Here is a 277,216-nt window from a genome sequence, read left to right on the forward strand (position 1 = left end):
TTTTTGCGCAAAGAAAACAAAAATAACAACTTTATTCAACAATATCAGAATGCCGGTTCCTATGTCAGCAGCACCACATGCATGCGTTGTGATACGCTCATGAATGTGCGGAAGTCAAAATGTGTTGAATGAAGTCATTATTTTTGTTTTCTTCGTGTACAAAAAGTAATCTCGTAGCGTCATAACATTAAGGTTGAACCACTGATGTCACATGGACAATTTTAACGATATCTTTACTACCTTTCTGGGCCTTGAACATGTCAGTTGCGCTGCTGTCTATGTAGCGTCAGAAAGCTCTCGGATTTCATCAAAAATATCTTACATTTGCGTTTAGAAGAAAACCGAAGGATTTACAGTTTTGGAACAACATGAGAGTGAGTAATAATGACATTTTTTTGTGTGAAATACCCCTTTAAATTTCTGGCTATTTTTCAGTTTTGTATATCTTCAGAAGACTTGGAATACATGTGTATGATGCTTTTGATTATTGTCTCTTTAGTTATTTTCTGATCCTTTAAAAACCCATTAATTGTAATTTTTTGTATTTTTGTCATTGAGTTTAAGAAAATAGAGTCAGAAAATGATCTTTTCATCTTTCAGTGAACTTCTTTAAACTCTGCATGAAATGAAATTCACTCTATTTTCTGAATGCATGTTTTTGATCTTATTGTAAACAATCCATATTACATGTGTATAATTTTTATTTTTTTTAACCTTGTCATTTTTTATTTAAATATCAACTGTCTTCCAGTGAAATCGACTTCTCTTTGGAGATGTGTGCCAGTATTTCTTAATCATTTAGGCCCCTTAAACCCCATACATCCCCAATCAAGAACCAATGGATAAGTCCTGCTCTACTTTTTTTTTTTTTCTCCTTTAAGAATTTGTTTCACTTGGTTGTATGTTACACAGTGCAAGAAAATGTCTAAATATCTAAATCTATAAATTCCATTGAATTTATGAGTTAAAAGTATCCAGTGTCAGGTAGGTCAACCTCAGCCTGCCAATATTCTAAAAAAAAAAAAAAAAAAAAAAAAAAAAAAAAAGAAAAACTCTAATTCAAAAGAAGGCTGATTTGTTTACGGAGATCGCGACACGTCCAGCACATCACAAGGCGTGGGCTGAAAATGTGAAGAGAGACCCTCATAACCTTCTCAGTGCCCCAACAGGAAGTAGACTTGTTTTTATTGCGCCCCCGTGTCCTTTAATGTGTAAGATGAAAGCGTGTGTATCAGTTGTGTTTTTCTTTGCTTTTTATGGCTTGCTAATTCATATTTATGGAACAAGGAAAACATAAACGCATTGTTTTAAGAGTGCTTTGGATTTGATTCATTTATAGCCCCCTTATTTATGCACTTCCTGTATTCTGAAAAAAGACAGTCGCCAACTGTGCCTTTGTATGGTGTTTTTCATTATCAATGATGAGCGTGGTTTTACTCTACTATGCACATTATTATTTTTACAGCGTTTCTGCATGATCACAAAATGCTGCACAAGGATTTTTATTCTACAGTAACTGTGAGCTTCCTCTTTGGTAACAGCTTCTAACAAAGGCCATATGTAGAGCTGCCTTTTACATTTTCAGCCTGTCATCTATATCTCACAGACACGTCTTTAGCATTTGGATTGCTGGTGCTGCTGTGTGACTGTTTATCTTGACTCCTTTGCCTCTGTCTTCCTCTTTGTTGCAGCATACAGGAGGCAGCAAGTCTGAGGTGCAAGTCCATGGACTGCTAATGAGACTAGATCTACGGTTTGTGGTGTGCCAAGCCTGGCTTCTTTAATACTGTATCAAAGGCCCAATCAAAGGGATAATTTCCTCCAGCAGCCTGCCTCTGAGCATCACTGTGAGCCATTCTGCTTTCTACAGTCTTTTTCTGCCCTTGTGAAAAATACAAGAAATTATGTGCTTTTTTATATGTTGTTAAAAGTAATGTGGAGCCCAGTTCTATTGTTCTCGTCGGCATTTTCTTTGGGTGGATGTATACACCAACTAATGACTGTAATATCAAGCGATATGGATTAGCGCTGTATGTAGTTTTTGCAGTATGCCCTGATTACAGTCTTGCCTTTACACTTGGGTTAGTCTCAAAGGGATGTATATTTGATGGACAGCTGAGAGACAACAATTCTTCCTTGGGGGTGAGGCCAGTCTTTGCAGATCAAAAGTGAATCCTTTACTTTTTTGCCGTTTAATCTGACCCTTGCTGCCAGAAGCACAGTTCTGACTATAATGGTTGTGCTCATACCCATTTTCTTAGAAGAGACACAAACATTCCCTCCATGTCTTCATGGAGAACATGGCAGACATTTAGTAGGACAAGAGGGGTTTGGTTTTGTCTTGCAGTCAGAGAGAAGCAGTGGGTTCTGTATTAGACAGTAGAGAAAAACTTTAAAGGAGAAGTCCACTTCCAAAACAACAATTTACAAATAATTTACTCACCCCCTTGTCATCCAAGATGTTCATGTCTTTCTGTCTTCAGTCATAAGGAAATTATGGTTTTTGAGAAAAGCATTTCAGGATTTTTCTTCATATAATAGACTTTAATTGTGCCCCCCGATTTTGAACTTCCAAAATGTAGTTTAAATGCAGCTTCAAAGGGCTCTAAATGATCCCAGCCAAGGAAGAAGGGTTTTATCTAGCGAAACGATTGGTCATTTTTTTTTCAAAAAATAAAAATTTGTAAACTTTTTAAGCACAAAAGCTTGCGTAGCACAGGCTCTCGGATGCGCGTCCACGGGTCGTTCTTGAACGATTTGTTCATTTTGAATGAATCTTTAATGTGACTCGTGAAGAACGACTCGTCTCGGGGGAGTGATTCGTTGAGTCACGCATGCACAACATCCTATTAGATTCTGTGAATCTAAATTAATGAAATGATTCGAAAAAAGATTTGTTCATTTTGCTGAACGAGACTCAAAGGTCCGAGTCGGTAAAATGATCTGAACATCCCATCACTACTACAAATCACGTCTAAGTTCATCGTCTGTGTACTTCGGCTAAAAAAGGTAGAGTATGGCGAAAAACTCCATCTTATTTTCTCCTACAACTTCAGAATCGTCTGACACATTGTACCTTTTTGTTTGTAAACAGCGTTTGACTTACTTGCACTTTCTTAGTCTTTGCACATTTGCTTTGTAAACACGGGGTCTGTAGTTCTACTTACATTCCGTGTGACCTTTCAACATGATTCAGTAGTACGTCATGAACGTGCATGCCAGAACCTGTGCTACACAAGCTTTTGTGCTTAAAAAGTATACAAATTTTTATTTTTCAGAAAAAATGACAGATCGTTTCGCTTGATAAGACCCTTCTTCCTCGGCTGGGATCGTTTAGAGCCCTTTGAAGTTGCATTTAAACTACATTTCAGAAGTTCAAAATTGAAGTCCATTATATGAGGAAAAATCCTGCAATGCTTTCCTCAAAAACCATCATTTCTTTGCGACTGAAGACAGAAAGACATGAACATTTTGGATGACAAGGGGGTGAGTAAATTATTTGTAAATTGGTGTTTTGGAAGTGGACTTCTCCTTTAATGCTTCTGTGTTTAGGTTGAAGGGATGAATCACCCAAAAATGCTGTCGTCATTTAATCACCGCCACCCTGGTATGATATTTTGAGAAGTTCCTCTAAAGTACTACACTCTTAAAAATAAAGGTGTTTCATGATGCCATAGAAGAACCTTTTTTGTTTAAATGGTTCTATAAAGAACCCTTAACATCTAAAGAACCTTTCTGTTTCACAAAAGGTTCTTTGTGGCGAAAGAAGGTTCTTCAGATTATAAAAAGGTAAGAGATACTTCTTTGAAGAACCTTTTACTTGAATGGTTCTTTGTGAAACTAAAAATGGTTCTTCTATGGTATTGCTGTGAAGAACCTTTTAAAGCACCTTTATTTTTAAGAGTGTGTGTATTCTAAAGTTTAAATTCAGCAAATTTATCCCAGAAAAGTCCAGCAACATGTTCTGTCCCAGTTTCCTGTTTCAATAGGAAATTTATTTGTTTATTTTTTTGGAAATATAATTTTGCAAAGGTAGCTAACTGTTATGTTTTGGAACAACTGTAGTGTGTATCTATAGCTTTACAGCCAAGAAACGGCTAAGCAATGACATTTTGAGCTTATATGTTTTTCACTTTCCTTTTTTTAAGTGAGCTGTAATTTCATGTGAATTTTCTTAGTAATTATGGTTTCATCATTTTCTTTTTCCTGCCTTAATCATATGATGAAGCTGTAGAGACTGTTTGTTATACTAACTACTTCTTACTAAAAAGAGGTAGAATCCTAGAGATAATGTGGCTGAGCTGTTCATTTTAAATTCACGGAGACCTTGTAGTATTTGAGCATATAACGTTCATAATTTTGAGCACAAACTTGAGTGAGATGTGTAAAAAGACCCACAAGGGATTTTCTAAAAAAAGGTAAGCCTGAGATTTGACTGCTGAAGTAACATAGTTCTGTTGTAAACAAGGCATGCAATGACATTCAGACATGGTGAGGCCTCGAAACATATGGTGTTTGATTGAAATCAGCTCTAATCAAATTATATTTTGTCACGTTGAAATAAAACTGAAGCATAACTGAAAGAAAATGAGCTGCGGAAAAAAATTCTTAGTGATAGATTCAAGTCAAAGATGAGATACCTGGCACCATATACGGAGTCTTGGATGCTCAGTGTCTTTGGCACAAAACAATTATATCACTGTCGGTTAGTGGTCCAAATTCCTGGTGTGAAGGGCTGGTGGAAATTAGGACGAAATGGCTGGAACAGGTTCTTACCAACAAATTGAATATGATTTAGCCGATTAACAACAAATTGAAATGACTTGCATTCATTAGCCTGAATGAAAATGATCTCTCTTACGGTTGGGTTTTGAAAAGGAAGAAAACAGGAGAGTTTAGCACCACTTAGCTGGATATGAAAGTTCATAGAGTAAAAAGCTTCAGAGAAAAGAATCCACGTCTTGGCCAAATTATAGGGTTTTCACAAGCGCTTTTATCATTCTTGTCAATTGCTATCAGTTGCCCTCACAGCTATGTGATAATGGTGACATTTTCCTTATCCGTTCATTTGAAGTATTATTATTATTATGTTGTGTCACATTTCTCTCGCATGCTTTTAAATAATTTACTGGTTGCGTTCAGCGTTCAGCCTTAATCATTGAGATCCATTTCAGGTCATCTGGAATGGCTCATTTCTCTCTAACGGCATTCAGTAAACAGCAGATGAGCGGAGACGTTGTCCTTTCACTGCTAAGATAATGAAGTACTGTGGGATCTGACTTCCGGGCCGGCCAGGGCAGGTTGGAGTAAGTTCGGCCCAGCGCAGGGAACTGCAGTGTGGGGCAGGGCGCTATGGCAGGTGCCTGTGTCAGCAGTACTGCCGGCCAAGGGGAGAGGTCAATCTCACACCTCCAGCAGGTGGGACACAGGCTTGCATTAATGATGCTTACAGTGAGATAGCTGCAGTGTCAGGGGGGAGAGGAAAGCATCGAGCCAGGTGTCTCCTCCAGCTCGGAGATTTACACAGGAACACAACACTGCCAACAGGCTTCTAAATTAGGAATTCATGCTTGATGAAGTTGTTGGGTCAGTGAAGAACTGCGTTTGTGGTCATAGCTTTTTTTGGAAAAATATTTGGTTAATTTCTCACAGTATTGCTTTATATAAAGTGCAAAGACTTGCATTTATACAGTAGGTTTTTTTTTTTCATTTTAAATTTGAGTGAGGCATGTGTGTTTGTGTCTACTGATGTTTGTTATGTAGGGCCCTTTGATTTCCGCGATGTGGAAAACGCAAACGGAATCACAGAGTCATAAAAATGGAATTTACTGTATAACGTGGAGTGTCATGGAATATGCTAAATTTTGGATGAATCAATCATAGGTAAGTACACTAAATGTGTCTGTGAATGATAATGTGCAAAAAGACTATTTAAATATGGATCCTGCATGCTCTGTGTGTCTCTGTGTGAATGAATGGCGCAGACATGCGGTTTCCTTTACTGCGCATATACTGAAGCGTGTGTGTCGCTTCTGTTGCCTTAATATATGAGAACATAAATACATTGGCATAATCTCTTCATAAACATTTTGCAGTTTCTTGTGAGAAAAACTATTGTCAGATCATGTACAAACACAAGCTTAAAGGTCTTCTCAACAACCCATCAAAATAAAAGTTTGGTTTAACTTGAAAAAACTGTGACAAAAATATTGTACTTAATGTAATGATATAGTATTACTACTGATAATACAGTTATTAAAACATTTATTTTTTAAGGAGTATTTACCAGAAAAATTATTTATCAGAATTTATTTACCAGAGAAATATAAATACACTATTTCTGTATTTCTGAAAATAATAACACCAATAATATAAAATAATAGATTTTAGATTTTTTTTAAATAAAATCAATTAATTAGAGATCCTTTTGATTTTTAAAATGTGATGGGACCATTAAAATCACCCAAAAATGCTGTCGTCATTTAATCACCCTCACCCTGGGATATTTTGAGAAATTCCTCTGAAGTACTACACTCTTAAAAATAAAGGTGTTTCATGGTGCCATAGAATAACTTTTTTTGTTTAAATGGTTCTACAAAGAACCTTTAACATGTAAAGAACCTTTCTGTTTCACTAAAGGTTCCTTGTGGCAAAAGAGGGTTGTTCAGATTAAAAAAAGGTAAGAACCTTTGACTGAATAGTTTTTTGTGGAACCAGAAATGGTTCTTCTGTGGCATCATTGTGAAGAACCTTTTAAAGCACCTTTATTTTTAAGAGTGTATGTATTCTAAACTTGTCCTAGAAAAATTAAAACCGAAAAAGCAGAATTTGAAAGAAAAAAAACAGACTTTGGGAAAATAAATAAAACTGATTCCATAAGGCCCTAGTTATGACTTTCTGCTTTGAACACTGCAAAGATGGCTTATTTTTCAGGTTCTTTGGTGCATAAGGTATATAAAATCTGCAGTTTATGTTTCTGGTCAAAAATTTAAAGTTGGCTTGAAATGAAAATTCTAAATGAAATTTCAGTGGAAATTCTAAATCCATCTTGTGATGAACAGTTAATCTATGCATATGTTAAATCTTCATAATTTTTGTAACTCGTCATAAATTGACCTTCCAGTGAAATGACAAGGACTCCTCTCTGCAGTTCTCCAGTCCCAGTTAATCACAGTTACAATCTCCAGACAGTTAATCACTGTCCCTACAATTTATCACAAACTCTCATTCAGATCTGCCTCCTAATCAACAACCAATGGATAGAATCAAGTCCCTAGCTATATATATATATATATATATATATATATATAACCTTTTTTTTTTTTCCCAATAGTCCATTTCATTTACTTTAATGTTTCTTTAATGTCCATGCATCTTGCTGTAAGGATTTGTAGTGTTTAAATGTAAATGTGGCCAATGCAGGAAAGCTTCTTAATGACACTGAGCTATCTTGATATCAAGAGACTTAACTGGACGTAAAACTCTCCTTTCTGTTTGAGTGTTTCCTCCACGATTTGCGATTTGTTAAAAATAGTCGTAATGCGTAGTCCTTTTATTTATTTTTTGTAAGCTTCTGAGTTTAAAAGCTCACTGTCTCACTATGTAATACTGTATATTTTTAATCTAGAGTTAAGATTATCTCTACGGTTAAGATCATTTTGTGTTCCAACAGCAGCCCCTCTGGCCGTTCTGCCTCATTCTGTGCTCTTATGTCATACATCTGAATCATGAGCTCCTCATCTTCCTCCATACCTCTTTGTCCTTCTGCTCTCGTCCGTGTGGTAATGGATGAATGAAAGGAGGAAGGATCTATTCTGGACATTTCACGCCCCCGTCAGCTCTTTACCACAGATGATCAGCTGCTGTGTGTGTATGTTTGTGTGTGTGCTACAGCAGAGTGCAACATAAACAGAGATAATGTGAGCATGTCCTGATGCCACAGTGAGCGTGCATTTGTATCAGTAATGTATAATGAGTGGATATAGGAGTGTAGCTTAAAGGGATAGTTCACTCAAAAATGGAAATTCTGTTATTTACTCACCGTTATGTTGTTCAGACCTGTATGATTTTTTTTTTTTTTTTTTTTTTTTTTTTTGTGATGGAACTGAACATAAAAGAAGATATTTGAAAGAACATTGGTAGTCAAACAGTTTTGACAGTTTTTTTTTTTTTTAATATCTTTGTTCAGAAGCAAGTAAGTCATAGGTTTGGAACAACATAAGTAAATGATGATGGAAGTTTTATATTTTTGCTGAATTGTTTTTTTACGGAGTGAAAGTCGAGATGTTACTTCAACAAATCCATAATAGTCAGCAAATGGGGCTGGTTTTCTCATGTTTAAATTTTAAATATGAAATATTTTCATCAGCCACCAGAATAACAGAGTAATGCACTTCACTATATGTTGTCGAAATCAACATTTTTGCCCTTTCTCTCCTCTCAGTGGCCTGACTCATATTTCTCTTCTTCAATGCCTCCGATGGCGACATCTGGTCTGAAATGTCCTGAAGGAAGAACTCCTCCTCCCGGCCTTCCATTTTATCTGAGATCAGGAGTATTTGCTGGCCCCATTTGATCTTTTCAGTACGCCCAGGTTTAATGTCTGGCCAGTGTTTTTGGAGCAGCAGGTAGTCACAGGGAAGCCGTTCTAGGGTCATCACTCTTTTGTGTCACTGTAATTCACACACAGATGGAGACCTTTGAACTTTGACAGAGGTCATTTTGAAATTATTACTTTATAAATTTCTGTTTTGCTTGGGTGTTTTGAAGAAAGGAATGATCATTGGACAGATTTTAGAGAAAAATACAACCCTGTAAGGGTTTTCTCTGTGGAGTTTTTTTTTTCCCTATGTGAGACCAGTTTTTATTAATTTTAAATAGTGCTTTTACATATTAAAAAGCGTTTGGATACTGGACATTTTGAAGTTCAGAGGGGGTTTCGTATATGTGGTTTTTAAACAAAATGTCTTTTTTTTTTTGGGCGGGTAGACATTTTGGCAAGAGTCCAGCTAGTTCTAGACAGGTTTGATCTGCCTTTTATGGATTTTTTACATGCTATATTAGTGTATTGGCAGGGTGCCTCTGACAATCTGTGGAAAGGCTACACTAACAAAAGCATCTTAACATATGAGAGATGGGATGAACAAGCAAGTCATAATCTTGCAGCACAACAAAGAACTGTCTATGCATATACTTGATTCCACTTTTCTAATAGATATAGTAAAATGGTTTAATGATTTCAGTTGTCTTTGTTTTAAACACAAAGGGATGCAATGTAAACAGGGATGCACACAAGTTTTTCAGTCTGGTTCTCATGAGAGCACCTGGAGATTTAGTTTGGTGCTCACACTGCACATAGTGTGATTCGTTAAATATATAAACTAAAATACATTAAAAATTACAATAAAAAACAGTCTACTCTGTTTGGTCAGCTGGCCAAGTCTGTTGTGATTGGTACAGAGAGGAGTACTTGAGCAAGTTAGCAAGCACTACCATCAACGTTGTCAAGTCTGTGCTTTTCCCACAAAATTGGGCTACTTTAACACTGTGTTGTGGGTTGTTTTTCATGTGCGCAGGTATAAAAGAGAAGATCACTTCCAGAACAAAAATTTACTCACCCCTTTGAGTAAATGAGTAGAACATCCAAGATGTTCAGGTCCACTATATGGAGAAAATTCCTGAAATGTTTTCCTCAAGAAATATTATTATTATTATTATTATTTACGACTGAAGAAAGTAAGACACATCTTTGATGATAATGGGGGTAGTGTTGTCACGATACCAAAATTTTGACTTCGATACGATACCTGACTAAAATATCATGATACTACTACTGAACCAATACTACGAAAAAAAAACATAGAACAACAGGAAAAGTCATTTAATAATAGATGATCCAAATGGAGATCATAGTTATTTTATTTATTAAAACAAAGCATTTCACCCCCCCCTTAAAAAAAAAATAAAATAAAATAATAATAATCACATGCCAGTGCCACTACACAGGATTACGGTAAACAACTACCGAGCTTACAGGAGCCTTTGTTATTAATAATAATTAATAAAGAACCTAGATGCAAGTAACAAACTGCAAAAAAACAAAGACATAAATGAAATAAAGAGGGCCCTACGAAATCTTTTATTTTTTCCTAAATTCCATTTTCATTTTTCGAGACTCTATTTTATCAAAAAGCATGTCTAATTAATTGAAATCATAAAACTTGCTGAATTTAACAGCAATTTATTAAAAGTTTAACAATTTTTAAGGCCCTGTGAAATACGTTTTATTATTTTTCTCAAATTCAGTTTTGTTTGTGAATCTCTGTTTCCCATTAATTTTCTGGATTCTCTTTTAATTGTTTCATTACATTTTAATAATCAAAGGCATGTCTAATGAATTTATAAAGGATAATTAGATTTGATAAAGCATTCATTTATTATAGGCTATTTATTTATTTATTTATTTCAGAAATACCGTGTAGTGTATTTATAGTTTTCTGGAAAATAAATTCTGGTAAATATTTTTTTCTTGTAAAAATCCTTTAAACATTGTTTTAATTACATTTTCATTAGTAGTAGTAGTAGTACTGTCTTTACATTAAGTAATGTATTAATATATTTCTGACTGTCAAGTTAAACCAAACTTTTATTTTGATGGGCTGCTGTGAAGGAATCGTACCGTTTTTAGAAGCAGGGTATCACGATACTTTTTAAATACCGGTACAACACTATAAGGGGGTGAGCAAATTATCTGTACATTTTTGTTTTGGAAGTGAACTCCTATAAGTGACTACAATAAAGTGATATTTAGCCCCTAAAATGCGAATTTTACTAGGGGGCCCTGACACCCAACATGTTTGGGCTAGTTTTGAGTAGCAATTGGGTGGGCTTTGCTATGAAAACCTGTCAATCCTGGTTTGGTATTTCATTCTGAAACCAGAGCGCATAGCATAGTTCTATGCATTCAGTTTAAATGGAAATCTTATACAGTATTACAGGTAGTCAATCTGAAACTGTAATTGTGCATTAACAGCTGTCAAACATGTCAGTACGCAAATGAGATTTACACAGCGCATTTTTTATTTTGGTTGTGCATGCGCACTTGCACACCACTTATGTGCACCACTGAATATAAAATAATTAAAAATAAATACAATTATGTTTATTGATTTAGTGACTGCAGTTTGATTTTAGTCTCTGAGAAAGTACCTCTGTTTTGGACAATCCGTTGGCTCGTTAGTGTTCTTTCACATCAAAGACGAGCTAAAAGTTTAACCTTGCTGTGCTGATTGCATCATGTGACGGATGGAATACCTTGTAATTGGCCGGTGGAAGGTTAAAAAGGTTTTTTTGTCAATAGTAAATCAGTTTGAGCAGTAGGCACAAAGCAGACTTCATAGCATTCTTTTGAACTGAATTGCATTAATGACACACATTCATTCGAATTGCCATCATCATTGTACTATTTAAAGCAGTGAAGCTCAATTTGTGATTCAAAAATGATTCGTGACACATTCTATGCTAGCAGTTTGTATAGGTTGTACACACGGTGTACCTGACCTCTTTTCGTATTTCTTTTTTTCTACAGGGTGGTCCGTACTTTGCTTTGTAATGACCGAGTATCTAGTTCAGGGTGGGCATTAGGCTAACTTCATACCTCATTTGATGTAAGGTCTGTTGATGTGATCAATTGCTTGAGTGAAGTCGCCAGAGTCTTTCATCAGGCGTCTGCTCACAGAAGGAGGTAAGGACAGAGCTGGAGGCTCAAACCTATCTGCTTTCATGATGTTTGTCTCTCAACTGACTTCAGAACAGTGTTTAGCTTCACACACAGTAGATGGAAGGCTCTCTAGATCATTTACAGCACGGCAGTATCTCCAAAAACTGTTCATGCGTGTCAACCGTAACTCGCTGTGTTACCTTTTGGCTTGTGGCTGCAGGTATCATGGACTTTGTGTGGTTTTGTTAACTCGATGTGGTGAAGTTGGCTGTAGTAAACATAATTTAGCAGACGCCATGGCTGTCACCAGCACCACAGAGTTGTGAAAGCATTGGCAGTAGTTAGAACTGATGTAAGTGTAATACTTGTAGCATGTGTTATCCAATTAGATATCTGACATAAGCCTGTATTTCCGATCCAGAATCTATTTCTTTCTGTTGGTGGGTTGCTCCACCTAGTCATAAATGAGATTGTAGTAAGGTTTGACCACTTGGGGGACATTTTAAGTTGTCTGCTGTTATTTTGTCATGTTGCCCCAATGCTCAGCTGCAATTCTTTTGCACTTAAGCTTGGCTTTGCATTTAAATATTTATTCTAAGTGGATGGCAACACCCCATTCCCAGTAGAACCCATGACGTGCATCACTTGGCCACATTTTATCGTACCTGCAGGTGTTGTGCACATACTTAATCAGCTAGTGTACTTTTCAATTGCATGTGCAATTGAAAAGTACTGTCTGGCTGTGTGTCATCTTATCTTTCTGTCTGGCTGTGTGTCATCTTATCTTTCCTTTATGTTTCTTTAGACACATTTATAAAACACATAACATTCTGATTTAATGAGAAATGTTCAGTGCCATTTGTCCATGGGAATATTATTATATTTTATATAAAATTATATTATATTATATTATATTATATGTTATGTTATGTTGTTACAATTTTGCTTCTGATTAGATGAGGCATGTTCAAAGCCATTTTTTGGGTTATTTATAACAATAATAATATTTATATTATATTATATTATATTATATTATATTATATTATATTATATTATATTATATTATATTATATTATATTATATTTCTGATTGGATGAGCTGTGTTCAGAGTCATTTTTGGGGTAATTTATAACAATGTTAATAATAATATTTATAATATAACATGATTATTATATTATATTATATTATATGATTAATATTATTAATTAATATTTAATTATTTAATTAATAATTAATATTATTATTAATAGTTATTTAGAGACTTTTATAAAACAGTGATTCTATCGTCTGATTGAATGAGCTATGTCTTTTTTTTTTTTTTTTTTAAGGGACAAAATGTGATTATTATATTAAATTGTATTGTATTGTATTGTATTGTATTATATTTCTGATTGGATGAGCCATGTTCAAAGTATTTTTTTTTTGGTCATTTATAACAATAATAACAATATTTAGAATATATTATAACATGATTATTATATTGTATTGTATTATATCATATCATATCATATCATATATTTCTGATTGGATGAGCCATGTTCAGAGTCATTTTTGGGGTAATTTCTAACAATAATAGTAATAATAATAATATTTATAATATAACATGATTATTATATTATATTGTATTATATTATATTATATTATAAATCTGATTGGATGAGACATTTTCAGAGCCATTTTTAGGGTTATTTTTCAACAATAATACTAGTTACAGTGTAATACAATAATATAGTCATGGTTGTTTAGACATTTATATATAAAGAAAACAGTTCAAAAACGTTTTTATGTGGTCTATATTATGCTTTGCTATACTATACTCTGTTATTTAAAAGCAAAATTATATCGGCTTATAACTTTCTCAACCATAAATTGACAAATAGCATTTTAAGTCAAAGTTGGGATAAATTGTGTTAGTTTTTCCTTAAAAATCTACAATTTATTCCATGTCTGTGTCTTTTATTTTGTTGTTTGTTTGTTTGCCATTTTAAATATGTAATAACCACTTGTGTGTACATGAGGTTGTGCGTGCATGGCTATTGCTGGGTCTCTTTTACCTCTTCCAGAGTGCTGCTTTCCTTTGTGTCTCCTTCAGTGCATAATGATCGAGACTGAGGCCTGTACAGATTGAATGTGGATTGAGTTGTACACCTCCACGCATTCATATCGACTGCTACATTTACATGGGAAGCGCTCAGCGTGTTTGTGCAAACAGGGCAGGAAGTGTTTGTTATAGTGGACGCGTGGGGTAACTATAAGTGTCCCTTTGATTCCTGTGGTTTCAGTGACACACTCCCTCTCTGCGCTGGGCATTGTTCACCCACACTTCTCTCCAGGAGTCAGCAGTGCTTCCTGCTGAGGGTCTATACACCAGCATCTGAAGGGGTGTGTTTCAGCACAGCAAGGCTTTCTTCTCTCTTTTCTCCTCCAATCTCGTCTCTTCATCGTCACATCAGATTGTTTGTCTAATTGTGTGATTGTTCGTCAGGGCTTGTGGGGGCCAGCTTTGCATTTGTAGGTAAAAATAGTAAGAATTTAGCTAAAATTAGTTGCGTTTTGGTACTTGTTCCTTTATATTATAATATATTAACTGCCCAAAAGATCAGCTGATCGGTGCTCATTAGTTACTAATTTTATGCATGTATTATAATAAGCAACAATGACCTCATTTTGAGGTTCCACATCCAGATGTAAATGAGTTGGCGGTAACCAACTTATTGCGTTCCAGCGATCGGCCACACTTAGACCTGTGGAATGACATGTCTTATCAGTGGCCCTCCAGGAACCGAAATGCATTTTAGAAAGTGTGATTTCTTTCCTTTTCTTCTCCGTCTGACTTTAATTTTCTCTTCTTCCTCTGCTCCTCTGGGTCAGCAGCTGTCAGGTATTGAGAGGAGAAGAGGGGGGCTGCCCGCTGCTGCGCCGCCGTTCGCCACGACACACGCCCACCTCCGAGTCACATCTGGTGCGGGGAGCGAGCGCTCCGATAAGTGAACCGAAGCCGATGGTGCGCCACACAGATGTTGCCCCCGCTACTTTCCCCTCTAAGTCTTCCAAATCTCCTTGAGAGAGTCGCACACACTTCGGCCTCCTCCTGATAAAAGTTTGCCGAGCGAGAGTCTTCGTTCTCCACGTGGGTGGTCTAGCCCGTACATTCACCACACCGGTGGGCAGGAAGCCCATGGCATGCTGTACCTGCGCCTCATCCTCCTCTGCCCCCTCTCCAATCTCGTTAACTGTGTCTATTACATTCGAGGCCGCCCGAGGGCTTCCAAAATCCTCCCGAATCTCCAGCGGTGGCTGCAAGGCCGTATCTTGTAGATGCACGTCTCTGCAGCCTGGCGGCCGGGGCAGCAGGATGAAATTGAATTAGCCGTTGTGAACCTGTGGTCTTGAGAAGATAGATGTGTCAGAATCGAAAAGAGAGGGCTGAATCGGAAAGTTCTGAAGTCTTTTTTTTTTTTTTTGGGCACTGAGGGCTGTCTTTAACTAAGCAACTAATGATGACCAGCCCTGAAAGCTGCAGACAGGGGATCTTCTCTCTGTCCAAAGCAGGGGTGAGCTCGGGTCATGCTGCGTTCCTCCGAAGAGGAAGAACAGGTCAGGAGATCAAAGAGGCTTTTTTTCTGATCTTCTCCAGTGGTGTCAACTTCAGTGACGAAGCCACGTGTGTTTGATTGACTAAGGATGGATTTGTTAAAGTATGTGCCTTTTTGTATTTTTCGGTCAGTTACTAAGTAGACATTTTGTAGCCTATTTCTTTCAGAAGCAGCTTATTGCAGGTGCTTTGCTCATGGCTCACGTGTGGGGAAGGAAGCAGCGACCTTCTGTCTTTCCTGCAGCATCTTTTCTATAAGTGTTCCCATCCTCTTTCTATAACTCTGATGTAATTGCGCTATTGTCTAAAAGTGACAGCTCTTCAAGTTGTTTTAACAAGTTCAATTAATTGGAGGCCACAAGGGGTGTAACCTTCAATAAATCTTTTGAAATACCTCTACTTGGGAATAAAAATACTGAGTGCAAGGTTTTCAAACTGGGATTCTGAAACACCCAGGTGCTGCAAAGGAGTATGTGGGAAAATTATAATAAAACAGGTTAATTTATCAAATTTGACACATTTTTTCACTCTGCTTTTTAAAGATTCCTTTGAAAACTGTTAATAATTATTTTATTCCGTTTATAGCTAGTATTTTATCTTTATTTTCAAGTGGCCTTATGCTTAAAAAATATTTTCATATAGTATTTTACACACATTTGTATTTGAGAAGCTAATAACTAAGCACTGAATCAGTCTAATAAAATGATATCTGAAGGATCATGTGGCACTGAAGACCAGAGTAATGGTTGCTGATAATTCAGCTTTGCCATCACAGGGATAAATTACATTTTAAAGTATAATGTAAAATAAAGACGTGTTTTAAATTGTAATATGTCATAGTATAATAATAATCAAATAAATGCAGCCTTGGTAAAAATAAGTGACACCAAATGGTAGTATACAAAAAAAATGTATAGCTGCCTGTAAATTTTAGTAAAGGGGATCATGATATTTGTGGGTTAATGGCATCTAAAACCTCAGATCCACGAATTTCATTAATTCATTGCTCATAGTCAAAGCTGGAGACTTTTTAAATCAATGGCTGGACCCTTATGAAATGGAAATATTCCCAGCATCATTGTATCTAAACATTCAAGTTTTAAAGGGATAGTTCACCTACAAATGAAAATTCTGTCATTAATTTCTCACCCTCATGTCGATCCAAATCCGTAAGAGTTTCGCTCAACTTTGAAATGCAAATTAAGGTATTTTTGATTAAATCTGAGAGCTTTCTGATCGTGGATAGACAGCAACACAACTACATGTTCAAGGTCCAGAAAGGTAGTAAGGACATCGTTAAAATAGTCCATGTGACATAGTCCAAGTACCACTGACACGTTCAAGGCCCAGAAAGGTTAAAATAATCCATGTGACGTCTGTGGTTCAATCTGAATTTAGAAAAAAAAAAATATATATATATATTTTTTTATATATATATATATATGAAGCTATGATATGAAGCTACAATATTTCTTGTGCATTTAAAAAAAAAAGAAGAAAAAAAAAAAAAAAAAACATATATATATATTTATAAAAATTTATAATTTTTTTTTTTTTTGTTGTTGTTGTTTTTGCGCACAACAAATATTCTCATAGCTTCATAAAATTAAGGTTGAACCACTGATGTCACATGGACTATTTTAACGATGTCCTTACTAACTTTCTGGGCCTTGAACGTGTCAGTTGCATTGCTGTCTATGGAGAGTCAGAAAGCTCTCAGATTTGATCAAAAACGTCTTAATTTGTGTTCCGAAGATAATCAAAGGTGAGTTTGGAATAGCATAAGGGTGAGCAATAAATGACAGAATTTTCATTTTTGGATGAACTATTGCTTTAAGGTACCAGAGGTACCTCAGCATTGGGTGTGTTACAATTTTATGAGCTTGTTTTTTTTTGTGCAGTTAAGTGTGTTAAGCTCTCTGTTACTATTTGATATGCCTCTGCTTCCTGTTGAGTAGGGTGGGCTGCACTCCAGGGCCCTGTGGCAAATGCCACCTCCAGTGGCTTCCTCTCAGTGCCTGCCAGCGCAGCATCAGGGGCCTCTGATGTCATAGCAAAGGACCGCTGGGGGTCACCTGGGTGACCAGGTCCTTCTGCCGCTACAGCGTGTAGGGAAGCAGAGTGAGTGTGCTTCCTGCAGGAAACGGCCCTGAGTGATTGATGATGACTGCATTGTTCAACCTGTGCCACCATTTTGTTGAACTTTTCCTTATTTATGCTTGAATCCATCGGATCTGACCTTATTCTACCCCACTACCCCAGACACAGCGCAATAAAGCTTTGGATCTTTTGTAGGGTCAGCTGAGACATGCAGCCTGGCACAAGCGTTATTTCCCTTTGGCTGTGGTATAGGTGTTTCAGAGCGTGTACCTCAGGTGTGGCAGTGGCAGGGTTTCTCTCGCGAGGGCACTAACACAGTGTTGATTCAGTGCCGAGCGATTGCCTCCAGCTCTTCCTGTGTGGTGTTTGTCTTTGCGGGCTGGCTGATTTTCCACTCTTTCACTTATGTTGATCTCTAGCTTTCATCCTCTTTGGTGGGGTCAGAGGTCGTCAGTCTTTTTAGGGGAATGATCTACATTTGATAGAGAACTGTCTCTCCACTCTCTGCCTTTTACTTTGCATGTGTGGGTTTCTCACTTAAATGACTTTAGATAACGTTTGTTTGTTTGCTTACAGAGAAAAATATCATTCATTCTTTATCAAGAGAGGACATATATGCACTGGAGAATAATAATTTTTTCCCCCAATAGAGGGAATTTTCACCACATTTCATTATGTGGCAATGACGTTGGTGGAAAAGACATTTTAAATACTTTTGGAATGGCTGATAGCATTTTATATATATATATATATATATATATATATATATATCTCCCTATTCCTTGATATTTCATATACAGCATAAAAGGGCTAGGTGGAAAAGTTGGAACCTGACTCCTGGATGAGTGTTCATGATTTGATAAGTGTTAATGATATTTTCCAATATCCAGATAACTCTATCATCTTTTTTTATCAACATTTTTATAGGGATTGGACAAATTTGTTTTTCTCTGACGTACTTCCCTGACTGAAAATGGTGTCCTGACCTCAATGGCTCAATGTCAATTTTATCTTGTCTCACACATTTTAAAACATGGTTTTTATATTTTTGTATTAATAAAGTATTATTTTTTATTTAAATGTGTTTTTTTTTTGTATTAATTAATTTTAATTTTAATTTTGAATTTTATTTTATAATTTATTTTTCCTGAGCCGTCATATTTCTTTGAGGGTATGTTTTTAAGTTTTAGATACTAAAAATAAAACAGTTAAAACACACACACACACAGAAATGGTTGTCCAAGACAGGTGATGATCGCTATTACCTTGGCTTAAAGGGATAGTTGACCCATAAATGAAAATTCTGTCATTAATTACTGGTCATTGGTTACTGGTCATTGGCTCACTGGTCGTTCCAAACCCACAAGGCCTTCGTTCATCTTTGGAACGCAAATTAAGATATTTTTGATCTGAAATCTGACAGAAAGGTTAAAATAGTTACTGTGACATCTGTGGTTCAATCTGCATTTAGAAATTAAAAATAACAACTTTATTCAAAAATTTATTCTCCTCTGTTCATGAGAGTACCAAGACGCATGTGTGTGGTGCTGCTGATGCAGGAGTTGGCGTTCTGCGTTGTGTTCTCTCGTGAACATGCATCAAAGTCTGATACAGTAGAGAAGAAATTGTTAAAGTCATTATTTTTGTTGTCTTTGCACACAAAAAGTGTTCTCGTAGCTTTATAAAATTAAGGTTGAACCACTGATGTCACACGGACTATTTTAATGATCTCTGTACTACCTTTCTGGGCCTTGAATGTGTCAGTTGCATTGCTGTCTATGCAGCGTATGAAAGCCTTTGGATCAGTAATATCTTAATTTGTGTTCCGAAGATGAACAAAGGTCTTACGGGTTTAGAAGAATTTTCATTTTTGGGTAAACTAGCCGTTTAATGTTTGTGCTGTCTTTCAACCCTTACACCTTTTCAGCTCCCTCCCTTCTGTCCCCCCCCCTCATCTCATTGAACAGGCTTTTCATTATGGACACTCCGTTCATGCCTGCACATCAGAGCACAGGCCCTCTGCCCCTCTCCAACCCACCTTGGGTCAACCAGAACCAGGGGCCAGCGCTGCCCTTTGGTGAGTCTGGAGATTTATTCTAATAAGTACTGCGCTTTTGACAGGTTAAAAGCTGACCTCTGCCGCCCGCCAGATATCCCAGTGTCAGCGTCCTTGTGTTCCCTGTCCGGTTTTATCAGCTAGGCAGGGAAATGTAAATTAAAAGAAGCATAAAAATAGATGATGGGACATGTACCTTCTCTCCTTTTTTTTCCCTCACTTCTTTTTTTTTTTTAATATCCAGTCACCCTCTGTGCTTGTGTTTGAAGAGGCAGCTTGTAATGTTACGTTTAGGGAAGTGGTAGCTGTCATTTGGCCCGTCAAGTAGAGCATGGTACTGATGCTAGGACAGACATTATGCATGAAGGATTGAACTTTGCATGTTTTCCTCACTGGAAACAAATTATAGATTCCTCTCTGTTGCTGATAAAGATGACTGTTCGGCATTGTCGATCCAGCCGCTGACGTTTTAATTATTGGATAAGCCTGTGAATTAGTGTGCATTGTTAAACCTGTGTTCATGGGTTTTCCCAGCAATGCCTCTGAACCCTCATGTGCACTTCATCTGTATTATTCTCATCTGTGTTTTCTATAGTTGCAGGTTATTCGGCAGCTGCTTCAACCCACTGACAATATTTATTCCACACCTTCTCTCGTTGTCTGATGCCCCCGTTCTCTGCCCCTGTTGCTTCTATTCTCTACTACCTGATGAAGCCTGACATGATCGAAACATTGTTTGTCTATCATTACGTATAGTTTGAGAGCAATGAAGCAGTGTGATGTCCTTTTTTTGTTTTGTTTTGTTTTTAATGCCTGTCATTTGCCCTGGCAAATCTATTTGTTTACTTGACTTCAGTTCCACTTCTTTATCAGAAAACACCTTGATAGGTTTTGGAACCAGGAAAAATATCGGAATCAAATGACGTTCAGTTCATTTAAAGGTTCTTGCATATGCATTCTCCCACAACCGATGCAGTCCAAGTCCTGGACAAATTACACTTACAGTACATCAGTGCAATTTGACACAAAACTGATTTGTAACAACTTCTCTGGAACACTTGAAATTTAGCTCAGGAGCACTCATATCACTTGTAGATGTTACTACACATCGAGTGGAGTTAAATTGTGGTAAATTCCTTTGAATGAGTATGATTTGGAAAGGCACACACCTCTCAATAAAAGGTCTAACAACTGAAAATGCATAGAGCACAAACCAAACCCTGAGGTCAAAATAACTGCCTGTAGAGCTCAGAAACAGGCTTGCATCAAGGCACAAATCTGAGAAAGAGTTCAGACAACATTCTGCTGCATTGAAGCTACACAGAAGCATGTGGTCTCGTTAATGGAAAAAGTTTGGAGCAACTAGGACTCTTCCTAGAGCTGGCCTCCTGGCCAAACTGAGCAGTTGATGGAGAAGAGGCTTGGTTATACTGGTGACCAAGAAGCTGATGGTCACTCTAGTTGTGCTCCGTGATCATATATGCAGATGGATGAAGCTTACAGAAGGACAGACATCACCGCAACCATCCACCAATCAGATCTTTATGGTGTTGTGGCCAAACTCAATCCTCTCCTTAGTTAAGACACAAGAAAAGCCACTTGGAGTTTGCAAAAAAAGCACCTAAAGAACCATCAGACTGCGAAAAACAAGATTCTCTGGTCTGATGAACCTCAATTCCAGGCATCATGTTTGAAGGAAACCAAGCACTGCTCATTACCTGCAGAGGTAATGAGTAAGGTAAGTAAGGTGTGGTGGTAGCAGCCTCATGCCATGGGGCTGTTTTCCAGCGGAAGAGACTGAGGGACTCGTCAAAGTAGAAGGGAAGCTTAATGCACCGAAATATTGAAATAGCCTTAATGAAAACCCAGTCCAGAGCATTCAGAACCTTAGACTGGGCAGAAGGTTCACCTTCCAACAGGACAATGACCCTAAGCAATAGTGGCTTATAGACAACTCTGTGAATGTTCTTGCCAAATGCAGATGTGCAAGCCATGTCGCATCGTACCCAAAGAGACTTAAGGCTGTAAAGGTGCTTCAACTAAGTACTGAGTTAAGGGTATGAATACTTATGCAATGTACTTATTTCAGTGTTTTATTTTTATTTTTAATTTTCAAAGTTGCCATAAAAAAGGTTTTTACTTTGTTATTATTATGTATGGAGTGTAAATTGGTGTGGGAAAAGAAGTAATTTACAGCAGTTTAACATAAGGCTGCAACATAACAAAATGTAGGCAAAAATGGAGTATGGATACTTTCGCAAAGACACTGTATAATTCCCATACCTTTATAACAGTAAAATGTTCTATTCTCTGATCTCTATCCCTCTTTATCTTCCTCTGATTGTGTCTCTTTCACCAAGCAGATCAGGCATAGCATCGACTAAACGGTTTGCTGCCTTAATCATGATGAAATTTAACATGTAATTGTGACATTAATCTATCGAGTGTTTTTCCTCTTTCTGACGTCTGACATTTGTAATGATGTTCAGGGGGGCTGAGGGACAGAAGATGATTTAAAACTGGTATTATGTCCATGACAAAGGCTAACACGCTCACTATGAGTGGTGCTATTTAATTTAGTGTCTGTTCTTGTAGGTTTTCAGAATGCATCGGATGTTTTCTTTGATGTGCGGTTTAGATGTGGTAGTGCGGGGGGTGGTATGGATCATACCGCATGTTTGGGCGTATGTTTGTTAGGGTGGGTGGTGGGGTGTGTTGTGTTGATTTTGTTTCTGTATGTTAATAGATTTAAGTGGCACATCTTTGAAGTGCCTACCAGGAGGTCTGTGAGTGGCTATATCATAACAGCTCACAGATGCCACTGTATACTTGACTGTTATTGGTTTAGCAGAGCAATCAGCCACATCCTTGCAGCATGAAAGAAAAGAGCCACTATAAGAAAATTTGGACATCAATATAGAACATCTCCTTAATAGATCAGACATCCTTACAAATATGCCAAAAGCTGTTTTTGCTTGTAAGCAGAGGCTCTGTTCTTTCCTTTGACATATTCCATGTTCAGATATTTCTACAACAAAATATTTAGAGGCTTATTAATCTTTTGAGAAAATCATGAAAAATGCTGGTGATGGCTGGCAAGTTTTTTGAAAAATGCTGGTGGGGAAAGAGTTAACTTTAACCCTCTGGCTTTGTCTGAATGAATTGATCAGCACTGCATGGCGATTTGAGATTTTAGGCCGTTAGTTTGTTTCTCCATTGTGGTGCCCTTTTTTATTGGGTGGGGTTGTGACCGAGATGGGTTTCTATTGGCTGGACTCAGATCCCACCCCTACTGTCTCAGCAGTCGTCATGGCTGTGAATCTACTTATTTAGGATTCAGGATGAGCGGAAAAATAGAGAGAACTCTTGCTGCAAATATCTACAATCCTGGCATCTTTGTTTTGCTATTGATTAGATTTCAGAGTGCCCTCCTGTGGTATGTTGTTCCCCGTGGTGTCTGGGCTGGTAAATTCATTTTGGGACAGAGGAGGCATGCATTAATCTGTAGTGTGAAGCCCAGACACGTCATGCTACCTCGCTCCTGCCGCTTGACCTTTGCTCGAGAAATTCCTCTACAAAGGTCACCAGGTTACCACTGCCCACCTGGAGAGATTCTGGTCTCAACTAGGTCCTGGATCCATCCATCACCATGCAGAAAGTGCTGCTGGTCAAAGATATTTGGCTAGGTACTTGTTCTAACACAATGGAATTCATAATGTCTTAAATTTGAGTTGTTCAACTTTCAGCTTTTGAAGTTGAAGAATATTGTTTAAAATCTCTGGGTCAGTGTGTTTTAAAATGTAATTAATTGTTGTGATGATAAACCTGAATTTTTAACCTGAACAGTTACTTCAGTCTGTAGTGGCTCATGATCCTTCAGAAATCATTCTAATATATTGATTTTAGGGCTGGGTAAAAAATATCGATCTCTCGATTTGAATCAATTCTCATTTTTACGAAACAATTAATTCTTAAATCCTAAGAATCTATTAGTCTAGCCTGTTTTCAAAAAGCAAATGAAACATATGGATGAAACAAAGTCTCAGATTTCAGTTGTCTCCTCCACTTTATTACCAGTTACAGCACAAAATAAACAAATAAACATCTGTAGGTATGTTAAACGAAAGAGTGCAACTTACTGAAATTTGTATCATGTATCATGTAATCGCTCAATGAATGTTTCAATCGCGGAAAGACGTCAATGTGACAGATTGTAAACAATGTCACGTAACCATTTACCTCAGAAAAAAACATTCAGTGAGCATAAACTCGTTAGTTAGCTAGAAAAATTAACTCTAGAGAGGAGCATTTTCCTAAATATATGTGCTATATGACATTAGAATTTTTACCATTCTTCAATATTTAATGAATGTTTGAATAAAACGGTACGGTTTTTATGACATCCACATTTAAATGTTTATATTTCAAAAAACAAACTAGAAATATAGTAGAAATATAATTACGTAATTGTATAGTCAGTATTACTTTTATACAAATCAGTTCATTTTAACATTGAGTATCAGTATTCAGTATTTTTTTTCCAGAATCAAATCGAAGTGCAAGCTTGTAAATAGAAATTGAATTGTGAAAACTGTCAAAACCCAGCCCTAATTGATTTAGTGCTCAAAAAATATTCATCAGTGTTGAAAACTCATCTTTGTGGAAACGTACATTTTTAACAACAATAAACAATAATAAATGTCTTTACTTTTAACTTTTGAGTGATATTATAAAAGCAATTCTAACCCATGATTATAAAATTATACATTTATTTAAAAAAAATAATTTTACGTCAAATATTTTTATATAACGACAATTCTTAAGCAGTTTTAATTCAGCTTTGTCATGCCTACTAGGTAAATTTGTCTAAGTAATCATCTTATATTGAGTATTTAGTTCTAGTTCGAATCCAACCATTGAAGTCTGGTCATATACGTTCATCCTAGTTGTTTGTCCATTCTGAAACCACTATAATGAATATGACATGACAATTGAGAGTATTTCTCTGTCTGTAGAAGTGCTTGAAAAGTCAGATCAAGAAAAAAGATGGGTAGACCGAGGATGGACAAAAAGGATCCAGACAGAGCTCCCCTGAGGAGCCTGGAAGAATAAGCTGGGGAGGAAGCTTGGTGTCAACAGGTGGGATGATTCTTAGCCATTGTGGCTGCCTTTGTCCTTCTGCCTGCACCACAATGGGATGTCCCCTATTGGCCCCTGGATAAATATTGCCAGTACTGAGGCAGAGGTGCACAGTAGCTGTATTGAGCTTAAGTGGAAATCAATGTTGGTCCATAGAGCCAGTGCTGCCAACCCCTGCCTGTAACACAGGTGTTTACGTTAATGGCGAGGCTGGCACAATCACACACCCCCCTAAAGGTCAGACGGGGGCATGTTTACCTTGCAGTGCACTTCTTTGTGTGGTGCTGTGATTTCAAGCTGCACCTCACAGCTACAGATAATTCTATAAATGAGAAATGGCATTTGGGGGTCACATGAACACAACAGTTTCGAGAAAATTATTGCTTTACGTAATCTCTCTACTGCTCGCACTGCAACTTTTCATGCAGAGATTCTTTTGTATTTCTCTCATTTTAATTAAGCAAATACACAGCTGATTATTATAGATGTACTGGAGAATAAGCATTGAAGGCGCTGAACATGACTAGCGCTCTAAATACGACGTGACCACATTCATAATCGTCATCAGCTTAAAATCAATCACGGTGAAATTACACCCACTCTGTACAACAATAGAGGTATGTTATTATTGTAATAAAGAATAACAATGACTGCTGGTTTAGTACCAAGAATTTCAGTCATCTTTATTCAGGTTATTTTAGGTGATGCTTCCTTTGGAAGCGTAGTGTGGTGGGCTGCTGATCTGCTGACGAATTTGATTAGAAGTCGAGGTCCGTCAACCAAATTTTGTTTTCATTTCTCTGCGGTGAGGAACACAAGATCTTGCTAATTTGATTCACAACTAACTTGTTTTCTCAGGAGGCGTGGTTCTTCGCCCTCGACATGCCAAGCAGAACAACTGGGGGTTACGACGGACTCCGAAGGGGCCCAAAGAGGTTAATGCCGCAAAACTGGTAAATTCTCCACCTAAATCCAATTCATTCTATGGATATTGGGTGGATTTTTATTCTATCAGTGCTTTTTCTATTGCTCATGACTGGCACGGGGGCGAGGGCGTGAACCAAAGCATTGGTTTATAGTGTGAAAAACAGTTAAGCAGAAGGTTGGCTTCCCCTAACCTCTGTTTGTTGGTCCTGTGGAGAGAAGCCTGGCCGTAGGGGACGCTAGCTGTGGAAATGGATTATGATCACTACAGAGAGACCGTGATACGGTGAATGTGATGAATGAGGTTTGGTAGAGCAGCCAGTGTCATACTCCTCAGTCTAAAGACAGTAGCGACTTCTCAGCTTTGATCTGGATTTTTTTTTTTTTTTTTACCACAACGTTTAAAAATAGGTCGCTGTATGAGATGCTTAGTAAAGGCAAGTGAAATCACTTATTGGATTTAATCTTACTATTTAATATCCTGTTTTTTGCAAATAATTACTCATGCGCTTCAGACATTTGATACAGAGCTTGGCATTAATAAATCATGTTCTCTAAATTCATAATATCATCTTGTCCCCAGCAAGGCAACATTTGATATTACATTAAAGGCCTAGAGGAAAAAATGTTTGCCAGAATCTCATCAAATCATATTTCTAAAAATATTGCGAAGGAACATGTTTCACTCAAACATCTACTGCACGTTTTTTTTATGGTCGGTCCAAAAGAGACAAAAATTCCCCCTGCTATTTATTTTCTTTTTGTGCCCCAGTCTTTTTTGAAAGTCCTTTATTTGATTCCATGACTCCCTCTCTTTCTCTCTTTAACCGATTCTCTTGATAGCAATTTAATTTAATCTGGGGGGCTCCAAGCAGCTACGTCCTTTGATGTTTCTTTGACAGGCTCTCATAACACATCAGATTTGATCTAACCTTTCTTGGTGGATAGAAAGAGAGAATAAAGATCAATTATTAGGTGAATTTGAAGTTGCATTAGAGGTTTTTTTGCCGCTTCCTAGTTGCTTTAAGTGCCCATCTGTCTAAACATCTCTCAATTTTTTCCTCCTTTTTTCTGATCATTTCCTCGACTTATTCATGAGCCATGGGAGCCACGCTTTGTAGTCTCCATGTAGCCGTTTCGGCCTACCCCCACTGAATACAGCTATGTGCCTGCATAAAATATCTTTTTCACTCTGCCTGCAAATTCTCTGAACTCTGTTCACATGAATGGCCCAACTTTCTGAAGGTTTTTTTTTTCCCCCTCTTTACACCCTCTCACACCCTCCCTCGCTCTCTTATCCTTTGCGTCGTGTCCTTCGTTGTGGATTTGTATGCAGAAAATCACTGCTGTGGCCACAAAGCACAGTGCATCACTCCAGATCATTTTTGGACGCCCTGCTGTGTGAGTTATAAAGAAGGATCCCTTAATGACACTTTGACTATTAACAATGTTTTAAGTCAATATGTCTCTTTTAGTTTACCCTCTATAGGCCAATAAATGTAAAAAATGGTGTGTTTAATGTGACTGGGTCAGACTTATAACTGAGTAGAGGTTCTCATGGCTTATGTCTGTCCTGCCTGTCTCATAATGGTTTTACACAGGATCATTTATTTCCTGCTACAGCCCATTTGTGTGTGTGTGTGTGTGTGTATATATATGTATGTATGTATATAAATAATTATAGAATAATAATGTAAATGATCTATCTATCTATCTATCTGCATATATTTGAAAATCTGAGGGTGAAAATCCTTTAAAGTTGTCCAAATGAAGTTCCTAGCAATGCATATTACTAATCAGAAATTATGTTGTGATATATTTATGGTAGGGAATATAATTATGGTACAAAATATCTTCATGGAACATGGTGTTTAATTAATATCCTAATAATTTTTGGCATAAAAGAAAAATCGATAATTTTGACTCATACAGTATAGAGTAGTCAACATTTGAAGTGGATCAAAAAAGTTCATCAAAGTTGTCCTAAAACAAAAATGGTTATTGTTTTGGTTTTAGGACAACTTGGATGAAAGGTTTTGATCCACTTCAGATGTTGACTATTGTATATGTATATAAACACACACACACTACCAGTCAAAAGTTTTTGAACAGTAAGATTTTTAATGTTTTTTTAAAGAAGTCTCTTCTGCTCACCAAAGTACAGCAAAAACAGTAAAATTGTGAAATATTTTTACTATTTAAAATAACTGTTTTCTATTTGAGTATATTTTAAAATGTAATTTATTCCTGTGATTTCACAGCTCAATTTTCAGCATCATTACTCCAGTCTTTAGTGTCACATGATCCTTCAAAAATAATTCTAATATGCTGATTTGCTGTTCAAGAAACATTTTTATTATTATTATTAGCATTATTTAAAACAGTTGAGTACATTTTTTGTGATGAATAGAAAGATCCAAAGATCAACATTTATCTGAAATAAAAAGCATATGTAACATTATACCATAATGTAATGATAAAGACATTTATAATGTTACAAAAGTTTACTTTACTGTTTGTTTGAATTTTCTAGTCATTAAAGAAACTAGTCATTATATTTGGCTGTTTTCAACTTAATAATAATAAATGTTTTTTGAGCAGCAAATAAGAATATTAGAATGATTTCTGAAGGATCATGAGACTGGAGTAATGATGCTAAAAATTCAGCTTTGAAATCACAGGAATAAATTACATTTTAAAGTATATTCAAATAGAAAACAGTTATTTTAAATTGTAAAAATATTTCTAAATTGTATTCTTTTTGCTATACTTTGGATCAAATAAATGCAGGCTTGGTGAGCAGAAGATACTTCTTTTAAAAAACATTAAAAATCTCACTGTTCAAAAACTTTTGACTGGTAGAGTATGACTGATGGGAGGAGATTGTTGATTTGTACTGTAAGGTTATGGAATCAGGATGCCATATACGTCAGTTTTGTTCCAGTCAAATCACAGCAAAATAGGCTGCCTGTGCCACGCTCTGAATTCCCATCATCCCATACGGGCGTTAGCTGCATCACCTCGACCCGTGGCATGTTTGCGCTTTTTAAGCGGCACACCTCAAATGAGAATGACCTGTGCTTTTGCCTGAATCCTATGGCGGACTGCCAAAGACAGTATTTTTACAGAGGCACCGCACGGACCATCTCGGGAAGATGGAGTTGCGGTGTGTTTCATTGGCTGCCCTTATGGCTGCTCGTCTAGCTGACTGCACAGTAAGCAGACTGGGAATGCGGCGCTTAGCGGCTGGTGTCACAATCTGCCCTTCACAATAGCCTGGGCTAGTGCCAACAAAGCCAATCTGGAAAGGGTTTTAGTCTATTTTCAGTAAGCAAATGGTTTAAAAATAACATATAGAGCTTTTTATTAACTAAACACTGAAGAGAAACGGATGATAAGTGAGAGTGATGCCAAGGTATTGTATTCTGAACAGAGTTTCTGTGTCTGGGTATGCAGTTGTGGAAATTCTTGGAATGTTTTGTTCCTGTTTTTCAGATTTTAAGTCAGGTGTTCCTGTTTGCTAACAAACCGAACAACAGATCTACTGCCACGAATGTATAAAATATTAAAACATGTTTTCATTCATTTTCTAGTGCGGTAGCTGCTGAGTGACAGAGTTGTCTTGATCAAATGGGTCTTGTCAGGGTGCCAGCATTGTGTCTGGGAGAAGCCGGGCAGAGGAAGAGGAGGATGCTGTGGTGTGTCTCTTTCTCATAGACAGGGTACAGGAACTGGAATCAGGCCAGCCTGCAATCACCGTGGTAGGCCAGTAGCCAGCTAAGCATTAGAGAAAACCCACATGGTGGACAAGGCGCTCACTTACTAGTCAATGTTTGTGGAACGTTGATGGAACATTAGATACAAATAGTAGGAATCTGGATAAAATTAATTCCTTTTAACTGACTTCATAAATACATGTTCTATCAAATTTGGTCAGGAACAACCTTTTTAGAGTGCATAACTTGTAGTCATTGTCATCAAAGATGCACCATATGCTAGATGAGCCAGTATTTGTGTTGTTTTGACTGATGAGACATGACGTTCTCATGGCAGACATTCTGTTGTGGTTGTTTGAGGAATTTTTCCAGTTTATCATGTCATTCGTAATTCCAGTAGACTTTAAGATGCTCCAATATGAATGAAAATAGTTTTCATTTCTTGTTGTTTTCATGTTTCTCTCTAGTTTGCTTTGCATCTTTGTGTTAACTCCAAATTTGCCCGTGACCTAGTTTAGGTCACATTAAGTTATTACAAATTTTGACGAACCTGATACCAAGTGGAACCTCCCAGAAGCTTGTAAAGTGGATGCAAACAAATGGCTGTCGGTTCCTAATGCGTTTGCTTCACGTATGTGGGTGCGCGAAGGTAGCAAAGGGAGCTGTAATGGATCATGTTTGTGTTTTTTAATAAACCCAAGCAATATTTCAGAATTAAGGACAAGCGAAGTGTACATCTGCATCGGAAGATAAGCAAATTTCGAGGATATTTAAGGCAAACGGAAGTCCGATGTGACTACACCGCGGATGTACCCATGTCCTACTCAGCACCTCTTGTGTTGTGTGTGCTCCACGCTCCAGCCTACATGTATAGGTGAGTGATAAATGAGAGAGTGTTGGGTTTAATCGACTGAGGCTCCCTAGACGTTGCTCTTTGGATGCTGGGGAGGGACGGCGGATAATGGAAGCATTGTTTCACCCAGTCGCCGTGTCTCAGCAGGAGGACAGGGGGAGGTGGTGGGAATAGCAAGCCGGCCTGAAGAACAGGGGTCTGACTGCACTTCACGTCAACTTTCAGATCCGATATAGACAACCCCCCGCCACCCTCTTGCCTCCAGTGCACCCTGGGATCTATTCTGGATCATCCTATATATCAGACACATTCATTGTTGTTTATTCCCTTATTCCCAGATTCAACAGCCATACATTTGAGTGATGTATCGGTTATTCCCAGATTCCCAGATTCAACAACTATACCTTTGAGTGATGCACTGAAATGAAAATTTGGGCCTACTGGTTTGAAAACTTAAACTATTTGTTATGAGTATCTGTTGAGTCCACTGATGTTATAAAATTAAACAATTAAGTGATTGACACTAACTGGCTTCTGTTTATGTAATTTGTAAAAGTGGGATTAAATCTGCTTTTGGATTTTATATGCATCCTGCTTTTTCTGCATGTCAAAGTCAAAGTGATATTTGATCTATTTAAGATGTTAATTATGTTTGGACTTTTTTGTCTTTTTTCTGTTTAAGACCTGTTTATTATTAGTAATAATTGTGCATGCTCATTTCCTCTTTTGACTTTTATAATACTTTTACAGAAAGTAATCCTTACATAATGTTAATTTTTAATGGGGTCATTAATTAAGAAAGCTATCAAGATTTTTACATCAAAAGCATCATAATTTAGAAGTAATAGGCTATTTTCTGTCCTGTTTTTAACTCCTCTCATCAGAACGCTCTGTTTGAGTAGGCATTGCAGATTGTAGGTGTGGCAGATTGCAGACGCCCACTGCTGTGATTGGCTAACAGTTGTGTATGTTTGACAGCCTACATCCTTCATAGATGGATGCTGCTGTGATTTAGGTTAAAAATGCATAAATACTCAGTACGTATCAATCAATCTGTAATAACCGTGTAATAAAAACAGTTACTCACACTTGTTTGGTGCAACGTTACTGTAAAGTCTATCCAATATAGTCACACAGCATTGTCTTTTAGCTTCAGTCCTTCTGAAAATCCTGCATCAAATTGTGCCTTGTTTGTAAATGAAATAAATAAAGATAAAGTGAACAAAGGACCAAGTTCTTTCCGACGCAATTTGGAACTTCATTAAAAATAAAGTTCGTCCAATCGTTTCTAATGTTGGGATCAGAAGTAAGGCAATGCAAATACTGTTGTTTCACAGCTTGACACTTGTTGTCTTGAGAGCCATCTTTATCATTTGATTTCTGTGTAGAACTGCCTTTGCCACTCTCATTATTTATGCTACATGTGTGAATCGGTGGGCGGGGCTAAACAAGCAGTGATATAGAAGCAGGCGTTGATCATCTTTTGCAGAGGCGGTGTGTAGCTCCACTATTACGTAATAAAATGACACATTCCACAACCTGCCATTTTAGCAGATTTTAGGCTTTAAAGGGGTCTTCTTATGCTGTTTTACTAAGTCTTGATTTTGTTTTGGGGCTGTACTAAAACATGCTCTCATGCTTGGTGGTTTGAAAAATGCATTATTTTTCACATAATTTACATTATTACAATACCTTTCCTCCCAGCCTAGTACAAATGGCTCGATTAGTTCCAGGTTTAATGAAGGCCCGCCTTCTGAAAAACAAAATGTGTTGTGATTGGTTAGCTGTCCCATTGTGTTGCGATTGGCAAACAACAAAAGTGTTTCAGTACTGCATACCCCTTGCCAAAGCAGCAAGTTCATGTACCAAACCGGAGACTTTTGAAAATGATGGCATGGCTGCCGACATTTGCTCTGCATATCTTGGATGACCGTGTAAACAATAATATCATACTCATTGTTATACCCATAGATATGTATAGGTAGATGCCCCTTTTGACCGCTCCAAGCATGTAGATGCGTCCGCCATCTAAATAATAGGGCATCTACCTACTGTATATATATCTGTGGTTGTACCTGCATGATTGGTCATGTGACATGCGTTTTTTGATTGTGCAGTGTGGATGGAGATCATTTTATATACAGTTATATAATATTAATGCTGTTAATTGCATCTTGGTAGGAGTTTAGCAGCTGTGACGCTGGTCTAACTGGCAGATGCACAAAGATATGTGGTTACTTCATACTGGCTGGTTCTGTCATGAAATTTTAAGACCTTAGAATTTAGTCTAAACAACTTGTAAAGATGCATTTCACACTGGTGGTGTTTTCACCAATTTATAGGCATAAAATTAGAATTAACATGGAAGCCGTGTCCAAGAGATGCCTATTCACCTCTGTGCTGGCACAGATGCCCATGTTTCTCTGCTTTGACACTAACATCAGTGTGGGGGTGGGATACACAAGGTTTTATGCCTCACCCCACAGAGCAGTAAAATCTTTCTGGACCCACATCACACAGTCACTGGTTTTATGGTGTTTGGTGTTGAAACATTTCATTCTGAGCGAGTGTTTCATCCCCTTGTCTTGTGTTTTTATACAACTGTGCACCAGCGATCCCAGCATGCACTTTCTTGGCTAAATTGTGTAGTGGTGTAAAAGCGCCACGTTGTGAGAAATTATCGGAATTTGGCCGGGGGACATAGGAGTTTTGACATTATGTCCTTAACGTTATATTGCTCTTGGTGCATTCGTTGTTGTACTAGGCAGCGCAGTGATAAACCTACGACTTAATATCAGCGAATGCAGCCTTGTGAATTAAATCCTTGAGGGAAATCTTATGGCTTCTAATTAAGTGGATTAGAATTAATCAAACAAGAGCGCCGTGTTGGATACACGTTGGAGGAAATACAGAACATGTACACAAAGAGTATTACATGTCTTACATCTCATTACAAAACTCATTAAAACTTGCTTAATTAATTACAAGCGCTCTTGACCAAATGCGCTTTGTGTGAGCCTTATGAAGTCATTTAGCTCAATTAAAAGTCACTTTTCCTGATAAAAGTTAAAGATCTGCATGCTTTTACTCAGTGGAGATGCATTACAAGGAGGAGGGGAGCTCTAGGCAGTGAGAATTTGAAGAGATTTTAACGTTTCTCATTGTCAGTGTCTCTCCAAATGTGATTTACAAATAGCCTTTGGTGTTTTGGTTTTCAAATATTTTTCAGTAGGCAAAAAGCTGCATGTGCTCATCATCAGAGTGTGTTTTTACAATGGCGGCAGTTTGTGATTCAAGGTATGGATGCTGTAGGCTCTTCTCTTTGATTTCTGTTTGATGGAGAATGAATGTCTGTGATTTCCCGAAGGTTTCAGCTGTCAAACGTCCAGTTTGAATTTGCAAAGCGAAGAGAAAGGAACCAGAAAGGCTGCCACATCCTGTGCTGCTCGTGTTTTATTGGCTCGTCAATATTCTGAGCTGCACCTGTCTGGGGTGCAGCGAGGCTCGGGGTACCTGGCCAATAGGACATCCATCACCTGCCATCTGAACAAAAGTTCATTACAAAGTCACGGTGGACTGGTATCTGGTGGATTTAGCTGTATTCTGCTATTCTGTTTGTTGTTCCTGTTGTCATAACAAGCCAAGGTTGATCTCGGCAAGGCGGCGTGTGCAGGGTTGCTAGCAAAACAGCGGGAAAATGCAAACGGGGAGGGGGTCTAATCCCCCCCGAGAAGCCCCCGCACCAAGCCCTTTGATCTACCTCATCCTACCTCATCCAATCACTTCAGCTCCGTGACCCCTCTCTCCCTGAAATCGCCTTGATTACTGCCAATGCTATTTTAAACATGGTAAAAGAAAATCGCGTATATGTATTCGTGGAATTCTCTGCCCCTTTGCCGCCCACCAGGCCTGGCCTCCTCTCCTCTCAAAGGTGCTGACATAACCCACCTTTCCATTTCTAGTCCTGTACATATTTTTCATTGTATAGCAAAGAATTTTTTTAATTCATTCAATGAAAGTCTTTTGTTGTTTTGGACACCATTAACTTTCATTATATAGACAAAAACACTTCCAGTTTTCAGTTTTGGGTGAACTCTGCCTTGAATAACTTATCTAAATAACACACTGATTTGCTCGGACTATAATTAAATGCTAAATGTCTCTTTCAGCCAATTAATGCTGAAGGCAAATACAGAGTTAAAACTTGGATGAGTTGTCAGTTGATTAGCATTCTTTTATGTGTTTGGATCTCGTAGCAGTGGACACCCGATGCTTCCTTTAAGATCTTTGTACATACTGGACAAAAGAGTCCGATCTCCTTCTTGTTTTGACACGTGTGCCCCTAGCTTTGGACCAATCGCTGTTCCACTAGCCACTCAGCAGGAACAATAATCCACCGGCCGTTTGACACATGGTCTTAATCAGGGAATCATATGGGCCTGATGATGGTTTGTAGCAATAGAATTCATTCTCCACTCACCCGTACCCAGAGTTGCCAAGACTTCAAACGGTCCAGTCCCCAAAGGTTTTGTAAGGTTCACAGTTTTACTGTTGTTTTGAAGTCAGAGTTCCTCTTTGTCCAAGCGGGAGCTTGTGTTTACACAACTGGCTTGGCATGGAACTCGTCTCCCCCTGGTTCTCCAGACCTCATCTGTAAATAATGCTGCTGTCAGACTGAGGTCTCTTTAGCTGAAAGCTCAGATATTGTGACTTGAAAGTTTGATTTTAAGACATTTATCCCCTCTGTTAGCTTCTGCGTTAGATCTGGACAAGTTCTGGGTAAGTTCAGTTTCACTGGCCAGTTTGCCAATAATTGTTTAGAACTTTCTAGCTCATGTTGGACTAAAGTAACAAGTGTGACACAGAGCTTGTTTCCATAGGGCATGTACTGAGATTTTCTAAAGGGATAGTTTACCCAAAAATTAAAATTCTGTCAATTACTCACCCTCATGTCATTCCAAACCCGTAAGACCTTCGAACATCCTCAAAACAAAAATTAAGGTAGTTTGGATGAAATCCGATAGCTTTCTGATCCTGCGTAGACAGCAACGCAACTGACATGTTAAAGGTCCAGAAGGGTAACAGTGTTAAATATTATTAGAATTTTATTTTTCAGTTCATCTGAATTTATGCGCAGCGCATCTGTATTTGACGAACCGTAAACTCTAGCGTGAAGGCACATGACTAGCCATTGCTTTGTCTCACACACAAGCAAAGATAGATACAGAACAAGTCATATATACCATGAAGCGCTACATGTAAACAACATTCTTTGCTGTAATTTCCTGACGCTCACCTATTATCGTCCCTGTTTTTATTTCAGCAAATCAGTTCGATCAGTTCGGGGGGTTTTTACCTTTTTTACATAAATGACAAACATACATGGTTATTCTAATTACTAAAGTTATAATAACTAAAGTTTAATGTTAAATTTATATATATGATCAGATATTTAATATTAGTCTGGTGAGTAAACTAAAAATTGCATTCATTTCATTTAAATTTTATTCGACATTTAATATTGGGGGCATCCAAGTTATTTGACATATTTGAATTTAATTGGTTACTTTTATAATGATGTAACTCAGTTACTAACTCAGTTACTATTTGTGAGAAGTAACTATGACTAATTATTTTTTTAAAGTAACATGTCCAACACTGGTAAGGGCATTTTTAAAATTGTATATATGACACCAGTAATTCAACCTTAATTTTATGAATTTACGAGAATACTTTTTGTTTTAATGTGACCTTCGTGTACAGGTATGTAGCTGTTCCTCTTGACTTTATAAATTCAACACAAAGCCTTGAATCAACACAACCCTAAGGCAAGGAGATTAGCTGCTGACAAATGTGCAAGAGAAATCTGAATCTCATGTAAGCAACCTTAATTAGCCTGATTTGTTGTTACAGTGAGTGGGAATTCAGTTCAAATCTAATTATGCTGTCTCGTAGGTAGCCACAACTACTGACACATTTAAAAATGTTCCGTCTTCAGCCATTTTTTTTGCAACACCTACCCAAAAGCCTCCGACAAATTAAAAACACACTCTCAATCCACCAAGAAGAAACCGAGATGCCAAAAAGCATGTTTTATTTGCCTGCCACTCTGTCTGTCAATTGCTCAAGATGTTTCTAGGAATCCCAAGGGTGCCTCCTCAAACTTGTTCATTCTGTTTTTCCTCCACCTCCTCCTCCTAGTGCCTCTTTCTTCTCCTTAAGTGTAAAGTCTTTAAGACTCTCAAGCTCATTTGGACGTGTGTTGATCTCCTTTGCAATCCATTGTGTAATAATTCTCTCTTAGGGCCTATAAATAATTCATTGGGCACTTGAGACCCTTGAGCACTCTGGCCTTTCAGGGTTGCTTGCGGTGTGAAAACACGCTGGTGCTCACTGTAAGAAGCTGATCAAGACTCCTCCTGTACAGGCTACAGAGTTTGAATTGAATGAACCTGTGCTTGGAGAAAGTAGTGAAGTGGAACACCTGGACTACTGTGCCCGAGAACTTATTTGATGTGCTGGGGAAAGACAGTCGGCGAGTGCCAGGAGGCTGCGCGGGGGTCAGGCCACCATCTTGCCTACCCGATGAAGAGGAGAGAAGCCCAGCGGCACCTGCCTTATTAGCACCGTGCCACCTTCAGTTGACGTAACCTCCGCCAACCTCTGGCAGAATATATACATCATCGGAGGAGCTGCGCCTATACTATAGGCCACGCGAACGTATTAGTACAAGTTTTTGCCGATTAACTAATTCAGAAGTGCGCTTCATTATTCCGCCCTTAATTAAGATCACAATGCAAATTCCTTCATTAATAGTGACACGGACAATTTCTTCTTGGCTCCACGGGGACACGATTATATGCAGGCCCCGTTGAGCAGGTTGCGAGGTGTCACCGCGTATTCAAATGGCGTGCTTGTTTAATTGTAGTAAATGTAGCATGTCCGCATAGGTAAAAGAGTTTTGAGGGCCGGTGAGGGAGGGGGTACAGCCCGGGCTGAGGCCCCTCCGCTCCCCCAGGCAGCTGTTTGCGGGGCCCTGGCTGCTCCCTCGGGGCCTCTGCAGGACCGTGTTGTTGGACTCTTGTCTTTTATGGCGGCAGCAGTAAACATGACAGGCTGTTTGGGTACCATCTGTTTAAAATGGCTGCCGCATGGTAACAGGGAGATGAACTTGAGAGCTGGTTTGTGTCTGTCTTCGTGCTAACAGTCTTGTCTCCGCGTCTCCGCAGGTGGACGTTTGACGGGAGAGGCGTGGATGTGTCCAGCCAGTGGAACCTGGCGTCTGCTTGAATGCCCGTCAACACTGTACGCACCCACAAATTCACACAAATGCGCACGCATGTAAAGGGGGGAAAAAAGCTCTTCACAGCTCTTCGGTTTCTGACAGATTGATCGGAGTTGCCAGAACATTCTGTGGCTGTCAGGTTTGTAGCAACTAAATCATTCTCCCCAATGATTTAAGCATTTGAAATTAAGATTTTACCAAGTGAATCATATGCCAAAAAGCACCTATTGCAAGTCACATGCATTAAACATTCAGAGGACAGTTTTTTGAAGAATTGCTGACCATCCCGTTGACCCCCTGATGTTTTCGCTTCTCTTCTGACCAGGAACACAATGCATATTTGACATCTTTTCTAATAAGATCGGTCTCCTTTGGCTGCAGAGCACTTTAATAACATTTCCACAGACCCCTGGATTGAAAACCCTGGCTACATGCTGACATTTTTCTACCAGAATATTAAGAATGTCCAGTTTTTCTACTCTTTGTTGTATTTGTGTCCCTAAGCATACGGATTTGAACCTGTATCACGGTCTGTTTTCTCCACCCATTCCATTTACATTGAATAGGTCATTGGTAGCCAACTAGGTGGAACTAATTTGGCACAGAAGTGTGGAGTGACTGGGCATAGTGTCACATGAAGCCACTGGGATGTAATGAGGAATACTTGATTAGTGTTAAGCAGGAGAACACGGCTGTCTAAGCCAAGCGTGGAACAGGAACGTGCTCAGTGGTGTGTAGTTAAAGGCGATATTCAAGATATATGATCTTTGTAATACTTTTATTTTTACTTGAGTATTTAATTATTTAATTAGATGAGAATGAATTTAGGTTATTAGAGAATAAACGTGAAATTCTCATATAGATTAACGCATCGTATGAGGCAACATTGAAGCTGTTTGTTGTAGGCATTTTAAACATTTTAATATTTTCCAGAATCATTATAAACGTTATGCGCAACGCTTAGCATAATATAGACTGAATATTCATGCACTGACCCTGTTCAAAGTTGAGGGTGTTTATTCATGGGTCATGAATACTTAAGCTATTTTCCTTCAGATTAATTTCCGCCTCTGTCTGTTTTGAATGGGACCATTACAGTTGTGAAGCTCTAATTAAGCACTACCTTTCAATACAGAAGGCTCTACCATCTGGTTGTTGTCGTATGCACCACAAACATAAGGGCACTGACAAAAACTGAGATGAGAATTACAACACAAAGCCGAAAAAAAACCCTCAACTTTTCAAATTAGAAATGCCAGCACAAATGTTCCTTGCACAATAGCATATAAGGAATATCTTCAAATGTGCAGTGACGTGTCCTGTCAGGAGACATCAAGTGAATGTAAGCATAAGGTTGTCAGTCATTTTAGCAAATTTACTTACATGATATGCTGATTAACCTACTTTAATTAGATGCATACAATCTCTGTGTATTTATAATGACAGGAACATTATATATTACATTTATTACATACAGTTGAAGCCAAATGTTTACATACACTTTGCAGAATCTGCAAAATGTTAATTATTTTACCAAAATAAGAGGCATCATACAAAATGCATGTTATATTTTTTTTAGTACTGACCTGAATAAGATATTTCACATAAGCATATAGTCCACAAGAGAAAATAATAGATGAATTTATAAAAATGACCCTGTTCATAAGTTTTTCAATACTGTGTTGTTACCTGAATGATTTTTTAGTAGTTGTTGTTCATGAGTTTCTTGTTTGTCCTCAACAATTAAACTGCCTGCTGTCCTTCAGAAAAATCCTTCAGGTCCCACAAATTCTTTGTTTTTTGTTTTTTTTTAGCATTTTTGTGTATTTAAACACTTTCCAGCAATGACTATATGATTTTGAGATCCATGTTTTCACACTGAGGACAACTGAGGGACTCATATGCAACTATTACAGAAGGTTCAAATGCTCACTGATGCTTCACAAGGAAAAATTATGCATTAAGAGCTGGGGGGTGAAAACTTTTTGAATTTGAAGATCAGAGTAAATTTAACTCATTTTGTCTTCTGGGGAACATCATGTAAGTATCTTCTGTAGCTTCTGAAGGGCAGTACTAAATGGAAAAAAATATGATATTTAGGCAAAATAAGAAAAATGTACACATTCTCATTCCATTCAAAAGTTTGCTCTTAATGCATTGTGTTTCCTTCTTGAAGCATCAGTGAGCGTTTGAACCTTTTGTAATAGTTGGTTATGAATCCCCTCAGTTGTCCTCAGTGTGAAAAGATGGATCCCAAAATCAAACAGTCATTGTTGGAAAGGGTTCAAATACACAAAAATGCTGAAAAACCACAGATTCTGTGGGAACTGAACAACTTTTCTGAAGAACAGCAGGCAGTTTAACTGTTCAGGACAAGCAATGGACTCATGAACAACTATCACCAAACAGCTATCACCTGAATGAGCTGTAGATCATTCAGGTAACAACACAGCATTAAGAACTGAGTGTATTAACACGGTATTTTTTTTTATAAATTCAACTATTATTTTCACTTGTGGTCTATATGTAAATGTTGTTTATTTGAAATACCTTATTTAGGTCAGTACTAAAAAAAAAATAGCATGCGTTTTATATGATCCCTCTTATTTTGGTAAAATAATTAACATTTTGCAGATTATGCACGGTATATGTAAACTTTTGACTTCAACTGTATGTAACAGTCTACACTGATATATTGCATAAATCAACATAATCTCACATTATTTTGGTAAATCTTTGTGGTTGCAAAAAGATATTGTAAATTATTAAATTGAAGTCAATATTTATTTCCATAGAGTGTGTATTTAGTTTTATTTTCACATCATTGATCAGAAGTCTGTCACTGACCTACAGTTCATAGTAATGACTGTCCAAGGAGTGTAGATTCTTCTATTCACATCTGCACTGTTTTTAATTATTGGTATTCGTATACACACTGAGGGACATTTTTTTTGGCTGTTCTGTCACATTTTGTGTTATGCGACCTGCGTTTAAACAGTTTTGATTTAAGGTGTTAAATTGACAGCCCTGGTGTTAAGAATCAGTCGCTAGATAGCTTAGCATGGATGTTCTTGATTGACGTTCAAAATGTGTATTATTAATGTGAAAATATTAATATTACATTTGTGTCTGAAGTCATGGTGGATATCTTAAAAGTGCCAGAAGTCTAGCATGTTCTGTTGCAATGGTTGGTTAATATTTCACCTCTGTTATTTAGTCAAGAGGCATGAAAACACAGCAGATGCTCCCTTAGACCTTTGGATTTATCTGGTTGTGTTACACCTTAGCTGTGAAATTTCAGCTATGTCTGTGACTGAAATCTTGGTTGCCCTTGAGCGTTCAAGGACACCAGCCACCAGGAAATATTACATAACTGTGTATCTAATGACTGTTAAAATTACATCCACTGTGGCCACGTGATGTCATGTAGTATGCAAAACTGCATCTCTTGGCTGTTGACTCCTTTAAATCAATATAGATGTGATGACGTTTGTAAAGCAGTGGACATTTGAAAGCACTTCAGCTAGATTTAGCTGCGTGAGGTCTGGATCAAATATTGAGTGAATTAAGGAGGGGCGTTGACACATCAAAGACCTGCCTTCCGTCAGAGAGAGATTAAAGAAATCCTTGAAGAACTGGGTGAAGGAGACAAAATAGTCGTCCTGTAACCACACTGCTTCGGCCAGTCAATACCTGACCAACTGTACACCAAGAATATCCTTGAACAAAGAGAAAAAATCAGTCGCAACTGCCTCAGATTAGCCTCAGCATCTTCTCAAGGATATAGTATGACTTTAAATAGAATTGGCCACGTCCTATGGGAAGTTGAAGAAGATGAGAGGCTGAGATGACAGGAAGGTGAATGTACTGAATTGGAATTCAAAAATTTCAGCATTCTGGGAAATGTAGTGTCTTCCCCAACCAATTAATTGTTAATTAAATGAATTCTTTCTATCTATCTATCTATCTATCTATCTATCTATCTGTCTGTCTGTCTGTCTGTCTGTTGTTCTATCATCTATTTTTCTATGTATCTATCTATCTTTCTGTCTGTCTGTCTGTCGTTCTATCTATCGTTCTATCATCTATCTACTTTTTTCTATCTATCTATCTATCTGTCTGTCTGTCTGTCTATCGTTCTATCATCTGTCTACTTTTCTATCTATCTATCTATCTATCTGTCTATCTATCTATCGTTGTATCATTCTATCTTTCATTCTGTCTATCTTTCATTCTATCTTTCATTCTGTCTATCTTTCATTCTATCTTTCATTCTATCTATCGTTTTATCTATCGTTCTATCGTTCTGCGCTCTGTCTTTCTATTATTCTACCTATCTGTCATGCTATTGTTCTGTCTGTTGTTATATCTATCATTCTGTTTATATCTATCTATCTATCTACTTTTCTATCTATATCTATCTATATCTATCATATATCCATCTATCTATCTATCTATCTATCTGTCTGTCTGTCTGTCATTCTATCTATCATTCTATCATCTATCTACTTTTCTATCTATCTGTCTATCTATCGTTCTATCTTCTGTCTACTTTTCTATCTATCTACTTTTCTATCTATCGTTCAGTGTATCGTTCTATCTGTCGTTCTATCTATCTATCTATCTGTCTATCTGTCTGTTGTTCTCTTCTGTCTATCTATCATTCTGTCGCTCTATAAGTTGTATCATCTGTCTGTCATGCTATCATTCTGTCAGTCGTTCTTTCTATCGACCTATTTATTGTTACATCTGTCTACTACTTATCTTCTAGTTAAAATTACAGTATTATGAATATCTTTACATTTTAATATGTATATATATATATATATATATATATATATATATATATATCAACTCAAATATATACTCAAATTCGTATTAGAATTCTGCATTCTGTTTGCTGCAAGTTGTGTAAATTCAATTCAAATTCAGCAATTGAATTGGAATTTATTTTTGGTGTTTTTGCCTTCATTATGATATGAAAGTATGTAGACAGGAATCAAAGTGGGAGAGAGAGAAGGGTATGAGATTGGGAAAGGTCCACGAGTGGAACTCGAACTCGGGACGCCTCAATGCTTTTGACGCCGACATTGAATTGGAATTTAAAAGATGTTGTAAATTCATTTTTGATTGCCAGTTGCCGCACACCTGTAATATGAGAACATGCATCACTATCTATCTATCAGTTTCGTTGCAGGGTGAGATGAATTCTTATGGACTGCTCTCTGTTAAATTATCCTGATAAATTCCTGGAGGTCAAAGGGAAGATATGTCCTAAGCAAGTCCAGAAGGATTAGGCTGATGAACTCTTTAGTCCTTCCTTTAAAGAAAACCACAAGGACTTCACAGTCCAGAAAAAGAGGAAGAACTGGGCAGATTAAAACCATTCCAGCCTCTTTTCTCTCTGCCTGCCTGCTCTTCAAAGACCTGACTCCCAGATAGCGTCTTAGATAACACAGCGCTCGGACATGAGGAGATTTATTTTGGAGAGAGAATAGATAACATGCCATGACCAGAACGGTCACTTGAGTGCACAATTATAAATAAACATTATGTATTCCTTTTCAGTTTTTGGATGCGGTCATGTCTCTCGGCTGCTTTGGGCCGCATCTGATTCATGGCTCGCTGAGACACGGAAAACACAGATGAGTTAAAAAGGTGTGGTAATGTGCGTGTGATCTGTGCACGGTAGTGAGACGGTGCTGTGGCAACAGAGGGAAGGGTGATTGAACAAGCGCAAACCTCATCCCTGTCGGTTCTCTTTTCCCCGCCGTGACTGGCTCATAAATATGCATTCAGGTAAGCCGCCACATCCCCTTGCTGGCCGAACCCTTTGCTCTTTTCACTTCAGAGTCCTTCAGAAGTGGCAGCGGCAGCGGCAGTAGTTACCTGATGCACGACTGGTGCTCTGTGGTGAGGCCTCGTCCCGGGGCCTGCCCCATCCCCTCCTCGGCAAAAACGCGGCACTCTGAAGGGATTAAAAGATTTATGTCACAGCAATAAAATCTTGAGAGAGTCTGTGCTTGACTTACTGGGCTCTGGCCCAGAGGCATTGTTTTGAAAAGAATTAACCTATAATACATCTCAAAGCTTTTGAGGCTTCTCTTGAGAGTGGCTGTCTCCCTTTGGCTTAGAAAGACAAACCTGCGACAGCTTTATTTTCCAATGGCGTAAATAGAAATGCTGTGTATATGTGGCACTGTAGCAAGGACTGGATTTTTTTATTTTTTTATTTTTTGGCCCACACTGAGTTCCTCTTTTCTATTCCAATGACAGGCTCCTGGATACTGAAGTGATGTCCTATTCCATTTATCATCCCTCTATCCATATTCTACTTTTTGTACATTCAGATTTGAATTGGCACCCTGTTTGCTACCTCCGGGTATTTATGAATGGCACACTTTACAACACTGTGGGCCAGATTTACTAACATCTTGCAAAAGCAAGTCTTTTGGTGTGAAAATAGTACTGTCAGGATTTACTAGAGACACACAGAAGAATTAGCGACTGAAAAGGCGTGGACACAGTTATTTTTGCACCTGACCTTACTGAATATGCATTTGTACTTGTTTCCCTTTCAGGTGCAAAATTTATGGGAGGAGAGTATTAAAATGAATTGCGCAGCACAATTTACTAACATTTGCACTCGTCAAATTACTGGTATTTGCGCCATTATTTAACGCCCAAAAAAGCATGTTTTAAAGCAGGCTGTAATTTGCACTGCTCTCTGTAGATTGCACTGGTCATAATGGAAATGATCTGGCTGCATCTGTGTTCTTAAATGTTCGCATTATTAGTAAACACGCAAAAACACACTAAATCTCCATCACACTCCATCAGCGCTTTTATGGAATTTGTCCTGTTTAATAAATCTGGCCCTGTAAGTGGGCTTAATTCATTTTCCTCCACAATCATTTCTATGCTCCAATAGACCATCACAAACATAGGAAAATGGTACCAAAATAAACAAAAATGCACCATACTGTAAATTCAATGCACAATTAAAAAATGTATTACAGCTGTTGCAATTAAAATTAAATTAATAAAAAGTGTCAATTCATGGAGTTACATTTGGATTATCCTTCACTGCATCAGATCACTTTTGTGCGCTGTTTTGTACAGCGTTGAGCCTTATAACCAATCAGATGCTTTTCTGTTGAATTTAGGAATGCATTGGCCAATCAGAGGCACTTAGATTAGTCAGCGCAGAAATACCTCACAGATTCCCTCATCATAAACAACATAGCGCAGATATGATGTCAGTAAAATATTCATTTCGTAGCTTCATTGGTTATAACGATAGTTTTTGCATAACTTGCACTAGACGAGACTATTGTCATGGCCCGACATGTTTGGGCATGCCCAAAACGCAGATCATGAAATTGATATTGTTTTTTATATCGCTATGAATAATTATTAATTTTTGCAGACCTATGAGCTTCTGTTTTTGTTTAAGCTGGATTTAGCTGGTCTGGCAGCCTGCCTAGGCTGGTCAAGCTGGTTTTATCTGGTAGTTCCAGCTGGTCTCCCAGCCTGACCAGCTAAGGAAGTGGCCAAAACACCTTTAAGACCAGGCTGGATGACCAGCTAAAACCAGCCAACCAGCTTAGGCTGGCTTTAGCTGTTTTTTTTGTTTGTTTTTTTTTTCAGCAGGGCACTACTGTATGGACAACAGTTTCAAATATTGATAATTGGGTAAATTTAAGTATTTGACATTAAAGACAACATAGTATGGCAAATGTAATAACAGGGTCATTATAAAAATTGCCTTTACGAACATAAAAAAGGCCCTGTAAAAATCAGTTCTAGGGGACAAATCTTGCCCCTTAATGGAAAAGTTTATTACTAACCCTGGGAATGGACACAACAGAATTTACTGCATAATACTGGGGTTACAAATAAAATTTCTTTGAAGTTTCTTATATTTGGGAGGAAAAAAAAGTAAAGTCCTACAGTATTTAAAAGTATTAAGTATTTAAATCTCACATTATAAATTATATAGTTTCCAAAAGAGAAAAGCAGTTTTATTTGAAATTCCAAGTGTTTTCACTCAAAATTTTAACACTTCTAAATCCTGCAGGGTTTTTTTTTTCTCCCCATACCCTGAAGTTGGGGTATTCCTTTCCGCTTTATTCTTATGTACGTAATAACGGTAGAGATGGTAATTGATCCATCAACACTGAAGCATCACATTTTATTTTTCTTCGCCACATCATGCCTTCCAGATTGCAGCCCAATCACAAACAGCTTGTTGAGAAAGTCACACAGCCGAGCAGATGATGGGGTGGTGTCAGATACACATGTCTGTAGCAGGGGCTGATGGGAATCTCACTGTGTTTGGGGAAGAAGGGGTCAGCGGGAAGACGTTGATTGGGCAGTGAGCCAAAGCTCTCCTGCACAAGCCGTTGCATTGATCCACACCCATGCAGCTTTGGAGCGCTTTGTGCAACCTTCACGAGAACTGCAGGAATAAGCAACTGTGCACTCAGAAACCGTCTCTCTTTCAGCTCGCATGCCTCTCAGTCTCCAGCTTGAAAATTTAAGTTATGGCAAGGAGAGGAAGAGAGAATTTAGAGGTCGAATCCGTGGATAAGTGCATGTTTTTTTCCTTCTTTTTCATTGCTGTATATTTAAGAATTACCCCCAAAAATAGTTCACTCAAAAATGAAAATTCGGCCTTACAAGGATAGTCACTGCATGTCTGTTTAAATATATATCAAGTTTCACTGTAACACAGTTAGCTATGCAGGTCTTTGTGCAGGTAAATCATAGACATCTCTGAGGCTGCTAGCTCGGCCAAATGCTGCCCATCCCGGACTGAGCCGTGCCGCAACTCTCCTGACCTTGCTGTCAGCCGTTGAGCCATCTGAGATGATGCGCCTAGCCTCCTCGGCCTGTCTGTCATGGGGGCATCAGTGCTGTGGAAATGGTTCATTTGATTCTCTGACACTGGATGGCGTGAGTTGGCGGGTGCAGAAACAGAGGTTAGCCTCGCCATCTGACAAGTGGGCACAAGAATGCACAGGAAGCACTGATAAAGAGAGGTAGAGAGGCACAGAGAGAGAGAGAGCTTCTACTGAGAGCTTTGGTGAAGGACGTCGGGTAATATCCAAAGCCAAGCTACACAGCTGGGGATCAAATCCCATAGATGCAGCAGAGCAACTTAATTAGAATTCATAAGGTGCAAAGAGCAAGTGATTTGTGTTTGTGTGGGCACAGTATGAAAAAGATGAACAATAGAACATTATGTGCAGAAGAAACCATTAAAACAACCTTAGATTATTACTAAATCTTCTCATCAGTGCCCTGACATTAAAAATTGTAAAGCTCCTCTGTATAGTGTATTTGGTATGTGTAGATGAATGTTCAGATTTCAAGAATATACTCTAGGATGTAACTATATACAGGTATTTTACCTATATTCAGCTTTTCTGCAAATTTACTTTATATTTGTACTTTATATTTTATATACAGTTTTATATACAGTTTTATATTCACATTGTTGTGAGGCGATGGGAATATATGTATATATGGGTTAGTTGCATATCCATATACATATATGTATGTTAGCGGTGTGTGGTGGTGTTCTGAAATTGGGAGGCAAAGTCCTCAGTGATTATTTTTTTATTTTTTTCTTCTTCTTTTTCAAACATAAATTCATGTCCCAGTCACATTTTCTTGGTTAAATGAACACTTGAAAAAATGAAAAAACAAAAAACATAATTCAAGCATCTTACATTTATTCCAGAACAATAGCTCAAGATAGTAACAATTTAAACAGTTTATTTTATTTGTGAATTTATGTTCAGTCGTAAAGAAATTGTTTTTTGAGGAAAACATTTCTGCATTTTTCTTCATATAATGGACTGATATGGTGCCCCGATTTTGAACTTCCAAAAAGCAGTTTGAATGTGGTTTCAAACGATCCCAAATGTGGTTGTAAACGATCCCAGCAGAGCAAAAAGGGTCTTTTCTAGCGAAACGATTGGTTATTTTCATTAATAAAATACAATTTAAATACTTTTTAATCTCCAAATGCTCATCTTGCCTTTCTCTCCCTGAACTCCTTTATTCTGACTCAAGACAGTTAGGGTATGCTGAAAAACTCCAATCCAGTTTTCTCCCTCAACTTCAAAAATCATTTCAGAATCATCCTACATCGCTGCAGAAGTTCTGTCTCAGTCTTTGCAACGTGAACATGCAAAGATCAAACACCCTTAACAAAAAAGATAAAACAGCGATATAGGGCGATTTCGAAGTTGAAGGAGAACATGAGATGGGAGTTTTTCGACATACCCTAACTGTCACGACTGGAACAAAAACAGTCCAAGCAGAGTAAGACAAGATGAGCATTTGGCATTAAAAAGTATATGAATTGTATTTTTTAAAATGAAAATTATCCCAAATATCGTTTCGCTAGATAAGACCCTTCTTCCTCAGCTGGGATCATTTCCAACCGCATTTGGGATCGTTTGAAGCCACATTTAAACTGCATTTTGGAAGTTCAAAATCGGGACACCATAGCAGTCCATTAGATGAAGAAAAATGCTAAAATGTTTTCCTCAAAAAACAGTTTCTTAACGACTGAAGAAAGAAAGACTGAAGACAGAAAGCTGATTACTCACTAAAAACTCACACAGATCATGATTTTTATGCCATTTTAAGACTTATTTTGATGTAACAAAGTGTTTTTATGTGAGTTGTTTGCTTACTTTTTAAAATTAGTCTTCCCTTTAACACCACTATATGGTTTATTCAGACTAATTCGCGAAAACAGAATGCGCAACACAAGAGGTAGAATTTATAACATGAACCAGTCAGAGCCGAACATAACCAGTCATATCCAATCATATCGCAATAGAGGCATTGGCTCCTCTCACATGACTTCCCCCCCATTCATTCTCAATTACCTCCCACGTAACTCATGGAACGCGTTAGGGGGTCTGTCTGTTAAAACTCAGTGGGCTCAAGGAAGGGGAGAGAGAAACTGACTCTCGCTGTGACTTTACCTGCTGGTGTCAGTGTTGGATAATGTTTCTTATTTTTGTAGTGATAAAATAAAAATGTAAAAAAATGTATATATTTTTTGTACAATGATTTTTTTTTTCATCCAGTATTTTGAGAAGACACTGCCTCCCTTGCCTTCTCTGAGGAAACGCCCCTGATACAACCCCAATTCTAGAAAAGTTGGGGCGTTTCATGAAATGCCATATAATCATGAATATGTTATTTCTTCATTCTCTTTAACCTTTATTTAATTGACTAAAGTACAAAGAGGAAATTTCCAGTGTTTACAGTGGCCAACTTTTAATTTTATTTTGTAAATATAACCAAGTTTTGATTTTTATGGCTGCAACACACTCCAAAAAAGTTGAGATAGAGGCATATTTAACACTGTGCCACATCAACGTTCCTTTTAATTACAATGTTTAATTGTTTGGGAATTGAGAATTCTAATACTTCAAGTTTTGCAAGCACAACTGTTGTCCAATCTGGCTTGATAATTAACTTCAGATGCACAGCAGTCTGTGATTGTCGTGGTGTGATTCTCCTTTTCATAACTGTTCATACATTTTCAATGTAGGCAGGTCAGTCTAGCACATTCAGTCTGTGTCTATAAAACCACGCTGTTGTAGGACATGCAGAATGAGACCTGGCATTGTCTTGATCTACTAACCATGGACTTCCCATGAAAGATGTCATCTTGATGGCAGAATATGTGACTGTACAATCCCAGTACATGCCTCCTATTCAATGGTACCTTCGCACATATTCCAGTCACCAATGCCATTTGCTCTGCTGCACCCCCACACCATGACAGTTATTTGCATTTGCATCTGTCGCTGATGAAAGTCTGGATGGTCCCTTTAATCTTTGGTACTGAGAACTCAACGTCCGTTTTTCCCAGAAGCAAGCTGAAACGTAGACTCATCTGACCACAGCATGCATTTCCATCATCTTTTTGACTATCTGAGATGAGCTCTGGCCCAGAGAACCCCATGGCATCACTGCATAGAACTGATATATTGCTTTCTAGTAGAGTAACAGAAATTCAAATTGCATTTATTGATGCAGCTGCATAATGTGTTACATTACATTAATGTTGACAGCAGTTTTCCCATGTACTCTTGAACCCATGTGGCTATATTTAACACTGCACCATGATGGTATATATGCAATGCCATCTAAGGGCTCGAAGGTCATGCACATTCAGGTGACTTGCCTTGCCCTACACAGACTGACATTTCTCTGGATTCCCTAAATCTTTTCACAATATTATGTGTGGTATTTGGTGAAAGACCTAAATTCTTTTGTCATGAAATTTGGTACCTATTTCCATTTCACCTGCTTACTGTGAACTGTTTCACAACAGTATAAGATTTTCACTTTTATTTTGCCTCTGTCCCGACTTTTTTGGAGTGTGTTACAGCCATGAAAATCTAAATTTGGTTATATTTACAAAATAAAATTTAAAGTTGGCCACAATTTTTTTTCTTTGTACTTGTAAATGTTGAAGAGAATGAACACATAACATATTCTTGATTTTATGGCATTTCACGAAACGTCCCAGCTTTTATGTATATATATTTTACAGTATGAAAAACTGACATTCATTTTGGGACATATAGAGAGAGATTGACAATCAGTTAGGTCAAATAGTCATGTAAAAATATTTCTTAAAATATTAAGTGCAAAGTACAAAATTACTAAAAATTGATCTCATAAAAATTCTCTATATTAAAATATTTACGTATCTGTATGTATATATATATATATATATATATATATCAGATATTTACATCCACACAATCTTCAGTTATTCACTGAGCTGAGCGAGGTTGCCACTGGGGTTTATTTCTTATGATACATGTACTGTAAATCTCTTTGAGTATAAGTGTGTGCTAAATGGCTACTTATTATTTTCGGGCCAGTTGCTGTGGTCAGCAGCCCCGCGGTGTTTGTGTAGCGATCTGACTCCCGTGGTCAGGTTTCACTCCTCAAGACTGTGACAACAGTCTCCAGTCATCCCCTGATCTTAGACAGTGTTACAATGTTGCCGTTGGCTACCTGAGTTCAGCCAGGCCAGACGCCATGACAGAGCGGCCCACTCATGTCCTGCCAGGCTTCAACCGTTTAGATAAACAGTTTAGGCTTTCAAAGGCTTTCGCCAGACACCAATCCCTACGTTTTCCCGTGCTCGGTATGGGTCTGCGTGCTAATGTCAGCCGAGTAATGTCCTTGACCCCCTTCGCTGAAATGATGTTTGTGGATTGTGGGTATGAAGTGATAAAATTTTACTTCCAACCTGTATGGTGGTAGAACGTAATAATTGCAAGAATATACCTTTGTTAGGAACTGACATTCATAAAGGATTTCGTTTTGCAGTGAATTACTGTAAAATGCCATCTAGGTTAAATTATTTTGCTGCTCTCTCTCTTTTTTGCAGCTTTCCAAGCTATTCTGAAGAAAATTGGCCCTCGTTTTGTGCAAACGAATGTCACCTCACGCATCTGCCATTGCTTCAGACCCCAATTATCATCCTGAGAATTTGAAATCGTACATTAACTAAATGGCAATTGGATTGTGTATGTTCATACTGCATCCCGACACTGGAAATTAAACAGGGTTCAGAATGATTATGCCATTAATTGGCCCTTGATACACAAGCCCAATCAAATTTGTGGCAAAACCACTTAGCCTGTGTTAAGGATTAATGACGGCCATCGGAAACAATTTGGAACTTAATCAGTTTAACTGAGGAGGGTAAATTTAATATGATAATTGATCCGCATAAAGCGGAGTCGCATAGCAGGAAGGGTATGCAAATGAGTGACCCTTACCTAGTGACTAATCGGCAGATGCGCTGATGGCGGGATCTGTTTTCATCAGGGAACTTTGAGGAACTTCTGAGTTGAGGAGTGCAAGTCCTCCTCGGAGTCCAGGAAGCGAACCTATCCCATCTCACACTGGGCCCTGTCGCGGTCAAGCCACATTTCCATAATTCGCAGCTTCCCCTGCCATGACAGCGAGACGCAAATAAGTGTTTCTAATGATATCAAATGGAGTTGTAGAGGACAGTGTTTTAATGCAGTGAAGGGGCTCCCAGTGGGACTGTTATTGCCACTATAGAACATCAGTTACACAGTTGCAACAATAGTCTCTTAATTGATTCATTTAATTAGCAGGAGATGGAGCCAGTGCTGCGTCTTGTCATCTTGTATCTTAGGGGGTCCCGTACAGCCTGTGTGCTGTCTGCCACTTAACAGTCCCTGCACTTGTCACTCTCCTATTAAAGTGTAATTATATGTAAATGAAAAGCCCCAAAACCTGTCAGAAGTTGCCCAATGAATCGTTGTAGATTTTACCATGCTTCTGGAACAATGATAAGAGGAGTAGAAAGCACACATGGAACTTTTCCTCTTTTTTTTTTTTTTTTTTTTTTTTTTGAAGCGCATATATTAATCCCCCTGTAAACATCTCAACAATGTTCCTGACATGAGCCTGTGGAGGACTTCAGCTTCTCGAGCGTTGCAGATGTCTCTGCAGTCTTTCTCAAGCATAACAATGCCATGAAAGGCTACACACAATAGGCTTAGTCTTTAGACCTGTGATGTTTCACTAATGCTTTTGACTCGGCCATGGCAAAGCAGGTGGCTCACAGATTTTTGAGTTCTTTTAAGTCTGTCTGGGTGAAGACAGTGCCTGCTCGTTTCACAAATGCTCAGTGGCCATTAACCCTTTTTTTAAGATCTTTGTATCATTGTGGACTGAGGAGAATTTTAACATTTGTGATACTTTCTCAAGGGAGCAAGTCAGATATATATAGAAAATGTAATATGGTAAATACTGAGTAAATATAAAATTATATGTTTAAATGATAATTGGCCCTGCGTGGAATAAGTAATTGCCCCCCGAATTTTGTTTGTCGTATAGTAGCAATAATAGCAATTGAGCACTTCCTATAATTGGAGGTAAGGTCTGTCATGTCGCTGTGGAGGAATTTTGGTCCGCTCATCTTTGCAGAATTGCTGTAATTCAGCACCATTGGAAAGTTTTCAGGCTGCCAAAATTCCTTCACAGGGATGTGGAAAATAATAAAAAAAAAAATGTATGTATATAATATATTTTGCTTATACTCTGGTTCTCCATGTCTCAAAATTTTGTATGAAAGTCTGAAACTCTTTGATAAATACTCAAAAATATATTTAGGCACTAGTGCTGGGCGGTTTGACCAAAAATCTATATTGTGTTTTTAGGATTCTGAAGGTTTCACTTTTTTTTCCTCCCTGACTGTGCCTTTATATGAATCAGAATGTAAATTAGATTGTGTCATTTTAAAATCTGAAGGTAAAATACAATGGTCTGATCTAAGCTTTGTGAAATTACAGTAGATTAGCTGAATGAGAATGCAGATTCACTCTCTGACAGCAGGTGGCGCTTATGGAACAGCAGCGATATAGCGTTTAGCGTTGGTTACTGCTGTAAATGAAGCAGCCCTGTGCTTTTAAATACTACACTGATATGCATTATGGAGGTAAGATGAAAAGAAAATACCATTTAAAATTCAGTTCCTCTCAGAGGTACATTCATATAAACCTCTCACTCCCAATTCAGTATTTAAGATTTTCTTCCAATATTTGGTACATGGTGAAGTGAGTTTGCTCTGCCTGTGATACTATTTTCTCCTCTTTCCTTTCGTCTTCAGTGTCACTTCTGCCAAGTTAAAGAATTAGAAACGTGTTATTAATAGTTCTAAAAGTTCTCCAAACGTAAGTCACAAGTTTGTTATGCAGTTAATAGGGATTCCCTCTCAATTCACGAAGCATGTGTAATTCAAACTGGCTTGAATTGGTATACCGCCCTGCACTGAGGCATCTTTTTGATGATCTTGAACATTTGGTATTAAAGTGTGTGCACTTGCGTCTGTTTTCACTGTTTTCTGGCTTTGCAGAGCTCATTTGATTATCCAGGCCATAATATTGTGGAAATAAGGGCGTTTCTTCCTCATTCTCTGGATGCGACCACACTGATATTGGCACCTGTAGAGTAAGAAGTTAACATTAGATGAATAATTTTGTATCTAATGAAGGAGACCCTCTCCACACAAGGTTCATCATTCAGGCAAGCAGCACTTTTTTTTTTTTTTTTTACCTAGACCTTTTTTGCGAGTTGTCACCAGATTTATACTTCTTTCTGACATTGTGAATGACAAGTATTGATTGACCGCTCGCAGCCTATGGACGTGTTATCAGTTAATTCCAGGAAAAATGGAGGATGTGCTAAAATTGAGGAAGATCAAAAAGGGGGTGGAGGGGAATTCTGGCCTGCTGAAATGCTCCATTCAGAAGACACAAGTAATTGTACGTATTACATTCGATCGCTCCCTAAAAGTGCGGTAGACCCCGTGCAAAAAGTCTTGGGGCTTTTTCTATTGACTTGAGCACAGCAGTAACTCTTTGATAAAAGTGCAGAATACGGAGGCTTCTCTGTTCATTTGGCTTGGCCGCCCATTCTCCTTTCACAGTACCGTAACACGCTGTGCGTTTAGGTCAATACGTGGAAAGCGGGTTCGCGAGCGTCATGAGGCTGGTTAATGGACACCCAAATTCATATTAATTTGACTGGATGCATACGAGTTGAACCGAAAGATGAGGAACAGCGACCCATTAATCCTATTCAGCCATGTACCCTGTTGCGAGACTACTGTCGTCCCCTGCGCAGGGTTCTCAGATTAATTAATTGATTGAACTGATTTGCCGGCACTTACAGCAGGAAATGTACTGTATTTGTAAATGTTAACTTTTGAAGGTGAGCCCATCCCCTCTCAAGAGCGCATTGAATGAGAAAGGTTATAGTCACGGACGGGGATTATCATTTTCTCAAATCCCATCAAATGCTCTTATCGACGGTCAACCCAGAGGCGAAACGCTTTCCGCGGCACTTTCATGCTGACTCAGCCCGCCAAACGAATCTCTGCGACCTGTATCAAAGCTCGATTGTTCTTTACACTTTGTTTCTGTGTGTTTTGGCTTTCCTTTCCTGTCTCAGTTACATAATGCATATTCGTCCCCTATTTGAGAAGGATGATTAGAGGTTGAAAGAGGGATATCTACAGAGACAGAACAACTTTCTGGCCTGCTCCCGCTCTCTGCCTTCATCTTGTGTGTTTTGAGTAGTATTGTGTTCAGAGGCTAGGGAGAGCGCTGGAATTTCCTGTTCGGGGTAGGCCAACGTGCAGCTCCGCACTCGTCCCCCGCCATGGCGAAAGAGCGTTTTCAATGACCGCTTGGAGCGTGATCAGTGAGCTAAGAATATCTCGCGGCCCTAGGGTCAAAACTAAATGTGCTTCGACGGTTGACATTGCTGTGTTTATTTGGAAAAGGAAAGTAAGGATGGGCCAGTTGGATGAGGATGCCCTCTCTTCACCCACAGGAAAAGGGCGTCGCTTTCATTAATCACAATCATGGTTTGAGCCTTGATTTCATTGGCTGTGGTAATAAAACAAATATGATTTATATCAGAATTCAAGTGGGTAATAGGATACACAGGAGAGAAGCTGCATGAATCCTACCTGGGCAAATCCAGAGACCGAAAAGGGCCAATCCTGATCATATGTCAAATTGAGGGAGCATTTTGTATTGATAATCAGACAACCTGCTAGTTTTGTCAGTGACAACCCTAGTAAAACAGTAATAGATTTAAAATGAGTATATTTTATACTAAGTATAGTTCAAGTCTATTAACATAATTAGTTACTGATATAAAAACTGTAATTAAACTTTATTTGGAGCACTACTTGTGCACAATGCACTTTTTTAATATTAAGCCTAAAACATGTTTTAATGTCACTAATGTCACATTGTATGACCTTTGAATAATATCGGTCTTTAAATTGCAAAATATTTAAAGTGTACCTACAGTGTACTTGCAATAGTTTCACTTTAGCACAATCAGATATACTTAAGTATATCTTTAGTTGGACTTCAGCACTACTTCAGCACAATTAAAGTGCATTACATACAAAATTAGTTGTTCCGATTTAGCTTTAAATATAGCAGTCTAGTATACTAAAAGTACAATTGCATGGTATTTTGGCAAAGTACATAATATGTAAATGTATTTGTAGTATACTTAGCATGAAATAGATGTATTTTAAATACATTTTAGTGTATTTATTTTTCACTAGGGAAAACATTCATTATTGCCACGGCTAATTCAGCATGCTTTCTAAACGTATTTTAGTACTGAGTTTCAGTTAAGTCAGAGTTAGCAGTAGGCATACTGTATCAAAAGAGTTTTTAAGATCAATGCATGTTCTGATTTGAGGATTATCTGTGAACTTCCTGTTCCTTGCTCTCGGATTACACAGGTGATGCTTTGCAAATCTTATCAGCGTCAGAGGACAGACTTGTTTGTCTGTGTTATTATGTGCCGCTTCTACTAAGTGTACACTGTAAATGTGAATTATAAAAAAAAATCATGCTTCTGATTGTGCACACAAGGAGTCACGTTGCGCTCTCAACAACCAGAGCATGTCTTCCTTTGCCACTTTATACACTTGCGTTTTTGCATTTGCTGGAAAACCGCTTTAGCCCCATCACACGTTTCCAGAGCTCTCAAAGTTTGTAATCGCATTTGATGCGCAAAACTCTGAAACTCTTTCACATCATATCCTACAGAGAAAGTTCCTGTATGCCTTTATGAACTGTGAGTTTGTCAGAGTCAAAGGCCATCATTAAAACCACAGAGATTAGAAAGATTAATGCTGACATCTCATAGCCTCTCTAATATACAGCATGATGTATGGTGTTCCTGTAGAATGACCTCACTCCCATGACTAATGGCTTCACTTGGCCGATGCAGAAAAGGTCATGACCCAGTGGATAGAGGAAATGGCCAGTTAGCGGGAGGTCACCCCACAGGAGATTCCTTTGGAGTGTCACAGCAGTGTCACCTGCACTGATTCGCTACTTCGGCCCCAGCACCTGACTCGCTACTAGAAAACACTGCGCAGTCACCGGTAGAGGCTCACATTTAGCAGAACCCGGCCTCACCCAGTAGAACAATTGCCAAGTGTCAATTTCAACCAAAAAATCAAGACAAATTGAAAGAGGAAACAATTCGTTCACAACAGGACACGCGGCTGTTGAGGATAACCTGCCTTCAAAGATGCTGGCCTGTCCGATCAGACTAGTTTAGCGGTAGGGCACTTCAAAGCGTCTGGGCCTGAGCAGCTTTCCTGCCATTCTTGTTTGCGGCTCTCAGGTTGCTATAAGTAGCCCAGCATCCTGTCCCCTGCCGTCTCAGGTGGATTGACTTTGTTTGTGTAGCTGAGACGCAGGGATTTAGTGGTCCTTGGAGCCTCCAGACAACTGTTAATGGGGCTGGCCGGTTTGTTAGCACTGTGTCATATATCACTCTGGAACTGGACAAATGTAGGTCTAGATATACTCACGACAAACTTCTTTATCGTCCTTCGCTTAGGGGGAAAAACATGTTTGAAATACCTGAACAGTGGTATACTGTTAGCAAACATCCTGACGCCACCCATACTGCTGGGAGTGGCATTTAGATGAATATGTTAATATGTGCCACATGCATTCCTCTCAGTTTTCTTCACAGTGATGTCATAAAAGTACATTCTTTGATTTTGTTTTTGTTTTTTTGTTCGTCCATCTAATGAAAGTTAAAGGTATAGTTCACCCAAAAATTTAAATTCTGTGATCAATTACTCACCCTTATGTCGTTCCAAACCTATAAGACCTGGGCCTTGAACGTGTCAGTTGCGTTGCTGTCTATGCAGGGTCATAAAGCTCTTGGATTTCATCAAAAATATCTTAATTTGTGTTCCGAAGATGAACAAAGGTTTTACTGGTTTGGAACAAAATGAGCGTGAGCAGTTAATGACAGAATTTTCATTTTTGGATGAACTATTCCTTAAATGGGGTTTCAGTGTTGGTTAAACTAAAGCTTTCTTAAAAATATCTTATTTTATGTTCCTACAGAACAAAAAGAAGAAAGAAACAAATACGAGTTTGGAGCAACATGTAAATTAAAAAGGGTAAGTAAATTATAATCAAATTTACATATTTGTATGAACTATCATTTTAAGGGTACATTTAAGTTGTACATCTTAAAAGAGAAATCCACTTTCAGAACAAAAAATTACAGATAATGTACTCACGCCCTCATCATCCAAGATGTTCATGTCTTTCTTTCTTCAGTTGAAAAGAAATTATGTTTTTTGAGGAAAGCATTTCAGGGATTTTTCTCCATATAATGGACTAATATGGTGCCCCGAGTTTGAACTTCCAAAATGCAGTTTAAATGTGGCTTCAAACGATCCCAAATGTGGTTGTAAACGATCCCAGCCGAGGAAGAAGGGTCTTATCTAGCGAAATGATCGGTTATTTTCATTAAAAAAATACAATTTAAATACTTTTTAATCTCAAATGCTGGTCTTGTCTTGCTCTGCGTGAACTCTGTGTATTCTGGCTCAAGACAGTTAGGGTATGTCGAAAAACTCTAATCGTATTTTCTCCCTCAACTTGCAAAGTAAACATGCAAAGATCAAACACCCTTAACAAAAATGATAAAACAGCAATATAGGACAGTTTTGAAGTTGAGGAAGAACATGAGTTTTTCGACATACCCTAACTGTCATGAACCGGAAAAAACAGTTCAGGCAGAGTGAGACAAGACGAGCGTTTAACATTAAAAAGTATATAAATTGTAATATTTTTATGAAAATAACCAACCGTTTTGCTAGATAAGACCCTTCTTCCTTGGCTGAGATAGTTTACAACCGCATTTGGGTTTGTTTGAAGCTGCATTTAAACTGCATTTTGGAAGTTCAAACTTGGGGCACCATAGAAGTCCACTATATGGAGAAAAATGCTGAAATGTTTTCCCCAAATAACATAATTTCTTAACGACTGAAGAAAGAAAGACATGAACATCTTGGATGAGAAGAAGGTGAGTACATTATCTGTAAATTTTTGTTCTGGAAGTGGACTTTTCCTTGAAGGTAATCTTTTTTCGTGGCAGTGCACATGAAATTACGACAATGTAGTTTAAAATGTGAACATGGAAATAAAACCATGTTTCCTTATCAAGAGCAGCTGTTTTAGAGACTTTTGTCTCTGGCACAACGCATAGTTTTCCATGTTAATTACGCAGGCTGAAGAGGAGGAGGGGGTGGAGAAAGAGAAAGCGAAAAATGAAACCGTATAGTCAACTTCATTTAGTGGTTTCTAATTGCACCCTACAGGCCCCTGGCAGACGGCAGGGGTCTCTCTACGAGTGGGACGCAGCAGTGTCTTTTACACGCGCGCACACACTCCCGGAGAAAGAGAGTGGCGAGAACATGAAACGGGTCAGAGATTAAACACTTTCTTTACACTGGTAATTAAGCCATCATCAGGCTGAGGGGCGTTTATTATCAGCCCGCCGCTTGTCTAGATGGATGTGAATTCTGAGTGAGCTCTTAAGACTCCCATCCACACAAACACGCTGGTGCGCACACATCCGCACGCACCCGCGTACACATCCGCGCTCTCATTTGTCTCAGCATAATGATGTCTTTGCGCACAGGGTAGAGACTGCGTCAGGAAGCGGACAACTCCAACTCATTTATTAGGGCCTTTTATTCCTCAATATTGCATTATTGCTGAAATGATTGTACGGGCAGGGAGGTGCGTTATTTCACACAAGCTTCTATCATTTGCGCTCGCTGTGCTGTTGGATATGATTTTAAATGTATTATTTGAATCATTGACATCAAACAGAAATTAATGTGGGTTTTAAAGAAAAGATCTTGATTGGATCCTGATTGCTATTACAAAATGGACCGGGAGAAAAGTAGTATTTGAAGAGCACATGCACATGCAGCAACAGACGCAGCTTTACATGTATGTGTTTGTTTGCTTATATATATACATGTATAGTTTTCAGTAAACATTTTACAATCTTTAAAGTTTCTTTGAGGAGTGCTGACATCTGTTAATCCTAGATCAAATAAGATCTAGAATTGCTCTATTTTCAATCAGTCGTTGGTCTGAAACTTATAAAGAGGAAATATGTAAGATCATTCAAGTTTGTCTACTTGTCATACAGGAGGCCTATAAATGTGTCTTATAAATGATCTGTACATGAAACAAAACAACGCAGACAGCTATGAAAGCTCACTATGTCTGGTTAAAATAAAAATAGACTGCATTTACGTCAGCTATCTTAGCTGATGGAGCTGTCAGTCATCTTGAGCAAATTAAAGATGCAGCTTTCCCATAAGATGTTCTTATTTTGAAATTGGCGTCATTATAGGCATCAAAATAACACACTTCTGCTTGCTTATGCCAGCATAAAGTAATGTTTGAAGTAACAGTCGACACTTACCTTTCATTTAGAGCATTCATTTGTCTCTGTCATTCTTTGTGTCCACAGTTGACGTAGCGCATGTGTGTCTTTGGTGGTCTCGGGCAGGTCGACTCAGCCCACCTTGTGAATGGCACACATGTTCCATTGTTAGACCTCTGTGCATAATTGCACACAGTCACACCAACAGGGCGGCAAAAGTGGCACTTAGTCCAGTAAATTACCTTGGCCGGGTAATTACCTGCTTGTTCTGTAGTTTTGTGGTCACCTGTCAGTGCAGCTCCTGTCCAGAATGTACTGCTACACCTGCACCTTTTGTCAGGACCCCATAGCAGCGTCTCCAACCACCTCCTCTTCACCTCCCGCCTCTTCCTAATCACTTTCGACTTTATCTCCCCTTCCGCCCAGCGGAGGGGTTATCTTCCACATTCATTACCTCACTGCTCTGATTACAGGGGAACAGGAGAGTGGTGGAGGTGTGTGTGTGGCGCGCAGCGCCCGCCATTCACTAAGTGTTTATGTAGTAACGCTTTGTGTCATTGTTATTAATGACTCGTGTTTCCGATATACCCGTCTGGAACGGGTGAGGTGGGGCGCAGAAGCAGCCAGAGCAATTATTTGCGCCTGCCCGTCGGCAGCCGACTGGGACAATGAGGGCAGATAGAGGAGGAAAGCTGGGAGACTGCATTGCATTATGAAATATGCTTCATGAGTATAATCCACCAGGGTTTTTGCGTGCACCATGGTGTGTGCCAGGCTCCTAGGTGGGCAATCTCAGAGACGGTAGGGAGGCCCGGTGTTATTTCTAGGCACATTTGGCATGGCCTCCATGGGTGTTAGCCTGTCAAACTGGAACAGAAGTCATAAAAAAGCAACTTTTGATACCATGCCTTTGGATACATGTATTGAAAGAGGAACGGAAACATTAAAAAAGAAAGACAAAGGGTGAAAGTATTTTGTGGATGTTGACTATATTATTCTATGTTTGAGTCATGCTATAGCAACCATTGGTCGACTGACATAAAACCATTTATTCTTACAAGAAACACAAAAATATGTGTGTATATAAATGATTGGTTATCTGTACAATATATGTGACCCTGGACCACAAAACCAGTCATAAGTAGCACAAGTTATTTGTAGCAATAGCCAACAATACATTGTATGGGTCAGAATTATCGATTTTTCTTTTATGCCAAAATTCATTAGGATTTTAAGTAAAGATTATGTTCCTCGAAGATATTTAGTAAATTTCTTACCGTAAATATATCAAAACTTAATTTTTGATTAGTAATATGCATTGCTAAGAATTTCATTTGGACAACTTTAAAGGCGATTTTCTAAATACTTAACCTCAGATTCCAGATTTTCAATAGTTGTATCTCAGCCAAATATTGCTCTATCCTAACAAACCATACATCGATGGAAGTTTTATTTATTGAGCTTTTATTAATTCAGATGATGTATAAATGTCATTTGCCAAAAATTAACCCTTATGGCTGGTTTTGTGGTCCAGGGTCACATATATGTATATACACAACTGTTCAAAAGTTTAAAATCAGTAAGATTTTTTTGAAAAGAAATTGATGCTTTTATTTAGCAATGAGGCATTAAGTTGATCAAAGTTAAATGCATCTACTGATCATCATCAAAAAAAAAAAAAGAAAAAAGAAACAATTCTTTAAAAAAAGATGTGTTTTGGTTTTGACAGAAATATTAAGGGGCATAACTGTTTTCAGCATTGATAATTAAAAATAAAAAAAAATATTGAACACCAAATCAGCATATTACAATAATTTCTAATTAGGCCTGGCCAATTATCAGCACCAGTATTAAGCATTTTTATGCTTATAAAGCTCAATTGCCAATAAAATAATTGAAGAGCCCTTGTTATTCTTAATTTTCACATTAATTTTCATTTTTACACCAGACGTATTGGCTCAAAATATCAGTTATCGGTCTACTTGATCGGCCCTGAAAAACACATACGGTTGACCCCTATTTCTAATCTGAATGATCATGTGACACTGAAGATTGGAGTAATGGCTGCTGAAAAATCAACTTTGTCATCACAGGAATAAATAACATTTGTTAATATATTTTAAAAACAGGTATTTTAAAATAATATTTCGCATTATTCTTTTTTTGTGTGTGTTAAGGTTTGACCACACACAGTGCCTGAGCCTCTGTGCTTCTAAATCAAAGATTGTAGGTTCAGTCCAGGGTGTGGGTGACCTATGAACTGAGAGGTACCTTGTGAGCCATATCATCATTGCGCCCTCAAGCAAGCCACACAACACTAGGTTGTTCTATAGAGACACTGTCCCAGCCATTAGTGCACTGTGTGGCACTTTGGTTAAAAACATCTACTAAATAGCAGGCCATAAAATTACAGTACTACCAGTCTGACCTGCACTCTCGTTTTTCAGCACTCTCATTCTAATCAGCCTGCTGTGACCATGTTCACGAATCTCAAATAGAAAAGCCAAAAAGCCTCGTTTTTTTGAGGCCAGTGTTGTGACATGTTTACCTGGTATAACAGTGGCAGCATGCCCAGCTGCCATATAGTAGGAATACAAGAGCTGGCCAGAATCAGTTTTGTGAGAAGTCTCAGGTTGGATATCGAATGAGACGGTGAGTCCTGTCAACCCTACTGTTGTTTTTGTTGTCACTTGTACAGCCTTACAGCTGCTTACCTGTCAGTCTGGGCCTTTCATAGTTTTGGGATCCTTGCTGCCCTCCTGAACATTGGAGACTAGTTCAAGCTGAACACTTACAGTCAAGTTACATTTATTTGAAGGGATAGTTCACCCCAAAATGAAAATTCTGTCAGTAATTACTCACCCTCACGTTGTTCCAAAACCATAAGACCTTCATTCATTTTTGGAACATCCGAGAACTTTCTGATCCTGCGTAGACAACAACCCAACTGACATGATGAAAACCTAGAAAGGTAGTAAAGACATCATTCAAATAGTCCATGTGACATCAGTGGTTCAACCTTAATCTTATGAAGCTATACAAGAATACTTTTTGTGCACAAAGAAAACAAAGAAAGGTAGCACTTTAATCTGTACTTTAAGTTGGACAGTTTTATGATTCTAGGTAAAGCCTATAAAATCAGATATGAGAGGATGTTATCTTATCATTTTCTATTTTTACAGCTGACTTTGTCCACATTGCGCATCTAAAGAGTCCTTTTGATTTAACCTGTGTTGGAGGGTGTGGATGGGGTATGCTGTTGTGTTTCTTATGCCGTGGTTGCCATGGTATGTACAATAGCCTTCCCAAGGTTGTGACCCCATGTGACCTGGGTTCAGGAGGAGAATGTGGGGCTTCCTGTGAAGCATAATGGGGAAATGTGCACTTCCCAGACCTTCAAGTGCTCCTCAAAAATCTGTGATTTACGGTCCCCAGTGTGGTTTCCCTGATTGGTTTTATGATGGAACTTCCTAGTCCTCTCCTGAATTGTGTGAAGGGTGTTCGCACCAGCTATATATACAGCAGCCGGACAGCTGGGGAGGATGATGCAATGTCCAAGAGTGATGGGCAACATGCTAAAGGTCACGAGGGCCATGTAATGAGGACAAGGTCTGAACTCTCACCCTTCCTTGCATTAAATATGAGTTATGATAAGACCATGACTTTCACCCAGTCATGCAGACACAAACAGAGCCATCTATGATTCACATGTATCAGGCTGCTACTCCCTGGTAGGCTTTCCATTCAATCTATTGATTGTACAGTCTGTGTATTGTGTGAGTGAATAATGCTAACTAATTTTGAGGTTTTTGATTGTTGTAGTTTTATGGTTTACTTTGTTTTGCAGCTTAACTTTTAGGAACACAAGTAATGCAACTTGATGCAGCCCTTTTCTTATGCAATACTCCAATATTCTTACCAAATACATTTTTGGGGGGCATTTTTCATGTATTTTTTTCGATAGTTTGAGATGAAGTCAAGACAAATTGGCATTTTAGGTTTAGGTCAAAAATAATTAAAGGATTAGTTCATTAATTAAAATTTCCTGATAATTTACTCAGCCCCATGTTATCCAAAATGTTAATGTCTTTTTTTCTTCATTCGAAAAGAAATTAAGGTTTTTGAGGAAAACTTTCCAGGATTTTTCAAAGGTCCAAATTGCAGTTTCAATGCAATGAGCTCTGCATGATCCTAGCCGAGGAATAAGGGCCTAATCTAGTGAAACGATTGGTCATTTTCTTAAGAAAAAATGAAAATTGGTATACTTTTTAACCACAAATGCTTGTCTTGCAGTAGTTCGACTTCAAGCATTACATAATCACATTGAAAAGGTCACGTGTGACGTAGCCAGAAGTACTGATCCAGTGTTTACAAAGCAAAAGTGCAAAGATAATCAAACGCCTTTAACAAAAAACAGGTAAAACAACAATGTCGGATGATTTTGAAGTTGGAGGAGAAAATGCCCTACCCTACACCACACTTGGGCTTATTTGGCAACCCAGCGCTGGGTAAATATTGGACAGAACACATGCTGGGTTAAATGTTTTTACCAAACATACTGGGTTATTTTAAGTCAACTATTGTTTAGCAATTATTATATTGCTGGCTTAAAATAGATTGGAACTTATGAAAAACACAGAATTACTAGAGACAACAGCAATAGTCAAAAGATGAACATTTATTATGAAGCCAGAATACATGGACAAAATACAAGAGAAATTGAATTTATTTGGGTGAACAAGCATAGTTTACAATATTACATACATTTAAACTCATTCAACAAGTATTTTAGACATAAAAAATGTAACATTTAAAAGTAGCAATTTAATTTTAGTGTATTCAACCATTCTTTGTAATCGCTTTTTACCTAAATAGCGCTAATTCTCGTGCTGGTGTGTCATTGAAATCTGAGCCTATGATAGGCTGCTATTCGCCGGGTTAACTGCGAACTTCAGACAGTGGCCTCGCATTTCACTCATAGCTGACAGATGCCGTGACTGACTCCAAAACCTGCTCATAAACAAACAGTACTGACATTAGAGAACATATTTTAACATCAAATTGAATTCAACTCAGTACTATAAACAATAAAATCCATTTGTTTTATGCAAGGCAAAAGGCGTTTCCATCATGCAAAGTGACCGCTGCTGACTGACATCTCGTCCTTATATAATAATACAATTTACAGCACAGTAAAGACTTTATAAATACAATAAAATGTATACAAACCTTTGCTGAAGGTTTTCTGAAGAAGTGCACCAAATTGGCGGCACTGAGAACCGCTCTCTCCTGTAGAGGATTCAAAAAGCCCACACTCTGACTGTAACTCAGCAGCTGAGTTGTTTTGTCAGAGACAGGCTTAACCCAAGGCTTAACCCAGCGTTAAAAATGACCCAGCAACTTAGTTACAAAAAAACCCCAGCACCTGGGTAAAAAATATTAAAAACAACCCAATAAAATGACCCAGCTGGCTGAACCCAGCATTTGGGTTAAAAAAAAAAAAAAATAACCCAGCATTTTTTAGAGTGTGCCTTTTTGAACCGACATGTACAGACGAAAAACCAATTGTGTAATGCGTGAAGTCATAGACACGCATCGCAGATGCAGTGCAAGACAAGCATTTGTGGTTAACAAGTAAATTTTTTTTTTTTTTTTTTTAAGAAAATGACCAATTGTTTTACTAAACAAGACCCTTATTCCTTGTCTGGGATTGTGTAGAGCCCTTTGAAACTGTACTGAATCTGCAATTTGGATCTTCAACCCGATGATCCCCATTGAAGTCCACTATATGGAGAAAATCCTGGAATGTTTTCCTCAAAAACCTTAATTTCTTTTCGACTGAAGAGAGAAAGACATGGACGTCTTGGACGACATTGGGGTGAGTTAATTATTGGGCAATTTTAATTTAGGCGTGAACTAATCCTTTAGGTACAAAAATAAGTTTAAAAAAGAAACATATTTTTTAACACCTATTTCTATATATATATATATTTTTTTTATGTTTCTGACAAACACTAATGACTGTCACTGATACATAGAGACTAGTTGTTTTTACAAGGCATAATTCTAGTTCAAAAGAATTTGAATTAGTGACTATTATGCCCAAATTAAATATAATAATGCAATTATAGCTCGATCCCTTCTTAACATGCTAAGATTTATTTTGCGCGTCCCAAATCTGATAGCATCTTAAAAAAAATAAATAAATAAAAAACCAAGCATCCCTAATGAAAAGTTCTATTTTGAGAACAAAAGCGCTGTGAAGATACACTGGATGAAGGACATGGTGAATAACTTTTCAATTTGGGGGGCCATTTTGCAGGGTCAGTGCCTAACAAACCTTTAAATGATTATTAAGCTGACCCAAAGTCCTCAAAGCTGCTAATAGTTGGCATAAAGAAAGCCAGGAGCAAGCATGAAATATGTGCAGCCACCATGACGGGGGAGAATTATGGTCTCCCACATAAGTGGGCCACGCCAGGGACAGATGGCAGCCTGGGAAAGATACTACTCTAGGCTCAGTGGCGAGAAGAATGACAGTGCATCATGTGTGATATGAGAAAGGAACAAAGGAGTATGTCATTTTCGCTAACTCTGATTGAAAGCGGGCAGCAGTGCTTAGGTAATTAGACTCCCGTGGATAGGAAAAAAAATGACTGGGAACTCACGAAGACACCGTGCGCTGGCCACACGCTTTTTTCTTTATTTTCTGGATGGCTTTGCCTTCCTTTTTGTGTGTGTTTGCTTTTTTAGTTTTGTCATTTGTGTATAATTTCTTTTTTGCCTTATTCTTTTGCAATCACTGCGCCTGTTTTGCTACAGTTTCCAGTATCAGTGTTAAGTAGTATCTTCACATGTCCTCACCTGGAGATTAACCAAAGAGAGAAGTTGTTTTACGTGACTTTACAAAGTGGATAATGAGCAAAAAGCGCTGTAAAATGCCTTTCAGATCCTTTTTGTAAGACATTTCATTTCCTTTAGTCTCCTTTGCAAATAAGTTGTCAGAACCTGTCTTTTCAAAGGCCAAAGCCAAGGGCGCTAACAAAGGCATTGGCTGTCTGTATCCACAGAGTAACTACATCAAAAAAGAAACTGGTCCAGGGCCTAATTAAAGGGAGAGATGAGTGTCTTCTGGCGTTAGCTCACAATAAGGGGCCGCGGCAAATCAATGGACACCCAACACTATTATTATCATCAACAGCAGTGAATTCAGGGTGATTTGACAGGGACAAAAAGACATATTAAAGACAAGTCCAGGAAACTCCAGACACCTGCGTAGTTGAACAGCGACACTGTGGACAAACTCTTTGAGAAACAATGTGTCCTGGGTGCTGGAGGGATTTTAAATACACTCATTTGGTTGTAGGAACACCGCTTCGGTGTATATTTTTTAATAATAATTTTAAGACAAGTTGTTTTTACAAGTTGACTGGATCTGGCTGTTAAATATGCTGTGTGTAAAGACATAAGTGAGGCTTTGTGTGTGTTTGAGGTAGTTAGTCTCAGCTTAGCTGGGTCGGGTTGCTTTAAAAACATGACCTCGTGAACACACTCTAGTTCTTGTGTTTAGGATTAGGTGTGACTCTTTTAGGTGGTTTAAAATTGATTTTGACATGCCAATGTGCATTTAAAATTGGTTTCTTTCATGCAAGTATGAGGCAGCAATGTATTTGGGTGGCCTGTTTGAGACTATTTAGAGACACAGAAAGAAATTTAAGAGCGTTGACCAAGTCAACCATGCTGTTTTTTTTCTAGGTCTTTTGAAATCCAAAATATTAATAGGCATATATAAAGTTCAGTTTTTTTTTTTTTACCAGAATAAAAATGTAGCTTAATGTTAGCTCTTTTTGTTGAATATGCCTTCATCCAAGCATAAATTTAAAGCAGTGAATCATACTTTCAGCCAGGTGTTGGTGACTGCAGGGAGGGAGTCGTGAGGTGTTGGACCCCACGTCCCCCATGCAGGTGGCCACTGGTGCCCCCTGAGGTGTGCACAGCCTTGTTTTAAACACTTCCTTCACTTCAGGCCCTTTCATCTGTTTTCACTGTTCCTCCCTTCCATATGACAAAGCCATCTTCTCCCTTTGTTTTTCTTTGCTACTTCTGTTCTCTCTATGCCTCCTCTCTTCTGTTCCATGTGTTTAGTCTGTGAAGTGCTACATGACTTACACTGATTGCTACAGGAATGGGGTTGTAAGTGTTGTGTGCGGTGAACTTACTTTTGTTTAACTTTGACCACTGCACACAGGTGCATAATGCACCTTATAAAAATGCATAAGCTTATGTGTGTATGTGTGTGTGTGTGTGTGTGTGTGTGTATATATATATCTATATAGAGAGAGAGAGAGAGAGAGAGAGAGAGAGAGATTAGTTGCAAAAACAGATAACTAAGATTTTAACAATTATTAAAAATCATGTTTTTTTCATTGTGCGTTCCAATTGATCTCAGTCAAACTGCAGTTGGGTTATTTTGATTAAAGAAGAAGTCCACTTCCAGAACAAAAATTTACAGATAATGTACTCACCCCCTTGTCATCCAAGATGTTCATGTCTGTCTTTCTTCAGCATAAAGAAATAGTTTTTTTTGAGGGAAACATTTCGGGATTTTCCAAAATGCAGTGTAAATGCGGTTTCAAACAATCCCAGCCGAGGAAGAAGGGTCTTATCTAGTGAAACGATCGGTTATTTTTATTAAAAAAATACAATTTAAATACTTTTTAATCTCATTTTTTGTTCTGGAAGTGGACTTTAAGTAAAATAACTAAAAAAATAAATAAATACAGCTAAGTAACACAACAAAAAGATGATAACATAATAAAAAAAATATATATGATTTTTGAAAATTTTAAAAAACAGAGTTAAACTTATATATACACAAACACACAAAATTGGTGTGTGAGATTTCTTTTAAAGATATTAATACTTTTATTCAGAAAGGATTAATTAAATTGATCAAAAGTGACAGTAAATACATTTCTATTTGTTCTCTTAAAAATTCTATTAATCAAACAATCTTGAAAATAATGTATTACAGTTTCTGTACACCTTATCAACATTAATAATTATAAGGAGTGTGTCATGAGCACCAAATCAGCAGATTACAATGATTCCTGAAGTTTCATGCAACAGTAAAGACTAAAATAATGGATGCCATCACAGAAATAAATTTAATTTTTAAATATATTAAAATAGAAATATAACTTAACCATATAACTATACAATATTAGTGAGCCTAAGAAAAGTGAAAAGAATGATAACTGTTTCTACAAGTCATCAAAGTTTTGAGCGTCATGATGGTGATAACCAGTTTTCAGTCTTTTTTTTATGTAAATAATCATGACATAAATAGTCCTGCGTCTTTGTTCACAGTTGGCATAATTTACAGATGACATGAATCTAATATGTTTTACAAATCTGTCTTTCTTTTATGTTGTTCACGGTTTAAATTACTTATATATGACCCTGGACCACAAAACCAGTTAGAAGGGTCAATTTTTTTCTAAATTGAGATTTATAAATCATATGAAAGCTAAATAAATACGGTTTTCATTGTTGTATGATTTGTTAGAATATAACAATATTTGGCTGAGATGCAACTATTTGAAAATCTGGAATCTGAGGGTGCAAAAAAATCAAAATATTGAGAAAATCGCGTTTTAAAATTGTCCAAATGAAATTCTTAGCAATGCATATTACTAAACAGAATCTAAGTAGGAAATTTACAAAATATCTTAGAATATGATCTTTACTTAATATCCTAATGATTTTTGGCATTAAAGAAAAAAGATTATTTTGACCCATACAATGTTTTTTGGGATATTGCTACAAATACACCCATGTTACTTAAGACTGGTTTTGTGTTCCGGGGTCACATATTAGCTTTTTGCAGTTGACATAAATTTCCATGTGGTAAAACAAATATTAGGTGTAGTCATAAAAATCAAATACATATTATTGTAAGAAACAGAAACGAGAGTTTTACTCACTGTGTAACATTTAATAGCTATTTGTGTGCATTTTCTTCATAAAAAAAAGGTTATTCTGCTTTATAAAAAAAAAAAGGAGGTTATTTCTAATAACCGAAGACCCTTTGTTTCTTTCGTGTCTGTGTTGTTCATCACTGTGTTGACTACATATGGACACACACACACATTACATCTGGTATTCATGCTTCAGCACCCTTTTGAAGTGTCTCTCTTAAATGAAAAAGTGTTAGTAAAAAATTAATAAAAATCTCTCACCACAGAACTTATCAAGGAAAGTAGCGCTACTAGGCATGTTTAGGAGTATTGAAAGCCATGCCATCTCCATATGGTTCACACGATAAATCCTTTATCTAGCATCTACAACTCTCTCTCCTCCACGTTCTGGCCCGTGGCTACGTTTCTATCTCTGCATCAATTAGCGCTGTGATTAATACAACAAGCAAGCAGTTTAGAGGTAATGGCAGACAATTAACATCTCATTGCACCATAAAGGGCTATGCTAACTACCCTGGCCACTGCTTTTCTCTGCCTGGAATTGAAATAAGTGTTTGTCTTCATTCGTACGCTATCTAATGTGAAGTGGGCCCACTTTGTATGCCACAACACCATTAATCTAATTAGAGCGAGCTGAGAATGAATTCACATCTCTCCAAAGAGCATGAATGCAGCGTTGTCACTGTTATTTAGCGCCATGCCACAGAAGCCCGGCGCTTCCAGTGCCGCTCTCGAAAATGAACCGTCTTCGGTGTGCGTACTGAGACTTGTTGCTGTTTTTTTTTCCCTTCACCTCTCCACATCCTCTCTCTCGCTCGCTCTAATTATTAGAACATTGCAAATACAACTGTGCACATCAGTGAATAGAGCCGTAGCCGTGCTGTCATGGGCATTGCAGGAGGAAAAGTCCTTGGAGTGCTGTTGAATTAAATGATGCATTCTGATTGACAGCTACCTTGAGACTGGGCTGATGGAGTCGTCAAGGCAGAATGCTAACAGGCTGCCACCACTCCGGCTGCTAGCGCACACACACGCACAGCGCTTTGAACAAAAACACTCGTGGGCATGTATAATCAGACGATATATATTTGAAGGTTATTAGGGTGTATGTGCCAAAGTTAACAAATGAATCCGGCTCCACCAAAGAGAAGCCAATTAAAAATACCATGGTGTTCGTTCAGTACCAAGCTAAATTTCACTGTACCATTTTGTAAGGGCTTGAACAGAGATCTTTCTCACCCACATGTTGTTCCAAACCCGTATGACTTTGTTTGTTCTGCAGGACACAAAAGCGAATATTTTGAAGAACTGTGCATGCAACCTTTCAAAATATCTTAATTTGTGTTTTACAAATAACAAATTATAAGTCCTAAAAGTATACAAACAACATGAAGATGAGTTAATGAGTAGTTCATCCAAATGCTGAAAATTTACTCACCCTCACACCATCCAAGACGTAGATGAGTTGATGTAGATGTTTTTGTCATCAGATCAGATATCAAGAAATTTAGCATTGCATCTCTTACTCACCAGTGAATCCTCTGCAGTGAATGGGTGCCGTCAGAAATGTGTGTGCGAACAAAAAGTGTCTTTTCTTCTCTTCTCTTCTCTTCTCTTCTCTTCTCTTCTCTTTATTAACTGTTGTTTTTGCTTGTAAATAGTGATTGATATGTGCAAATTTCTCTTCCAATTCAGACAAGACAACCTTTTCTCTGGTGAGATATGGATAGAAGAATTGTATTTTAATGTTTTAGAATGTTTTATAATTGAATTATAGATTATTTTATCTTCACAAAACAGTAATTTAACAACTGGAGTGGTGTGGGCTACAGCTGTTTGAACTTTTAGCTGGATTCTTGGGAGAATTTATTGTTTTTCCAATGTGGTGTTGGTGTGAGCAGCACAAGTAAATATTCTTGTAAATCTGACATGTAATGAATGGAGTAAAAGGGATTTATTAAAAGGATAGTTCATGCAAAAAATTTATTCCAAACCTGTAAGACCTTCGTTCATCTTCAGAACACAAATTAACAGGGCTCTATGCTAGCACAGTCAAAATTTTCACCTTCCAATCAATAATCAACAAAATCTAATCCAAAATTAGCCTTCCCATTACAAGATAATATTTGACTTCTTAAAGTGATTTACAGGAGAATTTTGTTTTTACCTTTGTAATGGCATTTTTCTAACTTTATTAAAAAAATATGTCTTCTTTTGATGTCGATAAAAAAAAATGCTTTTTAAGATTTCAAATTAAAACAACAGAGTAAGAACAAGTACAATAAGAAGTAGTTACCAATCGAATGAATTCAGTATTAACAAAATTAATTTGTACTACAGAGGTGGCATAGAAGAACACAAACGTGGCTTGTAGGTGTATTTTCATGTTTAATGAGGCTCTGGGGTGGCATGAGTGCATTCAAATTCATAAATTCATGTTGAGATTAATGTTTTAAACATAAAAATTTGAATACAGAAATGTTAAACGATTTAAATAACTTGAAATTTAAATAACAGGAAAATGAAACTAAAACTGCCAATAGGTGGCAGCAAGTCACTGATTTATTTATTGAATCATTCATTCATTTGATTCATTCGAACAGCTGATTCATTCAGGAATAAAGCAAGTGACTGTCTTTATGAATGGGAAATTGAATCATTGACTTACTAGATTCATTTAAACTTGTTTGTGCTTTGTTTCAAACTATTTTTGACTACGAAATATTTTTTCATAGTCGCACGCAGTAGTTTTCAGTCACACTGTATAGCGCTGACTGCACATGCAGTAGTATGTTTTCAATGGAAAAGTATTAACAGGATTTAAAAAAAAAAAAAAAAAACGACATGGGAGTCATCCAGCCCTGTTCACAAGAGTACCTTGACACATGCATGTGCATTCCTCTTCTTGTAAACAAGGCTCAGCAGGTCTAGTCTTCTCTGGTCACATAACCTTCAAGAATAATTTTGAAACCGCATCAGTATGGTTATTTCACAGCACTGCACAAAGCAGATTAAACAGCAAAGTTTGGGACAAGTGATATTCCACAATTCTCGGGGCCACCACAAATAGTAAAAATAATATTATAATTGGCTCATAACGCTGTTAGCAGGCCACCTGTACAGCATGGACTGCGGGGTCTCCTGTACACCCTGGAAGACTTATCTATCAGTACTTGCTTAGAAGTCACCCAATCCAGTGGTCACAGACAGATAAAGGTAGAGGAACTAGGGATAAAGACAGAAATCAATAGACAAGGTGAGAGACCCTTTTGGTACATGTGATCCGGTGTCTTTCATGGTAACTGTTGGTTGTGCAACAGTGTTTTAGAAGGAGTCTCTTGATCATGTGTACACCAGGTCAAGGGTCACAACAGCCTGCGAGTGACCACCCAGTCTCCTCGTTCAGTTTCCGGACTTCAAGCAACCCAACCCAACCCCCCTCACTCCCCCTTTCTCTGCTTTCTTTCATTTTTTGGCCCCTCCTCACAGCGACACTGGTTTTCATCTCTTGAAACAAAAGCTAACTGTTTTGCTCAACACTAGATCAAGGGCCTCCTTTTTCCTCCAGGAGAGGTGGAAAAACAAACATGTGTACGCCGATACCTTCTGTCGCTTCCAGATTCACATCTGCAAGCTCCACCACTCTTCAGCTCCTCCACCCAGCTGTTGGAGAGCCTACACACACATACACACACGCTCCCGTGGGACCGGCCTGTTTATCAGCCAGCCTGCCAACCACATGATGGATCCTACCACGAGCATCAAAAGTGACACTTGGGAGGGTGGTAACACGGGTCAAAGCCCCACACGAACCTAGGGATCGGGCCGGGATGCTCGCTCTCATCTGCGGACACGAATGCGTACGGATGCCCCGGAGATATCGGTACTGTTTGTACCAAGACTGTGATTCCCCCCTTAGGTGTTCCAGCTTTGATGAGAACATTTCATCTCATCAGAATGGCTGATCAATTGGAAGTTACGTACATTTTTCTAAACACACATTATCGGCTCTGTTGGATCTGACGTACAATGTAATGTTTTGATCAGGCCTTTGATCCCAGACACTATTAGTTGTCATCCCTTGTCTCTAAACAGTGGTCTGCCACTCTTGATTTAAAGTCATGCTCTGCCAAAGTATTTGATGAGGTTTTACATGATAAACTAGTATCATCAGAAAAATAAATGAATAAAATGAAGTTAATATATACTTAAAATATACTACTTTATATTAGGGCTGTCAGTTTAATGCGTTAATTAATTAGTTATGAAAAAATAATGCGCTTAAAATATTTTAACACAGTTAAAATGTACATTAGATGTTATCTTATATTTCATATAGTTGACTGTTGACAAAGATGATGTAGGGCAACAACTCCACAAATGTAGTTATGTCCTAAAATTCAAGATATTGGTGCAAAAATGCCCCTTGTGTTTTGTCATATTTATATATAACACATATATCACGATATTACACAGCAGCAAGAGCAGTATGACAGGAGTAATGATTTTTTCCCAGATCTATCGCAAGCTTAAATGTGATTTTATACAACAGTTCAGTAAAAAAAGAAGTTGATATTGTGTTAAACACAATATTATGTTTTTTTGCTCAGTTTTGCAGAGAACATATTACCTTTCAAGCCATAGCAAAATTGTTGCGTGTCTCTGAGCAACACAGCGTTGTTTAGTTTCTGAATGAATCAGCGTTTTGAACAAATCGTGTGAACCAATGATTCAAAAGCCCATTCATAAAGAGAGCCATTTACTTCATTCCTGAATGAATCAGCCGTTTGAATGAATCGAATGAATAAATGAATGACTCAGAATAAAGACATTTACTGCCACCTGCTGGTAATTTTAGTTTCTTATTGAGTTTCATTTCATAAAAAATAAGAATAAAAATAAAAACATAAAAAGAATAGTTCACCAAAAAAAAAAAAAACGTGAATTCTGTCATACTTTACTCATGTCATTTCAAACCTTTCTTTTGTGGAAACATAAGACTGTTGGTAACAAAGCTGTTTTGGTTGCCAATGAATTTCATTGTATGAACATAAAATATGTTGAGATGTTTCTGAGATGTTTCTCAAATTATCTTCTTTTATGTCCCAAAGTTTGCGTTAGGCCGTTGCAGCGTAAATGTTTATGTCTAATAAATTCTATGTTGAATCAAATAAAATATTTCTTTCCAAAGCTACAATTTGTAATGTCTATTTGATGCTTTTTCATTTGACACAAAAATAGCTTTAAATAGTATTTTCAGTCAAATTTATTTTGCGATTAATTAATCGAAACATCATGTAATTAATTAGATTAAAAATTTAATCAACTGACAGTGCTACTTTATATACTATACAGTATATACTTAGCTATCTAGTGTAAGCATTTTCAAAGGATGTGAATTTTTAGCCCTTTTGCCAATGTTTAGTCAAATGCATTCCCAAAAAAAAAAAGACTACTTGACTACTGACTACTATTTTTTACTGTTGTAAGTATACACTTACTACTTTTTATATTCTGTATTATAGGATACATTCTATATTATATATCTTCATATACGTGTTGCTTTTCAAGTAAAACCAGGCTGGAAAAAAGTGCACTTTCATAATTTACTTAAAGTGCTCTATTTTCACGCACTAGTTTTGTACTTGATATACTAAAAATTATTCTTTAGTACTTCTTAAGATAGTCTTAAGAACATCTAAGTGTACTCAAATGTGCTATTTTGGAACACAATGAATATAAACTAAAATGTGCTTTTAACATACTATCTTTGTATTGAAAAATGTATTTATTTACCACTTGTAGTAAACTGGAACACACTAGTGTATGAAAGATGGGTTCAAGTGTTCAAGAAAGATTTATTTATTTATTTTTGCAATGGCTTTCTCCCCAAAGAACTTTTTTTTTTTTGTCAAACCACAATCATGGGCCTCCTCTTCCACAATATAGAGAAGTATTGTGAGTGTCCACAACATTTTTCTTCACAGCAAAAGACGTGTGAAGATAATGCTTATACTGCTTTGTGCAATTATATTAGTGAGTAGTGCGAAATCTAAGTATGAATTCTGGGACAGATTGTATATTTTTCAGTTTAACAGTATGGCTATTCTAGTTCACCAGCTGAAACAGGCCTGGAATTTGTAGTGATCTGAGCTAGTCTGAGGACTTTTTTTAAAAAAAAACAGGACCATCTATTCCTCATTCCTTCGTTTTCCACTCAATCTCGTCCTCCTTGAGTGTATTTTAATGAGCGCTGCTTTCCCGCTAGCACACCGTCCCTGGCGGGCTGCGTCTCCAGCGTGCTTTTAATCCAGAGTGTCTTGATGCAGAGAGAGTCCAGCAGAGGAAAGCTTCATTCTAATTTGGTCAAGTCTCATGGTGTCGCGTTTCACTCGGCCTGCGATCACAAGTGGCTATTCAACAGCGTGGAGCAAAACCACTGTCCTTCTCTTGCCTCAATCCTCTTTTCCTCTGAGGGCCGCATTCCTTTTGTCAAACGGTATAGTAAATACATCATTATGCCTTTTTTGAAAGCGAATGTTAGTTATATGTGAACCCAGATACCACAAATGCTCCAATCTAGCATAATTATGCACACTTGCAATCTCTTTGTACAATTACAACAGTAGAGTTTGACTTGGAAATGGCTTATTGTAACCGATGAAGGTCTCCCATTCGGTTCCTTCAGTCTGGTTCAACTTCATGTCAGCAAGCGGCTTTATTATCTCTCAATTTAATGGACAGCCAAGGTGTTATGATTGCACGTTCACGCCGCTCATGGAATAAGCTAAACACATGAGCAGGCAGATCTCTGTTGATGTCAAATATTACGTTGTTTACCATGATAAATCTGAAAGGTTTTATAGGGAGAGAGCAATCTTTATTATGAGTACACCACTTTAGTATTCACTTTGTATTCATTTCTTAATAATACTAGCGTTGGGAAGTCTTTTTTATGTTATGGAGGCTGTTTTAACATTTGAACATCTATGAAGAAAGATTTCAGTGCACTGTACCTGGGCCTTCTGGAAAAAAAATCAATCAAATAAATAATTTCACAAGGTTTTAGCTTGCATTATTAGCAATGTTTACCTGAGCATCACCCTCCAGTATCGCCATAAAACATAGAAAACAATGACTGATGCTTTGATAAATACCTAAACAAGTGATCAGACGTGTGCATCAGAGATAGGTTGCCATCTTCTGGATTCTCTGCAAAACTTCACCAGCCCTGCACATGATGTTTCTGTCATTTCCTCACCTGACCTGTGCTGTAATTAATGTTTTGACAAGCGAGGTGAGTATTTGTCTTGAAATAATGATATTAAGAGAGCCAAACAGAGGAAGGAGATACAGAGGCAGTAATATTTCGCCGTGTAGCTCCATTCGCTCGGTGAATCATGCTGTGGGTGGACTTTAATTAGCATCGAGTGCAGCCGTCAGCCGGTGACGAGAGGAGCAGGCCAGGATCTTGGAGTGTGTGCTGCTGTGGATGCGTGTGTGAGTGTTTTCTGTGTGAGTGAGTCTGCTGTAAAGGTGTGGCTGCTGAGTAAGTCTGTGACCACGCTGAGTCGGCACAGGCCCCGGGAAGTGCCAGAAGACAGCGCTGGCGTCCTGCGCTCGGCGCTGCGGTGGTGGTGTCCGTCAGGCTGGGAGACGCAGGGAGAACACAACCCCTCTGGCCCTGCTCGCTAGTGTCTGACTGGGCTGCCAGGCGAGCAGAGCACCTTCGAGCCTCGAAAATATGTTATCCACCCATCCTAACTGGATGGCCTCCTTTTTCTTCTTTTCACATTTTAAAATCTGAACATTGTCATTGTTTTTGTCATTTTTACCCATTAGTAGATTACACAGTTGCACAAAACTGACGTTACAATTTTTTTTCTCCCCTTACTTTTTTGCTTTTCTCTAGTTGTAGATATTGCGCAGTGTACTAAAAATAGTTCAAATATACAGAAAGATTCTGAAAAGCTTAACTTTTTCTTTGAAGTCTTCAGCGAGTCCATAAATTATAAATAAAAGCAGTCTGTCATTCAAGATTACAATGAAGTTCCTGAGATAATACTGTAATTTTCAAGAAATCAATTTTAATTAAAAAAACAATACAAATAAAATAATTTAAAATTTGATGAAATCCTAATAAAAAAAATAATTTACATAATCTAATTTTAAATGATAAAACAATGAATGCCAATTATTATTTTTGTTACTTGTTCAGTCTGTTTTCATGTAAATTTTAGGTAACACTTTACAATAAAGTGTCCTTTGTTAACTTTAATGTATTAACTAACATGAACAATTATTACACTATTTATTCAACTTTGTTAATGTTAGTGAATAAAAATACTGTACATTGTTCATGTTCATGCATTAACTAATGTCAACAAAAGCTTGTGATTTTAATAATGCATTAGTAAATGCTGAAATTAGCATTGAGCTTAAAGTATTGTTCATTCTTAGTTCAAGTTAACTAATGTTAACTAATAAACCTTATTGTAAAATGTTACCAAATTTTCGGTGATATAAGACTGTTTGATTAAAATTTAAAAAGACATTTGAAATAAGCATGGCCAATGAAATGACAAATAAAGAGGAAAAAAAAAACTTTTTATTATTAAATTGTTTATATTTAGCAATTGATATAGATCAAATCTGTGTAATTCAATACTCTAAGCTATTTCAAGACCCTAAAGGCACATGGTAAATTATACATGAATAATGAATATTATGTACATAGGTTCAGAAAATCAAAACATCTTCCTGTCATTTCTCCAGGCTCTTAATTTTAGCTAAATTGCAGACTGTGAGATTTTTAGGGAAGAAAAACACCCTTTTATGTTACATTACAGTACATGAAGAAGCTTTAGATCTGAATCCATATTGTCTGTTAAAATCCCTTGTATTTAGTTGGTAACAGAAGCATGTGCATGTGGGCTGAATTATTGTTCCATGAATGCTGCATCTCATCAGATCTGCTTTTTAAGCAGAAAATTCAGCTGTCGCACAAGTATCTCGGGCCCCTCGAAGTCTTTCACGAAGCCTTGATTTGATTGCTGTGTTTATTCCTTCCTTTTCTGAAGACCTTTGTGTTTGCTCTCTGTTGTTAATAATTTAATGGAGTGTGAAACCAAGACAAGTGAGGAGGAGTGACACTGATCCGTTCTCGTATTGTAAAACAGACGTTAATTCTGGTTACTTCTTTTTCTTTTCTTTTGGGAGAAATTGAGTAATTTATTTGGTCTTTGAGGTCACCTATTATTAACTCTTTTATATCTAAAGTAACATGACAGTTAAACATTATAATAAACATTATATTATATTTAGACTTTTTATGCACACTCTAACTTAGTTTGGTTCTAATCATTGTTATTAAAATGCCTTTAGGTTTCTATACGACTGCAGCCCGTATCAGCCTCATTTGCCCTCTGATGATTGACAGGCTGTTGACAGGAGTATTGCCGTAGTATTTAGCGAGGTCCGGGAACCCCCGCTGCTAAAGTGAATTTTATGGAGTCGTCGGTCAGTCACACACATAAAGCAAAGTCAAAGCAGTCTCTAAATTCATGCAAATGAATGTATTTTACATCCTGTCATGTGCGATATGCCACTTGATCGCTTTGTTGAGAGAAAAGAAAAAAACAAAGGCTGCACGGAAAGTCAAGAGGACAATGTGCCCCGTGGCCTCTCCCTGCCCTGACGCAGGGGCCCGGGCGGGTTCGAGTATATCATCAGACCTAATTTACAATCTATGGATTCCGCCGGGTGGAACAAGGGCAGATATGAAACAGTTAAGCGCTTGGCTAACAATGCTTAGCATTCAGTCAGAGGGGAATCTGTTGTGGTTATCTAATGTCTGCAATTATGACTTATTAATGAAGAGATTAGCCAGTGAAGTGAACAGAGAAATAAACATGTAACTCTTTCACAGGGTTATGAGGAACAAATGACTGAGCACATTTAAGCAAAGCAATTAAAACTGGATTGGTAGGCTTTTCATTTAGCGTATGCTTGAAATGAAATACTTTTGTTTTTGCTAACATTTAATATTTCACGTTTTTTCAAATTCAGTATGTAGTGTATTATATCGTCTAACATTATGAAGTCAAATTGGAATGCTTAGCTCATTTGAGAAACATCATTTCATGTTATATCTTCAAACATGCAGAGGCACAGAATTATAATATTCTACCAACAGATGGAAAGAATGCTCATTTAGTAAATGGCTTTCTGATTTTACATGTAAATGCTCCTGCTCTGATGTTATCCATCTGCATAATTAGCCTTTTTAGTAATAAGAACACAGTGAGTGAGACATTAATTAGACCCATTTAAATGTTTGGAAATCCAATAGTGCATTAACACAGAAAACAGGGCCTCCTTGGCTCCGGTTTGACTGTTTATTTATTTAGATAGTGTTAATTATATAACACTTCCTCCCCTTGTACCCTTCCTTTTCAATATGCACATGAACATTATCAGTCGGTGTAGTTCGTTCAGAATTTTGTACAGAATACAACATTTGGATTTTCTTCTTCTTATTATTATTATTAATTCACATTACATACACATAGTTAAACATTATTGTCTAATTATTTTTTTTTTAATTCATTCATGTGTTTTTGCTGGAGTTTGGGTGATCAACCTCTGACTTTCTTTTAGACGGTGAAAAATATTGTAAATAATACTTGTCCTTGCCTAATCAGTTTTTTTTTAATTTATACACATTCTGATATTTTTTGTTGTTGTTGTTTTAGAAATGTCATAAAGCATTACAGAAATTTGTCTCTTTTTTATATTTTTGTAGATATTTGTTTGTTTGCGTGTTTCAGTAAGTAACAAGCCATCTTATTTCACAGAAGAGATTTTCTGAGAAAAAGGTTTTGCATTTTTTTACCTCACAGAGATTTTGTAAGTGGTTTCTTGGACAGCACTGCCCCCAGTGGTCAGTTCTGGAGCTGCAGATTTGTTTAGTAGAGATTCTGGAGCTGCAGACTAGTTTAGTAGCAAGTATTACATATTTTGCTGACCTTTATTAAGTATCTTTATTAAGTTTTATTTGCATAGATCTAGCATTTCATTGATTAAAATGTGTCATGATGAATAAATTCCTAAAAATGAAAGAAATTAAGTGAAAGAGTTTGGATATATAAATAACATTTGCACTAGCTGAACATTTGTACACAATGCCGTGTTGTGCAGAAAATGAATTCTGCTTGAAGCTTGAAAGTCTAATTATTTTTTTATAATTCAGCAACTCTGACAAAGAATGTTAGATGGAAAAAAAATATATAAAGGTCTAATTAAAGGATTTTCACTTTGTGGTGCAGGCAGCAGGGTTCTGAGCGATTGTCTTTGCTGGGTAGTTGCTCAGCAGCAGAAGGTAATGGTGGGGTGGACCCCCTTTACCCTCAGAGCCTTCTGTTAAATTTGGCAGAAAAACACCGGGCCCAAGTAGGAACAAAGACAAACCTTTCGTCATAGAAAGAGGAAAAGGCTCAGAGAAGAATGGTCCAATTTGACCCAATCTTCTAAGCAATTTGGTGCCCACTCTCGCAACGGAAACATTTGGGCTTAAATGACCAGAATCGCGGCGAGGCTCCTCATATACATTGGCTGTATGGCAGATGTTGCGCATTAATTGGCATGTGCGCGGCTTTGACCCGGGGTCCCTAACTGAGGGTTTAAATAGCTTATCTATTATTTGTTGTAACTCGGCCGACTCGGTAGGCACTTCCAGACGTGGTATTTCACGCTTTGCGGTTTCCAGTGTCGGCGTGGGCTTTTGGGGGGAGCCCAGTGTTTCAGTGGTGATGTCGTAACAGCAGGTAAGCTCTAAACACCATCTATCAGGCACCCATACTCGCCTCTCACACGGCCAGAGCTGTGACTGATGGACCTGTCTGTAGTATGGATGTTTAGCGCAGTGGCAAGCCATATGCCACTGGCACCGTTTCCTCCTCGCTGCCCTCGCTGAGCTAAAGAGGGGTGGTGCTGAGAGAGAGACCAAGAAAAACACACAGACACAAAGAACGCAAGAAGCCCCTCGCGATTGACGCGAGACGAATACAGAGTCTCCGTTTCTTTCTTTTTTCCCTTCTTCTCTGATTTCTGGAAAACCAGATGATAAGAAATTACCCAACAGCCATTCCATTCGATCCCGTCCCGCCCTTTTCACCCCCACCCGCCTTAAACCCTAAAAAGCAGAGGATATTGTGTTTTTAATAACAGTGAGAGAGCTCTGATGTATTTTTCCATCTGTTCGGAGCGGCCCACCGCCCGGCCGAGTGGCCGCCCCCTTGTGAGAGGAGCACAGCTGTTACTGTAAACCCTGTCCAGAGAGCAGCTCACACCCCTCTGCACCTCTAAAGGATCAAATGAACAAGTTTGGCTCGGTGCAGTCAGCCTTTGCAGCTGCAATTTCAAACCTCTTTAAATCATTTTTCATGCTTACCAGAAATGAATAATGCACACATTAACTGGTGCCAGTTAATAAATTTCCATCTCACTGCACCTTTTTTTTTTTTTTTTTTTCAATAAGATCCAGAGCATCTCATTTTGTTGTGCAAAACAGCTAAGAGGGCTCCCTTGAAAAAAAAAAAAATCTTGATTTTAAACAACTAGGCTACAGGAAGCCTAGGTCTCATCTATTAATTTATTCAGAAATACACAAAAATGCAATTCATTAATAGTGACCTGAGTATAACTTGTCCATAATGAGAATGTTTTTTCATTTCTATATTATAATTCATTGTAATATGTAATAAAAGAGTGATATCATAATGAAAAGGCCATATTAAAATTTAGCAGTTTGGCATGTGAGCCATAAATATGCAACAAAAAATGTCGAGGTCAATAATTTCTTAAAATATCAGTCAAGAAAAGTCGAGGCTAGTTGAGGTTGTCATTTGTAAATCATCATGGTACTTGTATATATTCAAGGTGTAAGAAAAATATTGTATCATATATTCTAAAATAAAAGATTTTTTACTTTTAATGGATGGTTACACATTATCACTTTTAAATTAATTTTTTTCTTTCAAAAGAATATGAAAAAGAAGAGTACATTTCTAAACATCTGTGACCCTGGACTACAACACCAGTTATAAGGTTCAATTTTTCCACATCATCTGAGTAAATAAGCTATTTGTTGATGTATAGTTTGTTATGACAGGAAAATATTTGGCTGAGATACAACTATTTGAAAATCTGAAATCAGAGGGTTCGAAAAATCTAAATATTGAGAAAATTGGCTTTAAATGTGTCCAAATGAAGTTGTTAGCAATGCACATTACTAATCAAAAATAAAGTTTTGATATATTTATGGCAGGAAATTTACCAAATATCTCCATGGAACATGATCTTTACTTAATATCCTGATGATTTTTGGCATAAAAGAAAAAATGATAATTTTGACCCATACGATGTATTGTTGGCTATTGCTACAAATATACCCGTGCTACTTTCAACTGGTTTTGTGGTCTAGGGTCACATTTGTGTTTTAAAAAAAGATTAAATTAGGGCTGTCAAACGATTAATCGCGATTAATCGCATACAAAATAAAAGTTTGAGTTTGCCTAATATATGTATGTGTGTGTACTGTGTGTAATAATGTATATATTAATACACACAAATTAATGTACATATTTAAGAGAAATATGTACAAAATATAAATTATATACATATACTTGTAAATATTTCTTAAATATATACATAATAAATACACACAGTACACACAGATATATTAGGCAAACTCAAACTTTTATTTTGTATGCGATTAATCGTGATTAATCGTTTGAAAGCCCTAGATGAAATATAAAAATAGACCCATATGTCTAAACTTTTTCATGTCTCAAGGACTTGTGAATGACAGGGCAGGGTTGGCAGAAAATGTCCATGATATTAATTCAGCAAACCCAGACCAGCAGCTGGCATCAATGGCCTTTACTTGCCCATCGCGAACAATTAATCACAGTAGGGCAGAGGTGGACGCGGGGACTGGTGGTGGCGGTATCGCGTGTGACAATCAGTCCTTTTTAAAATGCCGGGGAGTGTATGGCAGTAATTCGCGAAGCGCTCCTCAGAGCGGGGCGACGCCAGTGTCAGGCAAGATGCTCCCTAATGAGTGCCATCCTAATAATCACACGTGTGCGTGAATCCTGACCCGGTGTCAGAGGAGCGGATGTACCGTGCCGGATGGCGGCTACCGTTCTGGGAAGATCTGCAAAATGTACATCAATTAGACTGGAAGTCGGAGAGCCGACATCACAACCCATTAGTTTTGTTTAAAGGACTGCAGGGTGGGCCAGGGAGCATTTTAGAAGAGCAACATTGACAACATCCTGTCAGATTGATTAGCAGTCTGTAGAGGAGCTCTGAGCTGTAAAATGTGATTCAGGGCTTGTTCATCTAAACATACTGTGGGGCCAAGCGGCTAATAACGTTCACAAAGCGGCACGTGTCAAGTGCTGCGCTACGATCTTGCCAAAGTGCTGAAGCTTAAATAAACCTCAGGTCACTGACTGTAAAAAAAAAAAAAGATTTCCCTTGTTTTCACTCAAGATAAATTCCACCGGCTCTTGGATTCAAAGAATCGCAGACAATTCCTAGAACTGCTGGTGTGGAAACAGCGAAGCTTAATTGTTAGTGGTCTGACCTAGAGAGAGAGGGGGGGGTTGCAACAGAAATTGGTTCATAATGGTTAGATAACAAAAAGTGGAAAATATTTTATTTTTTACATATTTATCTATATTTTCTTCCTCATTTAGTCCTCTCACCTTGATACTAGTACCAGCTCAATCAACAATTAATTAATAAATTAATTGCCATGCTGTGATATTCCTATAGCAACATACTCACATGCTTGTGAATTGAGGTTAAAATTAGCATGCTTTGTAAGTTCATTGCTAGATAAAATTGAATCCACATGTTCTGCTCTAGATCTTTTATATGAAACTTACATTCATCTGATAAACCAAAACAAAGACTACTTACAAATTTAAAGGCTGGGTTAATTGTGCTTTTGTGATGGACTATTAATTAGAACATAAATAAAAACTGCCTGTAGTATTGCTGGTAACGCTTTATTTTAAGGACCAATTGCTATTAACCAGTTGCTAACTAGCATGCATATTACTAGAATATTAGCCGTTTATTAGTACTTATAATACTCATATTAATGCCTTATTCTGCATGACCATATTTTAGATCCCTAAACCCTACCCCACACCTAAACTTAATAACTACCTTACTAACTATTAATAAGCAGCATGTTAGTCAGTTCAGTGAAAACTGAATAGTTAATAGTTAATATCTGTTCCCTATTCTGAAGTGTTATCATATTGCTTAATACATTGCAACTTACCAAATACAGGAGTGTTTAAAAATGTAGCGTCAGTATGATGTTTTAAAAGAAATGCATAGTTTTTATATCATTATTATATCAAGAACACATTTGTTTGATCAAAAGGGACAGTAAAGAAATTTTAATGGCTAGAAAATAAATTCTCATAAAATTGTTGGTAACACTTTACAAAAAGGTACATTAGTTAACAACTTTAGTTAACATGAACTAAGAATGAACAATACTTAAATCTTAATCTTAAACTAATGTATTATTCATGACCTAACAATGAACAACTGTATTTTTAATGTTAATAAAGATTAATATTGTAATAAATGTATTATTCATTGTTTGTTGATGTTGGTTAATACATTAACTAATGTTAACAAATGACACCTTATAGTAAGGAGTTCCGAGATAAAAACTCACAATTCTGACTTTTATATCTCGCAATTCTGACTTAATAACTTGCAATTGCCAGTTTATATCTCGCAATTTTGAAAAAAAAAAAATCAGAATTGTGAGTTTGTATCACGCAAATCTGAGAAAAAAAATCTTGCAATTGTGAGAAAAAAAAGTTGAAATTACAAAAAAAAAAAAAAAATGTATTCAGTGACGGAAACAGGCCTTCATATATAACACTAAATAAAGGATGGCTACGAAAAAAATAATCTTTGCCATTACAGAAATTGCAGTATTTTTGATCAAAAAAATGCAGACTTGGTGAGCATGAGACTTTGTTGACCTCAAGCCAAAAAAAAAAAAAAAAAGTGTGCAGTGTTATAAGAAACATGAACCTACTGCAATGTAAGAAACTAGTGCGTGGGTACTGTACAAGAATATTTAACCATGTTGTGACTGACCAAAAAGAATGAAGTATTTCAAGTTCTAATCAAGACTAACAAATTTAGCCAATTAAAATTTACGTTTTAATAAAAATGCCATTAGTGCTGTCTTAATTATATTAAAGTGCCCCTCTTTTTTTAAGAAAACTTAACAGGTAGATGTTCCCAGACACTGTTTATCAACTGGCTCTTCAGCATGCTAGCTATATAATTACATTTGACATAATGCCATATATGGAATCTAATCAGTACTATACAGCTTCCCTTATCCCAGGAAAACCTGCTCTTTGATCATCCTTTATCTAACTTCCATGCTTCAACAATGTTGAAACAAATGCATTCTCCATACTGGTTTCACATATAGTTTAGTGTTTCTGTTGTTGTTGTTTTTAACTTGCTGTATTGTGAGGTATTGAGGCTATGCGGCGGTCCAATGGATTCCACACACTTTTAAACTCAATAATGTGCAAAAACAAAAGTGGACACAGTAATCCTTCTATGCAACACTATGAAAATATTGCTGGTACATCAAGTGTGAAATTCAAGCAAAGATGGAAAGACACCAGTCCACCCATGTTGGTTCAATTTCAGCAGTGTGAAGGGAAGTAGAAGTAGGAATACCATGAAAATACAGCAGACAGTGGTTACACAATAATTCAAAGGTTTTTGTTGTTCTAGTAATACCTTTATCTATCTATTACAACTGCAGGTTGATATTTCAGATCTGAGGATGGTATCGTTAGAACCAGCAACCCTGTCATCTTAGCACCGTCTTTGCGATCCTGGTTCTTCAAAAGTGTCCCGTTGGCTAGAGGAAGCAGGTGAAAAAATAGAAGCACGGTGCACTTTAAACTTAGAAGGAGACTTGTTGACTGAAGTTGTGTCTCGAGGTCAGCCCTCGCTCAGCCCACTAACTTTCAAGAGCAGCCAGCATGTGTGAGATGCCCCTAGGGACTGCGTTCCACGTTCTTTGAATCCCCCATTCTGAGCTTCACTGTTTTCTTTGCTGTCATGACTGCCGGCTTCCTACTTGGGGTGACCCTATGGCCCCGGCCTCAGCACATCAGAACACAGACTCGCAAAACACCTTTCCGACATTAACTACAGAGGACTCGGAAGAAAGAAAGGCCACGGTCTGGTCCTTGAGACACGTATGTTAGATATAGGCATGTAAACAAACACGCTAACAAAAACCATTGGCCTACGGTGCATGTGACTCGAGATAACTCGACATTTTAAAGTGCAATTTGTTGCGATGTCCACAGTGGGGTACGTACTTGGTGCATAGCCAAGAGTAACATACTTTGCAATTACAAAGTGTAACAGACTAATAAATAGAGGCCCAGCTGACATAACATGAGGTCAAAGATGAAAGTCAAGATAGTGGATATGTTCCATATGTCTTGAGACTACAGTTACACGTGACAAACTCATTTGAGCCGGTTAAGAAACCACAATCTTGACCTTAAAAGACTATTACGTGGCCAGAATCGAAGCTCTGTGTACATCTACAGCATCTGTACGTATTCATAGAAGACAAAAGTGGAAAATAATAAGATGAATTAATTTATTTACTTATGTAGAGACCGTACAAAGACTTGTGTGGCATGCAGTTATCAAAAACGATGTTATCCAACAGTCCTTTGCCGCTGTTCGAGTTTGCGTTTTAGCATGTTGTAGTTTTCCTTGGTCCCCGGAGCGCTTGGATCCAGTCGAAGAGACAGTTCATAGTGGCGCTTTGCTAAGTCTAGTTTTCCCCAACGGTGATAAAGAACAGCTGCAAGAGCAGAGAAAAAAGACCTGTCACTTAAATCAAGCGACTGTACCGTAACTCGCCATTGGTCCCCAGTGAATGGGAGAAGAATCACAGCCACTTCGCTTTGTTTATAGATTCAGTCGCACCGATTTATGCCTGTATCGTGTAACATCGCAGGAGTCAAAACTTGCACAACTGTTTTGTGTGACAATACTGAAGTGCCAGCGGGATTCTGGGAGACTTACCAAGATTACCATGGCAACTGGCAATGTTTGGGTTGATCTTCAGAGCGTTAAGAAAGAATCCTTCCGACTCCTGAGAGAAAAAGGAACATTGGTTATTATAAAGTTCCTTCTGTATCAAAGAAATAGTTTGAGTAACATTTTCACAGACAAAACAGCACTACATGGAAAAAAGTTTGTGTTAACCTTGTACTTTTCCTGTTTTCCAAGGACATTGGCGAGGGAGAACATGATGGTGTGATCTTTTGGCAATATCTTTAATGCTTCCTTTCCAATCAGCTCGGCTTGAGCCAGATTGCCTGTAATGAAAAGACAAAATATTTAATTCAACATGAACTGTTTCCTTGCTAAGACACAAAGTATTACTGTTGCTCATTAAGTTATAAATGATAACTCAAACTCTTAGGCTTTAACTTTTAAACATTTTTTAGCTTTTAAAAAAAAAAAAAAAAAATGGGCTCAATGCATGTTTACTGCCTATATTTTTCTATTGAAATCTTAGTATATTAGTAGTGCAAGCTTCCAAGCTTCCCATGGCAAACTCTTTATTGTCAAATTTATAGTAACTGTCGAACACAGTCAGTTAGACCATATTATATTATATTTTTACCATTAAAGATATAGTTCACCCAAAAATTAAAATTACCCCATGATTTACTCAACATCAAGCTATCCTAGATGTATATGACTTTCTTCTTTTAGACAAATACAATCAACATTTTATTGAAAAATGTCCTGGCTCTTATAATGGCTGTTGAGATTTTTTATAGTCCAATAAAGTGCATCCATCAATAATAAAAAGTACTAATAAAGGCCTTCTGAAGTGAACTGATGAATTTGTGTAAGATAGTTTTAAATTCATTGACGGGTAATTTTCATCAGAATTTGTCAACAACATTTTTCAACAGACAAAAACAGAAACGCACACAAAATTATGCCGAATTCTCCATTTTGACAAGTATTCACGTAAACGACTTCATCGGTTACGACTTATGTGAACGTAAACAGTTGGGAGAACATCGGACGTGTACATTGCATGCACTGGTCTATAGTTCTCTATTATAAATCAGTGATTGCATCTGTGTATCCGGTTTTAAAGGGACAGAAGCCTAATTTAGTTGCTATTGACTGTGGCATTGATGTTAATCCAGCAACAAAAGACTTTAGTACTTTAGTAGCCTAAGTTGTCACCTACTAAGTAGCCTTAGTAGACTAAAACAAACAATTCATATGACTAAAATATGACTACAACTAAATAGTCAAAAGACTAAGACTAAATCAAAATCTGCTGTCAAAAATAACACTGGTGTAAGAAGAACATCCACATTTAAAACTTTATAAACCATAATCTCAAGCTTCCGCTAACTTTCGTGACAATATGCTTTTTCCTATCCACCTGTGCGAGGCTTCCTGTGTCATTTGCTTCCAGCTATTTGTAGCTGTACAAAACAGCTAGTTTTTGCTGCTTGATATTGCGAACTGGTGTCTCTTACCATATTATTTAATATATAATCTTACATTTAAACAGTGGTTTGTAGCACAAACAGATTTATCGTTTACTGCATTATTATTCTTCTCGCTATTTCCCTACAGCGGCTAATGAATCAGAAAGTCTTGCACATTCACAGAAAACAGCTTACTTTTGCGTTGAAAAATAAGGTGGGTAGTGGGGAACTTTCTCAAGCTTCATTTTTTTGTGTTTCCATACACTGCACTGCACCAGAAATTGTAGTGACCAATAAGTAAGCGTTCATGCATAGTCTATTACACTGAAGGAGGAACCCAATAATATCTAGGGACAAGAATATCATAGTGGCTTGGGGGTGGACTCTTTTGACTTGAGCCTGCAAGAAGTAACCACCTAGCAATCACACCAAGCAACCAATGAGAACACCAGCAATGTGCTAAAATCACACAGAACACTTTATTAGCTGCATAGAGCAACTGTAAAAAGAACTTTTAACTAGTATTCAGTGGCAGACTCCTACAGCTATGTCTCTTTCACAGAAGCGTGTTTGTTTTGTGCCAAACCATAACCATCATTAAAACTGGCCAGCTAAAAACCAAAAACAATCTACAAAGAATTGTGAAGGAGCAAATTGTTTACATTTTTATAAATAGCTCTAAATGTCCCAAAATAACAACCGTATAGTTGTCATTCCATAATTTCTGTTGACTGTGCAGAGCGGATTGCTCTGGTGTGTCAGCAGCCTCCAGAAGAGAGTTTTTCAACTCCACACATGGCTGATTCTTTTAGTTTCCTAATTAGAGGGCAACACAAGGGCTACTGACTTATTGATCTGGATGTCAAAACTCCCTCTGACCACAGACTCAGATAGATCTTCTCTCACCGGCTGACCCTTAACAAATTCATGAGCTGCTGAGGATTCTTCCTCACCGTTGAAACCTAAACATGACTCATGTTTTATGTTTGCACACCTTCTTGATGCGTTTTCAGTTTAATATAGGGAAACAATAGCAGTAGTGCATCTCCAATTTCCTGTTTGCAATCATTTACTTATTTTTGGGAGGGGTTTTGGGATCAAGGGAGGCTGGAAAATGCAGTGGGAGAAGATACTCATGCCAGGGATTTTTTTTTTTGGCAAAGAAAATGGACCGTGCCAAGACTCTCCAGGGAGGGCCAACCTGCCTGGGAGACGCGTTTGAATAAACGGCTTCTGTCAGGGAATCGCGCCATTCTCCACACGGCAGGGAAGAGTGGCTTTAAAACAACACACAAGGCTTTTAATACATAAATTTCAAGCATTGCTGATTCTTGCTCTTCCGGTCTAATCATGTTGGGTTCTTATGCCGGCATTCCTTGGAAAGGACATCCTCTATTAATCCTGTAACATCTCGTCAGAATGGAAACTTTTGAGAAAATGGTTTTCTCATAATAATAATAAAAAACAAGCTACAAACAGATGTGTAAAAATATGGTTTACTGACCTAAATATATGTTAAAAAGTTTTTAAAAAATAATCTTTTTTTTTTTTTTTTTTTTTTTGTAGGGCTGGGTGAGAATAAAAATTGTGAAGTGCAATTAGTTTGCCAGTGATTTGAAAAGAAAGATGATTTTAATTCTTCTTTCTTAATTGGCCATTAATTTTTCTGATTCATTTAAATCGCTCAAAAGTATTCACAAAAGTCTAACATTTTTTTATATATTAAAATGGTTTTGTAAAATATATGTAGGTTGCTGATGTTTATTACTATTAAAATGACTTGATTTTTTTAAAACTAGATTTTTACAGTTTTAGTTAAACATTTAATGTTCTGAATTCCACTTTTGATTAAAATTATTGTAAATCTGTTACACTTTCCCAACTCTATTGAAAATAAAAACATAAAAAGGTTATTTGATAATTCTAACAAAAAGATAAGTTATCTGCCCCTGTAGGGTCTGTGATGAGATAAGGGGGTGAAGATGGGGTGCAGGAGTTAATTGTTGTAAAGGGTGAACTAATTATGCAGCATGGCCCCATGTGGCAGCGTGCACCTGACGCTCAGCATCTGCAGAATGGAAGTTCACACCTCTCTCTCTCCCTCTATCTCACACACAGCTATGAGCCGCGGCTATACTTGGGACACCAGATGAAAACGACAAGGCGGGAGGATTTGGGAGGAGGCCAAGATCATCTGTTTACCCCCAAGGGCAGGGTCAAGGTCACGTTTAATGAGAACACTCACTCAGTTTAAACATACATGACTGCCCCTGTCTGAACATTAACAATACAGATCTATACTGCATTGCTAAACTATGATACATGCAAAAGATAACGTACAGTCAGCAAACGAAACCCCGACAGGGTGATGTAAAGCTAACTGTACATTATTGTGCTTATTATGCATTGTCCTAGGGTGCCTAAGACAATGGCTAATTATATAGTTTAAATAACTGACTATGGTATGCAGCAGCTAGCCAATCAGAATCAAGTATTTCAGGTGTCATCTAATAAGAGAAGCATATCAGCCACAGGGCTGCCCCATTAATAGTCGTAACCATTAGTCGACGAGAAGAGGCTTGGTTGACCAAAATTAGTCACTTAGTTGCAGAAAAACAAAACAAAAAAGAAAAACTCTTAAAATACTCTGTCATTTTTGGTCATACAGATAAAAGTAATACTTCTTTCGAATCTGTAAAAACACAATGTTTTTTGTGTGCACTGAGAATAACAACGAAACATTGCATTTTGGTAAAATAATTAAAGCAAACAGGATGCGCTTTCTGCTGTCTCTGTGAACTTGAGCGCATAACTTCGAAACTCCATGTATACTTGCCTTACAGACATGAAAAACATATCTATAGAGAGTGAAATGTCTACTTTTAAATGAACCAATTCAAATAGCAAAGAAATATTATCAGATTATGTAATCGGTATGAAACATGCATACAGCCGCATCACTACCGCGGAGATGACGAGTCGGTGCCAGCAACTTAATCTATTGAGGCAAAAACGAAGAAAGCACTAGTTTATCAATAAATTATTAAAATGTGAATGCAGTCTACTTGCTGTTTTTCTCTGACACTTTCATAATTATTATATCTGCCGGTGCACTGTGGCAAGCTTTTTTTGCTTGTGCTTAAGCGCTTATTAAGCTATATAGCCAATTAAAGGCTCATTATTATGATTTATATGGTTAATTAATAAACATGCGGCTAATAGTCGACTAATGCTTAAAATGAGTCATGTAATTGCACCTCGGCTCAGAATGCTTTTATGACGCAAGATTAATGTAAACACAGCACACTTTGAACACCCTTGTAATTCGCTTCAACCTTTTTGAAGTTTATGACATTATTTTAGGTTCAAGTGTGTGTGAGGAATTGAAAGCAAGCAGAGTATGGCTGTTTCTAAAGCACGCAGTGTCATCTGTTAAAACTAAGTTCAGAATTGATTCGGGATGTATGCGGAAAACTTCAGAACTGATGTAGAATCATTTCTCGATTTATTTTCCCAGTCCTACTTAATAAATCACTTTCCATCTACACCTTACCAGTGTTGTCCAACAATATCACCATGTTGTTCCACGCCAGGCTATGGTCAGGCTTCAGCATGGTGGCATTCCTCCAGGCGTTCAGCGCGTCAATGCTGCGGTTCAGGTCTGCATACTGGAGATAAAACAAACAAGTACAAATAATAAGCAATGGGCCAATGTGGGTCAGGGATAAAAATACTTAAAACAACCAAAAAAGGCGCTTGCCTTTACATTTTTTTCATTATTTTATTATTTTTGTGCAGATTTAAACTTGCATTGCATTTTCTTGCATTAATAACGAGGCTAAACACGTCAGAAGAATGTGCATTAATCACTATGGCACATCCTTGGTAAAAATGCTTTGAAGTAGATGAGTAAAGAAATCAAACATTCATTAACACAAAAATAGCATGTCATTACACATCATAATGGGCAATATTTTGAACGGAATAGCCAATTTCTTGCCATAATTAATAATAAATTGCACCATATTGGTTTGTACTCACACAGGAAGGGTGAACATAATTGCCCAACATCAAAACCACCCTAGACATATTAAAAATCCATGCTGTAATATTACTGAAATTGATGTTTAGAATATGGGGAAATGTTATAAAGTAGGAAAACACACTTTATAAAAATGTACTGAATGCTTTATGCAAAACACGTCGCTTACCAGACGTCCCAAGTTGTAATAACAGTCTGGGTATTTTTTCCTGAATCGAATTGCATTCCAATAGCTCTGTTCAGCCTCGTCAAACTTTTTCAGACTGTTCTGCACAATACCCAAATTCATCCAAGCTGCAGCAAAATCAGGCCTGAACCAATCGAAGAAACAGCAGAGTGACTTACAAGAGGTTACACAACTACACACAATATTTTTGAACTAAAAATCTTTCACTTACTGGATATGAACCGCAGCTGACAGGAGCTCTTCGGCTTCCTTTAACTCATTTCTTTCCTTTAATATATTGCCAAGATTGTTCATGGCATGAACATACTTGGGGTGTAATCTGTAACAACAAACATACGAAAAAAAGTCTAAAAGTGGACAAAAAAAAGTGAACAATACCTTATAGTTTACATAATCACACTGTTTAAAATGCTGTGGGTTTTGCCAAATGAAATATGACAGAATCATGATTTTTTTTTATATATATTTTTTTTTTCACCTCACTGCCTCCCTGTAGTACTTGACGGCAGCACTCTGGTTGCCTTTGTCAGCAAGGTTTTTGCCAACGTTATAATGCACCTGTGCAAGGAAGGAGATAGTTAGAGAACTCATCAAGCTAATGAAGTCACTGGTGTGCAAAACTGGACTGAGTACAATTGAGAACAAATATTTTATTTGCTTTTCTGTTATTTTTTGTTATTGAGTGATTTAGCTGATGCTTCAAATCCAAACCGGCTCACAGTACACTTATTAAAGGTTCAGTTCCTCTGGAGAAACCTGATGTTAAGAGCGTGCTCAAGGCATTTTGTGTTGATGGGTGAGCTGAAGTTACGAAAATGGATTTCACCAATGGAGTGGAGTTAAATTGCAGCACGAGGTGGTTGGAAGGTGTGCGGTCTCACCTTGGCGTTGAGCGGGCAGACAGACAGGGCGCTGGTGAAGAGACTCTGTTCAGACCTCCACTGTTGACTGCGCTGTGCAGAGCGAGCCACGTTCACACACAGCAGCGTCAACGTGGCCGCTCTCAGCAGCCTCTGCGGTCATCCCACAGACACGAAACGTGAACACAAACTCAACGGAACATTAGTTACAGTGAATTATGGTCTGATGGTGAATATTAGGAGGTGATAAGTGGGAAATTGGTGTAGAACAGGCCACATACCTTGTGTTTCTTCCAGTGGCAGCTACAGTAGCCTACAGCGTAGGCCAGAATGAGGCAGTAGCCCGCTGAGGAGAGGTACAGCACCCGCTCGGCTATCACAAACCCCACCCTGAAGAACAGATTACTGGCTGGCAGGAATGGAATCACTAGCAGAACCAGGCCAAACGTCAGAGTCCTAAAAACACAGAGAGCATTATATACACTACCATACACATTTCATAAGAAATGCATACTTTAATTTAGAAAGGACACATTAAATTGATCAAAAGTGACAGTAAAGTCTTCAACACTGTGAATGTTTAGATTTCTAGGTCTTTTGATGTTTCTATTTACAAATGACTAACCAAAAGCTGTATCATTTTTTTTTTTTTTTTTACAAAACATGCATAGTGGTAAAAGGGTTTCTTGAGCACCAATTTAGCATATTAGAATGATTTCTGAAGGAAGATATTAGTAGTTGTAATAAAATGGAAAACAGTTTCCATATGTCTGGACAAAGCATGTTTTGTTTTGCTGATCTTACCTTCTTTTATTGCTGTCCTGTGAGCACAGAGCTTGGTATACCAAGCCCATCAGACAGCACCACAGCAAAAGAGGCCAGACAATCCTCCAGTCAGTGGCTGATTTAATCAGAGGCACACAGCCCATTGACCAATCAAAACACAGCCACCAGGGACATAGCAGCAACCAGGCATTCAAGGAGTAGTAGTAATTATAGTTCACAATCTGAGAAGAGAGAAAGCAAGCAAAGAAAAACATGATTCGGATGATGATGTGAAAAATATGGCACAGTCTGTCTAGGGTAAAAATGACTACTACAATTATATGAAAGTATACAGTTTATTTCGGTTTTGACTAGGGTCAACAGAACACCATATTTTTAGTTATCACCACCATTGAAATTGCAGTTTTAGATACGAATTTTGATACCAAAACAAATATTATTATTATTTACATTTTGATTCTAAATACAATTGATACACAAGTACATTTTAAGTAGAGGTATTTTAGCAGTATTTTTTGCTTCTAAATAAATACTAACTACAAAATCATTCATTAAAAAAAAGGACTGCTTACCCTCAAGATGACGTTTTCAGCAAAGGATGCTGGGTTATCCACCTCAGTGAAAGATGGAGGCCCGGTTCCCATGATTCTCCATCTCGCGTACAAAAGAAAGGAACCACCAAGAAAGAGAAGCGCCAACCTCATAAGCAAACCGCTCCTCACCGACCCACCAATCTGGGTGGAAAAAAGAAAATACAAATCAGTTAGGGCTGCACAATTAATCAAATTTCTATGTGTGTATGAGAATGTGTGTTTTTCCTACAGGTTATCTTAAGGTTGTTTTAATTTTTATTTTAAATTTTATTTTTTATATTGAAAGAAGAAACTATATATAAAAATGTAATAAAAACAATGAAAAAACTAGCTTTGCTTCAAAGCTATTCAAAACATCATTCAATGTAAACTGTGATAATCGTAAATAATCGCAATTACAATAATCGACAATTATGATTTTTGTCATAATCGTGCAGCCCTAAAATCAGTCCAAAGATTGTTTGGGTCTAAAGAATGCCACCCCGTGAATAAGTCACTTACATCAGCTGATTTTCTCCTGGACAGCAGCCGGTGAGCGAGCTCATAGATATTCAGATTACAGACCATGAGAATATCATAAGCAGCATTCACTCCCTTAAGACAAAGAAGAAAAGAACAAGATATTTTATGGATGACCAAAGCTCTGTATTGTAAAAGTAGATGAGAGATTATGAGAGATAGGACAATATTTGGTCGAGATACAACTATTTGAAAATCTAGAATCTGAGGGTGGAAAAAAAAAAAATAAATAAAAAAAAAATCGAAATATTGAGAAAATCAGCTTTACATTTGTCCAAATGTAGTTCTTAGCAATGCATATTACTAATCAAAAGTTAAGTTTTGATATATTCACGATAGGAAATTTACAAAATATCTTCATGGAACATGATATTTACTTAATATCCTAATGATTTTTGGCATAAAAGAAAATAATAATAATTTTGACCCATACAATGTATTGTTGGCTACTGCTACAAATATACCCGTGCTACTTATGACTGGTTTTGTGGTCCAGGATCACATATATGCTTATAGCATATTACTTTATTTGACCTGCAACTCAAATGTTCACATCTTTTCACTCACCAAAACCGTAATGCCTTGCTCCTTGCAGAGCATGGCTACAGCACAAAGAAGAATGCTGCCAAATATCCACAACACAGAGAACTTTTTATCACCACCTACAGAGAGAAATTCAAAAAGTCTCTAGATTAAACCGTACACTTGATACAAAGTAAGACATTCAACAACAAGATTCTAACATGCAGTGTCTGTAAAGGATTAATTTACCCTAGAATAACATTGTCATTATTTATTTTGTGTTCCAACTCATTACAAACTTGCAAACTTCTATGACATGCTTTCTTATCTATGCAATTATAAAATAATGAAGCTTCATTTATCTCAAGTGAGATAAGATTTGATGTCTTCAAACAAGATAAATGAAGCTTCAGCAAACAAAGCGACCATAAAAGTATTAACAGAAGTCCATATAATTCATAAACTAATCAGTGTGATCTTCTCAATGAATTGGTGGATCCATTCACAAAAATGTGTTTGTTCACAAACTCCGTTAATAGTCCACTGGACGGAAAATTATCATTAAATAATGGCTTAAATTAGTCCGTTTCACACACAAAGCTTTTGTAAGACTTAAGATTTGTAATACAGTGGACAAGTTTAATGGACCGCAGTTTTTGTTTCCTTTAAATTGTTTAAATTTCTCCTTATATGTTCCAAAGAAGAAGCAAATCATATGGATTTATAAAGGTAGTAACTGATGACCAAGTTAAAGTTAAGACAAATTATGTTGTAATTTTATGCCACTAAATTTCACATAGTGCCGTAATAACTATTGCTTTAGTTTATCAACTGACCTTGAAACGCTTTGCAGTAAACCAGAAAAGAGAGCTGAAAAAAGAGGGCACACAACAAATCTGCTCTGCCAACAATGCCAGCCACCTACAAGACAGACAGCCAACAGAGAAGATTATTAAGATCGACTCCAGCTAAATACTTTTGAAGAGCTAAAGGACACTGTCTCGTCAAGCATCATTCATCATCAAGCAGGTCACGACCGTGAAATCCACCCCAAGGGCATTCGTTTTTAACAGCAGCTACACATTTTACACCCAAACAAATTAAATCCTGCTTGTACATTAAAGGCAAAAAAATGGGCAGCATAAAAACATCCTTCGCCGCCCTTTCGTCTGTGAAATTGCCTGTATTTCTGGCAGTGCCAAATTAACGGTGAAGGCAGGAGGCTGCACTCATTACAGAACTGCAGTCGGCCCTGGCTGGAGTCCTGGGGCCACCTTCTTTGATTCATCCCGTAGGCCCAAGTCAGTGGTCTCTCTGAACCTCACCCCCTCCAGGTCCAGGGCCGGTCTTTCTGAACCTGATTAAAGAGCAGATACCGGAGCATCGGCAGACTCTTCCCTGCTCGGACGCATCCGTGGCAGGCCAGAGCGAGCGTTCGGTAGCTGTTAATAGCCACGGCTGACTGTAGAGCCCACCTATGTGATGCACACCAGCTGCGTGAAGCTTTCTTCTCCACGGGCCTTGTAATGTATATTTCATGCAACATCAATGAACATTGTGATATGGAGCATTGTAGTCGGAGATTGTTTACCAGGCAGAGACGGCCTGCTGAATCACGTCTTCCCACTCTACTTACGCTTTCCGTGTGAACTGGATGTGCGGCAAAGAAGAGCGCAGCCAGGAAGGAAGCTTTCGGAGAAAGATTGAGTTTCGCCCCTCTTCCATCGTGAACCAGGCCGCCAATTAATATTGCAAACACATCGATCATTAACACAGAAATAACACAGTGGAGGGCAACGTTGAGCGCGTGAAAGCCGATCGGATGCAGTCCACCGGCCAAGAGGTAGTTGATCCTGAAAAAATAAGTAAAAGTCATAAATCGCAATGATTACAACTTCTGACTTTTGGAAAGTTTCGTACATTTCCGAGACATAAAACAGCAGAGATACGACAGCATACAGACGTCGCAGGATCATAAAGTAACTTTTATGGTTGAATTGAGATAACGGGCCATTACTGATGCAAAACGATGTCATTCTCATTAGCAGCATGCAGGACATGAATTATGCCCCCTATATAGATTCCTCACAGTTGCAGTCAAATGCCAAAGACAATTCTAAAACGAGTATGAAAAAAGGCAATATATGCATCCAATTTTAATGTCAATTATTGTGGCATTCGTTGAGGAAGCACTCGGGGGACCTCTTTTGATTTCCCACTGAGAATAAAATTACAAGTCCACACATCTAATACATGCAAAGAGGTTTGACAATATTCACTATAAGCATGTTGGACTATTACCTTGTGTTAATCATCAGCCACACAGCAGTAATTGAAAAACCCTTTTGTCTTTGTGGTGAACGTACCTGAAGGTCAGGACGGTCAGCGGCCGGTAGGATTTGTGACTGGAGTTGCTACTTAAGTTACTGCCCCAAAAGTCATTTTTCCAGATGTTACTCAGTGGAGTGTCAGGACTCAAATCCTACGAAATGCAGAAATCACATGGGTTTGCCACTGAAAAAGTCTGTCCCCTGTTGTCCACCAACAAATGTGACTCTGGACCACAAAACCAGTCATAAGGGTCAATTGTTTGAAATTGAGATCTATGCATCATCTGAAAGCTGAATAAATAAGTTTTCCTTTACTGTATGGTTTGTTATGATAGTACAAAAAAAAATAAAAATACTGAGAAAATCACCTTTAAAGCTGTCCAAATGAAGTTCTTAGCAATGCATATTACTAATCAAAAAATATTTTTTGATATATTTATGGTTGGGAATTTACAAAATATCTTCATGGACCATGATCTTTACTTAACATCCTAATGATTTTTGCCATAAAAGAAAAAATGACCCATACAGTGTATTTTTGGTTATTGCTACAAATATACCCGTGTTACTTAAGGCTGGTTTTGTGGTCCAGGGTCACACATCTGTTTAGAACTTTGAAAAAAAAATGAATCTTGTAATCACAACTGACCATTTTACTGTTAAAAAGACATTTTACCTTATCTTCATCATTTACTCAAACAGAATGTCAAAGCTGCTTTTTTCATACAATGAATCTGAATGGTGACCTAGGCACTCCTTGGTCTCTATCCATTGTCGTTGTATGGAAAGCTACATGTACTGTATGTATGAATCATGTGTTTGAAATCACATGAGGACAAGTAAATGATGTCAGAATTTAGGTTTTTAGAAAAACGATTCCTTTCAAAATAAAAATCTGAACAAATAAATAAATAACCAGGATTAAGGGCGATACCTTATTATTGATGATGGCTTCTGAATCATCAAAGACAAAGTCCCCATCATAGCTGTTTATGAAACAGATCAGGGCAACAAAGGCAGTGACCAGCCGGGAGTGCAAGAGTCCCAGTTTTGGCAGCGGGATGTGATGATCCCAGTAAGGCTCAGAAAGCACCATCTTTCATGTGGTTTCTGTTCATTCTGACCCACCACTGTGTTGCAGAACAAAGAAAGCAGGTGGAAGGTTAAAATAACAAAGTAACACTACAAAAAGACTTGAAAATAAAAAGCAAACATTATGCCAGAAGGGTGCATGGACTGCAACCTACCTACTGTATGCACTACAGAGATTTGTTAGAAAAGGCGGTGTGACATCTCAGCACAGTTACATGCTATGCTGCATGGCTGTACACACAGATGCAGGCAATGCATAGCAACCGGCTGTCAAAGCGAGCAAAGGATACGAAACCATTCACACTTTCTACGTTGTCTACTCATATATTCTGCTCGCGCGAGAATGACGACAGTCAAAACATGATTCACAAATAATAATAGTATAAACGTGCACTGACGTCAATAACTGTCTGGCCGCCGACGAGGACGATTTACAATCTGGTGGAGACGAGCAATACAGGCTTTAAATCACCGGTGTCACATAAATACGATGCCGATATCGGTAAACCATACGAATGTGAAAATAAAAGCTTAATACGTGGCTAAACGATGGCTGATCCCTGTATGAGCCTCTCGCTTGTACTTCCTGCTACCGCGCGGAGAAGAATAGACCGTGTTACGTCACGTGACCTGAGTCAGCCGAGTGGATATAATGTGGACTCGCACAAATGGAAAATGCTGCACAGTAGATGGCTACATGACATGAAATGTCAAGCAGTGAAACAGAGGGATATTGTACACTTCATCTAAAACGGTTTCTTTAACATTTTCACAGGATTTTTGAGAAATAGCATTAAAACTAGACCAAATGTCTACATATGTCATATTAAACTGATATCAGTCGCAATGTGCATAATTTAAATGCTAATTTTATATAAATATGAGCCCACGTCCAACATCATAGTTAGTAAAATAGTGGATCAGCATGTATGTGATTCGACAATCCAAACTGAAGAAGTGGATCAATTAAATTTCACAGTGCACCCTAAAATTTCTCTGTCCAGCAAATAGCCATGAAAAGCATTAAAAGGTAAACAAAAGCGGGAGCTGTAAGTAAACAAACTACATGCATCCACACTAAGAGGTGTCACTAAGTATACTAATGGGACTATTAAAGGCATAGGTCACCCAAAAATGAAAAATTGACGAAAATGTACTTACCCTTGATGTACACCTGGTTTTACAGACAGGTCTTAGGTTAAGATAGGATTCGGCAGTAGTGAGATTAGAAAAAAACATTACTGGTGTGCATCTGCACGTCCTGATTTTGCTGAGTTAGATGTGTTCCTGGGTAAGCATATTTTGTTGACCCTGGAACAACATTTTAATCCAAAAAAATCTTGACCACATCCCTACACCTAAACCTAAACTTACCCATGAGTAATCCCTAAAATCAGAGGAAATAATAGATGAATGACACTAATGTACAAGCACCAAACACTGTAAGACTAAAGTTCACAAAAACTATAAACTGATTTTTCAAATCTGATTGGTTAATCACAATGTTGTTCCAGGTACAACAAAGATGTTGATCCAGGAACATGTCGTACTTGGTAAAATCAGGTTCTGCGTGTGCATCTTGAGTCAAAACAAAGGCACTGACATATTTTAAGATCAGTTAGTTCAAGTTTCTTTCAGTTGAAACAGCTCAGACTTACATTTTAGTCTGGGATTAGGCTTAAGCCTTGTTTGTGAAACCGGGAGGTTTCAGAGTCTAAACTGATGTGACTCCAGTCAATCATTTAATGTCTTAAGTGAAGTTAAAAGCCATCAACTAGGCACTACTTTAAACCATCACTTCTGGCCAAAATCGAGTCCATAATCAATGGACCTTTTTCACATTTCCAGGTTTCTCATAGCAGAAGGCGTCATAGTTGGGTAAAATCCGAGAGCAGTGAATGGGAGAGTACAAATACATTTTTTGCATTCCCATTTGCTCAAATAGCAAAAGAAAAACTACACTATAGTGTTTTCATGACTTTCAATCAAAGGAAAAAAATTGAGCTACACTGATATTCAGCAGTCAAAAGAGAGAACAATGTCAAATTTACTGTCCCTCCCATAGATGCCACATTAGAAACACCCTCGCATAGCATTAACTAGGTTTTTTGTAACTTGATGAAAAGGTGATATAATACAAAGTATAGTGTTATAAATATACATACATATTTTAAAAAATCAAAATATAAAAAACTTTAGAGGATTTATGATGATGATGATGATGATGACCATTGAAACGCATCATCACAGGCTTGTGAAAAGAGTCCATAATATGTTTCCTCCAACATATTTGTTTAGAGCTCTGTTTATATCTTGTTTAGATTTAATTAGTGCACATTTCTCGCCTGATTAAGATGAGACAGATTTTTCATTAGAGAAAGCAATATTTTGGACAAAAGAGTCATATTTTAGCCAGTAGCAATGGTTTAAGTTAAAAGCCTTTTAATTATGGAGTTGCTTATTATATTCACACACAGCTTTTTGCTTGTAGATTACTTGTAGATTACTGTTATGTTTTTTTAGCCATTAGGACTTGAATACTGACAGAACCCATTCACTCCCAAATCTGATGAAAAACCAATTCTTCTACATCTTGCATGGCCTGAGGGTGAAAACCACATTTTCAGCAAATTGTCATTTTGGGGTGAGCTATTCCTTTAAGAAGGACACACAATATATTAGAGTGTAGGTATGCATCTTTACAACCTATTAACTTTAGTTTGTCAAAATATTGTGCCCTTTCCTGCTCACTAAGCCCTTCTCTACATGATTTAGCAGCTTGCACACATTTTTTTCTATGGTTTAGATGCCATAAATTAGTAGAAAAACATATTCAGTAGTACATTAACTGTGCAATCCATGCTGATGTTTACATCCAAGTATTGCCAATATGGATGTTTTTTATTTTTATTTTTTTTGCATATTTGGCTTTAGAATTGGATAAAGGCCACAAAATGTAGGCTTAATCTTGAGTCACGTGCAGTTTTAAATTGATCGTACTGTTGTGTTTACCTCTAAAATGCACCCTGAATACACAAGCTCTGAGATCTCAGTCACAATCATGTTTCATAATGATTGTCCAACTTCTCTCCTTTTGAACCGCTGACACATCACTACTCGCTCAGCAACACAAATACCACTACGGCCAGTCCTCCACCAGTCCCCATCTCATGAGGGATGACATCACAGAGATTAGCTGTAGCTGTCTGATTCCTGGTACAAACATTTCAAACACAAACACTCACACCAGTGGCAGAGCTTTGCACTATCAATAGAGGCTTTCAGCATGCTGTGAAACCGTTCCCTTGTTCCCCTATGGTGTGATGATACATTGTAAGAGCCGTGAATGGAACTGTCCAGTCATATTGCTGACATAATTCAGAAAGGGTAACAGCTCTGAAACTCCTCAAGTTAACAGAAATCAGTTATCTGTTAAGAGTTTTAGAGGCAGAGTAGTGACAACCTGTTGCAATCTCCTGTCTCGTAGGAGAGTCAGGAGAAGCGTTCTTCCTCCACAGGCTTCAAAATGAGGTAAGAACTCTATATTTTCTTAGTTTGCCTTCCTGCTGTTCCACGCTCCGATCTTTTCCCCTCTTCCAGCTTTGTAATTCACTTTAATGAAAGAATGTGCCGTTATAGTGGTGATTGATTTAGTCGGATGCAGAACATTTGCACAATAATGTGCTCTATTACTTGCTTAATGAATTGCCTCTGTCCCGTTTGTGCTGTCATAGAAGGGAGACTCACATCCTGTCTAATTACACCACAAATTAACCTTATTTACATTGCAGTTGTCACACACATATGATTATCATGAACAATTTGCGGCCTAAATAAATGTATGAATTTGGATCCCCCACAGATCCAATCTAATCCAGTAAACTCGTTGTCCTGTGTGTTTCTCATATCATGAGTTCAGGTAATATTCATTCAGGTAATATAACAAAGCTACTGTAAAGCACTTTACAGTAACTTCATATTACCTAATAACCACTATGATTGGGTGCAAAGCTCATGTAATGAAAATGCTGTCTTTTAATTTTTAACATTTTGAGCAGACTATAAAAAATCTTTGTCTGTTGATTTCAGACTGAACAAACACATTGTTGATTAAAGTTCATTTCAGCTGTTGTTACTGAGGAGTTCATCAAGTCAGACTAAAGATTATTTTTTAAACAGTTCCATGTCAGTATTAAATTGACTTAAAACAATTAACAAATATAGCTAAAGGTCAACTATCTTTGTGGAGCATTTAAAAAATATGCATTCATATTCATATAACATTTATATGAATATACAAAATATATTATAAAGACATTATTAAAACAGCATAATTTAAAAAGTTACATTAATATATATATATATATATATATATATATATATATATGAATAATAATAATAATAATAATATTTTAGCATATTGAAATAGTTGACCCTTAAGACTCATGTCAAGATAAATTTAGTGATTTGTCTGTACTACCTGTTCCAGGTAAAAAAGTTACACCTTTGCCTGCTGCCCATGTTTATCTTTCCAATGTTAAGGTCCTTCTGGGAGAGGAAATCACAAGTGTGTTTGGCTCCGCCCCCTCTTTGCAGCCGTTGACCCCTTGCCGTGTCCATTAGGAAGATTCTCAGTCTTACTGGAGCAATGACAGGTGAAATGAAGCACAAAATAATCTGTTTCTTTTTTTGCTTTCTCTCTCACTTTGACACAAATTGGAATGAAAAAAGTGTAAATATTCATAAGTAAAATTGTGGAGCAGGCATAAAATAAGTACAGTGAAATGTAAATAAATTATATATATGCGCACGTATACAAAATATATTTACATTTAATTTATTCATTACATTTTAATGCAAGTAACAGATTTGTTGCAAAATAATGCATATTACATACTATTATTCAGATTATTTTAGACAATATTAATTATTAACTATCATATGTTATATAAATGAACAAATTCTCACATAACACGGCTGTTTTCACTAACAGTTTTAAAGTTAATAAACTGCATTTCTTGTATTGTTTAGTAGCAGAAAAGGTTTGTGGCCCGTGACATTGCGTGATATCCAGCCATTTCCTCACTTTCATGCCATTTGACCCTGACCTTTCCTTTCTTTTATCATTACATGTACCGTCAGATTGCAAAAAAAATCAATGTCTGTCACCCTTTCTGGGATCACAAGACATTACATCCCCATGTTCTTTGATGACTTGTCTGTCACTTTGCATTTGGGCCACTGGCTCTAGAGCCAGTCAGGAGAGAAGGGAGGAGCCCCTCATTAACAGATTTCCCCCTCATATAAATACCAAAGTGCTGCAACCAGCCAAGTAATATTAAATCCATATTTCATGCATTTCGCATATGGGGGCAATTATCAGTGACCGGAAAAAATCAGAACGTGAGGTATTCATGCATATTTAGCAGACAAAACACTGAAATGCAGCTAAATGATTTGAAGGGGTGTGTGCATTGAGTAGATGGTAATGGGTCAAATATTCATTGTGTTCAAATTTTCTTACAGACATCAAAAATATTTAAATAACAATAAAACATTTCTTCTTCGAATAAATAGATAGTGTTGCATTATTATGACAAAAGCACTATATACCTCATACATTATTCCTGTATTTGTATCCTGTGGTGAAATAATTTTATTGTCTTTGTAGATAAAAGCCGTTAAGTGAAAATGTCTCTGAGTGGCCGTCAGGGGCCTCCTAAATTGGAGCGACTGGAGTCAGTAATGAGCCAGTTCTCTGGCAGCTTGGAACAAGACGATCTACAAGACGACCCAGAGGACCTGGACTTAAGCGGCCATACTGACCTCTGTGGAGGTAAACTGCACAGTACTGTGTCTTCGCTTTCATTAGTGACCTTATAGGACAGCTGACCTCTCAGCATACTGCTGTAGTTACTTGTATGTCAGACGGAGAGTGAGACAGCTTTATGTTGGACTTTGAGGTGCTGGAGCAGTGTAGTGCAATAGAAGCACAGTCCTTGCACAGCTCATACTGAATACTGACTGCATCTATTTTATACAAGTTACAAATGATGAAACTATTTTTTGTTTAATTTACGGTAAATATAAGTTGATCTAGTAACTGTAAATTAAAAACTGACCCCCAAAACAGCTGTCCCTTAATGGGTGAATTTAGACTGAATATGCAATCCTATTGTTTGTGTCTTTTTTTTTTACCCATTCTGGCCTAATTTAATTTTTTGATAAATGCTGTTTATTGAATTTCAGTATTTATTTAATGTTTATTGCTAGACAAGTCCGAGTTTTGTATATACTGTATTTAAACGTCACAGATTTTGGTAACAGTGTTGCAAAAATTGCAAACCTCATATAAAATAAATAGAAAATGCAGCTCATATAATATTTATTTTGACCTCCTGAGGTTGACGATCAATTTTTTGTCCTGAATGTTAAGCACCTCACTGACTGTATGAAAGGATTCCAGCCACTATTTTGTATCTTGTTCACAGAAAGTGCAACTTACGCTCACTGCTAAAGCAGTGAATGTTCATTAATATTTCCAGGAACAAATATGTTAATTTTAGCAGGTAAAAGCACATACTTACTAAAATCATTATCTGATGCAGAGCAGATTTAGCCTTGAGAAACTCCAGAGCACACAGCATACTATACACCTCCAGCTGGAGTCTTCAATCGCTATCCTGCTGACAATCAAATGGAGCCTCTCCATGCCATTACTGCACAACTTCAAAAGATGAAAAGCCAAACAAACTATATCTAAAGTAGCTGTACTTTAGATTGCTATGATGTTATCATCCATTTTAAAATACAAGGCCAACATGAGTCTGAATGATTACCGCACCATCAAAGTGTGTGTCAGTGTTTTCTTATTGATCTCACCTGGCTCATGTGATTGTCCCTTGAGATATGATCACTAACATTTCAATGTTATAATTGTTTTCAGAACCAAGGAACATATCCTTTCAAGCAATATACAACTTTCTTCCATTCAAGTCACTGGATGGTGTTATATTTCTTGAAGAAGTGCCAATCCTGGTACAAGTGACAGAGGTGGAGCGATTCACATCTACAAGGGTAAAAAAAAAATAAAAACTGGAAACACTAGTGAATCAATTCCACATTTCTCCACCATGGGTATTAAGACTTGTAAGGCTTAATATAACACAAATAATGTCTCTTACTGAACTGTTTTATACATATTTTGGACTATGGGGGGCGCTAATATTTTGATGACGTGAAATGTTTGTACTCAGTGAGCTACTGGTGCTATCCGATGCTATTTGTACCACAACATAACTTAGAATACACAACTCGAAAAAATCAACTACTGATATAATGATCACAGCTACTGAAAGAGCCTACAGGTGGCGCTGGATATAAGCATAGGCTTAAACAAAATGCCGTACCATTGTTTTTTCCCCACAAGGAGTCTAAATGTCCCCGGAAATCGAGTGAAATCCACGCTGAGAAAACCTCCATGACAAGCGTCTGCATGTTTACATCCTGTCAGGATGGCATCTAGCCTTTCTTGTCTTTCGTTTGTAAGCTCTTTCAGTAGCTGTGGTCTACTAAAAGCCTCAAAGGCATCAGGGCTAAAGTAGAGAGAACAAAGACGCACGTCATGGGCTTCTTCCCATTCTTTTCTCCTCTTCTTATCGCTAGGAACGCAGTGATGGCTTACATCGCTTCTCTTGTTGCCCTTAGACTGAAAATTACAATCAAAAGCTTCACAATGTGGCATTGTATCAATATTTTATTTTTGAAGTCATGTATTCAGAGTTGTGTTGTGGTAGAATAGCAACAGGTAGCGCCAGTAGCTCACAGAGGGCAACCATTTTTTACGCCATCAAAATAATGGTGCCTCCATAGTCTAAAATATGTCAAAACCGAGATGGATTTTTTTAAATAATGTAAATCTTTTGTGGGTTTTCTACTACATATTTCAGTATAAGACATCATTTGCCTTATATTAAGCCATACAAGTCTTTCTAACACTTAAGTTGTTCTAAAATATGTTTTTGAAGCTATAATGCTAATTTAATAAAAGGATAATGGGATAAAAAAGAAATAAAAACAATACTATGTAGCATTTTAAAGTTTTTTCTATACATATGTAACATGTCTCATTGTTTGTTTGATATCTGATATGTGTAAAAACATTCAATCAGTTTCTTGAAATGATTCACTCTAAGGTGCTGAATCCAAACCTGTACACTATAGAGCTGAGCCATGGAGGTTTCAACTGGCAAATCAAGCGTCGTTTTAAGCACTTCCAGACACTTCATCAGGAGCTGCTCAAATTCAGGGCCCTTTTAAAAATCCCTCTGCCAAGCCGAATGTAAGATGCGCTGTATTAATTTCATCTCAATATGCATACATTCTCTCACAAACATGCCACAAATCTTGAAAACACAATCTGCCCTGTTGCTTTTTGTGCCACTGAGTGTTTTCATTTTTCAGTTGGGTGTACTCAATTTGTCCCAGATGTATTCTCGTTAGCGCCCCTGAACTCTACGAAAAACTCTTTTCTCAGCCTCACTGCACTGTTACCTCTCAGTTAATCAAATCAGAGGTGCTTTCATGGACACACAAACCAAAATCTTGTCAAATATTGACAGTCAGGTTTCCTCTTTTTGACAGTCACTCAGTCAAAAGGAGGTCATTCAAAGGCCGTAAACTGTTTCATGGAGAACACATACCAACGTTACCACGAAGACCTGATGCCCTCGTCAAGGAGGAACAGCTCACCAGCAGAAAAGTTACATCTTTTATTTTCAGTTCATTCTATATTGCTATAGTGTATATATAAACTACCATATATATAGAGTAAGTTGATTTCAAAAAGGTGGCTTTATTTGATTTATGCTATAATTACACTATTAGTCAAAAGTTTTTGAACAGTAATATTTTTAATGTTTTTTAAAGCATTCTCTTGGATAGAAATTCATATTTTTATTTAGCAAGGATGCTTGAAATTGATCAAAAGTGATGATAAAGACATTTATAATGTTACAGAATATTTCTCTTTCAGATAAATGATGTTCTTCTGAACTTTCTATTCATCAAAGAAACCTGAAAAAATCTACTCAGCTGTTTTCAACATTATTAATGATAATAAATGCTTTTGAGCAGCAAATCAGAATATTAGAATGATTTCTGATCATGTGACTGGAGTAGTGATGCTAAAAAATGTCAGCTTTGAAATAACAGGAATAAATTACATTTTAAAATAGATTCAGATGGAAAACAGTTGGTAGTGTATATTTAAACATGTTTATTTCAGTGTTTTAATCATCTTTTTGTTCTAACAGCTGCAACTTGAGGACTATCTGAGGAATGTATTGAAAAGGCCTATATACAGGACACATCCTGCAACGGTAAGTCACAGCTCAAACATTTTTCCTTGTCTGTACCCTTAGAAAAAGTACTGTTGCAGTACCCTGTGATGATAATATAAATCATCAAAGAAGAGTGTTATCATCATGCTACCATGCCCAAAATAGCATACTATAGTACTTTCTGTTAGTGTACAATGAGAACATAATGACTGTATAACGAATTTTGTATTCACAGATTTTACTAATATCATCTATCTGTGCAGTGCTATTGTCTAGCAATAGCCCTGGTGTTAAAAAAAAAAAAAATTAGAATTGTTCAGTTTCCATTGTGTCACATGATGGCAGAATGAAGGATCTGGAAGGAACTCTACCTGCTGTGTCCCCACTCATTAAAACAGGCTCTTTTGTAGAAAAAGCCTCTGAGAGGTGATTCCACACTTAGCTTAGTGCTTCACAGGCTAATTTTCTGACAGTCACATAATTAGCATTCGTTTGCAGGGCTAATTAAAGAGTACCTGTATCCGGAAACATTCGCCCCCTGCCTCAGTTTTCACCTCACACTTTCCTGGCTAATTATTAAGGTAGAACTGGACTGTACAAAGCAGATGCCAATTTGTGCTTCATTTTAGTCACCATAACTAAAATGTTTCAAAGAACTTAAATAATGATATTTCTGAATTAACTGTTGCATGGCTCATTTGGCATAAAACTAGATTGAGGCTGATTGACGCTAATTGAATTTTATTTCAGCTTGAATTTCTGGAAGTGAGTCAAATCTCATTTATCCATGATCTTGGACCAAAAGGAATGTAAGCATGTACATAGTGACATGGAATACAATAAAAAGTCCTTGGCTTGATTTGTATTTGTCAATTTATTTGTTCATTTGCCTTCAAGTGAAGGTCTAATTTTAAAGAAATCAGGAGGAAACACATTCCCTGTCTGTTACTGGTGCGGATCAAACAGCGTCTGTTACCGATGGTCCAAAAGGTGAGAGCTGTTTCATGTTATAAACTAGTATTTTTATTTTTCACCTTTGTTCACATTGTGAGGACTTAATCTTTCTGAGAAAAACACTTCAGTCAGTAGTGCGTGATCTTTGTCTCATGGTTTCACAAGTAAGAACACCAAGCCCTGAAATGAATATTGGTGAATAACAGATGCTGATGTTGAACTATCTTCATCTGTGAGGACAGGCGTGTTATTGTTTTTTCTTTGACAAGCAGCTACAGTAACATTACACTTACATAGTTCACATGGCTCTTAAAAGCAAACACTGAAAGATTCAGGCCCAATTGAATTTTGCTCCTCGGATTGCGGCCTTGCTGAGCCTTTGGGTCGTGGCATGTCTTCTTTTTCGGTTGTTTACTTATTTAGGTTATTATGATGTTTTCCCACAGCTGATAGAATGGCTCTCCCCCTTGTTTCAGCGCTCATGTTGTGACTGCTTCATGTTTCAGATGGTTGGTGGTAAAAGACTCCTTTGTTCTCTACATGAGGCCAGAGGATGGCCAAGTAGGCACCGTGATTCTATACGATAAGGGATTTCACATCAAAATAGGGACCCTGGAGACCGGAGTCAGGCATGGAGTCACGATTGAGAATCTGTGCAGGCAGGTTGAGAAAAATGTCTTTTATATTTCAGCTATTTCATCATGCAATAACTGCTATTGAACATGGTTTCAAAGCTTTCTATACATATATGTGCATCAGTGGTGTGCAGTGGTGTTTCTTTTTTTTAAATCTAAAATTCTAAATCTAAATTTATGTCCCAGTCACGTTTTCTTAGTTAAATAAACATTACTTACACTATCAGAAAAAAACTATTTTATATTTACACATTACCTATGCAATCAATATTCTATTTATTAAATCCATATGAATCTCATCAAGTTAGTGTTTTTAAGCATTTTACATTAATTAAAACAATATATTTTGTGGAATTATGTTCAGCTTTACTTTTTCAGTTAACTTTGAACTATTTTTGAATTTTCTGGATCATCAGTCATCAAAGCTCTGTTAATATTGGTCACAGACACAGAAATTTACTTCAAATTTCACTAAGCTGATTACTCACTGAAAACTCCCACAGATCAGGTTTTCTTGCCATTTAAAGTCTTATTTTGATGTGTGTGTGTATTCTCAGTATTCTCTAAAAATAAGTCTTAATAAAACTGCAAGATAATAGCAAGTGAAATTGGTCTTTATTAAAGGAGAAATCCCCTTGTCATCCAAGATGTTCATGTCTTTCTTTCTTCAGTCGTAAAGAAATTATGTTTTTTGAGTAAAACATGTCAGCATTTTTCTTCATATAATGGACTGCTATGGTGACCAGAGTTTAAACTTCCAAAATGCAGTTTAAATGCGTCTTCAAACGATCCCAAATGCAGTTGTAAACGTTCAGAGCCGAGGAAGAAGGGTCTTATTTAGCAAAACGATCGGTTGTTTGCATTAAAGAAATACAATTTAAATACTTTTTAATCTCAAATGCTCATCTTGTCCTGCTCTACCTGAACTCTTTGTATTCTGCCTCAAGACAGTTAGGGTATGTCGAAAAACTCCAATTGTGTTTTTTCCTTCAACTTCAAAAATCATTTCAAAGTCATCCTACATCGCTGCAGAAGTACCGACCCAGTCTTTGCAAAATGAACATGCAAAGAAGATCAAACACCCTTAACAAAAAAGGTAAAACAGTGATATAGCATGATTTTGAAATTGAGGGAGAACATGAGATGGGAGTTTTTTGACATACCTTAACTGTCATGAACCGGAAAAAAAACAATCCAGGCAGAGTAAGACAAGACGAGCGTTTGACATTAAAAAGTATATAAATTGTATTATTTTTTATGAAAATAACCGATCATTACGCTGGGATCGTTTACAATCGCATTTGGGATCGTTTGAAGGCGCATTTAAACTGCATTTTGGAAGTTCGGGGGCACCATATCAGTCCATTATATGGAGAAAAATGCTGAAATGTTTTCCTCAAAAAACATAATTTCTTTACGACTGAAGAAAAAAAGTCATAAACATCTTGGATGACAAGGGGGTAAGTACATTATACGTGAATCTTTGTTTTGGAAGTAGACTTCTCCTTTAAAAGGATGTTTAGATTTTTACTGTAAAACAAGACAAAATGCATTGTTTTGTTTTGCAATGACAAAAGTATTTATCATTTAATATATATATATATATATATATTTTTTTTTTTTTTTTTTTTTTGGACAGGGCGCTTACTATTAAGTGCTCCACATATAGGCAGGCCCGTTGGTGGGGACACTCCATAGACGAGTTTTCGCAAATGTTTGGACAGGACTTTCTGAGGGAAAACCGCCATGGGTCTTTTACGCCTGTTAGAGAAAACACTACATCGAAATGGTAAGAAATTATGCCATCACACTAATTATTAAAGGGGACGCTGGATGCTCACTTTCCACAAGTTGGTATGATTCTTTAGGGTCTGCATGGAATGTCTGTAACATACTTTGGTTAAAATTCCTCAACCGTCATGTCACAGCATGTCACGTCGAAACACTTTTTATCTTGGTAAAAACAGGTCTGTTCATAGTGACTAGTTTCAGTGCATGATAATTAGCTACTGCTCACCCCTCTCTTCCATTGTTTGTGTATTTGGTGGTGCGTTACCATCAAAAGCCAAAACTAAACTGGAAATATCTTAATACAGGACAGTCCGACAGCAGTTGTGGGCGGGGCCTGAGCAGTATGATGTCATACTGCTCAAAACGGTTTGCTAAAAAAAATCTATGTTTGATAAATGAGACTGTTTAGGTTTTTGGGGGACTAAAATGAATGGATTTTTATCAGTGCAGGATGGTTGTGTCCACAAACAGTTTGCTTTTATATGCAAACACCATGTAAAAGTGAACTTTGCATTTTAAATTTTTTTATGATAGTCCAATTAAAACTTGTTCTTTCTAAATATGTTTACATTGTACAATATTTTCAGTTTTAAAGTATTACAGTAATCTCAGAAGTTCAGCTAGTCCCTCATTCTTTGTTCTTTTTATGTCGATATGTGAGCAACACTTACCAGAACATTATCTTTCAAATCTCTGTGAAGTACCCTGACACAGTTCTTAAATGAAGCGCCCTGTGCTCCTTTTGAAGGTTTGTCAACGCAGCTGGATACTTTGATGCCATAGCTGATGCCCTGGAAGGAGCAAAGGAGGAAATCTTCATCACAGCCTGGTGGTACAGATTAGAATCAGCTTCAATTACTCCCCACGTACCTAGCCTTTACAGTTCTGTGAGCACTTATGTGCATCTTTTAATGCACCATTTTTTTTGTTCCATTTCCTCAAAGATATACTGAGATGTTTTGCAAAAGGGGAAGAATACATAGCTGGTTTTGTAGTACTGTAGATTCATTAGCTAATCATTTTTACAATACGTACTGAACCAAACAAGTATACATTTTTGAAGAAATAGTTCATTAAAAAGTCAAATTTCTAGCATTATTTACTGACCCTGTTGTTCTAAACTGTACACTTATAAAAATAAAGGCTCTTTATTGGCATTAATGGTTCTGTGAAGAACCTTGAACATCCATGGAACCTTTGAAATGCAGAAAAATGTTCTTTATATCAAAAAAAGTTCTTTAGATTTTTAAAATGTTCTTCAAAGTGTTTGTTTTAGGAACTGTTCACTAAAAGGTTCTTTGGGGAACCAGGATCTTCTTTAAAAATTCACAGTTTGTGCTTGGTAGAATAAAGAAAGCCATACATGTTTTGAACCACAGGCTGAATAAATTGTGACAAAAATCCAATTTTGGGTGAAGTATCCCTTTAATATAACAGAAATAAAGAATGAAAGATATATAGAGGTTGTCAAAGCATTGACTGGTTTTGATATGGCCCTCAGGTTAAGCCCAGAAATCTTTCTCAAACGACCAGTAGTAGACGGGAACATGTGGAGATTAGACCATGTCCTCAAGCGGAAAGCAGTGAGTCTGAACACCTGCTCAAATCTGGACTTCAGCCAGTTTAATTTTACTTCTCACACATCCATATATTATGTTGCACCTCATAGTTCACCCAGTTCTCTTTTGGTTTTCCCAGTCCAAAAGTTGTTTAACCACATTTTGTCTTTTGTCAACTCAGCAACAAGGAGTAAAGATATTTGTCCTGCTCTACAAAGAAGTCGAGGTAGTGATGGGTCTCAACAGCGAATACACGAAGAAAACCCTGATGGGGCTTCACTCTAACATCAGGGTGAGTCGATCAGTATGTCAAACATTGTCAAAAGCAGAATCTCGCCCAGAAACGACAGAATTACAGAGGGGACCCATCTCTCCGAATCAGTTTCCCAATCTTATGTCTACACACATCTCTCCAAGAACTAAGGTTCAATCAAAACAAATCATAGAAAGCACGAGAGTACCCAGCGTGCCCACTACCTCCGGACACAGGAATAGCATGTTACTCAGATCATGTTTGGACATATCCAAAATTCTCTGTAGTAAAATGAGGGGATCGCTGTGTTGGGAACCCTACGGATCGTGTCTGGAGATGGTCAGGTTCTTCCTTGCCGATCGTCTCCGTAAGCCTGAGGCTGCAAGTCTGCTTTCTCCCCTGGTGCCACAGAACTTCTATGGCACCATAGCGCTGCGGTATTCATCACCGTAGCACCCCAGGCCAGTGAGTGATTGACGTGCCGTCACATTATCTTATTGGAGCGCTGGTTGAGTCTAGGCAGAGGAGTGACACTGGGAAGTGGCTTGGGATCCACACCCCAAGGATGTGTGCGGCGAAGCAGCTGGGTGGAGGTATTCCTGGGCCCTGCTGGTGTAGAAACACCTGCCAGGGGCGGCTTCCTCCGGAGGCTTCGCCAAAGCTGGTGGAGACGCAGCTGTTTCGCACAAAGGTTGACACCATCTACATTGTGGCGTTATTTTTGGCTGATGGCCCGCTGTATTTCTTCAGCTGATTTTGGTCAATTGACAAAAGAGTTTGGCACATGTAATACTTCATGTGGGTATTTCATGCACCGTTCAAAAATTTGGGGTCGGTAATTGGTAACGGAATCTCTTTTGCTCACCAAGTCTGCATTTATTTGATCAAAAATACAGTTAAAACCTTAAAATATATTTTAATTTAAATGTAATTTATTCTTGTCAAGGCAAAGCTGGATTTTTAGCAGCCATTACTGCAGTCCTCAGTATCAAATGATCCTTCAGAAATCATTCTAACTGGTGCTCGAGGAACATTTCTTGAAGGAGGAACGTCAGCCCTGCAAACAGCGCAATATGTAATATGTTGAATCCCTGATGCATTTGTTTTAATGATTCTTTGATGAATAGAAAGTTCAAAAGAACAGATCTTTTAAAAATGGTAATTCCTTTTGGAAACTGTAGGCTGTAAATAGTATATTGTACACAAAAAACATACAAGAAATAGCATGCAAGCTGTAAAACTGTAGTATTTTAAACGTAACCTCAGTCTTCATTGTTCTTCAATAAAGAATTGCCCAACGTCTTGTGCAGTTGAGAAAAGGAACCTGACGAGCTGCCCATCTCTGTTGATTGACAGGTCATCCGACACCCTGATCACATGCCCTCCACAGCATTGCTTTGGGCTCACCACGAGAAGTCGGTGGTGATTGACCAGTCACTCGCCTTCCTGGGAGGGATTGACCTGGCCTACGGAAGATGGGACGATTCCCAACACCGACTGACTGATGTGGGAAGTGTGAGAAGAAGCCCTCAGCACAGTCCCGCTCTATCACCCAGCCTCACTCATGTAAGACCACCACTATTATACACTACTCTATGGACAAGAATCACCATTACTATACTACAATTATTCATGTCATAACCCATTTTGCTCTGACACTATGCATCAGATGTTTGTGGATGGGAAGATTTTTTATTTATTTTTCAGTTTTTTAAAGTGTCACCAAGGCAACATTTATCTGGTAAAAAATAGTTAAAATTTATGTATTATCAAATGTTACTACAATTTAAAATAGCATTTCTATCTTAATGCATAATTTTAATACATTTATGTTTTTATAACTGTAATTTATGACAAAACTGATTTTCAGCAGCTATTAATCCGCTCTTCAGTACTACATGATTCTTCCAATATGCTGATTTGGTGCTCATGAAACATTTCTTAATGTTATCAGTAGGGCTGGGTAAAAAATATTGATTTTTCTATTTTGATCGATTCTTATTTTTACGAAACAATATCGATTCTTAAATCCCAAGAATCAATTAGTCTAGCCTGATTTCAGTTAATGAACGAAACATTGTAGCGCACCTCCCATCCAATAAATCACAATAAGTTTGTGCTTTGTTGCTTTTGATATGAAACAAAGTCTCTGATTTAAAATTCTGTCCATTATATTTTAGTATTTAAACAAGTGCCGTTTTGCCGCTGTTTAACGCGGAGTGACAGATCGCTGTAGCGCCTCAGTTCAAGAGAACACAAGCACAAAGCACACGTGAACTGATCATCTCCTCCGCTTTAATACTAATTTCAGTTCAAAATAAACATGAATTAACATCCAAAGGTATGTTGAGAAAGAGCACAAGTTACTGAAATCCATATCCTGTCTCATGTAATCGTTCATGTCAATATAACAGCTTGTAAACAATGTCAACTAATGTCACATTTACCTCAGAAAAAATAAACTCATAAACTTGTTAGTCAGCTAGAAAAATGAACTCTATAGAGGAGCATTTTGCTAAATATATGCACCATATTTATTATGTAATTGTAAGTTTATTATTATAAAAGCTTAATTGATGTAATTTAACCGTTTGTATACAAATCAGTTCATTTTAACCTTAATATTATAGTAATGTAGTATCAACTGACTCTCATGTATTTACTACTAGTTGAGAGATTTTTTTTTCCTTGAGAAAATTAGGCATGTACTGTACCTGATGATCAAAATCAAGGCTTGCGAATCGGAATTGAATCATTGTGTCAAAAACCCGCCCTAATTATCAGTGTTAAAAACAGTTGTGCTGCTTAAGATACAGTTTTTTGTTGGATTAATTTGGATAAAATTTTTAAAAAGTAAATTCTTGTTATTTCTTATGGATTTATTTACATATATACAGAGAGGGCAAATCAGAACTAGATGGTATCACTTCTTCTCAGAGGCACAGAGGCATTAAGTGAATTGGACAGGAATAAACTTCTTGTAAATGTGACCCATTGAGAGTGATAGCCCACAGTGGCCCCACAATGTTTGTCAACATGCCATGCATATTGCCAGCTGGGTGTTTCTGATATCTGTCAAAGACCTCAATGGGGGAAGTCGACACGCACCTGACAGATGCCTGCTAAAGCCTCCTCTGAACATGTGTACTGATGCGCCAATCAGTATTGAAAGTAACATCTATTTAAAAAACGACTCATTAAAATGTCATGTAAATTCATCTGTAGGACCGCTACATATTTGTTTGTGTGTTATGTTATGAGCAATTGTATTGATCTGTGATTCAAGCTTGAAAGCATTGTCAGCTAACCTAAATTAAAATTGTAGCAATTTATATTGTGTAGCCGTTCTAACAATGGCGCTCATAAAGGAGCCGTCCAGACTGCGTTTGAGTTGTATGCTTACTGGGATTGATTTTGTGGCGGGTGATTCAGGGCCTCTGCCTTCTTATTCTTTTCTTTTTCCAACGAGCAAACGTAAAATTGCAATTACGGAGCATCTGGGGCACCCTTGAAGGGCCTGTGGTTGATAATTCCAGTCCTTCTCGCTGGGCCTTTCCTTCCCCCCTGAGAGCTGCATTAAACATAAAGGCCCTGCATGGATGAGTGAGTCAACAAATGACTGGGGCCACTAAATGGGAGCTTGATTTCGTCTATATGCCACCTCTCCCGGCCTGCTGCCTACCTGCCTGCCATTGTGTCATTAAATATGGGTCTGAGCTTTTAAATAAACATGATTTGAACCCAGATGACGGCACTTATTGCATTTACTAAGGGGCTTCTCTTAGCATGCTTGAGTGACTGTATCTATCAATGCGGGGCTCCTCAACTGTAAAATCTTTGCTAATATACATGAAACTGTTACAGCTGTTGGTCTAACCTTTCAAAACGTCTCCTAAGGAGCACAGTGATATTTGCACTTAATAAAATTATGCCCACCAGGAGAATAGTGCTCTGACATTTGCCATTTGTCAAGTCGAGGGCACTATGATCCCCCATGAGCCATTAACTCGCACACATCAGAGGGCATTTTACCCTCGTTCAGACTCTGCGCAGCAGACTGGAGTCACTTACACTGTCGTTTAAGTCATAGCTTCCCTGGGCTGATGCCGCACGGGTGGCCATTAGAGCTCCCTGCATACTGCGTGCTGACAGCTAGCCTTACATATCAGCCATATACAGTACTGTGCAAAAGTTTTAGGCCACTAGTATTTTCACCAGCTAAAAAATGGATTAAAGTAAGTTATTTCTATTTTTTGCTGTATTGTGTTAGTAAAAAATATCGGTTTACATTTCCAAACATTCTGTTTGCCATTAATTGTAATAATCTAGTGAGATTTTTGTTTGCACAAGGAGTCTGACAACAGCCAGTGCTCCACACTGATCTAATCTCATCATCATCCATTATTACGATTAATGGCAAAATGAATCTTTGGAAATGTAATCTGATATTTCCTACTGACACACTACAGCAAAAGACCGACTTTAACTGACTTTAAACCATTGGATTTAGTTATTTAATGGTTCAGAGTGTGTGTGGGAAAGGTTGTATTGGTTGTTTGGCCGTGGATTGTACACCAGTGATAGTTTAGACTAAAGAGACTAAAAAAGATAGACTAAAAAAAATAAATACTAGACAGTATAGATAGAATCATAGCAGACAGACATCCAGCATTGCATACGATAAATGGTGTGTTTAATATATTATACAATAGGTGCCCAGATGGTAATATTTGTGTGTGTGCATCAGTGTTCCCACAATAATGGAAAAACTAGAAATGTTAAAGGGGTCATCGGATGTTGTTTGAACATTAATGTGTGTTGGCAGTGTATGTACACATCTTCCCTATAATGATAAAAATCCATGCGGTTGCTTTTAATTAATCTGTAAAAGTAATATCCCCTTTTTCAAATCGAGCCATTCTCAGATGCCGGTCAGTGTGGCTTCAGAGGTCGCTCCCAGTTGATTGACATGAGCACCTTACAATAGTCCAACCTCCATTGTTTCAATGCCGGAGCAGGGATGTAAGTTAGACAAGAATATCTCCGATTGAGGTGTTGTGTTGCTGGATGTAATAATGAACGTAGTGGTCGTCATTTACTCCCGATATCTGAGCCACTGAAGATGCAGTGGATTATATTTGTTTGTGAAGGGAATGCGCCTCCCGATCTACATATATTCGTCTATGTTCACTCAAATTATTCGTGATCCAGCTTCACTTACAGCAGAAGTGAATATAAGGGTTTTAGTATGAATCTCTGTGATCGCCTTTCCTAATAACGTGCTAGTTAGCAAGTTTAGCGGCTAAATGCGGCTAAAGTAAACAGGCTCATCACTCCACAGAGAGAAGGGGGGAGGGGCAAACAGAGCTCATTAACATTTAAAGCAGCCTCGACCAGAACAGGATGATTTTTGCAGAGCTGATTTTGACAAGATAAAAAGGGTGTTGTTTTACACTACCACTGAGAATTTTTAACGAAAGTATATTATAGACTTTTCATTAAGACCATAAAGAATATCATATCAACTTGTGGCAAATGGGCATCCGATGACCCCTTTAAATGTGTGAAATCTGGAAATGGATAAGTCATGGAAATTAATAGCACTGTATATACATTGGGACTGATAAAAGTTATGTATTTCTAAAGTGAAATGAAATGTTTGAGTTAAATGAAAGGATAAGGGATAGTTCACCCAAAAATGAAAATTTGGTTATAATTTACTAAAATAGATACTTTGAAGAATGATGGTAACAAAACAGTTTTGGTGGCCATTGACTTCCTTCGTATAGACATTTCTCAAAATGTTCTTTCATGTTCCACAGAAGAAAAAAAACAAAGACAAACCGTTTTAGAACAAAATAAGGGTAAATATATGCTTATAGATTTTATTTGTTTGGTTTCTGAGTGAACTATCCCTTTAAGCTTTAAAATATTTTCTTTTTCTTCATGAAAATTAATTTTTCAAAAGGTATGGAAACCCTGATCCATGCATACTGTGGAGGCTAATATTGCCCACTGGCCTTTACAATAACAAAACAGGTAATTTGTGACTATTTTCTGTCCAGCATTTAAAGAAAGGCTGAAGTTTCCCAGAGCAGTTATTAAATATATGAACCTAACTGTTAAATTTTATCACCAGCAAGATATGTACATTTAGTGTGTACTAGAATTATTGGTACGCAGCTATTAGCTCCACAGCTTATTAAGTAACAAAAGATATGATGTCTTTTCGGCCTTATCTGTGTCACATACATGTGTTCGTTTTTGTCCTGTAGCAGTCAGTTGCCACGGTGGAGGAGGGTGAGGAGATGAAATTCAACGTGGTGGTTGAAGAAATTCAGACTGGAGAAGGAGGAGCAGGAGATTCATGCTCAGTGGAGGATCCAGGGGAGATCTGTGCGAGCTTTACTTTGCCCTTAGTGGAGGAACAGGGAGAAAACAACCTCACCCTGCCCACAGGAAGGCTGCTAAGAACCCCCTCAGAGAAAAGTCATCATAGCTCTGATGGAACAGAGTCCAGTAAGAGGAACTCAACAAAATACTGTAAATGTGACATCATATTGTAGGTTATAGTGATATGATTAGCTTTCTTTTCTTTTTTATTATGTGAAACTTACATATTCTTCATAAATATAATACATTTTATTTTATTAGATCTAGATATCTAGATATATCTGGCATTTTGAAACTTTTTAAAACTTGTCTTAAGAAACTATTATTTTTGTTGCCAGTAGAGGTGCAAAAATTACATTCTTTACCTTTGAGTGCACAAATGCAATTAAATGTCCAGTAACAGAAGATTGGCATGAATAGAACAAGTGCTTACTTAACAGAGGTTGTGTTTGTGTGTGTTCTGTGTGTAGAGCATTACAGTAGGAATAGTCTTAATTCCAGGACACCTCTCACTCGGGACTGTTACAGCAAGAGCTTGTCTCTGCATTCCAGCGATTCGTACTCTCTTGGCCTGCATCACTCTCTCCCGCTGCCTTACGGTTAGTACACACAACCAAACCACATCTATATGGCATGCATATACTGACATATGCATATACTGGATAGTTCATCCAAAAATGAAAATTCTGTCGTTAATTACTCACCCTCATGTCATTTCAAACCCGTAAGACCTTCATTCATCTTCAGAACACAAATTAAGATATTTTTGATGAAATCCGAGAACTTTCTGACACTGTATAGACAGCAAAGCAACTACCACCTTCAAGACCCAGAAGGTAGGTAAGTAAGGGCATCATTAAAATAGTTCATGAGACATCAGTGGTTCAACCGTAATATTATAAAGCTATTAGAATAGTTTTTATGAGCAAAGAAAACAAAAATAACAACTTTATTTAACAATTTCTTCTCTTCCGTGTCAGTCTTCGACGTTTGTTCGCAAGAATACTACGACATATGCGTGTGGTGGTATAAATCTATACACACACAACTAAACTTTGTTCACTGAAGCTATGAGAGCTAATCAATCTTTATAAGTTGATAAATCATATATATGAATTGTTATATCATAACAGTTCATCTGTGTAATGCATTTTTTCTGTTTTAGAGACTAGTTCTCTAAGAAGTTACATTGGCAGTACTGAACTCTGTGGAGAGACTCGTTTCTGGCATGGCAAAGACTACTGCAACTTCATCCTCAAAGACTGGGTCAAACTCAACAAGCCTTTTGATGGTATGGAACAGCTGATTTAAAACCCAGATTAAGCATATCTGCAATATCACAACCCACAACCAGAGCCAAAGTACCTTCTTTTTCAATTGTTTTTTTTTAGGGCTATGGACAAAAACAAACATTGACAAACAAAAATGACAACTGCACTACACATTCTTTGATATCTTAAGTCAAATTCATCAAATGAAGCAATCTCTCCAACACAGGAGTGAGAGAAAGAAGACATAGAAGTTGTTTCCAGCAATCCCATTCTGTAGTCGGTATGGGGTTATTTTCCCAGCTCTATTCTCTTGCCAGAGGGAGATAACTTCATTTTTGCATCTCTGCTTTTGTGAATGTGAAGTCCTGGTTTTGCACATAGTGCCAACTGGGTAGGACACAGCAGGAGAATGGAGAAGTCTGATAGATGAATGTAGTGAAATACTCTTAAGATGGTCATGCATTATCAAAGACGGTGAAAGAGAAAGACCACACTGTGATGGCTTCAAAAGGCCTGTCTGTCATCTTTGTATAATGGTTTGGCTAATGTTATTATGAATTATAGTTGTTTGTTTTTCTCTGGTTAAGATTTCATTGACAGGTATAAGACGCCACGGATGCCCTGGCATGATATCGGGGTGCTGGTTCATGGGAAGGCTGCAAGAGATATTGCACGACATTTCATTCAGAGGTGGAACTTTACAAAGGTAGGAAATTAGATCAATTCTCAGTGATCTCAGTGTTTCTCTTTTAAACAATCAGATTAAATAGAGATTTGTTACTACCTAGATTTTTCTATTCAGAAAAAAACTCAACATTTCATAAATAAATGTCAAAATAGATTAACTCAAATGTTTAGCATCAGATTATTTCATCTACATTACTTTCATAGCTCTCTTCTTACAGTACATAAATAACTAATTTGTGTCTTTTTAAACAATTTTAAAAAGAACATCTGAGTTGAATTAAACCATTAGAAATAAGTACCTCCTGAGCAACCTATGAGCAACGTAATTTTCACTTTTTGAGTTTTACATTTGAAAGTATTATAATAAAGTGAATGGGGTATATATTGTATTGTTTGTTATGCAGTATGACTATAAAGCATATCTTCATGAATGTCTAGAAAAATTAGCTTTTTTAAATTGCAAATACCACCTCCATTCAGAAGTCTAATTGTAAGAACTACAGATCAGAGAGCAGACACGAAGCCGAGGTTTCCACCCTCTCTCAAGTCTTTTTGAAAACCCATCTTTATTAGCTTGAGCTTAGCACCCCCTGCAGTTGCTCATTGTGTCCTGTTCTGAATGCCGTCAGCATTCAATGGCCGCCCGCACTCTCAGCCCCCTTTTAGAGCAATTAGAGGCCTTTTTACTTTGATTGTTCAGTAATTGAATTGGTTTGAGGCCTGTATGATTTCCTTTGGATTATGCCAGTCATATTTCAGGCTTGGCTACCGATCAGACACTCTGCTGGTGAATAATTAAAGGAGAGGAAGCCAGGTGTGTGTGTGCGGCAGAGGAGGACAAACAAAAGCCAGTTGAATGCCTCTGATGAGGTGTTTAGTGGAAATGAGAATTTACGGCTCAAAGACAGACTAGTCTCATTTATATCTTTTGCTGTTGATTAGGGAACGCCGCTCGTCGCATTCACAACAAAGAAAGTATTGTAAAGTGGAAACAATCCTGTCAGTGATTTCAGGCATTATGAGATATATTAGAGGACTTTTCATTTGTATAGGTCATGTATCGTTCAAAAGTTTGGCATAATTTTTTTTTTAACGCATCTCTTATGCATTTATTATGCAAGGATGCTTTTATTTGACCAGAAATACAGTAAAAACATAAATGTTGTAAAATATTATGATTTAAAATAACTGTTTGTCTGTTTTTATATATTTAAAAATGCAGCTTATTCTTGTGGTAGCAAAGCTGAATTTTCAGCAACCATTATTCCAGTCTTCAGCGTCACATGACACTTCAGAAATCATTTTAATATTCCAATTTGGTGCACAAGAAATATTTATTATTATCGTCAGTGTTGAGAACTGTTATTTTTGTGGAAACTGTTAATTTTTTTATGGATTCTTAGATGAATTGTTCAAAAGAACAGCATTTGTTTGAAATGGAAACCATTTGTAACATCATAAATGTTTTACATTCACTTTTGATACTTCTGATTCATATTAAAAAACACATACTAATCCCACAGTTTTGATTGATATTAGTATACATGTGACCCTGGACACCTGTGACCCTGGACCCTGGAAACCAGTTGTAAGTCGCACGGGTATGTTTGTAACAATAGCCAATAATACTTTGTATGTATTTTATGCCAAATGTCATTAGGATATTAAGTAAAGATCATGTTCCATTAAGATATTTTGTACATTTACTATTGTAAATACATCAAAACTTAATTTTTGATTAGTAATATGCATTAGGAGAACTTTAAAGGATTTTTATCAATTATTTATTTATTTATTTTTTGCACCCTCAGATTCCAGATTTTCAAAAACGTAGTCTCGGCCAAATGTTGTCCTAACAAAGCATACGTCAATGGAAAGCTTATTTATTCATGACTGGTGGTCCTGGGTCTCATATATACTAATTAAAATATTTGCCTTAGCTCAGAATTAAGCACATAAATAAACAATTGAATTCACATTGTAAAATACATCATCCTGCAGTCTTATCATCTAAACTTTTATTAAAAATAACAGTTTTATTTTTTTGTTATTTACAAATAATGTATTCTTACACCTGTGCTAAACTAACTGGCTGTTATCTACTATTACCACCGAACTAGAATTAGCATCTATTTTCCGTCTCTTTATACTAGGTGGCCTTAACTGCTATGTACTTACATTTAAATGAATCATTTGATACAATGTTTTTATATTGTACTTATATTTTTAAAAAATACCTGCATGTAATTACATCTGTAATTGATTTGTGTAATTACATTTATAATTACACTGTAATAACCTACTCATACTACTAAACCTGTCCCTAACCTTACCCGTACCCCATCTCAATAGCAGCAAAAGTATTTTTCAATACAAAATGAACACAATAAGTGCATTGTACTTATTTTTTGATGTAAGTACGTAGTAGTTAAGGTGTTTTAACTTAACGCTTATGTTCTGTACCTGTATTATGAAAAAAAACTGAATTAGTTGAAGTCAAGGCTTTTTTTTAGAGCTGTGGTGATTCAGACATGTGATTCACTATCAAGGTCACTGGAGTTATGAGTATCGCTTGGGCAGCTGCCAACAGCCCGTGAGCAGAGTTAATGTTAGTTCTCCCTCATCAGGGCTCAATGGATTTTAATCAACACATTATGCCAGTTGTTAATTGCCTGAGAACCATCTGTTTATAACCACACGGCCCAGATTACCGCTTACCCACAGTGTAAGCTGACATGGCGTACAGCTCGCTAATTTGCACCACGAGCACTTCCTTCATGAGGGGTGAAAACGTCAAGTAAAATAAAACTTCCAAAGGAACTCTGGCAACTTAAGCGAGCAAAAAAAAATTTGTGTCTTTTGTTGTAATGACAGTTTTATACACAGCAGAACAGAACAGATAGTCTAGATGAATCGAGAACAAAACTAATGTGACCAAATATCACAGAAACATTGAAAATACTGTTCCTTCCATATGTAGATAATTGGTAGAGGGTGGCAACATCGTTTCCTTTGTTTCCCAGGAAACAAAGCTCGTCTCATGTTCAAACGACCTTTGAACCATGTTCCCGGCCCAGTTGAAAACAGTCTGAGTATAGTCTAGTTAGGACAATAGCCATTAAAAACCTACTTTCGACAAACCTTCGCACACACGGCCATCAATTTACTGTAATCAGCGGCACTGTCTAAGACTAAACAGAGGAACAGAGACTTTTGTTCAGCCCTAAACAAGTGCTCTGTCTCTGGGGAGTGGAGGTACCAGGCAGGGGTTGATGGTCAGCCCAACAGGCTATCTGGATGTGGCACAGTAATTAGCGCTCTTTAGGGGTGTGATTTTGGAGTCAACGTCGGGCGTTCTGTCTGATCCCAATCAACTCTCCTTTTATTTGCTAGCTGGTGAAGAAGCGGTCGGGGGCGACGTGCTACCCCTGCCTCATGCCCAAGTCTCTATCCGCACCCATGGTGCCAGCCGAATACAGCGGCAAATCAACTCAGGCTAATGTTCAGGTGAGATATCACCACCAAACCACATGGGTTCCTGCTTTGACCTGGCAATATTGCCAAAATTATCCATCATTTTTCAAGAATCATGTTAGAATCCAAGTTTGCACTAATATTTATTTAGAAATATGTGTTGTGTGATAAATAAAACCATGTCATTCTGTCCTTTTTCCCCAAACAAGGTTTTGAGGTCTGTGTGCCAGTGGTCTATTGGGACAAAGGTTCATGAGGAGTCCATTCATTTAGCCTACGTTTCAGCCATCCAGAATAGCAAACATTTCATCTATATAGAGGTAAAATATATGACCATAAATATTTATTAGTTGCACAATTTGGGATATGGCCTAGGCCTGGTCTTCAGTACAGAGTAAAAGTTTTTTTTTGTTTGTTTTTCTGGGGGTGATGTGACATACATTTTATGAACTGTTATTTACCCAGAATTTAATCTAAAAATATTCAAATATTTTATCATATATCAGAGCAGATTTCTTGTTGTTTTATGTAAATTTCCATTCAGATACTGAAGGTTGCTTTATGGAAATACAAAAATATATTAATGAACCAGGTTCTAAAAACATTAAATAAATAAATAAATAATATATATGTATATTAGCATATGTTTTTAGCAAGGAAAAGTGACTGTAATGCTACAAAAGATTTGAATATATTTCAAATTTTTATATTAAAAGCACTGTTTTATTCTAACTTTATATTCATTGAAGAATCCTGAAATAAAATGGAAAACAGTTGTATTGCACCGTGAAATAGTTTTTTAGGGGCACAGTAACCGTGCATAAATTTGATGAACTTTTATTTATCCTGTTTTTCATCTAAAATGTTTTATTTAAATTTTCATTCAAATACAAGAGATCACTTTATGAAAATAGAACAATAATATTAATGTACCAGGGCCTAAAATAAATAAATAAATGAATTTCTTATAGCATATGTATATTTATTTAGCAAGGAAAACTGACTGTAATGCAACAAAAGATTTATATATATATGTTTGAAATTTATATTTCAAAAGTGCCGTTTTATTCTAACTTTATATTCATTGAAGAATCCTGAAATCCTGAATCCTGAAATATATTAAAATAAATAACAGTTGTATTGCACTGTAAAATTGTTTTTAGGGGCACAGTAACCGTGCATAAATTTTATGAATTTTCATTTATCCAGTTATTCATCTAAAATATATGTATTATATTATTTATCAGATTTCTTATGTTCTATTTAAATTTCCAATCAATTACTGAAGGTCGCTTTGTAGAAATAAGTGAATAAATAAATAAATAAATAAATAAATAAATAAATGCAATTCTTATAGTATATGTATATTTATTTAACAAGTAAAAGTGACTGCAGTGCTACAAAAGATTTAAATATATTTCAAATTTATATTTCAAAAGTGCTGTTTTAATCTACCTTTATATTCGTTGAAGAATCTTGAAATAAAATATATTAAAATAGAAAACAGTTGTATTGCACTGTAAAATAGTTTTTAGGAATGCAGTAACTGTGCATAAATTTTATGAACTTATGTTTACCCAGTTATTAATCTAAAATATATAATATTATTTAGCATATATCAGGGCATTTTTTAAAAAAAATTAAATACTAAAGATCACTTTATAAAAATAGGAAAATAATATAAATGAAGAATGAAAATTCTTATAATATATGTATATTTATTTAGCAAGGAAAAGTGACTGTAGTGCTGCAAAGGATTTAAAATTAAAGATTTAAATGTTTAAAATTTATATTTCAAAAGCTTTTTATTGGTAGTGTGTAAATATATACAGTATTGTTAATTTTATGTATTAATTCTATATGTAAAAACTAAAATAAAAAAGTTTAAAAAACAATAAAAACAACTGTATCCCAAACTGATCACTGTTTTATTAGATTTTGCATAATGCTTCAGTTTTAGTTCCTGTGCCATATTTGCACTGCATCTCTCTTTCAGTCACCCTCTCTCCCTTCTCTCTTCTGTCTCCTTATATCTCAGAACCAGTTCTTCATCAGTTGTGCTGACAAATCCATCCACAACAGCATTGGCGATGCACTGACGGAGAGGATCCTGCGTGCGTACAGGTGCATTGTGACAAAAGATACACTTGTATACAAACATGAACACAAAAACATGACTGAGCACACCTAACTACATTTCATTTTGGCCACAGGGAGAAAAAAAAGTTTCGGGTCTATGTGGTGATGCCCCTGCTGCCCGGCTTTGAAGGTGACATCTCGTCAGGAGGGGGCCAAGCCATCAAAGCAATCATGCACTTTAATTACAGGTAATAACCCAGCAAACATGCGTCTTCTGTAATCACCAAATTGCCACAATTAAGGGTAAAAATGCAGCCTGATCGGCCGCTCGCAGCAAATTACACGTGTGTAATGTGGAAACAACAGACCCTGCTCCTCACGGGCTACAGAGAGACGATTACAGCCCCAGCTTGGACCCTCAACGCTAGGCTAGATAAGAGGAGCAGTGAGGGTGCTGTGGTCACTGGGGTTCAGCGAGCGATGTGATTGGTCGGGTGAAGAAGAATTAAGACATATGATTAGTGCAAGACAGGAAGTGGATGAAATGAAACCCCTCTTTCTCCGTTTCAGGACAATGTGCCGAGGGGAGCGCTCCATTATTGAGAGGCTCAAATGTGTGAGTAAGTAGACTAGTATGTAGAAGTATAAACTTACTCTATAGATAATGTGCATGTGAATTGCATGATTGTAATTTATTATAGCAAGACAAGAACGAAGAAAGTGTGTGTTTATGTGTTTGTATTTGTCTGCAGTGGCAGATTGCTGGATCAAGTACATCTCATTCTGCGGTCTGCGTACTCATGCTGACCTGGATGGGCGTCTGGTCACTGAACTCATTTACGTGCACAGCAAGCTCATGATCGTGGACGACTGCACTGTCATTATTGGTCAGTCACTCTACCACACACATACAGAAAAGTCAGATTGGGTTGTTTCAGAAAATGGCACAATTTGTGTCGGAAAATTTCAGGCATTTTATTCTTTATCACTGCATTTGAAAACATTACTGCTTAGTGGAAAAGTCATAAACGCTTTCCCAAGTTAGGCCCAAAATAGCTGTCATAACTGCATGATATATCCTGCTTGATATACAGACAAATATAATTTTTTTTACTGGCTAAAGATTACTACTAAGGTATCTTAAAAAAAAAAGGACTGCATAATTAAATGCAACTTAACAACAACAGCAATAATAATAATATATATGCATAAAAGTAATACAAGTGTAAATTATAAGTAAATATTGAAATGATACATTTAAAATTTATTTTACAATGTTTCATATATATGTATATAGCTGTGTCATAACTACATGATATATCCTGATTAATATTCAGACAAATATATTTTTTTACTGGCTAAAAATTACTATTAAGATATCTTAAAAAAAAGAAGACTGCATAATTAAATGGAAATTAACAACAGCAACAACAGCAGTAAATAATAATAATAATATATGTGTATAAAAGTAATACATGAGCCAATTATAAGTAAATATTTAAATGATACATTTAACATTTATTTTACAATGTTTCATATATATGTATATAGCTGTGTCATAACTACATGATATATCCTGCTTGATATTCAGACAAATATAATTTTTACTGGCTAAAAATTACTATTAAGACAAAAAGACTGTATAATTAAATGGAAATTAACAACAACAACAGCAACAACAACAATAATAATAATAATGTCCTTTTTCCCCAAACAATGTGTATTATTATATATATTATATATAATATATTATTATTATATTAAATATTATATATATATAAATCAAAATTTAATTATAAGTAAATATTTAAATATGTTAGACTTAATATTATTTCTAATATAATTTAATAAGTAATATTATATATGTGTGTGTGTGTGTGTGTGTGTGTGTAAAATTAATACAAAATTCAGTTATAATTAAATATTGAAATATGTTACATTTAATATTTATTTAATTTTTTTCATATATACATTTAATATTTATTACTAATATTTAATAATTTATATATATATATATATATATATATATAAATCAAAGTTCAATTATAAGTAAATATTTAAATATGTTACATTTAATATTTATGACTATTATGTAATAATTTATATATATATATATAAATTCTATATAAAATAAATTCAATTTTAAGTAAATATTTAAATGATACATTTAATATTTATTTTCAAATTTTCACACACACACACACACACACACTGAATTTTGAATGTTATATATATGTATCATTATACATTCAATTCAAAATGTAATCATATTATATTATTACATTCAATTATAAGTAAGTATTTAAATGTTACACTTACTATTTATTAATATAATTTATTTTATATATATATATATATATATATATATATATATATATAGAATATTAATTAATACAAAATTCAGTTATAAGTAAAGACTAAAATATGTTAAGTTTAATATTTATTTTCAGTTTTTCATATATGCATCCTTAAATTATTATTATTTAAAAATTATTTTACTCTTTGCTTTTACTGGCTTACCTTTTGAATGGTAGCGTATCATTATATATTTTGAAATATTAAGCAGCAAAAGCTGTTTTTTTACTGAAAATAATAGGAAATGTTTCTTGAGCATCAAATCAGCATATTAGAAAAAATTCTGACAGTTCTTGACACTGAAGAATGAGATAAAAATGAAAATTCAGCTTTGCCATCACAAGAATAAATTACATTTTAGATGTATTAAAAACAGATGTATTAAAAATTAATTGTAATTGTAATAATATTTTACAATATTACTGCATTTTTGATCCTATAGTGAAAAAAAAAAAACGTAAAAAATTGGTCACTTTATTTTAAGGTCCAATTCTACATATTAACAAACCATTAACTACAACTTTTGCCTTAATAAACTCCTAATTTGCTTGTTAGTAGTGAGGTATTTGTTAGGTTTAGGTATTGGGTAGAATAAGGACATACAGAATATGTGCTTGTGTAAACCTGTTAGTCGCCACTAGGGGGCACTGCACTCATACAAAACGCATCTAAGTGCGGACATGTGCAGAATACCAAACATCAACAGATGTTTATGAAAAGCGAAGTCACGCCTGTCTCCTCGATCATCACAAATGCATTATTAAAATCCCATTAACGTCGCTCAAATCCTGTTTGTCTTTATCAATTCCAATTATCCTCTTATCCTTATGAATAGGCTTTGAAGAAGAAAAATGAGAAATCTCAGTGTTTTTCACTGATATGTCCTTGAGGCTGTCTGTAGAGGTCACACCCCAATACAGATCCAGAACACGCTCCTAACGCTCCCCACGGCATTAACCGTGATAGTGGGAAAAGGCAAGGTGTCTGATAGGTATCTGTGATCTGCTTAGGCTCTGCAAACATCAATGACAGGAGCATGCTGGGAAAGAGAGACAGTGAAATGGCTGTGGTTGTTGAAGACACAGAATTTCAGCCCTCTGTCATGGATGGAGAGAGTTATCAGGCTGGCAGGTTCGCTCTGTCTCTACGGGAGGAGTGCTTCAGGTCTGCTTTCCCGTTACACGTGAGCTACATGACAACAGGATTTCCCTTAGCAGTGGGAGATTTACAGTCCTGTGCAATACATCATTTATATTCATTGGGTGAATCCCACAAACACAAAAGTCTGGTTCTATTTTGACGTATTTTTCATGAAGTAATTGAAGCATTTTTATGACTATTTTATATATATGGTTCTAAAAACTGTAAAAAATAAATAAATGAAAAAAAAATCTTTATGTAAATTTACTATTATATTTTTTAAAGTATTTAAAAAAAGCATTTTTTAAAATATTTTTTCTTTTGATTTTCAGGTGAAATATGAACTAGTTTATATACAGCTTAATGTACCCTATTAATTTAAATGTATTATTTTTTGCTGCTAGTGTTCGGCGATATGCTTCTTAGTCATATTTTTCCATCTTCAGCCTGTGAGATCACCAATACACAATATTATCATGCTAATTATTACTTAATTATTTACGGTTTCATAGCCGGAGAGTGAACCAACTTCAGGGTAGGACTGAAAGCAGCCTCTGTCATATTTTATAAACCATACATTATGTTGAATTCATTTTTATTTGGTGCTGAAGAAATGTACGATCTGGGTACCTCATAATCTTACATTAAATGATAGATTAAATCTTATTTAATCTTACATATGATGTTTGATGTGCTCATATAGTATTTTTATTAATTAAACCAAAAAAAAAAACAAGATGTGTTTTTTTATATTACTGATGAGGCGTCTATACAGATCATTTGTATGCTGCTTATACTATACTACGTCGCAAATGTTGGATGTTGGCTGGATGATTACTGATGTACATTGTGGTGATCATATTGAAGTAAAGAGGTTAGGAACATGTTATAATAATGTCATGGGAACGTTAAAATAACATTATACAAATCAAAAACTAACGTTCAGTTTCCGTTAGGAAAACTTCCCTGGCTAACCAAAAACAAATCTTAACAAAATCTAACATTCTGGGAACCAAAAAACCTAATTTTTATTATACTGTTAAGGGAACGTTAGTTTAATGTAAGAATAACGTTCTGGGTATGTTAAGAAAACTTTCCTGGCTAACCAAAAACAAACCTTAAAAAAAAAAATTTGGGAACCAAAAAACCTAATGTTCATCATACTAATATTAGGGGAACATTAGTTTAGCATTAGAATAACATTTTAGGAACCAAACCTAACATTCTGGGAACGTTAAGAAAACATTTCTCGTTAACCAAAACAAACCCTTAAAAAATAACGTTCTGGAAACCAGAAAATTAATATTCTGGGAACGTAAAAATAACATTATACAAACCAAAAACTAACATTCTTTTTCCATTAAGAAAACTTTCCTAGCTGACCAAAAACAAACCATAAAAATAACATTCTGGGAACAAAAAACATAAGATTAACAATAGAATAACGTTCTAGGTACCAAAAACTAATATTCTGGGAACGTTAAGAAAACATTCATTGCTAACCAAAAACAAACCGAATAACATTTTGGGAACCGAAAAACTAACATTCATTATACCAACATTAGGGGAACATTGGATTAACTTTAGATTAACATTAGAATAACGTTCTAGGTGTCAAAAACTAACATGGGAACGTTAAGAAAACTTTTACTGGCTAACCAAAAACAAACCATAAAAATAACGTTCTGTAAACCAAAAACTAACGTTAAGAGAACATTAAAATAACATTATACACGCTAATAACTAACATTCTAGTTCCGTTAAGAAAACATTCTTGGCTAACCAAAAACAAACCTTAACAAAATAACATTCTGGGAACCAAAAAACTAACGTTAATTATACTAACATTAGGGAAACATTAGATTAACAGTAGAATAACGTTTCCTGGCTAACCAAAAACAAACTTTTAAAAAATAATGTTCTGGGAACCAAAAACTAACATCTCAGCTTACAATTTTTGGTTCCCAGAAAGTTAGTGTAATTTATTAACTACACATATTTTTTTAGTCAAGTAGCATATCAATGTCATATCATAAAATATTTTTAATGTGACTGAATTTGTATTTAAAATTAGATTGTAATTTACTAATTATAATGCTTACTCAGTTATTCAAACAGAAGCCTCAGAAAATGAACATTTATTCTACATTTAGAACATCGTAACTGACTTCTGTTTAGCTTAAGTTTACGCACTTAAGAAAAACCCCGTTATAAATAGTGAAGCCCTCTACACTTTATGATGAATAAATCTGTTCTTACATCACACAGAGATCTGCACTTTGTTGGTTATGACGAAAGAATTTGCGATAGAGCAGAATTCAGTCAGGTGTTTCAGCGATGACTCATCTGAACGCCTCTGATTGGCCATCGAATTCATAAACTCAACGGAATTCATAACATTCTGGGAAACAAAAAAAAAAATGTGCGATTGGTTATAACGTGTAATGCTGTGAAAATGCTGAAAAATAATTACGATGAAACAAAATAAGACCTAATATTAATTCAATAATAATCAAATTTGTCTATACATGATACTGTTGGATACCTATGTGCTTTAGTACATTACAAAGTGGGTTATTTGGATTGTGAAAGCAGTCTCTTTTTTTAGACTTGTACTTGGCTTGCTGGGAGACAGCATAGACATCAGCGATCCCATCAGTGACCGATTCTACAAGGAAATCTGGATGGTGACTGCAGCCAAGAATGCCAGTGTGTATGACAAGGTAAATAAATCACTCAAAAAAGAAAGAGCCAACAAAAGAGCACAGCACTGACCTTCCTCACCGCACGCTCTAAATAGCCCTTGATTCATTCTTAGAATAGAGCTTCCTTTTATCACTGATCTTATAAATGCGATTAACCGGCTCAGTCAATAGAGCCGGATGTTTGCTTGTGCTCTGATTCTGCCTTTGTGTCATTAAAATGCTTAGCAAACCAATATTAGTATTTTTTTTTATATATATGCTTAATAGGTGTTTGTTAGGAATAGTCACCATCACTGACTCCCTCTGCAGGTCTTCAGATGTTTGCCCACCGATGCAGTCCTGAACTATAAGATTCTGAGGGACTACATGTCACGTCCTTGCATGGCTGCCGAGGATCCTTTACAGGCCTGTGCCGAACTGAAGAAGATACGAGGTTTTCTGGTCCAATTTCCTTTATACTTTCTCTCTGAAGAGAACCTTTTCCCTTCTTTCAACTCTAAAGAGGGAATCATGCCTATTGAGCTTTGGACATAGACTCTTTGAACCCATAATGGCTGTCTTCTCTTTTGATGCATGTCGTCTAATGATGCTATATGTGCTGTCAGTAGCATGCATACTTCTGTAGAGCAAAAACTACCTCTGAGCTATCTATAGATGTGTGCTTAAACCTTCATTGTTCTGTTTGTCTGTTGTCCCTGTAGGTTTATAACTGAACTCTGTCTTAATCAAATATACATGGACACTGCAGCTGTTGTAAATAATTAACTTTGTTCTTTCAGTAATTATTCCTTTATATGTGCATAGTTGTTTTCAGATCTTCCAGATAATTAATCTAGGTAAAAATGCTTGAAATCAGAACACAACCACTTCAGGTAATATCACTTTTAATTTAAAAGCACGCAATAAATTGCTGTAATTTTAATTTTTACAAAAGTACATTATTTAAATATATCATTTAAATTAATCTTATAACTTACATAGCTTGATTATAATAATCAGACATCTGGAAAAGTCAGTCACATAGACACATAATACAGTTACATTCACTGTCTTGCCATGATGTACGCAAGCGATTGCATAAACTGTAAACCCACAGTTTTACAACACAAGATAATTGTGGACTTTACAAACACTCACGTAATGAAGACAAACAAGAAGAACGCTATGGCTTTGGTTAGGTGTGTCACATGTACCATGTGAATTTCCTAGCCATTAAATCTACATTTCAGGATATTAGACTCTTAGATTACGTTACATAAACTTCCTGAGGACACTTTACCGCTGCTCTTTCATCAAAGCTATTTCTCATTGACAAAACAATGCTCGCTGAAAAATTTCCACCACAGTAGAGCGAGCATTAACGTAGTTGAAATTGACAATGTCTTTGAATAAGCAAAAGGTGGCTTGAATGGGTGCAGGTGACGCTTTAAGCAGCAGAAACACCTATGTGAAGCTAATACAAAGGATCATGAAGAAGCCAATACAAAAGGTTTAACCAAACGATCCTTTCTTGAGAGGAAAATCTGGAAAATTAGCAAGAAGTTTGGCTTCAGATATCAATGAGGTCATCGCCGCTTTCGTCACTTTCCACCGTCAGTTGGCGAGTCCACCACTTTTTGACTTCAGACCCAGAGGAGGCCTCATCACTCACAGGGTTCATCTTACACACCATGGACTTCACACTCGTGCGCCCTGCGGGACAAACACAAGACCGCGACGTGAGTCACGGGTTAACCAGCCACACAAACACGTCAATGTGCAGAATACTAAACACATGGAAAAAGGAACAATAAACAAGTCTTTGTTCTTGTTCAAACCCTTTCAAAGAAACATGGGAAGAAATTTGGTAATTGTTTATTATATGTATCAATGGTGGTGGTGTTCTGAAAGAGGAGGCAAAGTCTTTAAAGTAGAAGTCCACTTCCAAAACAAAGATTCACATATAATGTACTCACACCCTTGTCATCCATGATGTTCATGTCTTTCTTTCTTCAGTCGTAAAGAAATTGTTTTTTGAGGAAAAAATGTCAGTATTTTTCTCCATGTAATGGACTGCTATGGTGCCCCGATTTTGAACCAAAATGCAGTTTAAATGCGGCTTCCAATGATCCCGAATGCGGTTGTAAACGATCCCAGTCGAGGAAGAAGGGTCTTATCTAGCATAACGATCGGTTATTTTCATAAAAATAATACAGTTAATATACTTTTTAATGTCGAACGCTCGTCTTGTCTTACTCTGCCTGGACTGTTTTTTTCCGGTTCATGACAGTTAGGGTATGTCGAAAAACTCCCATCTCATGTTCTCCCTCAACTTCAAAATCGTCCTATATCGCTGTTTTACCTTTTTTGTTAAGGGTGTTTGATCTCCTTTGCATGTTCACTTTGCAAAGACTGTGTCGGTACTTCTGCAGCGATGTAGGAGTTTTTCAACATACCCTAACTGTCTTGAGCCAGAACACACAGAGTTCAACCAGAGCAAGACAAGACGTGCATTTGAAAATAAAAAGTATTTAAACTGTATTTTTTTTATGAAAACAACCGATCGTTTGCTAGATAAGACCCTTCTTCCTCGGCTGGGATTGTTTACAACCACATTTGGGATCGTTTGAAGCCGCATTTAAACTGCATTTTGGACGTTCAAAATCTGGGCACCATACCAGAAAAAATGCTGAAATGTTTTTCTCAAAAAACATAATTTCTTTACGACTGAATAAAGAAAGACATGAATATCTTGGATCACAAGGAGTTATCTGTTAATCTTATCTGAATTATCTGTAAATCTTTGTTTTGAAAGTGGACTTCTTTAAAGTTTTTATTTTCTTTTTTTAATCAAATGTAAATTCAGGTCTCAGCCTGGTTAAATGAACATTACTTACACTATCAGAAAAAGAAAAAAAAAAAAACGATTTTATATTTACGTGACCAATGTAATCAACATTCGGTTTATTAAAGCCAAGTATGAATCTCATCAAGTTAGTGTTTTTAAGCATTTTACATTTATTCCAAAATAATAACTTACTGCAGTAACAATTTAAATTGTCAACTGTTAACATGTTCAGCTTTTCTTTTTAATAGTTAACTTTTAACTATTTTTGAATTTTTTGTAACATCAGTCATCAAAGCTTGGTAAATATTGCTCAAGACACAGAGATTAACTTTAAACTTCACCAAGCTGATTACTCACCAAGCTAAAACTTCCATAGATCATGTTTTCTTGCCATTTTAGGCCAACAAAGCGGTTCCATCTAAGTCTTTGAGTTGTTTACTTACTTTTTTAAATTAGTCTTCCCAGTAACACCATTATGTTGTTCATTCGGAATGATTCGCAAACACAAGAGGCGGGATTTAGTACATGAATAGAGCCCTATGATTTCCACAATGCAGAAAATGCAGAAGGAATCGCGGAGTCCAGTCATAAAAACGGAATATCAAACCGAATTTGTCAAAGTTTGGAAGAATTAATCAAAAGTATGTTATAAAATGAAAACAAATTGCAATATGGTGTAGTATCTGTAAATATTAAGCCACAAAAGACAATTTAAATGAAAGATATTAAAGTTAATGGTATTTACGGCAACCCGTCAAAATAAAAGTTCGGTTTAACTTGAAGAGATTGTGGCACAAATACTTACTATTATTTAGTAGAATGTACGTAATACTACTGCTATTACTGTTGAAATATAAAACAAAAAACTTTTTTTTTAAAGAAATAAGCACACAATATTTTTTTCTTGTTTTAATTTTTATAGTAGTACCCCTTTACTTGGCCAAAAATTAAATTAGTTTGATTTTCATTAATTGAAAGATAAATTAAATTAATGTTTTATGCCTTCATTTTATAACCTAGAAAAATTTAAATACACAACACAGAATTTAAAGGCTATTGTAAGAATGAATAAAAGTTGTTTTTATGCATTCAAATAATTAATCAGGCTAAAACACAGAATTTGGTAACAATAAAACATTACATAGAGCCCTAAACATGTAATTTTTGTTAATCTTTTAATAAACTGATGTTAAATTGTATAGGTTTCATGATTTTAATCAATTAGACATGCTTTTTGATTAATATAATTTAATTAAATTATTAAAAAGGAGTCCAGAAAAATTAAAACAGAAAAAACGGAATCCAGAAAAATTTAAACGGAAAATAATGGAATTTGGAAAAAAAAAAATATAATAAATATAAAATATAAATATAACGAATTTCATAGAGCTCTATATGAGCCAATCACAGCCAAACCAGTCATATCCAATTATATCACAATGGAGGCACTCCCTCCTCTCACATGACTTTCCCCCATTCATTCTCAATTAACCCTCACCAAACTCACCGCATGCTTTAGGGGGTCTGTTAAAACTCAATGGGCTCAGGAGAGGCGAGAGACATGGACTCTCACTGTAACTTTACCTGCTGGTGTCGCTGTTGGACAATGTTTGTAGAAAAACTCTATGAATTTTTTTGCCTCCTCAGAGGAAACACCCCTGATATACGGTTGAAGTCAAAAGTTTACATACACCTTGCAGAATCTGCAAAATGTTAATTATTTTAGCAAAATAAAAGGGATCATACAAAAATAAGGTGAATAAGGTATTTCACAGGGACTCATATGCAACTATTACAGAAGGTTCAAATGCTCTCTGATGCTTCAGAAGTAAAAAACAATGCATTAAGAGCTGGGGTGAAAACTTTGTATTTGAAGATCAGGGTAAAGTAAACTTTTTTTGTCTTCTGGGGAACACGTAAGCATCTTCTTTAGCTTCTGAAGGGCAGTACTAAATGAAAAAAAAAAAAAAAAAAGTACACATCCTTAATCCATTCAAAAGTTTACACCCCTGGCTCTTGATCTATTGTTTTTCCGTCTGAAGCATCAGTAAGTATCAGTGTTTGAACCTTCTGTAATAGTTGCATATGAGTCCCTCAGTTGCCCTCAGTGTAAAAAGATGGATCTCAAAATCATACAGTCATACTGCAGTATAATTATCATGCTAACATTCTTTAGCAACACTTAGCCTGACTTATGTTGCTATATACCTCATTTATAAGTCGCTTTGGATAAAAGCAATACTTTTGTAAATGTAACAAGCTTGTTTAATAGTGCATTGCTTGGTGTTGACCTGCAGGCAGTCGCCACTGTCCCAGCTTCCTCTGGGGTCGGTCGGCAGAGTCCTGTCGGTAGCCACTGCGGTCTGACAGGGTGGGACTCAGTAAGGTCTGTAGGCCGCTGTTCTGCTGGGTCAAGGAACATCATTTCAAATCATTTCATTAGAATGAAGACTCCGTAACACACAGAGTCTCTGAAGAATAGACACTAGTATGGTTACCTCTGGCTGAGTGGGATTGTCTTGGTTATGGGCGTTGGTGTCCTCGCTGGGGACGGTGGTCTCAATGCTGGGAGGGTTAAGCAGGCGTCGGAGATCCTGCTGTTGGCTCTCTCTCAGACTGAGAATGATGCTACATGACTGCTGCTGCTTCTGAAGGAAGAAGGTGGTGTATCAGTGTTTTCATTCTGTTCATCCTGCATGTCTAATATCAGCTTCTCTCCCAGTGGCTCTATGCTGATATGGGACTAATTCAATTGAACAATGACAATAAAAGCAATTGAACTGAATATCAGCAGTTATATCAGTGATCCTATAAGTGGATCTGCGTGAGTTTATAGCTCTGACTTTGGCTACACGTCGCAAGCCAACAGCGCCTAATTGTGATTTCCTGCTCAAATCAGATTTCTTTGTGAGAAGAGATAGCAAAGTCCCTTTCAAGGAAAGTCGGCTCACTCAGTGCTCATTTATGCAACGCCTCCAGGCAGCTATTTTAAGCACCAATTCCTATCTGCATGAATGAGGAAATACCAAAATCTCAGAAAATACTTGCCAACCTCTCATTTAAACATATTTAAATGAGCTTTTCGATAAATGTTGTTATTCCATCATAATGTGCAAAACAATTTCTCCATTTCAGAGTATTATGAATAAACTGTCTTGGTATATATATTCAATCTTTGGAGATATCTGCACACATACACACAAAATACTCCTCTGACAAAAAAGTTAATGTCACACTGTCAAGTTAGACTGACTTAAATATTGCATAAATTTCCACCTGACTGTTCAAGATTTCTTTCTGCATATTAAAGTGAAATCAGATTTGGGCCTTGTTGAAATGTAGTGTGAATATAGTCGCTGTCAAACCGCTGATCTGTTGTCAGTTTATTGGGGTGAATATCGGTGAAGTGTCAGGAGTGTGGGAGTCGTGTGTGTTTATATGAACTCACGGCTCGTATGCGTTTCAGGCACTTCTTTAACCACATGCGGATGGTTTGTTTGGCCACCTCCTCCTCTATAGTGTATTCAAGCTGCTCTCGTGCCAACAGCTCCTCCAGCTGAAGACTCTTCCGGATATCAACTGAGCGGTACGACAGCATGCTGAAACACATACACCATTGATGACTTAATATAAGCTGCTGAACAAGCTTAGTGACCAACATGAAGAACGCATCAGAGATTGTTCTTTTTAGACTAGGGAAGATTTAAGTTCTGAACTCTTCTATATAAAATTGAACATTTTGATTTGTCATGATATGAACACTTTTGTTTTTCCCCCAAAATGTGTTGTAATGAATACTAATGGTCCTTTCTAACCTTAGTACATCATGGAAGGTGACATCTCCTCCGTTGTGCAGACGCTCCATCTCGTAACACATGTGTTTGAAGAGAAGCTTGTCTTTGTCCAGGTCAACTTCCAGACGACCTCTCAGCAGACGGAGCAGAAACTTCACCCGAGAGGTCGGAATCACTCCCTGTTTTCGAAAGACTGAAGTAAATACCTTTATATATAATGGCAAAAGGGCTATGTAGGAAAATTCTCAGACTGTAACTGTTGCTAGTAATCTGCCTACCTAGACATTTTAATGATTTTCTTTTACTCACCCCTAATTTTCAATTACTCACCCTCATGCCATTCCAAACCCGTAAGACGTCTGCTTAATTTCAGAACACAAAGTAAGATATTTTTGATGAAATCTGAGAGCTTTCTGACCCTGCATAGACAGCAAAGCACCTGAAGGTTGCAAGGCCCAGAAAGGTAGTAAGAACATGTCCATGTGACATCAATAGTTCAACCTTATTTTATGAAGCAAGGAGAATATTTTTGTGAGCAAAGAAAACAAAAATAACTTTGTTTAAAAATGTCTTCTCTTCCGTGTCAGTCTTCGACATGCGTTCACACGAGTACCACGACACATATGCTGCTGATGCAAAATCCGGCGTTCTGACATAGAACCCAGATGCACTGCGCCTTGTTTACAAACAGAAGATGATGCACGTTGTACATAAAACAGTGGTCGTAACATGTCTGAAAATTTCGACAGAGAGGATGACTTGCAATTTTTTTGCCCCGCCTTACTTATTCAAACCGGAATATACAGACAATGAAATAAGGCTTTGTTTACACTGCAGGTCTTGATGCCCAATTCTAATTTACTGCCTACATACTATATGTCCAACAAAGGACCAGCTTAAACCAGCTCAAACTAGCAGCCATGCTTCAAAACAAACCTAACCAGCATATGCTGATTTTTTCAACAGGGACTTGCCATACTGCCATACTCTAACTTTTGTCAGTATGGATCATCGATTTTGATGACATCACTCTGCACTTCAGCTGAAGCTGTGGCTGAAATCAGTCACTTGTTTATAGAATTTGTATTTTCTGTTCGGTGAATGGCACGTAGTGCACTATATAGGGGATAAGGAACGATTCAGAACGATTCAGACTGTAAATATGCATTCCGTTGGGGCGAATGAAGTCTGGTTTCATGCTGTGTCACACGAACCACCGTAGCAAGCTCACAGTCTGCTCTGGTCCAAAGATGCGATAGCACGGAGCGGATCATATGCACGAGACGGCGCAGACCACAAAACGTATCAGACCCATTTGAATTCAACACAGAATGCTATCGATATGGATGAGATTGTGATATAAACAAAAAGCAGTGATATAAACAAAACGCTATTTGCTATTTAAAAAAGGGGGTGGGACCGCTTGATATGTCCCTCCCTGTCTTCCTGTTTCAGTTGAAATGACATCAACACATATAATAATGCTGTATTTCAAAAGCTGTATTTTAGTTGACCCTTAATGGGGGGTTCTTGCACCACACACTAGCCGAGATGGACGAACACAAACTATGCTTAATGCTAGCTCTGTGATATATGCAAAGTTCGCCATCACCATGATGTTGCCATTCACTGCCTCCACATGTGCTTCCTCCTAAGAATAATATGATGTCATTACACCACTAAGAAGTACCAAATTGTCGCAGTTGTAATGACGAACAGAACGCAATGCCTCAGAAAATCTGATCTGCCTGTTTACATGACAGACGGCACATATCTGATTGGCACATATCTGATTTATGAATGAGGCCAATGCATGCATTTTTTTCCTGTTTACACAGTCATAGAACACATCTGATCTGTGTTACATATAAGCAAAAAAATCTGAATTGGGTCACACTTAACTGACAGTGTAAATGAGGACTAAGAGAGATTGAAGTTCTACGTCAGAACGCCTGCTCCTGTGTCAGCAGCACCACACGAATGCGTCATGGAAGAGAAGAAATTGTTGTTATTTAATAAGTTATTTTTGTAATCTTTGTGCACACAAAGTATTCTCATAGATTCATAAAATTAAGGTCGAACCACTGATGTCACATGGACTATTTTATTGTCCTTACTGACCTTTCTTGGCCTTGAATGTGTCAGTTGTTTTACTCTCTATGCTGGGTCAGAAAGCTGTCAGATTGAATTTAAAATGTCTTCATTTGTGTTCTGAGGATGAACGAAGGTCTTACAGGTTTGGAACAGCATGAGGGTGAGTAATTATCGAAACAATTTAGTTTTTTGGGTGAAATATTCCTTTAAACAGGTGGTTTACAGTTTTGGTTTTGAGCCAAATGAAAACTCTAGTGAAAAGTTGTTGTTGCCTGTGTAGAGTGTTCTAAATCAGCTTTGTGAGGTTCCATGACAGTCAGCGTGCTGTCTTAGAAGGCTAGTAGACATCGAGTAAGCTCTGTAGATTTTGGACCAGTGTCTAATTAGGGACATAGTCCTTCCTGTGCTCAGCTGTTACAGTCTTTTGGTCTCAAGTGTTTCTAGCTGATCCTAGCACTGCTGGTTGATTCATTAAGGCCAAAAAATGACTGGTGTGCCTCATTTAACTCATATACACGAGCAGATATTACTGATCCTAGGGGGGGAGGTCAAATCTGCACGCACTTCTCTCTGCTGCTCTCAATAAGGCTGTTTCCACCTAATGAAGATGACAGCTCAACACCTCTCGCTATCTGTGACAGGCAGTAATAACCTCCAATTACTCCGGAGGTGAGAATGTCGATGCGTGTGATTCATTCATTTGCGGCTTCAGAGCCGGTGCGGCGAGCGCACGCGGGTATTAACTCAAAATCATCCCCGCTGACAGCCGCTGATCACAGGCACGTCCCCTCCTCCTCCTCACCTCCCGCTTGTCATCCACCATGTTCCAAATGATCTGGAAGTGACGCAGGTCGTTGTAGCTTAGCAACTGGTCCTCCTCGGTGGAGTAGAACAAAGAAAAATTCTCCACAATGATGGCTGAGGGGGAGATAAAGTGATTATGTTTGGGATAGCTTTCAGCTAGGCTCTCAGTACTTTAGTGAAAGACTGAAAACAGACTCTAAACAAGTGTGCAAATGCAGACATGAATGCCTGACTGATCCATTGCAAGCAAATGGTCCTGTTGTACATACTTTTCATGCATTGCTGTGGGTGTAATAAACCTCAAGGGGGCAATAAATGCCTCTTTTAAATTGTCAGGATATAACATGTTGACTGTTAATGCTAATACCCACTATATTTGCTTTTTGGAATGCAACTAGCAAACACATTGAATGATATTTCAGAGCATAAAGTTGAGTGGTGTGTGAGTTACACACTCATGGTGTAGAGAGTGTTGTGGGCCTAACCCTTCCGAAACAGACCAGCTAGGACTATTATGATTATGCTCAGGGGTGTACATAAGTGGTGCTCAGGTGCATATGTGCAACCAAAATAAAAAATGCGCTGTGTAAATAAGTTCAGACCACTCTTTTGCGCACTGACATGATTGCACAATCACCATTTTAGATCGACTAACCCTGATATATAAATATTAGCACTGCATTTTGTATTTTTGTGTACGTTATTTTTTTGTTATTTTTTAGTTCATACTCATTTTTATTTCAAAATATAATAGTATTATCAAACTTTATTTTTTTCATTATTCTTTTATTTAAAAAAAATACAGTGCAATAAACTATTATTACTGTTGTTAATTATTTTATTTTTATTTTTTAGTTACTTAAAACCATAAAGAAGAAAGAAAAAAATGTTACTTGAAATAAAATAAATGTTAACTGAAAAATAAAAAAATCAAACCTTTTTTTTCAGATTGATTGCAAAGCAACATTTCTTTTTCATTTAGTTTAACTTGATGTACTAAAATAAATCTGAAATAAAAACTATAAATACAAAAGTAAAAAAAACAACAATAACTTAAAAATACTAATAAAAATACTAATAATGACAAAAACAACAAAATTACTAACATTTTAAATTAACATGAAAACAGAAAATATGAATAAAATCTCATTCACATTATTAGCAATAACTATAATATTATCTCAGTAATACTAAAATACCAATAGTGCTATTATATGGTCTAGCTTGTGGATCATATTAGCCATGGAAGTCTTGCTAAAATTCAGTTTTAATTACACAAACATCTACTAGAAAGTACATCTATATAGTTCTGCAGATCTATACAGTCCATAAACCAAGAGAAAAAGAGACAGAGACTAAACTGGCTTTGACCCAAAGTGATTCAAAGCCTCATTCATATTCAGCAGTGACCAGTGCTGAGCTACAAGAGTTAGTCAGAGGGAGGAACCACTCTGTTTTGGCAAAAAAAGAGATAATAAACATGGAAGGACGTCGGGAAGAAGAATGGGCAGCGATATTGTATTTTATGAGCTAGTTTGGCTAGCGTCTAAAGCGGGAGGAAATTAGATGCCACCCCAGGAGATGGAACAGGATATTGTGTCGGCGGGCCGGGAAAGAGGTGCTTACCTACGAGCAGGTTGAGCATGATGTAAGCGATGATGACATAAAAGGAACAGAAGTAAATAAGGGCGCCAGCATAGTTGCCACAGTCCGTTTCCCAGTAGCGATGTTTGTCTGGGGTGCAGAATGGCGGCTGCACCTGGGGAACGAGGCCGATAAACAAACATAATCAACACATGGGGTTCGCAGCCGATGTGGTTTTGTTTAAAGAAATCATTCAGAAGCATGTCGCATGAAACCAGATGCTGTACAGTTCTATTTGCAATTCTGTCTGATTCATTTAACTGAATTGTGTACTGTTTTTTAAATGATTTTCACAGCGAGCAAGCTTGTTTGCAGGCAAAACGGGGCTGCCATCCAATCTCTTACCATGCAGTCATGCATGATCTTATTCCAGTCTTCACCTGTGACTATTCGAAACAGTACAGTGATGGCTTTCCCCGCGGTGGAGAAGTTTGCGTGCCTGTTGGCGAGAGAGGAAAAAGTAACAGCTCACGCAGAGTCACTTCCTCTCATGCTGTCAAGCTGTACCTGAAAATTGATTCTCTCAAATGCAAGTAGGGCATTCGAGCAAAACGTTTAGACAACACCAATTATATCAGCGCTGTGGGTAGTAGTAAGTGCGTTACAAATCTCGCCTCCGGTACGCAATCACTGCCTCCGTGTGTCACAAGACAGGCTTACCTGTTAATGTTCTCGCCGTATTTGACAGTGCCGAAAAGGACGACGCCGGCGAAAGCGTAGCACAGCAACAACAAGAACATGCCCACGATAATAAAGAAACTCTTGTACATGCTGACGACCACGGTAAGCAAAAGCATCTTTAGCGTCACCTGTAAATACAAGACAGCTCAGTAGTGGAGGAAAACGCACTGTAGGGTTTGAAAAGAGTTGTCGCTTTATATTTTTACAAGAATAATCATTAATGCATACTTACATGCTTCCCACATATGGTGAAAAACCTGAATACTATCACACATGTGCCCATCATGTATGTGTAGGCATTCTAAAGAAAAAGAAATTTGTTTATTTATAATATAATAATCAAATTATTACATTTATTATAATAAACAGAAAGTTAAAAACAAAAATTAAAACCACAAATATTACTTTTAAATCACAACAATTGTACCAACTGTAAATCTAACATTATGGTTTTGATATTAGAGTGATTATTATATGTATTATTTTCTGAAAATAGCATTTACAGGGTTCCCACACCTTAGTTAACTTCAAATTTAAGGACCTTTCAAGGACTTTCAAGGAAGTCCAATACCCTCAAATTTAAGGACAGACACATTTCAAGTGAGCTTGTAAGATACAAGAAAACTTCTTGCACAAAATAAATTCAAGCACTTTCAAGTACTTGTATCTATGTATGTCTATTTTCAAAAACTTCCGAGGGCCTTGAAATTTTTTTTTTTCAGATTCGCAAACTTTCAAGGATTTCAAGGACCCATGGGAACCCTGTATTGGAGTTCACTACAAATTACATAATCTTTTGTACAATCACTGAAGATTTTTTGTTGCAGTAATTATTTTAGAGAAACTTTATAATCATAAATAAAAGTGCCTTAAAACAAAGGTTCTGTTGTGTTCTGTTTTTCAAAAAGAATTCTGGAATTACTGTAAATATTTGAGTTTTACAAAAATCAAAAATTGGTAGAACATTTTTTTACTTTGTTTAATAAAGCTGAAAATAAAATTAATAAATTATAATTTATCAGAACACCCCATATATGTAAGCTGTTGTTTTAGTACTTTATTTATTTTTTTGATCATCTTTTTATATATATATTGCTCAAATACAGAAAAAATAATGTTATGAAATAAATACTTTCTTTAAGTCTTCAGTGTCACATGATCCTTCAGAAATAATTTTAATATGCTGATATATTATCAATGTTGGAAACAATTGTGTTGTTTTTTGTTGGAAACAATTGTGATTTTTTTTTGGAACCTACAGGATTCTTTGATGAATAAAAAGTTTAAAAGAACAGTATTTATTCAAAATAGAAATATTTTCTAACAATATAATTTTTATAATTTATTAATTTAACACATCCTTGCTGAATAAAAGTATTAATTTCTTTCAAGAAAGAAAGAAAAATGTAATGACCCCAAACTTTGAAAGGTAGTGTATATTGTTACAAAAGATTTCTATTTTAAATAATAGCTGTTCTTTTTAATGTTTTATTCATCACAGAATCCTGAAAAAATGACCACAGGTTCCAAAAAAAATATTAAACAGCACAACAACATTGTTAATAAGTCAGTATATTAGAATGATTTCTGAAGGATCATGTGACACTGAAGACTGGAGTAATGATGCTGAAAATTCAGCTTTGCATCACATGAATAAATTCTATTTTAAAGCATATTAAAATAGATTACCACTATTTTAACTTGCAATAATATTTCACAGCATTACTGTTTTTTCTGTAACTTAATCAAATAAACGCAGCCTTGATGAGCAGAAAAGACTTCTTTAAAAAAACTGTAATTATGCAATAAAAAATGTAAATAATTTCAGGTACAAAACTCTTTGAAAATGCATGACATTTTAGTGTGTACCAGTAAAGCAAAGTGCAAAATGATCCATATGACTCCCAGGAACGTGACGAGTAGGTCATATCTGTTTCTCCTGCTCTGCCAGTATCCAGCTGGTGACATAGCTATCAGCTTCATAGTCACCTGTAGCAGAGCAAATTTAATTATGTCATGACCGTACAACGCTTACGAAACACCTCATGAACTGCAAGGCCTCTGGTGAATTTTAAATGTTAAAAGAAATCTTGCTGGCCTGACTCATGAAAGAACAGCAAACAGAATTTGAAATGTGCACTGTAACATCTTTTACCTCCAGGACAAAAATGAAAGTGAAAACCACAGACATTGTGGCCAAAGGAACAGTAACCGGGTCAACTTCATCCCACTGTAACACATACACAAAAAAATCATTTATAATTTAGTGGAGAAACTAAGCAAAAAATATATTTTTTGGCTGTAACCCTCCTCACCTTAACAGACAGGAGGACAGACTGTGCTAACACCAGCACTGCAATACCTCTCTTGAAAAAAGGATGTTGGGTAATGTCATACATTTTTGCACGGAATCCACCGTTTTCTGTAAATGGAAGAGAAGAAATTTCACTTTTGAAAGAACAGAAAATTAGGTCTTTTCAGAAGGATACGGTGCTGTGGTTATAAAACAAAGACCTGGTTAAAATTCCCTGACCTTCACAATAATCTCTACGCTCTCCTTTATCATCAATTAAAAGACTCGCCCAGAGAAAATCATCTCAACTGTTCATTCAATGTACTCGGTAAGAGCTTTACCCTTGGCATTGCTTAGAGATCCGCTACATCATCGTTTTGCTGTCTTTTAGCTAAAGGTCACGGGGTCTGAGTGGCATTCATCATACGCCGTAATCACAAGTTCATTTCAACAGCCACAAAGTGCAGACAGATTATTTGAAGCTGGTTTCAATGGAGTTGGAATTGATGTGGTTACTCTGCCGAGTGCTGACTAAGGTATTGATTTTTCTGTTATTCCACAAGGCAGACTACCTGGGAGGAACCACAAAGGAAGCTCCACCCACTGCCAGCCACAGCTCTCTATAGCTAACTCTCATTTTAGTTCTTATATGTGACCCTGGACCACAAAACCAGTCTTAAGTAGCACAGGTATATTTGTAGCAATAGCCAAAAATACATTGTATAAGTTGAAATTATCGCCAAAAATCATTAGGATATTAAGTAAAGATGGAACATGGAACATCCATGAAGATATTTTGTAAATTTCCTACCGTAAATATATCAAAACCTATGTTTTGATTAATTATATGCATTGCTAAGAACTTCACTTGGACAACTTTAAAGGGGATTTTCTCAATATTTCGATTTTTTTGCACCCTCAGATTCCAGGTTTTCAAATTGTTGTATCTCGAGCAAATATTGTCCTATCATAACAAACCACACATCAGTGGAAAGCTTATGTATACAATGTATACATTTTAATTAAACAGAAATCGACCCTTATGACTGGTTTTGTGGTCCAGGGTCACATATGGCACTGAAAATTATTGCAGCAAGGTTATTTTAGTATAACTTATCATATTTAAGATTTAACCCTTTAACTGTCACCGTCCGCTCTGTGAAGTTTCCTTCACCATATTACAAATAAAATCTAATCTAATCATGACAAACTATATATCATTGGGAAGGTCTAAGACTCCTAAATAGATATTTTACCAATCTTTTGTGTTACAAATTATTTAGGAAAAGTAATAGATTAATTCATGACAAGAGTGCACCTCAAAAATCTACATCATAACAGAGTTCTGACCTTTGCCACAAAAAGATTTTCTTTGTTGCATTTTTCCCAATCACGCAATAGAATTCTTAAGAAATTACATATCAACTGAAAACTTAAAATCTCAAAATCCCCCCAAAAACTCCCTTGAAAACCATTTTAAAATCAGACATTGCATTACCATGGAAATTGTACATCAAAATCATATTACAAAATGTTTTCGTTCATGAATTATAAAAATTTACTGTAACTTTGGATAGTGCATGTTCAAGACAGGGAGTGACAGTTAAAGGGTTAACATTATTACTTAAAACAATACTTAAAATTATCTTTTATTTTATATTTTTAAGTTTTAGTAATTTGGTTACAGGCTTTCATCATTTTTATTAGTTTTTTAACAATACTTTTTTATATTTATTTTTAATAAATTTTAGTACTTCAATTTCAACTTGTTTATTTTAGTTAGTTGCTGAGACAACAATTCTAGGTTTTTATACAATTATATTTTATAATATTATTTTTTATACAATTATATTTTATAATTACGCTTTATTTAAATTGCATTTTTTAATGGTTTTAGCTTTAGTTAACAATAACACTTTTTTTGTTTGTTTGTTTTATCAGCTACTCAAAAATCATAAATTATATTGCTTGCAAAAAATATTAGCACACCTGGCCGATTAGGTAACTAACTAATAATAATAATAATAATAATAATAATAATAATAATAGTTAGTAGCAATAGTAGTAATTGTAGTTTTTTTTTTTTTTTGCACTGCCTGATTGTATATATGGGTGTTAATTATGCTTGATAGTGGTAGAAGAAGAAAGAAAGAAAGTATACCATTATTCAAATTTGATCGCTCTTTGAGGGAAAATTTAATTAGAAAGGTTGCGTAAACTTGCAGTGTGGCCCACAAAATGCATTTTGTTTTGTTTGAACAAAATTAGATTTCGGTTATCAGCACTGGAGGAAGAGCACACTGCTTCCATGCTGATAGCAAAAAGCCATTGGTTCAGCCCATTGTTTACAAAGGCAGCACAGATGAACAATTCTATTGTAATTTACAAAGAACTTCTGCATGTTTTCCTATTGGTTAAAATGATAATTGAACAACTCAGATGTACATAATGCCTAAAAAAGAATAGAAAAGTACCATTGCAGCCTTTGGAGTTTGGTTCAAAACATATCAATCAAATATGCATAGTTGTCAGTAGATTGTAGATTTTTTGGTGACTAATTGCCACATAAAATATGCCTGGATAATTGCCTACTATGATAATTGTGTTTATTCTTTCCTGCTGTTATGAAACATGTCTTTGAAGTGTCTGTTTCCAGGCGAGCCAACGGCAGTCAAACATAAAAACATAACGAGCCGCCGCCATCGTCACCGCAGAGCCTGCGACTGCCAAATCAATCAGTCAGTCAATCTACGGGAGACACAGAGAGAGAATCGCTCTTCTCTCTTTGGCTCCGAGGTGCCCACGGAGCCCAAAGTCATTCATACTACAGGCAGATATAACTTCTGACTCAAAAGTGGAGTGGTTATTATCAAGTGTGTGATTGCCTTGGGGGTGTACCCACCGCTGAAAGCTTAAATTTAGTTTGTTCTCTACTACAGCAGAGGAGAGCTGATTAAATGCTTCAGGAAACACATGCAAAGCAGGGATGGCTCATTAGCCAGGAGAGGAAGAGAGGAAGATGGAGGGAGGGAGAAAAAAAAGAGAGAAAGAAAGAGATGAGAGACTGAGAGGCTGCTGCTGCTGCTGAATAATACACTGGCTGCTTTGGTGATCTAGGTTTATCTGCGCACCACCACCATGTCGCTTTATGGCTGTTTGACCATTTTGGAGGATTCATATTCCTTTTGGAATAACAAGCTTTAGGTATTTTCAGATGTCTTTGATGGAGAAAATATGAGTATTATGACTTTGAATTATGGGTTTTTAATATTGTCAATGATAATATCACAATTGTTGTTTAAATTATTTGACATTATCAAGTATATTGCAAAAAAACAAACAAAAACACATGCAGAGAGTGCATGTATAGACTATGAAATTTAGGCTAGACTTGCATGCGTTTACTGTTTGATTTAAGCTATTAAAATACATTTAAAATTCCCAAATTTCACTACAAGGGGGCAAATACACTCTATTTCTTCAAAGAAAATAGTTTCAAAATGTTTTAAAGTCACAGCAGAACTATGTTGCATCTCTGAGCATCATGACAATGTTTAGTTGAATCATTGAATCAATGAGCTCTTTGAATGAATCGATTAAATTAATGACTCAATGACTCACTCATGCAGTAATTTGCCGCCACCTACACTGTAAAAAACAATTTGAGTCAACGTAAAATAATTTGTAACCTGGCTGCCTTAAAATTTTAAGTTCAGTCAACTGAAAAAAAGTTTATTCAACTTGAAATGTTAAATTATACAAAGTGACAACTTAGATATTTGAGTTGAATCAACTTAAAATTTTAAGGCAGCTGGGTTACTTACCCATCTGTTAAGTTTAGCAAACACAAATATCTAAGTTGTTACTTAGTACAACTTAACATTTCAAGTTAACTAAACTTATTTTAGTTGACTGAACTTAAAATTTTAAGGCAGCAGGGTAACAAATTATTTTAAGCTGACTCAACAAATTGTGTTTTTTATTTTTTACAGTGTACAGATGATTTTAGGTTTATATTCAAAGTATATTTTCACTTTTCCCTCCAAATCATTTCAGATATCAGTATTCAACAATTTTTTAAACATCAAATCATTATTTATAATGATTATTTATAATGACTTCATTTGTAATTGCATGTACACCACCAGTCAAAAGTTTTTGAACAGTAAGTCTTTTAATGGTTTTGTCTCTTCTGCTCATCAAGCCTGAAAATATTTGATCCAAAATAACTCTAAAAGCAGTAATATTGTGAAATATTTTTACTATTTAAAATAACTGTTCTTTTTTAATTAGGGCTGTCAAATGATTCATTGTGATTAATCGGATACAAAATAAAAGTTTGAGTTTGCCTAACATATGTGTGTGTACTGTGTGTAATTATTATGTATATATAAATACACACAAATTAATGTATATATTTCAGAGAAATATGTTATTTATGTACACAATATTTTTATTTATATATAATATAAAATATAAACATTATAATAAATACATAGACTTTTCTAATTTTACTGTTTTTGCTGTACTTGGGATCAAATAAATGCAGTTTTGGTGAGCAGGAAAAGACTTCTTTAAAAAACATTAGAAATCTACAAAAACTTCAAAAACTTTGACTGGTTGTGTTAATGCATTTAAATGCCACTTCAGATGCGGATTCTGTGCCACCTCTGCATTTTGGAAAATTTGTTAATACTGATTTAATTTGATTTATAACAGTGCTATAGTATCTTACTATTTGAGTTTATTGGTTGAATTTGACACAAAAGATGATGCATACATTTAATTTGGTTAGAAAAATTGGCCTTATAAGGGTAAAAATGCCCATAAAGGTAAAAATTAATGTAAACAAAAGGTCATTTCTTACTCCTGCAAACTAACCACCTTACAGAATATGAAGAATATCAAAAGCTAAGCATTGTCTAGCTATCTTTGTCGACAAAATTCTAGAAAATCTTATTATTGCAATTATTGTCATTACTGCACACTCTTCAATGTAATAAAATATATCACTATTTTTTTTTTTTTGCCACTTCTGATGACACATGATTGCAAACAAACTACAACAGAGCAACATGATGGTGGTGTACAAATAGACATTTTATATCTGCAGACTTTAAGTGAGCAGTTACCTGGACGTGGGGGAAGGTGGAGGGGCTGAGCAATCTTTAGTCGACTTTTCAAATCTTCCCATCTCCTCTGATCCACAGTCAAAAGAGCAGTGCCCTAAACAAACACATTCAACACATCTGATCAGGAAACAGCCAAAAAACCTACTGTAGTACCAGTATATAAAAAACTGTATAAAAAATACTGTATATTTTATACTTTTATAACAGTATTAAAAAAAACTGCCATACCTTATTTTCATTAAAGTTGGCTATGACAACACCAACAAAAAGAGTGAGCCCGATCATACAGCCCAAGAACACAAAGACGTGGATGTAGATGCCATGAATCTGTTTTAAGAGAGGTCCTATTGCAGTCATGATCAATCAGATCAGTATACATTTTAGTGTTTTAAAAAAGTAACTTACCGGTCCAACTCTGTGTATGATGACGTCTCTCACCTCCACCCAACCCTTCAGCGACAAAACCTCAAACAAAGCCAGCATGGCGTTGCCCACATTATCAAAATTGAAGTTTCGAGGGTTTGCCCTAAAATAACAATTCAAGAGATATTTAGCATATTTATTTTTGTCTGTTCTTAGGACAAAAAAGAAATGCAACTGCTAAATCAAAAGTAAAATATTAAATTATATCCTAAAAAAATTAACCCTGTTTTTGTTTTGTTTTGTATTGTGAAATTTTAATAAGCACATGTACTCTCTCCTTGCTTCCCAAGTCTTAATAACTTTCTGTTATGAAATGTTTGTTTTTGTAAGGCAGAAAAAAGAATTACATACTATAATTTAAATGTAATTTATATATGTAAAGTATACTTGTAAGCATACAATACATACAAAAAGTACTGTTGTAGTGATTAATTTATACAGATAAAAAATGTTCGCAAATATTCATTTTTCATTGGCCATGAAAATAATGTCACAATGGAAAAACATTAAAGACCCTCAAATGTTATTTTATTTTATTTTATTGAAATATGAACTAGATATTTATGTTATATTCACCCTTAAAGCAATGACTAGAAACCAAGAACAAGAGCTTTTTAAAATGTGACTTTTCTAGTTAAAGCACATAAAAAAACAAGGTAAAAAAAAAAAACTTCAGCTGTTCCCTTTTTATAATCTCAGATGTAAATTGTACCAAAATGTTATGGTGTCTGTCTGCTTGTCTGTCTGTGTGTGTGTGTGTGTGTGTGTGTTTGTGTGTGTATGTGAGCGGACTGGAGACGCACTATTCTATGGGCTGAACACGAACACAATACCTACAAGATCAAACGCCTTGTTCTTTTCCTGTTACCACGCAAAGTGTTCAAAGATAAAAGAGCAACAACCTCTTTCTCTCTGTTATTCAGTTTTAGCATAAACCTTATTTGCTCTAGAACAGCTATGGACCCATGTGTATCTTTTGCTGGTCTTCATTATTTAACGTCTCTCAAATAATTTGCCATTGTGTTGCCACACATCTCCAGAGCAATAACAGACTCATTGGTGTGTGGGTGTATGATTGTGTGTTGTTTGTGTTTATGCCTGAGGGAAGGATATATCAGCCCCCTGCTCCGTGCCCACGACAAACCGTACAACTGCACTGAAACACTGACTATTGCTTATGGGGAAAATACATATGAAAGATGATGAAAATGTGGTGCTGTTTATGTGATGAGAGCATTCATCATACTGGTTTGTGCTGTCACAGATGAGATGTTGCTACAGGGATTTCTCAAAAAGACCTCAACACTGAAGATGTGACAGGCTTGGTTTGTGATGAATTATTAGTTGAGCATTTGTGGTTAAAAAGCATATAAATTTTTATTTGTTTTAGAAAATGACAGGTTGAGTTATATCATGTAGAGCCCTTTGAAGCTGCACTGAAACTGCAATTTGGACTTTTCTTTTCAACTGATAAAAGAAAGACATGAATATCTTAGATGACATGGGGGTGAACAAATGATCAGGAATTTTTTATTCTTAACGAGAACTTAAAAAAAAACAAAAAAAACAGACAATACAAAGAACATTCTTGTTCAGTTTCATACCAAACTCTTGGCACCCAGAATCCTGGTTTCTTCTCCCCTGGCCTCAGCTTTAAATTCAAGTTCTTTGAAATGCTCACGTTGATTCTAAAGATGCCGTGGCAGTCATCCTGAAAAAGTTCACAAAGCACAAAATGTCAGTGAAGTACAGAAGATCCTCCACTCTCAACATAGTTTGAAAAGTTGCAAGAATTGTCTCGTACCTTACTGGAGATATGGGGATCATTACATTTTGCAAGTTTTCCAGCAAAGAGTTGGACCCCGAAGGTTGCAAACACCAGCATTAGTGTCAGAAGAAGAATAGAGACCTGTTTGGGAAATCAATAATCCAGTATACAGCAAAATGGTTTTGCCACAAAATATGGTCAGTGCATTACTCTCAAAATACAGCAACACTATAATAAGCTCAAAGGAAAGTACCCAAAGGGAGCAAAGCTTTAATAAAGAAGGTCCATAAAGAAATCTCCTAGACAAATACTGCTGAGTTAATGCATTACATTCCACTACTGCAATGAAGAGAGCTTCTTGTTTTTCAATTAAATGTGTCATACCACAAAACACTTTAAAAGAGACATCATGAAAATCTGACTTTTTCCGTGTTTAAATCCTATAATCGGGTCCCTGGTGTATTTGATAATCCAGTAACTTTCTTTTGGTAAGCCTTTCTCTGTAAGCATGTGAAAAGTCGCTCAAATTTCATTCCCCCTTTGAAGTAAAAAAGGTGATTTAGTTATAGAATTACCACCCCTTAATCTGCATGTTTCCACCCACAGCACCGCCATTTTATTTTCGCAAGCAAAAATGGTGTACCAGTTCTAACTCCATGGCAAAAGTTTGAGCAAAGCATGCCAACTGTTCTGTCGTTGCCGGTACAGACAAGCAAAGAACGCTATTTAGAATTCAAGCCTCAGAGGAGACAAGACTAATATGAATGTGATTTCTTTCCAAGCTGTTTACCTTCACAGACGTAACTGACTGTTTGGGTGTAATTTATGTTTTTAACATAAACCTGTGTGTATCTGACAGTTCAAGCGCAATAAGACATGAAAGAGCAATATTTTAGTGCTCACATACCCTTAAAACGCATGTGCATCTGATTTACGAGCTGTAAAGGCACAGCCCTATTCTGGAAAAGGGGGTGGGGAGCAGCAGTTCATTTGCATTTAAAGATACATGAACAAAAACAGTGTGTTTCTGCTTCCTTTTAAAATGGTTTTTTCAAAATGATATAATAAATGATCTGTGTGGTATTTTGAGCTGAAACTTCACAGACACCTGAGACTTATATAACATGTTGTAAAAAGGAGCATAATGGGTCTCCAGTAAATAAAAGTATTTGATGTACTCAAAATACAATCCTTTTTGTTCCAAAATATCATCTATTGAAACAATGCTGCACTTTTTTTCCAAATGAAATCATAAACAAGGAGACAAAAAAGCTAGCACAAAAATATTTATCTTTTAGAAGAATTAAAAGGGTGGTTGACTTTTTTTTTCTAGGCTTGATTATGTTTATGGGGTGCAGTCTAACGTGTCAACGCTTTGTTTTTTAAAAAAACATTATTTTTCACATAATTTACTTTTATTCTCTGATGATTTCCTGGTTTATGAAGCCCCTCCCTCAGAAATACACAATGAGCTCAGATTGGTTAGCTGGCCCAGTGCGTTGTGATTCGCTATACCACCTAGTGCACGTGCAGAAAGGTCACGCCCCTCACCTCGCTCAGGTGTTTTTTTTTTTAATAAATAATTGCGTTGTCAATATTGCTTATCAGTTTGAGCCTGAAGGGGGCGAACCTGGGGCACCTAGACCAGACTGAAAGGGTACTTTAGCGTCAGAGCTCAAAGGTGAACACCACTGGGTGAGAGAGAGAAGAAGGGCAGAGCGTGTGTAGAGCAGGGGAACGTGATGAACAGGATTAAGAACCGCTGCTTTAGAACACTGCTTTTGAAACTTGTAAATCTATTAGAACCGTTAGAGGACAGAATTGCGATTCTTATATGAATAGATTTGTTTGTGCACCCCAGTTTTGACGGCATAGCAACTCTTCCTCTTCACTAAAGCAGTGCAAAATGGAATCACCTACTTTGTTGCATGTTCCCAGAGGCAGGGTTTATGTACATTTTTAGGGTTTGTGATGTCACCAACCTGGGAACTAGCTTGTTGTAGTCCCTACCAGCCATATTTGTAGCCATTAAACTGCCATAATTTTAAAAGAAAAAAATCTCTTTGCATTGAACTTTCAGAAATCACAATCAACCACCCCTTTAACAAACAGCCAGCCATCTCTGCTCTCTTTTTATTGAGTGACTACCTGCAAGAAGTAGGCCGATTTGTTCACTCACCAGGAAGATTTCTTTGAAACCCTTGAGGACCTCTCGAACCACCTTCCTCATCTGGGGTACCAGTTTAAAGATACGGAGTGGGCGTAGGCAGCGTAGCATCATGAGGAGCTGAGCACCAGACTCAGGAGGCACATGGTTTGGTAGCCAGCATAGAAAGATCAGACTGACCTACAGAGTGGGCAAAAAGGGCACAACTCTTAATTTAATCCTGATCTTGTGTGAGAAATCACTACCTGCAGATCATTTTTCTATTGCTTTATTAGTATGAATGCAATAAGTATTACTCATGAAATAGTCAGCATTGGAGATGTAGGCTGTTCTATTACATGCAAGTAGTGTTTGTGTGAGACGGGCAGAATTCTTCTGAAATGAGTAAACAGGATGAAATTGACGTGACTGGGTCATTTAAACAAAACACTATTTAGGGTCATTAAAAAGCAATCTTCAGAGCCTCATTAGAGAAGTGAATAATCAGCTAGAAGGCTGCTTTTCACATGTGTCAGAAAGTGGGTTTTTCACAGGAGAGCTGAGAATGAAGTTTTACTAAGTAGATGAAGATGTCCATGACGCCACCGAAGTCTCGGATGACTGCAGTAGGAGTGAAGAACAGACCATCTGCCATAATCTTCAGGTTCAGCTCAATGCTCATGAAGATGACGAAAACGTATTCTCCGATCTGCAGAGAAAGGGGTGGTTTAGTGTACAATAGAATACAATTTTTCATAAAGCAGCTTTTATAAAAACATACAGCAACTGAAGATTTGCCAGCTGCGTCATAACAATTGCTTGTCTGCTGGTAATTTAGAGAAGGTTTTGAGACTGGGAGTGTCATAACACAAAAACCGACACCAGGATAAAAGTCTTCCTCTGTGCTCTTGAAAATACCCTTATCAGGTAAAGATCAGGACATCCTGGACTGTCTGAAGTGGAGTTTCAATCAGTGGTGTAGAAAAAGAGACAGAAGAGAGTGGCAGGTCAATCAGTCCCATCTTTCTGTCTCGTAAAGTACAAGATCTTTGAAACAGAGGCACCCTAAAAACATTCACTTTCAACTTAAATTAACTCCAAAGTAGACTAAATCAGTGGGGGTCATGATCAAATGTGCTCAAAAGGGCAAAACTTGTTAGAGTGGCAATCAAAAGTGCTGGACTGCAACAAAAGCGGACATGGTGACCAGTCTTTGGGTAAGAGATGAGGACAATTTACAGGGTAAAGAAGTTAGTTGGATGTGTGTGTAGGATAGAATGGTGACCAGTTGGGTTTAGAATACCTGCAAGGTAGGGACATGCATGACCCTAGTAAAAGGGGACTCAAACATCATGGAAATACAAGAGCAGATGGTGACCACGATCATCACCCAGTCCAGATAGGTTACCAAGCCCAGCAAATCACTGGAGAACACACACAGACACACACACACATGCAAGGTTTAGTGCAGGTTAAATGTGCTACCCCTTTCCTACTCTGCATTCCCCCTACTCTTCAGTCTCTTACATAACTTTGGCTTAATTTTGCACATAATCCCACACTAACCCACCCTGGCGTGTCTTACAGATCAAAACTTTTCAAAGCCAATTCTCATATTATATTTCTAGAATAAAAAGAGAGATATAAATGAGAAAACATGTGCAGGTCATATTTTAAGTAGGGTGTACGATAATGACAAAAAATATATCTTGATGTTTTCTGGAATTTTATTGATAATGATAATCAGACAATATTTTGCCTAGTGTGTTATTGTGCAGGTACTTTGATAGTTTTAGGACTGCCATGGACAGCTGACTTCCAAAGCTTCTGATATTCTTCATATTCTCCGCCATGATTAGTTTGCAGGAGTAACAGAAATTAACATTTGCAAAAAGTTTAAATAAATTTTTACCTTTATTAAGGCTATTTTTCTCTAACCTCATTAAATGTATGCATCATCTTTTGTGTCAAATCTTTAACCAGTCATTTTAAATAAATCATAGTCAATCATAACCAATCATAGTATGACACTATAAGGCTGTTACCAATCAAATGAAACCAGCAAAATTTGTGTGCAATGCAGTGGTGACACAGAATCTGCATCTAAATCTGCATTACTGCAGTTACACATGCATAAATACTGTTTTGATGTTTTAAAAACAAAGTTCAATAATTATATTTGAAAAAATTAACAAATTACTGCATGAGTGAGTTATTGAGTCATTCATTCAACTGATTCGTTCAAACAGCAGATTGATTCAGTTACGAAACACCGTTGTGTGGCACTCAAACAGGAACTTGTGTCTAAAATGTAAGGTAATATTAACTTCTTGTTTATTGGACTGTTTTATAAAATCAATATCTGTAGAATTCAAATCACACAGTAGTCTAACCTACATCTAATACTGTATGCATGCACTCTCTCTGTGTGTTTTCGTGCTATACTGGATAATGTCCAATTGCATATCGTTTAAACAACAATTACGTTATTATTGTAGCTTATATATCGCACACCCTAATTTAACCCCAAAAATGCGCAGAAAGAATAAGAAATACCATTATTTTGACATTACTGTCATGACAATTAAGCACATTTCTCCCCCAAATTCTTTATTTTTGTACTTTTTTGTATTTTTCACTATGTCATAATAAATGCGACCGTGGACGACAAAACCAGCCATATGGGTCATGAGATTTGAGATTTATACACGATTCAAAATCTGAATAAATAAGCTGTAGCACTGATGTATGGTTTGTTAAGATAGGACAATATTTGATCGAGATACAACCATTTAAAAATCTGGAATCTGAGGGTGCAAAAAATATTGAGAAAATCGCCTTGTTGTCTAAATGAGGTTCTTAGCAATGCATATTACTGATCAAAAATTACGTTTTTATAAATTACGGTAGGACATTTACAAAATATCTTAATGAAACATGATCTTTATGTAATATCCTAATGATTTTTGACATAAAAGAAAAATCTATAATTTTGACCCATACAATGTATTTTTGGCTATTGCTACAAATATACCCGTGCCACTTACTGGTTTTTTGGTCCAGGGTCACAACTGTACTCATATTTTACAATTTAAATAATGCATTATGATTTCATTTACATTGATTTAATGCAAAAGGAAGATGTAGGTGTATGGTGTAATCATTTTTTTATATATTGAATTTTCTATATTACCAGGCTATCATGGTGCAAAGGCCTTAAACATTTATGCACTTACTATAATTGATGGTATTTTGTGCTGTTCACTGCGCCTGTATTGGGATCCGTTTTTAACCTATTCATAAAAAGCCCATTAACACAATGTCACCAAAGAAATGTAACGCACATACACACACATAACAGTTTATGAAACAACATGGCATTTTTTCAGTGTTATGATACAAAGGGATTAGTCATCTCATTGATGTGTATGAAAATGCTACTGTAACTAATAATATAGTGCAGTGGATTTGTATTTGCTTTGGTCTTACGCATTAAAACGGGCTCGCACAACCATTCGGCAAAAGTTTCGAAAGCGATGCTCTCTACCAACGATGAAGAGTGGCTTGTCAAAGTATGGATGGTTTTCCCGGAGTTCCTCCTCTTGGACTTTTCTGGGCGAAAAAACATTGTAGGCATAGCAATAAATCATTTTGAAATCTCATCTTCAGCAAACACTTTTTTTATTAGTCCTGCTTTGGGATAAAGTATAGACATGTAGTAAGATATAGGATGCACAGAAGGGACCTTATTAGTTCTTAAAGCGAGCATATTGTATCTGTATATCAGCTAAGATCTGATCTCTCTTTACAGTCCTTCCTTGCCCTCTGAACATGGCAAATAAATACAGCAGACCTAAAACAAAAGCTTTGCTTCCCTGCAATATGTCTTGTCATACACCGATGGCACTGTGCCACCATCAGCATACAGTAGAAGAGAAAGATATGGTGTAATAACTCCCACATGGCATGTTTTGTTTGGGGGGGATAAGATCTGTTCGACTGACCGCATGCCAAGTGTATGGAGTGGCAGAAATACCGTTTCATCTCAGCCTGCTCCTTTTTCTCTTGTATCATCTTGATTTCACTGTCCTCCCGCTGGGCGTTACGGTAGCGGACCGTGCTGGAGTGCTGAAGAGTTCACACGCGTGTCAGAGATCACAGATAGTCACAGATAGCGCTGTCAGCTATTACTTGGTGATATCTGTGTGTGTGTGTGTGTGTGTGTGTGTGTGTATACGCACATCCTGAGTGAGTGTTTCCAGGGATTTCCCTCTGCTGATTCTCTGGCTGGTGGAGCCGTGTCTGAGGGACCTGTGCCAAAAAGAGCAGGTTAACACACTAGCATAATGTAGCACACTTTATGACTATGCATCTGTCCATTGTTCCTTAAATAAATGAAATAGATGAGTAAGTGAAAGCTTGTTATTGTGCTTTCTAACCGGCGTTCCTGGCGGATGTGATGCTGGACACTGAGTATGGATCTCTCTTTTGTTGGCTGACCCTCAAAAGAGCCACTCAGCATACGCTGTCTAGTGCAGGCTCTGAAAAAATACACACAGACAAAGCATAACTAGGTCAGGAGCAAATTAATAAATTATGACACAAACAGTGAATATTCTTTTTTTTTTAAAATTCATCCAATATTAAGAAAACACTGAATCAAAACTGGCTTCTAGTTTAATGTATTAGTCTTACTGAGCATGATTCATTTAAGTGGGTTATTCATCAAAATCTAATTCATCTCCATTTTGAAGTCCTATCCTAAATTATTTCCACTGAAACCATTTAGTTTCACTCAGAAATAATTCACATTACAAAAGCTAAATGGCTACATTTTTGGGGGTACTACAAATGCAAACATGTTTTACTTTACATACTGTAAATGCATAGGATTGTGTGACGATCATCAGTGAACAGCCCTTAAGTTATGCCACTACTGTCTGTCATGTACATTGTTGTACGTCCGACGCAGCAGATGGTTCTTATTAGCTAACACTGTGTTGTGCAGGTGGAGACAGTTCTAAGGAACGGGGTGCCCACGGAGAGGAAACTAATTAATCCTTTTTTCAGAGTGGTCAAATGTGACCTGCGGTGCGCTAAAAATTCAGGCTAACAGTGAAGTGAAGATGAAGCAGTAGGAGGGAATTAATCTCCAAGGAAAAATTTGGCACACTTAGTATAGGTATATGAGGTTGCTTATATACTAGGCTCCAGTTCTACTACTGACAAAAATGACAAAACTGAGATGATAAACAGTTGACTCCATTTACACCGCAGTAGCTTTCCGTGTGCATGTGGGACATTCTCAGCAAGCGACCCCATTTGTGTTTTCCCAGGAGTTAACACTCATTTATTTAACAGCATACTGAATTTAGAGACAATATTCTGTTTAAATTTTCATTGTAATTATGCCATAAAGTGTTCAGTGCAAATAATGAACTGTATTAAATGAACCATAAGTTTATCTTTAAATGTAATTGACTGGAATATCAGTTCAGTTTAAAAGTAAATTTAATCTAAATTTTGCTTTAATTACAAACAACAAAAACACTATGCAAAAACACTATGCACCATATATCTATCTTTCTAGATATCTATATCTATATATCTATATATCTATATCTATCTATCTATCTATCTATCTATCTATCTATATATATATATATATATATATATATATATATCTATCTATCTATCTATCTATCTATCTATATATATATATATATACACACACACGTATAATATTTTCTCCCCCAAATTCTGTTTCATTTTTTTCCAGACTAAAAACAAATTTTGCTTTAATTAAAACAAAAACACTATGCACCATATATATGGCCCTATAAATTATTTTTTTTCCTCCCAAATTCCATCTTATTTTTTTCCAGACAATTTTTTTCTGCATTCCATTTTTTTTCCGTTTAAATTTCACTACACACTTTTAATGGTTACATTTATCCATTTTAACAAAGTAGCATGTCTATTAAATTAAAATCATGAAACTTACACAATTGAATAGCAATTTAATAAAAGTTTAACAAAAATTAACATTTTAAGGCCCTATGACATTAAATAAAAAAAAATTGTTTTCCTTTTTTTGGGGGGTTTATGCCTTTTTTATTGTGATAGGACAGTAGAGAGATGACAGGAAAGAGCTGGCAGAAGAAAGGGGATCGGCAAAGGACCTCGAGACGGGAATCAAACTCAGGTCGGCATGAGCGCAGTTGCACTATATGTCAACGCACTAACCCTGAGGCTATTGGCGCCGACAAAATAATGTATTTTCTATTAATTTTCTGCATTCCATTTTTATAATTTTATTAAATTTTAATAATCAAAAGCATCTCTAAATTATTTATTTTATTTAAAAACTAATTTAATATTATTTTATTTTTTTTTTTTTTTTTATATATATCTTTATTTCTTTCTTCAGAAATACTGTGTTGTGTATTTAGATGTTTCTGGTACACATGGCATTCTGGAAAATAATTTTTCTGGTAAACATTACTTAAAAAATAATATTTTAATAATAATTGTATTAGTAGTAGTAGTAGTATTAGCATTAAATTAAATAATATACAGTAGTCAACATTTGAAGTGGATCAAAAAAGTTCATCGAAGTTGTCCTAAGATGGTTTTAGGACAACTTTGATGAAAAGTTCCAATCCACTTCAAATGTTGACTACTGTATATCCGTCACTTTTTCTTCAAATTAAACCAAACTTTTATTTTGATGGGTAAAATGGTGAAATGCTCCTGAAGTGACAGAGCAGTTCAAGAGATTATGTTTATGTGTTCATGTGCTCATATATTAAAGTGGCACAGGCGGAAAACACTGTGAGTGTCACGCACGCGTCAGTATACGTTTAATAAACTAAACAGCATGTGTGCGCCATTCATTCACACAGAGACATGCAGAGCATGCAGAATCCATATTTAAACAGCATTTTTGCAGCTTCAAAAAAAAAAAAAAACCCTAGTCCATCACGTTTTGATTTAAGTGTACTGACCTACTTTTAATATATTTATTCAAAATTTGGCTAATTCCGTGACATTCCATGTTGAAATGGTGGGAAAGCTGTGAAATAGTAATTTACCTGCATTCTTCTCACACAAACAGCATTGCTTCTTAAAGTTTGACTCATATATTGTTTGTGACAACAGCTTAAACAGGTACAGTAACAAAACATGCAGAACAAGTCTTTGTTTAAACCAAAAATAAATAAATAAATGCAGCACTATTTAAAAGAACAAGAGAGAAGGAATAGTCAAGAAGCCCCTCGTGGTGCTTTCTGACAGTTTATTAAAGGCAAATCTTTCAAAGCTATGTCTGGAGATGAAATGTAACTGGTGAGGCTGTTGCTATAATTGGTATTGGGAGATTGTTCTGCCGCTGTGATCCCATTGGCTGTTTATGCTCTAAATCAGTGCTGATCTATGTATGCTTTGAAAAGCCTTCTGCTCACCACCGCCTCTCTATTGTCCATTAATTGCAGAGTCATGTACCAGAACACAGCTAATGACAATTTCAGCTTCAAGAGAACATGTCGCCCTTATTTATGGCCACTCAGAGTGATGAGTGTCTGGCTGATGAAGGATGTGTGTGTGCGCATGTGTGCATGCGGACAGACTGAATGCCCCAGACGGCACAGACGACGTGGGATGGCTACTGATGTGCCGTCTGTCTGCTTAGCAGAAGGAGGAGGGGTGGACAAGGTGAGCCGTATGAGTGTGTGTGCAACACCAGGGAGGTGGGGACGGCATCAACGTGAGCTGAAACTTAACAACAGAGACGAGAGCGGCTGAAGCAAAGTGTGGGAATTATGTGGCTGCATCGCTGCCAGATTTTTAAATATTAATTGTCCATTCACGCTCACAGGTGACCCACTAACAGTTATATTGATATGGAGACGCCATTATCTGCTCTGACTGCTCGGCTGGCTGGATGACAAACATGGAGTCGAAATTGTGGAAATGGAGGACCGAAATCAAAACATATTCACCCTCTATAGGAATTAATGTGTTTTTGCTCAAGGCTGCCAGAGAACAAAGCAATGCTCTATTATTATTCCTGCTGGCCCATCATATATCTATATTATGAAGAAATACCTTAATGCAAACTCATTTCAGCCTGATGGAAAAATCAGTGAGTCTCATTCACTAACTGTGTGTGTGCATTTATCTGCGCATAAAAAAATGCAAAAATGATGTATTTTTTCTTTACGAATAGACCCAGATTTGGACAGAATCTGTTAAATTAAACACATTACAAGCTGTATAGTGTAGCCTTTGCAACTTGACTTTTTAGGATGGAAATGATTCAGTTTGGCAAAAAAAAAAGCCTATACTTTTTTTTTGAGTCGGTTCTGGAAGCCCATTCTGGAATCTTAACTGTATCTTAATTTTATTTTATTTATTTATTTATTTATTTTATATATTTTTTTCTTTCTTTATTTATTTGAATGTATAACCATAATTGCCTGGTGTTTTTATTATTATTTATAGTATATTACTATATTTACGTTATTGTTGCTTTCTGTCTGACTTAAGATGAACCAAATAAAGGCCAAAGAAAAGCTAAATTATGATTAACACTGTAATATTTTTACATATAGCACTGACCTTTTAAACGATTTTGTAGTATAAAATTTTGTAGCCTTGCTAGGATGTGCATACTATAACCAAAATATCAATATCAGTGTTTTTCCCTGAAAAAAATAAAATAAAATTAAACTAAAAATACACAATGGGAATAAATTACAAGCTCACCGCAGAATTTTATTGACAGTGGTTTCCTTTTCCATGAGGTTACGGGCCCGGATGCTAAATACTGACTTTCGGAGCTAGGAAGAAAAAACGGTTTAGACGGAAAGATAAGAAACACAGATCAATACACATTTTATTTCAGATGGATATATTTGCAAACAACTATTATTATATGGGTAAAGCTGAATTGGATACCGGCAAACAAAAACATCCTAATGTAATCAACAAAATATAGTTACATAACGGCTGGTTATTTAAGTCTTGTTGCGTGGGAAATAGATCTGTTCCTTTCAGAACATTCATGAGCTTATTGTTTAGTCCCTGTGTGTATTGAGGGGGCAGACTGTGGGAGTGATGGAGTGTGGTACCTTCTGATCTATGTATTTATTATCCTCAATGGCAGACCTCTTGGAATGGTCGCAGGACGAGGACGACGCCGAGGGAAGTCGACGAAACAGACAGCTGGGGTCCTGCTGCTGTCGGTCGATGAACTGCTTCATGAAGCTCTCCCTGCGGCACACGCCCACGGCACACGCATAACCAAACAGTCACACGCAAACACACAAGGGACTTGTGTTTTCAGAGCATTCAGTAGTATGTTTGCCAGTATGCTTGTTGCTTTTATGAGAATGAATCTTTCATGAGTTCATACATATGGTTTGGAATGAGGTATCATTCAGTGCACAGAGTACCTGATTCTAGGCACAGTGAAGTCTGATGGCAGCTTGGAGATTTTCACCATCTGTGGTCGATTGGGGAACTTCTCAAAGATCCGTAATCGCAGAGGAAGTTTCTCTTTCGTATCAGCATTGGCTTCGCTCTGTTTCAGCTGTGAAGAGAAGCCAGAAGATTCATTTGCAACAAATGTCTCGTTCTGTGACTCAGCTGAGAGACTCCGACCGGGCCACATTGTGTTTTCACACATAGCCTTCAAAACATTTGGTGGACAGTCCAAAATTGACATAAGCTGTCCATCTCTACTTCTGATTGCCTCTTTTGAAAACTCAGCGGGTCTTCAAGTAGAATGCAAAGATGGTGTATTTTATATTCCATTCCTCACTTCTGATGGTGAGAGAGGAAGGGGTTAGCCTGTACGGTGCACTGCTTTGAATTAATGTGGCCCTCTGAGGCTTAACTGACTTTATGTGCCATAACCTTTTATCTTTCTCCATGTCTATCAAGCAACATAAAGGCCTCAGATGATTAGGCCGGAGCACGCTAGAGGATCACTTCTCATGCTCCTGTCAGAAGAGATGCATAAATTAAAGCGAATAAGACAAAACTGAGATGACAGATTCATGTTTCATATTTTCTAAACATACCTACGAATGCATATTAAAAGAAATCCACTGAACGCCCTACTGATTCAAAAACATGTAACTGCAGTTTAATGTACTAAAACAATAACTCTAATTTCTAACAATTATGTTAGACTTTAATTATTAACTATTTAACTATTAAATATTTAAACATTTCTTTTTTTTTTTTTTTTTTTGAGAACAAAATGTTCATTTGGCAGGATTTAAAAGCTAAACATTATGTTAGAGTGCTGTTCTGCTAGGCTGTCCAAAGATGGCAGCAGCGCACAGTCTCAATGCAGTTATCTATTACAACACTGGTTGTCAACTAGTTTTGCTTCAGGACCCAGATTATACATTGACATCAAATGGAAACCCAACACAGCACTAAAACTGTTTCACGTGCAAAAAGTAAAAAAAGAAAACTGATAACCCAATATTTAAATGCATTATTCATTTGTTATTTGTTTTCCTTCTTTCAAATAAACCCCTATTTAATTTGGTATACACTACCAGGTAATTCTCTTTTTTTTAGAAATCTTTTCTGCTCACTAAGCCTGCATTTATTTGATCAAAAATACAGCTAAAGCAGTCATATTGTGAACTATTTTTTACTATTTAAAATAACTGCTTTCTATTTTAATATATTTTATAATGTAATTTATTCCTGTGATCAAAGCTACATTTTCAGCATCATTACTCTTCATTAGTCTTCTGTGTCACATGATATTTCAGAAATCATTCTAATATGGTGATTTGCTGTTGAAGAAACATTTCAGGATTCTTTGATGAACAGCAAGATCCAAAGATCAGCATTTATCTGATATAAAAAAGCTTTTGTAACATTATACACTATAACTTTCAAAAGCTTAGAGTCAGTACGGGAAAATTCAGTACATGAAATCACAGGAATAAATTACATTTTAAAATATATTTAAACAGTTAACAGTACATAACAGTACATAAGAAAACAGTTATTTTAAATAGTAAAATATTTAAATATTTGACTGTTTATGCTGTACTTTGGGTCAAATAAATGCAGGCTTGTGAGCAGAAGAGATTTCTTTAAAAAACATTAAAAATCTTACTGTCCAAAAACTTTTGACTGGTAGTGTATATTTACAGTAAATTGTGTAACTTTGTTCATGGTTTTGACGATGTACCTTGTGTCTTAAATTTGTTTGAAAATACCATAGATAGATAGATTTACATAACATTAAAAGACATGGGATTTGGGAAGTGTTCTTTATAAGCCTATTTATTTTGCTATCCTACTATGCATGATTAGTTTTTTTTTAATTAGTAATTTTATTTTCTTGCAAACAATTATTGGTTTGCTATCTACCACTGCTGCAATACAATGTAATTTAACACACTGCCTATTAGGGAAGCAAAACAAAACTGAAATGTGTATTCAGAAAGGACTTTCTGTCCTCATTCGCAAAGCAGGCTAAAAACTGCTCAAACAAACAGAAATGTCACAAACAACAGAGAGCAATTAATTTAATTTTATTGCATATAATATTGGGCTTCTTTGGCTGTCTGGACGCCTGTAGATAAATATGATGCATTTCTGATTAGGAATAAGAACCAGTAAAATTAGGTTCCCTGGGGATAGCTTACCATTAGAAATAGGCGGCTGACCTAGAGCCTTCAGGAAATGAAAAGCATTTGGCAAGAGTAACCAAGAGGAACCGTCAAAAATAGAAATGCAAATATCATTGCATAATATTATTGTATTATGACTCATCATTTTTTTTCATTCAGCATTTGAATTGGCCATACATTCAGACATCTGTAGTGCATCACAGGCTGTTCTTTTAGAGTTACAGACAGCAGGTCATGTTCTGTGCTGGAAGTGAAGCACTACTGTGGAGAGGTTGTGCTAATGTTGCTAAGAGCCTGCCTGCAGTAAGGACAAAGCGGCTGGACGCATGAGCCAAGAGAAAATGTGCTCAACATAGATCTTGATGATTTCAGTGTATCGGGTTAAGAGTAAACACCTGCTAAAAACAAACGTGACATGTCAGAATTAGGAAAAATAGCTTTAGCACCATCAACATGCTTGACCAGTGTTTGTGGCCATTATGAAAAAATCCATTGCTTACAAACCACAAACATTCACAACAAATGTTTAGAATAATACATATACTCTACATAGGGAAACCAACTATTTGCTGTGCATTCATATTCTTGGCTGTTTACTGGAAAACATAAAAAACGGTTTAGACTGCACTTAAACAAAGATGGGTTACCCTGTCTCTTATTCAAAAAAATAGTCAACATTTGTTTTAGGGCAACTTTATTGTAAAAGCATGTGTGCTTGAAACCTTACAGGTCCCCAAGGCTCCAATCAATAGCTCTGCACTCTGCGGGGTGGCTTCAACTCTGCGCTTTACTCGGCAACAGCCTCTGATTAGCTCTCACACAGAGACGCACACGACATGGAGCACTGCAGAGAGAACAGGCGCTCCTAACTAATACCAACACAATTTACATCCCTCTAGTATAAATAGCTAACGTGAAGAATCCTCCTTGCTTTGCAACGCGACACATCAGCTCCCCTCTATATTCTGATCTGGTATTTAGAGCAAGTGTTTGTATTACTAATCACAACTTGTTAAAACTTTAAACACCTTTTTAGGTAACTGATATTTTGAAGTAAATGAATTTACCCAAAATAAAGATTGTTTCATCATTTGCTGACCCTCATGTTGCTCCAAACATGTATGACTTTTACCAATAGTGTTTGGTACTATTTTGAAAAGAATACATCATAACTTCAGTTTAAATCTGCTAACAAGCTAAAATAAAAAGTAAAATATAAACATTAGAATGACAGTTGAATAACCAAAATGACTAAGCCTGAAATAGAAATAAAGTTAAATAGAAATATATAAAAAAAAATGACAATAGCACACATCTAAACTACTAAAACTAAAATGAAAAATGAAAATATAAAAATAAAAGCTATTGAAAACACTGATAAATATTACATAGTATACGCTGATGTTCAAAAGTTAGGGATCAGTAAAATTTGTAATGTTTTTTAAAGAAGTTTCTTATGCTCATCAAAGCTGCGTATATTTGATCAAAAATACAGAAAAAATGTAATATTGTGAAATATTATTGCGATGTAAAATAACGTTTTTCTTTTTTAGCATCAGTACTTTCACATGATCCTTAAGAAATCATTCTAATATGCTGATTTATTGTCATATTGTTGTCGGCAACAGTTGCGCTGCTTGGAACCTGTAATACTTTTTTCAGGATTCTTTGATGAATAATAAAAAAGGCACTTATTTAAAATAGAAATATTTTCTAACAATATACATTACTGTTCAAAAGTTGGGGTCAAAACATTTTTTATTTAAATTTAATTTAAATTAATACTTTTATTTTGCAAGGATGTGTTATAATTAATAAAAAGTGATAGCAATAACTTACATTGTTAGAAAAGATGTATATTTTAAATAAATGCTGTTATTTTTTACTTATTTTTTTTTTTATTTTATTTATTTATCATGTGACACTTAAGGCTGGAGCAATGGCTGATGAAAATTTAGCTTTGCATCACAGGTATAAATTATATTTTAATGTATATTAAAATGAAAACCATGATTTTATACTGTAATAACATTTTGCAACATGACTTTATTCTGTATTTTTGATCAAATAAATGCAGCCTTGATGAGCATAAGAGATTTCTTTAAAAAACATGATAAGTTTTACTGATCCCAAACTTTTGAATGGCAGTGTATAAATAATACAAAAAATAACACTGCCCTGTTCTCTGTAAGCATGGAAAGATCAGTGAGACTATTTTTCAAAATATCTAATTTGTGTTCCACATAAAAAAAAAGCTATACCAGTTTGAATCGATGTGAGGGTGAGTAAATGATGACAGAATTTTCATTTTCATTTTCGAGATGTGGTAAGTACATGTGATGGAGTGCTGAAGAGGAAGGGAAAGCCAAATTCAATCAGCACAGCTAGAAAGTGAAATCCACCCTGATCAATAAACAGATCAATATGAAATAGCTGAAATGATATGGGTTCACATACATTACATACAGTGCAACACATCATGCTGATTTGCATCTCCACATGATTGCTTGTAGCTAGCTGTATTTTTCCCCCATGGCTTGTAGAAGGTCTGCATGTATTGTAATGCATTTTTTTTTTTTTGTAAAAATAGCATATGGCCACAGCTCTTCATAATGATGAATCATATGTAACATTTTCCATAAATCACAGAGCCATGCATCCGAAATGAATGTGTTGGCCTTGGGACACATTAGGGTGATCCATTCACTCCTGTTCACACATTCTTCCAATTTCAGGCTCAGGTGAACCATACTAGGCTATTCTCCAAGTCCCCCGCCTTTCAAAACGACGAGGGTCCAGGTTATTGACCAATTGCTGCGTGGTCTGTGGCACATTCACAAAGGAGCCTGTAATAGTGTGCTATGCTCCCAGCGTCATGAATGATTGGTTGGTCTACAAATCTGTATGTCGCCGTCCCACAAATTTACTCTACAGGCCATTAGACACATTTATGCTCCAGTTAGGTCACCATAAAACAGTGGAGAGCTAATGTAAACACAGGTAATAATGTCTAACGGTGTGTGTGTGTGTGTGTGTGACCTTCAGGGATGGTGTCGGCAGACATAATCGCATATTGGTTTTAAAAGGACCAGAATATTTGACATGTCAGGCTCAAAAGTGCACAATCTGAAATGGGCAAGAATATAGCAGCAATAAAAGACATAGTACACATAAAATTGAAAATTCTGTCATCATTCTCATTCTTCATTCTCATGTCATTTCAGACTCGCATGACTGGAACACAAAAGAAGAATTCTGAAGAATGAAACTGTTTGTGTCCATACACTGAAAGTCAATGGGGTCAAAAAAAAAAAACACTGGACCCCACTGACATTTATTATATATTATATTATATGGAATGGCATGAAGATGAGCAAATGGTCTAGTGCAGGTCAATATATACATTCATCGTGTGCCATTTAGTTTAGATACTGTATTAAGTTAAAAGAAGATAAACTGACCCCTGCTACAGACTATTAGAGTGCATTCTGTGTAAACGACCCCTAAGAAGAACATTCCAAATCAGTCACCTTTTAAGGTTCCATTTCAGTTAGACTGCTTGATAAACATACATTACGTGTGCCGCTCTACTCTGCACCAGACTTGGTGAACTTCCATAAGCAGCTCAGGGGTAGAGGGTCATTCTCTCCTTCTCATTTAGTATCTAATGAGGCATGGTGCTGCATAGGCTATAAACTCCCAGACCTCTTAGAGGCACACCTTTGCCACCTGAGAGGCTGACTGGCTGAATACTTAGCATGGCGAGAGTGGCACAGCATGGCAAGACAAAATGTCTGACGTTCCTCAAAAAGCGTATTTTGCACGGCAACTGAAATATTCCCAAATGCCTGGTAATCAGCATATTCTGACAAATAAAAAATACTCAAATCCTGCTATTCTTCACTGAAGATTTATATTCTGTTTCATCAAGCCATATTTATATGTAATGTTGAGGTCAAACGTTTACATAAACCTTGCATGATCTGCAAAATGTTTTTTTTTTCTTTTGTGATAGTCTCTTCAGCATTTTTGTGTATTTGAACCCTTTCCAACAATGACTGTATGATTTTGAGATCCATCTTCTCACACTGAGGACAACTGAGGGACTCATATGCAACGATTACAGAAGGTTTAAACACACACTGATGCTTCAGAAGAAAACACAATGCGTTAAGAGCTGGGGGGGTGAAAACCTTTTGAATTTTAAGATCAGGGTAAATTTATTTTGTCTTCTGGGAAACATGTATGTATCGTCTGTAGCTTCTGAAAGGCAGTACTAAATGAAAGAAATATGATATTTAGGGAAAATAATAAAAATGTACACATCTTCATTCTGTTCAAAAGTTTTCACCCCTGGCTCTTAATGCATTGTTTTTCCTTCTGGAGCATCAGTGAGCGTTTGAACCTTCTGTAATAGTTGCATATGAGTCTCTCAGCTGTCCTTAGTGTGAAAAGACGGATCTCAAAATCATACAGTTATTGTTGGAAAGGGTTCAAATACACAAAAATGCTAAAAACAAAAGAATTTGTGGGACCTGAAGGATTTTTCTGAAGAACAGTGTGCAGTTTAACAATGATTTTTTTTTTTTAATGTCTTCACCTAAATCTAACACTCAGCTGGATGTTAGCAGAACAAAAACGTAAGTAAGATTTTACAAATTTACAAAGTGTGTTGGAATATGGCCAAACTCTGGCCTGCACAACCTATGACATCAACTGAAAGGGAATGTCTGAGCCAGTAATTACATTTTGATGAAAGATAATAAAGTTTTTTTTTTCTCCTTTGGAATAATGCAAACTGACAAATTGTGCATAATAAGACTCGGAAAGTGTCAATGTAAATAAGGTCAATTTTGATTTCATCTTGAAACCCTATCATAAAAAGTGGGCTACTGAAAGGACGAAAATGGGTCTGGGTGAACGATGGAACACACACACAGTGTCTGGGGCAGCAGACATCTGGATCAGGTGCTGCAGTGAGGGTGGGGTGGGGGAGTGTGGGCGTGACTGTTAGATCAGAGGATGGAGTACTGGAAGGCACATTTGATGGACAGGCCTGTTACTGAGGGTCCTTTCATGTCTATCGCAGCCAAAGGGGACCAGCATGTGTGTTTGTGTGCGTGTGTGACAAATTGTTTAAACCGGGTGCGATAATATACAAATGTGTGTATGTGTGTGTTTGTACATCTGAGCCCCACTGCAATTTTTCAGGAATTTCTAAGCAGGACCAGATGTGCTTTGTGCAGATGAGTGCAAGAGATGGGGAAATTAACAGAAAACAAAACAAAACGAAAAAGAAAAATGGAGATAATATCGTCTCGTGTGAAAAGAACACATTGCATGCTTCCGCTGCTGGAAGCAGCTTAATACTCCTCAAAGAACAAATAACACTGAATTTCCTGCAGTTTATCTTTGTTTCATTCACAAACACAAAAATAGGATTATAGCTGACTTTTTTGTCTTCTATTAGACCTGGCTGTATACCACAAAACTGAGTTTGGCTGGACTGGAAGTCGGGAGTTTCTTTCTTACACACTTAAATTGACTCAAAGCAGTCAGGCTAAAATATCAGTCATACCGTAACACATTTCTGCTAAAAGGGTGAAGAAACCTGTTAAGAATCTAGGTCATACTGAGTCTATTTTTAGGACCATTAAAATTCGTCACATTATTTTCATGCTTATTAAAGACAAGAAAATTCTGATTGTTTTAGTCCATAAAAAGTATACATTATTTAAAATAATGTCAGAAATTATTTCTAAAAAGTAACATACATCATTCTATTATTTGATAATTGTAATTTAATGTACCCCCCAAAAAAAACAAACACTGAAAATGCATCCACACAGGATGAATTTGCTTATGGTACTATAATAAAAAGGAAATATATATTTTTAATGGGATTTAAGAAACCTTTCACAATGCAAAAGAAAAAAAAAAGAGGCAAAATATACTCATGGCATGAATTATGATCTGACTGATATTATCCTTTGCAATATTTGCCCAGAAAACTCCATATACCATATGGAGTGGGAGCTGTAGGCACTAGATGGCAGTGTGGTTAGACCCAAAAGAACATCTGACACCAAGTACATATACAGTAGTTGACACTGTGACCTTTTCTTAGTTTCTTTAAACTGTCAGAGAAAACATTCATTTCAACCAGCTACAGAACAGCTTCTACCTATAGGAGACCGTTGAACACAAGCAGAGCAGTACTGCTTTGTAGAAAAAGTATTCATGAATGGATGCTCCTACTCTGTAACATGACTCATAGTGAGTGCTTCTAATTAGTGTTGCTTGTTACACTATTGTGCTATTGCTCATGCTTAGGGTTGGGGGTTTTGGAAAAATTGTAGTTGTGACGTAAAGAGCCACGCACCACTCACTCCGTCTTAAGGCAATGTAAAAACCTAGTGAGTTTTGTCATCAACAGTACTGCTAGTATTGTACATTTGAAAAATGAAAGTTTGACACGCTGGAAGGTTTTTGATTTAAAGCGTGAAGTCTGTAGCTCTTGAAAGAGTTCAGGGACCTCAGTCAAGCAACCAGCCATGGTCCCACTGAAAGATCCTCCCCCTCCTTCCCTGAGGGAAAGTCCTCCATTTGATTTCTGTCAATAAAAAGATAAACATTTCCCCTATCAGCTCTAGACACTTCTCACTGCCATTTAACCGGAGGAAAGTAATGATTTCTCAAGCCGCTAACAACCATCAATCTCTGCCATCAGAGAAGGAAACGGCTCATGACCGGCCGAATGAACAGACTGCATCGGGAGACGTGGCACAAAGGTGAGGTGTAACAAACAGCGGTCAGAGAGGGAGACCGGCTTATTCGGGTCATGACAACTAGACTGTTCTTTCAACGCATGAAATTCCACTAGCCACTTTTACACCTTTGAAGCTTGGCAATTCACCAAATATCAACCCCTTGAAATGTGAGTGGATCTCTCAAAAAAGTACATTTATACTCAGTATATATAACAAAAATTTGAAAGGAAAAAAAATAATACAAAATGTATTTTAAGGCATATATAAATAAAATAAATTAAACTTGCATTCAACAAATTTGCTAATATTACTTTTTGGAAGACTGGTCAGTAATTATACAATTAAAGGAGTAGCTCACTTCCAGAACAAAAATTTACAGATGATGTACTTACCCTGTTGTCATCCAAGATGTTCATGCCTTTCTTTCTTCGTTGTAAAGAAATTATGTTTGTTTTAAGAAAACATTTCAGGAATGTTCTCCACATAGTGGACTTCAATGGTGCCCGTGAGTTTGAACGTCCAAAATGGTTAGGGTAGGTCAAAAACCTAATTTTCTCCTCCAACTTCAAAATCGCCCTACATCGCTGTTTTACCTTTTTTGGTAAAGGGCGTTTGACCTTTTTTGCTCACTTTGTAAACACTGGGTTGGTACTTCTCCAGTGATGAGGACGATTTTAAAGTTGGAGGAGAAAATGAGATGGGAGTTTTTCATAATAACCTAACTGTCTTGCCCCGGATTATACAAGATGAGCATTTGAGGTTAATCAATATATAAATATAAGTTTATATAATTATTCTTTTTTTTTTTTGACCAATGACCAATCATTTTGGGGATCATTTAGAGCCCTTTGAAGCTGCATTTAAACTGCATTTTGGACGATCAAAGTCGCGGACACCATTTAAGTCCACCATGTGGAGATAAATCCTGAAATGTTTTCCTCAAAAAACATAATTTCTTTACGACTGAAGAAAGAAAGGCATGAACATCTTGGATGACGACAGGGTGAGTACATTATCTGTCAATTTTTGCTCTCCTTTTACTTCTCCTTTAATTATAACCATTTTCACAGAGCTGGTAAGTAACTGATTACATGTAATCTGGACTACATAATCGGATTCCAAAAATCAAGTACTCCTAATTAGAGTATATTACATTTTATAATGCTTGTAATCAGATTACAGTTACTTGTTTTGATTACCCGATTAATATTATTCACACAATAGTAAATCATTCATAATTTATTGATTCTGAAATAATTAATGTTTGTTTATGTAATGCAGAGATTCACAAACATTTATGCCATGACAGAAGATCACATATAGAGTGTTTTCACGACACGTCATCAATCAATTTTATTGGCAGAACTGAAAGTAAACAATACCAATTAAGTGAACAAAACTTGCATATTTTGCTAATTATTGCTGCTGAAAATAGTCAGCTATTGTTGACTGGAAAAAAAACATTATATTGAGTACTAGACTGCCAAACGTTATAACAAATCAAAAAGAAGAGTGCAAAAAATTGTCTGAGGAACAAAAAGCGTTTGTGGTTGGCCAAACTGAACCAGGATTTTCAGGGCAAGTGTTTATTCTTATCATTTCCGGTCAGGTAAGTGAAATAATAGTCTAACATCTAGTAACTTTAGTGTGTCAGAATATTGCACTCTTCCTGCTTACTAAGTCCTTCTCTATATGAGGCTCAGACAGAATAAATTAGCAGAACAACTTATTCAGTAGTATATTAACCGTGCAGTCCATGCTATTGTTTACATTCGATTATCTCCAATATGGCCACACCTAAGGGTAACTGACCAAACCATGACACAGGTGCAAAACCTCTATTTAGTACTTGTGCAGACTTTTAAATGATTACAGATTTTAAAAATCACATTTGAATATGGACTGGTTGACGTGAAATTACTATTTTGTATATTTTATATAATGTAATTTTTCATCCATTTTATTTTAAATTGAGGTTAATGGTACTGACCTTAATGACAAAACATCCTCAAGTACCTGTAATGATGCTAAAAATGTCAATAAACAATAAATGAGGAAATTATTGGTTCATACACATTTGTATATTTTCAGCTCTCTGATGTTGTTTAATGGTCATGTTGACATGGTAAACAGGTAAACAAATTATTTCTGTGTTTGAATAATTTATTCTATGTTTTTATGATTTAATGAACAAATTCTTATCTTTTTATCAACTTACAGACGCACCAGTTTGGGAAACCTTGGTTTAATGTAATGTTTAATGTACTTCATGATGTTGATATCAAAAAATTGAATTACATTTACATTTAATGGTAAGATAAATAATCTAAAATGAGTAACATAGATCTACCCAGCTCTACATTTTCTTGACTGACCAAAAAAAAAATAAATAAATAAATAAAAATATTAAGTCAATACCTAAAGTTAATATTTTTTTTCAACAAGCATTAAGCGTCAACCACATTAAATTGATCAAATGTGACAGTACTTTTACGCTGAAAAATCTATTTCTCTTTCTTCAGCAAAGAATCCTGAAGGAAAAAACGGTTCCATAGTTTCCACAAATATATAATAAATAATAATAAATTACATTTTATTTTAAAATATATTAAGATAGAAATCAATTTTAATTTTGCAACAATACTTCACAATATCACAGTCTATTTTTTATTACTGATCAAATGAATTCATCCTAGCTGAGCATAAGAGACATCATTCAAAAACATCTTACTGACCCCAAATGTTTGAATGGTTGTCTATACGGTCATATTTAGGGATCCATGGTGTCAAAAAGTTTGAAAACCCTCTAAAATATAAAACATGACCTTCCCAATCATCTTCAGTCACCTTATACGCAAAGCTGTCTGAACAATTCATTAAACATTATCAGCGTAATTTCACGGCATAACTGCATTATTTCAATCAGAGCGCTAACAGGAGCGGATTGCAGCCTGAACAGGTATGGACAAGTCCTGACAGAGGGAAGAGGGAAGCTCATTAAACACTTCCTCTTATCACTGGCTGATCTGTAACGTGTGGAACACACTGGATATTCATTAGCTCTCCCTCCTCTTATCCTGTCGGGTTTAATTGCTAATGATCCTTTCTGTGTGCGTATGCAGGTGCCTGCCGTGATGCCTGACAAATTGAATCTACGCTTACAAAAAGGAGACTTCTGTACAGGGGTGCGTACAATTTCCGAGATCGGTCCTTTACCCCGGTGGCGGCTGCTTACAACATCTCCTTCCTGTTCCTGTACCTGTTGGTCGCAAACTACAGATGAGGATATGATACATCACTATGGCTAAAACTCTTTATCCTGTGCTGTTGCTGAGGGAATCAGTATCTGAAGTTGTGCTGGAGGGTGGAGTCAAAACGGCCCTTTTGTGGCCATAAAGCGAGAACTCGAACCCATGTCTATCCATCAATGCCTGTTAATCCACAAAAGTCCAAGCCATTTGTGTCTGAGGCTTTGAAATGGGCTTCAAATAAAGACGAATCATCTGCCAGTATTGACATGCTATTTTTATGAATCTCATGTACTGCAATCAGCAAATGATGACGAATGTTACCATGGGAAAATTGGATTGATTACCTCGTTGTGTGGTAAATACCATCTCTGTTGGACTATTCTTTTTCAACACCTGTGATGGCACAGAGGGCAAACCTAGTTAAAATTATTCTGAGCAAATCTAAAAATAATCTTGTATGAGTAAGGCTTAATGCACATGTGAGAAGAAACTGGAGAAAATGACTTTGTTTTCTGTTTGGAGAACTTTGGTGAGATGAAAGGAGGTCAATTTTAGCCAAATTCTGAAAAATAAATAAAAATAACACAGCTTAAAAGTTTTTTTGTCTTAGATAAATAAAATAAAATAAAATAAAATAAAATATAAAACATATCTGCAAGCAGTAATGGAGCAACAGAACAACTACAACAATGAGATATTAAAGCCATTTTAGGATGATATCAGTCGAAATGGCTGAAAAATCACAAATACAACCACTAATTTTACAATTTATTGGCTTATCACTTTTGACCAATAGGTGGTGCTGTTTTCAAATTGATGCGGTGTGTTCTATGTGAGGTGACAATGACACACACAAAGTTTGGTGCCATTATATCAAAGCTTACAGCCTCAGAGTCATTTTGGCATCAAGCCTAAAATTTGTAGTGGTGCTGTACGAAAACGGTTTTATCTATCAACACGAAATCCATAACTTTGTGTCAGCACAGTCTGAAGATGATCTGACTCAATTTTGATAAAAATCAAATCAACGGTCATGGAGGAGTTCGTTTTCAACATAAATCAAAATGGCGGACAGAAAGTTTAACTGACTATGCCGTAATTGGTATCTATGTTTTTAGCATGGCCCAATGAATATTTTGAGACATTATTTTGAGTTTAATTAGAATAGGCTAATGCAGTCAAAAGTTACTAGCATTTTTGGTAATTTCATAGTTAATGGTTAATTTTTTTTTTTTTTTGACTTTTGTTCAATAGGTGGCGCTGTTACCAAATTGATTTGGAGTGGTCAGTGTGAGGTGATAATGACACATACAAAGTTTGGTGCAAATATGTCAAAGCTTTGCAGAGATACAGCCTCGGATGCAGTTTGGCATCTTCCCAGCAAATTCGTTGATGCGTTAAACAAAAACGGTTTGGTATATTGACACGAAATCCATAACTTTCTGTCAGCATTGTCTGAAGATAATCTGAGTCAAATTTGGTGTAAATCAGGCCAACGGTCTAGGAGGAGTTTGAAAAAGTAGGTTTTCAACCGGACAGGAAGTTTGGCCAATTTTGGCATAATTGGTATCAATGTTCTTGGCATCAACCAAGGAATATATCAAGACCAGTTTCATTACAATAGGCTAATGTAAACAAAAGTTATTAGCATTTTTCAAAATTTCTTCAGAACTTTTGACCACAAGGTGGCCCTGTCTTCAAACTTTTTGAGCACTGTCAGGGCATGGTGCCAAAGACACAAACTGAGTTTTGTAATGATTAGTCATGCGTTCATAAAATATGGCATTTTTTTGACAAACTTCAAAATGGCTGACATGGGAGTATTGGGTATGGTTCGACTCAGCATGATGCACCGTATCTAAAGAGACCAGTTTTGTGATATTTGAAAGTTATAAGCAAAAATACCCATTTTTCGTATCTCCTGACCACTATGTGGCACTGCACCGAAACACTACAGGTAGCCCTAGGTCATCCTTGTTATAACACATACCAAGCTTTGTCTCAATATGCCAAATCGTTACGGAGATACAGCCTCACATTAATTTTTTCATTGTTTTCGTAGAATTACTTCGAGTTATTCGACAACAGTTTGACTAATCAACTTGAATTCTATAACTTTTTGCCAGCATGGCCTGAAGATGATCTGAGCCAATTTTGGTGAAAATTCAGACAATCCGTCTAGGATGAGTTTGAAAAAGTAGGTTTTACGAACAAAAAATTATAGAAAAAAAAAAATAAAACTTACTTGATTTTTTTTTTCATTCACTCTGCATGAGCCAAGGATTCGGAGGACAAAAGAATCTTCAATCTGTGCCTTATGGTTCAAAAGTTATTAGCATAAAATTATTTAAACTTTGGACAAGTAGTGGGGCTAGATAGTTTGAGTTAGAGACTCCAAACTTGCTGTGGTTATTGTTGGGACTGTCCTCTTTCAGTGTGCCAAATTTCACAACTTTCCCGCAAATGGTTCTATGGGCTGCCATAGACTCAAAAGTGGAAGAAGAAGAAGAAGAACCCCAACGGAAACAATAGGTGCCTTCGCACCTTCAGTGTTTGGCCCCTAATAAAATAAAATAAAAAAGAGCAGGCAACTTTCAGGAGCTGAATTAAATTAGTCATATACTTTATAAAATATATGGCAGCTATCTGAACCTAATGTTCCACTCAAATGCATTTTTTACACTGCATATTCACCTTAAATGCATGCTTTTACTGGCTAGTCTTGTCCTTTGAAGCAGCTATACTGACTGTCCTCATCTGGAGTGCTACCAAAACGAATCTATGTGAAGTTCCAACAAGTTATGACTCATCATTTCAATCCTTCGTCTCGACAGAGCCAACTGTCTAATAATAGATGTTCGAACTTTAGGTTCGAACATTTGCATTCTTAGCTGCCAGCTACTGTATGCCAAAAAGATCAGTTATCATAGTCAATATCAATGAATACAGAAAGGACCCATTCAAAGCTCTGAATAAATGAGTCCAACAAGCAACACTACAAGCACATCCTGAGTTTTGAATCACTCTCACGCTGCCTTAAGGAACCACAATAACAAAAAACATCATGGAATGCATCTAGATCTTTCTGACGGAAAACATGGAAACTGTTTCCCTGTGAAAACAGTTCTATTTTCTGAGGGAATGAAAGAAGGATACAGAAACAGGCTGCTCAGTTTACACATAAAAATAAATATGCCACTACTGTTCATTGTATAGAAACAGGGAAAGTGTTTTAAGCCATCACTGTACCATCACACAATACTGATTATCTATTTAAAGCTTTTTATTGTAATTGTTAGAATGGCCAAGGATCTGCAAGCCATAACTGTAAGTTGTAGAGACTTGAAACTCTGAGGAATGGTAGTACTCACACCGTCCACAATGTCACCATGGCTCGCCCCAATTGGCCTAATGGGGACGCTACAGCGATAAATAGTACAAAATCGGTCCTAACTCCTAAACCGTTTGTCGCAGACTCAAGTGTCTCATGTCACTGGAATCAAAACGTATGCCTCGGATTTGTCCATCACCCTGGCAAAATTTTCTGGTATTTATTTTTTTTTTTTTACTACTTTTGTGAACCAGTACTAGGTTTTTTAGTATTGGAACCAAGCCAGTGCAGGAAGATTCGCTGGAGAGTGGATATCAGTAATTTTCAAAACAAGTTTAACTTTCGACTCTGTCACAAAGGGACGCCAAAATGTTCAAAAGGGGCCGCTTTTACTAAAACGGCTATAACTTTTGAATGGAATAAGATATCTTTGGCAAACTCACAACACTTATGTAAGCGCTGAATCTAAGGTCACGTGAAAAAATATCACTGACCTTGGCCACTTGGTGGCGCTATAAGAAGGAAAAAAAAAAACATAAAAACGACCATAATTGCACACCTGTTTGTTCTATCACCATGAAAATCTTTACACCTATTATTGGTCCAAAGCAGTGTTGCCAAATCAGTGTTTTTTCCACAGGATGAAGCGACTCCAGTAACGTTTATTTATCCCCTGAACGCAAACTGTACCAGGGGAACCCCTTCAAAAAACAGGAATGAGTGATTTTTTTTTCTGGGGGACCCCCTCGAAACGCGATTCTACTAGTTTTGAGTAGTAATTGGGTGGGTTTTGTTGTGAAAGACTGGCAACCCAGGTCCAAAGTGTCACAAGTGTCTATAAGAACATTTGCGTATCTCAAAAAAACATGGCCGCCATAGGCTAATGAACCTTGAGCACCTATTAGACCAGGTTAACGGAGGTTGATCGGAACAAAATTTGGTGGGCCTGTTCGACTTACGGCCCTAAAGGTCACAAAGAAATCGGCCACAGGGGGGTGTTATCATATGTTTCAAGGGTTTAAATGATTGTATATTGCACAGTTTTTCACACAATATTCGTATCATATGGTAGAACTCCTCATTCCAAACAACTTTGCCTCTATAACCACTGCTGTCAATCAAACATTTGTTAAACTTTTGCAAACTAGTCACTGCAGTGCAATTCCCTGGACTCTCTAGATCAATAATTATCAAAAAATCAAGCCATAACAGGGTTGTTTAGAAAAGGGACCTGTCCAAATATACCCAAAAGCATTTTTATATATGCTTAAATGGCACTTGAACCCCGGTATTCACTGCTTGCAGCTATATTTTTTTATGAAATTGCTGTTACTATCAATATAAACCTTCTGTTTATGTGGTGTTCTTTGCTCACCTGTGAAATCTCCCAAATAAATAAATAAATAAATAACCTACAAATACACGTATATTATAAATAAAATGTGGTCTGCCTGCCTGTGATTGTTTGGTTGTACAGCTAATTTCTTCACAGGAAACTTGTCATGCCTAGTTAGAACATAGTGTAACAGTTCTTCCTCTTGGCTCATGAAGTGCCAAGTTTGTGATTTTGCTGAACACAATCATAAACTAATATAAAATGGAAAAGTAGAAAAGTAAAACGCGAGACAATTATTTTTTTCTGTTACTTTTGTACCTGGCAAAAATATCACAGTGTGGGAGGATAGATCAGGGCCAGACTCATTTCAACACTTACCCTATCCTGCGGTGAGAGTGAAATGGAACCACCAGGTCTATTTGTGGAATCTAAATAAACCATTCAAAAAAATAACACCCTTAAAACTGCCCCGCTGACACAGTCTCTAGATTAGAATTCTCTAGAACTGTCCACAGCTTTACCATCAATCAAAGCGAGATACTGTTACTGTCTCTAGAGATGTGTCATGTCTGACATTTATAGCATGACACAAGATGAAATATCTTGATGAAACAAGATGAAAGAAAAAAAAAACATGCTGACTAAAAACTAGCTGACTCAAAGTCCACAACCTCATGTCTACTTTGGTTTACATACAATTTTTCTTTAATACAGTATGCACACACACACACACACATACACACACACACACCATTGGGTTTCCATGTTTTATGGTGACATTCCATTGATATACTGTTTTTTATACTGTACAAACTGTATTTTCTACCCCCTTACCCTAACGTTAAACCTACCCCTCACAGGAAACTTTGCATTTTTAGATTTTCAAAAAACTTAACTCTGTATGATTTATAAGCTTCTTTCTTCATGGGGACCCAAATATTACTACACCTATAAGGTCATTTGGTCCCCATAATGTAGAGAATACAAGGACCACACACACACACACACACACACACACACACACACACAATGTTTATGTAAAAGTATTTTCAATTCTATCAATTTTCATAGGTTGCATTTATCCTGCAAGATCCTTCAGAAATCATTCTAATATGCTGATTTGGTGATCAAACTAATGCATGCTTACTGAACAAAAGTATTACATTTTAAATTAATTCTTACTGACCCAAACTGTTTGAATGGCAGTGCATATGTATATATTGTATGTAAAAAATAAGGATAACACTTTACTTAAAGCCCTTATTATAAAAAAATAATGCATTTTAATGCATTCATTATACCTTGTAATGCACCTTGTAATGCACTGTAAAATCTCATGAGATACAGTATACACAGTTAATACATTATGACACTTATTAATTCATTTTAAATTTGATTATAATTTATAATGTATTCCAATGCACATTATGAATAATTCTAATGCATTATATATTAATAACCCTTTATAGTGCATTATACATAAAGGCTTTAAGTAAAGTGTTACCAAAATAATTATTTAAATATATAGAATTGTACATATATAAAAATGGAAAACACTGCAATATACAGTTTCATATATATACATAATACATACTGCATTAAATAAAAAAAATGGAAATGAATGAAAGGAATGAAAATACTGTGCAACCGTCACTGTTCTTCCTTTAGTTTAATATTTCAATCCTGATTCAGACACATCCAGCATGTCATAAAAAGATAAATAACTGCTTGTGGAAATTTTGGCTTGAGCTATTAAAAGGGGTAAAGCTTTAAAGAGAATAATGCATTATAACACATAACACATCCTAACCTTAGGTTGATTGTTTGAATTAATTTTTTATCGTGGTCGTGGTAATGAAAATGAGTGGTGAATGAATGTGTCTATTTTCAGCATGCAAAGGACGTGCTAAAAATGACACAAAGGTAAGCCTAATCAAACAGACAAACAATTTCCCGCCAAACAAACAACAAATGTCTGTCAGTTATGAGGCTGTAAGAGTGTGAAGGTTAAATATAGTGTCTTGATTAATGCTCCATTTTGAGAAATCCTTCATTCTAGCAGGTGGCCAAACATTTTAGGAGACAGTTACTGATGACTTTATTACAAGGTGACAGGTTCTAAGGCAGTGACGCAAAAGCTTATGGAGAAAAAGAACAGCCTACAGAAGCTGTCACAAAGCCACTGTAAGGGAAAGGACGAAAACCGGTTGTTATTTGTTCCACATCAGCTAGAACTGGTTTTGCTTCAATTAAGGTCAGCCGTTGAATTGCGCTTTATAAAAGCCACCTGTATTCTTGGAGAGCAATCACAATCTAGTGCTCTATTTTTGGATTGCCCCCATCTGTGCTTGAAGCACCTATAAAATAGGCAATTTTACAGGTGGAACCGTGGATCAGTCAGCTGTGTCTGAGGGATAACCGATCTGGGCATGTGAAGATGCCTGGAGCTTGACAGCCTGGTGGATTGAAGGACCACACAGCCCATGTCATTTACTCAGAGTGAGAAGAGCACAGAGAAAAAGAGAAATCACAGGAAACCAGGGGCCTTACTTTTCAATTTACACTATTACTTTTACAATTTGTCCTAGCATATCTCGTAACACTGAAGATTGTTGTGACAAATTGCAAAAGTAATCATGCAAATTGTGATGAGCTGCTGGTTACTTTTGGCTTTCCTCTCTCTCTCTCAACAATTGCTGAAATATGTTGCTGATGTGCTCGAGGAAAGAGGTGACATGCTGTTATCCACAGAGACATCCGACCTCTAATTGCTTTCAAAAGCCATTTCCTATGATATTTGGCCACAGCAGAAGTTCATTTGCATCCTATGTAGAAGGTCCCTTGTTTTTTTCTAAGTGCGCTTGCCAAACGGGTCACGCTTTCTCACGCTAATTATCCTATGAGTCATCCTTACCTGTGCATCACGGCCCCATGAAAAGGTAAAAATAGACAGAGAACAAGATGGAGAACTGTACTAATTAACACGGCTCACCCTGTTTGCTGATTTTCCTCAAATGCAGGGAAGACACATGAAACTTTTTTAAGGCTATAAATGTGTTTGGTGAGGAATGTATTGTGATTCCACGGTTCAGAGAGCATATTGTTAAAGTATTATAACCTAATTTAGTTTGAAACTAGATCTTATTAGTTAGGGTAGGTCTGACAGTCAATGGAGGGATTTAACAAGTTGTTTTAATTCAGCTTTGCTAATTGTCCTGTTCCAGAGTCATTCCCCCAGGAAACTAGGATAGGTTTCAATGTTCAAAATAGAACCAACTACTACAAAATATAATAAAAATACACTACAATTCAAATGCGCCAGTAATATTTTTGGAAAAAATCATTTAAAGTGCCCCTATTATGCCTTTTAAGCAGCGAGTAATGTTAATGCAAACAATCTGCAAAGCCGAAAGTGCATGATAAATACAATTACTGTTTTCCAAAAGAAAGAATCGACTCTGAACAGCCTGAATTAGTTGTTAGCAATTCAAATCCCACTTCTGTGACGTGTCACACTTTTGCATAATGCCCACCTATGTTCTACACTGGCTGGCTGCAAACAACTTGATCCGCCCTCAAACACTTCATTTTACTGACGACTGCTTTTCTAATCTCAGGGAGTTCAATGCTGGATTCACAAAAGCTTGCTCTTGAAAGATGGCTCAGTACAGTTTATTTGGACCAGCTGGCTCCACTGAATCACAACCTGCAAGTATGATAATTAATGGATGTTTATATTTTCTCTCAAGCATTCAAAATACCGAATTATGACAATGGGCGTATCGTTTCTGACATGCGCTGTATGCGGTATCACAACAGATCGAACCATCTGACTAATCAGAGCAGCGTAGGCTCATGGAAAGGAGGGGTTTAGAGACTCTGAATCTTTGAACTGCTTTGAATGAACCGTTTGAGAATCACTGAAATATTTTGAGAAAACAAAAGTGTTGTTTGACCTTGAATGCATGTAAATCGTAGGAGACTCCCAAACAATATTTGCAAGCTTAAAAAAAAAAAATAAGCAAAAGTGACAGCAAAGACTTTACACTGTAAAAACAATCTATTTCAAAAAATAAATGCTGTTTTTTAACATCAATAATACAAAGAAATGTTATTAGCGCACCAAATCATTAAAACAGAAAACAATTATTTTACAGTTTTATGCGAAAGTTTGGGAACCCCTTGCAGAATCTGTTCATGAGTCCCTTGTTTGTTCTGAACACTTAAACTGAGCACTGTTCTTTTAAAAAATCCTCCAGGTCCTGCAGATTCTTCAGTTTTCCAGCATCTTTTGTATATTCGAACCCTCCAGGACCTGGAGGATTTGTCATTAACAACCATCACAAAAAAACAGTCATAGATCATCCAGGTAACCACACACAGTATTAAGGGTTCCCAAACATTTGAAAGGGGTTATTTTAATAATTTCAGCTATTTTTTGGTCTTGTGGACTACATCTTGTATGTAGAATATCTTACTCAGGACAGTACTAAATAAAAACTATCATGCATTTTGTATGACTTCTCTTATTTTGTTAAAATTAAAGTTTCACAGATTTTGCAAGGGGTTCCCAAACTTTCGCATAAAACTGTATATATATATATATAACTGTAATAAAAGTTTACAATTTTATTGCTTTTACTGTATTTTTTAATAAAATAAATAAAGCTTTGGTGAGCATAAGACACATCTTTCAAAAACAATAAAAAAAAAAAAAATCTTACCAACCCCAAACTTTTGGTAATGTAAAATGAATAGAACAATGTCTTACCTGTTTTAACTTTTTCAAGTCTTCATCCAACTCAAGATTGTCCAAAATAACAGCCACAAAAAGACTCAGAAGGATCTAAAAGACAAGAGCATACTGAATTTAGTTTTCATTCAAATTTTATATGCATGTAGAGTGCAAAACAAACAAACCATTTGAAGATATTTAAGACAATTATTTTATTACTCACACATCTTAAATGAACATCTGAACATTCCAGCAGTTTTAAGACATAAACACTGTGATGTGACCTTAATATTCCCTGCCATACATTGTCAGTAGGTGTATGGTGCTCATAAGGTGATGTTGACAGATAATCTGTCATGCAAACACAAGCTCAGTCCAAGATGCAGATATGATCCAACAACAGAAATACTGTTTGATAAAAGAATATGATGTGGTGGCCATGTTAGTGTCAAAGGAAAACAAAAATGTTTCACCATAATCACAGCAAACACTAACGCTCAGGACAGAAACAACATCAACAAAAATGTGGTAAATCAATCACAGCTGACTGTGTCTTAGATGTCATCAGTGCTTTTATATTACTGACATACGTCTCCCTACATGAGAGCTGTCCAAAGCTGTCCGCAAACGCATTAGGCATTGCGTCTTTTCTCTTCATCATATTTTTTTTTTTTTTTTGTGACAGGAAATGAATAAATGATTCAGCCGTGTCTTGATTACATGCTCGGTCTGTTCTGTCATTAGTGTGCGCTCTCATTCAAATGTCAAATTTAAACGGCTGCTCCTCACTCACTCAGACTTGTCAAAAGTCAAACAAAAGAGAAAAAAAAATCATTATGACCATAGCATAATTTCATTCGGAGTACATTTTGTCCTCAAGAAAATGGTTAACATAAATCTGTAGCTAAAGATGTCATGTGCAAATATTTCATTATCTCTGTACTATGCATACATGTGCATTGCATTGTGAAGCTTTTTTTATGTCAATGTTTGGTAAAACAACAATAACACACCAATGGCTAAACGTTTGCTTGTAATATCTGTAACAGGGAGTGACAGGGGCCGTGATGTGGCTGTGAAATGCCCCAAAGATGTGTTTTTTAAAAAGATAAAAATATGGGTGAAGGGAGTGTTTGATGTCAGGTGTGACGACTGGAAAATGCATGTGTGTTAGGATGTTTCCAGAGGCAATTTACTGCTATATTTCCTAAGTAAGAAAGTGTTATTTATTTTCTTCCTTTTCTTGGCTAGGAGGCAGCACAGGAATTTATCCATGTCCACTCTACACACAACCTGAGTTTTTCAGGCTACAGGCAGTCACAAAGCAAATCAGGATTTCCTTCTTGAAGTCTTTATAATTACAGACTGAAGAAAACATAGCAGGCTGTACTCAACTGCTATACTACAGAAAGTCCTACACACAGACTGATCCGCTTTATTCACATTCACTAAGTACCTGAGTGCTTCAGACATCATCTAGAGTGCTGCTTCTCTTCAAACCACACAAAACTGCCCATTAGAGGTTGAAATGCTGCTCTCACTAACATCCAACCTGCTACGGGATCTCTGAATATGTTCTCTTGATGGCAAGGTAAGCCAGAAGATCAAGAAGGCAAGGGAGGATGAAGGATGATTCATTTTCTAACAGTCTGGTTAGCTTTCAGCTGCACAAACGCAAGCTGTCTTCATTTTAAATGCATTTGTTTTGCTGCTGTGTCCCTGAAAGTGGAAACACATGTGCAATGTGCAACACGTTGAACTGGGGCCCTTTATGGGATACCGTAATGAAGATTTATGTCAAAAGTGATGAGGTCAATGAGGCTTCAGACAAGTCTTACACACAATGCCAGCTCGTAAGTGTAAATCCTGTGTGAAATATTAGTAATAACTCCTTGTAATTTTTTAAAGCTTTACTTGTTTTGAAAAATGTAGTTGTTAACATGTGGTTAAATGGGACTACAGAGGTTGTCGAAGACCTTCAACATCATCATGACAAACAGGAAAATTAATCTAATCACTAGTCCATTTTCACAGCCTCTTTGTGTTTACAATCACACTCTTGCGATTATAACTCAAACTTTCAGGGATTTTTTATATACATTGCCCACCAAAAGTTTGGAAACGCCTTAGAAAAGTGGGGTTTTGGACAATATTGGCATCCCTTTTTAATTTGGGATAATTTTGCACTGATAAGGGACAACACAAACTATGAAAACATATTTTATTACATACACAGTTTATACATAGAAAAAACTGCATAATCTGGGCCTAAATTCATTGTATTCTAAACTTAATTTGTTGAAGCTATTAAGGTGTGCTGACCCAAAAATCTTTTAAAAACCTGGGCCAAGTTTAAACCAGTAACCAGGCATCACAGCTGGCAAAGGGCATGTCTGACTTATGTATATATTGACATTATTATGCAATCAAAATGAAAATGATTATTGCTGGTCTTCAATGATAATGTCAAGTTACTTTAACGCATTTGCACCAGAAAATGATAAAGGTTTATGGTGATATTGTCCAAAAACCACACTTTGCCAGGGGTGTTTCCAAAATTTTGGAGGGCAGTCTATAAATAAAGATTTATCCGAAGCCCAATCAGAATCAGAAAGATTGCCAAGTGTGTTTACACACACATAAGGAATTTGTCTTGGTATCAAAAAGAATAATAATAAAGAGAATAGATAATGAATTATAAATAACAATAGTAACACAATTATAAAGAATTGTGAATGACATGGTGGTGACACTGAGTTTGTTTATAGCCGACGTTTTGATTTATTACTTCTTGATTATATTTGATAAATTGTGAAGACTATGATGAAAAACAAAATATAGGTATTATACATTTGTTGGTCACAGAGCTTATTTTTTGCAATAATCCAAAAGCCAATGGAAAAATATGGTTAGGTTTTCGTCAAGGGTGATGCTAACTTCTGATTTTGCCTATAAAATTATGCAATCACTGCAACACTCAATGGACTACTTGCACAACTACCTCCGTGTTCAACTTATTACGGCTCAGGAGTTTCCGGTTAGCGTTCAGCGCACCTACATACAAACTCATGAGAACGCAGATTATTACTAAATTTTAGGCCTGGCATTTCTTTAAAAAACAATTAATCATATTATCTGCATTAACATGAATCATATTCAACCTGCTGAAATGTTACTATAAATATATTTTCCTTCCGTATGTGCATTCTGAATAATAAATAAATATATTTCCCCACTAACCTGCCACATGCTCATGAACAGTATTTTTCTTTTACTGATCATATTTCATACCTGTTGAATGTACAGTTTTAAATGAGTTTGACTATTAAACATCTTTACTACAAATAGTCTACCATTGTTAGACTATAATCAGTGTAGTAATACCCAAGTTAATTTGTGGTTATATAGTTTAACGTCAATTGAAACTTCAAATGAAGTTTTATTTGTAGTAAAACCATGGCTAATTTGTTTGTGTGTGTTGGTGCTCTTATTCCGAGCCCCTACTGCTTATTCCATTGTTTAAAATGGCTGAATGAATGTGCGGTAACTGCCTTATTTTTAACAGTAACACGTTGATGGTGCGACTACTTTGAATGTTCATATTTTGGCATTAGGCTACATACGGTTCAATGATGACAGAATATGACACAGAATAGTGACTAACATATTTAATACAGATAAATAAAGGTTCATTATGATCTTATTCATCAGATCTCACAAACACTGCAGCGTCACGATTAGGCCACTATAGAGCACTGACACCATGTGGTGAAACAATCACGTATGATTACTAGCCACCGCTTTCTCAGATCGGTTTATGCTGGATTAAAACTTCACGTTCCGTTGAGTTTGGAAAATTCTGTACACAGTAATCATCAGAATATGTCTTCTCCTATCTGAAAATTTCTGGATTTTGTAATCGTCCCACGAACTCTCATTTTATTAGGCGTTTAAGTCAACTAGATGATTACGGCACACTGAAAATGTACATAACCGAAAATAAGTAGTCCATTGAAGCCTGTTTGTTTTATCTTACAGAAAAAGCACAAATAAGTTATCTTTACCAGTGTGGCAAACAGGTGGTAGAGAATGAAGTATATGGCCACCACTGGAGCCCACATCTGTCCCACTGCCACCAGAGTTTGGTCCATGACATCCACCCATCCTTCCTGCGTAAGAATCTGGAACATGGACATAAACGCCTGGAGGAAAGCAATAAAGAAACGATCAGCCTGCATTTTTTTATTAACCTGTATTATTTTTTTTATTCTTTTTATGAGAAAACAACAAAGATTTTTAACAAGCTTGACAGCCCCAGTGCCTTATCTGGATATTTTGAATGTTATATGCAGTTGGAATAACATGAGAGTGAAAATCAACATAATTTCTGGTTGAACTAAAACTTTCATAGTTAATAGGCATAACGGATGTAAGCTTTCATGAATTTGATAGATGGCACTAATTGTCATGACTCTGATTTGACCATTCTAGTGATCAAAACTAACAAAGCACAGTAACAATTTTACGTTTGTCGCTTTTCCTAAATATATTCTCATGGATATACAAAGATTTTTGACTGACAGTGCTGTGACAAAAATAAGACAAGTCAGAGCACGACATTCACTGAAATGGCTGCAAATAAAAAGGGAAGAAGAAAAAACAGTGTCTCTGCACCATACAGAGATATGAGACCACATTTTCATGGCCCTTTTTCAATGGAAGTCAAATGAAGGTCTAAACCCAGCTGGTCCCAAGCCTGGTCACAGTCACACTGTCTCTGAGTGACTGCAGATGAAGATAATTTTGCAACAGGTCTATTGACAAGGGAGCTGGGTAAACATCATTATCTTCAATGGTTATCGTGCCACCCGCCTTGGAAATGAGCGGCATCTGTTTATGTGAGCCCCTCCAAATCCCAGCACGCATTGGGATCAGTGGAGTCCCACTAATAACGGAGGATAAAAAGACACCACTAATGAGAACCCCTCTCATGAGCACATCGTATCAAAAAACTTGGAAGAGTCTTACATCTACTCACAAATTAAGTATTATAATAGATTTAGAGATATTTTGGTCCACACTGGTTTCTGAATTCTTTTCTAGATTTAACCAGTGTTTTTCTGCCGCGGTAATTGTATTTTAACATCACAAATAAAAATTGTCAACATACAGTACCAAAAATTTCAATTATAAGTCACAGTTTTCAAGAACTTTATTGGCTTCACCAAGAACAAATTTTTTAACATTTTATCTTTTGATCTACTTTCTTAGGGATGTATTGTACTACACACGTGACGCTCAAGGTGTTTTCAGCCTTTGCCGCCTCTATATATGAGTACATAAACACATAAACATAATCTCTAGAACTGCTCTAAGAGTCACTTAATTTTACTGTTTCTTTTGAGAAAAATCATATACAAACAGAAACAAACAAATTACAGCAACTCGTCAAAATTACGGTTTAACTTCAAGAAACTGTGACAGAAATATATTACTTAATGTAATGATAGTACTATTACTATTAAAATTATTTTTAAAACATTATTTTTTAAGGAATGTTTACCAGAAAAATTATTTAACAGAATGTATTTACCAGAACAGTATTTCTGAAAAAATAATTAAATATTATAATTCTTATAAAAGAATAATAATATTCTAATAATTATAATAACAAATTATAATAAATTCATTTTTATAAAATCAATTAAAAGGAAAGCACAGAATTTGGTAAAAAAAAAACTAAATTTGAGAAAAAAAAAAAAAAAAGTAAAACAGGTTTTATAAGGCCTTAAAAATTAAATTTTTGTTAAACTTCTAATAGATTGCTGTTAAACTGATGATTTATATTTTAATAATTTTTAATTTAACCATTAAAACATTAAAACAGAGTCTATAAAATTAAAACAAAACAAACAACAGAATCCAGAAAAATTAAAACAGCAAAAAATGGGAATTTGGGAAATAATAAAATGGATTTCATAAGGCCCTACTTTCTCTGTCTCCAGAAAGAGGGATATTTACCCGTGGAAATGTGGTGAAACGATCCAAGTCCTCCACAAAACAGAACATCTGCAGACTGATGGCAGACATCACTATGAGCAGACTGGCAGTGAACACCACTAGACTGCCGAGTTTCTTCCCTGGACCGAAAATCTTATACACAAAGTCTTCCAGTGCCGGAGAGATCTTTATTAGACGGACCACTCGCAAAACCTGCAGGAAAGAAGGAAGAACATTTCAATTTTCTTTATTAAAACAAACTTAAAATTTGCTTAAGCAACATCTTGGAATTATAAATCAACTTCAAAGCATCAACCAGCCAATACATACACAGAAGCATCTTATTACATGGGTTTCACATCAATATCATCATTAAAACTATCATAAGAAGAAGAGCTATAGAGCGTATTGGTGTTTGTTTTATTGATTTTTAATGAGCTAACACTGATATCGTGTTCTTCCCAGAGTACCTTGGCTACAAATTGCATTATTGCTCAAGCAGTTATTAAATTACTCTAGGTGACAACAAATTTGAGCAATGATGCATCTCGGTTGAGTTTTGATCAAGAGCGGCGAATGGATATTGATCCATTTGCTTCTAGCTGAATGTGACCTGAGAGTTCTCCTAGTGTTGTTACTATTAAACCCAGAAAAATCATCTAGCAATCCTCAGGAGAAGGTCTTTCAGCACAACAAACACAAACACAAACACATCGACAAATGGGCTTCTTTTGGGGTTTTGTTACTTGAAAGACTTAAAAACACTGTGCTTATCTAATGGTGTTGGCCAATAGTTACAATATTGATTTTTGCAACACTGTTTCAATTAAATTCTAATCACAGAGTTGCCGTAGCTCAGCTGGAAAAGCATGGTGCTAAATAAGACCACAGTTATGGGGTTTGATTTACAGGGTTCACACATGCTGATAAATATGTCACCCTGGACCACAAAACCAGTCATAAGTTGCACGGGTATATTTGTAGCAATAACAAGCAATATACTGTATGGGTCAAAATTGATTGTCAAAAATCATTAGGATATTAAGCAAAGATCATGTTCCATGAAGATATTTGGTAAGTTTCTTACCATAAATATATATAAACTTAATTTTTGATTAGTAATATGCATTGCTAAGAACTTCATTTGGACAACTTTAAAGGCTTTAAAGGCTTCATTTGGACAACTTTAAAAATATTTGTACCTCAGCCAAAGATGGTCCTATCCTGACAAATCACACATCAGCAAAAAGCTTGTTTATTCAGTATTCAGCTTTCAGATGATGTATAAATCTCAATCTGAAAAAACTGACCCTTATAACTGATTTCGTGGACCAGGGTCACATATGTCTAAATATGATGTACACCTTATATACACCAAAAGTTACTTTTGTTGAAAGCATCTGCCAAATACAAAAATGCAAATGAAAATTCATCCCGGGAAGACGATGAACTTTATTTGGGAACACTTTGTCTAATGTACAAGAGATTTCTTACTGCGTAGTTTGAGAACCAATGGAAATCAAGTACTAATTAGGCTCTCCAGAAACATAAATGTAAGACCTATTGAATATGGCAAGCTGGAAAGCAAAGGCTAAGTTTGACCTTTACAGTAAAACAACGAATGCATGACTGGTCTTTCTTGTAAGGAGCTAGAACACTCTTAAAAATTGCTTATTAAATTATTAACATTTTGCAGATTCTGCAAGATTTATGTATACTTATGACGTCAACTTGTTACACACACATTGCACCTATGTGTCACTTATACAATATGTACACATTAATACAAAAACATCTTTCAGCACATAAATGTAGAAAAAGTGGTAAAATGATTACAGATTATTCAGTAATGCAAAAAAGTAATTAAATTCAAAAAGTTTTAGAATATGAGTTTGAAGCAAGACATTGCTATTCGTGACAATGACTCATTTCACTAATGATGGAAAAATATAGAATGCTATTTACAAATCAAATTTAACATGGTGATTGCTCATGGTGAATCATGTGTCTTTTTCATGGCAGCTTCATAATGAGCCCAGACATGAGGGGAGGATATGAATATTCACGGCTGGAGCTCCGCCCCTCCTGCCGAGAGAAAACTGGAGGGAGAGCGCAGGTTGTGTCCTTAATGAGGCTTGTCAACGTGCACGGGTTTCATCCATTCCCATTCCCTGCAGCTGCCTGAAGATGTATGAAAACAGCTCCGCCATGGCCACCAGTATGCATTATTACCCTGCATTAGTGCATGATTAGCATCTCAGAATCTAGCAGGTGCTGCACTCATGCAGGAAGCCTTTTACAAATGCTGTGGCCGCATGTGTCATGGCCTCAGTAAAAATAACTTTTCTGTGCATAATTTGTCAAAATGCTACTACCTGTGTTAATGTCTGAAAATGAATCAGAGAAGTTTTGAACAATGACAGAGACTATATTTTGTCTAAATTCAGAATGGTGGCAGATGACAGTATGGATGAGAAATTCAATCTAAAAAATGCTGGGTTCAGCCCGTTGGGTCATTTTATTGGGTTATTTTTAAGATTTTTTACCCATTTGCTTGGTATTTGTAACTAAGTTGCTGTGTCATTGGGTTATTTTTTTCTACCCAACTGCTGGGTTGAGCCTGTCTCTAATGAAACAACTCAGCTGCTGAGTTAGAGTCATTCAGAGCACAGGCTTTTTGAGTGCTCTGCAGGAGAGAGCGGTTCTCAGTGCCACTGAATTGCACTTCTTAAGCGAAATAAAGGTTTGTATACATTTTAATTTATAAAGTCTTATTATTTTACGCAAAGCAACATAACGACGAGATGTCAGTCTGCTGCGTCAGCAGCGGTTGTTTCACAGGATGAAAATGCAAAAATAAATGGATTTTATTCGTAAATGTACTGAGTTTATTCTTAAAATATGTTTTCTAATGTAAGTACTGTTTGTTTTTGGGCAGTTTTTGGAGTCAGTCACGGCATTTTTCAAATATGAGTGAAACGCGGCAACGTGGTCTGAAGTTCGCAGTTAAGTCAGCGAACAGAAACTTCGGCGACACACCGGCATGAGAATTAGATAAAGAGCGGTTTAATAAAAATGAAAACTCTACTTTTAAATGTTACATTTTTTATGTCTAAAATGCTTGTTAAACAAGTTTAAATGTATGTAACATTGTACACTATCGACATACGCTAAATGTCTTGAACCAGAATACATACAGTTCAGGGAGAGCAAGACAAGACGAGCGTTTGAGATTAAAAAGTATTTAAATAGTATTTTTTAAAATGAAAATAACCGATCATTTCATTAGATAGACCCTTCTTCCTCGGCTGGAATAGTTTGAAGCTGCATTTAAACTGCATTTTGACGTTCAAAATCGGGTCACCATATCAGTCCATTATATGGAGAAAAATCCTGAAATGTTTAACTCAAAAAACATAATTTCTTTACGGCTGAAGGAAGAAAGACATGAATATCTTGGATGACAAGGGGGGGTGAGAACATTGTCTGTAAATTTTTCTCCTTTAAACCAGCATTTTGTAAGAGTGTAAGTTTCTACTATCAGAGGTTACTAAACTGAAGCCTGTTTTTTATTCGTCTCACATCAGAAGATTATTTTCAGATCTGTAACTGTTTCTAACCTGGAAGTAGGTGAACTGCGAGTGGTAGAGATCAGGGTAGATGTGCAGGGTGGTGCCCACTACAAGCAGAGACTCAAACTTGTGTAGAGAGGAACTGATGTAGCCAGTGAAGCCCAAACACCAGATTTTCAGCAGAGCCTCCAAATCAAACAGCACAGTGAAGGCGACCTGAAAATGACAGAAAGACACAATAAGAGGCAGGAAGCATGATAATGGAGCACTGTTCCTTGCGTGCCCATTTCTTAGTAATTGCTTTTTAAGTATCCCTAGAGCCTTTGGGTTTTGCAAAGGGAACACGTATGTGAATACATTCACATTCAGACAAAGAGGACTGAAGAGCCATTTCCATTCATAATAACTCTGCTTTTAATGTCTAAGATACAGTATATAGCAAGGACGTAATGGGAAATAAATGCAATCTTAGTGAGATGCATTAAGGCACGGGAATGTCAACAGACGATGGAAAACAAAAGTAGTATTTCCCCAGTTTTCCCCCATTTGGTCTGATCCAAATAAAGAGCAGCGTGGATTAATGATGAGATGGATCGGCCTGTGAATATGTGGGGTGCCTCTTCCTCCTTATCTCTGTCTTTCAGCTTGGAGTGGGCGGGTGGCCACACTCCTCTATCTGTCTTTGTTCCCACTGTGCCACCTGCATACTGATTGCAGAGGCAGTGCGTGGCAAACAGGACACATACACACACACACACACACACCAACCCGGCGCTCGCTAAAATGGAGTGTTGCCCACAAGCTGTTTTCGCCCACGTTGTCACTCAGTTGATTTAATCTCAGGGTTTTTAAGGCGACAGAAAGTGATGAGGATATGTATATATGAGCTTTCAGCAAAATCTGATCTGCTGATGCATTTGAGTGCAATAACAATATAAGGCTTCTTATGCCCATCTCATAACTCAAGATAACAGAGCAAAATTGTGCCTTTTAAAACTAATAAACGCTGCCAAGACAAAGAAAGCGCAGAAAACCCATCCCAGCAAAGTTTATTATCAAGTAGCATCTTGACACTGAATATCTTTAAAAGATGTGAAGACTTTCACAGTGGGATTCAAATTATGCAGCACTCGTAGCACCTAGCATGAACAGTGATCAGGGCGTGACTAGTAACATCTGGGGCATCCATTTTAGGAATCAGATATTTGCTGTGTCCCAGATAAAATCATAATTATAAATAACAAGAAATTACAAATTTATGTAATATTTAATATATAATTTTTAGCTCTATATTTCTAGTTCTGTTAAATTTAACCCAAAAATTGAGCATAAAATAAAATAAACTGTATGACATTTTATTACATGGTATTTAATGCATACTGTAGTTAGGTGTGTGTAAGTTTATATAGGTTATATGTTTACATCGTTTATATAGGTATATGAAAATATGTACATTTATATAGGTTATGTGTGTATGTACATTTCTGTTTTATATAAATATATGTCTGTCTATATGTAGCACTGTGATCCTGTAAGGCACAACATTTCTCACCTCAGATTAAATCAGTAATATGTCATATATAAAAATGGAGTGTCAATTGTTGGCCAAGGCTATTTACACTAACTCCACTCACCAACGTGTGGTAGGGTTAAGCCCTAATTGTTTCTCATATGGATGTCTATAAAAATAAACTTACATATCACCTCAGTGATAAAACTTGTGGATTCGAATGGCCATTTATTCACAGCGAAGGAGCGAGTTTGGTGATCCTATGAATTTTATTTACAAATTTATTCTCATTATTGTGTAAAATGTATTTTAAAAATGTGTATTATTATGTAAATATATATTCTTATTATTCCAAGCATATTTCATAATATATAATCCCACTTATTATTCAATTATTTAAATCTTCTGTTTAAAAATAGGAAAATAGATGCACTATAGTTGTATATATTTTACGCAATATACGTAGTTACGTATATATCTGTATATAACACACATTGTAAAATTGTATTGCATGCCTGCTGCTGCCATAATAAAGACCCATTTGGAATATTTACATGCTTTTCTTCTCTTTCTGCTCCCACTCTCTGTGGTGGAGCAGTTACAAAGTATTGTTCTTTTAAACACTTTCCAGCATTTCAGAAACAAATATGCATGCAAATTACACCAAAGTACAACAGTTTCCAATACGGTGTTTGGCAGTGGTCAAAAAGGTATTAAACACTAAATTCTGAATCATTTTCTTCTCTTAAAGGGGCCATCGGATGCCCATTTTCCATAAGCTGATATGATTCTTTAGGGTTTAATGAAACGTCTATAATATACTATGGTTAAAAATTCTCAATGGTTGTATAAAACAACACCCTTTTTACCTTGTCAAAATGAGCTCTGCAAAAATCATCCCATTCTGAGGGATTGTTACTTTAAATGCAAATGAGCTCTGCTCGCCCCGCCCCTCTCTTCTCTGTGGAGTGATTTACTTTAGCCGCATTTAGCGCGTTTAGCTGCGAAACTTGCTAACTAGCACGTTATTAGGAAAGGTGAAGCTGGATCACAAATGATTTGCACGAAAATAGATATATTTATGTAGATTGGCGCAGTCCCTTCACAAACAAATGTAATCCACTGCATCTTCATCGGCTCAGATGTCGGGAGTAAATGACGACCACTATGTTCATTATTACATCCAGCAACACAACACCTCAATCACTCAGTCGGAGATATTCTTGTCTAACTTACATCCCTGCTCCAGCATCGAAACAATGGAGGTCGGACTGTTACAGCTGATCTGAGGTAAGACGCTCATGTCAATCAACTATCGTGGGAACGGCCTCTGTAGGTGTGACGCCACACCAACAGCAATCTGAGAATGGCTCGATTTGAAAAAGGGAATATTATTTTTACAGATTAATTAAAAACCACTGCATGGATTTTTATCATTGTAGGGTAGATTTGTACATACACTGCCAAAACACATTAATGTTTGCATCCAATGACCCCTTTAAATTCAAAGATGTGGTTTCGGACGGAGATTAAACTACCACACGACCTTGGTATTTGTCAAAAAAAAAAGTTGGTAATTCGGCCAGGGATTTTTACACAGGTGAGAGATAAACACAGTCATTCTGTATTCGTACGGCAATAAAACCACCAACTACCCTCTGTAAATGGTGAAAATAACTTAGGCTTTTGACAACATTGCAAAAGACGGCTGTTGTGTAGGAGCTCGAGTGACGTAGGTAGTAAAGCAGATGGCTGTAACTTTTTTGACACGATCGACCCAAGATCGAATCCGCCTTTCGCCGAATTTGTTCTTTTCCCTTTCACTATTTGCAGTTAGTGTAAATAGCATATCACTAAAATTACTGCTATTTTCACTTAAATATTAATCTATAGATTATATTTCTATAATATATCACTATTTGCACTTACGAGCAATAGCTGCTGCCCTGTAACAATTATTAACAATCACTGTGGTTCAGCACAAGCTCATTGCACTCTTGTGAAATTGCTGCACATATTAACAAAGAAATGGAAAAAAAAAAAAAAAATCAGCAAGTTTCTAAGAATCCATTTTGACAGGTCTTACCTCAGCCAGGTAGAACTCATCATTGGTGAGTTTATGGTCCTCGCCCTTGTGGTAATTGCTAGCAGCTACAATCACGTCAACAGCCACCATACTGAGGATGAACATGTGGAAAACTGAAGATCGCATCAGTTGCTGCAGAAAGAAAAAAATCAGACACAGTTGTCATAAGCATAGCTAATACATGCTAACAAAGCCCTTTTGATGCGTGTCAAGGCAGACAACGTTTTTGTGTTTATTTTAACTGAACTAATTTCAGTCAACTTCTATTCCTAGAGCTGCCACATTAAGCAATTTCTTTAATTGTTTTTATATATGTGTGGTACAGTACATCTCCTCTCACTTTTAATGGGTATGGATATATATATTCTCCCTTTTGAACAAGTAGGCTGACTGCCTCCTCATACTGAGTGTAGCTGCCGGAAGAACATTATTTTCCACTTGATTCTCCACTCTTGTATAATGGAAGCTTTTAATCACAGTAAGGACCGAGCCAACTAAATGGACCCTTGCTGCCTGAGCCCTCGGCAGGCCAAATGAACCCATCTCAGGCCCATTACAGACCCAGGAACATGAGGCAGGAAAGACAACTTAATTTAAGCCCAGACTGAGCCACCTGTCTGCTGCCCATGAAATCTGTCTCCACTTGAGACTCTAGTAGGTATTTTTTCTTCTCAAAGTTAGCTGCAACATTGGATGAATTATAATGGAGGTATTTGGTTTGAAAAAACAACATTAAACCCAAGCTACATTATAAAGAAATTTTCCTGCCACGAAAGATGATATCTAGAGCACTGTAATTTTACTTCTTTTTTTTTATTGTAAGATATTTTTGAATATTAGCATTAAAAGGTTCCAGAAGCCTATTTCTTCTCATTCCTAACACTGCCAACTTTCTTCCAGTGGGGGGAAAACCCTGACTAATAAGACATAATCTTTTAGGTCATGTGTCTGGAAGCCAGCATTCTAGATAAACAGCTGTCGCTGGAGCTGATACCATTGGAGTACAAAATACAACATATTAAAGCCATAAAGGTAACAAACAAGCAAGCAAACAGAAGTGATATGAAAATAAATTACTAACAAAATGAGAATGTGTTCATATTTATATTTATACTATACCTGCCTAGCATGATTTTATTAGAAACAGCTTTGCTGTTATTACTAACAGTAAATTTCTATTATTGTCATCACACTGTGATATTTTCCTATATTACCCTATCACTAAAAGCAAATGTAAGTCTAAAAGCAAATAAAATTTGCAGCCTGTATTTTGTATTAAGGTAAATGAAATATGTATTGAGTTGTAAGCTGTATTATTAAAAGCAAGTTATATTTATATAATCAGATGGTTCCACACCTGTTTCTTTCTATGGTTTAAACTAAAAACTGCCACAGTTGCTCTATGCAGAAAATGTGTGCTAGTTCAAGCTCTGAGGTTTTGTGATGACATACATTTACAAGTCAACTTATTACATGCATATTATTGTTATTATTGTGGAATTCCAGGTAAAACTACAATACCCACAATCCTGAAGGAGATCCACCAACCAGAGAAGTAACTGTTACCATGGAAACAGGAATCAGGGAAACAGAGCTTAACAGTGACCACCCACTCCCATAAAGCACTGCGAATGATGTAACCAAGTAGTCTCATTACAAGAATTTATATATTTGTATACTTTGAAATATCCAGCAAATATGGTATACATGGTAATATATAATACTTCTGACCCTTTTACATAATTTGCAACGCTTCTAAAGTAATGTGAGTACTGGAAGATAGGGTGCCTGGGAAACCTGTTTGGAAGCAATAATACTATTAAACAATTCTGCTTGGTGCCCCTAGTGGCACACACTACCTACCACTAAATTCACCAGTTATGCACATACAGTGGAAATACTTAATATATCCAATGACAGAGGGCCAATATCTAGTTCATTGCAGTGTCATGACACAGTGGACGGCACAGTCTAACTTGTATAAGCGCTCACAGCCTGGGTGCATTTATGTGTTATAAAACAATAAGAAGACACACCAAAGAGATGCAGCTAAAATGCAACATGTACACTCAACCATCCAAATACATGAACACAGCTTGTGGGTGGGTGGAAAATCTCAAACGAGCTGGAGAGAGAGGAAATGAAAAAGAAAAAAAAAAAAAAAACAGAGGAAGAGGAGAGAAAAAACGAGAACAGAGGAAGGACCTTTTGGAAGACCAACAGAAAGAATCCCACATCTTTTGGAACAGCCAAAACAGTCAATAACAATTATATAAAAGCGATTAAACCACTCTTTGATAGAGAGAGAGAAGGAGGGAAACCAGTCTACTACTGAACTCTTGCTTTTGCTTAATTTGTCTGATTTATCTAATAAAAGTAAAATGGAGTATTATTTTATTACTTTACACACAGCGAAGGCATTTAGGGGAGGACCTGTCACAAAATATGTTTTACGCCTTCCTAACAGACCACTTTTTCAACATTAGCCGCTTAGTTAAATTGCTGATAGCAAAAGACAGCGAGAAGCAAAAACACAGAAAATGGTTTATTAAGTAGAGAGGTGAAAGACACAGAGATTCTGTGGCAGGATTCGTAGGCAGAGACATAAAATGAGACATTCTCCCTCCGGGTTCGACAGCCAGACTGGGCCACATGTGGAACAATGCGGCCCCACACCACATACAACCTTCAAAATAAAGCTTGCCTTTGGAAAGACAATGGCAAAAAGGGCATACAAGAAGAGATTATCTGAGAACAGATTTTCTCTTCTTCTTTGTGTCCAGGGGCTGTCCATCTGCCCAGAGAGATATATCGACTCTGTTTCCTTAGACTTGTGTATGTTGTAAATAGAAGGTAACGGTTTTTGTAATTGGCAATTACACCGTCTCTAACCCTGCTAGGGCTCCGTTTGGATTGCAGTAAAGTAATCTTAAAAACCCAATGACTTGCGCACTAGTCTAGCATAGTTTTCTCAACAAGCATAGTTGACGCCCCACAGGTAAGTCGGCAAAAAAAGATAATGCTGTCTAGTTGTCGAAAAATTTACATTAAAGGTATAAAGGTAGTAATGACAGCTAGTGGTTGAAATAGGTACTTCGGTCTCCTCAGACGCGGCAACTCACGTGGGTTGCCAGATTGAGGACACACAACACGAATAAGTGTAACGGACAATGTAAAGCCACTTCACGTACAGAGTGCATGGCGCAAATTTTGTCATCACAATAGTACACACGTACTATACACTCACAGCTCGATTTCTGTAACCACGTGTAGGTCGCATATGGGCAAAGAAATAGTTTTGCACTAATCAGTTGTTCCACAAGGTTCACAACAACAATAACAACAAAATAGCGGAGACTGCAACTACAACAGACTGCCGCATTGACAAGCATTTGTGTGAGAGGGTTATGGGACAGCAGCAAATTTATTTTAAAAGAGTACAACAGCATTTCATTGGTCATAACTTTTGGAGAAAATTAAAGCAGATGTTAAACTAAAGATGAAGCTTTCTCTCATCTGCATTCGTGTACACCTCAAATGGAGTATACTTTGAAAGGCTGTTTTTGAACTGTACGAATACACTAGTGTATGCATATAAGATGCAGTATACTTCGGGCTTAAGGCGACAAACCGTTTTTTTGGTGTGTTGCACACATCGGACTCACGCCGGCAGTTTTCCTGATTCAACATCTTGAATCGGCATCAGGACTGTCGGGGAAAGTGAGAACTCTGACTGGATGCCGTAAGAAAATTATGTTTTTTGAGGAAAACATTTCAGGATTTTTCTCCATATAATTGACTGCTATGGTGCACAGAGTTTGAACTTCCAAAATGCAGTTTAAATGCTGCTTCAAACAATCCCAAATGCAGCTGTAAATGATCCCAGCCAAGAAAGAAGGGTCTTATCTAGGGAAACGATTGGTTATTTTCACAAAAATAAAACAATTTATATACTCAGCTTCAAAATCATCCTATATCGCTGTTTTACCTTTTTTGTTAAGGGTGTTTGATCTTCTTTGCATGTTCACTTTGCAAAGACTGGGTTGGTACTTCTGCAGCGATATAGGATGATTTTGAAATGATTTTTGAAGTTGACGGAGAAAACACGATTGGTGTTTTTCGTCATACCCTAACTGTCTTGAGCCAGAATACAGAGTTCATGGAGAGCAACGCAAGACGAGCATTTGAGATTAAAAATTTCTATTTATTTCTAGTATTTAAATTGTATTATTTTTAATCGTTTAATCGTTTCCCTAGATAAGCCACCTTCTTCTTCAGCTGGGATCATTTACAACCGCATTTGGGATCGTTTGAAGCCGCATTTAAACTGCATTTTGGAAGTTCAAAATCGGACCACAGCAGTCCATTATAAGGAGAAAAATGCTGAAATGTTTTCCTCAAAAAACATAATTTCTTTACGACTAAAGAAAGAAAGACATGAACATCTTGGATGACAAAGCAGTGAGTACATTATATGTAAATCTTTGTTTTGGAAGTGGATTTCTCCTTCAATGCATAAAGGACTTGTAGAGCTCCAGGAAATGCAGCTAGTGTCTTACAGTATATCTCGAGGGAGAAAGATGAGAGAAGGCCAGTGGCAGTCTGGTCTGTCTGCCGCTCTGGTCTGGGATCACAGCTCAGAATTCACCGAGCAGCCTCTATGACTAATAAGAGACATGACAAAGCAGTTTGACATTTTCAGCTTCTCGATGTTGGTTTTCCCTAGGGTGTTTCGGCTGAAGGGGGACTAACAGGTGACTCCATTTTCTCAGGGTCCTTGACTTCACCCAAAAAATGTTCCTGGCTTTTGAAAGGCATGTTTTATTGCAGGGTTTGAGAGCTTGCTTGTGCAATTCATCCATTGTCTACTTCAAGACTCGCCTGTGATGTGATGCCTATTTCTCTTGTATGGAGAACATAAAACCAGTACTGTCAATGCACTCAAGGTGTGGTGGCCTACTTCTTCTGATGTTGCTGGTGCCACATGAATACCTAGCAGAGCTGTCGCAATCAATTAAATAGCAACCTTTGTGAAGGCGGGATACACCTCTCTCTCTATTTCATTGCATTTGATGCAGCCCAATTTGTATGCTCCAAATCTTCCCACAAAAAGACATTCAGAGCATCTTGTTACTGCTCCTCCTTGTATGTTTGAAACTTCAGGCTTTACACCTGTCAGCTGACACACAATTAGTGTTCTTTACAGTAAGGTGCCTGTCATGCTTCATCAGTTCTGTGCAATCAAAGTCAGCAACAACTCAAAGGGAAGAACGCTGTTTTATCATTCAGTGCACGTCAGTGACATTTGACCAAACATTTACTCATTCTTAAAGGAATAGTTCCCCCAAAAACTGCTTTCTTTTAGTCACCCGCATATCATTCCAAATTCAGATGATTTTTTTTTTTTTTTTGGAACACATATGAAGAAAGAATGATATATGTGCTGGTTGCTCTTATACATGCCATTAAATGGAGACTGATGCTTTTAAGCTTAAAAAAAATGCTAAAACATAAAAGTGATGTGGTACTGTTGTAAACGCACATCAATGTGAAGAAATTGAGAAGAAATTGTTGAATAAAGTCGTTATTTTTGTTTTCTTTGTGCACACGAAGTAGTCTTGTAGCTTCATAAAATTACACTTGAACCACTCATGTCACATTGAGTATTTTAATGTCTGGGCCCTGAATGTGTCAGTTGTGTTGCTGTCTATCCAGCATCAGAAAGCTCTCAGATTTCACCAAAAAATGTTTATTTGTTCTCCAAAGTATATTCTGTATATCTTTTGTGTTTCAGAGAAGGAAAAAAAATCATGCAGGTTCTAAACAACACGATGAGTAAATTATGACAGATTTCACTTTTTTGGGTGAACTGTCCCTTTAAGCTAAACTGAATATCAAGCAAAAAGTCTAGCTTTTATGTACTCTAATTAAATGTAGAAGAAGAACAAAGAACAGAAAGATAAAGTAGAAGCAGCTTATTTAAAAATAAATATAAAAACAGGAGTTTAAGAGTTCATGTCCGTCAACAACCATCAGCAAAGCCCAACGAAGCATCTTATAGCACATCTAACACCCCAAATTTAAGGCATCAGCAAACTAAGCGTTACAAAAGCACTTTTTGTGAACTCTGTAGGCATACCCTGACACTTTCGCTCCATTGTTTAATTAGAAAATAGGAACAAAAATAGCTTATGGGAGACCAGCAGTGCTCAAATCCCACTGCTTATCGAAGTTATTACTGCAGTGAGGTGATTCATGCTCTGTCTGGGACCTGCTGGTTAATTAAAGCTGACTGTCCTACAGAATTCTCCAGCCACTGTTCAAGTCCAGGTTAGGGATGCAGACGAGCTGGATTCTGAGCATCAGGGTTGCGGCTGTTGATTAGGCATGCTTATGGCTGGGAGAAATAGGTCCCTTGGGAGAAATGAGTGTTGCAAGGTCAGAGGTGGGGTAATGGAGGGTTTCCTCTATATAAATAACCTTGGCGTGGGCGCGTAAAGGGTGACTGCAGAGGCCAAGGTGTTTCCTCTGTGGGCGGCACCTTCTGATTAAAAGGGTTATCAATCATGACGTCTGGAGATTTCAACACAAAAATCCAGAGTGGGAAAGATAATGTACGATCAGGGAACTGCTCTTCATTGAAATGTATTTTAATTCTAAATGACTAACCATCTGTGTTAAGCTCAATCTACTGTAAGTTTAGTCCAATATGTTAATGTGGCTATCAGTATATATAATTTTACTTTGAAAACTTTCCCAATAAATAAAAATTCTGGCATCATTTGCTCACCCTCATGTCATTCCAAACCTGTCTGACTTTATTTCTTCTGTGTAACATTAAAGAAAATATTTTGAAGAATGTTTTCATTGTTTTTGTCCATATAATGAAAAAATCTCTTTATCTCTTTGTTAAAGGTGTTGAGGTGTTGTGTTGCTGGATGTAATAATTAACATAGTGGTCGCCATGTACTCCCGTCATGTGAGGCACTGAAGATGCAGTGGATTTGTTTTTGAAGGGAATGCACCTCCCGATCTACATAAATGCGTCTATGTTTGTGCAAATCATTCGTGATCCAGCTTCACCTACAGCAGAAGTGTGTATACGTTTTTTTTTTTAATGAATCTCTGCAATCACCTTTCCTAATAACGTGCAAGTTAGCAAGTTTCATGGCTAAACGTGCTAAATGTGGCTAAAGTAAACAGGCTCGTCACTCCACAGAGAGAAGAGAGGGGCGGGGCAAGTAGAGCTCATTTGTATTTAAAGGAGCAATCCATCAGAATGGGTTGATATTTGCAGAGCTCATTTTGACAAGATAAAAATGATTTATTTTACACTACCAATGAGAACTTTTATCCAAAGTATATTATAGACTTTTAATTAAAGGAGAAGTCCATGATGTTTATGTCTTTCTGTCTTCAGTCGTAAAGAAATTATGGTTTTTGAGGAAAGCATTTCAGGATTTTTCTTCATATAATGAACTTGATTGGTGCAACGATTTTGAACTTCTTATCAAGCGAAACGATCAGTCATTTTTTTCGGAAAATAAATATTGGTATACTTTTTAAGCACAAAAGCTTGTGTAGCACAGGTTCTGGGATGCGCGTTCACGACTATATGTGCTATTGAATCATGTTGAAAGGTCACGCCGAAGGTAGGCGGAACTACAGACCCAGTGTTTACAAAGTGAACACGCAGAGACTAACAAAGTGCAAGTAAATCAAATGCTATTTACAAACAAAAAGGTACAACAATGTCAGACGATTCTGAAGTTGTAGGAGAAAATAACAGTTTTTTGCCATACTCTGCCTTTTTTAGCCGGAGTACACAGATGATGAACTTAAACGTGATTCGTAGTAGTGATGGGAAGTTTGGGTCATTTTACCGACTTGGACCTTTGAGTCTCGTTCAGCAAAATGAACAAATCTTTTTTCGAGTCATTTGTTCATTTCGTTCATTTTAGCAAAATATAATTAAAATATTATGTGTTACTTCCCTAACACATCTACTGCTTACACAAACGTTGATCACACTACAAACAAGACAAAACTATAATGCTATAAGAAATAGAAAAGATTAATTCATTGTTTACCTGGGTCTTTAGTCTATGAATAGCTCACCTCACCTCTTATCTGACAAGTTTTCGGGTTTGAGTCCTTTCTTTTATCACGTGACAGCCCCATAAGATGAATGAATGACTCAAAAAACCTGAAGACTCGAAACAGGTGAACTAATTCCAGTACAGAACCTAATAGGATGTTGCGCATGCGCAACTGAATGAATCAGTCCCCGAGACGACTCGTTCTTCCCGAGTCACATTAAAGATTTGTTCAAAAAAGAACGACCCATCACTAATTCATAGCATCGTGAATGTGCATCCCAGAGCCTGTGCTACACAAGCCTTTGTGCTTAAAAAGTATGCAAATTTTTGTTTTTCGAAAAAAAATGACCAAGATTAGACCCTTCTTTCTTGGCTGGGATCATTTAGAGCCCTTTAAAGCTGCATTTAAACTACATTTTGGAAGTTCAAAATTGGGACAACCAATCAAGTCCATTATATGAAGAAAAATCCTGAAATGTTTTCCTCAAAAACCATAATTTCTTTACGACTGAAGACAGAAAGACATGAACATCTTGGATGACAAGTGGGTGAGTAAAATATTTGTGAACTGTTGTTCTGGAAGTGGACTTCTCCTTTAAGAACCAAATGAATCATATCAACTTGTGGAAAATGGGCATCTGATGACCCCTTTAACCAACTGTATAGCAAATCGACACTGAAATTTGCAACAGCACATTATCTTATAAGCAAGATTTCACAATATTTACTATGTTCTGATCTCCAAGTACAACAAAAAATCAGTCATATCAAGGATTATTGTCACAGCTTGAAAAAAAGTCTGTAAAGTACAGTAATATGCAGGCTCAACTGATTTTTATGCAAACCCCCTACTGTAAAGGTCACTTTTTAAACTCCACTGTAACATTAGTATTATTTTAGAGATATTCATATCTAGAGTCTAAATTGAAACTTATAATATATATATATATATAAAAGTCTGCAGTAAGAACAAGTGCAAAACTCAAGACAAAAAATCTTTTACTTGAAAAACTTGAAGAATCCATGAGAACAGCTGTGCTGCAGTTATAACATAAGGAAATGCAAGGCCTAATTAACACCACAGTGGCCTTTGCAGAAGAGATCAAGCAGACCTCATTAACCTTAACCATATAATGAAACATAACCAAATACAGAAAGCCACTGCTTCCATTTAAATATATCACAAAGAACAAGCTAGAGCCTGACAATACCAGAAACATAGAAACATTAGTCTATACAGCTGAATTATGACATTAAGACTGATTACGCATAATGACATCTGAAACTGACAAATATCTGCTGCAGAAATTATTTTTATTGGCTTTTTTGTCATTTGAAAGCATATTACTGTACTGTCCCCTACTCATTTTGTTAACGCCACAGGTGCTGGCAAAATGTATAATGCCGTTTTTTTTAATTATTATTATTTATTTATTTTTATTTTTTTGCATTACAGAGATGAGAATTCTATGGACGCCCGTTTCCACCACTCAAAAAAAAAATAAATAAATAAATTATTGTGACTTTTTATCCTACAAACTCGCAATTCTGACTTTTTTTCTTAAAACTGAGATGTAAAATTGAAATTTTTAGAAACAACATAAAAACTCGCAATTCATACAATTCTGACTTTTTTCTTGCAATTCAGACTTTTTTTCTCGTGACTGCGAGTTTATATCTTACAATTCTGACTTTTTTCTCACTATTGCAAGTTGATATCTTGCAGTTCTGACTTTTTTCTTGCAATTCTGACTTTTTTTCTTGCAATTCACACTTTTTTCTCAGAAATGCGAGATATAAACTCGCAAGTGCGAGTTATAAAGTCTGATTTTGAGGGGAGAAAAGACTACATTCTGCACAATTCTGACTTAATACCTGACAATTGACGATTTTAGTTTATATCTCGCAATTCTGCCTTTATTTCTTAGACTTGAGACTTCATTTCACAGAATTGTGACTATATCGTGCAACTGCGAGTCAGCAATCAGGCAATTCTGAGAAAAAAAGAGACATAAACTCACAATTCTGACTCTATAAAATGCAAATGCAAGTTTATATCACACAATTCTGTCTTCGTTTCTCAAAATTGAAAAATTGAAAAAAAGTCAAAATTTTGATTTGGACTTCTATAGAATTCTTATATTAAATACGGAATTGGGATATGTAATGGTCCAAAATAAAATAAATAAAATATAATATATGACCTGGCCATTCCTTTGTGAGATTCACTCAGCATTCTGTTCAAAACTGTGGCAAGATTTGTGCCCTTTAAGGCAAACTATGTAATCATTCCATGTGTTTTTGGACATAAACACAGACCTACCTTTTTCATTACAACACCATTTCAAGGAGAAAAGGGGAAAAATTACTTTCTTTTCATTTCTGTCCAGGTTAGTGTTCATTTGTCTGCCATTTGTGGCATGACTCTTCAATAATAGTTCACAGGCTATTCCATTGTGCTGAAAGCCATTGTGATTGAAGTGTATGATGAACTACACCTCCACCCACTTGCTGTGTTCTCTCTCTTGCTCACCCCATCCAACCCCCCTCTAACCTTTGCCCTTCTCTGAGGAAATACAAAAGCTTTCCTTTACCTGATGGGTTCACCTCACAGAAACTTGGCCCCCGAAATGTCATTAAATGCCAGCCTTTGGTCTTTTTTACTTGCACTGAATATTTTCAAATGCTTCTCTACAGTTAAAAAGCCATGTTAGAACAAAATGGAGGCTTTTCACCAGGATTACACTGTCAAATCTTAACCCAAATGTGACGCATTAAAATGCATTTTTGAATATTAACTTCTATGTGACTCTGCTGAGGACCTATTTTCACTGATGATCTCTCTCCCTCTGTGTGGGCAGATCTAAAAGTCAGGACTGGTTTTTAAAGGTAAGTGCCATTAGACTCTCTCCAGATGCTGTCCTTTTTATTATTATGACATTATCAACCATCAAAAGCCCACTCTATTCTATGACCATTCAAATCCAATTCATTATTTCTCTGCAATATCAGTGTCAAAATACTTCAAAATGACACTGGCACACTATTTCAAAATAACAAGCCATCTTTTTGTCTATTAAAGCTAGCCTTGCATTGGCAAATCTATTTTTCTTTTCAATACCATGTACTGAAAATCGCGCAGAATAAGACCAGGAACACGGTAAATGGAACGCAAATGGGTTCAGTATTGATTTCATGTTGATTCAAAGTAAAATAAGTGGAAAAAAACAACAACAAGAAACTCTTGTTGAAACGCTTCTGCAGAGATATTAAGCATAAGAATGATCCGAATATGTGGGTATGTAAGTTTGTGTATTGTGCATGTGCTAAATTGGGCTCACAAAAGGGGGGAAGGCAAACTTTGCTGTGTTCATTCCACAGTCTATTCATACTCTGTCAAAATCATACCAGCTAGTTTGAGCGAAATCTAAATGTGGCTATTGCGTTCAGGCCGCCTGCAGCACATTTCTTGCACTCCCACACAGCAGTGTGGCATTAGATGTGGCAGTCAGGCAACACTGAGGGTGTGCTGACGGTCGGGGGCGTCAGTGCCATTAAATCGCATGTCTGGTACCTGGAGGCAAGCAGGCGCCCGGCCATGTGGTTTATTCACGTCCACCGCCACGAGCTGCCATCCTCCAGACGCGTCCTCGTGAAACATCTGCCACCAGGAGGAGAGACGAAAAGAGAGGAAAAGAGAGGAGAAAGAGAGGGCAAATTGTTAACAACTGTGAATGACTGGCACTTTTGGTCAGTTACTACACACACACATATAAAAACGCCTTCAAAATGCATATTTGATAACAAACAAGTTGGAGAAAACCAAAGACAACCGACAATCATGAAAACAACTGTCAATTACATGATATTTAATGGAATTCTCCACCAACTTCATAACCATTTTATAAACACAGGCAAGGTCACAAGAAATTGGCTTCATGATCCAGCGAGCATCTATTCACATTTCAGAATCTAAATGCACCATGACTTCACCATGACAGATACGAGGAGACAGCGGCGGAGACAGCAGGGACTAGAGGAGGGAGGCGATGTTACAGCAGGCACCTTGAATCTGGCAAATAACAGAGGCTACCCATATCCATATGTACACATCCCAGAACTGTCAGACGGCTTTGTGCTTGAAGCCTTTTTATTGTCCACCATGTGAAAATCTAAATAAAACTGGTTGTTTAGAAATCTAATAGCCCACCTCTTCTCAACAAACCACATAATTCGATGCATTATTCATGGGCACTGCACAAAAGGTGTGGGAAGAGTTACATGACATGCCCGTCTATGTTCCACATTAATATATACAGTATCAAGCTTCAGACCGCATTTTCAGATCGCATTTTCGTTGTTTGCGTCCCCAGCCGTCAGTGAAAGTGTGCTTATGGCTATTCCTAATGTGCGCTGCTGCTGTTCCACTTATGTCTGTCTTTTATCAGTTCAGAAGAACAGATAACCAATTAAACCCATGAGAAATGACAGTCATTAAGCTCACAATGCCCCTTCAGCTCTGACAGATTAAAAAGGTTACCTACATAAATAGATATTTTAAAAGTTTCCCCTCATAGTCTTGTAATTATAACTTTGCCATTCATGTGGTAATCTTCTTAAGGGGCCTTATTGAATTATATTATTTTTTATAAGACAGTCACAAAAGGGATGGTGCAAATCTTGGCAAAGAGTATCATCAGGCCCCAGGAGAACCTTATTTTCCTTTTACTTCTTTCAGATTAAAGGCATCATTCCAAGTCGTATTGTCTAATTCTCAACAAACCAAGGTTCTGTGTACCCTAAGAGATTCTTCTTCAATAAGACATTTCAACGTAATTAAAATGAAGACACAGAAAGGCTTTTTTGTTTTCAAGGTCACAGCACTGTCTATAGTTCTATGGGCAAAATCGAAGAGCCTTATTGGGCTTTTCACACTTGAATTTGTTAACTCAAGGTCATTTTTAATCCTGGATAGTCAGGGTTTGACATTTCACACTTTAGATTTATAAACCCTGGGTTATCGTTCTTATTTGCATATTTATGGGGTCAATTACATTGCAACCTGCTCTAATAAACACAAGTCCTAAATTGTACACAAACTGTATAACCTCTTCACTACAGTCAACAGTAGAGCTGCCCTCGACTAAAGATTTTTCTGGTCAAGATAGTAGTGGTTGGTTTTAAGCATTAGTTGACTATTAGTCACATGTTTATCAATAAACCACATAAATCATAATAATGAGCCTTTAATTGCCTACATAGTCTAATAACACTTGTAATAAAAAAGCTTGCCACAACGCACCGGCAGATACAATAATTATGAATGTGTCAGGAAAAAACAGCAAGGTGACTGCATTAACATTTTAATAATATTTTGATAAACTAACGCTTTCTTTGTTTTCAGTTTGACAGATGAAGTCATCGACACTGACTCGCCTGTATGGATGTTTCATTCAAATGACATAATCTGAGAATACTTGTTTTCTTTAATTTGAAAGTAGATATTCACAGAGACCGAGACGGCAGAAAGCGCATCCTGTTTGTTTTCATTAATTTACAAAAGCACAATGTTTTGTTGCTATTGTGAGTGCACACAAACAAACTTAGAGTCTTTACAGATTCAAAAGATGTATTACTCTTATCTGTATGACCAAAAATGACAGAGTATTTTAAGTGCATGTATGGTCATGCAGTAAGCATGCTACTATTCAGCTTCTACACTAATTAATGTTTTAATAATTTATTGATAAACTAGCGTTTTCTTTGTTTTCGTCTTAAGAGATGAAGTTGGAGACACTGACTTGCCTGTATGCATGTTTCATACAGATTACATAATCTGAGAATATTTTTATTTTTTCATTTGAAACAACACATTTCACTCTCTGTAAATATATTTTTCATGTCTGTAAGGCAAGTATACAGAGAGTTTCAAAGTTTCACACTCAAGTTCACAGAGACCGAGACGGCAAAAAGCGCAATGCTTTGTTGCTATTGTGAGTGCATACAAACAAACGTAGAGTCTTCAGAGATTCAAAAGATGTATTACACTTATCTGTATGGCCAAAAATGACGGAGTATTTTAAGTGCAAGTGTCCACACCAGCGCCTCCATCTGTCATGCAGTGAACGTGCTACTATTCAGCTTCCACGCTCTGCGCACACACTTGAATATCACACATTTTTCTACGTTAACATTAGATTGAGCGGCCATTTAAAGTTGCTACCATTTACATATTTCAGATGATAAGCCATATTTGAGGTCGACGAATGATAGGCGAGCATTTGGATGTCCTGCCCAATGTACTATATTACCACACAGACCAGCCATTAACAATCTGTCAGTCACGGACTGTGTGACTTTGCCACTTCTTGTGGATTTTTTTTTCTGTGACTAAGCAACTAATACAATTTTGGACGACCAAGCCTCTTCTCGTTGACTAACAGTTAGTCAACTTTTAGGGGGCAGCCCTAGTCAACAGTTAACATTTATGAAAACTTGACATTTTAGATAAACGTTAACCCAGAGATGAGTGTAAAAAATGTCAGCACCAATGTACATTTTTTGTAAAAACATCATCAAAACATTATAAAAACATCAAATGGGTAGAAAAAGCCCGTGCAAATTAACTTTCACACATTCCTTAGCTATTCCTTCCTGTGAAGCATCAGCCCCTTGGAATAGCCTTACCTAGACCAACAGCAAAAGACTACATTATGCTGTTTTTGCTGCAGACATTACAGATAAGGAATCCATTCAAAGTTTCATAAATGAAAATGGGCTTGGAAAACTGTATGTTGCTGAAGACAATTCCACTTTGTGCCTCAGAATGAGATTTGTCTTATTGCTTTTGGAAAGCTTTACTGTAGATTTGCAGTGGAACTGTATTCCATTTTAAGAATCTGTGGCCATACTATTATCATTTCTTACTCACTATTACTGTTATTATGATATATATACATTCAGATGTAATGACTAGACAAAAATCGTATGGTTCTAAAACCTCCACAGAAGATTCCACAAAATTTTGGAGTGTTTATGCGTGAATTTTTGCCCATTCCCATTTGTCAGTTCAGACACTTATCTTGGATGAAAAGGCCTGGCTTGCAATCTCTGTTCCGGCTCATCCCAAAAACTGTTCGACAGTTTTGAGGTCAGGGCTCTGTCTGGGCCAGTCATGTTCTTCCATACCAAACTCATCCAACCCTAACCCTAACCCAGTCATGCTGGAATAGAAAAGCCCCTTCCCCAAATCTTTCCACAAAGTTGAAAGCATAGCATTGTTCAAAATGTCTTGGTATGCTGAAGCATTAAGATTTCCTTTCACTGGAACTAAGAAGCATAACCCAATCCCTGAAAAACAATCCCATACCATTACTGCTCCTTCACCAAACTTTACAGTTGGAACAATGCAGTCAGACAGGTAATGCTGGCATAACTCCAGGTAACTCTTTGCAAAGGTGGCATTTTAACACAATACCATGCTTCAATTTACTGAGCTCCTCAGAATGACTAATTCACAAATTCTTGTAAATGCAGACTGCACGATTTGATTTAATACATCTGTGAAGAGGTATGTCCCAATATTTTTGTCCATATAGTGTACATACAATTTTGGGTTGGTAAGATTCTAAGAAAGTGATAAAAAGTGTCAGTAAGGACTTTTACATTTTTACAGAAAATGTATTTCAATTAATTGCTGTTCTTTCAAACATTTCACGTATCAAACAATCAATATAGATAATAGTAAGAAATGTTTCTTGAGGACCAAATCAACTTGTTTTTACTATATTTTTGATCAAATAAACTCGTAGCCTTGGTAAGCTCAAGAGACATCTTTCAAAAAACATTAAAAAGTCTTGCCAACCCAAATTTTTGAGGCTCAATATACAAACTTTTGAATGGTAGAGTATATAAAACTTTTTTTTACAATAATATAATAAAAACACACAAAATACATATTTACTTTAAATTACAGATCTCTTTATATAATATTTATACATCCCAGATTTATTGCATACTTTAAAATTTTTTATTTTAAAATTTAAGATAGGATGATTGTCATTATTCTAGTAACAAGAATAAGATTTATTTTGGATTACAGTAATGACATTTTCAGGGATCCTTCTTTTTTTTTCATGATTTGTTTTTGTTATTGTTATTTAGAGGTCACATGCATCAGATATTTATTCACAAGATTTACCCTTTTAAAGTAGTCCTGGAATAAATGCTGTGTGCTATAGCCCTTCATTTTCCCAGAGGGCAATTCTACAGCCATAAGACTTGAATAATGGTGGTCAGGTCACTCCTGTGCTGCCAAAAGTGATGCCAGCTCCACTCATGCCAACCTCCAAGGCTCTGCTCCAGGACTGGCTCTGGCAGTGTGGCTGGCGCAGTCAGGGAGACACTATGCCTCAGTTCACACAATTACACACACAACTTTTCACACCACGCCCCCGTTCCAGATTTTCTGTGCATTTGCACCATTAGCTTGGTTAGTGTGAATTTCTCACCAAACATTAGGTAGGCGATGGTTGTATAAAATCAACAGGACAGGTTTCCCCACAGGAGAGGATTTCAGGCAGGAAGGCAAGATCATTTAGGGTTAATTGATTCTCTCTCTCCTTTCAGTTGATCAGTCACATCAAATTTAGGCTGAATGACAGAACTGCAAACACACACACATACACACATGCACACTCTGTCTTTTCCTCTCTTTCGGTCTGTTGCACTTTCAGCAACGTTCCTCTATGACTCACCCTTGAGTCTGCCAGCCGCCCAATCAGATCTCTCTGTGCCGTTCGGGGCCCCCACCTGACAAGCAGCCAAATTTATTTAAAAAAACAGCTTGCTATTGGGTGTATCCTGCCTGCTGAAGGCCAGGGAAGCCAGACTTGCAGCCTCCAGGGAATTATGGGAAGAATTCCTTCAGATGTCTGCGTTGGTGTGTATTGGTCTGTGCTTAATAATCATTAATGCTGATATTGAAGGTTTTGATATTTTTGCTTCAGTTGGTTTAATTACATCTGCCCATACATATTGATCAGAGAGATTAACAAATGTGGGAAATGAATCATACACCAAAGCTTGCTTTTTGTGCACATGTGCGTGTTTGGTTTACCTGTGTAGTAGCTGTTGATGTGGTGCTGCTTCGTGACCCCCACATCTGCTGAAACTGCACTCTGATCTCAGCAAATGTTTCTATAATCACAGCGATGAACACATTCTGGGAACACAAGTAAAGAAATCATAAAAAGTTAATGAATGCCCAGAAATTATTTTATTGATTGCTTGTGCTTGTTGCATATTATATAAGTAAAAAGTTTGAACACAGATCTGTGTGAATGATAAAATACATACAAAATACTACATGTAACATTGTTGTCTTTAACATTTAATGAGGTTCAATTCTGTTTGGATATTTTAAAATGATTTCCTGTGATAACTGATAGCCACAGACACTTTTTTTTTTTTTTTTTTAATGAATTAATTAATACTTATGAAGAACACGGCTCTCTTTATGAATGGGCTTTTTTGAATCATTGTTTCAAATGATTCGTTCAAAACGCAGATTTATCCCAAAACTAAACACTACTGTATTTTCTTGGAGACACGTAACAATTCTGTTATGGCTTCAAATGTAATATGTTCTCTGCAAAATTGAGCAAATACACATGATATTTTGCTTAAAACATAACACAATATCAACTTCTGTTTGGATATTTTAAAAAGATTTCCTGTGGTAACTGATAGCCACAGAATTTCCTTTTTTTTTTTTTTCAGATTTTTTAAGATGAATTAATTAATACTTATGAAGTAAATGGCTCCCTTTATGAATGGGCTTTTGAGTCATTGTTTCAAACGATTCGTTCAAAACATTGGTTCATTCAGAAACTAAACACCACTGTATTGCTTGGGGACGCGCAACAATTCTGCTATGGCTTCAAAGGTAATATGTTCTCTGCAAAACTGAGCAAAAACATAATATTGTGTTTAAAACATAACAATATCAACTTCTTCTATATACATTTTTAAGTAAATGCAGTTATTTCAAACTTTCTATACATCAAAGAATCCTGAAAAAAAGAAATGCTTTCAATATTTATAATAATTAGAAATGTTTCAAATCTGCATATTATAATGATTTATGAAGAATCATGTGACTTTTGAGAATAATGACTGAAAATTCAGTTTTGTCATTACAGAAATACATTAAATTTTAAATAGATTAAAATAACTTGAAAACAGTTATTTTAATTCTCTGGGTCTGAGGGGGTTTTGGGGCCCTGGAGACGTTTTGACATACCCTGACATTTGTTTTTTTTTCAGTATCTTAAAAACATATTAATGGCTAAATGTTATAACATTTTAGTTTTTACTGTATTTTTGATCAAATAAATACAGCTTTTAAAACCTCAAAGTGTCAAAAACCTTTAAAAAGCTTACTGACCCCAAATGTCCGACTGGTAGTGTATGCACACAATAACTGCAAGTATAAGTATAATATAATACAATATAGTAGACCCCTAGAATAACCCTCACTTTTCTATGTCTAGAAATGAAAAAGAACCCATGTGCAGATTATGAGTTTTTGCAGATCGCTGGTGTGAGAAGAAAAGGATTTTTCCACCTTGACCAGCCAGGCGAGGAAGAAGATGAGCGTGATGAAGTAGAAATACGAGCGCCAGCGTGGGAAGCTGTCGATGGCTCGATACATGATGAAAACCCATCCCTCCTGAGACGCGGCCTCATATACCGTGAATATACTGGTGCCTGCAAGAGGAGACGACAAGAAGGGTCATGACGGGGACGCGATAAGACAGAGGAGGGGGAGAACCCTATGTCTGAGATGTTCTTGTGCCCGCAGAGTGGTCTGACTGGGCACTGAGACACAAAAATTCAGACATAAACACAGTCTTGGCATTAGTGAACCTTGTCAGGTGCTTCCTATTACCCAGCTATGCGTTGCTCTCTCTCCAAATAGCTGAATGAGATGGTTATCCTCACTTCTGAAGTACTCTTTCATTCCATGTTGTGCTGGAGTGTAACAGAATCTGTATCAAAGGAACTAGTTTAAATGAAGAACTACACACTCAAGGACATAATGCTTTCATGGCTATGTTGCATTATGTCTTAAGTGTGATTTCTTCATAAAAGATGAGAGGAACAAGGACAAATCCTTAAGGAACTTAAATGAATAGTCTGTTGTTGTTTACAGTATTAATTCTGTTATTTAACCACCCTCACACTGTGCCAAACCCTGTGTAATGTATATTAAAATATACATCTTACAAATTCTACAATACACAAATAGAACCTAATTCAAAATATTAATAACAGAAAATCAGACAGTTTCTTAACCTTTTAACTGTTACACGTCCCCTCAGTGGGACGCCTAAGTTTACTTCACCATATTACAAATAAATCCTAATCTAATCACGACGAACTATATATCACTGGAAAGGTCTAAGACTCCTAAATAGATATTTTACCGCTGATTTTGTTACAAATTTTGTAGGAACAGTAATAGATTAATTTATGACAAGAGTGCACCTCAAAAATCTGCATCATAACAGGAGTTCTGACCAAAAAGTCTTGTTTTGCTGCCATTTTCTTGATCATGTTTCATGATCATATCAGCTGAAAGCGTAAAAACTCAAAATTCATCCTGCGAAAGCCGTTTTAAAATCGGACATTACATTACCATGGAAATGGGACTTCAAAATCATTACAAAATGTATTTGTTAATAAATTACAAAGATTTAAGTCTGGATAGTGCACTTTCACGTCTATGTTTAAAAATGGGAGTGATAGTTAAAGGGTTAAACAACTTATTTAATACACAAAATGTATGAGATGCTCTCTAGTTTCAAGCCCTCAATGATGTTATCTGTTATCTGTTATCCCATGATGCCATGCTGCGATATGGCTGCCAAAGGCCAGCAGGAAGCATGCCACTCAGTTCTGCTTCCTGCCATTTCCCACCAGGTCCAGGGACAGAATGGGCCAAGGACACTGGCAGAGCCCTGTAAAGGTTAGCTTCACTAACCATACAACATATCCTTTACAGGGACCTACATTAATGAAATACACTATTTCACTTGGCTTTGTCACAAAACTGTGCTAAATCGATATGTAATTCACATTAGATAAAGCACATACTTCAGTATAAACAGTAACAGAGTCTTTCCCTGGATGAATTAGAGGGAAATGCACTTGGCAAACTAAGAAGTCCCATTAAAAATCACTTAGGGATAAATCACTGTGTCTAGAGATGCCTAGCAAATGGGAAAAAGAAACTCTATTCCCATTTTATCCTGAATAGCCGAAGAGAGTATACTAAGACTTAAATTTCTATGAAAAAAGACAATAGCTCAGCAATTCTTAAACACTAATATTCCAAAAGATTTTACTATATTCCTACCACCCAGTTAATACAGTTTTAAATGAATTTAATTAAATAAAACCAACAACAACAACAAAAAATAAATTTATTTGTAAACAAAACTTGCATAAGATGCATTAAAGTAATTTGTGTTCCGAAGAACACAACTAGCTTGGCTCAAACTAGCTTAAAACTATTCCTTTAAAGGATTAGTTCAATAAAAATGTAGAGATAAATCACTCACCCTTGTCATTCAAGATGTTTGTCTTTCTTTCTTCAGTCATATTTTTTTTTTTTTTTTTGAGGAAAACATTTCAGGATTTTTCTCCATATAGGGGACTTCTATGGTGCCCACGAGTCTGAACTTCAAAAATGCAGTTTAAATGCAGCTTCAAAGGGCTCTCAGCTGAGAAAATTCCTGAAAAGTTTTCCTCAAAAAACATAATTTCTTTACAACTGAAGGAAAAAAAGACATTAACATCTTGGATGACAAGGGCATGAGTAAATTATCCGTACATTTTTGTTCTGGAAGTGAACTAATCCTTTAAGCTAGTTTGAGACCAAATGTGTATTTGTAGTAATTTTTATTTCACATAAATTTCTAACAATAACTTGAGTAACAGGATTTATTGTACACATGGGACTTAACTTTGTGGTGGGGTTAGTGAAAATGTTGGCAGTCCAACTGGCTCAGCAGAAAAAGACAATATATTAACCCTGACATTGGACTTTTTCCCAATCATACTTTCTGTTTCTGCATCCCTGAATCTTGGAAGCCCAAAAAAGGCATTGTTGTTGAGGCTGTAAACCGTACTGTGAACACGGATGAATGAACGACAGATCACTGATGCAGGAGCGGTTCTGGTTGACTTACACATGACTTATCTGTGTACTGAACTCTATAAAGAGGACGAAGAAGGGCCCTTTCGCAGATCGCAATGTTCTGTAAGTCAACGGTTCAAAGCCACAACTGTTATTTTTTTAAGGGAAAAGCCTCCCTTCATGGCTATTTGGAGATTAGTGGCACTGCTCTGTGTACCTTTCTAGTGGATTTATCTCAAATGGGAGCGATAAAAATGCGGCATGCTGCTTCGTACAGATCAAGGTGCTTAAATAAACCGGTCTATTTGTGAAGCTGCCTTCACGATTCTTTGATATATAAGCTTTGCTGAAAATATTACATTTCTTAAATGCATCAACAGAGGGCATTTATCTGTTTATGTTTGCTTTCACATTATGCATAGATCAACTGAAAATGCTTCAGCCAACAATGCTACAATTAATCACACTAAGTCAAAAAAGGACATAATTGCTCTTGATCACTGTAAATAATTACAAAGGGCAGAGATGGTATAATTTTCCACAGACAACTAAAGCTAAACCAAGCGAGTTCAAACTTCCTATTAAAAAGGCCAGGGACAATGCTTTTAGTGTATGCCAGTGGTATCCAATCTGGCCTTGAGGAAAAAATGTAATGATATTCATAATTCTTAATATCTGTATTCATAATATCAGATTTTTAGCAACAGCAGAACAAACATTCCATGTGCAAACTGGAGAGAGTAATAATAAAAATTCAAACATCATTTTATCATTGCAGATGGACAAATGTGAAGCACCACCATGACTCACCAAGCTCATTGAAGCCACTGTATCCGAGTTCCTGTCTGCTGAGTCCCAAGTCTTCCAGATCCATACACTTAAACCCCGCCGGACACTGATAACCCTCCCCGTTTGGAGAACAGTGTGTATCAGGGATTGCCAGGCTGTTCCATGTCACATTACTGGAAAAAGACCAGAGTGCATTTTCAAAGAATCATCATCAAATGTTAAATCTGATCAAATTAACCATTATATTGTAACAGGCCATCTGGTGTTTTCTCACAGACTAGCGGTGTTATCTGCTCCTCTCTGGCAACATTTACACAGTCAGCATTTGGGACATGACAACCGTATTTACTAACAGGTGTGGTTCTAATTGCCTTGTACAGGGCGTAGGCGTTTAAATAAATAAATAAATAAATAAGCATTATATATAATACTATATATTTTATATAACATTAATTGCTTAAATGAATACTTTTTATCAATACACAAAGAATATTAAAGTCCCCATGAAATCAAAATTGAAGTTTTTTGGCTTTTAGTATGAATATGTCAGCTTTAAAGTTATCTGTAAGCTAGTGTGCTCCAAAACAATGACAAAATTCACATTCACAATTCACTCTGGCCCAAGCTGTGATATGAGTAAAATGCTATTGGCTATTTAAGAAAAGTGGACGGGGCTGCTAAATGCGCGGCTAAATGCGGCTAAAGTAAACAGGCTCGTCTCTCCACAGAGAGAAGAGAGGGGCGGGGCGAGCAGAGCTCATTTGCATTTAAAGCAGCCTCGACCAGAATGAGATGATTTTTGCAGAGCTGATTTTGGCAAGGTAAAAAGGGTGTTGTTTTACACAACCATTGAGAATTTTTAACCAAAAAAGTATATTATAGACTTTTCATTAAGACCCTAAAGAATCATATCAACTTGTGGAAAATGGGCATCCGATGACCCCTTTAAACAATAACAAAACTCACCCCTTTTTCATCTTGCTCTCAAAAAACATAAAATAATGACATTTTCACTCTTCACATTAAGTCTCATGCAAATCATGCTGGGAATCCAGTTTCAGTAATGTCATCTAAACAGCTAAAATAATTTTTTGAGTTCACATTTACCCTACATAATTTAAAGTGCCCCTATTATGCCATTTTTAAGGTTCCTAATATTGTTTTGGAAGTCTCCTACAATAGGTTTACATGTATGCAAGGTCAAAAAAAGCATTTTTGTTTTCTCAAAATATGCATTTAATATCACCCAGATTTTATGTAATTTTATGTTGCTTAGATTATAGACTGTATCTGTTCTATTTGGTAACTGAACTGTATATAAACAGAAGTATTTAGCATTCTAAATAGAAAAAAAAGTATTTTTCAAATGCCATATTTCAGGAGATATGTTAAAAAATATACCTATTCTAAAAAAAACACACACATAAATGGCTTTAGGTTGGGCCACAGGTGTTACTTCAGGAGGCACTTGATGTCTCTAATGAAAATTAATGTTTTCAAATTGGCTCGCCAGACATACTTTTAAATTGTTTATTAAGGACTACGAAATGAGTGGGGATCATTGATTGCAGTATCACAAAGGCCAATCAGAGACACAGCGCAGGATCAAAATAGCTCTAATTATACAGTGATAAATAATCCGCCAAAGAGATCATCCCTGTGAACAAACTGATAACAAACACAACTCAGAGGATACTAATAACACCATAAATTATTCATTTTATTTGAAAATGGACATGCCTTTTGATTAATACTTCTTTTATGACTTAAAAAAAACTGCAATTGTTAAATACTGTACATTTAAACAGCATAGAGACAGAAAAAGAGATTGTATCATATTCACAACATGCTGTAACCTATGTCTGTAATTGTGCGAAATGTGCGGGACATTTTCTGAACAAGGTGACAGTTTATGATTGGCAAGGTCATGAGGCCTGTTCTCATCCATATTTAAGCACCTAAAAAGTAAAACGTTGTGACATCAAATCTAAAAATGTATCCCCAACAGACACAAGTCTGGTAAACTCCCTTGCACATTTATTCCCTGTGTGATTCAAATCCCTGGTACTTTGTGTGAAGGACACATACTGTAGTTCTGCAAGATAATCAGCAATGAGTTTTCTGAAATACACTTCCACCTGCACAATGTATGAAAATCTTGCCCGTTTACATATATTATATGGCAGGCAATATTTTTTTTAACCAGTGCCTTACCCCTTTTGAATGAATATCAGTGCAGGGTCAGGGTGAGATATCTCGCAATATAGGAGCTCTTGTCTCTCATGCATATAAACGGATTGAGGCCAACATGCTGAAAAGAGGCGAGTATGTTCACGACGCCCAGGCAACACAGGAAACGTTAATTATTGTGATTAGTGCTCAGCACACTCCTCTGTTGCTGATGGTTTAGGCTCTTTGTTTTAGAGCCGGCTCTGACACGCCACTCATTTGCAAGGGAATATTAAATAGGCATGGGTTTTAAAAGAGAACCACCTCCACAGCTCCATACACACACTGCATTAAAACTGCGCTCAACCCCGCTTTCGTCACGCCCTTAAGTTGGGAAGCGTGCGAGCGTTCCAGCAAGATTTACTGTTCATTTTTAGGCATGAATTTCGGCTGGCTTATCAAGCACCTCCATATGAAATGAGAAATTCACACAAACATATAATATAATGTGGCTGTTCTTACTGTTTAGTGTTTACGAGGCCGTGACATCACATGATGAAAATGATGATCTGTTATTAATAACGTTTACAGCTGCTGATGGGATTTATATTCCAAAGAACAGATGTGTGTGGGAGGTGTGCAGCAACAGACGCATACTTTTTATCTCATGCTGATGCCAGGAAAAACTGCAGCATAATGTTAAATCCCCTGAATCATCCCAGGGATAATAAAACACAAGGAATATGATAAAACTCACCACACAAAGAGAAGTTCTTGACTTTTTGGTCTATTAAGTTAAACCTAAGACAGATGATTGTATTGGATTTAATATGGAAGCTTATTCCTGCCGTAGGATAAAAAAAATAACAAAAAGGTAATTACGACTTTTATCTTACAATTCAGATTATTTTTCTCTCAATTCTGAGTTTGTATCTCACAATTCTGACATTTTTTTTCACAATTCTCAAAAAGTTGCAATTATCTTTTTTATTTTTTATTTCGTGATGAAAACAAAAAACATAACTGCGAGATGTCTCATAATGAGAAACTCGTAATTCTAAATTGTGAGATATAAACACAGAATTCTAAGATACAATCTCAAGGAAATTCACATCTTACAATTCTGAGAAAAAAATTTGAATTATAAAATATCAAGTCACAGTTACCTTACTGACACTTTATTCCACAGTAAAAACGGGCTCTGCAGTTTAAAGAGCAGGGCTGCCCCCTAATAGTCGACAAGAAGAGGCTTGGTCGAACAAAATTATATTAGTCACTTAGTCACAGAAAAAGAAGTCTCTGTAGTCTATGTGGCAATATGTTACATCCAAATGCTCACGTACCGTTCATTGACCTCAAAAGTGGCTCTTCATCTGAAAGAAGTATGTAGTAGCAACTTTACCTGGCCGCTCAATATAATGTTAACCTTGAAAAATGTGTGCTATTCAAGTGTCTGTGTGGAGTGCGGAAGCTGAATAGTAGTGCGCTCCCTGCATGACAGATGGAAGCGCCAGTGTGGTCACTTGCCCTTAAAATACTCTGTCATTTTGGTTATACAGATAAAAGTAACACATCTTTCAAATCTGTAAAGACTCTACGTTTATTTGTGTGGAATCAGAATAACAAAGAAATGCTGCACTTATGTAAAATAATTAAAGCAAAGAAGATGTGCTTTCTGCCGTCTCAGTTTCGGTGAACTTGAGCACAAAACTTCGAAACTCTGTGTATACTTGCTGTACAGACATGGAAAGTATAGCTATAGAGAGTGAAATGTCTACTTTCAAAAGAACCAATTCAAAAAGAAAACAAATATTCTCAAATTATGTCATCCATATGAAACGTACATACAGGCACATCATTACTGCGGAGACAAGTCAGCGTCGCCGACTTCATCTCTTAAAGTAGAAGTCCACTTCCAAAACGAAGATTCACATATAATGTACTCACTAGGGGTGTGCAAAGCAGCCGGTATTTGTATCTGTATTTGTATTTGTTGAGGGGGGAAAAGTATTTGTATTTGTATTTGTATTCGAGTAAAATTCAAAATAGGCGTAAAAATACAGTTTTTTTGCGTTACACTTCTACACACTTTTTTTGGCTGGTGGAGGACCAAGAGATGGCTCAGCAGCAGCCGCACTCTTTTCTATTTGGTTGTCCAAAACCATGTGAGGTGTTTTAGCTAAGTTAATGAGTGACGGGAAGCTAAGGTTAACTGGGGAGTCGCTCTCTAAACGAGGGGTATTTAAAATTGCTTTTGAATGCGCGCGCGCGTTTTACTTTCGGTTTCGTTTTAACGATGGCGCGAAACTCTCTGCGGTGCTGAGCGTGCATTCTACAATAAAAGACATCAGTTTAACAAAGCAATTTAAAAGTGGTGGGACACAAACGGGATTTTGAAAAGTGTGTCCCCAGTGGAAATTACGCACCTGCGTGAGTGGAGTTATCATTTGATGTGAATGTGCCGCGTTGTACAGTATACTGAGACGGAGGCGCCAGAATTGCGTCTGACAGAATGTGCGCTGTAGCACAAAATATAGTACATTTCTTCAAAAGCAGATTGTGGAGACATTTTAATTTTCCACAATCAAAAATCGTCATATCACACACCCCTAATTGCAATGTAGTTTGTGCAAATCTGGAACAGAGGTTGGTTAAGAGAGAAAAAAACGGCCGGTTCCGAGTTTCAGCGAAGCACAGTGTCAGTGACTCATGAGGAAACGCAGCTTTTTGATATAAAGTTTTTCTTGTTCCCGAATACAAATATTTTTTTAAGTATTTGTTCGAAATAAGTATTTGTAAAAAACACCCTATTTGTGCCGTTCCGAATACCGTATTCGGGTTCGGCTCCACCCCTAGTACTCACCCCCTTGTCATCCAAGATGTTCATGTCTTTCTTTCTTCAGTTGTAAAGAAATTATGTTTTTTGAGGAAAACATTTCACCATTTTTCTCCATATAATGGACTGTTATGGTGCCCCGATTTTGAACTTTCAAAATGCAGTTCAAATACGGCTTCAAACGATCCCAAATGAGGTTGTAAACGATCCCAGCCGAGGAAGAAAGGTCTTATCTAGCTAAACGATTGGTTATTTTAATTTAAAAAATACAATTTAAATACTTTTTAATCTCAAACGCTCGTCTTGACATGCTGTCCCTGAACTCTGTGTATTCTGGCTCAAGACAGTTACTGTATCTCGAAAAACTCAGATCATATTTTCTCCCTCAACTTCAAAAATCATTTAAAAATCATCCTACACTAGAAGTTCTGACCCAGTCTTTGCAAAGTGAACATAAAAAGAAGATCAAACACCCTTGACAAAAAAGATAAAACACAGATATAGGTCGATTTTGAAGTTGAGGGAGAACATGAGATGGGAGTTTTTCGACATACCCTAACTGTCATGAACCGGGGAAAAAAACGTTCAGGCAGAGTAAGACAAGTTGAGCGTTTGACATTAAAAAGTATATAAATTGTATTATTTTTATGAAAATAACCAATCGTTACATCTTTCTCGGCTGGAATAGTTTACAACCACATTTAGGATCATTTGAAGCTGCATTTAAACTGCATTTTGGAAGTTCAAAATTGGGGCACCATAGCTGTCCATTATATGGAGAAAAATGCTAAAATGTTTTACTCAAAAACATAATTTCTTTACGACTGAAGAAAGAAAGACATGAACATCTTGGATGACAAGGGAGTGAATACATTATATGAGAATCTTTGTTTTGGAAGTGGACTTTAAGTTAAGTAAGTTGGTTAAATAAACTATTAAAACATTAATGCAGTCTCCTTACTGTTTTTGCCAGACACATTCATAATTATTATATTTGCCGGTGTGCTGTGGCAAGCTTTTTTGAGTGCACTTGAGTGCATATTAGGCTATGTAGGCAATTATAGACTCATTATTGTGATTTATATGGTTTATTAGTAAATATGTGACTAATAGTCGACTTATGCCTAAAAGGAACAACAACTATTCGACCAGAAATACTTTTAGTTGAGGGCAGCCCTATTAAAGAGAATAGTGATGAAACTTGCTTACCCTTTCTCCGTATCATTGGTGACACAGTGATGATTGAAGGTGCCAAACATCTGAACCCCCAGGATTCCATATAGGAGCAGGAAGAAGAGCAAAAATATGGACACACTCCAGATCTGCTCCCCCGACCGCCTGAAAGGAAGTGAATTTTAAGTGGCTGATATGGAAACAAGCTGACATTTCTCACATTCTTTGCGCTCGCAGGGCTCTTACTTGAGAATGTTGGTTATGCGGGTACGCGGCAGTTCAAATCGGAAGTAGATTCGGAAGGCTCGGATCATAATGAGGGCCCTCGGTATGCGAAGCATTCCCCAGGGTGACATTTGGTCCACAATCTCTGCTATTTCAAACACCTCGAGACCATTCAGAGGAACAAGTGGATGAGCGGAGTGCCCTATGGAGCTCAGTTCTTTTTAATTTGAAAGAAACAATTTACTTGGGAAATAACACTGAAGACAATTTCCTTACCTGAAGCACAAGAGAGACCCAGAGGAAGACCACCATAAAGCCATCAAACATGCACCAGCGGTCTTTAACATAGGAGTTCTCTCCCTGGAAACAGAGGCAGGTGATAAGACACAGGCTGTAAATGAAAGTCCACAGGTGAGTGGCAGCTGGTCTGCCGGTTTAATGAAAGATTGTGGCAGCTGTTAACAACAGAGCCAGCAAAATTTAGCAAACAGAAGTGTGAGCACTTCAGAGTATTTATCCTGCCAGACACTGCCTAACAAGTGTGCGCCCTAAGTACTCAGAAGACCTAAAAAAAAAAAAAAAATGGAATTAGAAATATCAAACAATGTCTCTATGGTAAAGCACACAAAGAATACAGTAAATAATAATGACAATCCAAAAACAGGATCTAGGAGTCCTTTCTATTCATATAGTGGATGCATAACACGACCATACATTTTTATTGATGTTACTGGTCTCTTTTAAGTTTTCATTTTAAGTAGTCCTGTTATGAATTGAATTGTTTGGTTTAAATTCATTTGCTTGGTTTGAACAGCAGCTATGCTAATTATGTTCCTATTTGTTCTCTGTTTCTGCCATGGGATTGACATCCCATGGTAACTAGGAATTCACAAGCTCCAGTCTGGATCCAGAACACTTAAGAAGAGATGATGCCAACCCCTCAGAGAACTTCAGATGATGCCAACCCTGAAACAACATACAGCACTAACGAATTCTTTTACTAATTACATCATTAATTGATCTTTACCATACATCTCTCCCATATGTACATCAACTTGACATAGTCAACACTAGTAAGCTACTACTATATATATTGTAAAAACGTTAATTTGGTGTAAAGTTGCTTTGCAACAACATGTATCGTGAAAAGTCCTATACAAATAAATTTGAATTGAATTGAATTTCAAATATATAATGCGACCCATTCATTTCTGTTTCAAATAAGTTTTCATTCAAATAATGTTCAAATAAGTGTGCCCTGTATGCCGACCCACTAACTACAAGGTTATTGCCGCTGACATTAGATTGATTTCTGAAGGATCATGCAACAAAAAATAAGGGCTGGGAAATAAATTAATACATCGCGAATCAAGAAATGATTTTGCATCAATTCCGAGATTCTCTCTAAAATAGATTCTGAGTTTTTAACAGCAGGTGGCACTGCTGCCTTTAGAAACAGCCGTACTCTGCTTGCTTCCAACTCCTTACACTTGAACCTAAAATAATCATTCATAACGTTCAACAAGGTTGAAGCGAATTACAAGGGTGTTCACAGTGGGCTGTTTACATTAATCTCTCGTCAAAAATACATTCTGAGCCGAGGTGCAATTACATGATACAAGCGCTCTTCTTCGTGAGCATTTGCGTGTGCGGTTAAAAATTTGATTAGAGCGGCATTAAAAAAAAAGAATCGCAATGCATTTAAAAAAAATCTCAGAATCGATCCACAAATAACAATGCATGGATTTATCATCGAAGCCCTACAAAAAATTTATTAATATAGGAAAAAAACTGCAGTATTCATGTTTATATGGTATTTCTGATCAAATAATTGCAGCCTGGTGTCACACCCCTGTGGACTGATTTGTTGGGTTTTTTCCTTCTGTGCCCTTTTTTGGTCTTTCCTGTTCCGTTTCTTGTTAAGTCTTTATTGGTAAATCACCCACACCTGTCTTTGTAGCATTAGCACCCCTTTAACAGTTTGATTCAGTTCCTTGGTTCTCGTCTGTTCTTAACGTTATGTGAGTGTGTGTTCCTTTGCTGTTCCTGTACCCTTGTTGGATTTTATGATTAAAGCCATTTTGTTATATTTCCTCGTCCCTACGGCTCCTTCCTACACACAAGCCTGACACCTGGGTAACCATAAAAAATAAAATAAAATATATTACATATATTGCATAAAAATATCTTACCAACCCCAAACTTTTGAATGGTTTTAATATATTTACGTTAGGAAATTTACTAAATATCTTTATGGAACATGATCTTTACTTATTATCCTAATGATGTTCGGCATAAAAGAAAAATCTATAATTTTGACCCATACGACGTATTTTTGGCTATATAGCCATGCTACTTAAAAATGGTTCTGTGGTCCAGAGTCACATATTCTCTAAATACATATAAGCCGTCTGTGCCAATAGCCTTGTGGACAGTGCGTGACATATGGTGCAGTTGTGCCTCGGGTGTCCCGAGTTCAAATCCCACCTTGTGTATCTTTCCCAATCCCACCCCCCCCTCTCTCTCTCCCACTCACTTCCTATCTCATATCCACTGTCCTGTCAAAAAAATGGAAAAAGGCCACACAAAAAAAATTCATATAAAGTCATTAAAGATTTTTTTTTTTAAATAAATTGCTGCATGTCACACCACAGGGTTTATCATGTCATCTACCTATTCACACATGCAGCTGGTGCACAGGAAATGACATCAGAGGTGTGATATGCTCAGGTTTGTTTGCTTGAGTGCAGATTGTCTTCATGCACCGGTGGCACTTGTTCTCCCAAGACATCTGCCCAGAAATCCCCTGGGATTTCAGAGCCTCTGATCAGCTATGGTGCTCAGATCTCACACTGTATTAGCAGGCCAAAAAAAACATGCTTTATTAAATGGATAGTTTAAAAAACTGTGTGAAGGTCTGACTGACTTCATTAACAGCAACTGGCAGAGATTGAATTTGAAATATTGTTTATGCAAATGAATGAGTTACTTAAGATGAAAATAGATGACCTAATTCACAAGAGATAATGAATTATTTACATGAATTTAGTGCTTAGACTACTGCGTTAGCAACTATTGCTGTCTCCCAGTCTAGAACATACCTAATGGCAAAAACGTACCTGCTAACAGTGATAAAGAAAACAAGTCACTGAATTTCACAGATCATAACATGCACTCAAAAAATGGAAATCCAAAACAAATATACTGGCCTAATTAACTGAGTTGAGGTCACTGCCACCAGTACAACAATGCCGTGAGTTACGCTTCTTCAATAAAATTAAAATGCATGTGTTAACTTTGCATATAATTGCTGCAAGGTTAATCACCCTGTCCTCACACGATCTCAGGTCTAAAGGAACAAATTAATTACTCTATCTTCCACATAAACCTTACTGCTTTCCATGCTGAAAGATCTCTTTGCAGGTTCAGGAAGGAAATGATTCACTTATTCAATGTCTCTCTGTGCGGTTGTTATCCTTGATTCGCCAATTAAACTGTCCACACGTAATTTAGCCACCTGCCCATTTTATTCACTTCCAAAGGACACAGTCTTTTTTCCTCATTCTATTTCCGTTATAAATTGTGACAATGCTGATTGAGTGCATTACCTTGATGATGCCCCTGATATGCATTTTGGCGATCATCTCCGCAGTGTAGAGGAACATCAGCAGTGTGTCCAGAGCGAAGGTGACATACTGCAGAGGTGGGTAGTGCTCAAAGGTCTTAGGTGTATTCATACACACCGAAATGACACTGATTATGGCACAGGCCCGCAGGAGAGAATGAACCCACTGAGGACAAAGAACACAATCTGTTTTAGAGTCTGGAACATCCTCATGGTTTCAGTACACTCTCAGAAAAAAAGATACAAAAGCTGTCACTGGGGTGGTACCCTTTAAAATGTACGCTTTTGTATTTTATTTACCCTGTAAAAGCAAATATTAATACCTAAATTTTACTTAAATAGTACATAGTAGTATATTTTAAAGAGTACCACACCAGTGACAGCTTTCATACCTTTTTTCCAGAGAGTGTAGTGTCTATTGTCTGATATTTTTGTGTGCTATATATATGTTTTCTTATGTCAAACAATTATTCACTGAAATTTTGGTCTCTGCTGTAAAGTAGAGAATGAATAGCAATGAATAGCAAGTTAGAGGAATCAAGTTCAAACGAAAATCTAAATTTTGTCAATAATTACTCATGTCTTGCACAGACTACTACACATGCGTTGTGGTACTCTTGTAAATGAGCATCAAAGACTGATACGGAGGACAAGAAATTGTTGAATAAAGTTGTTATTTTTGTCTTCTTTGTGCACAAAAGTATTCTTATAGCTTCATAAAATTAAGGTTGAACCGCTGATGTCATAGACTATTTTATCAATATCCTTACTACCTTTCTGGGCTTTGAACGCGGTAGGTGCGTTGCTGTCTATGCAGGGTCAGAAAAGTCTTGGATGTCATCAAAAATATCTTAATTTGTGTTGAACAAAGATGAACAAAGGTTTTACGGGTTTAGAACGACATGAAAGTGAGTAATTAATGACAGAATTTTCATTTTTAGGTGAACTAGCCCTTTAAATGTCTATGTGTTCCTCACAACAGCTACTGTATTTTTTTAGAAAGCTTGAAATGTAGCACACAAGATGGGTTGCATTTATAATAGTTTTGGTCATTTTTGAATACTTTTGCATACTTTTGGTATGAGAAAAAGAAAGAACATTATTCAAAATACTTTTTGAACTATTCAATTATTCAAAATAATATGTATGTTTAATGAAAAAATAAATAAATACAAGTTTGGAATGACAATAATGCAAGTTAAATAATTGAACTGAACTGAACTACTCATTTAATATAGAGTTATGTAGAATAGGATTTGGGACCAATTCAGTTTTTATCTGGGTGGGGCTAAATCTAAATCTGTCCTGCTGCTGTCAAAATGTTTTGAATGCTGAGTGCTCCCATTTTTAACTTGAATGTGCTTCTGGTGTCAGCTATTTTCAGTTATTTTAGCTGTACAAACAGCTATAATGTGAAAGCATAACCATAAACACACAGGTTTGTAGCGCAAATAGTATACTGTTTACTGGATTTTCTAATTCTTCTAGTTATTTACCTATAGCAAATAATGAATCAGAAGTTTCACCCCTAAAAACAGGAAATAGTTTACTTGCCCTCTAAAAAAAGGTGGATATATGGAATATAGTTGTGCTCATAAATTTACAGACCCCTTGCAGAATATGCTAAAAATGTTAATAATTTTAACAAAATAAGAGGGATCATGAAAACTGTGTTATTTTTTATTTCGTACTGTCGTGAATAAACTATTTCACATAACAGATGTTTATATATACTCCACAAGACCAAATAATAACTAAATTTATATAAATGACCCTGTCCAAAAGTTTACATATCCTTGAATCTTACTGTGTGTCTTTTTCTGGATGGTCCAGGACTGTTTTTATCTGTTGTGATAGTTATTAATGAGTCCCGCGTTTGTCCTGAGAAAGTTCATCTGCCTGCTGTTCTTCAGAAAAATCCTCCAGCTCCTGCACATTATTTGACGCTTTCAGCATCTTCTGCATATTTTAACACTTTCCAAAAGTGACTGTATGATTTTGAGATCCAACTTGTCACACTGAGAACACCTGAGGAACTTGTATATAACTATTACAAAAGGTAAAAACATTTACTGATGCTTAAGGTGGCAACACAATGCATTAAGAGCTAGGGGGTGTAAACTTTTGAACAGGATGATGATGTGTAAATATTTGTTTACAGATTTTTTTTTTTGTTCTATTTAGTATTGCACTTCAGAAGCTACATAAATATTAACGTCTCCCAGAAGACAATACAAGTACAATTTACCCTGATCATCCAATTCAAAAAGTTTACACTCCCTGACTCCTAATGCATTGTGTTGCTTTCTTGAGCATTAGTGAATGTTTTCATCTTTTGTAATAGTTATGTATGAGTCCTTCTGTTGTCCTCAGTGTGAAAAGATGGATCTCAAAATCATACATTCACTTTTGGAAAGGGTTCATCTATGCAGATGCTGCTGGAAAACCAAAGAATGTGCAGGAACTGGAGGATTTTTCTGAAAAACAGCAGGCAGCTGAACTGATTAGGGCCAACAAGTGACTCATGAACAATTATCACAAAACATAAAAACAATCGTGGATCATCCAGGCATCAACACACAGTATTATGATTTAAGGGTATGTAAACTTTCGAATGGGGTCATTTATATAAAATCAGTTATTATTTTGTTTTGTGGAGTATATATAAACATCTGGTATGTGAAATAGCTTATTCAGGACAGTACTAAAAAAAATAACATGCAATTTTCATCATCCGTCTTATTTTGTTAAAAATTATTAACATTTTGCATAGTCTGCAAGGGGTATATACATTAATGAGCACAACTGTATATGGTCTTGACTGGTTTGGACAAAATAATAATAACAATTATAATTATAACATAAAATAAATGTGTCCTATTGTATGAAATCGCACCTGGTTAGGACAAGGTTTTAGCTTAAGTATCTCTTTTTGAGAGTACTATTGTGAAGAAATATTACTGTGAAAAAGAGCCACATTGTAAAGTTTTAGAGATTTGTACACATACTGGTTTATTGATCCAAAGAATGTCAGCACTGTCTGTCAGTGTTTCATCTGGCCCAAAGTCGGTCATGGGCTGGGCCTCGACCCGCGAGCTCTGCTTCCTCTTCAGCATGCTTGGGCTCGCTGTGCTATAGAGAGAGTGGATCTGGAAGACAAAAGCACATCGACCACAAATGCTAACTTAAACCACACATCAGCCAAAGCTCAAATTCTGTTTGCTGCCATTGGAGTTAATTATATACGTGCTTTATAAGCACCTACATTACAAAACAAAATATTACACAATTAAAAGAGATTTATTTTTGCAAAAGTTTTGCATGAGGCTAAATGCTAATTACTATAATTATGTGGCATGACAAAACACCTCAGAGGAAGTGTCATATCAAAAGTCCCAAGCAACGAAACATCTAGTGACTACTGCATGCAAACAGATTTGAGCCATGTGTTCATTGTGGCTGTACAGTACGACATGAGGACACGGATCTGTATGGTACCAGACGGTATGTATTGTAGTGTTGCACAGCCACCATTAAACACAATCAAGCATATGATGTACATAAAACACAGACTGTTGACTTGACATGGAAATACCGACTTACCTTCTGCAAAGATCACACTGGATCTTCAGAGTAACACAAACGACAGACGACCGATAATGAGACTGCATAATATTGGCGCTAGAGCCATTCTTACCGAGGACAAGAATAAAACATGGATATCACACACTCACTGAAACAAAGCGCACATACCAACGGGAAAAGTAAAGCTGAAATTGCTCCAGCACTGCACATAACATGCGATCAGGCATACCCTGTAAATAACACACAACAGTTAGTCAACATGGCATATGGTGTACCAAACGGGTACAATTATATCGACAAATAATGTCCACCACATCAGACAAGGCATATATGCAACACTGAGTGGCGGAGTCATGGACGGATGGGATTGCGGGACCAGGTTACTCACGGTCAGGCTCCTCATTGGTGCATTCATCCCCGGCATAGAGAGGAACTGAATTCAACACGAAAGACAGCTGATCGGTGGAGCTGAGGTCTATCCTGCAAGAACATCATTAGCCTTTTATTCTTGTTTATAAAGGAATCGCGTCAATGAATGCTGCATCACATAACAGCTGAAAGCTTGACCTTTACATGTGATATCAACACAAAAGGAACAAATCCACTCCAACGAACTGTCATGTCCAGTAAGGTCAGGCGGCTCTTCATGTGTCAAACATCGTATAACATGACGACAAGCTTTTCTGGAGTTGGTAAACATTTCAAAGTCAGATGTAACATAAATCACACTACATCAAGGTCATTCGAAGGTCAGTTCGGGAACGATGGCAAGATTCACACAATTTGAAGCCTACAATGGAAAGTTGAATCTTAAAAGTTTTTACATTTATGTCGAGAACACAGTGGTCTTCTCAGAACAGCTTCTATGTAGTCACAGGGCAAATTTGCTACAGTTAGCATATGTTGATAGATAGAGGTTTGAAGACAACTGAAAACAAAATTACAGGGTGTAAGTGCAGTAATGTAGGAGTAAGTTGCAGAAGACTACAATTAGTTTCACTTTTACAGAAAGGACTATTTGCCTAAAGGCAGGATGCAATCACTAAACACTTTAATGGTGGCTGGTGTCATGAGTTTTTAGGCTCGTTTGTTACATAAGCGGGTTGTGTTTTAGATTAGATTGTATAGGCTATGAGAAGGATAATTATTGCCCCGAAGGCTTTTTGTTTATAACATTTGCTACAGAATATAAAGCAGTATACAGTATAGAACAACCGATTAGATCACATATCCAATCCCAACTTCATATTTTCATTTGATCCAAGTATGTAGAGAACTATCCAAGAATTACAGAAAAAAGATAGAAAATCAATAAGCTTCAAAAGAATGAATAATACATTTTCTCTGTGCATGTGTAAACAATGGCAAAGTTACAGTTTAAGTCAAAGTTTATATACACCTTGCAGAATCTACAAAATGTTTTTTAATACAAAAAGGGATTATACAAAATGTATGCTATTTTTTTAGTACTGACCTGAATAGGATATTTCACACAAAATACATTTACAGTCCACAAGAAAAAACAATAGTTGAATTTATAAAAATGACCCTGTTGAAAAGTTTACATATGCTTGATTGTGTACACTGTGTTATCTAAATGATTTTTTTGTTTTGTTTAGGGATAGTTGTTCATGAGTCTCTTGTTTGTCCTGAACAGAAAAATCCCTCAGGACCCACAAACTCTTCGGTTTTTCAGCTTTTTTGTGTATTTGAATCCTTTCCAACAATGACTGTATTCTTTTGAGATCCATCTTTTCACAGTGAGGACAACTGAGGGACTCAGTTATTACAGAAGGTTCAAACACTCACTGATGCTTCAGAAAAAATAAAATGCATTTAGTGCCAGGGGTGTAAACTTTTGAACAGAATGACGATGTGTACATTTTTCTTATTTTGCCTAAATATCATTTTTTATTATTTAGTACTGCCCTTCAAGAAGCTATAGAAGATACTTAAATGTTTCCCAAAAGACAAAATAAATTTACCCTGATCTTTAAATTCAAAAAGTTTTTACCCCCGACTCTTAATGCATCAAGTTTCCTTCGGAAGCATGAGTGAGCGTTTGAACCTTCTGTAATAGTTGCATATGAGTCTCTCAGTTGTCCTCAGCATGACAAGATGAATCTCAAAATCATACATGATGAATCTCAAAGTTATTGTTGGAAAGGGTTCAAATACACAAAAATGCTGAAAAACCAAAGAATTTGTGGGACCTGAAGGATTTTTCTGAAGAAACGTTTAACTGTTCATGACAAACAAGGGACTCATGAACAACTATCACTAAACAAAAACAAAAAAACACAGCTGTGGATCATTCAGGTAACAACACAGAATTAAGAATAAAACGTATGTAAACTTTTGAACAGGGTAATTTTTATAAATTCAACTATTATTTTTTGCTTATTCAGGTCAGTACTAAATAGAAAAAATAACACACATTTTGTATGATCTCTCTTATTTTAGTAAAATAATTAACATTTTACAGATTCTGCTACTTTCGATCTCAACTGTATGTAAAAAACTAAACTAAATGAAATTTATATCCATTTTATTAATGTGTACAGTACTAATAATCAAAATGATATTACTTTTTGTTCATGTTTGATTATGAAAAAAAAAGGCTAAGTTGTAAAAAAAAAAAAAAAAAAAATTACCAGGGTCAGAAATTAACCAGGGCTGAGTGCAAAAGTGATTTAAAAAATGCCCCAGATATTTTAAATGTATTGGAAAATTTTCCCATAGTGCATTCATCTGTTGTCTGTATTAACATTTGATATATTTTTTAATATTACTTTTATGTAGATATAGACCTAGTCATACCAGCCATCCATCCAGACTGTCTCTCCTTTCATGGAGAAAGAGAAAAATCCTACAATTGTGTGAAATTATGAAACGAAACATTCCAAACAACTCTAAAAACCTGCAACAGCCATTTAATAAAAAATAGTGTGACAGTTCAGGGTATAAAACTGTAAAATGATCATATATTTTAGCAAAGCATGTGCTCTGTTAAGATATTTTATTGTTTACAGCTACTTTCTTATTAAAAAATGAAAATCAATCTCAGTGGGCAAATATTGTTTATGACACTGTTTGCTACATAATTCCTGGTGGAGACTCCCTAAAATGAAATCAATAAAGTATTTCTCTTTCTTTATCCATCTCTCTTTATGTTCAGCTTCTCTGTGTTTTTACCAACAACCACCTAGACATTTTCAGATCTGCAAAATCAGTATCATTAATCTTAGGTTGATCCATGTAAAACCGTATGATTATGCAATTAAACACCCTACTTCTGTTTGACCTACACAGATTCATCACAAGACCACCATTTTACAGACCACTGCTAAAAGTCACCTGTCTTCAAAAATGTATATCACATGTAAAAGCAAAACAAACGGACTCGAAATCATGTCAGCATACTTGAGGCTACGTGGCACACCGGAACACAGTGACATCAGCCATGATACATGAGCATCATGCAGGGAGATTCCTCCTGCTGCTGCACGGTTACCATGGCAACAGATGAGAGCAGAGCTGCTGCGGCTACAGCTCTTGCTAAATAACCTCTTACGAGAAAACACGCAAATTACATAAAATATAAAGCCCTGTCGATTACGACATTGTGTGGATTACTGTCGAAATCTGTTACAAGCGTATCCGAAAAGGTTTTCAATCTATGGCAGCGCTTTATTTTTGAACAAAGGCCTTTTGACTGCGCAGTCGGTTGCATACACTTCCTGGTAGACATGCAAACAAGCCGAATAAAACAAAATACATCTCTTATCTGACGCTCTAATCGAATTCACATGTCGAAACGACAGAAAAACGCTCTGTGACTTACTGGTTGTTGGTGTATCGCCGTTAACGCGGTGTACAGTCCATGACTCGATGTACTGAGCTCGAGCTTCAGGCACAGCAGCCGCGCGACAGATGCGCACCGGACGCGCGTGACCCGCTACAGCACAGCGCGCAGGATGAGATCCCGCAGGCCTTGACATGTCTAACATATATCAGTTTTGATACGAACAAGTTTGTTAATATTTTAATAAATGTTAAATGCAGATAAAATGTCACTGAATTGAAAACTTTTAATTGTAAGTGTGTTATTCTTGAATTAGCTTTGAATACTAAAATACCAGAAACAGGCCTATTGATTATAATTCAACACATCGACATATCCTGAAATTATCATCGGACATAATAAATAATAGCTACTAATAATATAGATATGGACCGGGGCTAATTGTCACAAGAACTATGTTACAGATGTTTGATTGAAAAGTCCAATTACCCAAATGCTTTTTTTTTTTTAAATTAAACAAACAAATGCAATAATAATTAATATTAAAAGTATAATAATTTATCTAAAATTATCTCGTACTATTTGCCTGAAGGTTGTTTTTCCTGAATGTCAGAGGCAGGTCGTGACATTTTCATTGGGGCAGGTTGTTACGTGTTTTGAAATGTTAGAATTTTATCACTAAAATTAATTTTTAACGAATTAAAAACACTTTATTTTGTTATTTCTGTATATATCAAATTTGCTAGTTCATGAATAGTCTTAAGTATTATTTCACTGCTTAAATGTTACTAAAAAGCTACTTATTTGGTCCGCACTCATGACGGTTTTGCTAAAAAAAAAAAAAAAAAAAAAAAAAAAAAAAAAAAAAAAATGAGGCATTTAAATATGAAAGTCAATTAATCCCCTATTTATCGTTGTTGAGCTTGTTTACGGAATACAGAAGACGGTTCTGAAATGGCGATGACTGACGTGATCACCACAGCAGCGTTTTGACTCTCACAGCTGATTAACTATTTAACCAGTTTACCCCTCAATTTAACCATACGCCAGCCGTTGTTTTAAACCAACATAACATCTGATCGAAGTATCGTCTGACCCACCGTCTATCCACCTTATTTTTCAACGTGGAAGTAAGCCGTTTTCTGTGGATGTGGGAGGCTTCCGGTTCATTAGCCGCTGTAGGGAAGTAACCAGAATAATAACAAATTGCTGTAAACGGTAAAACTGTTTGAACTACAAACTAGTGTGTTCATTATTAAAATGACACATAAAAAGAATATGGTAAGACACACCATTTCAATATCAAGTAGCAAAACCAGCTGTTGTACAGCTTAAAATTACTGGAAACGAATGACACTGGAAGTGAGACACGTGGACTTTTCTCACATTTCTGGGTTTCTCATACCGGAAGTCGTCATAGTTGGGTAAAATCTAAGGATGGGCGATACCTCCTATTTTCGATCCGATACCGATATTTTCAAGCCAAGTATCGTCGATATCAATACCGATACTGATACCTCTAAACTAAACTGATCTTTTAAATTATTAAAAGAATAAAATCAGTAATTATACATACTTAACATTACATTTAAAAGTCATGTGTTTTAAACATTTCATAAGCTTTTTTTTGTTTGTTTGTTTTGTTTTGTTTTTTAACACTGTTAGAAATAAAATATATTAAAATTTTGTATTTTAGCCCTTTACTGGGCAGTAACCTCAAAGGTGCACCTTTCTTTACCCCTAAAAGCCAGGGAGCATACTAGTACCATATACACACGCATTAAGGGTAGATAAGGTACAAAGGTGTACCTTGGAGGGTACCTGATGAAAAACAACCATGGTGTTACATAAGTACTAAAATGTATAATGATAATAATAATTAGTAGTAGTAGTATTATTAGTATTAGTATTATTAATTATTATTACCATTGTTTTTGCTACAAATATTATGGTTGAAATAATGTTCCTGTAGTGTTAACCATGGTAAAAGGAAGCAAGCCAAAACAGAGAGTGTTAACCATGGTAAATTTGTTGTTACTACAAATTGTTTCTTACAGACAACAATTACAGGATATAACAACCAATTTTGAACTTTTAACAACCAGTTTAAATAAATTTACTTACACAAACTAGCCTAATTAAAATAAATATTTCATGTACACTATGCTGTTCAAAAGTTTGAGGTCAGTACGATTTTGCAATGTGTCTTTAACCATGCAAACCAAGGCTGCACTTATCTGAACAAAAAAACAGTAAAAACAGCAAGACTGGGAAAATGAACAATTAAAATAACTATTTTCTATTCTAATATATTTTGAAAAATGTAATTCAAAAAGCATCTGTGATCAAAGCTGAATTTTCAACATCATTACTCCAGTTCTGAAGGATCATTACTCTGTCACATGATCCTTCAGAAATCATTCTAATATACTTTGCTATTCAAGAAACATTTTTTTTTTTTTTTTAAATAATGCTTTATTATTTCAGTGCTATGAGAACAAGAGGAAGAAACATCATTTCTGATTATTATCAATGTTGAATGAAGCGCCAGCAGCGAACGCTATCTGTGATTGATTGGTTCTGTCTTACAGCATTTGCGTGTGTTCCGATGAGCAGGAGAAATAGTTCTATCCTACACAATAATTCGATAATAGTCTATTGTTCCTCTTAGAAGCTTATTTTATGCACCAAACTTATTGTTAAATAAATAAAATTAATGGTTAAAATGCACTTTAGAATCGATATTTTTATGTGAGGATCGATCCTTTCGATACAACGTCATCGATATTTCAGGATCGATCCGCCCATCCCTAGTAAAATCCGAAAGCAGAGAATGGGAGAGTACCACAAATATATTTTTTGCAATCCCATTTGCTAAAACAGCAAAAGAAAAACTACACGATAGTGTTTTCAACACTTTTAATCAAAGGAAAAAAATGGAGAGAGACCGATATCGGCAGTTCAATGTCAAATTTACCGTCCCTCCCATAGATGCGGCAATAGAAACACCCTCGCATAGCGTTAATTAGTTTTTTTGTAACTTGATGAAAATGTGATATATTATACAAAGTATAGTGTTATAAATGTACATACATATTTTCAAAAATCAAAATATAAAAAAATCTTTAAAGGATTTATGATGATGATGACCGTTAAAACGCGTCATCACAGGCTTGTGAAAAGGGTCCATTAAATTGACAAATGGCCGCACCCGGCACGCTCTTACAGGAAAAATAAGGTGGATAGGGCGGTGTGTTTTGTTTTGTTTATGCTCACTAAGCTGTTGCTTTGAAACTCGCTCTCTCTTGAGTGTATAGATTTTCCCCAGACCATGGAGCTGAGTCAACATAGTGACGTGAATACATAAAATGTGAATACATCAAAACACGTAGCCTACGTCTTTGTAGATTTTTATTTGATTAAATTCGCTCGTAAACTGAGATTAAACGTTTACTAAAGGCGTGATAAATTTACTGTAGCTACAGCGTACAAGACCTTTTCCTTACAAGTTAAACTTTAGAGGCACAAGACTACAAACAGAAAGTGCTCATGTATCTTTACAATCCTTTTGTCAATTGAATTGAACCTGGGTTATCATTGCTCTGAGGTTATTTTGTTTTTTTTAAAAAAAAGCTAAATAATTTAGCCTAATCAAAAGGTCTATAGTTATCATAACCTGCTGTCATCTGATTTTTCAGATTATGCTTAATACAATATACTAGTTTATTTGTCAGGATGGGGCATATTGCTTGCAGCTACTGTATAACTTTATTTTATATTTACAGGCTATGAAATAATTCTTTATTAATGGAAAGTGGATTGCAGTAATGGAACTAGATGGATCATATAAATCTTGGAATGTACTGTAACTTGATGTTATTATATTCTTCCAGAATCTTCATTTAATGTTGCTCATTATTATTGTGTTGGGAAAAATATTAGCATAACGATAAACAGATAATTGAAATCATAGTGAAAGAGATTCAAGATCATTAAAACAGTCTTAAAAGAGATTCTTTGTTTCGTAACCAATTGTCTCCATTTCATATTTTATATTCTGTTTTTAAAATGATTGTTATAGCAAATACCCTTTTAAAAAGACAGCAGAGATACTTAAAGTAAAATCCTCAAATATCTTTATGAACAACTGTTTTGAATTTCAGTGCTAAAGTTTTCTTTTTTTGGCACTTTGTGTCTTACTCCTGCCTTTGCACTGAGAGTCACAACTAATCAAAGGCATTCATATGGAGAGCGCTGTTGGCCTCTGAAGCGTTCAAGCTGGATTTGGCCAGCCCGTTCTCCCTCTGTTTTGGAAAGTGGAAATTCCTGAAGGCACTTCACTTCAGGTTTCTGGTGGGGATCTAAACATGCATGCAGAGACTTTGGTGAACTCCGTCTTAGTTTCTTTGCTTCTAATTTTGCTCTCCGCCGTTCCACGAAGTTTACAGCAATCGCTAAGGTGAGTTTAGCTGTCTTGTTTTTCAGTCAGTTTGGCTTTTCCACTGTGCAGCCACGTTTTGCTGACAGACTGGATTTTTACAGACGGGAAAGTTTTTGTGTAGTTACAGCTACAGAACTAGTCCAAGGCTTGTAGATTTCTATCTTTAACTTTTTATTATTCTGTCTATTTTTCATTCTTTACAGCAATATGAATGTGCCAGAAATGTTTTATTTGTGTTACGTAGTGCCCATTTAAGACCGCTTTTACCTCACGGAACATAGAGCTTTTCCTTAAAATCAAAAACATATGCACCTTTTTGATCTCTTCCTATGGTTTTGGCTAAGGTCCACAGTTGCGTGACTGTAATTTTGACAAATTACTTAAGTGGTTTATACATAACAGGTGCACATTCACCCTAATGTGTACCACAATGCATGTTTATATGCTCTCGCACTTAATCAGAGACAGAGAGTGGAATCAGAGTGAATATGCTGTTGTGGCTGACAGACTTGTTCCATGTTAAGTGCAACCACACCAAGCCCCTGAACAGTGTTTTCTTTAAAAAAAAAAGTGTATTTTTATTACCCTGTAATGTGAGAAAGGCCAACTGCAGAGACGAGAAGCAGGAGTGGTATGTAAGAACGCTACCAAATGAAACATTTTTCACAGGGGATCTCGGAAGGGAAAATAATAAACAGTGGAATACAGTCCACCGTTTGTTTTCAGTAGGTTTGTAATGAAATTCTTGTTCTTGAGTTTGACAGCATTTTCTGTTTAGATTCTTCACCAGCATATACTGCAATATACTCTTTAATGTTATATTAAATTATATTTTATTATTGTCCGTAATGTACCGAAACTTTGAGATTAAAACTATGTTTATTGCTTCCGAGTTCAGATCTTCTAGCAGACACATTTGTATGGACGGTTTCTAGACATGAGTTCACTACTCTCTGTGGGACTAGTACTAGCAGAATCATATCTTATGAGTCATGGCTCCGTTTGCACCGCATTTCCACATGACCCGCATTACAGTGTTATTTTTCTACCAGGTCTTTTTGTTATCTTTAAATATTAGCTTGCGAGCGTACAAGGAGATACAGACAGGAAATCTGCCAAAATCTGATCCACTGCGTGGCCCATCCTCAGAAACCAAACAAGATTTTTCCTCCAGAAAGCAAGAGGGAGTCTGGTTGTCATTACTGGTAAAAGTTGGGATTGCAAACCACCACCCACCCATCCGCCATCTGGCATATGTTCACCTACAGGCGAAGAACAGAGGTTTGATGTGGAAGGCAAAGGTCATGGGGTGAATGAACACTCTTGTGTCTTGCAGGCAGGTGGGTGGAGAGTGTAAGATCTCCCCTGAATCATCACTGAGGCGCTGTCGGACCCCCGACGGTTTGATCTGTAGCGGGAGAGGCGAGTGTGAGTGCGGGATTTGCATATGCCAGGTCACGGAACCCGGAACGTTCTATGGACCGCGCTGCGAATGCCATGACTGGATTTGTCCGACATATGATGGGAAGACCTGTGGAGGTAAGAGCTGTCTCATACTCTCCCAACACAGCATTCCTGCTTATCATGTTTCAATATCAGGTGACTTCTGGAAAAAAAGGCTTTGTAGATGTGCGCAAGACACACATCCAGCTTCAGTAAAGGCCTTTGATGTTCCATCCAATATTGTGTCATTAGCTACAAGGTCTCATTTGAATTTCACAGTGCTTCTATTCAGGCAAATACAGGCAGTTTCAAAGGAGCCTGTTTGGGTGCCATGTTGTTCTGTAGCAGCCCTCTTTTTTTTAAGATTTTGCAGACACTGCTTCAAAGGATCATTTTCACCTATACTTCCTGTGTTGAATGTCATTTCAGTAGTTTCCACTGGATGGTGAGTGTGTGCAAAATTTATTTCGAGTCCACAGAAATCCATTAGCAAAGATTCCTGAATAACCTGACATCTAAACCCTCGACTAACAGCTCCATGAGCTGCCAATGGCTTTGAAACATCTTACAATTTTAAGGACACAGTGGTGCTGCTAGTAGATATTTACACTCCATAGAGTGGAACTGTGACTCTCCACTTTTCAAGCTGCCTTCACTCTTAAAAATAAAGGTTTCAAAAGGGTGTTTCTGCAGTGATGGAATAGAAGAACCATTTTTGGTTCCTCAAAGAACATTTCAGTGAACAGCTCCTAAAAGAACTATTTTATAGAACATTTTAAAATTCTAAAGAAACTTTTTTCTGCATTTGAAAGGTTCCATGAAAGTTTAAGGTTCTTCATAGAACCACTGATGCCAATAGAGAACTTTTATATTTCAAGGAGCAGTCCAAAAACAATTTACAGATAATGTACTCACCCCCTTGTCATCCAAGATGTTCATGTCTTTCTTTCTTCAGTCGTAAAGAAATTATGTTTTTTTGAGAAAAACATTTCAGCATTATTCTCCATATAATGGACTGATATGGTGCCCCGATTTTGAACTTCCAAAATGCAGTTTAAATGCGGCTTCAAATGATCCCAGCCGAGGAAGAAGGGTCTTATCTAGCAAAACGATCTGTTATTTTCATAAAAATAATACGATGTATATACTCTTTAATGTCAAACGCTCGTCTTGTCTTGCTCTTCCCGACCTCTGTTTTTGTTCCTGTTCATGACAGTTAGGGTATGTCGAAAAACTACCATCTCATGTTCTCCCTCAACTTCAAAATCGCCATATATCGCTGTTTTACCTTTTTTGTTAAGGGTGTTTGATCTTCGTTTCATGTTCACTTTGCAAAGACTGGGTCGGAACTTGTGCAGCGATATAGGATGATTTTGAAATGATTTGAATGTGAAAAGTTTTGAAAGTTTTTCGACATACCCTAACTGTCTTGAGCCAGAATACACAGAGTTCAGGAAAGCAAGATAAGACGAGTGTTTGATATTATGAAAAGTATTTAAATTGTGTTTTTTTAATGAAAATAACCGATCGTTTCGCTATTCGATAAGACCCTTATTCCTCAGCTGGGATACAACCACATTTGGGATAGTTTGAAGCCACATTTAAACTGCATTTTGGAAGTTCAAACTCGGGGCACCATATCAGTCCATTATATGGAGAAAAATCCTGAAATGTTTTCCTCAAAAAAACACAATTTCTTTATGATTGAAGAAAGAAAGACACAAACATCTTGGATGACAAGGGGGTGAGTACATTATCTGTAAATTGTTGTTCTGGAAGTGGACTTCTCTTTTAAGAGTGTTGGTTCTAAAAGTTTCATTCTTTTTCATTTATTCTTTATTAGAAGCTTTTTTAATAAAGAGTTCAAAGCCATGACCTGAAACAACAATATATATACAGTGGAGATCAAAATTAGAGAACAATCTATAAACACTTGATTTTGTTTTTTCTGAATTATTGTTAATCTGCATCACTCAAAATTGGAATGAATATTAGCTGTAGGTATGTCCTACTAACAAGTTTGACAACATTTCCAAGGCATTTCAACAAAAACCTTGATTTTGTGAAAAAATGTGGTCAAAATTAGAGAACAGTGGCCACTGTAGCACAAAGGAAGATTACAACAAAAACTTTGGAGGGTTACAGCTATCAGAAGTTAGTAGGAAGTGTAGAGGCCCTTGCTTTGAATGACTTCATCTGCAGCTACAGGACATTACTAATTTCTCACACTGCTTGTGTGACCTTGGTCCACCTTGGTCTTCCTCATCCACCTTTACACACTTGGACTTCAGTCTTTCCTCAGTTTGACGCCGAACAAAATTTTCCGTTAGACCCAAATAATTTGTGAAAATTCCTTCCGTTGATGAGAGGCTTGGTCATTATAGAGTGCGATTTTATTCTGACTTCTCTTAAACATGCCGAGACAGATCCTTACCCTGTTCGGCACTGAACTGGCAAGCAATTCCAGCTGCAGTGCTAAACCGATTCCCAATTGAGAGTTTCTACATTATCCTGTCTTCTTTTGCATTTGTCTTATGTGGACAACCAGCCTTTACCTCTACATATGAGAAATCACAGATTTGGAATGACCTTCTCTAGACTGAAAGAATCATCCCAGGCCTGGGCAAACTCAGTCCTGGAGGGCCGGTGTCACTGCAGAGTTTAGCTCCAACGCTGACTAAGCACACCCCAACAAGCTAATCAGTGTCTTCAGTTTTACTAGAAAGCTACAAACAGGTGAGTTCAGGGTTGGAGCTAAACTCTGCAGGGACACCGGCCCTCCAGGACCGAGTTTGCCCAGGTCTGGTCTAGACAAACTCCTGTGGTAGGGATTCAGTCACCTTAGATCGGCCCGCCATCTGGCAATCTCAGTAAAAATTGGAGGAATGCCGCCAGTTAAGGTGTGGTTACACTTGTAGTTCAGTTTGTTTGGTTCACTTGGTCAGGACCAAAAAGGAAAATGATACATTTGGTCCTGGTCAGCTTAGCGTTCACACTAGCATTTTTGACAGCAAACCTAAAGATGCGGAACCTAAAGACATAGTGACACATTCACAATATGATTGGTCGGGTTGATTGATGTATATTTAATGACCGAACACTCTTAACAAAAGAAAAAGGTGTGTTCGACTTAAAGCGTCACTGCGGGTGTATGACATCAAAGTACCCATTCACTTCGCTCATCGCTGCTTTAAGTCGAACACACGCAATGCTGTCTGCTGGACTGAGTGCGCTCACTTGATTTAATTTTCACCACCTGCTAACTCACAAAGAGCTCATTAAAGACACTTTACACTTTACCGTTGCTCTATGTTTGCCCTCTGCTCTTTTTGTTTTGGATACACCGCTTGTTCCCTTTGTGAAATCATGTCGCATGGCGATTTTGGTTCATTTAGAAGTATCTGGTTCGTGTTGCGTTCATATTTTAATCGAACCGCACCAGAGTTCGTTTTGAAGCAGACTGAGACCCATCTTTTTAGTGGTCTCGGTCCGCTTGTTTGGTGCGCACCAGGGTTCGAATGGCAGCGTTCACACATACTCAAATGAACCACACTAACAGAGCTATCGCACCAGAGTTTGTTTTAATCGAACCAAACATGACAAGTGTGAACACACTCTTAAACAGGGTTTGTCATATAATCAAGGAAATTGTTTGCAACAATTTATTTTTTGAATTTACTGCCTTCTCTTTTTAGGATTATGGGTAGTGTAGTTTTGTTCTATTGATATCAGATATTAAACTTTTTTTAAAGGAAGCTGAACTCATTTGCACTTCTGCAGAACCATATTATCACTTAATAACCTCAAAGCTGATTATTGGTTTCTCTTGAAAGGTTTATACATTACAGCAAAAATAAAATCTGTTTTTCCATTAAGAAATTGAGTTTTTGCTTACTTTACTGCTCTGTATAGCTGTGCCATGAGTTCGATACTCTTGAAAAACAGCAATCCACCTGAGAGACTTTGAACTAAAACACCCATCTATTTCCGTACTCCAGTTCTGATCTGTAAACATGAGATGTTGAGGACCACTAATGGAGATATGTGAAGCTGGAAAGAAAGATTTATTTGTGGAGGCATGTTGCGAACCAGTGGAGAGCTCATTAGCTTTGGAGCATAGGGTTTCTCTCATGGTTACGCATTCTAAAAATGGTGGCCACATATGGACCAACCTTTTTTTTCCTTGCCTAACATCAAGGCTATTTACTGCCCATCTCTGTCAAAATACCCCACATCTCATCTTTTAACTAGTAAGCTGGTTTTCAGAGCTGGTTTGTGGCAGTTTGGGATATTCTAGACCTGTAGAAGGATTCTGATGTTGTGCCATTGATCACATCTATTCACTCCACTGTAATTGAAGTTTTAGAAACAGCATCAGGTGGAATTTATACCATAAATACAGCGAGAAAGGCTTTCCGGTTGTCTTCTGTTCAGTCTTTTTTGACCACTACACAAAGATGGCAGGATTTGCAAGCTGAGCAGGATTGTTTGTATATTGCTTTGAAACACTGTCTTGTCATTTCAGTCAGCATACAGGGCATATAAGGTCTTGTTTACGTGCTCCAGTTTCATAACCACAAGCAGCTCTTTTGAAAAACACATAGTATTACCTGACAATAAGCTGAATTTATTTGCCTTCCTTTCTTCTTTCTTTCCTTTTTTAATGATTTCATTTCTCATTACAAGATCCGCATGATAAGTGGAGCATTTAATGAGAAATTTCTGTTCTGACTTAAGAAGAAAAACCTGTCGTGGTCTCTAGAGAGTTGCATTTGTTCAGGGAGACTCCATAAATCATTTTGCTTTAAAACACCTGTTTTTGTTCACTGACAAACAGATAGACATGACAGCATACCTCGACCCAGTGATAAGACTGCAAGGACTTTAGGGTCCATGTAACCACAAAACAGTTTAACCTGACAGCTGGTCACCAGCTGAGTGTGATTTTATTTTTTAGTTTGTTCGTATCTCCAGTGTTTCAATAGGCTACATGTGATTATCATATGTGAATATTTCCTTTTCATTTGTTGTCAGCGAATAGTACAAAAATCCAAATGTACAAGCATTTCCATGGGATTTGAATTGTTTGTACAGACTGAGAAAAATGGAGCACAATTTCATGGTTTTCTTCCCTTTTTATGTGACCTGGTTTTGATTTTTTCTTCTGCTTTATGGGGACAGAGCTCAACGTGGCAGTTCTTTTCCCCTTTTCTCACTTTTTTCCCTCTCCCAAAACAAGTTAATTGGGGTTTCAAGAAGCCACGTGAAAGATCTGGCACAGAGCTGACTTAACTTTTTCCTCTGTAGCTCTTTTCCATCTGTAGAAATTTTCTTAGCTTGGTGCGACCTTCATTTTTGGTCTCGTGGTGTGATGCATTGTCCTTTTTTATCAAGCAAGCGTTGCCATCTAGAGACCTTTCCTCTCTAATCTGAAACAAACTAAAATGAGGTATGTGAAGAACAGATTTATGGTCATTTATGTTCACAAAAGTTGTTTTATATGCATCAGTAAGGATGGCTGTGATTTATGATACCCTTGAGATCCTTTGCGTTTTTTGATTTGCTTGAGTGAACGTGTCAGAAGAGTGATATTCCATGTTTTCAAGTCCCAGCAGAACTTTTTCCTCAGTCTTTTTATTGTTGGACTTCTGTTCTTCCCAAGATCATTCTGACTTCTAGGAATATCATATAACCTTTCTTTTAACTTGAGTGCCACGTGTTTAAAACGCAGTGTCTTGAGCAAGATGTGAGCGCAACAGTCAGAAATGTCAGTCTAGCACTTGATTACATAGATAAACAATGGAAAATAGTCCAGTGAAATTGAAAAATGCATTCTGTGTGAATGGCCCATAAATCTATAATAGAACTGTGGCAACTTCTTCAAGATGCTTAGAATATTCTGCCTTAATGTCTGTTCCAGACTGACTCAATCTGGAAGGCTTGTTCATACACAAATGTGACCCTGGACCACAAAATCATCAGTCATAAGAACCAATTTTATGAAACAGCATCTGAAAGCTAAATAAATAAGCTTTCTACTGATGTGTGGCTTGTCTTAGTTACAACTATTACAACTGTCTAGCCCTTAAATTTCTCCAAATGAAGTTCTTAGTAATGCATGTTACTAATCAAAAAATAAGTTTTGATATATCTACAAAAGGAAATTTACAAAACACAACCATGGAATATGATCTTTACTTAATATCCAAATGATTTTTGCCATAAAAGAAAAATCAATAATTTTGACCCATACAATGTTGGCTTTTGCTACAAATATACCCGTGCTACTTATGACTGGTTTTGTGGTCCAGGGTCACAAATCACACTTGACTATATTTGCCAATATTTGCCAAAGGAATGTTTGGAAATCTAAAACTGATATTTTCTACTGGCACACTAAAGCAAAAGTTATAAACTACCTTTCTAACCTTGATTTAAAATGAGCAAAGACAGTTATGAAAATCCAATTTTTTGATCTTTCATTAAAAAAAAACAACAACACAAAATTCTAACCCTTCATTAAAGTTAAACAATTCAAAGTTGGGGGAAACTCACATTATGAAATAAATGTTTTTCCCCAATGCATGTTGGCCACAATTATTGGCACCCTTAGAAATTCTCATCTCTGAAGTATATTCGCATTCATATTTACATTTCTTTTAAGCACACCAGGGTGACTAGTAGCCTGAAATTGTCCTGCCATGACTTCCTGAATGCCAAATTCCTATAAATCATCCATCACAAAGAGTAAAACCAAAGAATATAGTTCTGATGTGCAGAACAAGATTGTTAAGCTTCACAAAATAGAAAGTGGCTTTAAGAAAAGAGCTAAAGAAAAATGAAAATCCCCATGCACCATCAGGACAATAATTAAGAAAGTTTCAATCAATAACTAATGCATGGTGAGGAGGAAAGTTTGGGTGGCCAAATATGTTGTTTGGAAGGGTTTCAAGAAAAATCATCCTCACTTATCCAAAAACAAACTCCAGCATATTCAGTTGTCAGACACGACTGGAAATTCAAACGGGTCTGGCTTCTATGGTCATTTGAAAGTAAAAAAGAGCTTTTTGGCAGCAAATCCACCAGATGGGTTTGGTGCGAGCAAGGATAAAATGTACCCCATGTCCATGGTTAAATATACTGCTGGATCTTTAATGTTGTGAGCCTATTTTTCTGCCGGAGGTCTTGGACATCTTGTTCAGATACATGGCATCATGGACTCTATCAAATACCAACAGACAAAAAATCTAAACCTGACTGCCTCTGTTAGAAATCTTACATTGGGCCATGGTTGGATCTTCCATCAGGACAATGATCCATAACACACATCAAAATCAACAAAAACATGACAGTGAGCACAAAATGAAGCTTCTGCCATTGCAAAAGAATGGGGTGAACTGAAGATAAGAAGTACAAACATACAGCTGATGAATCTGGAAAGATTCTGTATGAAGGAACGGTCTCTGATCTCTTGTCAGGTGTTTTCCAAACTCAGGTATTTATTATAGGAGGAAACTCAGAACTGTTATCTTGGGGGAAAAAAGACATTGCAATAATTGGGGTGCCAATAATTGTGGCCAATGTGAACTAGAGAAAAACACTTATTACATAATGAGATTTTCCACTGCTTTACTTCAAGATCTTTTACTTCTTTAGTAAAGGATAAACAAATGTAGATTTATTTACCAAAGGTGCCAATATTTGTGGAGGGCACTGTATGTGGTGGTTTTGACAGCAGTGTTTATGGTTCAGGTGAACAAACATATGCATTTTAGCAAGCCTCTGTCATCATATAATTTGAGTACTAGCTCGAGCAGCAGGTCTGATCCATACTTCAAATTACAAGGAAAAGGTCACATGCCTTTCAGGTCAATATGCACTTGGGGATACAGTGGAAGAGGAAATTGTGTCTGAACAGGGGACAACACTGTGTCATTTCACTGCAAATATGAGTGATGATGCCAAAATGACACTTTAATTTCCTCTATGGTCTTTCATCTAATTAGTAACACACTATCAAATGTCAGGTGAGAGGAAATAGGGAAAAGATGAACATGACATGGTCCGGACATGAATACGTATCTCCAATATGAGCGCTACAGCTCAAAATGCTAGACTACAGGTCTGACAAGTGTCATAAATCATAGATTGTCTATAAACTTATTACACACAGTGACCCTCATTCTTTACATGATTTGGCCTGTCTTCATCGCTGCAGGTCTGCTGTAGGTATGCAGCATTATTAGCCAGGACAGATGTCTCCCTCACACCCAGCCCAGCCTAGCACATAATCATTTCACGCTCTACAACGCAAAGCAGGAGAACAACAAGGGGAAATAATTACCTCACTGTCTTGTTTTATACAAAGCCGCTGTTTAACAGGCTAAGAGGGAAAAAATGTCTTCAAAATCAAGCGAGCACATAGAGGCCGTGGTTTACTAAAGGTTTGTATGGATAAAAACATGTGCAAACTTCATAGCATGCTGATTAACAAAAGGCCTGCAGGGGATTGCGTCTTTTGCAATGCATGAAAAATCTTGTCAGTTTTTCTGGTTGTTCCTTAATGAATTTTCTTAGTTTGCACTGTGTTTGTCCCAACCCAGTGTTAAACTTGTTAGATTAAATTTCACAGTGCAGCCCTGTTTATTTATTTTCTGCTTGTTTTGATATGTATAATTAGGCTACATTTAAACTTAAAAAAATGGTGTAGAAACAATTTTCACTCAGAAATGGCTAAATTCCACACATAATTACAAAGAAACAGCAATTAACACATTAGATTAAAGGGGTCCTATTATGCTTTTTCACATTTTGAATTTTAGCCAGTGTGTGGAGTGTGTGTTTACACATAAAAAATATCTACAAAGTTACAAATCTCAAAGTCCACTCCAAAGGGAGATATTTTGTTTTTAAAAAATCCTTTTTCAAGAACTACAACAAACAGCTCCTTTGGACTACAGTGCTTGTATTCCGCATGTTAGGATGTCACAAAGCCGTCCATTAGAATATCATTAAAATAAATGACGATAGGACCCAACACTACTGTAGCGTATTATGTTACTCACCCTCCATGCATCCTAGATGTATATAACTTCCTTCTGTCAGACGAATGCAATCGGAGTTATATTAAAAATCCTGGCACTTCCAAGCTTTAGAACAGCATAGACGAGTGTTTCTCTTCATCAGTCCAAAACAAGTCCAATAAAATGCATCCATCCATAATAAAAAGTGCCTCACATGGCTCCAGGGGGTCAATAAAGGCCTCTGTAGCGAATCAGTGTGTTTTTGTAAGAAAAATAGACATATTTAAAACATAAGAATCACAAAACTTGCTGAAACACCATCTAAGCTGTTCGCCAAACACAATGCAGTGGGACAGCTAACCAATCACAACACATTTCTTTTTTTTGGAAGGCGTGCCTTCATCAAACCCGGAACTAATCGAGCCATTTGTGCCAGGCTGGGAGGAAGGTATTGTAATAATGTAAATTATGTAAGAAATAATGCATTTTTCGAACCATCAAGCATGAAAGCATTTTCTTGTACACTCCCAAAACAATATCAAGAGTGTAAAAGAGCATAATAGAACCCTTTTAAATGTCAAATTTTGAAGTAGAAAGACTAAATGTACAATTTTATCAACAATTCTTACTTACAACATAAATCAAATCTTACTTGTTTGTTAGTTTACTTTTGTTTAGTGATTTAAAGATGTTGACTGAAATAAGTAAAAAGCTGTGTCCAATAAAATACTGTAGCAATCTTTTTTTGGAATATATAGAATATAAAGCTTTCTATTCTCATGGATGATTTAGTGTCTTTATTTTTGTGTACACTGTTAATCGGAACAAGCTATTATACTCGCAGTCCAATCATAGGTGTAATTGCTGTCTTTGAACGCACTATCACTCGCTGATTTTAATTTGATTTTCATTTGCATAGGTTAGCTGAGATCCTATCTAAGCTGAATTGAGTTAATATGAATCATTTTGCAATGAAGTCACCGAAGTACCTTAATATTTTAGAAAAAGGAACAAAAAGGATGCTGCTTCAAGGTTAACAAAAAAAGGTTAAATGTAAAAAATCTACTGAAAACAGTAAATACATTCTTGAGGCGGAAATATTTGCATTCTAAAATGAGCTGGATGCTCTGAGACAACATTGCTGAGACAATGCTGTCTATTCTTGTTTCACAAAACAAATTATTGTAATCAGAGTTTTACTTCTGGTCACCCCATATTCCTATGTCAGTATTTAACATGGACAGCAGTGTCTGCAATAGGAACAGCTATTAGCATCCAATGACTCATTAATCTGCTCGCCGTCTACAATTTATCTGATGAGGACACACCGTCTATTAATACTGTTCACAGCTGTTTAGAGTGAGTCATACGGCTCAGGGTGGATATGGCCGTCTTGGCCCATCAGCTGGGAGGGGGTAAATTACGCCCCTGGTGGCACAGAAGCCAGGACACAGTGGACAGCAAGGACCAAACTCTTCCTCCCACATATGGGGGGTGGCAGTTAATATGTCAGAGTGATTGTGTCCGCATGCAGGATTGAACTCTGGCATCAAATGACTTTTAAGAGAAACATGACTATGAATGTTAAGAACATATTAAATGCCACCGAAAGAGGAAATTTGTTACTTTGTTCTTGTTTTTAGAATACCAACATTGCTGGCTTCTATAGAACTGCTTATAGCGTAATTGAACTTATTTAGAAACTGATGAACCTTGTTATTGAACTGAACTAAAGCAACGCTGAATGGATGTAAGCTAAATAAATGACACTATTGTCTCTTTTTGAGCTGCTTTACAGCAGAATCTGAATGGTCTCCATAATTGAGTTGATCCTGCTATTTTTCCTTTTATTAAAACTGCTTTGAAATGATCTGTACATAAAAAGTGCTATAGAAATCATTTGTGACTTGACTTTAAGAGTCATCTGTACTGTCGGAAATAATGTTCATACTCATTGTCAGTGCATACTTGTGCTCACACATTTTTATTTTATTGTATTTTACTTTATTACTTTATTCATTAGCAAGGTCCTTCTCAAAATGTGGTGAAAAATGTGTCAAATAAATGTCAAATATTCAAGAAACCCCATAAAAGTGCATTTTATTCAGGTTAAACATGTATGGAAGCCATTTCCAACACTGAATAAAAAATAAAAAAAGATTGAAAGCTTTTATCTCACAAATCTTTATCTCATAACTTTTTTCTCGCAATTCTCGCAAAAGACTTTTTTCAGAATTGTCAGATATAAACTTGCAATTCAGATTTTTTTTCTCAGAATTGCATGATACAAATAGTCGGATATAAACTCGCAATTGCGAGAAATAAAGTAGAAATTGCGAGATAAAAACTCACGAATCAGATTTTTTGCGAGTTTTTATCTCACAATTTTTTTGACTTTTTTGTTTCTCAGAATTGAAAGATATACTCACAATTGCGAGTTATAATGTCCAGTTCTGAGGGGGAAAAAACACTAATATGTTCTCACAATTGCGAATTTATATTTCACAATTCTGACTTAATAACTCGCAATTCTGAGAAAAGTCATAATTGTAACTATATTTCTCAGAATTGTTTATATCACGCAATACTTACTGTATATTCTCAACTGTAAGTTTATATCATGCAATTCTGAGAAAAAAAGTCAGAACTGTGAGTTATATCTTGCAATTCTTACTTTATAACTTGCAATTGTGAGTTTATATGTCACAATTCTGAGAAAAGAAGTCAGAATTGCGAGATGTAAACTCAGAATTGTTCATATCTCGCAAAATATAAACTCAGAATTGTTCGTATCTTGCAATTCTGACTTTCTTTCTCAGAAATGTGAGTTTGTATCATGCAATACTGACTGTATACCCACAGCTGCAAGTTTATATCACGCAATCCTGAGAAAAAAGTCAGAACTACTACTTTATATCTCACAATTCTGACTTAATTTCTCAGAATTCTGAGTTTACATCTTGCAATTCTGACTTTATAACTTGCAAATGTGAGTTTATATCTCACAATTTTGACTTTATAACTCACGATTGCAAGTTTATATCTCACAATTCTGGGAAAAAAAGTAATAATTGCAAAATATAAACAGCATTGTTCACCCCTTCACGATTCTGTCTTTTTCAGAAATGTGAGTTTGTATCATGCAATACTGACTGTATACTTGCAGCTGCAAGTTTAAAAAAAATTCTTAATTTCTCAGAATTCTGAGTTTAAATCCCACAATTCTGAGAAAAATATCAGAATTGCGAGATGTAAACTCAAAATTACAAGCAAAAAGTCAGAGTTGTGAGATAAAAAAACGGGCCTCCATAAACATTAGCTCTAGGCTTAACAAGCATGCAAAAAAAGGACAATTGTCCTTTTATTTAATGTCACTGGTGTTCTCGATGTTAAAAAAAGGTCATTTGAAAATGCATTAAAGGTCAAATGTGGTTCCTCTAAAAAGAATTTCAGATGACGATACCCCCACCACACTGAAAACACACTGTAAAGATCAGTAATGTCTGAAACCAGTCACACTGCTATAACAACCTGCCTGATATAGTGATATAGAATGCCTTCTTTTTAAAAGATCACATCATAGCCAAAGTCCAAAATAGCCAGGCTCATATCTTAACATTTGCAGTACCAATTTGCTTTTAATCTATAGGGCACAAGATAGATGTATCCTCCATTTGGTATTAGCATAAATCTTGCCTTTCCCTCCAGATTGGCTATAAAACACTGAATGTTTGTGACAAGCAGCCAAGACTCTCTGGTAATGAGTACAGGAGCAGAACAAGGCTATTGTTAAGGACTGATGGATAGCCCTTGAAGACGACATCAAATTTACATGATGGATTAGTGCAGGGAGTGATTGAAGATGACACTTCAGGATGTGGCTAAAGGAGCTGAATTTACAATAACAGGATATATTTGTAGCATATTTTATCTGCCGTTTTTGTTGGGGTTTTTTGTGCGTGTGTGCGTGCACATCCATTTTCATCCATGGAGTCAAGAATAATGATAGGCAATCATAACAATGGTCCAATATAGAAAAATAATCTCACTTTTGGTACTGTTGCGTGCATATTAAAGAGAAGAAAGAGGAGGAGCCAGACGCGAAAGAAAGAGTAGTGGTTTGTAATAAGTAGAATTACTTGTATTTTCTTTGAGTGAGCTTTGTGGAAAAATCTACTCTACCTTATATTGCACTTGTATTGTCATTATTCACTAGGCTACACACAATCGCCTATAGAAATAAGTGGCGGAGCTGTGAAACTTCAGGACAGACTTTGATTACATGGTATTAAATCCATTTCTGCCTGTCCAAGAGTTTCATGGTGTAAGAAGCATTAAAGTGAATTATACTGACCCCGACTGTGCTTGCACAGACCTGCAGAACTTCATGACTCAACCTAAGCCAGACACATTCAGTTCTGTTCCTGGAGGGCCACGTCCCAGAGAGTTCAGTTCAAAGCCTAATTTAACAAATCAGAACCAACTAATCAAGGTCTTGAGGATTACTGTATTATTAAATGAAGGTGTGATTGATGAAGGTTGCAACTAAACTCTGTAGGTCGTAGCACTCCAGGAATGGAATTGAATATCCCTGAGCTAAGCTTTAATTGAATTTAATTAAATTTACTTTTAGGCTGCATTTTATTTTAATTTATTTTAGATTTTATTTTATTTTATTTTATTGAATGCGATCCAATCCAGTCAAATTTAACAATGCATCTGCACGAAACATATTGGGTCATTCTTTTTAAACTTTTTTTTTTTTTTTATCATGGTTTTCAAGGGGGTGTCAAGCAATCTGGCTCATTTGGCTAGCTTCTACCATATGGTATGTGAATTTGCGCCAAAATAAGGCCTACTATAGAACACACAGTCATTGACGTCGCAACAAAACAACATATGGGGAATGTTTTCTTATCCCTTTTAACACTTGATTTTGCTTTGTTAACAATGAGTAATTTTATGGCTTGTGCATCATTTAGCAAATGGGTTAACAGAGTATCTCTGGTAAGTTTTTACCAAAGGTTTTTCCTATACTGATAGCACAGATGTCAACATTTTGTCGTTCAAATACCTATGTGAGGTCTCTCAAAGTTTTTAAAGCATTTTTTTGTTTCGTTTTTAATGCATGATTTTCCATTTTCTGGTAAGTGCTATTTTCAGGCTTGTCACATTCATAACAGTACATATTCCTCATAAATGGACACATCAAAATTACAATAAAACACAATTATATGTTCTGTGAAGAGCCATCGCTTCTCTATTTGTTGAGTATTATTGCGTCTGGTTTGTGCATTTTAATTTGCAGAAATCCTACAAAGTATGTAGACTCTCAAATACAGTGTCTTTTTTTGTCACATCTATAACACATGATTATTTCCCTTTTTTAACATAGAAAACTTGTGCATAAACTGATGTTTAGATTCTATCAACAAGGGTTTAGGGGTGTGCGATATTGACAAAAAATAATATCTCGATGTTTTCTGGGATTTTATTGATAACGATAATTAGACGATATTTTGCTGAGTGCGTTACTGTGCTGTTATTGTGTAATTTTTACCTTTTATGGGCATTTGCATTATCTTTTGAATCATTTGGGCTGTTACCAAGCAAGTTAAATCAGTATCAACAAAATTCATCTTTGCAGTGCAGAGGAAATGGCATCAGTTGCATCTGAAGTGGCATTTAGATGTATTTACACACTGTTAGCAGGTCATGAATGCATTTAACCTGCAGTTATGCACAAATAATGTTTTGATATTTTAAACATAAAACGTTGAATACTGCTATTTGAAATTATTTCAATAATAAGATACTTTAAATGTGGAATTAAAACCACCAGTAGGTAGCAGCAAGTCACAGTTAATAAGTGAGTCTTTACGATTGAACCGAATCATTTAAATGGTTGAATCACTCAGGAACAAAACACTGTCATGTTGCTCAGAGACGCAAAACAGTGCTGTGGCTGTGTTTGGAATCATTTTTGTTGCCGAAATAGAGCAAAAACAGGCATGTAAAACGTTAGTATCTTAATTGTTGTCTCTTGAACTGTTGTAAAAATCAATATCACATTTGCAATCAAACGGCACGCTTCGTGTGATATTGATTAACTATATGAAGTGGAATAAATCTATACATTTTCTGTTCCCATGTCTTGAATTTGTGATCATTCAAAATGTATTTTAATAGACTGAGACTGAATCATGCAGTGAAAGAACACACTGTTAATGCGTACGGGCACTAGTCTAGACTTCACGTAATGCGTGCACTGCACTCAGAGGTGTTTTGAATGTTTTTTGCAAAGTACTCAGCATCGTTCAAACATCAATTACGATATTATCACAGACTATATATATCGCACACCCCTACAAGGATTTATCAAAATATAAACAGATGGTTCAGTATTGGTAACACATACATTCTCTAAGCATTTAAGCTAAACTTTTTTTTTAAGTTTAAAAATAAAATACTTTTACACTTATCAGGTTGCACACTTCTAGTTTATAGGGTTGTGCAATTGTATAATACCTTTAGAGTGGAAGTGAACCATAAGGAATCTTCAACACCTTTTAGCTGTGAAAAGCACACGTGTGAAACACACACAACTCCCATCCTCCTCTCTGTCGGGGTTTCTTAGGTAAGCATGCATACATGTAGGGTGTTAATGTCTTCCACATCACCCTGGCCTTCACCCCACTCCAAACACCTTACAAATGTGTTACTAATCACAAAATTGATCTCATAGCACGCTCTTTGACTCCTCCGACATAATATAATTTGTTATCAACCCATGTTACTCAAAACAATCAATAATTGTATTCTGTATGTGTGTCCAATGCAGATCATGGGATATGCAAATGTGGAAAGTGTTTCTGCGATGAAAACTGGTTTGGGGAATCCTGTCAGTACCAGGAGGAATGTTCACTCTCCAGCAAAACCAGTAAAGATCGCTGCCGCAATGCCCAGGGTGTAGTTTGCTCCAATGCAGGTAAGATGTTTGATAATTGGTATTGCATGGGGGCCTATAAATAATAGAGCTGAAGGTCAAGGTATGTGGTATGCAGTTGTCCAAACATTCTTTCTGGGTGGTCTAGAAAATAACAGCCTGCTTGTATTTCACACCTTGCCCCAAACCCTGTACTTAACCCTTACGCCGACCTGAACATTAACTTTAGGTGATGTGTCTGTATGTTGTTAGCAGGGAGCCCAGCTGGTTGCAGATATGCCTGCTATGTGTCACCATGTCATTAGAACAAGTGTGAACGTGAAAATGCTGTGTATCAGGATTGGGCAAAAACCAGAATTTGAGAATTGGCTTGTTTTTGGAATTTGAATAGATTTGTTCATACTTCCATTTTAATTGGAATGACAAAAAGAGAATTTACTGAACTGAATTTTAAAACTTAAGTTTTTATTTCTTTATATATGTAGATTTTTTTCTCTAATTATTATTATTATTACAGAAAAAAAAATCAAAGTTAATTTATAATATGTAATAAAAATTGTATAATAATTTTAATTTAAATTCATATATTTACTATACTATTATTATTTAACTCAAATTTATATGAATTAATTTGCCTTAAAATACGCATTTCTGTAGGTGAAATTATCACAATTTCTTTTTATATAATGTAATGATTCTGAGGAGGAAATATAGTTATGTTTAATTGAGATATTTATACAGTATATTCATATATTTAATTTAGTTTGATATTAATTACTTTATTTCTGTAAATGAAATTTTCAATATTTCTTTTTCTATAATGTAATGAGTGGGATTTTTTAAAGGATAACGTACACACTGTTGATAATTCATAGAGAATTCAGTTAACTTAATCTAAATTTATATATTTAATTCATTTAAATTTCTTTTAAAATACACATTTCTGTAGGTGAAATGTTCAGTATTTTTATACAATGTAATAATTCTAATAGGGGAAATGTTTTTTAATTATTTTTTAATTTAAATTTAAATTTAAATTAATATATTTAATTTCATTTAAATTAAAAAAGAATTGATTTCTTTAAAATACACATTTCTGTAGGTGAAATTTTCAATATTTCCTTTTATATAATGTGATAATTCTGATAGGGGAAGTGTTATTTTATTTTATTTTAACTTAATTTACTCTAAATTAATATATTCAATTTAATTTAAATTGATATTAATTAATTCCTTTTTATATACACATTTCTGTAGGTGATTTTTTTTTATTTATAATGTAATAATTCTGAGAAATAATTCTTATTTTTATTTTTAATTTTATTCTAAATTAATATATTTAATTTAATTTAAAATTGATATGAATTCATTCATTTTAAATATAAAGAAATATACATTTCTACAAGTATTTTTTTTCAATATTTCTTTTGTATAATGTAATAATTCTGAGGGGGACATTTTTATTTTATTTATTTATTTACTTATTGTTTAGGATAACATGTATATAGACAATTCATACCAAAATATAAATCAAATTTTTGGAATTTTATTCTTCTATCTGCATCCAATTTGCTGACTCATTTCAAATTCTCAGTTCATTCTCTGTTAAATTCGGAACAACATGCAATTCTACAGTGTATACAGCCTTAGGTCTGGTGTGTTTGCACAAGTGTGTGTCTTCATATGTAGTGTAAGTGTGTTTGCTGCTGTGTGGTGCTGTAGAGCAGTGTGACAGCATGAGATCTGTGGGTTTTGACATTGATGTGTCTGGCCGACAGGCACCTGTCACTGCGGCAGCTGCATGTGCCATAATCACGATGGGAAGGGCCTGATCAGCGGACGCTACTGCGAGTGTGACGACAGCGAATGTTTGGATGAAGACTCCGGAGAAATGTGTGGAGGTACGATCACAGGGTGACCAGCGCTCCTACTTTGATCTACAATAATATTGTATGCTACTGCATTAGATAACAAAATATAAAAATCAAATGGCATTTGCTTTGTTTTGCTTACTCATCTTTGCTAAAAAAACTCAATATTGTAGCTGTAGCATTGGAAGTTACACATTTTTTAGATAGAGGCATTAGGAACATCCAAGCAAATTTGACAGCCAGCTTGTAACATATAGTAAACAGCTTTGATCTTTTGGCATATAGATTGAAATCAAAAGTTTACATACACCTTGCAGAATCTGCAAAATGTTAATTATTTCATCAAAATAAGATTTTAATCATTTTTTATTTATTACTGACCTGAATAAGACACAGACACAAATTATTTAGTTTTTCAGCATTTCTATTTGAACCCTTTCCAACAATGACTGTATGATTTTGAGATCCATCTTTTCACACTAATGACAACTGTGGGACTCATATGCAACTATTACAGAAGGTTCAAACGCTCACTGATGCTCCAGAAGAAAACACAATGTATACACACATTTTTCTTATTATGCCTAAATATTATATATTTTCTTTAATACTGCCCTTCAGAAGCTACAGAAGCTACATACATGTTTCCCAGAAGACAAAATAAGTTACATTTTCTCCGATCTTCAAATTCAAAAAGTTTACACCCCCAGCTCTTAATGCATCGTTTTTCCTTCTGGGGCATCAGTGAGCGTTTGAACTTTCTGTAATAGTTGCATATGAGTCCCTCAGTTGTCCTCAGTGTAAAAAGGTGGATCTCAAAATCATACAGTCATTGTTGGAAAGGGTTCAAATACACAAAAATGCTGAAAAACCAAAGAATTAGTGGGATGTGAAGAATTTTTCTGAAGAACAGTGGACAGTTTAACTGTTCAGGACAAATAAGAACATGAACAACTATCAAAAACAAATATATAAAACAAACAAACAAAAATCAGCTGTGGATCATTCAGGTAACAACAGTGTTAAGAATCAAGCGTATGTAAACTTTTGAACAAGGTCATTTTTATAAATTCAACTATTATTTTCCCTTGTGGACTAAACATCTTTTATGTGAAATATTTTATTCAGGTCAGTACTAAATAAAAAATAACATGCATTTTGTATGGTCCCTCTTATTTTGGTCAAATAATTAACATTTTGCAGATTCTGCAAGGTGTATGTAAACTTTTGACTTCAACTGTAAAAGATCTTTATACCAGTTAAAACATCCTTCTGCTGTTTTTGTTACATTCAGATGTTTTACGTAGCATAATATCACAAAGCTCAGGTCAGACCATTCTGTTTTTGCTTAAAATTTTGAAAATATACAATTCAATTTACATCAAAAATTGCTCATGCTAGCGTGTTTGTTTGGAACGTAATTAAAATGCAGTTGTTCTGTTTCATGCCTTCTGATTCATATAAAGGCACAGTCAGGGAAAAACTGTGATGGTACAAACCACATAGAACAGATTTTCATTCAATGCCATTGCCATACCTGCTTGTTGTCAACGATAATGATGATGAGATATTTAAAAAAAAAAAAAAAAAAAAACCTCAAAACTCTAAAACTGAATTCCTCTCTTTGCTCTCCCTGTGTTCGTCGTTGCAGGCCACGGAAAGTGTTACTGTGGAAACTGTTACTGCTCGGCTGGTTGGCATGGAGATAAATGTGAATTCCAGTGTGACATCAGCCCATGGGAGAGTAAGCGGAGATGCACATCTCCAGATGGCAAGATCTGCAGCAACAGAGGTCTGTCTTTATGCAAGCATTTACCTTACTCTGACATAACCAAGATTTCCTATCACCCTTTAACTTTAACTAGTAACAGATTCACGTAGGTTATCCTTAATGCTACTGCAGGGGAATCTAAATCAAATTAGGATTTTATTTGAGGGGTTTTCCACAGAGAATCTGCACCAAAATAAGTCTAATTGTCCCATATCAGCTGTATACAGCATAAGTAATTTCACCTGACAAGCACAAATGAGAGTGGGACAATGCATTCTCCATTAAGATACATCAGGCTGCCAAAAAAAAGCTTTGGCTCTCATATTGCCAGCGAACCTCCAGGGAGCTTCTCTGAAATTGATTACAGCAAAAGGGTGAAGTGGTACACAGCATAAACTCAACCTCACATCTGAACCACTGTCTGTGGTTAAGTAATCTGCCCACAAACCGTATACACTCATCAGATGCAACCACGTTGGTTTTCTGCATCAAAAGCTTTCTAAAAACAACAGCATTTTATCAGTAGTTACAGTATACAATCCCTCATGGCATACTTATCTATACATTTGACCACGCATGTATTTCAGTCATCCTAAGTCCTGTTTGTTCTGTTACCAGAAAAGTGCACTTATTAGTTTCAGCACACACGGTGAAAGATATCCATTATTTTGGTCTCTTTTAAGCTATCCGGCCTCATTTTCTGTATTTTATATTCTGTTTATACCCTTCAATTATACGTTCTGCCCTGTGAATGGCAGGTCTCAGTGGATCGCTGCTATTGTGTGAAATGACAGCCTCTTTTAGTCAGTCAACCTCTCAATCCATGAAATAGCGTGCCCTTCGCTTTGAAATACAACCATGCAAAGTTATACATTTAATAACCTTTATGAGAAAAAAAGAGAGGCAAAAATGCTTAGGTTTTACAAAAAACAACCAATGAAAGCTACTTTTAAAACCAGACTCGTGAATTTAGAACCACATGTGAAAAACTTTTACTGGCAGACTCTATTAAATGTGATTCTGGGATGCCAAAGGGAGGCCTGAAAAAGGGGTCAGATGGCAGTTGCAAACAAGCAAGTAAGTTGTTATATCTATAACTAATATCTGTAAACATTCTTAGTCTGGTCAAGGTGTTGAGACGCTATCCCAGGCTGAGATCTTTGTGTTTTTAGACGTAGAGACAGAGAGGATATATGTATTAGATGTAAAACTGAAGTTCAATAGCAAAGCAGTGTTACAAGAGAAAAAGACTGATTGATAATAGGGACAAGTAGCATAGAATCAATTTCATAGATGAATGAATAAATAAAAATACAGAATATTTACATCTAATGGTGTTTAAATTATTATTTTTATATATTTTGTTAGATGATTGTAAAGTTTAAGTGTAAAATGCACTAGCAGACAAGTAGCAAAAACAGTACAATTCTGAAATATTTTTACTATTTAAAAGAACTGTTTTCTATTTAAATATATTTTTTCCTGTGATTTCAAAGCTGAATATTTTGCATCATTACTCCAGACACATGATCCTTCAGAAATTATTCTAATATTCTGATTATGTTAAAAACAGCTGAGTAGAATTTTTTCAGGGTTCTTTGCTGAATAGAAAGATCAGAAGATCAGCATTTATCTGAAATAGAAATCTTTTGTAACATTATAAATGTTTTTATCATCACTTTTGATCAAAGAAATTATACTGACTCCAAGTTTTTGAATTGTATAGTGTATAATGTTACAAAAGCTTTTTATTTCAGATAAATGCTGATCTTTGGATCTTTCTATTCATCAAACAATCCTGAAAAAGATGTACTCAACTGTTCGAAATACTGATAATAATAATAAATGTTTCTTGAACAGCAAATCAGCATATTAGAATGATTTATGAAAGATCATGTGACACTGAAGACTAAAGTAATGATGCTGAAAAATTAGCTTTGATCACAGGAATAAATTATATTTTAAAATATATTCAAATAGAAAGCAGTTATTTTAAATAGTAAAAATATTTCACAATATTACTGCATTTGCTGTATTTGGATCAAATAAATGCAGGCTTGGTGAGACTTCTTTAAAAACATTAAAAATCTGACTGTTCAAAAACTTGTCTGATAGTGTATAAATAGAAAAAAATGAGCATATAATATTAGTTTGGGGTTGGTAAGATTTTCTTTTTAATGTCTCAAAGTCTCTTATGCTAAGGCTAAATTTGTTTTATTAAAAACACAGTATACAGTAATACAGCAATATTGTAAAATATTATTACAATTTAAAATAACGGTTTTCTACTTTAATATAATTTTATTAAAATGTAAAGATGATGACAAAGCTAGGTTTTCAGCAGCCAATACTCCAGTCTTCAGTGTCATTCAGAAATCATTCTAATATGATGATATGAAACATTATTAACATATTATCAACATTAAAAACAGTTGTGCTTCTTAATATTTTGTGGAAAACTTACATTTTGTGGAAAAATGCTTTTTTTTTCAGGATTGAAAAAAATGAATAGCTCAAAAACAGCATTTATTTCAAGTTGAAATTTTTTGAAAGATTATAAATATGTTTGCGGTCACTTTTGATCAATTTAATATGTCCATGGTGATTAAAAGTATTCATTATTTAAAAAAAAAACAAATCTTGCTGACCCCATACTTTTTGGATGTTAATGTATATCCAATAATGACCATTACAGATTTAAATCTAATAACGGCTGATAAATGATATTGTGGATCCCTAATTTTTGAGTCCGAGATGGTTCTCTGATGATTTTATAAATGTGGCTCTGGGTATATTTGTAGCAATAGCCAAAAATACATTTTATGGGTCATAATTATCGATTTGTCTTTTATGCTAAAAATCATTAGGATATTAAGTAAAGATCATGTTCTATGAATATATTTGGTAAATTTCCTACTGTAAATATATCAAAACTTAATTTTTGATCAGTAGTACTTCATTTCAACAACTTTAAAGGCGATTTTCTTAATATTCTGCACCCCCAGATTCCAGATTTTCAACTATTGTCCTATCCTAACAAACCATACATCAATGGAAAGCTTATTCAGCTTTCAGATTATGTATAAATCTCAATTTCAAAAAATTGACCCTTATGACTGGTTTTGTGGTCCAGGGTTACAAGTAGCATTTGTAAGACACACTTTGGCTTCCATTAATCGTTTCTTCCTTCCCTCAAAGAACTCCCACTGGGTCTTAGCCAAGTGTAAGCAAGTCAATGATAAGGTTACCTTAAGAGTGGGCTACTACATGTATTATTGTATTTGCTTTTCTGTGACTAAGGGTTTTACACCAAGCAACAATATACTCTAACATGCACGACTGTAATAATACAGCTCATGCCGTTTATTTAAGCATTCACAGGAGGCTGCATAATGCAAATCAAGCGCAATGTAAGGTCTATATTCACGAGAGGACAGGTCTTTGACAGGACTGCAAATGGTGGCAGCGACAGTGGTCTAGCCCCCTGCTCGCAGGACGCCAACTGGCTCGCTTCCCAGTGCGCTTTCACCGCACAGATAAGAGAAAACAGGATTTCCAGTTGTGCTGCAACTGGTCTGGCTCGGATTCATCAGAGTGGAGGTGTTTCCCGCAGCTCTGTTGCCATGACTGTCGCCCCAGCAATAGATTAGCTGGAACTTGGAGTAAGCATCCTCATCAATCCTTGCCATGCATGGCCCCTTTATTGTCAGCTGGGCTCTGGAGGATTTGGCCCCCAGGAGAAATTTGGCTTTCCTTTTCAGCATCACTTCAATTATAGTGCTGTGCAGCTAACTGTTTCACTGAGCCCTAATCCTCCTAGCACAGGCAAAACAGTTTGAACCCATATTCCAACAATTGGAAAATGGCCTTACCTGGCCCAGACCCTTTGGTTTCAAAACTTAAAACGTAATCTGTCCTAAATGTAATTCATTAATATAAATTTAAGGAAGCTTCACTGCACTTACAATGACTGTATGATTTTGAGATCCATCTTTTCACACGGAGGACAACTGAGGGACTTATATGCAACTATTAAAGAAGGTTTAACCACTCACTGATGCTTAAAAAAAGAAAACACAATGCATTAAGAGCCCGGGGGCGGGGGGGGGGGACTTTTTGAATTTGAAGATCAGGGTAAATGTAATTTCTTTTATCTTCTGGGAAACATGTTCTTCTGTAGCTTCTGAAGGGCAGTACTAATCGAAAAAAAAAAAAAAAAGATATTTAGCAAAATAAGAATCTTCATTCTGTTCAAAAGTTCACACCCCTGGCTCTTAATGCACCGTTTTTCCATTTGGCACGTCGGTGACTGTTTGAACCTTCTGTAATAGTTGCAAATGAGTCCCTCAGTTGTCCTCAGTGTGAAAAGATGGATCTCAAAGTCATAAAATCATTGTTGGAAAGGGTTCAAATACACAAAAATGCTGAAAAACCAAAGAATTTGTGGGACCTGAAGGATTTTTCTGAAGAACAGCAGGCAGTTTAACTGTTCAGGACAAACAAGGGACTTATGAACAACTATCATAATAACTATCTGTTTTTTTCGATAATAATAATAAAAATGTTACCAGCAAATCTGCACATTAGAATGATTTCTAATGGATCATGATTCATGTGACAATATTAATAATAATGGCTACTGAAAATTTAGTTTTGCCATCTCAGGAATAAATAACATTTTAAAGTATATTAAAATAGAAAACAATTTAAATTGTAATAATTTCACAATATTACTATTTTTACTGTATTTTTGATAATAATAAATGCATATAAATAAATGCAGCCTTGGTGAGCATAAGATACTTCTTTCAGAAACATAAAATCTTACAGAGGTATTAAACAGTTTGTTTGAATGTTTTTTTTTTAAAAATGTAATAAAATATTCTAAGCAGCTGTTGATTTTATGAATGAATAAGCGCCACTATTGTACTCATTTATTAAATAATATTGTGTCAGTTGTGATACATTTTTTTATATTTACTTTAAAGGATTAGTTCACTTAAAGAATGAAAATTCATTATCTCACCCCATGTCATCCAAGATGTTCATTTCTTTTTTTTCTTCAGTCGAAAAGAAATTAAGATTTTTGAGGAAAACATTCCAGGATTTTTCTCCATATAGTGGACTTCAATGGGAGCCATGCATTTGTTGTTAACAAGTATAGAAATTTAATTTATTGTAGAAAATGGCAGATTGTTTCACTAGATAAGACCCTTATTCCTCGGCTGGGATTGTGTAGAGCCCTTTGAAGTTGCATTAAAACTGCAATTTGAACCTTTAACCTGCTGATCCCCACTGAAGTCCACTATATGGAGAAAAATCCTGGAATGTTTTTCCTCAAAAACCTTAATTTCTTTTTTGACTGAAGAAAGAAAGACATGAACATCTTGGATGACATGGTAAACTGTTGTGACTATAGCTTAGTTCGACTTTCAGGAGGTTTATCATACTTTCACCCTGTCTTTTTTAGGCACATGTGTATGTGGTGAGTGCACTTGCTATGATGTGGATCCCTCAGGAGACTGGGGCGACATTCATGGAGATACCTGCGAGTGTGACGAAAGAAGCTGCCATGCCATGTACGACAGATACTCGGATGATTTCTGTTCAGGTAAAGCACTAGTTGAAACATTTCCAAAAACATTTCATCTCATTATGTTGTACAGATTAAACTTGTATCCCACTTGTCACTCTGGTTGAAACGGTCAGTTTTATCTTCATCAGACCCCCTCAAAAGGAAATGGTTCACATTCCAAAATCCAGCCGTAAAAACACTGACAGTTGCCGAAAGACAGGGCAGGGTGGAACGGTTCGATATCCGTTCATTCCACCTCTTCACGATCTTGCATAAACACAGGCCACATGGATTATCCTGAGCTGAAGAACAACAGATGCGGTTCAGAAACATTTCAACATCTGTTTCTAATATCTCTGCGGCCATATGTGCTTCAATCTTACGTCCGCCTCAGAGAACCGGGTTGACAATAGATTTTTTACATTCTTGGTCAGCCAGACCTGTGAGTGGTGCTCTTTAACTTCAAATCCATAAAACCACACACATACACCACCAATGTATAATCTTTTTCTGTATCTAGGGCAGCTTCAGGCAGAGCTTCAGTCGATCATTCATCCATTAAAAGACTCTAAATCCTGCAATGTGTCTGTTTGAAGGTCAAGGCCAGTGTAACTGTGGCAGGTGCGACTGCAAGGAAGGTTGGGCCGGAAAGAAATGCGATCATCCCCTTTCCTGTTCCCTGTCTGTGGAAGCCAGTCAGAAGAAGTGTCGGGGAACCTCCAGCCTGCCCTGCTTTGGCAGAGGTAATTAAGTCTAGTGTCTATTCATCTGTGCCAGAGTGGAATCCAACAGCAGCGTTTCACAGATCCCAGGTTTTACATTTGTGGGTCGCGTGGTAGGCCAGAGGACTCTTAAAAGGTGAAGTGTGTAATTTTTGACTCTACCAATTAGTCACTCCGGCATGATGCAAAGCTTGAGCGGAAAGAACAATGCTAAAATTAGCAAAACTGTCATTCAGCATGTCAATCTCAATAGATTGGTTTGAATGAAACACATGTTGGTACATAAATAAAGTTGTTGTGGTATGCATCATTCTTTGAGCCTGCAGATTAATTCGAAACTGTGTTTCGGCAATAATTATAAGAGACCAAACACGTCTCTGTGGTAGTTTACTGCTAAACCCAGAAACAACACAAAAACTCCAAACAGATGCAGGATGATGTCTGAATACACACGACAAACAACGGCTTTTGAGCTGTGTGAATCATTGATTTCTTCTTCTTTGAATGGATTGTTTTATTCAGATTATTGATTTTCAAAACATTTACTATGGTAAACCACAGGTTAAAGGATAAAGGTTTATTTCACCCAAAATTGAAAATTCTGTCATTAATTATGACATGACCTTCATGTCGTTCCAAACCCGTAAGACCTTTGTTTATCTTCAGAACACAAATTAAAGGAGAAGTCCACTTCCAAAACAAAGATTCACATATAATGTACTCACCCCATTGTCATCCAAGATGTTCATGTCTTTCTTTCTTCAGTTGTAAAGAAATTATGTTTTTTAAGGAAAACATTTAAGCATTTTTCTCCATATAATGGACGGATATGGTGCCCCGATTTTGAACCTCCAAAATGCAGTTTAAATGCGGCTTCAGGCAATCCCAATGCGGTTGTAAAGATCCCAGCCGAAAAAATACAGTTTAAATACTGTTTATTCTCAAACGCTCATCTTGCCTTGCTCTGGTTGAACTCTGTGTATTCTGACTCTAGACAGTTAGGGTATGTCGATAAACTCCAATCGTATTTTCTCCCTCAACTTCAAAAATTATTTAAAAATCATCCTACATCACTGTAGAAGTACCGACCCAGTCTTTGCAAAGTGAACATGCAAAGAAGATCACACACCCTTAACAAAAAAGGTAAAACAGTGATATAGGATGATTTTGAAGTTGAAGGAGAACATGAGATGGGAGTTTTTCGACATACCCTAACTGTCATGAACCGGAACAAAAACAGTCCAGGCACAGTAAGACAAGACGAGCGTTTGACATTAAAAAGTATATAAATTGTATTATTTTTATGAAAATAACCAATCTTCCACTAGATAAGACCCTTCTTCCTCGGCTGGGATCTCTTACAACCGCACTTGGGATCGTTTGAAGCCGCATTTAAACTGCATTTTGGAAGTTCAAAATCGGGGCACCATAGCAGTCCATTATATGGAGAAAAATGTTTTGAATGTGTCAATTTGTTTCAAAAATGACCGATCGTTTTGCTAGATAAGACCCTTCTTCCTCGGCTGCGATTGTTTAGAGCCATTTGAAGCTGCATTTAAACTGCATTTTAGAAGTTCAAACTTGGGGGCACCACTGAAGTCCATTATATGGAGATAATTCCTGAATTTTATTCCTCAAGAAACAATTTCTTATCGACTGAAGAAAGAAAGACACAAACATCTTGGATGACAAGAAGGGTGAGTACATTTTTGTTCTGGAAGTGAACTTCTCCTTTAACAAGCTATTTCTACTTGATCTGACCCTTAAAATGTTTCTTATGGCATACTCAAATTTATTTACTTTTAATAAATACACAATTTTTGCAGCTAATTTAGACGTTACCACTTGAAAAACAAGTTAAAGTGATTGTACCTGTAATAAAACTGGTAGATATCTATAGAAAGATTCTGGCACAGTTGAAGACCCTACATTAATTGAATATGGGTTTACAGTTGTAACATGAATTATAGTAAGAGTGGCATTTGGCAGCCACCTAACAATTCAAACACATTTAATACTAATATTTTTTAAAACTAATCGCCATAATCGTCTGAATTACAGTCTAATAAGAATCTATGGTACTTTTTGTAAGGGTAATTATGAACATATAGTTTGTTTCAGGTAGGGTTCCTGGCCTGTCTCTGCATGAGTCTAGTTAGAAAGAAAAAAAAAAGTCACAGTAGATGAATCAGAACTAGTGCAATTGTTCCAAAACAATGCTATTTCCATAGCTCCCCGCTGCATAAGAAAGTGAAGAGCGATAATAATAGTCTTGTTTCACTGAGTGAGGTGATAATTTAACTTTAATGGAGCCCGTGTTCTGTGCACTTGTTTTTTTTTTTAAAGGACTTCCGCCCCCGTGCTCTCTTATGCTCTAGCGACACAGAGCAGATAATATAACTCATTTTAAAAGTCAAAAATTAAATGACTTTTGCTGGATTGAACAACTGTAGCCTACACATAATTCAATACAAAATCTATTTCACAATCCTACAGTAAATACTAAATGCGAGTCCGTGTTTGTTGTAGACAATGTCAATAATGATTAGTTCTGTGAACATGCAGGCTGGAAGAATCAGGTACATAGCAGCTTTTGTGTTTTACCTCTCAAGGCTTTAGCTGTTACGGCTGCAGCACCTGAAATAACACTGAATCTGGCAGCACGGCTTGCGGTGGAACTTAGAAACAAATGTTTCAGTGAACCAGATGCATTGTATTAGTTTTTTTTTTTTTTTTTCAGTACCATGTGTATAAAAAGCTTAATCCACATAGGGATTTCTGGCTTGGATCTTGGCACAGTGAAAGCCGTTTGTTCTGGTCTTTGGAGGAACATAGAGAGTAGGAAGGGAGTTCTGTACCTCTGATAAAAAAAGAAATTAATAAATTGTAACAAAGTCACTACAATTAATTATTAGCTTTAATTCTTTCAACTGTACCTTTTAAGCATCTAAAATCTGCTTCAACCAAATGGTGGATTAAATTGTGTCCAAGCTCAATAATTAATTGGCAGAGGAAAAAAAAAAGTTCCTGGAAATAAGACAGTTTATTTATTTAATTTATTGCAGCACTGACTGACTGAAGTTGATTACACCTGATTAAATAATCCATTGCTTATTTATTATTTAAATA

At 36.5% G+C, this 277,216-nt stretch overlaps 4 protein-coding genes across 14 annotated transcripts in view; 2 read left to right on the top strand and 2 right to left on the bottom strand.

Moving 5' to 3' along the window:
* Positions 1-87,461: 87,461 nt before the first annotated feature.
* Positions 87,462-104,785, bottom strand: tmtc4 (transmembrane O-mannosyltransferase targeting cadherins 4). Of its 3 annotated transcripts, none has more exons than XM_051118502.1 (18): positions 104,763-104,785; positions 100,125-100,320; positions 99,227-99,342; positions 98,497-98,713; positions 97,697-97,781; positions 96,906-97,000; positions 96,321-96,413; positions 95,799-95,960; positions 95,245-95,447; positions 94,722-94,896; positions 94,462-94,593; positions 94,059-94,138; positions 93,792-93,899; positions 93,563-93,704; positions 92,905-93,019; positions 88,093-88,205; positions 87,910-87,979; positions 87,462-87,685 (listed from the first exon to the last, which is right to left on the bottom strand). In XM_051118502.1, the coding sequence occupies exons 2-18, from the start codon at positions 100,284-100,286 to the stop codon at positions 87,537-87,539; spliced, it is 2,217 nt and encodes a 738-aa protein (XP_050974459.1). In that variant the 5' UTR covers positions 100,287-100,320; positions 104,763-104,785; the 3' UTR covers positions 87,462-87,536. The 3 variants fall into 3 exon arrangements, with proteins under 3 accessions (XP_050974459.1, XP_050974458.1, XP_050974457.1); XM_051118501.1 differs by lacking the exon at positions 104,763-104,785 and adding an exon at positions 100,681-100,888; XM_051118500.1 differs by lacking the exon at positions 104,763-104,785 and adding an exon at positions 100,438-100,888.
* Positions 103,507-135,697, top strand: si:ch211-168k14.2 (phospholipase D1). 5 transcript variants are annotated; one of them, XR_007828372.1, is made up of 28 exons: positions 103,508-103,813; positions 104,825-104,937; positions 105,954-106,118; positions 107,229-107,359; positions 108,478-108,623; positions 108,926-109,043; positions 109,597-109,662; positions 110,374-110,432; positions 110,521-110,613; positions 111,084-111,236; positions 112,852-113,001; positions 113,752-113,835; positions 114,505-114,586; positions 114,744-114,854; positions 116,172-116,381; positions 121,091-121,334; positions 121,679-121,807; positions 122,374-122,499; positions 123,067-123,185; positions 126,560-126,673; positions 126,850-126,960; positions 128,679-128,764; positions 128,854-128,967; positions 129,290-129,339; positions 129,472-129,606; positions 132,085-132,257; positions 134,823-134,937; positions 135,229-135,364. XR_007828372.1 is itself a non-coding variant. In XM_051118498.1 (28 exons), the coding sequence occupies exons 3-28, from the start codon at positions 105,974-105,976 to the stop codon at positions 135,451-135,453; spliced, it is 3,267 nt and encodes a 1,088-aa protein (XP_050974455.1). In that variant the 5' UTR covers positions 103,509-103,813; positions 104,825-104,937; positions 105,954-105,973; the 3' UTR covers positions 135,454-135,697. The 5 variants fall into 5 exon arrangements, 4 of the variants coding, with proteins under 4 accessions (XP_050974456.1, XP_050974455.1, XP_050974452.1 ...); XM_051118498.1 differs by having other exon boundaries at positions 103,509-103,813; positions 121,094-121,334; positions 132,085-132,238; positions 135,229-135,697; XM_051118495.1 differs by having other exon boundaries at positions 103,510-103,813; positions 132,085-132,238; positions 135,229-135,697.
* An 89-nt stretch (positions 135,698-135,786) lies between these two features.
* Positions 135,787-243,451, bottom strand: nalcn (sodium leak channel, non-selective). Of its 5 annotated transcripts, none has more exons than XM_051118490.1 (46): positions 243,396-243,451; positions 238,879-238,970; positions 238,659-238,720; positions 237,914-238,054; positions 234,889-235,071; positions 231,557-231,640; positions 231,302-231,441; positions 231,092-231,220; positions 224,899-225,050; positions 221,512-221,654; positions 220,003-220,107; positions 214,459-214,545; positions 202,786-202,917; positions 199,238-199,405; positions 195,639-195,830; positions 193,682-193,819; positions 189,654-189,728; positions 167,981-168,117; positions 167,657-167,798; positions 167,292-167,365; positions 162,965-163,066; positions 162,767-162,836; positions 162,562-162,653; positions 162,015-162,137; positions 161,762-161,818; positions 159,829-159,949; positions 159,103-159,234; positions 158,559-158,726; positions 156,416-156,520; positions 156,216-156,322; positions 154,594-154,714; positions 154,417-154,515; positions 154,189-154,282; positions 149,079-149,185; positions 148,919-148,993; positions 148,633-148,752; positions 146,996-147,064; positions 146,743-146,891; positions 146,428-146,521; positions 146,065-146,197; positions 144,437-144,552; positions 141,562-141,719; positions 141,195-141,345; positions 140,245-140,394; positions 140,038-140,152; positions 135,787-136,611 (listed from the first exon to the last, which is right to left on the bottom strand). In XM_051118490.1, the coding sequence occupies exons 3-46, from the start codon at positions 238,698-238,700 to the stop codon at positions 136,469-136,471; spliced, it is 5,235 nt and encodes a 1,744-aa protein (XP_050974447.1). In that variant the 5' UTR covers positions 238,701-238,720; positions 238,879-238,970; positions 243,396-243,451; the 3' UTR covers positions 135,787-136,468. The 5 variants fall into 5 exon arrangements, with proteins under 5 accessions (XP_050974447.1, XP_050974449.1, XP_050974446.1 ...); XM_051118492.1 differs by lacking the exon at positions 243,396-243,451 and adding an exon at positions 242,335-242,435 and having other exon boundaries at positions 140,038-140,149; XM_051118489.1 differs by lacking the exon at positions 243,396-243,451 and adding an exon at positions 242,335-242,435.
* A 3,093-nt stretch (positions 243,452-246,544) lies between these two features.
* itgbl1 (integrin, beta-like 1) overlaps positions 246,545-277,216 on the top strand; it is a 55,389-nt gene continuing 24,717 nt past the window's right edge. Inside the window, exons 1-7 of the mRNA XM_051118988.1 lie at positions 246,545-246,754; positions 248,073-248,275; positions 264,044-264,190; positions 265,927-266,049; positions 267,671-267,811; positions 273,261-273,401; positions 273,962-274,108. Of these exons, the coding sequence (XP_050974945.1) occupies positions 246,663-246,754; positions 248,073-248,275; positions 264,044-264,190; positions 265,927-266,049; positions 267,671-267,811; positions 273,261-273,401; positions 273,962-274,108 (994 nt within the window). The 5' untranslated portion in view covers positions 246,545-246,662. The remainder of the gene's footprint in view (positions 246,755-248,072; positions 248,276-264,043; positions 264,191-265,926; positions 266,050-267,670; positions 267,812-273,260; positions 273,402-273,961; positions 274,109-277,216) is intronic.

This window comes from Labeo rohita, chromosome 9 (assembly GCF_022985175.1).
Source record: "Labeo rohita strain BAU-BD-2019 chromosome 9, IGBB_LRoh.1.0, whole genome shotgun sequence".
Lineage (NCBI taxonomy): Eukaryota > Metazoa > Chordata > Actinopteri > Cypriniformes > Cyprinidae > Labeo > Labeo rohita.

Excerpts from the sequence above, each read along its gene's own strand:
- si:ch211-168k14.2 (XM_051118495.1), top strand. The coding sequence starts at position 105,974 with ATGTCTCTGAGTGGCCGTCAGGGGCCTCCTAAATTGGAGCGACTGGAG. Across the intron at positions 109,044-109,596 it reads AACAGCTCACCAGCAGAAAA|CTGCAACTTGAGGACTATCT; the intron begins GTTACATCTTTT and ends TTGTTCTAACAG. Across the intron at positions 129,607-132,084 it reads CGACTGCACTGTCATTATTG|GCTCTGCAAACATCAATGAC; the intron begins GTCAGTCACTCT and ends TGATCTGCTTAG.
- tmtc4 (XM_051118502.1), bottom strand. The coding sequence starts at position 100,286 with ATGGTGCTTTCTGAGCCTTACTGGGATCATCACATCCCGCTGCCAAAA. Across the intron at positions 97,782-98,496 it reads ATCCAGTTCACACGGAAAGC|GTGGCTGGCATTGTTGGCAG; the intron begins GTAAGTAGAGTG and ends TCTGTCTTGTAG. Across the intron at positions 94,139-94,461 it reads TCTGCCCGCTCAACGCCAAG|GTGCATTATAACGTTGGCAA; the intron begins GTGAGACCGCAC and ends TTCCTTGCACAG.
- nalcn (XM_051118490.1), bottom strand. The coding sequence starts at position 238,700 with ATGTGCAGTGCTGGAGCAATTTCAGCTTTACTTTTCCCGTTG. Across the intron at positions 235,072-237,913 it reads TTCTTTGGATCAATAAACCA|TGGGTTCATTCTCTCCTGCG; the intron begins GTATGTGTACAA and ends CTTTGTCCTCAG. Across the intron at positions 147,065-148,632 it reads TTTTGCACTTTGCTTTACTG|AATGCCTACACATACATGAT; the intron begins GTACACACTAAA and ends CTTTTTCTTTAG.